Here is a 272,444-nt window from a genome sequence, read left to right as displayed (position 1 = left end):
TGGGCAAACCCACAAGTGCCACCCCCCCCCCCCCCCCCCCGAGCGGATCCCCCAGACAATGCCACCACCGTGTCCCCAAACACTCACGGGGGGGCTTAGCCAGGGCCACCCCACGCTCCTCCCCCCCCCCCCCCCGCCTCGACCTCTCCAATACACTTTGCAGTGGAAGAGCCACCCCAGGACTGGTTCCCAGTTGCTGGATGGTGGCACAGGGTGGGGGCTGCGGCAACGCTCTGGGTGGATTTTGTCCCCAGGGGCAGCCAGGGCAGGATGGGGTCTGGTGGCTCGCTGGGAGTGAGGGGACACCGGGGTCTCCCCTCCCGCTGCGGGGAGTGAGATCCCCCTCCCTTGGGATTTCCCTCTCAGACTCTGGGCGGTTCCTCCTGCCTTCGTGCCTCAGTTTCCCCATCCGTGAAGAGGAAGGCGGTGGAGCTGGTGGGACAGCTCAGCGAAGGCTGCTTGCACCGGGGTGACCCCAAACCTTTCTCCTCACGGTCCAGGAGGTGCCGGTGCCCCGGGGCAGGCTGCAGGCCAGGACACCCGGATCCCCCCCCCGCGTGTTTGCCCACCGGCTTAGGGAGCAAATATTGACCTCGCTCCTCGGGCACCATCGCGGCTGCTTCCCCATCCGCCTCCCGCTGGGCGCTCGCCCCAACGCTACCGTCTGTGCTTAATCCCCCCCCCCCCCTTCCACCGGGGCCCCCCACGGCAGCTCCGCTTCCCCAAACCCCCTGGGGGGACCCACGGGCTCCCCGAGCGCTGCGGTGGGATGCACGGCCTGGGGCTGCGGTTGCCTCCAGTCCCGCTCCCTGCGGGTTTTGGGGATGATGGGGCCATGCGGGTGTCGTGTGTGTCCCCGTACCCCCGGGGTGAGCGCGGGGGCCGCATCCCGCCGCTGCCCCCCACCCTCTGCGGGGGACGGTGGGGGGACACGGTGCGTGCGGGTACGATCGTGGCGGTGCGTTGCGGGCGGGTGCGCAGCGCCGCTGCTGTGAGACCCAGCGCGGGCGAGTCTTGCAGCGGGGGTATAGCTCAGTGGTAGAGCATTTGACTGCAGATCAAGAGGTCCCCGGTTCAAATCCGGGTGCCCCCTGCCTGTGCTTTTTTGTTTTTTTTTTTTTTTTAAATTTTTTTTCTCTCTTTTTTTCCCCCCCTTTATATTTGCTCCCCAGCCCCGCAGCAGCCAGGGGCGGGCGCGTCCCGCTGCTCCCCGCAGCCTCGGGTGTCCCCACCGGGGACGTTGCTTTCTCTTGCACAAGAACAGAACCAGCTCTCTGGCAGGGACCCCTAGAGCGCTGACCAATCCCCCCCCAACCCCCCCAACTCCCTCCATTCAGAGCAGCCGCAGGGCCCCGCATTGCTCCCGCACCCCCCGGCTTCGGCCACGGGCTGGGGCGTAGGGCTAGAGGGGGCGGGGGCCGGCATCGCCCCACAGGCCCTCGGCACGGGGTGCATCTCTGCGGGGGGTTTGCACCCTCCTCCTGCCCCGGCACCCGGGGTGCCCCCCACTCCTTCCCGCCCAGGGCTGAGCCACCGCCGGGGAACCAGGGATGGAGGGGCGGGGGTGCAGCCCGAGCCCCCTGGCCCCCCAAAACCGCTGCCCCTTGTGGCCGCAAGCCAACATGGGGACGGGAGCGTAGGGCTGCTCCGGGGGGCGCTGCGGTGCCAGTTGGACCCCCACCCTGGGGGACACACCACTACCCCCGGGACACCCCCCCCCCCCCCCGATACCCGGTCCTCCTGCTGCAAAGGGAGTGCAAAGCAGACGGAACATTTCTGCTGCTCCCCCCCAACCAGCCCTACCCGGGACGAGGCGGGGGGAGACACCTCCTGCTGCCCCCCCCCCCCCCCCCCCCGGCTCCATCCCCCCCCCCCCCCCGCTCCACCCCCAGCCCCACCCCCGGCCCCACCCCCGGTTCCCGCCCGGGCTCCGGCTCCCGCTCCCGCTCCGGCTCCGTCCGCGCCTCCCCGGGGGTGCCGGCCCATGGCGGGGCGCTGAGCCCCCCCGGACCCCCGACAGAGCCGGGTCCGAGCGGGGCCCGCCGCCCCCCACCATGCTCTGGGGGGGCCTGATCCTGCTCTGCCTGCTGCGCGGGGCGCTGGGCGCAGGTAGGGGAGCGGCGGGGCGCTGGAGGGGGGGGGGGGGGGCTGTGCGGCGGGCGAGCTCCGTGGAGAGGGGGCGAATCCCCGGAGTGGGGGTCTAGGGGGGCCCCGGTTGCGTGGGACCTGCCAGGGGGGTCGTCGTCGTCCCCTCCCGCTCCACCCCTTCCCCCCCCCCCCCCCGCCCCAGCATCTCCACAGCGAAGGCGCTGGCACCGTGGGGTGCCCGGACCCCGTTGCAACCGTGCGGAGCAGCCCTGGGGTGGAGGGGGGCTGTGGCCCCCGCTGCTGGGGTGCCTCCACCCACCCAGGATTCCCCCACCCGTGGCACGGCTGGTGCTTCGCTTGGCTGTGGGTGCAGCCGTCCGGTGAGATTTGGGGGATTTTTGTTGCTCCCTGGGGCACCTCAGACCTCCCAGCAGCAGCGAGAGGCTGGAGCCCCGCCAAGGGAAGGTGAGTGCGACCCCCCCCCCACAAGCATAGAGCCCCTTTCCCCGTCCTTTGGCAGTGGGGTACAACCCACCGGCTGCCAGCTCCTGCCAGGTCCCCCCTGCCTCAGTTTCCCCTCCCAGAGGCCCTGGGAGCAGAAACCAGCCCCACGGGACAGCTCAGGAAGGGACCAGGAGCTCATTAGGCAGCAATTAGCTCCTTCTCTCCAGGGGTGAAGGCAGGAGCCCTCTCCCAAGGGTGAGGGGAGCAGCCCACAGCCCCGCCGGCTGTTTTTGCTGTCCCGCTCGCTGGGGACAGACGTCGTGGCTCTGTCGCTGCCCGTGGGCGAGCGCGTGCCGTCCGCACCGCCTCCGCCCGTGCCGAGCTGCCAGGAAATCTCATAAATCTCTGCAGATTTGGTCCCAAATGGCTTTTTCATCCCCTCAACGCTGAGCCGTGTTTCCGGCCCCCGCTCCCTCCCCGGGGCTGGAGACGCAGCAGGAGGGGACGAGGGACACGTTCGTTTTGGAGAGGGATGCTTGGAGTCTGCCCTGGCACCTGGACCCCATACCAGCCCGGAGGAGGGGACCGATGGCTGGGGACATCGAGGACACAGCCACGCCGGTGCCCCGTTGCTGAAGCGGCGTCTTCCCCATCCCCGGGGCCTCGCGCTCCTCCCCGTGCGCTGGCATGTGCGGGGTGTGAGCCGAACTGGGGGGGTTGGTTGTAGGTGTTTTGCCTCCTTTCACCCCTCCATCGCCGCTCTCCTCCCCTGGCCGTGGGTGTCTGTCACCCGTAGCCACCCCTGACCCGAGAAGCCCTTCCCTGCGTCTCCATCATTGCAGTGATGCTGCTTATCAGGGCTGAGACCCCTCCAAACTCGTGTCACCTAAGCAGAAGCTGCCTTGCTGGGGGAGAGGGCTGATGCCAGCCCACAGGTGGGTGCCCTCCCGGTGTGGGACCCCACTGACCCATCCCTGTACCTCCCCCCAGGACGCCCCCCCGGGAGCCCGGCAGCGGGCGAAGGGCGGCGGAGAGCTCGGGAGACCTCCCCGGGCACTGATGGGACCCGCATCAGCCAGGACCTGGTGGGGGGCAGCCTGGCCATCGACACGCTGCCGGCCAACGAGACGCGGATCGTGGTGAGTTGGGGTCCCCGCTGCCGGTGCCGCCTGCCCCGAGGCAGGATCCGGCCAGTGCCTGACCGCCGAGAGCTATTTCCAGGCTGGGCAGGGAGCTGGTGGAGACGCTGGCTCCGATTTAATGTGTGGGGCTGGATCCCGGGTAATTACAGCCCAGCGCCGAGGCGGCCGTGCCCTGGGGATTGCTCCGAGCCCTGCGGCCATCCCTGCCCGTGAGCTCTGCCAGGCCCCGGGGCCACCCCTGGTCTGAAACGCCGGGGATGCTTCGCTTGCCGCGATGCCACGTCCGCAGCGGGGATGATGCTGCCGAGGTTCTCGGCGCTGAGCGGGTTTCAGGGCATGCCGGGGCGAGGGGGCTGTGTGGGAACGGCACAAGGCTGGCTGGGGATGGCAGCAGCCAACGCCGCCGCTAACGAACTGGTGTAGCAGCAGTGTCACCTCCTGGGACGTCTCACTTGGTTCTCACATCCCGGCTGTGCCTAATTACCTGCCCTCAATTAGCTCCCGGTTATTTGTGGTGGGGGCTGTGTGTCCCTTGGCAGCCAGGGGAGTTTGCTCAGCTCTGAGGTGTCCGGGGTGGGGTGGGTTGGGATGGGATGGGATGGGATGGGATGGGGGGGGAATGCGTGGCCATGGCTGGGGGTGGTTTCTGGTGGATGTGCTGGCCGTGGTGACTTGTCCTGGTGTTTTTGCCGGCAGCTGGTTGTGGATTCGGTGGAATTAGTGCCCCTGTGCAGGGGAGAAGCAGCTGTGGCTGCTTCCGCTCCGCTCAAGCTCCAGCTCGGCCTTGCTCGTTGACCATCAGGGATGGAGATGGGCCAGAAGCCAGAAAAGTCCCTGATGTGAAAGTGTTTTTGGAAAAAAAAAACCCAACCCCAAACCAGCCCAAAACCACCAACAGCCACCACGGCATTTGGAGATGCCGGGGAACCACAGGGAGGGTGCGATGGCGCTTGTGGTTCCCGGGAGGAAAAGGCAGCAATTTCCTTGGCTCAGCACTGTCGGGGGGCGAGGGGCGGCCGCCCCGAGAGCGGGGCCACGTTCAAGGTCAGGGACGCTGCTCCTCCGTGCGTCGCTGCATCTCACCGCGCCTGACCCGCAGGTGTGATCCTCCCTTGGGAGGTGCCAGCCTGGGGACTGGAGGCGTTTCCCCTCTCTTCCCCTCCCCCCCCCCCCCCCCCAAACGTGGCAGGTTTGGGGTGCAGAGGGGCAGCTCTGGACCCAAAGGCTGAAGCGGGGTGTGATGCCGGGCGTCGCTGCTGTCCTTCCCCCAGCTCTGCCCCACGGTGGCTGCGCTCCCCACTTGTGTGTCCAAACCCTCTCCTCTCCTCGTTCCTGCTGTAACCAAAGCAAGGTGACGGATTAGGACATCCTAATGAGTCAGCGATGAGGTCAGGAGCTCGGCAGCCAGCTCCGCCGCGCTCCCGGCCCTGCTTGTTTCCCCCCTGGTTTATTTGGAACACATCGGGAAGGCACGGGGACTGGGGGTGGGGGGCAAGGGCACGGGAGGTTTTGTCATTTTGTCACCCAGCGGTGGCCTGTCCCTGCGTCCCAGGGGGTTTCCGAAGCCTTTGCACGGGGAGGTGTGTGCTGGGATGCAGCAGGTACCGGCGCAGCCTTCCCCCTGCCTCAGTTTCCCCATCCCTAGGGAAGGGACGACTCTGGGCTGCGGCAGTCCCTCCGAGCAAGAAGGGGCTGTCATCGCTGGGGGGAAGAGCTAGGAGAGCTTTTCCCCGGAGTCAGGGCTTGCACAGGAGGCAGAGGAGGGCGACGGCTCTCCCTGAACTTTGCTGAAGCAGAAAAAATGACGTCGCAGGATTTTTCTAACAGCATTTCGTTCCTTCGGCCTCCTGCAGACCCGCCGTCGCTCTCTGGGGAGCAACGCGGGGCTCTTCAAAGCGGGCGGGGGGCTTCGCTTTCTCTGTTTTTACCCCCTCCATCCTGGGCTGACGGTTCCTTCCCTGCCTCCGGCACCCAGGTTCACGTGCAGGGAGCAGGGCTGGGAGGGGGTCCTGCGGTCAGCCGGGGTGGGGGGGGAGCCGCAGGCGGGGGGGATCTGGGGGAAGGATGCTGGGGGGGCGAGAAGAGGGTGAGCCGCAGAAGCGCAGCAGACGGGGACGAGCGGCGCGCGTGGCGGCACGCCAGGCGCTGGCACGGAGCAGCGCTTTCCCAAGGAAAATGAAGATCCTTCCCGTCCCCCCCGGCACGAACCGGCCACAGTTCAGGTCCCCGGTGGGGATGCGTGTCCTTCAACAGGTCCCTGACCAGTTTGAGATGGCTCTTGGCAGAGCTGCTGCTGGGTCCGTGCTCTGGTCTGTCGGGGAGAGGGGGCTCGGGGAGCCCAGGGGTGCTGCTGGTGGCTTGGCGGGGGGATGCCCAGGGTCCCTCGCCTTGCTCTGGGTGAGAATAGCAAGGGGGGAGCTGATCACTCCCACAGACCCGTGCCCCATCCCACGCTCTGGGGGTGTCACCCAGGCGAGCAGCCCATGCCCCGCAGAGCCCCGTTCCCCCCACCATGTCCCTCATCCTCAGCCCTCGGCTGGCGGCGGTGGCTCGGCTGCTTTCCCCGAGCTGCCTGTTCCAAGGTTCATCATTTCCTCTGGGCTTCCATGTCTGCAGTTGTTTGCTTTGCCTCTCGTGCTCACTTGAGCTGTAACTTCCAGCCCCTGGCTCTAGAGCAGGATATTTTCTTCCCGGGAAGGTCGCATCCGCTTCTCTGAAGTCTCTCGTGACTCACGTCCCTCTCTCGCCGGCCAGCCCGTCCTCTCCGCGCTCGGTCGGTCTCGTGGGTCTTCTCTGCACCTTCTCCAACTGCTCCGCACCCTTTGCTGGCTTCGCACGGGGGGGTTCCGTGCTGCTTTTATTGCTGCTTTGGGCTGAGGTCGGGTTCCTGGCTGCTCTGAGCCGTGCCTGGGGGGGTTTGCATCTCCCTGGAACACGCTGGGTAACGCTGGCTGTCCCCTGTCACCCCATGTGTCCCCCCCCCCGGCTGCAGGAGGACAACCACAGCTACTACGTGTCGCGGATCTACGGGCCGGGGGACGCCCGTCTGAGGGGACTGTGGGTCGACATGGCAGCGGCCAACAGGAGCCAAGTGAAGATCCACGGGATCCTCTCCAACACGCACCGGCAGGCCTCGGTGAGCCCGGGAGGCTGTTCTGCAGCCTGGGGTGTCCCCCACGTCTCCTCTCCCAGCAGGGATTTCCCGACGGTGGCACCTCACCCGGGCCAGCAGCATCCCCTCCACGTCTCCGTGACAGCCTGGTGGAGACCAAGGCTTGGGAGGCGTTTGGTCTCCCCCAGTCCCGGGCTGAAGGGGATGAGCCCTGGGGACCGGGCACCCACAGGACCCCCGCTCCCATCCCTCTCCCACCCCTCCACGCACCGGCCCTGGGAGCTTGCTCCAAGCCAGGGCAGAGCCGGTGCTGGTGGGCACGAACCCATCTCCCGGCGTCCCCAGCAGGCGTTTTTCCGAAGGCTGGGAGCAGTTCTCACCCCGTCTCTCTCCCGCAGAGAATCGTCCTCTCCTTTGACTTCCCCTTCTACGGCCACCTCCTGCGGCAGGTCACGATAGCGACGGGCGGTGAGTCGGGGTGGGACAGGGGTGCCCGCGCTTGGTTGGCATTTCTCCAGTAGGAGAGCTGGACGTGGCTCTGGTGCTGGCTCTGACCTCACCCCGTGTCCCTAAGCCCCAGGGAGCTCAGAGAGAGACGGGGCTGCAGCCCTTTTACCTTTCTCCCTGCACCCCAAGTCTAACCCCTGCCCTGCCGTTGGCACTCAGGGGGTCGGGTGCTGCTGGCGCCTCGGTTTCTGCAGCAGCTGAGGAGCTGGAGGGGATGCAGGGGGGTCACACAGGCTTGGAGGAGATGCTGGGGGTAAAAAAAGGGATGGGTGAGCCAGGGCAGGGTGGTGGGAGGTCAGAAACAGGGAGGGAGCTGCTTCATCCTCCTCTGCTTGCTCAGGTTTTATCTTCATGGGGGACGTCATCCATCGGATGCTCACGGCCACCCAGTACGTCGCACCCCTCATGGCCAACTTCAACCCCAGCTACTCCCGCAACTCCACCGTCCAGTACTTGGACAACGGTGAGCCCCGCTCCGGCCGCCCCCCGCGCGAGCCGCGGCGGCTGCCGTACGTGCAGAGCACCAGGCTGCTCCTTCCTTGTAAAACTGGGCAAAGCTCAGCTCTCGGGAGCAAATAGAGGGGCTGGAGCCAGGTGAGGGTGTGGGGAAGGGGAGCCCAGGGCAGCAGGGGCTGCTCAGCGCTCCGGGGAGGGCTTTGGGATGTTGGGCAGGGGCTCGTTCATGGGTCTGCTCAGAGCGAAGTGCTGGAGGTTGGGGGATGAGCTGACTTGGAGCTTCGTCGCCAGGAGGGGACCGGTCGGGCTGTTGAGATGCAGAGCAGGGGGAGATGAGAGGATTGATCCTCTCTGGTCTCTCCCCCAGGGACGGTTTTTGTGGTGCAGTGGGACAAGGTGTATCTTCAGGGGAAGGAGGACATGGGCAGCTTCACCTTCCAGGCGGCCCTGCACAGCACCGGGAGAATCGTCTTTGGGTACAAGGAGGTGAGAGGTGTTTCTGCTGGGGAAGGCACGGCAGGAGGTTCCCTGTGGGGTGTCCCTGTGGGTCTGGGAGGAGGTTTGGTATTATAACTGTTCACACGCTGAGGCTGGGCATTCCCAGTGCCACTAAAGCACTGGAGACCTCTGCAGCAGCACCAGGAGCCCAGAGCAGGGCTGGGGTCCATCACACCTTCTCTCCCCGGCTGCAGATCCCCGTGCCGGTCCTACAGATCAGTGCCACCCAGCACCCCGTGAAAGCTGGCCTCTCCGATGCCTTCATGATCCTCAACCCATCTCCCGATGTGCCTGGTGAGTCGCTGCGCTGGAGGAATTGGGGGGAGGCGGCTGGTGGGGCAGGGAAGCAGCTGATCCTGCAGGGATGCCGAGGCTCCCCCGGCATCGCAGCCAGGAGAGGGCTGGTTGGGGAAGGAGAGATGAGACGTCCTCGTCCTTGGGCGCTTGGAGACACGAGGATGCGCTGCTTGGATTCACGGTGGGGAGCAAGGGAGCGTGAGGAGGCGTGTGGGGCTTGGCTGCATGGATGCTCCCCCTGTCCCACGTCCCCATGTGCATCTCCCGGGGTGCATCTCCCCGTGGCCAAGCCCATCGCGCAGCCTTGTGCTCCGGGTGGCCCCGCGGGTCAGGGTGGCCCCAGCCCGCGAACGCCGTGTGCTTTGGCGAGGAGCTGCAGGCAAGTGTGTTCAGAATCGCTGTGAGCAGCCAAGCTCTCGCTTCCCTGATTTCCAGCTGATGAGGAGGAGGGGAAGAACAATTGCAAATGAGGCTGCAGATGGACGAGAGGCTCGGGGGGTGCTGGGTGCCCCGTTCCTATAGGCGTAGGGGGTGCTGGGTGCCCCGTTCCTATAGGCGTGGGGGCTTAGGGGAGCCTGCAAGCCGCACCGCTGCTGCTCTGGACTGCCCTTGAGTGCGTGTCACGGCGCTGCGGGCAGGGCTGGGGTCTGCACCTGTGTCAGCAGGACACGGGGACGGCTACATACGTGTTCACATGCTTATTCCACACGTGCCGTGAGCTGCAGGCCTGGGGGGGAGCTCACCGAAAAGGCTCTTCCAGCCTCTCCTGTCCCCTCTCGTCATGAAGAGCCCAACCTCGCTCCTGCCTCCCCGCGCTGCACCCGGCGCGGTTGCTTTTCCTCGTTATTTATGGAGCCTGCCATCTGGCCCTCGTTTATTCCCCGTTTACAACAGTTTGTGCAAAAACCTCGGCCAGGCTGGATGGTGCCTCCCCTCCCCACCCCACCGGGCTGGTGCCCTCCATCCCCGTGGGCTTGCTGTCCCCTGCCTGCACCTCCTGCCTGCCCCAGGGGTGTGAGAGGAAGGGGTGGGGGAGAAGAAATGCAAGAACTGAGCAAGGAAAAAACCTGATGAGGTGAAGAAACAAGGCTTGAAGGGAAGGAGAGGAGCGGGTGGGAGGGGAGAGCGCTCCGTCCTGCTCATCTGCTGGTCTCCATGTGCGGAGCAGAGCTGCGAGGAGCCGTGGCCGTGCTGGACGGCCAGGTTTGGTCACCCTCGCAGATCGGCGTGATGCCAGAGAAGCACCTTGGCTGGTGTCGCCATGTGAATCAGTGGCAGACGCTGGGAGAAAATTTGGGAGAAGCCCGAATCCAGGGTAGGCCCCTCTATGTCCCAGGATGAAGGGGAAAGAGAAGGAAGGGGACACGGCGTGAGGGAGATGAGGGAAGGCGGAGGCTTTGGGGGGAAGGCGGCTGCAGAGCGGGAGCCCGGGGAGCGGCGCGGAGCTCCAGGCGAGCGCTGCGCACGGGGGAGGCTCGCAGCCCCGTGAGTCACTGACGAGCAATGTGTTGTGCAGCTTCGTGTTTGTTTAGAGCGATGCAGGACTGGACCACGTCCATCTTGGGAGCCTCTGGTTGGGGAGAGGGGGACAGAGAGCTCCAAGCTCCTCCTAGCAAAACAGGGAAGAGGAGATCTGTGCCCTGACATCCCTCCTCCCTCCCCAGCGCCTCCTGCACTGCTTCATCCTGCAGCCTGCCTGTCCTCTCCCACAGGGACGACCCCAAGGCCTGGGGCCACCTTTGCCTTGCAGCTGGGAGCCAGCAGCAGCCCCACGGTCTTTCCCCACACGTGGTGGGATTCTCGCGTGGGCTAAACCCCTGTGTGGGCTGGGGAAGGGCGTGCGGGGGTTGTGGCCAGCCTAAAGCCAAGGCTCCGTGTTTCAGAGTCCCGCCGTCGGACCATCTACGAGTATCATCGCGTGGAGCTGGACACCAGCAAGATCACCAACATGTCAGCCGTGGAGTTCACCCCGCTGCCCAGTAAGTCGCACAGGGTGGTGTGGTGCCCCGGCGCCTGTTTCCCTGCCGCGGTTTCACCCAGCAACTACGACAGCCTCTTATTTACAGCCGAAGGGGGAAGCCAAGGCTGGAGGAGGCAGGTTCAGTGGGGACTGGAGGGGTGTGTGGGTGCCCCCTGTCACCCGACAGTTGGGATCCTACTGTGCACTGGAGCCGTGGAGGGAGGGTGGGCTATCGGCCAGGGTGGGCTATCGGCCAGGGTAGAGCTCGCCCAGCTCTGGGGTCGGTGCGTGGCTGTCGCTGAATGTCTCGTACGTAGGGCCCTGTCTGGATTTATCAGCTCAGAGTCAACCTCAGCCAAGAGCAAATCCCACACGTGCGCCAGCCTGGCTGCTGCGTGGCTGAGACGGGAGCCTGGGATGCAGCGAAGCGGAGCTGGCCTGGGAGGAGCTGATAAAGGAGGGATCGGCAGGAGATGACACCTTATCTGGTTTGCTCAGTGCTCCCCAGCTGAGTGACGAGAGCAGCGGTGCCAGCCACCGTGTCCCTGGGAGCGACGTGCTATGGTCCCAGGCTGCGCTCCGTGCTGCCCTGCCAGCATCCTCGTGCGCAGCTGAGTCGGTGGCTCCTGCTGCTCCCAGTAAATCCCCTCTCGTCCCAGTAATTCCTTGTTTCCTGCTCCTCCCACCTCTGAAACTCCTTTTCTCTGCTCCGTAAATTGCAGCTAATTTTGCCGGACACTGGTTCCCTTCAGGTCTGTCTACAGACATTTTCTACACCTCCACACTCAGATGAAATTTCTTAAGGATCCTGTGAAATAGATACATTTTTAGTATTTGGACCCAAGGACGCATGCGCACGAGGGGAAGTCGTCATGCAGTCCGTAAATACAGAGCAGAGAGTAAATCTGTCATGAAGATACCAAGGTTATGCATTTAAACGGTCTCCCCAGGGTATTTTATGACAATTTTAACAGCAGGCAGGGTTTCTGCAAAGCAGATCATAAATAAGCATTCTGCAATAATTCTATTTTTTCTCCTTAAGACTTGCTATTTTGTTTTTCCCCAGCAGCTAGGGCAGCTGAGAGCAGTATCTTCAGAGGAGCTAGAGAGAATTAGACTCCACTTTTTCTTCTGGGGGTTTAAGTTTTAACCTTATTCAGGTCAGAAGGGGATGAGCTGGGTTAGCCTCTGCCTCTTCTCCAGAGGTCCTTGCTCGCTCACTGCCTCCACACGGCAGCCTGCTCGGGAAAAAGCCTGGGACAGGAGGAGATCAGAGGCCACCAGAAAAGTGTGGGCAGCCCAGGTCTGGGGCGGCAGCAGTGGTGAGTTGGCTCAAGTGCGAGGGGCAGGACAGGGAGCCCCCGGAGGGAGAAGGGACGGCGCGTCTGGGTTGGGATGGAGCTGTGCCAGGCGTCCCAGGAGGGATGGGGATGCCGCTGCCTTTCGGGATCCTGTGCGCCGATGCGGGACGTGACCCTCTGGTGTCCTGCCCTCGTCACCCGGTACTTCACAGCGCCGGATCAGCTCTCGGCTCTGTCGGTGCAGGCTGCCAGGGACTCCCGAGGGGCTTGTTAAAACTGCTGGTTTCCTTGGCTTTTTTTTTGCAGTCAAGCCCCCTTGGCCAACGTTTCTAGGCAAGGTGACAAGCAAATGATGGTACTCTACATCTCTCTAGTCCTCTCCAGTGTGGAGATGTTCTTGCAGGACTACTTAGTATGGACAGAGCAACAGAGGGTTGAACTGCTTGCATTGCTTCCTTCCTTCCAGAAAACACCCTCTGTACACTAATAATAAGTGGTATAAGTCTCAGATGGGTGTTAATTCCCAGCTAAATGGAATGGGAAGATGTTTAGAGATGGACTGTGAGTCCACTCCTGCTAGAAAGGTGCTGCCTTGTCCTGCAGCGCCCTTGGAGAGAGAGGTTGGGTTAGAGACTCCTCTGTTGACGCTCTGGTTCTCTCCACGCCACCAGCTTTCTGCAGTTGCTCCCCTGTGCCCGTGCAGTTGCTGGTGTATCGCTGGTACGTCTCTCCTCTCTCTTTTACAGCTTGTCTCCAGCATCAGAGCTGTGAAATGTGCGTGACCTCGGAGCTGACCTTCAACTGCAGCTGGTGTCATGTCCTGCAGAGGTAGCTGGGATGAGTTTCCTTCCCACCTCTTCTCTTGCTAATGTTTCTGTAGCTGGGAGAGCAAGTGCAACTCCAGGTCTGATGCCTGTATCAGCCTTGCTGGCTTTTTATTGTTATCTTCCTTTATTTTGTTGGGGTTTTTTTTTGTCGTTGTTGCTTTAGTTGGCTTAGTTAGGGCGCTGCTCTCAGTCTCGCAGCCATGGTTAAGTGCTGACCCGATCTCCAGTTACCAGCCATTGAAAGGAGACATTTCCCAAGGCTGGGGTTTTTGGTCCTGATGCTTCGATGCAGCAGCCGGAACAAGTTGAGACCAGAAGCGAGGCTCACCTTTTTGTCAGTCAGCTTAAACACGGGGGGGGGGGGGAACTTGTCCTGACTGAGGCCGTGAGCTCAGCCAGAAGCGCAGGGCAGGGAGGCCGGGCCGGGCTCCGGTCTGAAGGACGGCAGGTCGGTCACAGCGCTGGGGATGCTCATCAGCCCCCCAGCCGCGGGGGACGGCCCCTCCTTGTCGGGGATGAGACACAGCAAGGGTGGGGGGCACTTGCTGCTTTTTGGGGGGGCAAATAGAGGATGTGGGGGGGGACGAAGCCAGCCCCAGCCGTGCAGCAATCCTGCTCTGTGCTCTCCTTCAGCTCAAGCAGCGCGATACGGAGCACGAGAGAGTTTAATGAGATTTTGCTGAAATATTTATTTAGAGCTAGTGGCAGGGGAGAGGACCCAATAACACAGATCCTCACACGCGGCGGGGGGACGGCCGCGCTTGGGAAGTGCCCGGCTCTCCCAGGAAGGCACGCTGGCTGCCCCCCTTCCCCAGCCGCCTCCCGCATCGCTCGCAGGGCACCTTCACTCCTCCTTTCTGCAGCTCTTCCCTCGCGACGCTCGAGACTTGCACCCTTGCCTTACACGCAGCAAGATCAGCAAGGTATGAGCAGGGCAGCTGGGACAGGGAAAGATCCTGAGACATCAGCAAAGCAACCCCATAAATCAGCGTTGATTCAGTGCCTTTCAGTGGGCTGGAATACAACCCGAGCCAGGGGAACATCATTTTTCAATGACAGTTGCTCAGCGGTCGCTTCAGATCAGAGAATATTGTGTTCTCGCAGCTGAGAGGGATGTGTGAAACCAGATGTGGCTTTGGTAGCAAAACCAAGCCTGGGATACAGTGGCTTAGTCTGGATCTTGGGCTGAAACCCCGGGGTTCAAGGACTTTGTCGCTCTGCTTGTTCCAAATTCGCGGTGTTTGCAAACCTGATCTTCCGAAATCCGAGTCGCCGTTGCTGATGTTTGTGTTATCACTTATAGTACGGGGACTTCTTGATGTGTTGGCTAAAAGCCACGCTCCCTGCAGCCGTAACTGCATCTCAGCAGCTCGGTCCTGAAGAGCTTAGGTTACAACTGGAAAGTACAAACGGCAAGCGTGGCGGACGCCGCAGGCGGGAGCAAGCCCGCCGCTATCTCGTTGGCTTTCGACCAGGTTGGTTTTGCAAAGCCAGCGTGATCTTTCCCAAGGAAGTTGGTAGGGGGGCTGCCAGGGTTTGAACTTCCATCCTGAGCCCAGCTCAGTGATTTAACCCCAGACTCCTCTCAGCTCTCCTGGACAGCGGAGTTTGTATTTTCGCTTTTGCCGAGCCCTCAATCGTTGTTTAATGTACTTTAAGCAAAGATCTCAGTGACTCAGCAGGACCTGAAGTTCTTTGTGGCTTCTTCTCTTTTACTGGTTGGTAGTTGGGTAAATTAGTGCTTGTGTGACTGAACCCCTGATTCATATTTTGGGATCCCCAGAGACTTCCCAAAGGTCAGAGTGCTGTTTCATTCCCTCTGTTTCTGTAGAGATTTCTCTAGCTGGTGTTTTCCTGACGCCGTTTATAATTTCTTTAATGTGTTTTTCCTGTGCAGATGTTGCTGGAAAAAAAAAAAAAACCAACAACCCTCGTGGAGATCACGGCCTTGCCCTGGCACAGAGTCCAGGGAATGGAAATTCAAACTCAGTCTATATATTTTTCCTATTTCTTTGCTTCTCCGTTTCCCTTGGAGAAGCGGTGTTGACCCTTTTCCTCCTCTGTGAAGAGGAACATTTGGGTCCTTCCAGCACAGATGTACTGGAAACCCCATGTCTTTGGAGACCAACGTTTATATAATCTTTCCAGTCCTCAGATACTTGTTTGTCCAAGTATCTGTGCAGAGCGCCCATGGAGGCAGCGTTTGGGACTCTTGGGCAGCTCAGAAATCACGTAGAGGGGGCCAGTGAGCGTTATTGCTGCTGTGTCTCTCAGGAATTCACCTGCCACAGGTCAATATTGCTCTTCTCCCCAGGTGTTCCAGCGGCTTTGACCGATACCGTGAGGAGTGGCTGTCCTACGGCTGTGGCCAGAAGGTGAGTCTGAGAGAGGAACCACTTCTCTTAGGTCCTCTGCTAGGAGTGATGCTGATCTGCAGGAAAAAAAAACCCAACCCAATGGCCATATCCCAGCTGAGAAAAGTCACGCTCAGCTCCGTGTGACCCATGCTGTTCTGGAACAGACCGAGTACCCCATGGGATACCCCTTTCCCATTGCAGTGGGACCACTGATCCGCTTAACAGAGGACGTCTGTACTGGAATAGTTAAAAGATGGTCCATCTAGCCCAGCACTTCCCTTGCTGCTGTCGTGGCCCCGTGTTGGCTGGTGCTGGATATTCAGTAAAGGTGCAGAGACCTCAGGAAGTTACCAAACGGTGCAATTTGAGCACACTGGGATATTTTTTTTCTTCACCTTCTGAAGCGTGACTCTTACTCACTCTCAAGCATGAAGAAATTAGCCCTTGTGATTCTTTTTTTTTTTTTGTCCTTGTTAGCACAATTATCTCCACATTGGATGAACTAGTTTCTTTGTCTCAGACAGATCAGCTCTAACAAAACATCTGTTTCTGCTTTGGGTTTTTTTTGTTGTTGTTTTTTTTTTTTTCCCCACTGAAAACTCAGCTTTGTTCCCTGTTAACCAAGAGGGTTGAGCGAGGGAAGAGGAGGTCACAGGACCTCTGTAAGGTCAGCCAGTGATGCAAGAAGGTCAGACTGTAGGATCTTACCAGAGCATTGTCATTTGTCCTACTTAAGTGGTTCCCAAACTTTTTCTCCTCTTCTCCAACCTCCAGGTCACCCCCCCCATACTTCTTCTGGCACTTCTGGACCATGTCCTCTGCTTCCAGTCCAGTGTCTGAACCCCAAGGGCTTGGTAGCCCTAAGCCTGGGAAGCACAGTCCTCACCTCTGGCTCCCTGGCACTCCTGCTGGAGGAGAGCTAGGAAAAGTAGCTGTTCTCCATTTTCTTTCCAGTCAGACGAGAAGACCTGCGAGGATTTAGCAGAAGGCGACCACTATTCGGCACCTCCTGACAGCTCTTTCTCGCCGCTGGATGAGGATGTCACCACCTCCACCTCCTCGCTCTTCATCGACAGCCTCACTACAGAAGGTAGGGGCAGGTGGGGTGAGCAGGGACACCCCATCCTCGAGGTCTTTCACTCTGATGCCTCATAAAGCCAATTTGTACCCAAAGAAATACAGTAACAAACCATGTGTGAAGCACAGGGCAGGGGTGGGAAGAGGAGGCAGTGGAAAGGAGAAGGAGGGGCAGCCTAAGAGGTGAGACTCGGAGTGATGGCGAGGGGAGAGATGAAATACTCCAGTGGGAAGAGTTTTACAGTTGCACGGCAGCCTTTTGATGCGTTCGTGAAGGTCAACAAGCAACTAGTCACTGGTGGACAGACCCCCCCAGCATCATAACGGGGGTTAATACTGTGTACAGGGGCTCGGGCTTTTAACGTGCGTGGTCGCAGCTGGTGACCCAGGGTTGTCGGTGCTCTCAGGCTGGCAGTAATCCAGCACGGGCTTGTGATTGCCCTCTGCTCGGCAACGGTGCTCGTTCCAGCACAGGAAAGCTCCACATAAGGACCTGAGCTTCCCTCGAGACACCCATGTTCTAAAGCTTGATAATCCTATTAAGACAGGGCTGGCTCCTCCGATCCTAGCGGCAGGTATCACTTCAATTTTGCTGCTTAATAGTCCCTAACGCAAACTGCTAATTAGAATAAATAGAAAGGAACATTAGTAATTGTCCTTCAGCAATGGGAAGGAGTTGGGGGGAGGAACGGAGCGCCGGGCTGATAGAGTTGACTTTGAAAGGAGCAATTAAAGGAAGGGGGAGTGTAATACCACCACTGAGATTATTTTCCAACTCATCGCCAATTCTTGGAAAAAGAACAAGAGGCTTTCTGTGACATAGTCAAGCATGAAGTTAATTTGTAATCTTGGAAGGAAACAAACAGCCAGCTGCATCAGGCAGCGAACTTTATCTGGAGAAGCACAGCAAAGGAACAAGCAAAGCAAAGGAGCGGGCCCGCCCCTCTGCATCCTCCCCAGCCGGCCCAGCTCGCTGGATCTGCTCACGGAGATGTTTGTGAATGTGTCTGACTCGCTGGTCGTGTGTCAGCGCTGCAGCTAGCACACGTGTAAGCCAAGCAGTAAGAATTCTGGATCAGGATTTCGGCTGGACTCGTGAGGGTGGTGATGTGGAGAGCATCAGGGCGTAAAGCCTTGTTCAGTGTATCCTGGTTCTTCCAGGATGAGATGAAGAATGGAATTGGATTTTGGGCCCCCATGCAAGACATCTACAGCGCAACATCCCGTTGACTTATTCCGGGTGTATTAGCAGCGTGTTGCCGCAGATGCCATAGTCTGAACACAGACACCCACGAGGGCTGGGGCCCATCCAGCACTCATTTATTGTTCTGCTTTGCACGCTGAGCATACTTCAAGACTGGTTTCCTCAGATGGTTGTGCTCCAGGTGCCACCTTTGTGAAGGAAGACAACGAACCATATGCCCCATGCTTCCACCAAACTCAGAGGTTTAAAACTGCCACTGGCCACGTAAGTGCTACGCAAGAGGTGTGTTCTGTCAGTGGCCCCGTTACAGAGGGATGACAGCGGGTGGGAAGCACGCAGAATGTCACAGAGGGCTCCTAACTTTTTTTTTTTTTTTTCCCTTTGGTTTCTTCTTTTAGATGATACGAAGCTCAATCAGTATGCAGGAAGCGAAGGTAAGCCCTTAATCTTCTCCCCGCCTGCTCACATTCGTTCCAAGTGAAAACACGTTACACTGAAATCAAATGCACCGGGGAGTTGCGATCAGTCAGCGGGGTGGACAGGTGAAACTGAGATTGGAGGGATGTAATCAAGATAAGACTCCTGTTGTCCTTATCCTGATTAATAGCATTTCAGGTAGTGAAAAGGGAGAGTCGGGACCAAGCTGGTTTACCCTGACGCTGTTTGTCTGCTTTTGCGACTTAGTCCTGCTGTGCAAACTAAGATGATGAGTTTTCCTCTTTGTGTGTGATTCCCTTTCTTTGCAGTTTTTGCATAGACACAAAGTCCTTTTTTTTTTTCTTTTGCATTTCCCCAGCTGTGCCAAAGAGCACTGCAACGTCCAAAGAGAAAGTGTCCTTAGCCCAGCTCTGCCTTTTTCATCTCTGTTCCCGTGAATCTTTTCTCAGTCCGAGTCTGTTCGTCGGCCCCAAGGGCAGGAACCAAACTGTTGCCATAATGCTCTTACTAATTCCAGACTACGGGAAGGAGCTGAGCCCTCTTTGCCTGATGTCAGGTTTACAAGAACCACGGTCGTATGCAAACCACGAGCCCATCCCTTTTACCTGAAAGCAGCTCCTGGAAGTTAAACTGGCTAAACTGGGTGCAGGATCAGTTCCCGTGCAGGCACGGGGCCTTTGAAATGGATGATCTTCCCAGTTGCAGCCAAATCGCTCCCCAAATGGCTGGTAATGTCACTGTTAATATATGCCACATCCACCCTCTGTAGCTCTGTGCAGTTGCATATTCATAGCCGAGGACGGAGGGCGAGCGTGAGGGCTGGGGGTAAGACACGCTGAGGACCCCGCTCAGCATATGGCTAATGGCTTTCTGTCGTTGTGAGCAGCCAATATCTAAAGAACACGGATTGGAGGCGGGGTTACTGCAGGGTGGTGGTTTGAACTTCTTTCAAACCAGCTACTGCTGTCGTCTGAAAGGAACCCTGGAGCTCAGACAGCTCTGGTGCATCTTCCCCTCGTGTGGAGCCAGACAGTAGCAGGCGAAGTTGCTCGGTCGTACGTGCAGAGCTCTGAAAGGTCTTGCCTTGTTTTTCTTTTCTGTCCTTTCTTTTACTGAGGTCTCAGCACGGTTCAAGACTCAACTGAATCCTTTTTTTTTTTTTGCAGGCGCGGGCAGCAGCCTTCCTTCCAAGAAAGCAGGCACCCCGATTCACACAGGTACCATCGTGGGGATCGTTCTGGCTGTGTTGCTCATCGCAGCTATTATCCTTGCTGGAATTTACATCAACAGCCACCCCACCTCCAACGCAGCCCTGTTCTTCATTGAGGTGAGTGGAGGACCTTATCCCTGGCCGGCTTTCTCTTCCTCTGCTCTCAAATCCTAACCTTCTAGAGAAGAGCAGGGAGCCAAGAGGAGAGAGGAACTTTGATAGAGTTCAAATCCGAGTTTCTTTTCATGGTTCTGCAGTCACAGCTAATCTCCCAACCTCCAGTTGACGTTTTAAACTTAGGCTCTCTCCCTCCCACGCTGTTTTATTTTGCTCCCTTTCACACATTGCCTTTTTTCCCCCCGTGCAACGTTAGATGCTTGCATGAGCAGTCGACACGCAGCCTGGTTGGAGGGCTCAGTTGGAGCTGTGACATAATTGAGATCGCTGCCTTTTGAATTGCCCAGCTGGATTTTGTTGACTAAAATTGTCAGACTTTACTGATAGATGTCATGCCATCAGCTACTGTGTAAGTGGTGGTGGGAATGCTCTAAATGGAAGATTTTAATTCTCGGAAAGACAGGGGGTCCAGCAATCTCCATCTGCTGCTAAAAGCCAGAAGACCGCTGGGTGTAGGATCCCGAGGCAGTCAGAAGTGGGCTGAATCCTGGCACAGGAGCTGCTGCGGAGGGCGTGAGCAACACTTACCCCTCAGCCTTTCCTTATCACTCGCTGGCTTTTTCCTAGAGCACTTGTCTTTCCTCCATCTGTCCTGTTTGCAGAGACAGGCTTCAGAGAATTGATCTACATGGCCTCTACCAGATCAGTACCTGAGCACGTGGCAATGTTTGATGCATTTATCTGCCCCTGGCTGAGAAGGGACAATGCAGTTGTCCCTGTTTTGCAGATAGAGGTGACACAGAGCTGACCTGTATGTGGTCGCACGGGAAGCCCGTGGCCATCCTCAGCTGCTACCCCGGGCACAGTGCCGGCCATCCTTGATCTGAGGCTGATGGGAGGTTACACTTCAAAGTTTCCATTTCCATTTTAACCTTATTAGTGGGTCAGCTCAGTGAGATCCATGCATTGTAATGAAGGCTTTTAAGCATGAAGCGATTATTTGAAATTCATTGTTATTAACAAAAAGTCAAACTTTCACAAGGACAGCATTGTTCTTGTTTCAGGACCGAGTTTCCAATTTCGCTGCAGGCTTGATGTGAAAGGTTCTGTCACGGCTTCTGATGGGTCTTTGTTTCTGTCTGCAGCGAAGGCCACATCACTGGCCTGCCATGAAATTCCGAAATCACACCAACCATGCAACGTACTCAGAGGTGGAGCCGGCCAGCCAGGAGAAGGAGGGCTTTGTCGAAGCAGAACAGTGCTGAGCGCTTCTCCCCCTGCGTCTCGAACCTCCCATGTCTCAAGTGTTGGAGTCTTCTGTTATTCTATTGCAAAGTCTTTCCCCTCTTGGAAAAGAAACGGCAAGTAGAGGAAAAAGACCCAATGGAGCATTTGAAAAGGATGAGTCAGGGCGAAGCGAGGCTGGACTCTGCCTGCAGCCCGGCACCGAAGCCCTGGATGTGGCGGGCAGAAAAAAAAAAAAAGTGCAGCCAGAGTTTTGGTTTGGCGTGGGTTTTTTGGTTTGTGGTTGGGTTTGCCCCTGCTGTGCGCGGCTGATCTCTTCCCTCCTCCCCTGGGAGCCTTAACAGGGGCAGCAAAGCGGGGGCCAATCTCAGTACGGGCAAAATACGCTGTTGCCGCAAGCAGCAGGCTCTTGGGGACAGCGAAGTAGTTGCTTTTTGCTGCACACGGGCTCTGCCTGCGCTCCGGAAAGTCAGGCTGGTTGCCTCTTCCCCTCTCCAGGGAGAGGCTGGGTGGCTGGGGGCGGGCTGGCTCCCGAGGGCTCACCTCCCCTCTCCCATCCCCTCTCCCATCCCCTCTCCCCCCAGCTCTCTCCGCTCTCTCCTTCGCCTTCTTTTGGGGCAGGCGACGTTTAATTTTGTCTTCACGGCCAAGAAGCCTTGAGCCCTTGTCTTTTCATCCTGCAGTTGGTCTTCCACCACCATGGCTTCAACTCCCTGCCCTCCTCCTCTTTCAAAGCAACAGCTTCTACCTCCTGCTCCGGAGAAAGGGAAACCTGATCTATTTTAAGGACAAAACCCTGCAGAGGATTCACCTTCAGGGTGTTTGTGAGCCAATGGCTCTGATGCACTTTTTGGCATCTAATTAGTTTGCTAAATTACTAATTATGACCCTTCCCCTAAAGCAGGCAGAGTGTGAAAAAAAAATAATCTTAGATTCCTTCAAAATATGTCCTCGTGGCACGGCCACTAATCCGGCAGGAACGGAGTGGGCTTTGGTGGAAGAGGACGGGGACGGAGCACTGGTGAAAGCAGTGTCCTCCCGCGGGCTAAATCCTGACGTAAATCCCGACTCATTCACGGGCATTTCACGTAAATAAGGAGTGAAGGCAACTGGATATGCCTTGATACCACTGAAAATCTAAAAATCCCCTGGTTAAACATCACCGTTTTCAGAGCCTAGTCAAGTCAGTGGAATTTTTTTCTGTTGTTTTTTGGGTTTTTTTTTTTTAATTTTTATTTTATGGTGTCTGCGCTAGGCCCCTGGTCTGGATTTGTACATATATCGTGATTCCAGAATCTGACCCTAACTAAGGGCTTCGACACTAGACCTCTCAGGGTTTCCTACTCCGTCTGTGCAATCTGAATTCAAGACTAACCTGCAGAAATACTCCACCCTACTGCCATAGACACCAGCTGCAGGATTGGGCCCTAAACCGGGGAAAGCTTGTACAAAAAAAGAGAGTGCAAAGTCCAGTGTAAGGGAAAGTTTTCTTCCCCCACCAAAAAAGGTGTGGGTTGTATGGGGCTTTTTTTTTTTTCTTTTTTTCTTTTTTTTTTTCCTTTTTAATTTTCTCTTGATCCTCAGTTATTTATTCTGATAATCATGTTTGGTGCATATTTTATCCACTGGCTGGTTCAGCTGTCACTGGTGGTGATTACTGCCAAAGGCAGGGTCTGTCTAATTAATGTTTTCCTTCTCATCTGCTGAATTTATATAGCCATTAAAGATAAATATGGATGCTTTGTGGCATTTAGACCCCAGATTGTACTTTCTCATACATAGCAACTCGGGAGACTTTTGCTGCATCGTGTTATGGCATGAAGGCACCAAAATGCTCAAACAGGATAAGTCAGACTGAGTCGTGCCAAGTTGTTATGGCCCAGACAGTCTCTCTTTAGACACATTTTGAACATAAACTTTACTCCCAAATAAAGCTTTCAACTGGAAGGTTGTTTTTTTTCCCCCTGTTTCCCTGAAGTAGGAAGAATTCAAAGGGATGCTGTCATCCAGTTTTTTGCCCAGGATCCAATCTCCTTTGAAATGGTTATGAGCTGGTAAGGAATCTTCTCTGGATTTAACTCTTTTCAAGTAATGGCCTTGTTTTTACTGCTTTTCTGAACATGCATACACAGTAACAGCCAGATTTTGGGTACTCCTCTTCCCTTACAACCCCTAGGATGCTAGGTAACATCCAAGAGTTCTGAAATGCTGCAAATTTAAAAGAAAACAGACTTTCAATAGCGTGCAATTGAGCTGTGTAAATCACTGGTGCATCACTGCAGCCAGGATCTTAGAAGGATTCAGAAGAGGATCAAACACTTGGGTGGAGAATAACAACATCCAAGCGCCATAGCGCAGAAACAGTTGAGATATGTAAAACACCTGTACTTCGGGGGAGATGCCAAGTTCTGAGTGCCTGGAGTAAAAGAGGCGCTTCTTTTTTCCCTTTAAGGAAAGAAACAAACCCAACCAGGCTGTTCCGTAGCTGTGCACCAGCTGTTTGGTGTACCTTCTGCTGAGGAATGGGGTTTGGGGTATTGTCAGGTAGAGCGTTGACAGCTCCCATTCATCATCCCTAAGACCTTGTGGTAGAGTAGATGGAGAAGTTACTGCCCATAGTCATGTGCGTGCTCTGAGCCGAAGGTTTGGATTCGCCTGGAGGAGCAAGGCACGTAGATGCTGCGTCTCAAGGAGGAGAAAATAAATAAATATTTTGTCCTACCTTTCGACACGAGGTCTGGCTCTGGGCACTTGAAGTTCACATCTGGGAAGCTCGCAGAGTCAGCAGGGAGCAACCTTTTCTGAACGTTCTTTGCACGTGGCTTTGTAGGGGAAGAGAAGAGGTCGTTAAATTCCAGAAAACCCGACGGTAATGTCGCCGATGCCTAGAAGAAAGAGAAAAATGTCTTTACCACCACGTACAGCTCTGACGTTGAAGAGGAGAGCCTGGGCTCAAGCATAACGCTGGCTGCACCGAGTCGAACGCCTCGGGATCCACACGCCTTTCCTACCCGTGTAACTCTGACTTCAAGATGCCGGTTAATCTTGCTGGTCTCGAGCGCCGAAGCAAGAACGCGATGATGGCAACTATGACGTAAAGCGAGTTGGATTTTGCTTTTAACCACGTGGCTTCTCTAGCCACATCCCGAGGTTTTTCCAGCATTTGGGCTTGCTTCAAAGCAACCGCATCCTGGACGCGTGTTGTTGACCCGTGTTGGAGCGCTGTGAGGTGGGCTGGGGCTCTCGGCTGCGCTCGGGCCCTGGCTCAGCCGCTTGAGAGAAGATGCAAACCGCAAACCACGGCTCCGGCTCCTCGTTTGTCTTCCCAAGCACCGCGCCCTGGCCGTCTGTGGCAACGGCTGAGCGCGTCCTTCGGGCGTGAGGCAGCCGCCTGTCATCAGGTGGACAATGACGTCACGTCCCTGCTCCTCGGCTGCTCATCCGCGTTCGGCCGTCGGGAAAAGGCAGCACAGGGTTTATCAGAGACCAGCGAGAGGTTGGCTCTGCTCCTATGGGAGCTGGGGGGTAACACACCCCACACCCCCCATTTTTGACATCAGTGGGAGCGGGACCCAGATCAAAAAAATATTCTCTTAATAACTAAAGGCCTACTTTCCACATACTTGAATTTACAGCACAGCTGGACTATTTTGAGGGACTAAAGGCACTTTAACTGTCTTTTAATGCAATGTATTTACTATGGATTATCTGCATGGAATACAATCTTAATATTAAAAAAAAAATCTTCCTTTTGGACTGCTTTGTTTTCAAAATAAAACATGCAAAGGATTATTGGTCATGTTATGTGAACTTCTAAGCAGGATGGGAATTATTTTCATCTTGTATTCTTTTAATTGACGCTATAAGAATACAAGGATTTATTTTTTTCCAAGACATCCTTTTCTGTCTTAGTAATAACACGTCATTATCAGGAGGTGTTCCCAGGACATACCTAGGATAAAAACTAACGTAATTGAGGTTTGAATCAAGACTATAATTTTCTTCTCATTTTATTCTGCTTGGATTACTTAAATTTTTTTTTTTTTTTTTCAAGCTTCGCAGCTTGAACAATGAAGATTGCTTGGCTCATTGGACTTTTTGAGGGTTGTCAGGTGTAGTGTTTTGATCTCTGCCCTAGCACCAAATTATTTCAAAAATGTAAATCACTTGAGAGGTCCTTATCTGAGACCTCTGGGCAGCTCCTCCGTGTTCAGGCTTCCTTCGCTGTCGTACGTTGAAAGTATGAACGAATCGGCACGATGCAGTAGGTGGAAGGAGAGGATGAACTGTAGGAAAAGGCCCATCTTGCAATGCACTACGGATAGCGGCAGACTGATTCCCGTGGGAGCTTTGACAGCGCGGCTTCCGTGTGCGTTACCCCCTGAGGAGCTGATAAGGGCGTAGCCAGAACAAGGACTTACCCACAGCCCTCTCTGCATGCGCTTACCTTGCAAACCACTCACCACACAGAAACATCCAAGGCAGCACAGAAACTGGAGCAATTCGGCCCTGCTTCACACCCCCTGCACCGGGTGAGCGTAGGCTCGTTAGACGAGATGGGAGGATGTCCACCGAGGCGGGACGGAGCTGTGACTAAGGCGCTGGGTTGTGGTCCAGGAGGCGCGAGTCTCCGACAGTGACAGATCTCCTGGTACCTCAGCTGCTCCTCTGTAAGAGGCGAACAATAACACCCCGTGTTTTGCCTGTGGCTATTGAAATTGTTAGCTCCCCAGCCGGGGGCTGTTTCGTGTACCCGTGCTGTTCTCGGCCTCGACTCTGCTCGAGGAGCTACATGCATCGTTTTCCAAGCATGACTTTGTCCCTGCTGCCCTTCTGAAGTGGACGTCACCTTTTTTTTTGGTGCCTCCTTTCAATGGCTACAACCGTGCTGCCGTATTGGAAAAAGAAATAACTTATCAGCTGCTTCTCATTTTCCCTCGCACCTTCCCAAGGCCTCACACCCTGTTCATCCCCTCTTCCCCAGGAGCCTTTTCCAGGCTGGGAGAAACTCTGCTCACATAAACACAAGCAGTTAATTTAAGTGTGAGAAGAGAATTCTGCTCTCCCAATGCCTTGTTCTGTTTTTCTGAGGAGAGATGTAGCAGATATATAATTAGAATATATATATATATTCTCTCTTTTTATATATATATATATATATATATACACACACACACACACACAAGCAAATACTTTATAATATATAAACATGCAAAAATTTCAGCTCTGCTGAACAAATAGCTTTCCTACTAAACAACATCCCAGAAATGGGGGAAAATACTTCAGCCATTACACAAATAAACGAGGGTTTATACCCTGGAAATGCAACTGCGACCTCAGGTGCAGCAGCACGCTGACCCACGACTGACAGCACCGACAGCAAGCAGGGAGCAGATTGCTACAAAAGGGCCTGTGGGCGGTGGAATAAAATCTGAAATAGATGCGCAGCTCTGAATGTACAAGCGCTGCGGAATGAAGCTTTGGCTACGACTGGGAGCAGGGAATTGGGGCTCCTGAAGTCCTCGCCTGGTTGTGTATTAAAAGGCTTTATGCCTTGGGTTGCCTCACCTAGAGAGGAACGACGGGAATAATTTCCTCTCTCACAAACAAATAGTGAATTTGCTAATATTTGTAAGAAAGATACTTGCGGACACTCAGAGGAAAGGTGTTTTCAGGGCAGGGTGGAATTAGTTGCTCAGGTGACTGCAAGCATCACACACATGTCCATCTCAGATGCTGGCGTTTTTCACCTTTTATGCTTGCTAAAAGAATCTAGAAATCTTCTTGAGTCAGCTTTAGAGATGAGGAACGGGCGCTGCCGTAGTCAACCTGTCTATCTAGAATACCCAAAGCTCACGCTCGCCACGGCTGGGCTGGAGCTCGCCCAAAGCGGGGCTCATACAAGTCCTGGGACAGCTTTGGGGGAAGCCGTGAAGCTGATTATCGTGCTGGCGTTTTTATTATCTTCGTCAGACAATTTGATTAGTTTGCATAAAATACAGTTCCGGCCCAGGGATGCGAGAAAACAGATTTTTTGGTTGTTGTTGCCTTCAGCAAAGGGAAATGTATTTTCAACCACTCCCTTCTCTACCTGACACACCAGCTATTCGCCTTCACGGCTGCTCATCCACCTGCGCCTGCCTCCCCGTCACCAGGGCTCCACGAAGAGCCGACCGCTGCCTGCAACCTCTGCCCGGTCTGCGGCTGGACCTGCTGGGTGCTCGCAGGACAAAACTCAGCCGGCGCCTGCAGCAAGGGCTATCGGTATTCCAGGCAGGTAGTTCCATAGAAAACGTGGAGCACAACTCTTTTCTTAAAGTCATCCCTTAATCAGACTGAATTTTAAACCCACTGAGCCGCTAAAATGGCAGCGACGGTGCCGCCACCGCCCGGAGGCAGTCGCCTCCCCAGCCCCTGCAGATGGACTTTCCCTCCCGCACGCACCTCCCAGCCGGGTTTCGAACGGCTCAGGTGATGTTTCTGCCACCACAAATTGCTGTCTTGAGCTCCGCGCTGCTCTCCCGGGTGGCAGACAGGGGAAGATTAGAGGGTGGCATCCTGTAGCGTGGTAATTATCAGCACAGCTCCCGAAAAAAGGTTCGGCTAACAGGCTGGATCTAAGGAAGCAGAAAACACCTGCACATTTCCATTCAGCTACCACAAGAGGATCTCTGCAACAACCTTCATCTCCCTCCCACAATTTTCTCGTTACAAAAGGATGACGAAGAACCCGTGAACCCAATTCACATACTGAAAATTTTCCAACGGCTGGGGTTTGTTTTTCTTTTCTTTTCCTTTTTACACAACAAATCCTGATTGGCAAGTAGGTCAGAGCAGGCAGCAACTTTCCTTTTTCTCAGGAAAACTGAGCTAAATTTTGTTGGTCCCCTCCTCAGCTTGAACTAAAGTTATAAAAATTGACAGGTGGTTTTGTTACTTTTTTAAAGCCTGACAAAATCTTCCGCCTGTGCTGGCACAATGCATGTAAAGCCCTTTTCCTCTCCACAAAATATATAACCAATACAACGTCAGGGTTGCTGTGGTAAAGAAAAAAAGAAAGCCTTTGGTATTTGTTTTCTTTTTCTTTTTTTTTTTTTTTTTTTTTTTTAAAGTACTGAAAAGAGTGGGTTTTCTATTCTTTTAAGAATAATAGTGGATTTCATGCTCTGTGACAAGCCACATGCAAGCACCTCCCGGCTTCCTGGTGCCTGCTCGAGGGTTATTTCCACGACTCCACTTTGCTGCAGAAGGGTTTTTAACTCTGCCAGCCTCAGAATAAGAAGAAAACCCAGGGTGAGAATTTCTTAACTCCTTCAGCCTCTCCAGCTGACGGAGATGGGGATAACTCGACTGTGTCCACAAAGAAATGAAGCTCTGTGATAGCTCCTGCTGTCGGCAAAGCAAGTAAGTGGCGCCTGGAGGTGTCGGGCAGCGATAGAGATGCACGAGTCTGTACGTGAACCTCCAAGAAACAGCCTGTGCCACGAGCTCTGCCACTGGGAACGCGGGACTGCTCAACACGCAGCAGCCAGGAGTAAGCCAGAAGCTCGAAGCAATGATCAGGTTCATTTCTTTAGCATTTATCCTACCCCAGTTACGGCATTTTCTCGCTATTTCCATGCCCCTGCCCAGGCCAGGGGATCCTCCCCGCCCAGCCAGGACAGCCTGGCAGAGCTGCTCTGTGATTTGGAGGAGAATTTGCATCCCTACGGAAACAAGGTTTTTCTTGGTGTTTCTTCAAAGGGATAACAGGGCCTACCAATATGCTCCGCCTGAGAAAACTGGTAAGATCATGAAGCAGAGTGGTACCGGCTGCAATAACTTCCTATCTGTTATGAAGCTTCCCATGGCTCAAATGGGTAATTATCTCCATGTTGTGCTGACAGGTTCCCATCTGTTTAGGGCTGAACGTTGCATCTTAAAAAGAAGCAGAAAGGAAGAGCACCAGTTACACTCTGACAGGTTCGCTCAGCTCTTCAGGAAACCAGAGGAACTTGATTTGAGATGCTAATGAATTCTTAGTAATCCACTTCTTTTTTTGTGCTGGTTTCTCTTTCTCTGCAAAACTGGAAGATGGAGAAAAACTGAAGGCGGGAAAAATGGAAGGAATATTTATAAGGAAGGAGCAGACTGGAAAGCCGAGAGGCCAGATCCTCAGCTAGGCTTTGGCAACTGCAGAGGAACGACTCTGACGCGAGGTAAACCTCGAATATCCGACGAAGGATGAACACCACACACGGGGCACAAACCTGTCCCACCTTCCCATCCACCTCATCCACCCGCTTCCTTGCCGTGCCTCGTTCAAGCTTCTATTTTCTCCCTCCAAACGTTCAGCGCCACCATCAGAGGCAGGAAGCGAGAGCTGGGACTCTGGATTCTGCCTCTGGTCTCTTCCAAACAACCTTGAGGAAGTCCCTCGGCTCCCCCTGCTTCGGCGTGTTTAGATAAGGCTTACGGCCTCCACCGGGCACGTCACGCAGCGCTGTGATTCAAAGCAAGGATTTAAGATCCTTCGTTGCAGGATCCTGGTAGAAGGACCGAGCGCTGCTAATTTGTCTCAGCCATGATCACCACCCAAAACGAGGTGGAAGAGGCAAGGAGGAAACGGCAAGTCCTGGCCTTATATCCGCCTCTGCCCCACACGCCCCAAACCAAGACATTTAGGATCCTAAGAGGAACGAGGACACCTGGAAATCCTGTGCTTTAGTGAAGATCCCGCCGTGGGTTTCCGCAGTCCTGGGTGTCAGCAGGATGCTGCTTCGGGTTGGTATTGCAGTGAGGACACGGATGATGCAGCATCACAGAACTGCAGTGAGGCTCAGAGCAGCCAGGCCACGTACCAACCTCAGTCCTTCAGTGCATGGCATGTATTAAATAATTCCCTCTGCATTTTTTCCCCATTTACTAACTTTTTGTTAAATTTTCCATCATCTTTTCTTTTTTTTTTCTTTTAATTAATCTCACCCCTATCGCTGCACCGTTCCACAAGCAAAACAACAATAAAATTGGGCTTTGCGTTATCAAAATTCCGATCAGCTTCTCAGCAGACCAAACCGTTTCCGAGGTCTGGGCCAGCGCGTGGGGTGTGCGTACACGCTCCTGCCCCTCCCCAGCCCTCTGCCATCCATCAGCCCCTCCGCACCCTGCCAGCACGCCTTCCGTAGAAGTGCCAGCCGAGGAGGGGACGGCGATTTTATCCCAAGGATTCATTAGGAAGGATGATACGAACCAGCGACTTAATTCGCTCCGTATCCTTACACAACACGCAGCAGAGCCTGTGCTGGAGCAGACAGCAATCGCCCCCAGCCGTGTACTTTCATCCTTTTGTAACCAGCCTTAAACTGCTTTCTTCAAGTATAAATAAAGGCTGCATCCAAGCTCCTTAATAACATTTCAGAGTTTCAATGAAACCTCAGGAGAGCATAAACACTTGGCAAAAGAGGAAAAATTTGATTTAAACAGGGTAAATACCGAAGAAATTTTCCTGCCTGAGACTGCCTACGAAGTGACACGAAGCTTGGAAGCATTATGGCTTTTTTTCTGCAGCTTATTATTATTATTATTATTTCCATTTTGTAATGTTTATAGCGCACTAGATGCTGTTCTTATTAGTGCTGGTCCTAGGGGTGCAAGTTTTCCAGCACTGTCTTTTGCCTCCCACCACATTTGGTGTTTTCTTTTAATGCCCCAGCTCAAATCAAGAAAGCACAAAAGAACGCCAGCTTTCTGCCTGTTGCTCAAGAGCTTTCTAGCTATTTACAGCTAGCCCTTGTGGTGGCAGGGAATACCTGAGGACATGAAGAATGCATTTTCCAAAACAAAGGTGAAAAGAACCCCTTAAATAAGCATCCAGAAGGCCAGTTTGGGGAGGCGGAGCGCACCAGCTCGGCGCACACCTCCCGTCCCCCGTTCAAAACCGCAAAAGGCTCGACGGAGGGGAGCGAGCCACGATCCTGCCCTTGCAAAACCAGACGCAATTTGTCCAGGCACGGCAGGCTGCGGAGCCCTGCCCTGCCCCTGGAACCATTCGGGCTGGAAGGGGCCCCCAGGGCCTTCTCCTCTTCCTCACCCCAGCGCACAAAAGCTTTCCTCCCTTTTCTGTGGGGGTATCCCTGCTCAACCGCTCTTATTCCCTATTTGCACCAAGCTCTGCATTTAAACACGGGGGCTGCTCCCATCGCAGGGCTCTCCCGTGTTTTTCCTGAAAATCAAGCACGTCATTAATGACATAATGACCGAGCTGTGCAGTTCTAATAGCACGAAAGATTTAGATCTTGCCTACTCAGCCGTTGCAGAGGAATTTAACGACATACTCAAACGTGGCTTCGGCACGTTTACGGCTACCTCCTCGCTTCCTACGGGTTTTGGACGCCTAACGTGCTTGGGCTCTTTGGAAAAATCTCACTAGTGACTGTCTGCTGTCTAAACCCCCGGGATCTGAAAAGCTGACTCCATCACGGTCCCGCTCTTGTCATTTAAATGTCGCCACTGACAGTAGCAGAGCACCAGGGACACACAACGGGTATTTTTACCAGCCTTACATAACACTGCTCACACGTTCGGCGTAGGCAGGGCAAAGATAAATTAGGTACACAAGACAAGGCCACTCATGCATAGAATAAGCAGTTAGCACTCTAGCAGAACCATCACCATAGTTTATAACAACTCAATTGTACTTTTTCCCTTATTAGCTTTCATCCTGTCATCTCAAAACAGTTTACAAACATTGACTAGATTACAGAGCCTCCAACGAAACCCCCCCCCTATGACTCATTCCACCAATTTAAAACAAACACAAGATAATACTTTTACCACACAACGCAATTAAATTGCAGAACCCGGTGTCACTGTTGCTATCGTTAATTATGCCAATCATTATGTCATTACGTAGGTCCACTGCTGCATATTAAACACAGGAGCCTGGATGTAGCTTCGGACTCAGGAAACCGTTAAACCACCGTCGGGCTCCAGAACGCCGTACCAGGATACTCCGTATCCGCCCCAATTTGTTATATTCTTTCCCCAAACAATGGTATCCTGTCACTGCCAGAAACATGGATATTGGTGTAAATTAATAAGTACATTTACTGAATGTCTTTAGTCTGAAATTCTTTATTCTGGCATTCCTGAAATGCAGCTCTTTTGTGGTGGAACGCAGAGGCGCAAACCAGCGATGGGGATGAGCAGGACGATGTTTACTGCACGCAGCAGAATTGCTGAAGGGTTTAGAGGCAGAACGCAACTGCGTGAAGAGAGACCCAGCCCGGCGCTGCCAGCCACCTCCCAGACGGAAGGAGGAACAGGGACGGCGTGTTTAGGCTCTCCCTAGCTGGTGCTGCTCAGCTGCACAGTCAAGACCACGCAGAAACGCCTTGGAGGCACGTTCTTTTCGCACACTTGCCTAATTTACCTTTTCAGCAAAAATACTGCAGTCATGGTTCCCACTCTCATAGCCATTAATTCAAGCAGCAGTTATCAGACCGTGCTGTATCATTATATTTGGGGTTGATTTTCGTTTTGTTTCTACTTCAGCTTCACTAAGGAAAAGTTCTTCCTTCAATAAAGTTCTAGGAAAAAAAAAAACAACAAAACAAACAACTGCCTTTGGGGAAAAAAATCCTGCTGAGGAAAAGTCCTTTAAACCAGCTGCAGCCCTCTGCTGCCATCGTATGGGAACTGCCTTCGGAGCAGCGAGAAAGCCTCTCCCGAGAGGCTCTTCCCAAGAGAGCTAGTTATTTACAGCCAGCCACTTCGGGAGCAGAATTTGTGAAAAGAAACAGGGATTTTTTAAAAACCGGTTTGTTAGCGAATACGAACTGTTTACCGCTCTAACAAAGAACAGCAGCTTCCCCGAGATCACAGCGCCGTGGAACAGCACCGTTTGAGAGCGTAAAGCAGCGGCGTGTGATGGCTGCGCGGCAAGTTGTCATTCCTCCTTGTAGCATGGCAAGTCGTCACTCCTCCTTGTAGCACAGCAAGTCATCACTCCTCCTTGTAGCACGGCCTCCGCTGACAACATTTGCAGCTGATACTGTGCCACATTTTTGGTTTATGACACCACAGCTTTGCCCCAAGCCCCACGTTACGGCACGCTGACTTAGCGTCGTGACGTCTTTCCGCTGCAGCGTAATTAATTTGTAGACAGGCTTCTGTGTAAGGTGGTCTCTCCGCAAGAGCCGCGCAGCGAGCTTCTGCTCGGACGTTAGCAAACGCCGGGGCCTGGCACTGCTGCTCGGGGTCACGTTTGCCCTCGGCAGGGGGAAGATGGGGTTTGGCGGGCCTGGCCTGGGACAGGGACAGCTGCGCAGGACGCGGGGGTTGTGCTACAAGGCGGGCCGGTGGCGCGCTGCGGCCTGGTCACGGCGGGGACCTGCAGAGAAGACCTGCAGCTCCAGAGGGGGCCGAACGCTCGCAGCGATGCTCCCTGAGGAACCCCCCAGCGGCACGGGCCCACGCAGGCCCCGCCGCGCCTCCTGCCGCCGCCGCACCAGCCCCCAGCCCCATGGCGGGGCCTGGCCAGCCCCGGCCCGAGGGCGCCAAACCGCCCCTGCGAGCCCGGAGCTCCCACCTCGCCGGGGGCCCCGAGCGAGCCCCCATTTCGCCGCCAGCCCCGGCCTCCCCGCCCGCCCGCACGGGAGGCGGGCGCTCTAAAATGGAGGCCCAGCGGCCGCCGGTGTTCATTATTCATGAGGGGGTGTGGCCACGCCGGGCTTTCCCCGCAGGCTGCCGTTGGAGGGGGGGCGTGGCCCTGATTAACTATTCAACCGGAGGGCGGGGACAAGAGGGCGGGAAAGCCGGGCGCGAGGCCGCCCCTTCCCGCTCCCCACCCCTGAAGGAGGCGGCGGGCGGGAAGGCGGGAGAATCGTTATTACGAACGAATTAGCACAAAACCCGCGGGGCGGGGCGGGGCGGGGTGGGGACCAGGGCTGATGAGGCGCTGCCGGCATAAAACACTCGTGTTGCCTGTCGTGATTTCTTCCCCCCTCCCCAAAGCGTATGCGTCAACCATCGGCCCCCTTGACAACCACCCCCCTGAAGCTCAAGTGGTTTTTTTTCTGTGTTTGCAAACATTTTTCGCTCCTGGGTAAAACACGCACACGCGGGTGTGCGCCTGTCTGCTTCACTGTGCCCAGACCCCCCCTTCTAACCCTTTAAAGTAATGGCGTTTGACCAAAATCATGCTTTAAAAAGAAAATTTAAATAATAATTTAAAAAAAAAATTTTTTTTTCTTTCCCCCCCCCTCAGGGCCACTGGGTCCTGTGCTCAGCGGAGGCAGGAGCCCCCCCAGGCCCCCAGTCTCCTGCTGCCCTCAGAGGCAGCCTGGCAGGTGCCCCACCCGGGGGGTGTTTGTAGGGAGGGAATTTCCCTGAGGTAAAAACCAGCTCCTAACGTGTCGTCTGTAAGTAGGCATCGACTGCGGGACCTTCTCTACGACCCCTCTGGAGGTTTCGGGGGGCACAGGTCCCCGTTTTCAGCCCCCCGGCCCCAATTTTGGCGGGCTGCGAGGGAGAGGGGCCGCAGGGGAGAGCAGGGCCTAGCCGGTCCTGCGGCCTAAAGGTCTGTCACAGCCTGGCTAAATCCGACCCGAAAGCGCAGGTAAAAGGCCAAATTTAACCCAACCATCAAATACTGCAGCCTGAGGGCAAACCCACCCGGGGCTGAGAGGAAAAAAAGGCCGGTGCTGGCGTTTCCCCTCCGACCGGACCCTGACAGGCCGAGGCCGAACCGGCCTTCCCTCACCACGAAAAAACCCCGGTCGCCATCAGCGGTGGGATCAGGATTCCCCAAGATTTGCTTTCTACTACTTCACTGACTCAGATGCTTGCGGGACGGGTTTGCACTACTGCTCTGATGCAGAGCATTTAGCACAAATTAAAATATGCTTTTTGTAAGCTGTCAGTGTAGGCCGGGGGTAACAGGCACTGACGTAACTCCACCGCTGTGCTCGGTGCTCTGAGGTTTGTCATCCCTCACTTGAACTCACACGTTTTTATTTGCGCTGACAAGGAAAAAGAGAAAATTGAAAAAAAAAAAAAAAAAGAAAAAAACCCTTTCGAGTTAATATTTGAAGCGATTCATTTTATGCTTTTTGTGACAAGGCAGGGAAACGCAAATGTTCCAAACCAATCTCCAAAGTAAACAAGCGTTTGCAATAAATGTTTGCCAAATGCTAACACAGGGCTCAGAGAAATATCAGGACAAAAGTGCATCCATTAGCAGGAGTTTAGCGACTGCTTAAGGGCAAGAAACATTCTAGAGCGGGTTGGAAGTTGATGCTTTCTGCCTTGTAAACAAATTAGCTTACAGCAACAAATAAGATGACCCTTCTTGGCTAATGTTATGAGTGTAGCTTGTTAAATATTTAACGTTTACCTTTCAATTTTCCAGTCTGGATTAAGCAGTTCTCTAAACAAGTGGTATCCCAGCAGCAGATGGAGGTGCACAGGCCATTGCCCCGCTCTGGCTGAACTCCCTAAGAAATAAAAACCACGTTAAGTCAAAGAGGAAGCAAATGGGAGCTTTCAGTAAAGTCTCTTGGCTTTGGCTTTGAAACTCGCTGCTTGTACTCATTTTTATTTACATTAATTTTATCTATCTCTGCTCTAAATTACAATAGTGGTAGTCAATTCCACTTCAGTCAGATTGAACAGAAACAGACTGGAATTGGCTGAGTACTTCTGAAAACCTCCCTTGTGGTGAAGAATTTTTGTCTTCCACATAACACAACTGCAGACCCAAGGTAAGATTTAAAAAAACCCAAACCAACAACACTTAAAGATACCATAAATCCTTACAGTACAGTCCTGCTAAAGACAGTAAGGGGAGTGGGGGAGGAAAAGAGAGTATGACAGGACTGCAGCTTTGTTTCTAAAGTACCCCTCAGAAATACGTATCAGACTCTCGAACAAAGTTTAGCGGTGCCCTGTTTTTAAACAGGAGTGGAGGTGCTGGGTGTGTTGTACACAAGGAGTTCAACCTGTCCTGAATCCGCAGTTGTGCGTAGTACATTTCCACTGACTTCAGACTTCGCTTTCTTTGCTTTTAGAAAATAAACATTTCTTCATCCAGCCGTATGTTTATGTATAGGTAGTTTCTTGATTGTTCTTAGAGGCGTTGCATCAATTTTCTGTCTCTTGCCTGAGCAGTGTGAAAGCCTAATGAAACACCAGGTTTAGGAGCAGTTACATTTGCTCATGAGCCTGGTGAATGTTTAAACTATAAGCTCCTTTAGCTAGCCGGAATTATACCATACCTAAATTAAAAATGCTGCCAGCAAAGTCTAACTTCCTTAAACGTACAATGCAAACTCTGTCCAGCGCACGAGCCCGAGGCAGCCGAACCCGTTTGTCACCCCGTTAGTGAAGCGCCCCGTATTCTTTCGGTTGTCACCACAGACAGGGCTTCCATTGTGGTGGAGGTCATTCTGCTCGGTGGCATGTTAGAGAGGTCTGGCTTGCGTGCTTTCGTAATACATGTGAAGGATGTTTGGAACTTGTTTTCTGTAATTTTTTGTAAATTTTTAATCTTTGAAACAATGGGCTCTATTCTCTGCGTGCGTTTCCCACTGACGGTAGCCGGGATGTTGCGCTGCAGCTTGGACGGGTTCCAGTTGTGTTACTACCAGTGCTGCCAGCTCCTGTAGTTCTACTGCAGCACTCGCTCGTTCTCTCTGGCAATTTCCCTGAAGCCCCAGCTGCTGGCATCAAGAAATAGTGTGAAAAAAATCTCAGTTAAAAAAAAGTACTTTTGAGAGGTAGTGAGTTACTCACCCTCATTGTTGCCTGACAATGTGCAGCGTGCCTGTTCTAGAGACTCAGAAAGCAAAAGGCAAATCAAAAGCACATATTTATTGATCCTTTAAAGCTCATTACTTTTCAGACCCTCGTGATTTTGGCAAAGCCTGGGTCAGTGGAATTTTTTCACACGGCGATACTGTATCATTTATTTGTACATCACACCTGTAGTCGTTAGATGAGGTTAAGCCACGTATCAACTTCAGCGCTGCAGGAAAAAACGGGTTGAAGCAGCACTTTGCTACTTTTAGTCTTTTTTTTTTTTCTGGTCATACACAACCCTAGCAGTTATCACCCTAAAGAAGTCAAGTAACGTGACAATCATTTCAATAACAACCCTGTAACTTTTTCATATTCTATTGGATAATTAGTGCAACAAGGTAAAAGAATGTTGTTAGTGACTGTAGCTTGCACCATCACATACACTTCCTCAAGAGTTTCCTTCCAGAACTGTTTTCCTAACTCTCTGATGCCCCACGCATATGATGTCCCAGTGCTTTCATCTTTTCCTCCGCTGTGATCAGCTCAACTCTCCATTCTCTGAGACACGGAGTTAGAAAATTATTCAGCAAATTGCCTGTCATTGCACTAAACTCAGACAGGAATTTAACCCCCGCGTACGACAAGATTTTCACACTCCATCGCTGCGTCTAAATTGGAGTGATTTCCTCTTAGCCTGGTTTTGGGCACGGTGTTTTCCTCCACTGAAAACAGGACTTTGATGTTTTCTCTCCAGGTTAAATTCATGGGACTGAGCACAATGACATCCACTGCAGGGACCAGCTGCACCTTGGTTCCCACCCAGAAGTGCAGACGCAGTAACCGTCACTCCAGAGAGCGCTGCAGCAGCTCGGACAGGGCTTCCCAGGCCCTCTCAGCACTCGGATATTTTCAAACACTTCCACTGGAGATCTTTCAAATGGTGTTGAATTATCTTTCAGGTGAGAATCTGATGAGAAAGGCGTTGCTCCCGATATCAGAAAATTACCACAAAACTTTTCCATTTAGAAAAAAACATTATTATTGAAAATGTTTTAGCTTTTAGCTAGTTGAAGTCATTTTAGGTGACTCATTCGCTGAATTTTCAGCTTTTACGTATGAAGAACCAAATGACCAAAATTTAAATGATAATTGCAAACTATTTGAAGTGGGTTTCGCCTATTATGTGTGAAAAGCGTTCCTTAGATCTATCCATTTCTAATTACTAGAGTTTGTTGGCAAAGGAGATAAACAGTAATTGAATTTTGGTTTATTTGTGAGTCTTATTTCTTGGCCTATTTTCGGAGTAAGATAAAGTTATTGACTGGTGATCGGCGTTTTTCTTGCAGTAAAGGTTTACAAGTATGCTGGGTTTTGCTTTTTTCAGTGAGGGACATCAGCACGCTGAGCATGGTGTCGAAAACCATGAGCCGCCGCCTTACTAATTACATCTCAACCCCGTCAGGAAACCGAAGGCTCTTACCGCGAGACTTTCATAACCTTGAGCTACCTGCCAAGAGAGAAGGATCCGATATTTTAGAGCACTACAAATCTCTAGGTGATCCTTTAACGCAAATGGTAACAATGAGAGGAGAACCAAACTCAGCTAAAAGGTTTCTCCTCGTACACTCATCGATCGGTTGTGCGGCTCCCTCTGAAAGCAAAGTCCCTTCCCATGCCAAACAGCCCGCTCCAATACCAGTCACTGCCAGGGGGAGGCGGGAGGAATTACCCGAGATGAGTCCAAAACCTCATACTTACAGGAAAAATAATGTATGTTCTGCCTCCTCTGTGTTTATTTTTTTCCTATTAAAGGGCGAGCAGGGGCTGGGCAGAGGATCAGTTCTCAGGAGTAGGTGTTTCCAAATTTAGTTTGTTTGGACACCACCGCTGGAAACTGCAGGAGGAACCAAGAGGCCCAGGCCCCACGCTGGCGGGAGGAATTTGGCTGTTCAGGCTGCCTTCGTGTATCGCGTTGGGGTAGCTCGCATTCCTCCGTCTGGGAAACGGAGCTGCCGTGCTCAAACCCAGCCTCATTCTAAGGCGACCGACAACAGTTGCCACCAGGCTGCTCGACAGTCTGCTCGAGATGCAGCCCAGATCCCATTCCACTGCTTGGGAAGGAAGTGTGCTCGTCCCCAAAGTGTTGTCACAGTTGTCAGTGACTCGCCTTCTCCTTGGCAGGTTTGTGCCAGAGTTCAAAGACCGAACCGGGCACGAAGGACACGTTTTCCTCTCGCTCTCAGCTTCAGGGCCATGTGAAAATGTCTGCGCTTTCGCTGTCGTGGTATATCGGGTGCTCACTGAACCCTTTCTGGGGGAAAAGATTCACTGGTTCTTCTTTCCAGCTGCTCAGACCTGGCGTGGCGTGGCGTACTGGACATCTAGATCACAATAACATGGGCCCGGTGGTGATGAGGAGCGCTGCGCAGCCTCCGATTCAGACTGTTTGCTTTTTAACTTTTCCGCTCATTTTTAAACCGCGTGGATTCTAAATCACTCTCAAGGGTTCCATCAGGGAACTGAATGAAGTTGAAACATCATTTTACCCATCTCTATTTACTGCTCCCCATCTGATAAAAAAGCCGTTGTTTAACTGGCAGAGCAGCGGGGCGGCGCCATGGTTAGGTCAGAGTCACCAGCGGGGCTTGAACTCGGGGCGCTAACGGCGCGCGCGAGGTAACGGAGCGCTGTCACAGCCGCAGAGACCAAAGACCTCCTGTGGCAAGCAAGGTTTTGAGGTATCTGAAGATAATCTTAGTGTTTTCTTTTTAAAAGGAAGGCCGGAACCCTACAATTCTTAAAAAAAAAAATAAAAATCAAAATTGGTTTGGGCTTTGTAGTAACCACAGACAAAATGGCAACTTGGCGTTTAGCTGGAGGTGTGAACCCGCGGCTGCAGCAGGGCGAGTAGTGAAAACGTGGTGTAGTGACATAGACAGGTCACGGGCGGTATCTGTGTCACCGGTGGGAGGCTGCAGAGGTTTCGTTAAGAGGTCGGTTGCAAAATCAGTATTTACTTTGCAGCAGGAAAGGCTGGATTTGATGGGAAAACCTCCGTCCTGTTCAGAGAGCCTGAACGGGGTCCGCACGTCCCACCAACCTCACCCAAACCCGGAGGGGCCTGGCTCCCCGGGGGCCCACGGCAAAATCTTCCCGGACTTGTAGCGGGGTCAGAACTTCGGTCGCTGTTTAAAACGGGCCTGAGTTATAACCGGTGGTGGCCCCGTCCTTCGGCGCCGAAGCCGGACCTTCGGCTCAACCCTTTTCCCCCCGCCGATGGCCGCGTTCTGCGCCGCAGCGACCCTGCCTGAGCAGCGTCTGCTCTTCTTCAGGGAGCTCTGGCCGCAGTCTGAGCTGGTCGATGGCAAATGGACTTGGCCGAGCTTTGGACCGTGGCCCAGGCTGATGAATGAGTTCTGTCTGTCACGCAGGAATGCTAACACGCTGCTAAATAAGGAGGGAGTCAATGCAGAACCACAGCAAATGCACCAAGTACTTCTGACATTGGAGAAGTTATGTGTTTTTTGGGAGACTGACAATTCAGGGAAAAAAAAGTTATATTTCCAGATAAGCACATGCTTTTCTGTGGATTTCTTGATTCATTAGCAAACAAGATATATATTTTTTATTCTGGTAAAAGTTTTGAAGAGCAAGCGGTTAACCCATTTTCTACCAGTGGTGTAGAAAACCCGTGCTGCTTAACAAACAGCTGTTCCACGCTGTAATGAGCTCCAGGCTTTGACATCCCGAACACATACCGTTTCAGTCCTGTATAGGAAAATACTTTCCCCTCTCAGCTATGTTTTACATTAACACGGTTTAGGATATTTTCTTTTTAGAGCGTGTGGCTATCTTGCAAAAATTTTGGAAGCTCCTCTTTCCATGATGTAAGGGGAAAACCAGCGTTCCCCAGGGTGCTGTTAGAAGAGGTGCAACGAGTAACGTTTATTTCCCGTATTTTTAACAGCCTCATTCTCCACCCAGCACAGTATTTCAGTAGGGCTCCAGCTGTGACTAACAGGGACTTTTAAACAACACAACGAACGTGTCACGGCCCAGGGAGTGGACACACTCCCTGGCAGCATCTCTTTAGTGATGTGTGTCCCCCCCCCAAAGCAGACGCCCTTCTCCAAGGCACGGGTCGCTCTTTCGTGCCGCCCTTTCCCCTCGCAGCAGAACTGCTCCTCCCCGGGGGTGCTCCTGCCCGCGGTGCGAGCGCTTCAGCTCGGCCCGCGCCGTGAGGGAGCGCCCCGAGCCGTGTGCGTTCTCGTTCTGTCCGCAGGGCTGCTGCTCAAGCGGTGCACGCTCCTGCTGCCCACGAGGGACAGGCTGAAGTACACGCACCAGGTTCTCGCCGAGGTGAGGCCACGTTCCTTCCACCCGTGGTTCAAACACCCCCTTGCCCTTACGCTGCCGTTCCTGCGAGGCCCGGGCTGGCTGAATTGTGCCTTTGGCTGTCCCTTTGCTGGAGTTCATCGCCGCTGGGTGCCGAATGGGTTGGTTTGAAAACAGCCGCTGGGTAACCCTGGGGAAGCCTGAGCCAGCGCGCTGAGCGCAGGGCCGATCAGCTGAGAGGGCGTAGTCCGAGATCCGTGGTTTTCAACTTTTCTTCGGTTGGTGGGCTGCTAGGAATTTTGCCGTGGGAGAGCACAGCTCTTCACAGACGTTTTACTCTCCTGCAAACCGCACTGCCCTTCTTGCACACCTTTTGCACCCCCACTTGACCACAGTTCTGACCTGAACGCGACGCCGTAGCACAGGTCCTAGGAGGCGTTTCCTCCGTACGACCAGGGCAGGGAATCCTGCCGAATCTCCCGTCAGTATTGCTGTACCCAAGGTGCACGGAGCTTTTTCGATCATGGGAATTACCTTATGGTCAGTTAAGATGAATAACTGGTGTTTTGCACTTGCAGGTTTCCTGTTTTAAACTTTATGGTTGTCCGCGTCCTTTGCAGTGTTTAGGATTCCAGTGCTATGGGGTATTTTTACAGGTACGGTATCCTTACGGGGAGAAGGCAAGTAGCACAAATATAACAGAAAATTAAGGTTGTTTTCTAAATTAATCTGTGTTTTTGCAAGATATTTAGAAGTAGAAGATGGTTTTGAGCCTTGGGGTGTAGGGGGAGTGTGTTTATTCACATAGTTTTCCAAATTTCCTTTCTGGTTGTTCGAGTTGCTGATTTGACTCTTGAAAATTCCTTGCTCTGGATTTCCCTACCCACCAGTCTGGATTTTGATTAGCGATTTATTATCTAAGGAGACATGGGAGAAGCGGAGCGTTTCACTACGCAGGTTCAAGCTCACAAACCAGGAGCAGAGCTGGTCTAGGTTAAAAGTAAACGGCTGTACATGTCGTAGGCCAGAATATTTTTCTTACCTTGTGGTAGAATAAATTAATTTAAAAAACCCCAAAACCCAGTGTCAGATGAATTAGTTCAGCAATCCACAGCTTCTCTACTGTAATGACTCCGTGATTGCAAACATGCAGTAAAGGCTAAGGGCAGGACCGTTTTAACACCACTTGAGATGTTTGGTTGGGAAGTGGTAGGATGCCGCAGTGGAGGATTTACTGGCGAGTAACTTGGTTTAAAAAAGGACAGAAACAAGTTCTCTCTTAGAAGAACAGGCATTTTGAGCACGTTTTACATGCATTTGAGTCTCAGAAACTCGTGTGTCCAGGTGTTGTACACATCTGCAGCCTTAAAGTATTTGATAACACAAAACCCGTGATTATCTTCCTGTGGTTAAGAGATAATTATTTGTGCCGGGACGTTTGTCTTTGCAGCAAATACCTTTGTGTACTTTTCCACGTAAGGTTCAAAAGTAGAGCTTGGCCCTGGACGTGGAACGCCGTCAGCAGCTCTTGATTCTGGGCTGCGTTAAGCTTAAGTAGAGCCTCTGCCACAACGTGCAGCACCTCTGTGGCGGGGAATGCTTTCCCTACGCTCGTCAGGGAGATGCTGTGCGGGCATCACGCTCCGGGGCTGGCACCTTCCCTCCCTCTTCTTCTGATGAATTGCAGGGCAGGTTGTATTTCACGAGAAACGCCACGGTGATCTCAGTCTGTTAATTTTTACCCACTTTCTCTTGCACTCTCCAGGTCCTAACAGCAGGCTGGGATGATCTAGAGTGCCACCGAGTTTTCAACTTCCTCTGTGAGCTGAGCAATTTACCCCGTAAAGTAGAGACAGTCGTCAGCAGCAAACCAGGTAATCGTCAAGGCGGACAAAAGCCCTACGAAATCGAAACGGGCTGTCATGGAGAAGTCAGGAAATGGATCTTGATTTTACTGCCGACAAAATGTGTCTGGAGTTGAGGATGCTCCAGCTCAGCTAAGCCTTGTAGCACCAGGCCTTTCCTGAGTCTCACGTGCGCGCCGCTAGCTCCGCTACTGCGCAGCAAGTGGGCATCCTAAAGCAAGTACTTGGCCTTCATGCCGATGAATACAGCTGGTTTTTCTTCACCAAAAGCAAAAGAAAAGTGCTTTTGTCTTCGACACATATCCTGTAGCGAAGGGATTGTCTTGAGAGGCGTTTAGGTTTTTCTGAATCCTTCCGTTATCGCCCCAACGCAGAAGTTACGTGTGTACGTAGGGTAACACGGACCGGAATCTTTCCTGCCGCACACCCGTGCCAGCAAAATCGGCGGGAAAGGAACCACCAGAGAAATAAAATGATGCAGCCGAAAGTTACCCTTAATGTTTCCGAAACACAGCACTGACGTGGCACATGCCTCTCGAGAAATTCTCGTGTTACCCAGCACAGAACCGGGTGTTTCTGTGCGACGCTTCACAGGCGGCCGCGCACACGCTTCCTCCTGTTGCTGCTTGCGGAGGCCAGACCCCAAAACCCAAACCCCGCAGCTGAGAGCCCCTGAAGAGTCGCACGAGCTGCTGCAGAGAGGTACCGGCGGGTGCACTGACAGGTTCTGTGCCCTGAATTTACTGCCAGGTACCCAAAAGAGCTGAGAATTTAATTCAATCCCCCTAACGTTTGTGGGCAGCTTGAAGAAAATCCTTTCTCTTCCCATTGAAAAAAAACCCTAAAAATAATAAAGAAATCATCTGTATGGCACGAGGCTTGAGAGGTTTATAACATCTCCGTCCTTTTGCCCCAGGCAGTGCCCGAAAGCTGGAGCTGCGGATCAGGCTGTTCTGTCGTAGCGTCTTGTTGAACCACTGGATCCACCAGAGCAATTCTGCCTTCTGGCTGACCCGCATTTTGAAGCCGTGGCCCATCGTCAGTCAGGCTCGCCTGCTGTATATCATCTTCGGGCCGGTGTCCTCCCTCGATGGCGAGTAGTCTGGGGGGGGGGGGGAGGAGTAATTTTCAAAGTTTGTTCCCTGAGAATGAGATCTCCTTCAGGACGCAGCAGTTCCGAAACCCAAACTTTATGCAAATAAAATGTAATCGTGTCACCTAGAAAAGAATCGTTCTGCTTAACCAGGCCTCACAGACACACGTAAAACCACGTGTGTGTACATATACACATCCCTATGGATCTGTGTAATCCAGGTGAAGAAATTGCACCTCCAGCTTAGGGCAGCGTTAGCTCAAATGCACCTCAGAGCAGCATCTGTTTCCCTGAAGGAAATCGCCCTTTTCACTTAATTATTAGACCTAGTTTCTTTAAATTGCCCTTTGATTCATGCTGCAGCTACCCCTGTCCCTGCTAAAATGACAGCTGGACAAAATCTCCCTGTCGCAAAGACTGCGTTGTGTTACCTGCTTTCCCCTCCTCTGACCCGGGCCCATTTTAGCACCTCCCTTGTTTAAAAAAAACCCAAAACAATTTACTTTGTCACTTAATAGCAGCTGTGATTAATATATTGCTCAGGACATGTGGTTTGGCAGAAAATGATAGAAGGACCCACAGATGAGACCAGTCTGAAAGGTCTGGCAGATGCAATTAAACTGCTGTACGATACAGAAGCTAGAGAATGGACAGCAGATGATGTTATCAGTCTCGTGGATGAGCTGTCAGGTGTGTTTTTACCTTTACCATTAATCCCTTGGATGATACGCTTGTGTCCTCCAAACCTGGCAATAACTGTGTTTCGGACACGGGGGTGCCTCGGGAAACCTCCCTCACGGTGTCACTGGGGAAGTCGTTACCCCTGGAAGCCAGGCAGTCGCTGGGGATGGGAGAAACCCAACACTGCTTGTGAACTGGGGCTGTCCTTCCCCGTTGTGAAATATTTTAAGAATCCATGCTGACCTTTAAAGCTCAAGTCTTGTCAAGCCATTATGAAGGAAACGTTGCCCAGGCTATGTAAGCTGGAAACAGAACGTTTTTCCGAGCCAAAATTCTACTGAACAGTGTTAACGGCTACGTTGAAAGTTAGTTTTGGGTGAGCTTATGTCACAGAAATGGCCGTGAAGAGCTCTAAGTGTATTGCCAGCGGGAAGGGCTTGCACGGCTTCATTGCTGTGATTGTGTCCCCTCGCGAAGCCTGGTCAGCTGTCAGAGCCAGCAATTCACAAACTCCCGTCGACGGTGGCACCCCTTTCTTTCTCTGCAAAGATCGCTGAAATTCTCTCTGTTTTATTACAAAGTGGTTCCCCGGGCGTGGCTCATGGAGAACAACGTTCGGCTGCTTATTCTGAGCGGAAACAGCATTTGCTTCACTTTCATGGCCAGTAAAGCTGTGAACGGGAGAGCCGTCGAGTTGGCCCGGCTCGTGGTCTTCCTGGCTTTGGTGAGTACCGGCGGACAGAGCGGGCTCGGGCCTCTCGTCTCTTTACCCCCAGATTTGCTCTCCCGGACTTGAAAGCTGTTTCCCCATCGCCTCCTGCAAACCAGGAGTGAGAGGCTTGGGACTCTCCCAGCCCCCCGGGCCCTGCCCAGCCCATCTCAGCGAGGCAGCAAGCCTGTCCGCGAGGAGAGGTCCTGCTGGCGGAAGGGTGACACGTTCTCCTGTCAGTGTGCCAGCAAGAACAGCCTCTAGTTCGTCGTAAACCACCCTCACTTTCCAGGCCGTGGCTGCAGCCAACGATCCAGTTGTTCATTAGAATTGATAATTAATTCTAAGATTTAATCTTGCCTTTCATCCCATCGCTCTCATCATAAAAGGGGTGTTTCTAATCTGTCCTGTGTGTGTCAGGTCTGTGAGAAGGACCTGTACTGCATGGACTGGGCGGTAAAGATGATGCAGAAGGTCTGCGAAGTTTTCGCCACGCCGGGGGAGAGAAACAACTTCCTGCAGTGCGTGGAGAACACCTTCGCGCGCATGATCATGGACATGCTCCAGGCCGTGCTGTCCGGTAAGGCCGCGGCTCTGCCAGCCAGGACGAGCCCTTTAGCCAGGAGCTGGCGCCGACCGAGGCGTCGAGCGACGCCGCTGGCGCGGCATCGCAGCCTGTCCCCGCTCCCTCCCTCCCCGGGCAGAACAGCACCGCAGCGCCTGAAGATTTTTGGTAAAACAACCAGCCCAGTGCCATCGTGAGGAGAGACGTTTATTTGAACCCGTTTCTCTTGCCTAAGAGGTTCTTAGCGCCGCGGGTGGCGAAACAAACGGCCTTTTAAATCACATCCCGCCAGAGCAGGGGGGCCGAGGCCCCGCCGGGCTGTGTCTGACCCAGGCCCTCAGCAGCTGCCCCCCAGCCCGCTCGGCTCACCAGGCCGCAGGTGCTCCCTGTCCGCAGCTTGGCAAAACCTCCAGGTCGATTCTGGTGGCGCCACTGGCCTGCTCAGCTCGGGCAGGTTCTTGTCTTAACGCGCAATTGTTCTTGTCCGTCTTGGGACAAGCTGGCGAGAGAATTTTGGAGAGAGTCTCCTGTGCTCACCCAGCCGCCCTGCCATCGGGGGCGGGAGCTGAGGCCTCGTGAATCTCAGCGAGATTCAGCCTCTGCTGAAAACACGGAAGGGGTAAGATTTATCTTCAAGGAAGTCACAGAGTTGCACTAATCATTTCTAAATGGTTTTCTTTGCCCTGGTAGGGGATCGCGATGAAGACGACAGCAGCTTCTTGAACTTGTTTCACCTTGTGAATGCGCAAGCGAACTTCCATAAAGAAATCCTGTACCTGGCCATGAGGAGCAGCAGCAACACTGTCTGATGCTCTGACCTTCACAGACTCTTGCTCTAATCCTGCTGGATTTTTCTCTCTCTCTTTTTTATTTTTATTTTTTTAAATATTTGCAAAGCAATGTCCAAATACGTCTTAAATTTCCATTCCAGTAAGAGCTGGAGCAGGAGAAGCTGGTGACACACGTGTCTGACCAGCTGAATGAGCTCAGGGAGCCAGCGGGGACCTTGGAGCCTTCGCAGCGGAGCTCTGCGCGTTTCGCTCCTCCGAGGCCCCGCTGAGACCCGCTGAGGCAGCCGGGGGCCTCCGCTGGGAGCATGGGCCGCGTTCTTTCCCCGCCGTGGCTGTCTGCACCCCCAATAAAACCGAGGGGGCTTCCGTGTTTGGTGTGCACACACAAAGTGAAGAACGTTCCCTTAGTTCAGAACCGACAATGTTTTGATCTTCTGGTTTTGTTTTCTCTTGGGAATCGGAGGAGGCGGAGACGTCTTCCGAACGCCTGCACTCCGCTCCGCAGGTTGTACCTCCAGGTCTAGCAGAGGAGGCGATTCCCGACAGCAACTGAACTGCTTCCATCAATCCAGGCGAGCGTTTTCCTCTCGGACTCCGGGTGCCTTTTAACCATCGAGTGGAAGAAACTCCAGGCCCCTCGCCCTGCCCCGTGTGATGACCGAGCTGTTAGAGTCTGTTTGCCTTTGTAGGACTTAGCGCAGTTGAAGGCGCGTTCGATGCACGTAGGCCAAGATCACTGTTCATTAAAGCGTGTCAGTGTTTGCTGCTTGTGAAAGGTTTGGGGTTTCTGCTGTATTGCCTTCATCACGGAGCACGTAACGCGAAATAAACAGCACTTGCGTTCACAGCATGGCTCTTCCCGTTGTTAACTGGCCGCCTTCTCCGCCTGAACCGCTTCCCAAACGTTTCAGTGCTCCTTCAGGACCAGCTTGGAGCCGCAGGGCCCCACGCTGAGCCCTGAAGGCCCGTCCTCAGCTGCTGGAAGCAGCTCGAGTGGTGCCCGTTTATCTCAGCTGCCCCCACTTGATTTCATCAGCCAGGAGCTGGCGGCAGCTCTGTAATGACTCGCTTGGAAGCCTGGGCATGAAAAACGCTTGCGACATTTGCTGGATATACCACTCCAGACGGGGGCTGACTGCGCTGAGCGGCGGATACGGGATATACGTTTGCCGAGGATCTCCGCAGCGTGCCGGTAGATGGCAGGGGTGAAACCTTCCCGGAGAGGAGCGTCCGCTGGCGATTGCTTCTGGCAGCCCTTGAAGGTTGCGGTCAGGAGCACCCAGCGCCGCTGTGCTGCAGCTCCGTCTTGCTGCCCAAGGGAGCCAAACGCAGGAGGCTCTGCCTGATACCGAGTCAGCGAACCGAACGCCTCCAAACCCACCGCTAATGAACCCAAAACGTGAGGAGAAAACAGACCCGCAGCGCGCGCAGGGACAGGGAACCGCGGCCAAGAAGCCGCTGAGGCGGAACGCTCCGGCCCCGCTCGTTGGCCGTGTCCCTCCCTCGAGGCGCAGGAACCGCTGCCCATAAATAACCTCCCTGGATGGAACCCGGAACAATGGAGCGGAGTCTTGAGCCGCCGCATCCCCTCGGCCCATTGTGTTTCTGGTGTGGCAGGCTGCTCCGCCGGGCTGCGGCACAAAGCCCCGCGGGGCTGCGCGGCCAGCGCCGGCCTCGTCTCCCGGGACCGAGGACACGGCGGCAATAAATTACAGCCCGTCACAAGGGGTGCCATTATGCGAGCGCAGCGATACAGGAAAAGGGAGTTCTTTGATTCAGTGGCAGCAGTCGACCAAGGCGAAATGTCAGCTCTGCCGGCACCGGCTCGCTCTCGCGGCAGATCCTCCAGGAATGCAAGTTTAACGCGGCTGCCGGTTGTGAAATGTCGGCGCCGTTGTTAACCGCTACCCACCGCTCTTTTCCTTACGAACGCGGCGCCTCAGCAAGTGTTGGGCGTTCGTTTTCGCAGCGGCCGCGCGTGCGCCAGCGTTTCCACCGGACGAGGACTTTCCTCCCCGAAGGATCAAGGCTCAGACCCACCGAAGCGGCACTTCCCGAACCACTTTCGTTTGACCTGCTAAACCCGCACCAGCCTCGCAGCCTCCTGTTCCAACAGCGCCCTCCCAGCGGCGCTCCCCGTTAACACCGCGGGGCTAACGGCGGCCGGGCGGGGAGCCCCGGGCCACACCGGGCGCCAGAGGAGCTGGGACAGGGATACTTGAGAATACGGTGCCAAATTTTAACTGCTGCCGTGGGGAGCTGATAAACCCCTGCCAGGACGAGCAGTGAACCCCCCCCCCCCCATGCCAGCGTGGCCCTTCCCAGAGCAGGGCTGCGCCCCGGCTGCGCTGGGCGCTGTGGGGCACGGAGGAAGGGACGGTTGTGCCCAGCTGGCGGCTTGGTGCAGCCCTTGGAGGGGAGAGGAGCGTTCGGAGTAAGAGAACACGATTGTTCCCGGTTTCACACTCAGCTGAGTTTCCATTCCACGCATTCCTCCTTGCTCGCTCGCTCTTAATCACTGCAGATGTTGACATCAGATACAGGCTCATGAGGCGGAGGTTATTGAGAACATGACTTATGCTTGAAGAAATTCCTCCCAGAATATTTCAGGCTTCTGATTTTCGACTATATTTGGTGGTGGAGCGAGGAGAAGCTTTTCCACCTCTCCCGGGCTCAGCGGTGAGGGACCCCCCCTGGGGAGCTCGGCCTGAGAACACGCTCGGGAGCAAAGCCACCGACTTTGTGTTTCTCTCAGGAGTTTTACTAACAGGAAATTGCAGTGTCAAGTATTCAGCTGGCAACTCTAACCGCATCCAGCATTCCCAGACTCTGAAATCCCTATTCTTTCTGTAAACACCATCTTCTGCAAGTCTTCCCGACCAGTTCCAGCGTAGCCCGGCGGTGCCGGCGCAGCCCCTGCTCTCCCGGGATCCCGTTCTCGTGTGATGGGGCCACGGTCAACTGGTGGAGCATGAGCAGTTTTTCCCACTACAGATATTTCAGGTGTTTATTGCTTAAAAAAATAATATTCCTGGGAGACACCAGGCATAAGAAATGTTTTTCTTCTTGGAGGATGAAGCTTTCAGTCTGAAAACAGCATGATGTGAGACTGAGAGTGTGAGGGCAGGGCTGGGTGCAGGGCTTCATGAAAGGACAGGAAAAATCCTCCTGATGCCCCAAATACCTTCCCCAGACCTCTCCAGACTGGGTGAAATGAAGCTCCGAAACGCTCTTTCCGCCCCACAGAAATTTCCATCACATTAAAAATGTTCCTTTTTCTACACTGAGGTGAACTGAGACCTCCCGGAGCTTCCCCGAGCCCTGGGGAGGGCACCTGAGCGAGGGTGAGCCACGGCTCGAGCACCCTCCGAGCTGGGGAGAGCCTGGCTGGGACCCCACAGCGCCTGATCCCCTCCACAGCGGCTGCTGCTCGCGCTGGGGGACGCAGAGGTGTCCCGGCACCGTTTGCCAACACCTCGGCCTTCTCGGGGCTTGCAGGGTGCTCGTGGAAATGGGGTTCGCTCCCGGAGCCGTGCGCGCCCCAGCCCTGCGGTCGATGCGCGGGGACGCGTTCGGCAGAGTCAGCACCACCTCTCCTGTGTCATTCCTCTTTATTTCGTTTCCTTGAACATTTCTCATTAAAAATAGAAGTGCTTTTCTAAAATTAAACCCGACTGACCGACCTCGGAAGCGCTCGTCCCGAGGGGCTAAGCCACACGGGCTGGGGGGGCAGGACCCTCCGCATCCCCCCGGGACGCCGCTTGCGTCAGCGGGAACAACCCCCGCCTTGGCAGCGGGACGTCGCCCCGCAGCCCCCCCCCCCACCACCCCATTTCCCCTCCTCCGCCCCGCTCGGCCCCCTCCAAACGCTCCTCGCCCCGCGCGGGGCAGCCGGTGGCTCGCAGGGGGTTAACGCTTTTCTAGAAGGCTCCGAGGGAGACGGACCAGGCGGCGGCTGTGGAAGAGAAAGGAGAGGCTGGTCTGAGCTGGGCCCGAGAGCTGCGGGAGACCCCGAGACGGTGACGGGGGGCAGTGGCAGCGTGGGGGAGCGCAGGCGGCGGCCGCAGCCCCCCTTCACCCGGCACGGGGGGGTTGTGGAGGTACCGGGCCCCCCCCGCCCTTTGCCGATGACGTGCGCAGGATCCCCTCTTGCTTCTCCCCTACGTTATTTCTCTCCCTCTTGGGCACAACCCCCCCGGGTTTGGGCTGCAGCGCACGGAGAGGCAGAGAGCGGCTTTTCCAGAGGGGAAGGGGCCGATAACCCCCGGTGGGGAGAAACCAGCAGCCGCGCGAGAGCCGGCGCTCGTTCCAGCGGGCGAGGTGGCCTGATTGATAGAATAAACCCTGGTGCCCTCCTTCCAGCTCGGCTGCCTCGGGAGGGAGCAGCAGCCAACGACAACCGAGTTAAAAACAGAACTATCCCCTCTCGCCCCCCCGCCCCCCCCCCAGCTCCTTCCCCGGGCGCGTTCCTTCTCCGACATTCAAGCCCGGTGGGACGAGGAGCAGGCGGCTCACCTGGACGACGCTTCGATGGCGAGGCTGAGGCTGAGCCGCGTCTTCCCCAGCATCGCTCTAGAGCATGTAAATGATGTAGGAGAGGATCACCAGGCCGATGATGGCAAAAAACATCAGGATGAAAATATCCAGCATGGCGAGCGAGGAGCCGGTGGGGCAGCGGCGGCCGGGCTCCCCCGCGGCGTGGAAAGGGGGTGCTCGGCGGAGAGTCGCCGGCTTCGCTCGCCAGCCCCCCCGCGGCTCAGCCGCTGCGTCCTCCCCTCCCAGCCGGAGCACGGCTGGCTCTGCTCAGGATGGAGAGATGATGTCGGAGCTGACGGAGCCGCTTTCCAGCAGGCAGGCGGGAAATAAAGGGATAAACGCAGGCGGTCAGATGGGGCTCCAGCCTCGCTCGGGCGGAGGAGCGCTCGCTCAGCCCAGACCTGCGAGAGAGGTCCCGGGAGGCACCGTCTGCCCGCGGGAGGGTTGCTGTGCCCCTGCTTCCTCCTACCCAAACTGCTGCCCAGTTTACTGGGGGGCTTACAGGGATGCCACCCCCCCGTTTGCAGCTGGGAAAGGGCCCATCCTAAGGGGAAAGAAGCGAAAAAGAGCTTTGGCCGTCACAAAGCCACGTCAATCCGTCAGGACCGCTCTGAACTCTCACCTTTCAGAGCCTGGCACTCCTGGCGTACTGCAGCACCCTTTGCTTTCCGTGTCGCACCAGCTGCTTCGGTACGGTTCGAAGCAATACAGTTTTAAGCGAGCAGCAACAGCCACGGAGCCTTTCTATTTTAATTTTTTAGGGGGCTAGTGCTGCTGATGCAAATAACATCCTTCTCCACACACCTTCAGGATTTCCTTTCCCCACTGCTGAAGGCTGCAGTGGCTGAAAATCCCACCGCAGCGGCCAAGCTAAGCTGCCGCCGGCTGCTCTCTGAGCGCAAGGGCTGGCTGGGGTCTGGGGGAGCCGGCTGGCACGGTGCTGGGTTCCCGGAGAGGTCGGGTGAAGCCGGGCCCCAGTGCCCCCCAACAGAACCGACCATTTCCCAGGGTGGGTCTGGTCTCTGGAGCAGCCCCGGGCTCACCTGAACCCCAGCAGATCCCAGACCCACGTTTGGCTTCTGAGAGCAAGACCCCGAAGCGGGTCAGCAAGCGGGGAGGCAGCACCTGCGCCCCGCTCCCTGCGAGGCTTCCTCCGACGCGGCTCACGGCTGAGTTCGAGGCCGATTTCCCGGGGCTCCAGGGGACCCGGTGGCCGCAGCACAACGGCCGGACACGCTGCACTGGGGCTCCGAACGCTTCGAGCGCATCCCTCGGCCTCAAGCCGTGCCGAGAGCAAGGGACGAGCCAAGAAGCTGCACCCCGGGTCAGTTCAGCCTTCCCCAGGCGCGGGGCGGGGGGGCCAAGCAGGGATGACCCCGGCTCTGGCAGCCTCCCCCAGACCTGAGATCCCCACCGTCTCCCAAAGGAGCAGGAAAATGGCCAGAAAAGTGACCGCAATGAACCCAGCACAATCAGCAGGTAAAAATTATACTTTTATTTTTAATTTGAGTAAACCGGGAAGAGAATCGGTTGGTTTGTTCCATTCGACGGTTCAGTTAAAAATTAGGCCAAATAACTTTTTTTATTGGTGGGTGCTCAACCCGACGGGAAGGAGTACACAAGGACAAACCCCAATCAAGCGACGGATCCGGAAGAAAACACGTTCTAAGCTCAGCACTGAGACGCAACCGGGGAAGCTGGGATGGACGGGGTCTATTTGACACGTGATGAGAAGCAATTTAGCTTTCAATTTTTCTTTTTTTTTTTTTTCTTTTTTTACTATTTTATTTTATTTATTTATTTTAAATACAGGTTTAGGTGCTTTTCAGCTATGAAAAAAGGCAAAAAAGTGCATAAGTTGAGAGAAAAGGCAGAAATCAAGCAGTAAGAGGTTTGTTTCCCATGGCAGGGGAGAAGGGGCAGGGCGTGGGAGGGGAGAATTAGGACAATGGTTTCAAGGTAGCGTTAAAAAAAGGTCTGTATACCAAAATGGAATTGCCCGTGTTATTTGGTCCATTAAAAAACGGTTTATTCACATTGACACTCCCCCCCCATTCCCAGACAAGAACGTGATTAAGAGGATGAGCAGGGAGGCGCGGACTCCCCCCCCCCGCCCAGCCGCCCCCTCTCCCCTGCTCTTGTGCTCGCTCGTTTTAGCACCAACCGGGATTCCCGTCCCGTAAAGCCCATCCCAGCTGCTTCTGGGGTCCCGCGCTCACCCCGAAGGGACGACGGTGCCAGGAGTCCCCGTCACTCTCCCCCCTCCCCTTGCAGCCACTTGGGGAAGGAGCCAGGAGCCAAACGCTCCCCTCTCCCCGGCTCGCACCTCCTGGGGGGGTCTCTGCCCCGCCAGGAACCCCCTCCCCGCACCCCTGACCCCGGTTACCCCAACCCCATCCACAAACCAGTCCTGTGTGCTTTGAGAAAGGGGACTGCGGACATGAGGCTCTGGGATCCTGTCCCCAAGGATGTGTCCCCAGAGCCAAGGAATGTCTCAACTCGGCCGCTTTGGTCCCGAGATTCCCTCTTTTCCTTCGCGAACAGCAAAGGCGGCAGCTTCCCCGCGGAAGCATCCCGGCCCCGCGGTGCAGCCGGAGCCCCGAGCAGCCTGGCAAGGGGACGGGTCCCTCCAGCCGCCCGGTTCTGCCTGGTCTGGGCTGAGCCGGGGCTGTGCGCGGGCAGGGGGGCAGCGGGAGTGCCGGAGGCAGCACCAAGGCATCGCCCCTGCCCCGATGGTCGGCTGCTGTGACCCGGGAGAAGTCCTGAGCATCCTGCTCCTGCCCTCCCCGCACAGGCTTCCAGTTATACCTGCCCCTGCCCACCCCCAGGACCTTCGGAGCCCAACAGAGAAGGGGGCAGGGACGTGCTTTGAGATTTTGGTCCACGACGTGATCCCAAGTCAGGGGCGGTACCGCTGCTGGGGACCAACGAGAGGTGCAGGGCGGCTCAGGGTGCCAAACCCTGGTCTCTGCCACTCGAGACCGAGCTGCTGGAGGGGACAGTCACCCAGGACGGTCCCCAGCGTGCTGACAGAGGGGGAGGATCTTTCACACACGGCTCAGAAGAGGGAGAGGGGCTGATCCTGCCGGCTCCCCAGATCATTTACCCAGCAGGTAGAGGGCTCTGGAGGGTCCCAAAAGTCCAGCAGCAGCAAGAGAAAAGCAGGAAGATTTGGTGTGAATTTGGGGAGCGACCACCGCTAAGAGGAAGCGGCTGCTCCGGCACACGGGGCCCAGGGGACCCCCAGACCCCGGCCCAAAGAGGTGAAGCCGGAGCTGCAGCGAGGACGTGAGGTCTCGGTGTCGCAGCGCTCCCCCCCAGCGCAGAGGAGCGGGGAGCCCAGCCCGTCTCCAGCCCTGGAGCGGGAGCAGCAGCCTCCAGGCGAAGCAGTGCTGTGGCTGCTCCTTTACCTGCCCCGGCTCGGCCCCGGAGGGATCGGGGAGGTGGAACGAGGCAGCCGGAGGCAGAAGCAGCAAGAGCCGCTCCCAGGGCTGCCCAGAGCAGCCGCTCTGAATCCCAAGGATAAAGAAAGATTTTGAGATTTTTAACTGCAAACGTTCCTCTGTTTTGAGGACTGAAGGGAGCAAAGACTGAACGGAAACACGGCACGGAGGAGCCGGGAGAAGCCACGGGACGAGCCAGGGCGGCGCAGGGTGGAGGCTGCCAGCCCGTCCCTCCCGTCAGCCCTCGGGACGAGCATCCCTCACCTGGGAGGGTGCCCTCTGCCCCTCCCCACCACAGCAGGGGGAATTTGGTCCTAACAGACGGGGTCTCCTCCTCCCTTTGCCGGGGTCCCGGCGACTCCGGCTGTCTCCCCCCGCCAGGAAATGTCGGAGCACCTCGGAGGGCTGGAGAGGAGGGAGACCGAAGGAGAAGGAAAGCTGCGGCGGTTTGGTCCCTTGAGCCCCCAACATCCCTTGCAGCCAGTCCCTCAGTCCCGACAGAGCTAGAACGAAGCTAAACTGGCAAGAGAAACCGGAGGCGGCTGCAGAAACACAGAGTGACCGAGATGTCAGGACGCGGCTCCGGCGGGCGACGCCAGAGCTCCGGGCATAAGGGACGCCGGGGCAGAGAGACGCACGCACACACACACACACACACACGCACACGGGGCGGGGGGGAGGCCAGCGTGGGCTGGGGGCTCGGCTGTCAGCCCCGCGCCCCGTCCCCTCCCCGCGGCTCAGATGGCCTCCACGTAGTTGGCGGGGAGCATGCCCGTGTCGCCCGTGCGCTCCACCGTGCCGTACATCCACCCGTCGTCGATCTGCTGCACGTTGATGATGGTGTCGCCGTCCTGGAAGGAGACCTCGTCCTCGTCAGCCGCGTTGTAATCGTAGACGGCGCGGAAACGTTTCTGGGGGGGGGGGGGAAACAGGGGTCAGCGGGCACAGACCCTCCCCGTGCCGTGCCCGGCAGAGCTGCCACCCACGGGGCAGGGGGTCCTGGGGCAAGAGCCGTGTCAGACCCAGCAGGTTCTTACTGGGCACCGCACAGGGATGCTGGTGCCCGCCGCAGCCGTGGCGAGCAGAACCCAGCGCTACGGCACCCAGCGGCCCCTTCAGAACCGCTCTGGCCCTGCCCAGGAGCGGGGAGCAAGCGGAGCAAACCCTTGGGAGGTGGAAAGCGGGGGGGCTGGCGCTGGGGTGGGCACCGGGAGCCCTCGGGCTGTACTCACCCCCCCTCCAGAAGGAGCGTTGCGCTGTGTAGAGGCCGGTGCCGCGGGCTCCTTGTAGCCGTAGGGCTGAGACGGCGGCTGCTGCTGCTGCTGGTAGACTGGGAGGGGGGAAAAGACGGGTCCGTTAGCTGGAGCTGGTGCTGGGATGGGGGGGGGACACAGCAAAGCTCCCCCCCGCAAAGATGAGGCGGCTGCTGCCCCGCGGGCTGGACGCCCGCAGCCCCCCGCCTTACCCGGGTTGCTGGGTTGGACGTGGTGAGGCGGCTGGTGCTGCTGCTCCGCGGGTCTCCGGTAATTGCTGCTCTCCTGGGAGTTCCTGCGCTCCGGCTCAGCGCCCTCGCTGGGACTCGGGCCCATCCTGCTCCTCTCGAACTCTTCGTGGTATTTTATCTGCAGCGGTGGGAGAGGAAGGGGAGGTGAGAGCGCAGCCGGGACAGCCCTGCAGCGCCGGCAGCAGCTCCCGCGGCCCTTCAGCGCCAGGAACGCCCTTCACCTCATCCCAGCTCCTCTCTTGTTGCTACCAAGGACTCAGCACCAGCCATTTCACGGCCTCCCTGCCAGTGCCAGGCGGCTGCTTCCCCCACATCTCCCCAGGGGACACTTGCTCAGAGCCCTTTGTGGCACAAAAAGGAGGAGGTTGAAGCGTCCTGGGGGTGGGATGTACAATTTTTTGGTGAGATTCAAGACCAGGCTCCCAAGCCCCCAGGCTGCAGGAGGAAAAGCACCTTTAGGAAGTGCCCCCTGCACACGCCGAGCCTGGTGGGCAGCTCCCCAGCCCGTGGCTGGGTACGGCGAGTGCCGTGGAGGTACCGCTCCGAACCTACCCCCGGATCCCTCCTTAACTGACGCGTGAGGGGGCCTCGGGGGGGGTTGTTGAAGAAGACTCAAAGCAGATATTGCCCAACACACCAGCTGCAGGGGACCGAGCCCCCCGCCCCCAGCAGGCAGGAGGGAAGGGTTAACCCAACCGCCTGGGCGTGGGTGTGAAAATTAACAGGCCCTTGTGTTAATGAACGCTTTGCCACCGGAAAGTACCTGGAGCCCACGTGTCTGCTGGTTCAACAGTCACTGAGGGCCGGGCACTGCACCAGGGGCAGGAGGCAGAGCCTGGAGCAGAGCCACCCTCCCGGGAGGGAGAACACCCCGAGGGGGAGCACCCTGCTCCCCCAGCCCAGGCCTCCGGACAGCACCTCCCGGCCCTCAGGGGCTCAGGCTTCGCCCAGCTCCGTTGCCAGGAGGGTTTCCCTGTCGTGGGGGGTGGTTTGGGGCACCCCCGTGCTGCGGAGGGGTTCACGCCCCAGCGGGCGCTGCCGGGCTGGGCAGCCCCCTGGGCTGCCCGTGTGCCTGCCCAGCCGCCCCCGAGCGGGGCTGTCTGCAGGGAGGGGGGGTTGTTTCTGCGTCTTTATTAAGTGGGTCACTGCAAGCCCAGGCTGGCAGCCAGATGTCCACAGGGATGCTGCTGGAAAGCGCTACCGAGGGTGAAGGGGGCCGAGCAGAGGGACACGGGCTGGTTTCATCTCTCTGCTGTGTTATTTAATGTCCCCAAAGCTCCACAGATCCCCTCCCCCCCCCCCCAAAAAAAAGAGGGGTGCTTTCTGTTACAAAGACCACAGCCCCGCTCCACGGGAGGGAAGCTGTGCTCACCTCCCGCAGGCTCAGAGCCCACCGAGAAGCTGCCTCCAGGGAAAATCACCCACCCAGGTCCCTTTCCCAAGTGGGAAACCTTCTCCAGCCCTCGCTGTCCTGGGGTTTGGTGTGCAGATAACATCCCAGAGCTCCCCCAGGAGAGATCAGCGCTTGCCAGAGAACTGCACAATGGGATCAGAAGAAGAGGGAATAAACAACCTCCTCCCGCCCTGCTGGGCATTCTCCTGCTTGGGCCACCATCCTCCTCCTCCCTGCAAGCCCAGACCCTCCTCCCTGGACACCCCGAGGGAGCAGACAGAGCAGCTCCCACCCCAGGGCCTTTGTCCCCAAGGCAGGGATGCTCCAGGAGGGAAAGAGCAGCACAGGGCGCTGCGGAGCCGCGGAGGAGCTCACAGAAGCCGCCCAGCCCCGTCGAGCGGGCGCCCCAGAGGTTCCTCCTGCAAAGCTGCGCTCCAGGGGCGGGTTTAGTGGTCAGGGAGCCTTCCCAGGGCTTCCCAACAGCTCCTGGGTGTTCGATAAGGAACATGAATAACGACTTTCACTGTGGGCTAAAGGTTAATTAACTCCCTGCGTGGTGCCGACGGCAGATGCTCCCGTGCCAAGACGCCCGGGGTCGAGTTTGGGCAGGGGACAGATACACCCCGCGCCTGCCGCGCCCAGCGCCGCAGCTCTACGTGCGAGTGTGCATCCTCCTCGCTCACCATGGCAACACACAGGCGTCCACGCACCACCGGTACCTGGATGCGGATGGAGGCTGTGGGGGGGCGGGGGGGGAGCGCAAGGCGCCAGGCCCGAGCTCGGGCAGGGGTTTAATGTCACGTTGGGAGATGGAAGAGCTGGGTCTCTGGCAGACGCAGGCCGGAGCTCCCCTTCCAGAAGGTCAAGGGAGGATGGAGATGGTGCTGTGCAGCCCCCGGGAACCCCTCCACGTCAGCACAGAGGCAGGATGATTTTTTTCCCTGGGAGGGGGGCAGAGCCCTGGCACGGGCTGCCCCGAGAGGCGGTGGGGTCTCCTTCTCTGGAGACATCCAAAACCCGCCTGGACGCATCCCCGGGTGACCTGCTCTGGGTGGTCCTGCTCTGGGTGGTCCTGCTCTGGGTGGTCCTGCTCTGGCAGGAGGGGTTGGACTAGAGGATCTTTCAAGGTCCCTTCCAAGCCCTGACACTCCGTGAGGACGGCAGGAGGGAAGCTGTGCACGGCCAAGGGGGCTCGAGGAGCTCCCTGCACGGCTGCTCCGGTGCCGCGGCCACCGCAAGATGTGGGCTGCAGGTAGGGAAGGGGCTGACGCTGCCTGTCCCCCCCCCCAGGCTCAGGGCTGGTGACAGCAGGGGGTGGGACCCTGGGGACTGTGCAAATCAACGGCAGCAGCAGCTGCAGCAGCGCCCGCTCCCGACAGCCGGATGGTTGGGAAGGGCTTTGCAGGAGTCAGGAGGGGTCAAGGCAAGCGGAACCTGGCAGGGGACAGTCGCAGCTGCAAGGGGACAGGAGGAAGAGGTGTGTGCCTTTGGCAGGGGTTTCCACACACAAACAACAGGCCAGAGAGAGCACAAGGGGGACCGGGGTCTCTCGCGGGGGAGGGGGGAGCAGCAGCAGGGCTGGCCCCAGCGAGCCGGGACCGCGCGAGTGCTGCCCACGCTGCGGGTTACGGTGACAACCAGGAGCGTACGGGACTGGCCCTGGTCCCCATTTGCCCCCAGCAAAGGCCACTCTCTGCCGCTCCCCTTCCTGCTCCTCGCAGCCAACACGGACTCGAGCACCTCGGGAGAAGGGAAGGACTCAGATACTCCTCCGGATCCGGCTGCAGCATCTGCCAGCGCGGAGGAGCCGGGAGAGACGCAAGCGGGGTCACGAGACGCCCGGGCGAAGGGGCTGGGGGATCCCCGCTGCCCGGGCTTCAAGGTGCTGCAGCCTCGCGCTCGTGAGCAGCCGTCAGAGCGCGGGGCCACCGCTGGCTGTGCGGGCAGGGCCCCCCCTTCCCCCCCCAGCCTCCTCCGGCGGGAGGAAGGTCACGGCAATATCACACGCAGAGATTAGAAGCTACTCACGTTGCTGATCTGATCCTGAGTCTTTTTGATTCTCTGCAGCTCCGGGGTGTCAGCCACCACGCTGAAGCCTTTCCCCTTATTCTTCTCAAACTCCTCCTTGTAGCGAATCTGGGTACAAACGAGAAGGAACAGATTTAAACGGCGGGGAAAGCTGGTGTGCACAGCAGCTGGGTCCAGCAGCAGCCCCGCACCGTGACCCACGTGCTCTGGTTCCGCACCGTGACCCATGTGCTCTGGTTCTAACAGGGCCTCTGCCTTGCTCAGGAGACCCCCCCCAGCGTATCCAGGAATAGCAAAACGGGGTATTGCCAAGAGCTGAAACACACAAACAACTTCCTACGCCTCTGCTGATCTTGTTTCTCTTTCGGCAGGGGCCGGGGTAACTCGGATTTACTTTGAATTTCCTGTGGGCTACCAGCGCGCCCGAGTCACGTACCACGGAGCTGCTGACCCACGGCAAGCTGCCGGCTCGGCAGCCCTGGGATTTGGCGAGCTACACCCGTGCGAAAGCATTTCCACGTCAGGGGACGTTCAGCCACCTCTGGGAAGGAATACACCCAGAAGGCCATAATGAAACCAGAGGGTGGAGGCTGGCAAAACACAAGCATCCTCATTTCTGTTTGCCAGACGCTGACATCAGCATCCCTTCCCATCACACCCAGGAGCTGAAAAGTCCTGGCTTTCTCGGCTTTTTTTTCTTTTTAACATAGCTCTATCCAGCTTTAAGGCTGCAGCTTCCAGCTCTCCCGGGAGGGAGCTAGCGCAGCACACCACCACAGCCCCTCGGCAGCCTCGGCTCCGGGCGTTGCTGGTCCCAGTCCCAGCTGGCCCCGCTCTGCGCAGGACCGTTGCTCCCACCCAAGTCACCCAGAAGCAGAAGCAGCTTCTGCAGAGGCTGGAACCCAACCGCCGACTCGACGGCTCCAACGGGGAAGGGAGCAGCGCCCAGCTGCCCGGCCCACCCCGACACAGCGCCTTTGCTGACTCTGAGATCCAAGCGGCCAGAAAGACGCCCCGTTTTCATGGCTTGGGGGGGGGGGGGAAGCGCAGATGTTCAGAGAGACACCCCGACCTCCTCCGTCCTCTCTGCGGGGATCTGGCCCCGTGCTGACGGCTGTCAGGAGCTGCCTCTGCCTATTTGGGGAGGAAAGAGCCTCAAGGGGCTCCGTCCAGCGGCAGCGCGGAGCCAAAGCTGCCCTTCCCAGGGATTCACCTCCCCGGCGCTCGCCTCGCGCGCCGCGGACAGTTGTTATGTTGTCACCAAAATGAAAAGGTCACCAGCGCCTGTCACGCGAGGAGATCAAACCTCCGGGCCCGCCGTGCCAACCGGCACGGACAGCCACGGCGCAGCCCGCCTCCGCGTGCGCAACGCGGGGCCGACGCTCGCCCCCTCGGGCTGGGGGGCACGGAGCTGCCGGCGGTGGGTGAAGCAGAGCGGGAGCCGCCTTTGCTGGAGCGAGGCTGGGAGAGCAGCGGGATCCTGGAGCGGGAGCGCAGGGGCCAGACACCAGCGCGTCTGGCCAGCACCGGCAGCTTCCCGGAACCCTTCCCGCCCCAACGGCCGGCCGGCAGCCCGCCAGACGAAGGGTCGGGAAGCTGGGCTGGCCCTGCACAGGGAGAGCTTGCGGGAGGCGGGTGCTGCGCTCCCGTGCCGTGCCAAGAGAAAGCTGGGAGGCCGAGAAGCGGCAGCGTGGCGGGGGGGGGGGGGGGCGGTGGGATAAAGCCGATTTCTCCCCGACACGCGCTCCAGCAGAGCCACGCGAGTTCGCCTCCCACCCAGGCCGCGTGGCCTGCTGGGCCTGCAAACGCCTTTCAGGAAAGGCTGCCAGACGTTTTAGAGCATCTTCTGGAGGAGCCAAGGCACCTCCGCTGCCATCTGGGCTCTCCTGTGGTCCTGCCTGGCTCCGGCCCAGGATCTGGCCCAGCGGGCAGGAGCCGGCAGCGTCTGGGCCACGTTGATGCGCCCAGGTCGGGCCCCTCCAGCGCTGGAGCCAGCCAGGGCTGCGGGCACGCAGCACACCATGGAGCAGGTCCTGCCCCTTCTCTGGTGCAGAACACAAAGGAAACAAGAGGTTTCCAGGGGAAAATGAGACACGGCGGTTTGCGTTTTGCAGAGGGGCTGGAGGCTCAGGCCAGCTCGGTGCGTCCCCCACCCCAGCTGGCCCTGCCGGGAGGCTGGGGTGGCTCAGGGGCCACAGTCCCCAGGGCTCAGAGGGTTTTGTCTGGAGCAGGAGGTGGTGCCACACGCCAGCAGGCACCTGGGAGCTCGCCCCCGTGGCTGCACGGGTGGTGAAGATGCCCCAGAGCTCGGTGCTCGGCTCGCAAACACACTTCCTACCCTGCAAACCAGGAGAAAGGCAAGTTTTGGAAGCATCTCAGAGCCCCTACACCTTCTCAGCCACCGGGTAGCACAGAAACCCTTAGATAGACGGTATGATCTGAGAGTCACATTAGATTTCTAACTCTAATGCGACATGAGAAAGCAAAGGCTTAATGAACCAGGCTGCAGAGTCCACCCCGGGAGGATATTAATACAACCAAGACGCCAAAGCGCATCAGAGGAACACGAGAGACCGATTTCAAGGCAGAAGTCTCCTTTTCCTTGAAGCAATACGGGGGAGAGGAAAAAAAAAAACCCAACCTTTTGTTGGCCGGGGTAAAGAACACAGCTTGAACCTCACCGATGAGGAAGGAGCAGCCTCGAGGTGTTAACCACGGGGCACGAGGGACCAAAGGTTAACAGAGCTGTGACACAAACCCTCTGACACGCAGCCGGACAGGGGATCAGGAGGGGGTGAGTCAGCCCCGGGAGCTGCTCGGCGAAGCCCCAGCGGCAGCGACAGGCGGGCAGAGGGGCCGGGGTTGTCCTTTATCTGCTCGGCTCTCGGCTGAGGCCGTTCGCCTTCCCAGCGCCGCAGCCTGGGCGCGGGGGGCTGGCCCTGCCGTTGTGCTCGGCTTCATCCTGCCCAGGCGGCCCCCGAGGAGGGGGCACGGGGTGCCCGTGCTGGCTGCAAACGCGCAGCTTGAGGAGCTGTAAGAAATCCAGGCTGGAAGGATAAAGTCACCAAGCGAGAAGCTAATCACGAGGCTACGCGGTTCCTTTGATAAGTTCGGTATTTTTACCCTCCTAAATCCCACCCCCCTCCTTCTTCCTTGTTTTTTTTACCCCTCTAACTTTCAGGATACAGGAACGTGGCCCTAAACAACTGCCATGTGGGGACAGCTAATGGCAGGGGGGACCCGATCCTGGAGTCATGGGCGAAAGACGCAGGTACAGGGGGCAGGACTAACCCAAAACACACGTCCCAGGCTGGTGCTCCCAGCTGGCTAGGGTTCCTGCACCCCAGCACGGCTGGCCACGGACATCAGAACACGGCAGAAGCACCGGGGCAACGCTGGGAGGAAGCAAGGGAGGCCACCGGGCAGACACTGTCCCCGTGCTCAGCACAGGGGAGTCGCTATTGAACAGGATCCATGGCCCTTCCCGGCTTCGGCACAGGAGCGACCGGGTCCCGCCGGGCTGCGGCCATGGCCAGGTCTGAGCCAGAAGGGCGGGAAGGAGGGAGGAAGCGTTCAGACAAGGCGCCTTTCAGCTTCTCCCGGCCCTGGGTTGTGCCAGCAGGGACCTGGCAGGCAGCGCTGGGTGGGGAGAGGCGACCTGCGACCCCCGGCCACCGAGGAATCCCGCTCCCAGCGCAGGATGCCTTGAGAGAGGCACGAATCCTTGCTCCAGCCACGTTGCCAGGGTCCTGCTGCCTTCGCTCCCTCGGGAACTCGAGTGCAGGTGACCCTGGGTGACGAGGAGGGGCAGAAACGCCCGGTTTGGGACGTCCCACCGTGCTTTCACAGGGCATACCGGTACCGCCGGGAACCAGCCCAGCACCGCGCGAGGGGCCGTCCAGCTCCATCGCTCCCGCCTCAGCCGCCACCCCCACACCCGCTGCCGTCGCTCCGGCTCGTAGCTGCGTTTCATCGACACGCTGTACTGAAGAGCCGAGCGAGGCAGACGGCGCCGTACCCACACCTCATCCCGTCATAAAAAACGGGGCCCACAATGAGCTTTCCCGGAGGAATCGTTCCCTCCGCGAGAAGGAGAGCAACGCGCATCCGTGCGTTATCCGAAGGGAGCCGGGGAACGGCCCTTCGCACACGACAACCCCTCGCAGGTCTCAGCTCAAGCGTGTCAAACCCTCCCCTGCGTCCACGTCCTCGACGTCACCCCCAGCCGGAGGGACAGGCGAGGGGTACCTGCCTCCCACGCCTCCGGAGGAGCCTCCGCCCGCCGGCAGGAAGGGCTGCACCCAAAAACACCATTTTAAGAGCCCGAAAGAGGAGCCACAGGGCAGGAACCTGCAATTTTCTTGCCGCACGTGGGCTGTAAGACAAGGCTGCAGGCGAAGAAGCTGTCACTTTGGAGACTCATTTAGCTGCCCAAGACATCATTATCCAGCATCTCCCAGTGACCGGAACAGGAGACGCCTTCCCAGCAGACACAAATAGCGGAGGCAGCGGGAGCGACATGAAACCGCTCCAGCTCGGCACGCAGCTGCCCCATCCCCACCCTCCGGCGAACGACCAGCTTTTCCAGTCACACCGGGGTGGACAGGCAGTGTATTTTCGGTGGGAGGAAATACGGGATCAGCCTCCTCGGGGTCATCCACAAGGAGAGCGGCTCTCCAGCCCCACAGGAGCTCTGCCCCAGAGGACCAGGTGAAACTGCTGGGGAGCATCGCTCCCACAGCCAGGGAACGACCCTCCACCGGACAGAAATCCCCTGTGCAGGGGACACAGACCCAGCGATCTCCCTTCTCCGACTGCAGCTCCCAGCCACAGCTTCTCCAGAGGGACAGGCGCTCGGGGAAGCTTTGCAGCGAGGACCAAAGGCTCGGCCACGGCTGAGTGTGGCTGGTAAACGCGAGCTTGAAGGCAAGATGCGACTGTTCACGTTGCCCTGCTCTTACTCCACGAGGGATTTCAACTCCTAGACCCACGTGCCGAGCTCTGCCTGTCCCAGCAGCGTCAGCCAGGATGCGCTTTTCAGCGGGCACTGGCAAACCCTAGTGCAGAAGCCCTCCTGCCGGGCTGTCATCACGGCGAAGCCGAGCCAGCCAGCCCTTCTCCGCAAGCCTTCCCCTGTCTCGGCTAACAGCTCCAGTTCATCCAGTTAATTTGCAAGACTGTGAACCCCGCTGCCTGCTCTGGAAGGGCTGAGGTGACCTATTCCCGTCCCCAGGGGTTGGCTCAGCTCTTGCAATTAGTAAGAAGAGATTGTCAATAAACCAGAGCGGCTGCTAGTGTGTTTTAGCCAGAGCGCTTCAAGAAATACAAATGTTTGGCGCTTGGAAAATAGGAGACTCCCTTTGTAGGCAGAACAAAGGCAGAGAGGAATTAAGATCTTATCTGAAGCGTGTTTAGGATCCGTCCTCCCCAGGGCTGCGGGCAGTTCAGCCTGGCAGTTTCCACCTGGTGCAGCTTTGCCACCTCCTTCCCACCGCTCCTGCCATCCCTCCCTGGCTCCTCTCCACTGGGGCTCTGCCAGCACCCAAACGGCCAGCACGCCCCCAGCAGCCTCCTGCTCAGAGAAGTCCCGCTTTGCAGCTCATCCTGGCACGAAACCAGCGCTGAAAAGGTGGGGTGGTGGCACCTGGCAGACTGGGAGACCCTGCCTGCACCCCAGCCCCTCTTCTGACAGGCTACCAAGGGAGCACAGAAGGCTCTTACAGCCCTGGGCTCTCCCAGCTCCAGCCCCCAAAGTCCAGGAGAGCACCGGGAGCTGGGCATGGCCGCTTCTCTCCCAGGGACAGCGGGAGATTTGAGTCGTAGCGACCAACTTCTGGAGGCGCGGGCTCAAACGAACAGACAAGGCAGCTGGCTTTGCCTCCAGCCACCTCCCGCACACCACGAGGAGCTCAAAGTCCCAACCAGCTACAGAAGAGCCCAGGCAGCGGAGCAAACTCCCTCCCCAGGGTCTCCTTTAATAAGCAACAACTAATGAAGAGCCTGAAGTCATTGTAAAAACAGTGCTGGAGACTCCAGACCGCTCGGTGCAGCATTATCTCGACTGTTACCATGGAAAAGCAACCGTGTCCCCTTAACCGCTCTATGAAACACAAAGCCAGCCCCAGGCTGGGCTCTAGCTCTACGCTCGAGCCAAGCTGCGCTTGTGCAAGCCAGGGAGCTGTTGGGCAACTTGCTCTGAGGAAGAGGCCTTGCAAAAGCAGAGGTTTCAAAACTCGATGCTGGCTGCACAGGCACCACCAGCTCTCTCTGCTAACAGGTGAGGTCCTGAGGTTTCCCCCTCCTCCTCCATCGGGATGCATTCCCAGGCAATCTGCTTTTCAGCTCCTGATGCTCTCAGGCTAATGGGAAGAGAAAGAAGGAAGGTCACCGCATCCTTCACAGCGCGGCAGGGAGAGGAGGGCGCTGATCCCGAACTGTTCCCCGTGAAAACACTACGGCAAATCCCGTGCTGTCCTCCTCCTGCCCAGGACCAACGCTGCTGCAAGGCTGAGCTCAGCCAACACGCCTTGCTGACACCACTCTGGGCAGCCTTCGTGCCCCTTTGCGAAGAGAAAGCGAAATGGAACGGATTCCCAGCAGAGTTGCCACATCCTGTGCTCTCCTGCGAGACGCTGACTCGAGCCAAACTTGCCGCCGGACGCGTTTTCTTGCAGCGCCGCGTACTCTGAGCACACGCCTGCAGTTCTGCAACGTCAAAGCTCACGACAGCGCTTCAGAGTGTCGTCTCAGATGCTTCAAGACACCCTCTCAGCAAAGGGCCGTGAAGAAGGGTCACCCACCAAAGCTGCCCGCTTCTGTGCCCACCTTGGCCTTCCAGCTGTTTCGCTGCAAGATCGACGCTCACGTTTCTGTTCTCAGTGGCTTGGAGCAAGAGCAGGAAAGCAGGGCTTGCTCCCTGGCCCACCCAAGGGACCAAGAGCCAAGTGGTTCCCACTGCAGATATCAGCACAAGAACCCAGCCCACAGCCATGCTGGGGACTTTTGCTGATCCAGAGACACCTTCAGGGTATAAAACAGGACATGTCTGGACAACACCCTTCTCAAACAGGCTCTTCTCTTCCCACTAGAGAAAGAAATCCTTATCTGTGCCAGTCGTTATCCCTTCTATCTGTTTATTTCTGCTTGCCAGAGCTTTCAAGCCCTACAAGATATGGGTTTACTTGAAATACTCGCCTAGAGAGTCAACGCCTGCCCAGATGAGGCCGTTGGCCAGTTCATCTGATCGTGTGGGCTGGATGTCAGCTGGGAAAAGGGTAAACTGGTGCAAGGCATGGACTGGGAGTGGCAGACTGCCTGCTGGAGCCTTCCCACCTCCAGGAGGTCCCAGCAGCCACGGATGACTGGAACAGCAAACACCGCTGAGATGGGTGAGACCCGAGAGGAGGGACCCACGCCCCGAACCTGCCTCTCCCTCCTCTGCGCGAGGGCGTAGGACAGCACGAGAGCACGGGAAAGCGCAGGGCGACGGGGCAAAGTACGGCAGCCCTGGGCGAGGAGCGGCCCGGGCGCTCACCTGGCTCTGGAGCTCGCTCTGCTGCTTGAGGCGCAGGTTCTCGGGAGTGTCTGCCACCATGGTGAAGGACTGCTTCGGGTAGTGTCTGGGGAGAGAGGGGAGATTGTGAGTCACCGCGTTCCCGCCGGCCAGCGCCACGCTCGCTGCCCTCTCCCACCCGCAGCCCCCAGGAGATCCAAGCGGCCCCACCACGGCGAGTGGCGGCAGCGCCACCCGGGCTGCAGACACACCCACACGCAGGTTTAGCCAGAGCCATTTGGGGTGAGGGGACTTCTCCCCTCCGCCTGGCACCTTCCCCAGCAGATACGCGTTTCTCCCTGGGTTCCCTCCCAATCTCAATATATTAACTTCAGCTAAACTTCAGTTTTCTCAAAAAAAAAAAAGGAGGAGGGAAGAGGAGGTTGGTTTTTTCCCCCCAGGGGACAAAGCCATTCCAGGTTTGTGCCTATCTGATTTCTGCAGAGACCTTAACATATCTTCAGCGTTCCATTAAACAGTCCTCAGGGTAACATTAGTCCAAGTAAATGCTGCGAACGCTCTGGTTTACAACGACCTTGCCTGCTCCACTGTTTCAGCTGCGAAGGGTCAGAAGGGAGCAGGGCGGTTTTACTCGCTTATTTTGCTGAAGTTTCAGCCACGCGAGCCTCATGTTACGGTTTCCTGGGACTGCAGAGTATCACAACTGCGCTCTAAACCACGTCAGCATAACCGTGCCCATCCTCGGGCACAGGCTGCGCTACTTATCTGCACCAGTTCAACATGTTTAGTGAATCCTTGGGACATGCCCGGAATGGGAACGTAAAGCAGGAGACCTCCACCGCGGTCTGGCCCCAAGCCAGCAGCTATTGTTCCGAAGCCCCGTCTCTGAAAGCGCGTGCAGCCTTCGCTACAGAGAACATAAACGAAGAGTCGGGAGAACTCGGGTACTGGCAGAAAGTAAATGTCTAATCCTAAAGCTGGAGGCTGCTAGAAGGCCCATCCAAGGAGGTGAGTGAACTTCCCGTGGCCATTCCCACCCTCCAGGAGACAGGGAAAAGAGCAAGAGGCAAACCGCTGCCGTGATGGGGTTGGTTCAGCGGGCGAACGCCTCCAGCTGCGCTCGAGCAGACCCCAGGGGCAGTTACTGCTGGCGGGGTCAGTCCCCACACCACTCAAGTCCTGGTCCTTCCCTCAGCGTCAGCCGCGTCCTGCATCCCAGAGGATGCTCTGACCCGCGGCCGGACCCGGTCCGGGCAGCCACCCCGGCTGTGTCTGCAGCTCCACACACGGTGCGAAGGAAACCGCCTGCGAGAGGAACACCCGCTCAGCACCGGCCGCCGCGGAGGGGAAGCCCTCGGTGCACAGCGCTCCCCAGGAAAAGCCCAGGGAGGGAATGTGACCCTGAACAGATGGCAACCGCTCTCACGGGATGGCAACCGCTCTCACGGGATGGCAACGAGACCGAAGACACCCACGGCAGCACCTCGGGGTTACAACGCAAGGAGGGGAAAGCTGCCTTTTGAAAGCGTCTGAGGTTTCTCTTCGACAAGAGTCGCAGTGGGACACCCAAACCGGGCGGCAGAAACAAGACTGCGGGGTTTTAGGAAAGTTGCAGGAGGGCGGGCGGGAGGCGCGGAGGCAGCGCCAGCACCGCCCCTGGGTCGTGCTGAAGGGCAGCTCGTGGCGCCGCAGCTCAGCTGCACTTGCAAATACGCGCAAGGACGTGGACGAACTCTCCCACAAAGCCAGACGATCCGACTGTCCTTTCACTGGAGTAGCTCTTGAAAGAGGTGGCCAGGGCTAAGCAGCCCACGGAAAAGAGAGGGCAGCTCCTCACAGAGGACAACTGGGAGGTCTCACTCGCCCTCGGGGACCTGAAGGCTTTGGGCACAACGCTGATCCCCGTGTCAGGGCTGTAACTCAGGCCGTGCATCCTCCGGTTCCCACATCTCCATCCGGGCAGCCCAGGCGGTGGCTGAACCAAGCTCTCACCCGAGGGCTACGCAGCAAATACCTGCAGCTCCCGTCCCTTCCCAGACCCCACGAAATGGGTCTTAACTGGGTCTTAAGGCGGCTCCGGGCTCTGTTTTGGGAGCTTGTGTGCTCCTCCAGCACTAGCAATTATCTGTTTCCAGACTCAGCATTAGCACCTCTGCCCAAGGCTAATCGAAGTGTGGTCAAATGAAGGCAAATGAGCAGAAAGCCAGCTGCATGTGGAGGAGCCTGGTTGAGAGCAATGCTGTCGGAGCAGGACAGCAACAGATAGGCAACCCCAGACCTGCAAGAGCAGCACATACCTCAGTAAAGCAGCAATGCAGGAAACTCGAGAATAAAAATAGCTGCCTCAGCCTCACTGAAAAAATAAAGAGAACCCCCCCCACACACACAGAGAAACCAAACAACGCAGATGTGGTTTGCAGAAAGGGGAAAAGGCAACTCAGCAAGCAGCAGCTCCCTGCCTGCTCCCCTCCCCAGCCCTGCGGTGCACGGCAGCAGAACCCACCCGCCAGCCCAGCTTCCCCCCCCCCCAAAAAATACACCACCACCACCACCTCCCTGCTCCAGACCTTGTCCTGCTGGATGCCACCTGCTGCCATGGCCCATCACCACCGTCCCAGCTGCCTGCTGCTTTAGGGGAGTGGAGAGTCAACACCAGGCTCCCAGAGGGATGGGGAACATTCTGCCCGCCTGAGGACAGCCAGCCCGTGAGCATCTGGTGGGTACTGGCCACGAGCCCCCAGCCAGCCCCCCACCCTTCCCCAGCCCGTGATGCTGGTGCGCAGAGGGCGCAGCCATACCCGCACCAAATAAGCCTAAATTAACCCTGCACAGCGCCCCCCTCCCCCCCCGACACCCAGCAATAAGATCGAAAAGGACAAGAATTGGTTTTACACAAACAGCAGATCAGCAACTGCTCGAAGGATACAGTTTAATCTCTGTTTAGATTAATCTGATTAGAGGGGATATAATACTGTGTGTTCAGGCTCCCTTCCCCACTACCTTTGGGCACCAGTATGTCCAGGCTTCACACTGGGATACAATATCAAGGCAGATATTTCACCAAGCTACTGCCTGGGGCTTGCTGCAGAGAAATTCCTGCATGAAGGTTCCAATAATGCTAAAAATCTGATTCTCCAGGAGGGTCCCGCGCTCACGAGGAGCGACGGACACCGGGCGGACACCACGCTGCAGAACTGGGCGCGGGTTTGCCGTTTATTTAAGTGCTCTTAACGTTTCGGCCACAGCTCCTGCTCTCCCAGCAGCCGGTGCCACTGGAGCGTGGATGTCCGGGCGGGTGCTGTCCCGACTCACCTCTCTGCCGGACACTTCAGCAAAGGCCCAGCTACTGCCACCGCTGCGGAGCTGCACCGGTGAGTGACGTTTTAGGAGCAGCAAACCAGCCTGAGACACCTTGGGACCAAATCCAGCCCAGCTGCTGCCTGCTGCCAGCAGAGATCACAGCGTGGGGGGCTGGCGAGGGAGGGGCTCGGTCTCAATTACACCGGCCCAGCTTGGCCTCTGGTCAGCAAAGGTTGCTCCTGGAAAGGCTGCTGCAATTGGGCTGGTCGCTGGGTTAAAGCGTTCAGACCTTGAAGAGAGACAGCATCGAGGGGAGCTGACCCTTTTGTCATCGCAAAGATGACAAAACCCCTTCGCTAACAAGCTTGGGTGGCCAAGGCAGCCCGTGTCAGAGGAGTTTGCACTTAACAGCCCTTGCTCAAGGGGTGCTGCGCCTCAGCCGCTCCAGGGAGGACTCCTTCCCCCTCCTGAAGGGGCAGCGTGGGTTACGGCTACGGGGAGGCTGGTACCTGCTGGGCAGAGTGTCAGGAGCAAACACCGCCAGTAGGAGATGGACTTTTTTCTTTTTTGGTCCAAACCCAGATGCCATTAGGCAGCTGCTGGGGGAGCTGGGGCTTAATGAACAGTAGTGCTAATCCAGTAAGTGCCCTACCTCAGCTTCCAGGGGCACAAGAGGACAGTCCTGAGACTCGCCTCTTGTTTCACCCGAGTTACCGCTCGCACCCCGGAGCCCTTTCCCGAGTTTCTCGGAAGTCACTGCCTGACTCGTACCAAGGTCAAAGAAAACAAAGCCACCTTTTAAGTCCAAGGAGCTCAAACGCCCTCCCCCGACTGCTAATTCTCCATTTGCAGACCAGGTCTGGAAGGCAACAGGCTACGCAGACCAGCCCCGGAGCTGCCGTGAAGGAACAAGAGCTCTGTCCCAGCCCGACAAGGAGAGCCGAGCGCCGCCACCGCCGCAAATCCAGAGGCTTCTTCCTGCTGCTCAGCAGCAGCTTTTACAGACACCCCCAATTTTAAGAGCCCCCAAGGGCTGCACGCAGCCCCCAGGCCGGCAGGAAAGCCACGCAGCGAGACGTACGGCTCCCGCGAAGGGCCAACGCCGTTTTTCAGTCAGGTGCACCACCAGCCAGAGCTGCATTTACGGCTCAGCCACGGCCCAGGAGCTCCCCGTACTATCTGCTGGTGCTGCCAGCCGAAATCATCCCATTGCCATGGCAACCACATCCCATGCCCCGGGCATGCTAATAACGCTTGGGAGAAGACGAGTCCCCAGCAGCAGCCTCCGGATGCAGGGAGGAGGGAAGCCCCAGTTACTGCGAGGGCTGGAAACCGAGAAATTCATCCCCGTGGAGCTCAGGCGAACCGAAGCGCCATGGTTGTAGGGAAAAAAAAAAAATAAAAATAAAAATAATCCAAAAGCCAGCTAACAGCCCCGCTTCTTGCATTTACAGGAGCACTGTGCCCACAGCGGGCTATGCCCTGCTGCAGCCGCAGGCTGGCGAGGGAGAGGAAGAGATAGCCGTAGACCACACAGGCTAGGCTAGAACTAGGTTTCCGCTTCTGTTAAGATTTTGAGGAAACCTCCCAAGGATTTGAGGCAGCTTTTTACTCAGCCTCGAGCCCCTGCAGACTGTCGTTAGCATGGCAGGAGTAATCTGTCCGTCCGCACTGGGCGTAGGATGAAATGCACAAGCTGAGCGTCTTCCCCTAAGATTAGGAATCACTTTTCTCCCCAGCTCATGAGATCCGCCTGATAAAGAAAAGGCATTTCAGTCCTTAGGGAATTTAAGGCCGGGGGTTCCTGAGGCAGGAGCGGTGGCAGCTCCCCACCGCCGAAGCCAGCGCCTCCCCCTGCCCAGCCAGTACAAACACAGACACCCGGATCCCTGCCACACACCAGAGAGGAGAAAACCATCTCCCCTGCATGAGAATCAGCCACAGTAATAGTCAGCAATAAATTAAATCTTAATGAGAAGATAGTGAGGGAATTGCCTTGGGTTGGGAGCGCGGGAGGCAGCCTGTGCGTGGGAACGGGGCATCTGCGGGACCTGCAGCGAAGACAGGCTCGTCCCTCCTCGCGTGGGGTGGTCTCGTGGCAGAGCAGACCCAGCTCTCCCCCTTCTCACAGTGAAAACCAAGGAAGGAGCAGAGCTGTGGGTCCTCGCTGCCCTCCCCCAGCCGTCACCATAAATACGTCTTGGCTGGGGAAGCAGGGAAGGGGGAGGGTGTTTATTGCTCAACCTGCCTGGCTCTTTCAGAAGAAGCGTGAGCAACACACGCCAAATCCACCCGTGCAGTTACCAAACAGCCATCCTCACCAGCCAGGACCAGAGCCGAAGGTTTCCCAAACTGGAACCAGCAGGAATTTCAGCGCCCACCACCACAGCCGCTTCCACGTGGCGCTGAGGCCAGAGTCCGTGGAGGAAGAAGCTTTCTGCCAGCAGCTGCAGAAGGGATCGTGCTGCAAGAGCTTGTCTGGCCTCTGACAGCAGGTCCCCCGCCAGCGACACACCCGTGAAGGCTCCCACAGCACGTGTGCACCTGCCCTGATGCCCTTCACGCCCTCTGCTGCAGAAACACTTGTCTCCTAAGTTCGTGCAACAAGTGGAGAACCGTGCGGGGAACAAAAGTCATGTGAAGGGAAGATGGAGCCCTGAAGGGTCATTAGAAAACCCCTCCAAGCTCCACAGGCTTCAGGGACAAGCAGCCTGAGAAGACAAACGGGAGAAAGCTGCTTCAAACCATCCCTCTTCTGACAAACGGCAAGGAAATAATTAGTCCCACGCACCCTTAGATGTGACATTTGTGTAAAGTCTGCTGCTAAGTAATAGCTATTCAGGCAAAACCAGTAACCTTTCCAGAATGAATGGGAACCAGGGGGAAAAAAAAAAACCCACCCATGTGAGCGATCTGTAGGGAGGTGCCTCTGGTTCCTACTTCTGGCTGATGCTACGACAGGGTCCAAACGCTTTGCTCTCATTTCGGCAGGAGCATCATGGGGTTTTCCCTGCCTGAGGGGACGCAGGAGGGGGATGCAGGAAGGAAGCCAAGTCTCAGCGGGTCTCCGGGACCGCCCGGTGCTCTGCAGCTTTGGTGACGCTGTGGCAGCCGAGCCCACGGCCGTGAAGCAGGAGGGGTACAGAGCCCAGGCAGGGTGAGGGCACGTCGAGCCCTTGGCATCCCCACAGCTGCTCCCCCAGCCAGGCAGACACGGATTATTGTAACGACTGACGGAGAGGAGCCTGCTGGTCTCGGGGGGCAGAGCCGCCAGACGGCTGGTGGATTGGCCTCACACTTCGGGGTCTCTCCTCACAGGCACTGCCGGCATCCCTCCTCTGCCTGATTAGAGTTTAACGAATGGGACACACGGGATTCCGACCCCCCGCTGCGGGGGGCTGCTGTCAGATTAAGCGAAGCGGCACACGAGTATGTGGGGCAGAGGGACACGTGACGGAGCGAAGGCTGGGCACTTGGGGCGGCACGTCGCGTCCTCGCTCGGGGCCGGCGGAAAAACACCCCCCCCTCTAATCTGCAGCTCCACGGGACCTCGGGGGATTACACCCATCAGGAGAGACGCTAAGAAAAGCCACCCCAGATTTCACACGCTGCAGAAGCAACTGAACGGCCAGCTAAGGAGGGAAGGAGCAAACAGCCCAGAGCCGTTTGCTTTCTGCAGCACAGAAGCAGCTCCAGCCTGGCAGGTGTCACCCACAGAGAGGACAGCCACTTGCCACCTTCAAAAACCCACAAAAACCCAGTGCCCACAGTTCCTCCTCCCAAAAAAGAGGAGCTTTACGACCGGTAGCAAGACCCTGCGTGTGGTGAGATACCCCAGCGAGGCTGTGCTGGTCCAGCCACAGCCACCAGAGACGAGGCATTTTTTTTGTTGCGTTGCTAAATCAGGTCAGTCGAGTCTCCTCCAGCCAGATAGAGCCTGTCTGGCTCCCGCATTAGAGGCTGAGTACGGCAACTCCGAGGCAGATGAAAGTTTACCTCGCTGTTACCAGCGAGCCACAGGGTTCCCGAGGGATAACGGTCTGTCTGCTCTGTGCATCTCACAGCCCTTCCCCGAGCAGCTCTGCCTTTCCCTCCAGCAGCACCGCTACGGACACCGTCGCACAGCCACGGCAGAAAAACCTCACCCGGTTGATCTGAGGAGCCACACAACCAAAGGCAAGGCTAAGGCAGGAAGCTCCTTTAGCAGGGACATTAGAAAGCAAACACAGACCCCTCCTCCTCCCCAGACACCAACCAGAAGCAGCCCCATACCAGCACCCTGGTCTTAGTTTTCTTGTGACCCATTAGCTGACAACACCTGGGCAGTATTCTCATCTCCCCGGACCCAGAGCAGTAGTGAAAAGGGTCTGCCCGCCTTCTCACTTGCAGATCAACGCGCACCTCCGAGCACTCGCACCCCATCACATCCCAGTCCTGTCCTAAAAGCAGCATGTGCCCCCGAAAACTGCCTTTCCAGGGAGCCAAGTTAAGCGGCAGCGCTTGAACTTCTGCCTTTGGAGCTTCTCACAAACTGGAAAAAAAAAGTTAAAACTCCTCCAACGAAGAGACTGGTGGGACACATCCGTAAAAAGCATGGCACCACCCAGCTGCTCCGCCAGGAGCCAGCTGACGTTAGCTGTGGGACCCGGACTCTGCATCTCCAGCATGACTCAGAAACCCGCATCTGTCCCTCCAGCAAGGCTAGTTTACACCACAGATCATGTGTAGATGAGTGTTTAGAAGAGCCTCTCTAGTGTAAAGTGTTGCTTGTATTCAAGCACAGGCTGCTTCAAGCAAGTGCTTTTGGCAGACTTGCCCGGCAAGCAGCAGCAGCACAGGCTTTAGCACTGGATGCAAATCCACGGTCCCTTCCTCGCCCCCAAACCTGCACCTCGGAGCAGCGACAGACACCTTTGTGCAGCTGCGTCAGGGTTTAGGGAAAGAAGGGTTAAACCAAGGAAGCAATAGGCCCTGCTCTGCCAGAAGGCTCCCAAGTTCACATCCTGCCTTTCAAAGAGTTGCTGATTCTTGGGGACGGGCTTAGAAAAGAAAAAAATAATTAACTGCTCTTTTCTTAATCATAAAAGCAGCACCACGCCACTTTGCAGAGGGCTTGCAAACACCCTCCTGTAAAAGAGCAGGCTGCAGGCAAAGACTCCAGTGCCTCCCAGCATTTTCAGGGGGAAGCTGCCAAAATGGCTGGGCCAGCCCCTCCACGTGGGCAGCTGCTGCCTTCTCCCAGCATCTGCTCGCAGCCCGCCTCAGCGCTGGCTTTGCTTAACGGAACTCAGAGCACAACTCGGCCCGTTTGCTCAAAGACCCTCCCCGTTGCCCACCCAGGGTAGCGCTGCCAGGCGAGCACAGGGCTGGAGGGGGCAGGAGGAGCAAAACCCGTTGCCGCCAGCTCTAGCACGGCTGTCTCAGCGCAGGACAGCAAGGGGGGGAGCAGGGTTTTGCTCAGCCAGCTCTGCTCTCCGCCAGCACAGGCAACATCCACCTCAGCCCCGTCCCCGGAGGCTCTGCCAGCAGCTACCGAGGGCGTTGCAGAGCAGCACGCTGCCTCAGGGAAAGCCAGCCTGTTTCCACCAACCTGCTTTAATCCACAATGGAAAGATTTCAAGCGCACGCGGGAGAACAGGGGTTGCCAAGCCGTGAAGTCAGAAGTCACTCCCGGAAAGGGCTCTGCTTCGTCACGCTGCTCCCCCCTCCCCATCGCTGAGCCCCCCCAAAACAGAGCAGTGCCTGTCTCATCCTTCCCCCGCCACTGTTTATGGGAACAGAGCGGGCATTGCAACGGAGCTGGCTTTTTCCACAAGGTTTTTTTGGCCCCAGGCATGGATAAGCAAGTTTAGGAAAGTCTCAACGTTCATCTGCAGCCTGACCCGGGCCGCGAGGTCAGTGCTGGGCAGCCCCGGCTGCAGACTCAGCCCAAACCCTGCGCTCCTGGCTCCGAGGACGTCGCGTGGCTGCTGCCCCATCCCCTGGGCAGGGCTGCAGGCAGCTGCCGAGCCCTGGAGCTCTGCCTGAGCCCCCAAACCCACCCTGCGCAGGGTGAGCTGCAGTGCTGCCTGCCAGCCCGGGGCAAGAGGAGCAGAGAAGCCGCCTGCAAGACAGTGACAGCAGAAGGACCTTCACCCACCAATGCAGCACACCCTGACTGCAGGGGATAGCGCTTCTCGGAGAACATCTGCTTTGCCAGGGTGACATGGTTTAGTCTTTAACAATAAGCAGCCACCAAGCACCTTTTGAGCACACACTTTCCTCCCCCTAATGCCAGGAGTCGGGAAACATCTACCAGCTGGGTGGAGAACACCTGGGGCTACTGGGAAGGAGCAACACAGCAACGCAGGGTGAGCCCAGGAGGGAAAGGAGTCAGAGAGATTTCCCCTTGCCCACCTCTGCAGAGGCTTCACCTACAAATGCTTCGGGTGGCGCACAGGGGAGCGTCACCGGTTTCAACTGAGCTCCAGCCATGGAGAGGAGGCCACAGCCGCAGACGGGGTGCAGGAAGGGGAGCAGAGCCCCGCAGAAGGATCTTGGATTTCCAGGAGGAATAATGTCAGCTGCGAGAGGTCTCCCCACCAAGCCCCGGTACACGGAGAGCACTTGGAGCGAGTCATCCCCAAACACTTCAGAAACAAGAGGCTCCACCCCAAAGAGGATTCGCTGACACGTGCGGCCTTGCAGCCATTAAATCACGGCCTTACCCAGGAGAGCTTTCCCACACACCACCACCTCCCCTCCCCGCCCCCCATCAGTGAGCCCTTCTCCAAACACAGCAGAGGTGAAGCAGCAGTACCCTGTATCCCCCCACAGCTCCTCAAAGCTGCGTGTGTTGGGGAGGGGGGGGGGGGGGGCTAAGGATGGGGCAGCATAGGGGGAAGGCAGCTTTCATTTACGCCAAGACAAAAAGCAGAGGCTGTTGGGAGCTCCGCGGCACGCAGAGTGTGCACACCAAGACAGAAAGGCAGTTCTTCCCATCCAGAAACTCGGCACAAATAAATCATGGGATAAACACCTGGACTCCGTCCCAGCAGCACAGTTGTTCCTCTTTCCCTTCCTGCCTCCCCCCAAACTTGGAAGATCACTTTATTAATGCAGTAGGCTGCTACCAGATGGAGCGTAGAGGAATGCCAAGAACAGATCACTGGCTCCTTATGAAGCTCAGAGCCACTCACTAACTTTTTCCAAACAAGGAGTTAGCCCAGAGGTATTGGGCCACTTGCTCTGGGTAGAAAAGCAAGGATTTTCATGGTGAGAAATCTGCCAGGGAGGTTCTTTGGGTCACCACCAGGAACTAAGGGTTTTACAGCTCCCGTTTCAGAGCTGCTGTGCCCCAGCAACACGAGGTGCTAGGTCTAGGTAAGCCGGGCAGGGCAGCTGCAGAGCTGGGAGCCGCTTGCCCTGACTCAGCGAAGAGGAATGTCAGCCCCGAGATCCCGATCCCCCGGGACACATCGGCACGCACACGCCGCCGTCACCACCACCACGCCGGGTGTGGTTTCTCCCGCAAGGAAAGTCAGCTCCTTGGAGGAAAACCGAAGTCACGCAAGTACGGCAGATGGAGGGAGCGGGGACCCTGTCGACACACCTACGTAAGATATTTCTGGCAGCCTTGCTTCGCCTTTAGCCCCTTTTTTTGAGGGGGAAAAGGAAAAAAAGCAGTTTAGCAATGGGGGTGTGGAGACACTATTTCGTTGTGCTCTGCCCTGGTGGGGCAGCCTGAGCCAGGGCTATAGCAAAGGTGAGCAGAGGGTCTCAGGGCAGCACCACCTCCCCCAGCACCTTCAAACAAAGGATGCTGCACGTCAGGCCAGGCTGCCGCTCCTCGGTGGGGGAGGAGGGACTGCTGACAAGTAGGCCATTAGCTTCCTGCCAGCATTAGAGTCTGCAGCCGTAAGGAAATAAAACCCAAAAAACCCCTCCAGCACTGTGGGGTGTGCAGGCAGCAGAGGCAGCCCCTCTGATCAGCCCCGCTCCAGCGGCAGGATGGCAGCGCAGGGGGACGCGTGTGCGCAGCCAGAGCGGGGCTTTCCAAACCGAGCTGCATCCAACAGGGCAATTGCTGGTTCGTCAGCACGGATTGGGGCAAACCCACAGCTCGGAGATAAAGCCCAGCCTCGGGTCTCATCTCGAGGTCCTCGAGGGAGAGGAGCACAACCTCCTCGTAGCCAAGACAGAGGCAGAAAAGGAGCCTCTTGCCCAGGACACTGCTCCTTCTCCCCACCTCAACACAGGCTCACGCAGGCTCCTCTCTGCATTTCAAGCAGCAGCGCTGCCCAGCGATGCCTCTGGAGATGCCGACTCCCCAGACGGAATATACAGCTTTGAACTCTGAGACGGGATCTTCAAGGCACAGATTCAGCTGAGCCACCACCCAGGCAAAGCCCTGCGCTGCGCTGCCGGTCACCAGGGCCGTCTGGAAGGAGGGGACCAGAGCCCTGCTGCTGCAGGTGCCACCTCCATTTGTGACAAGGCACACAGCCTGGACCCCCACCCCAGCCCTGCCAGCTGCAGCACAGAGCTCTGTTATCCCTTCAGCACAGCCAGCAAGAAGTTAAAGCCTATATATAACGTATATTTGGGAGCAGCTGGTCCCCTTGAACACACCACCTTGCCTCTCCTTTGCAGCCAGGCTCCCCCCTTGCAGAAGCCTCAAACTTCACCTGGATATTGCCCTTCCTCCACCCCTCTTTTAGTTCAAAGTGCTCCCGTAAAGGGATGAGCTCAGCCTTGAACGCTGCTTCCAGTGAACAACCAGTCACCCCAGTATCCAGCTGAAGTCAAAAGAGGAATGGCGAGGAGGGTGGAGGCCATCGCCTGTGCCACCAAGCAAGTTCCCAGCACTGACGGGCACGGGGAGGGCAGAGGGCAGAGTTAACCAGCCACCTTCTTGAAAGGCTTCACACAGATTTATTGCTGGGGTAATGTCAGATAGGGAGGAAGCCCAGCCCTCTTCCTCCTGCTCTCTTGAAGAAAGAAACTCAGGAATTTGGCAGAAGGCCACGGCTCAAACAGAGGAGACCCTGTGCTAAGGCATGTTCAGAAAAGCAGCCTCTTCCCTGCCAGGATAAACGTTGCTTTTCCACCCCCTTCTTGGGGGGGGGGGGGGGGGGATCAATGTTGCCCCTCAACTCCAACATCAGCAGAAGCTGTTTGGAAAGGGTGGGCTCCTTCTGGGCTGTCCTTTGCCTGACACACTCACCTCGCCTGGACATTTCTTCCTCCCCAGGACAGTCTGGGGGCAATAGCTGAGAAGGAACTAACCCCTCCTCCTCTGGCTGAAGCTTCCCTTCACCCCACGTCTGGGCATTGCAGCCCTACAGCCTCCACCCCAGCAAACACGGGGCTGGCAGCTGCCAGAGGCAAAGCCTCATGTGCCAGCAGTTTTCAACTGCTCTCACTTCCCTTTGCTTTAAGGCACAGCCAGGCAAAGTAGACAGAACAAAGCGTTTAATGTGGGTTTCTGCGCACGATTTTGAACATCCAGGACTACCCTGGGGTAGGGGCAAGACAGACAGCTGCTTCTTCTTCAGGGAGCCTGGTAAAGGGTTAAGACAGCCAGCCAGCATCAAAGGGAGCTCTGGAGCAGAGGGGGCTGAGAAACTGAGATGGGTCGGGGTTGCGCAGACTCCTTGGAATCTCAGGAATTTCCCATTATTATCCCACTTCCCTTCCAGCAGCCTGGAGGGAGGGAGCACAAGAACAGGACCCCAGGCCCACCCCGACAACGGCCAGAGGCAGAAGCACCAGGGATGGGCATGCCCCAGCACATGGTGCCAGGCAAGGCTCTCGGCCAGAGCTGGTGGGAGGGTGCCCAGGATGCAGAGAAGAAAGCTTTGGTTCAGGACACTAGGGAGAGCTCAGGGGTCTTATCTCCTGCAGCTCCCCACAATCACGGTCTCAAGCTCACAGATCCCAGGCTGGTTGGAGCACCACGGTAAGCCAAGACCTGCACAGTCCAAGAACAACTCTCTCTCTAATCAACAGCTCGCCCTGCCTCAGACCATAGGTCCCCTCCCTCCCCATACTACTCCAGCAGTCCAAGAAGTTCCCAGTTTCACCTCAGAAGCTGGAGCTCTAACAGTGCTGTTGGCCCTCGTACAACTAGGTAACTAAGAGTTCTTTACTACTTCTCACACGGTTGCCACCCTGCATTTCACCAGCCAAGACCTGAATGCTGCAAGTCTCATCTGGGTCCAACAGAGGTTTTGGGCTTTGGAGGAGACACAATCCTCAACACCTTGTATCAGCAACAATCAACCTTTTGTAGAGCTACGGAAGAGGTTTTTGCTAAGGCTCTGTATGGCTGATGGTCTTACTGCTTCGCCTCTGTACTTGTCTTAGACATTAACAGGGTAACACCCAACTTACAAGGACGGTTGTCAGGATTATCGTTTCTAAAGTACCCTGTGAATGGACCGTGCCATGCAAGTGCTAAGCAGCATTATGTTATCTAATTTTCTTTAAGAGCTGTTAATGTATAAGCAGCAGCTACAAAAATCTTACTGCAAAAGCTGCTTTACATACATTAGGAAACACGTCAGGTACATCCAGCTCGGTGCTTCCCTATGGGCTCAAGAGGGACTAGCGCTCACCACTAGCAGAGCCCAGAAAGCTGTACCCAGTTAAGGGTCCTTCTTGACAAGAAGGGAAAAAGAGGGGGGGGGGGGGGGGGCAGTGAACCCCCATCACTCAGAAGCAGCCTGAAAGATCCAGGTACAGGCAGCTGCTCTCGTTCTGCCCTGCTCTGCCTCCATCTCCCCCACACCGCCCAAGAGAGGAGGATTTTGCGTTCAAGCTGTATTTACCTGCAGATGCATTTACCTTCCCAACACGCAGGGCAAGCGCCAGCAGATCAGAGCGAATGCACTCGGCCATGACCCCACCAGAGCACTTGCTGCAGTGACACCCATGTCCCTCACTCACACACCCCCTCCCCCTGCACAAAAAGGCTTTTCTCCTCTCCCCCAACACCTGTACGCAGCCAGGGCGGTGTAAACACCCTTTTGTTTCCCCTTCTTTAAGGGGATACAGATTAAGATCGACTCCAGGTAAATGCCTGCCCGTAGTCTGCCCACACTGGAGCTGGAGAGCAGCCATCAGCTGGCATCATGAGCCTGGAAAACACTGGTTTAACACCAGCATTAATTGGCCTGTGTGACCCCTTCAAGCCAGGGCTTCACATGCACTCCCAGAAAATGCTGCAGAGCAGCAGGGAGAGACAGCTTCCGCAGAGGGCAGGGTTGCCCACAGCCCCCCTTTCAGGGTGTGAGGACTCGGGCTCAAGAAGCAGAAGGGTCCAGCAAACCCTAGAGCATCTCCCAGGCCCAACACTTTCTCAGGGGCAGCGAGTGGGTAGCAGAGACTTACGCATTGCAATACGGCTTCTTCTCGTAGCCCTTGTAGTTTTTCATGTTTAGGGTCATCTTGCAGGTCTCGCAGTGGAAACATGCTTTATGCCAGAACTGGAAAGAGAGACAAGAGAATCATTAACACAAGCGACTTGCAAAACAGGGCCATGTCCCACTAGAATCACACAACCCAAACTCAGCAGCTCCTCCAGCCTAGAGATGTCAGCGATGGCATCTGTGACCTCTGCCAAACCTAGAGGACAGACAATATTTCTACTAGTTTGGGACACAAGTAAATCCCCCCCGACCCTCCCAATGCATCTTATCTCAGAGCAGCAACACTTGTGACTTGCACTATAGCAGCATCTTGCTTCCTTATCTCCAGACCAGGAATCCATGGGCTTGGCCAAGTACAGGACAGGAGAAGCCTCCTACTCAGCCAGAAGCACAACATAACCCCCTGTGAGCAGGGAGCCTGTCAGCAGAGTTAACAGCTGTGGTTTGCAGGCTTCAAAGTCGCTGCTTTAGGGTTTTTTTGCTGATGTTAGCCAAGAGATAGCCAGAAGAGCAGGTCAGGTAAGGCTGCACACAGACACCAAGCCAAGGAAACAAAGACAGAGAAGAAAAGGTTCTCATGAGAAGCAGACAGTCTGTCAGAGACAGCTCAGAGGTCCTCACCACAGATACTACCCTTCTGCCTGCAACTCAGGTGGCTAATCCTAAACCTCACAAACCCTACGGCCCCAGAGGATGCAGCATCAGCCCGAGCACTACTCATCCCACCTCCCCTCACGGTGAGGCTGTCAAGGGCTACGACTGCTCTTGCCAGGGCTGCAGCCTAACGCAGGGCTGGGCAGACAGCAACAGGGCAGAGGAGTCGATAGCCTGACATTTTGCTGAAGGTGGTTTTTGCATCCTTTCCACCCCCAGCTCTTGCACCCAGCAGCCTCAAGTTGACCACGTACCCCACCTGAGGTCTGTCACCTGAACAGAGCTGTACAGCAGCACAGCTCTCCTCCTAGCCAGCGAGGCACATTCAGCCTCAAGGCTACAGCCATAGCCCCCAATAAAGCCATAGCCCCCCCCAATTCAGATCATTACCCTACATTATGGGTTGCAACACCTACTGAACTCTAGAAGCGGTGGTTTAAGTTTTCAGGGTTACTCAAAGAAATTACTTCCACTTAGCATTTAACCAGCCCAAGTGGCTTTGCAGGCTGGAAGGAGCCCCATGAGAAGAGCTCAGAGCTGCTCCCAAGCAATCCTGCCAGGCTGCTCGACCCCACGCAGACCAAGGCTGAGGCCCTGCCAGTCATCAAGTCACCAGGCTTTGTGCTTCCTCTGGCAGCCACAGCCACTGGGACTTGAGGGGTCTGGTGTGACTGCCCAGGGACCAGACCAGGCGCTGCAGAAAGGAGCAGAGCAACAGGGAAAGCACAGCCCAAAGCAGAGTCTTCACTCACTCGAGGTAAGGCAGAGGTTGCCCTCGCTCCTTGGCTGCCCCCCCGCCCCCTTCAGCAACCCCCCCCCTACACAGCACACCAACCGCCCAGCAAAATTAGGGAAAGAACAAGCCAAAAAGCCACATTAGCAGCTCATAACACCAAGCAGATTACAGTCAACAAGGCTGCAGTGTGACACCCAGGACTCGGAGCCAGGCACACATTTAACACGCAGCAAGCCAGCCCAGGGAGAACAGCTGGCGGTTGTGGCCACGATTTCCACCCTGAAGCTTTTTTAAAAGTCACTTCCACCACTGCAACGACTGGCTGGGTCTGTGCTCCTGCAAGAAGGCAGCAAGAGCCAAGCCTAAGTAAGCCCTTGTGCCACCTACCCACAGGTACCACACCCCGGTGCACAAACACTGCTGCGGCTCTACGAGACTATGACTCAGCCCAGGAGGACAATTTGCCTCGTTTCAGTTGCTCAGAGCAACATATTTGTTCTTTTCCTCTAGTTACACAAGTTCCTCTGGAGCCACTAACAGCGAGAGGGGGCTTCTCACCACGCCACCCGCTGCTCGGCGCCCACACCCTCGCTCGCATCCAGCCTGCACAGGACTTGTTTCCCCCCCCCCCCTCTGCTCCCAGCTTTGAGGATCTTTAAGGACAGACAGATCAACAGCTGAGGCCCGAGTTCTTCAGGCATCTTGAAAGTTACAGCCTCTCCGTTGAGCCACATTCGAGGTAATTAACAGACCCCTCCGAGCTCGTCAGCCATTCGCAGCGCCGCAATCCCCGTGTAGAAATACCAGAGATGCCACTATAAATACGTGGAGATGAACTGACAGCCAACATGACTTCAGAGCCTCTTCCTCCGAGGAATACCCAGGCTCCCAAGAGCCAAGGAGTATCTGGCAAGGCCAGCTGTCCCCCTGCCCGCGGCAGCCTCCACAATAAGCGCAGCAGAAGTGATGCACTCAAGCAGCCTTTACCCCTCCCGACAGAGAGCAATTAATGCCTGTTCCTGCCTCGGTTTGCATTAGGCATTGTTCAGCAGAGGTGTTTCTGTGCTGCAGCTCTTACAAAGGCCTCTCGTCAGCCTGTGCAGGCAGCTGAGCTACCCAGAGAGCACTACCCCATCCTCAAAGCCTTGCTGCCACTAAACTCGCTCTTGTCACCGACACCGTCAACGCCAGATCCACAAATCTCAACCAGCCCTTGGAGGAGGGCTGCAGCACAGAACTGACACGGGGGAACGGCAATTACAGAGGCTTCCAGTAACTGCTCACCCTCCAGCACGGCTGCAGAGAAAGAGGACAAGTTTCAAAGAGGTTTTTAGGGGAGCATTCAGGCCTGGGCTTTCCAGCTGCCAGTCTGAAGCGCTCTGAACATCTGGAGGTGACCCCAGGTACAGCAGCACGGCGCAGCTCAGCCCAGCAGGCCATACTGGACAAGAAGCGCGCTGGCTGCAGTCCAGGCAGGCTGCTCTCAGAGGGATGGAGCCCTTTAAGCAACTCTGCCACTCGCAGCAGGCTAGGTCTGGGGGCAGAGCTCACGGCCACAGCTCGCAGTACAATCACACAACATCCCCCCCCCCCCAAAGCAAAGCCATCGCTCCACACCTGGGAGCGAGCATCACTTGAGACTCAAGGGTTAGAGGGCAACATAAGGGGAGAAGGGAAATCCTTGACTGGGTTCAACCCAGTGTAACAGCCAGTTGTAACTTTTACTCATTTTAAAAGCTCATCTGACATCAGCTTGACGTGGGTTCAGCAGTTGCAGCTGCAACCGCCAAGCCCTGCGACGGGCGGCACAGGAGATGTCACTTCCCCAGCGGAAGCCAGGCACATCTCACAGCACCTTATCTGGCGAGCTGGCGGGGCAGCAGGGGGGGGGAAGGGAACAACACCCATTTCCCCAAGCCCGGGCAGGGCGTTTGCCTGTCACAAGGTGACAACGTGAAGAGTCAAGAGGCAGAAGTCACAGGTGGACTTTCACCCAAGCCGGGGCTGCAGCAGGCCGTCTCGCTTCTCTAGCTGCTGCGCTGCATGAAGCTGATAAAGCAGCAAGTTTTCCTCATTTGCTTGTCAATCTCGGAAGGGAAACCGACTTTCCTGATTTCACTACCAGGAGAAAACCAAGCACATCTGCTTGTCAACGCACCAGCACAGGCACCGATAGATGCAGCTACACACACTCCTCCTCCTCCCAGAGGCCCTTCATTAGGGCTGCCCGTGGTTCCACTTCAGCCCCAGCAGCTTATGCAAACACCGCCAGAGCTGCCCTTTCGACTTTGCTCCAGGTAGAGCAAAACCAGGGGGACGGCTGCTCTAATAACACCGTGCTTTCACGGGAAGCAGGGAGGCTCTTCCAGCCAGAAACCTCAGGAAAAATGAACACGGGGGGAGTCAGCAGGAAGGGCAGCTGTTTGGTCAGGATTACAAGGCTGACCACGCAATGATTTTTAGCAAGAGAAGGCTAACAGGAGCCCCAGAAGGACGAGACGATGAGTGCAGCCGCCTGCCTGCTCCCAAACCACCAGAACACACGCTCTCAAGAGGCACATCCTCACGGCAACACCCAACTGCCAGCTCAGAGGCAGCACAAAACCCAGGCGCTGGCTGCACAGGAGGAAGCAGCGAGTCGGGTCGCCTCCCCCTTCCCTTCCAATCATCCCCAATTCGGATACCCCGCAGCTACGAGAGGCCAGCACAGGCTCCAGAAGACAGAGCCCCTTCACTGCTCTAAACCACCAGGATAGTCCCTGGGACACAGGGCTGATAGTTCAGCTTCAAGCCGTTCCCAGCTTCAGGAAGAAACATCATCTGTTAAAAATGCGAGCAACAGGGTCTGCTGGAGCTCAGGAATGCTGCCGCCGAGATCCGCACATTCTTCGAGTTACTTTTTTTAGTCCCTAAACTGGTCATCCCAGAAGCCTGGAAGAGGAGGGGGAGGAGAGCGGCTCAGCTCTCCAGGAGCGGTTAGTTCAGAGGCAAATCCCACAGGAGCCGCGCAGCAAGGGGATGGGGACACCACCGCCCTCCTCCTCCCTGGACCTCACCTCCAGCACCGGCACAGCCAGGTTCCACTGGAGCTTTGGGGTTTGAGGTGAAAATACTGAAAAAAAGAGACACTCGAAGCGCTCGCACACCGCGTTAAGGCAGGCAGCACACGCTATATAAATTCTGGAACAGAGAAGTATCAATTGGAATGGAAGATTTTTTAGAAAAAAAAAAAAAAAGCTGGGCTAATGGAAACCAGATGAGGTTCCCGGCTTTAGGGGAAGCGTTAACTGTTGCTTTCCATCGGCCTCCGCTACCGCTTCCCCAAAACGCTGGGGCTGCTGCTGCCTTTTCGTTATATAGAAAGGAAATACACAAAATCATACGTAAGGGGGAAAAAAAAAAAAAAGGCCCCCGGACGCTCGGGCAAAGGGGCTCCCATCCACGGGGGGAGGTGCCACCTCCAGTGCCCCCCGGTGCTAGAAGAAGCGTGGATCCCATAACCCTAAAATAAGGGTGGGCAGCGAGGAGATACCCCCACTCCCCCCGATAAGGGGGGGAATCCCACCCAGGGACACCCCCCCCCAACCCCCCCAACGACCCCCTCGGGGGTGCCGCTCACCTTATCGAGGCAGTTCACCTTCTCGGTAGGGTAGACGATCTTCCCGCAGCGGGCACAGTTGGGGTTCATGCCTAAAAAAAAAAAAAAAAAAAACCCCACAAAAAAAAAATACAAAAATTTCGGGTGTGTGTGGGGGGGAGGCCTCGTTCGCTCCCACCCACCGCCGCCGCCGCCGCTTCTGAGCCGCCGCTTGCGTTGCCTCGACCCTAAATAGGCGGAGGGGGGGGGGGGGGGAGGGAGGGGCACCGGGGGCGTGCACGCACACGTACGCCCTCCCCGCTGCGCTAAACCGCCCCCTCCCCGGTTCTTCCCCCCCCCCCCCCCCCGCCTTCCCGCCCCGGTTCTCCCGCCTCGGTTCTTCCCCCCGCCCCCGTGCGTGGCGCTTTGCACGCGTGCGCAGTCCCCGTTCCACGCGCGGGACTCCGCGCGTGGAACGGGGACTGCGCACGCGTGCAAAGGGGGGGGGGGAGTAAGCGAGCGCCCGGGCGCGCGCAGGTAGGCGGGGGGTATAGCTCAGTGGTAGAGCATTTGACTGCAGATCAAGAGGTCCCTGGTTCAAATCCGGGTGCCCCCTGAAGAGCTGAGTTTTGGGTGTTTTTTTTTTTTCTGTAAAAGTTGAATTTTTAGAGTCGTTATGTTTGTGGATTTTCTTTTTTTTTCCGACCTCCTACGGGTGTTTCAGCCTATCGTCATTTTAAGCGGCGGAGGCGGAAAGCGCCATTCCAGCCCCACGCCGGTGGAGGTCGATTGGGGTTCTCCGATCTCCGAAAAGCCTGAGGAAGAATGTTAATTTAATTTCTCTCAGGAGATAAACAACACCTTCATTCCTCCTTCCTGTTGCAAAAAAAAACCAAGCCTCAGTGATCGCGAGGCTTTAATAAAGTAACCCCCACATCAAACGACGCTGCGCTCAGTTTGCTCCCCCCTTACTCATTTCGGTGCTCTCCCCCCTTACTCATTTCAGTACTCTTCCCCCTTATTCATTCCAAGATGCAGCTTAAAATTGGCTTTTTTCATCTTAAAAGCAGCTTATCTGTTCCTCTCACAAAGGCGCCCACTCCTTCCCTTTCTGATCACCTCACCCCCCACCCCCCACCAGCCTCCCACCCTTTCCTGGCCCGTCGCAGCTTAAAATAAGACGAGCTTTTCTGCTCATCCAGCTCTTTGGGATGTTGTGGGTGGTTTTTCCACTCTTGGCTCAGGAGACGCCGCTGGGTGAGGGAGATTCTTCATCACCCAGACGTTTTGGGTGTTCGGCCTCACCCCTGCATGCTGCTGCTGCTTCCTGGGGGTGACCGAGGGCTTCGCTCTGCCGAGCTGTGGGTTTTCTTCCTCTTTTTCTTTTCTTTTCACGAGCTGCATCGTGGCTGGAGTCTCCAGGCCCTCCACTGGGCTGACCCTGCAGCCTGGCCTGCGCTTTCCTCCTGCTGCAGGTGTCCCAGGCCCTGCTCGAGATGCTCCGGGTCGCGCCACGTTCCTCCACATTTACGTTATGACGCGAGACGGTGCTTCCGTACTTGTCTCTCATGAGCTGCAAACCCCACGTGTACTGTCAGTGGCGGATTTTTACAGCCGTGAAACGACAGGCCGCTGCTTCGCTTTCCAAAGTCATAACCTCAAACACATATTCCCCGTTATTTGCTGTCAAGATGCTTTCTAACCCTACGTGGAGCACTCAGAGCAGGTAGATGAAATGTTATGAGCAGCATCGCTCGCGCTTTCCTCCTGAAATTAGATTTAGGCAATCCCTGAGTAAATAAAAAAAATCATTTATTGCCACTAAGCACTTTGTGGTTAAATTACACCGGGATTTGCAGAATCGCTAGGGCTGAAAAAAATTCACGAGGAGGCAAAACCCAGACGAGGGTCATTCCTTCTGATAACACGGAAAAATTAATTTCTTGTCGAGAGGAGCGGCGGCGGCGGCCGCCCTCCTGCGGGAGCCGCTCCCGGCAGGAGCCGGGGATGGCGGGCAGCGCTCGCTGCCTGCGGGTGTTTGTCCCCAGCCTGGAAAACAACGAATCGCTGCTTTTGCACCTGCTTTTCTTCTCGGTCCCCAAACCTCCGCGGGTGGCCCCACGCCGGCCTGGGCTTGTGCCGGTTCCCAAAGGGCCACCGGCCCCTCCGGGCGAATGTGCCCGCAGCTCCCGCGGTGCAAAGCGGCACCGGGGGGTGGGTGGGTGGGGTGTCGTGCCCGCCGGACCCCCTCCGGGCGGTCCCCGCAGGAGGGGCCTGGGGAAGAGGGGGTCGTGCCCATTGGTGCCCCCCGGGGCGGCGCGGCCCGGTAGCGGCGCGCTGAAGGCGGCGCGGAGCAAGCCGCGTTCGTGCGGGGGTATAGCTCAGTGGCAGAGCATTTGACTGCAGATCAAGAGGTCCCCGGTTCAAATCCGGGTGCCCCCTCTTTTCCATTTTCCCCCCTTTTTTTCCCCCCTCTCCCTTCTCTCCCGTTCTCCGCAGCCGACACTCTAAAAAAGAAGGATTTTCGCCCCAAATTCTTCCCGGCGGGGACCGGTCCGAAAGCCTTCCCCGTTGCCCGCGACCGCGGCGCACCCCCGGGGCCGGTCCGTGGCACACGTGGGGAGCGCAGCCCTGCGAGGTCGCCTCCCCCCCCCCCCCGACCGCGGCTGCTCCCGTCCCCTCCCGGTGCTCCCGGTACCGGGGCGGGGGGTGCCGCTCGCTCCCCGCCGCCTCTAGGGGGCGCCGCGGGTCCCCGCCGCCGGCGCCACGTGATTTTCCACGTGAGGCGGGCCGGCCTCGCCACGTGACGCCCGCCGCAGCGGGAGGGGCGGGGCAAGCCCATATCCCGGCGTCCCCCGCGTGGCTCCTTCTCTTCCGGCGCCAAGATGTCGAAGCGAGGTGAGATGGGCGCCGGGCCCGGGCGGGCGGCGGTATCCGGCTCCATCCGGCGTCTGGGGGTGGGCAGGGGGTGCCCGGATCGCTGCTGGGGCGGGGGATGGAGGAGCTGCGGCCCGGGGAGCTGCGGCCGGGAGCGGAGGCCGGGAGCGGAGGCGGCAGCTGGTGTCGCTCCCCCCCCGCTCCCGGCCTGGCTCCCCGCTCCGCCGCTGGGGTCTTAACCCTCGTCTCGACCCGCAGGACGCGGCGGTTCCTCCGGTGCGAAGTTCCGCATCTCCCTGGGTCTCCCGGTGGGAGCCGTGATCAACTGCGCGGATAACACGGGTGAGCGGGGAGGCCGGCGGGGAGGAGGTGGCCGTGGTAGCGCGGAGAGCAGGCGGGTGTCGAACGAGTTCGAAAAAAAAAAAAAAAACAAAAAAAAACCAGTTTTCCTTCTGAAAAGCTCTTGTTGGGTCTGTGCTCGTGGCTCAGTGAGATGTCGTGGAAGGAGACAGCGACAGCATCACCTCTGGGTGAAGGGGCAGCCCGTGCTGTTCGCTTCAGTCGGTGATTCGACAGGGGAAACGCTGCCCGGACGGCTCGGTTAACGGCGGCGCTTGGCTCCGCAGGTGCCAAGAACCTGTACATCATCTCCGTGAAGGGCATCAAGGGGCGCCTGAACAGGCTGCCAGCGGCTGGCGTGGGTGACATGGTGATGGCTACTGTCAAGAAGGGCAAGCCGGAGCTGAGGAAGAAGGGTGAGTGCGGAGAGGAGCGGCGAGTTCTGCCGAGAGCCTGCCCGCTCCGTAGCGTCCCTCCTTGGAGGGACAGGGAGGCAGGCCGCACTCGTCGGAGCGCGATTCCTCCCTCAAACGGACGCGGAAGGCGGGCACCGAATCCGCGGAGCGTCACCTCCACCCTTCTGAAAAAGCACTCGCTGGGTCTGCGCGCAGTGGCCCAGCGAGTCGTCGTGGAAGGGCAGAGCGAAGGCATCGCTTTTGGGTGAAGTGGCAGCCCGTGCTGTTGATTTCAATCAGCGGTGTGACATTCTGCCGTGGGGGAAGAAGGTTTTCTGTTGCTCTGGCGGGGAAGGGAGGAGTTCTTGCTGCCTATTGTCTGTGAATTGACGGTATATTTAGAAATAAAGCTGGGAAAGTGGGAAAACACTGAATTGTCCAAGTGTAGATGCAGCTCTAGGCATTACACGGTCAGTTTTAAGGTTGTTATTGCCGATAAACTATAGTTTCTCTTAGCAAAGTGCTGCAAATAGGAGGTGCAAAAAACTAACCCCCAGCCTTGAGTTACCTCCTGCAGCAGAGCAGTTCCTCTGGGGTGTCTGTTGCTGGACTGTGCACCTAAAAGGATGTTTGTGAGACCGAGCTGCTCATTTCTCTTCGCAGTCCACCCAGCAGTGGTTATTCGGCAGCGGAAATCGTACAGGAGAAAAGATGGGGTGTTCCTCTATTTTGAAGACAACGCAGGAGTGATAGTAAATAATAAAGGTGAAATGAAAGGTAGGGACGAGAATCCCGCCGTGCTGGGCGAACGGGGAGGGGCGGGAGGTCGGCACTGCCGGGCAGAGGCTGCGCTCCCCGGGGCGAAAGGACCCAGATTCCCCTCAGACTTGGGGAAAGCGCCGTCGGGCTGAGCTAGTGCTCGTGTAAAGCGCTGCCCTGAGCCATCTCTGCGCTTATTCGGGCCTCTAATGCTTTGGTGTCTTCTTCTCTTTTCCAGGCTCCGCAATCACGGGCCCTGTGGCTAAGGAGTGTGCGGATCTGTGGCCCAGGATAGCCTCCAACGCGGGCAGCATCGCCTGAACGCGTTCACCTTCGTCGAAAAAATAAAATAAAACTCCTTGTACCAAATAAGTAGTGTCTTTCTTGCCAAAGCGCCCTCCTCTGCAGAGCAGGATGGTGTTAGAACGAGGGAGGGAGTTCTGGGAAGCCTTTTTACCGAACTCCTGGTGTGGATGTGTACTTGAGCAGGAAAATGGGGTTGGGAGTTTGACGATCCAGTGGTAATTGCTTTTCCAGGCAGGTTCCTACATTACTGGAAGAACTGGGGTTGCACTGGAATGACTTAAATTGTAGCAACGCTGACTGAATTGATCCTGTTCGTGCATGCGCGGGTAGAAACTGGGAGGTGTCTCTGAAAGCCCTTCCCCAAGAAGCCTTTGTACAAGGGCTCGCAAAATTGTACGTCTGGAATTTTCTTCTGGAATGGGCCATTTAACTGCTGAGAGATAGTGGTCTGATTCTGGGGGGGGACACGACACAATAGTGCCCGAAACTGCCACGAGCTGCAGAGTTAGTTGTGGACTGTGGGTGCTGGAGAATGTTTCTCGGACCTTGCTGAAGACGTGCAAGGACCCATCAAGTCCACGGCAGCGGCTGAAACAGGCGCTGCGAAACCCTCCGAAAACGGGCCCCGAGGTCAGCGGTAGCAAACCACGAGCAGAAGGGGGTGTCTGACCTTTTACACGATCAGCTGAAAGGCTTCGAGATGGGAGTTGGAAGGTACGTCTGCCCGAAAGCCCCTTGTGCAAAGCGAAGGTGCTTGTGATCCTCCTGGTGCTCCCCTCTGGCTGCGGAGGGGTCGGGAGGCTGCCTCGTACCTGGGCTCGCCAGCGAAAATAGGGGGGACTTTGTCCTGGATACGGTGCCCTGTGACACCCAGCTTGACCCCGGCACGCGTGGGGCAGGTGATGGGGTGCTGCTCCCAAGGACCGGCTGTGACTCCCACCTCAGGCAGCCCCTGGGGCGGTTGGGCTTCCCTCCCTCGGCCCTGGCACAAAGCTGTTCCCACACCAGGCTTCGCTCTTCCCTTCGCTTAGGGAATCCCGGCATTTTGTGCTATTCCTGACGCTTTCAGTGCAGAGAGGTTACAGAGGAGGGAGGGTGGGGAAGGGAGCAAAGCCTCAGAGATTTTGTAGGGCAAACACAGGTAACGATGGAAAAGAGCACCAGCCTCGTGCTGTGGTTTGTAAAGAGCTGGTTTTAAGCAGCTGTTTGCCCCAAACAGTGAGAATCTGCAAAACAGCGCGGCCCGAGAATCGTTGCTGGGACGTTCCCGCTGGGCACTCGGGAGCTGTGCGCTGGCAGCAGGTGAGGACGGGAAACCTGGAAAGGGCTCAGGCGGGCTGAGGGCCGCTCTCTCCTCTGCAGGCCGTTCCACGGAGCCGGCGAGCGGTCGTGGCTTCTTCCCCGGAGACGCGGAACCCCCGAAGGGTACAAGGGGCGCTCCAGCTGTCAGCGCAACAATCCAAACCTGCGGCTGAAGGCGATCTGCCTTCCTGAGGGACAAGCATCTTTCCAGTCCGCTGGTGGCGAAGGAGCAGCTCCTCAGGCCTGGGGAGAGATGCCGAGACCTGGTGAGGAGTGAGGAACCGCCACCAAAATAAAGGTGTTCTCCCCTGATGCGTTGTGAGAGCTCGTGCTGGATTCGTGCTTTGTGAAGCCTTTGAGGCAGGGCACGGGGCGAGAGTTGGATGAAAGAGGTTGGGTGTTTGTTTTTTGGGGTCTCCGCTGGGTGTGGGCTGGCGGCTGGGGAGGAGAGAGGCTGTGGTGAGCGGGAGGGGTTGTGGCAGGGAACTGTTGGCGGTGTGCGGTGTGGTGTCTAATGGCAGGGCAGACGGGGAGAGCAGAGAGAGGTGGAGGCGAGCGCCTTCCTGGTTGTTTTGAAGTGAGTGTTGGGAAGCGGTGTGTTTTTTGGGGCTGAGGGGCTGTTTCGGAGCAAGGTAGGTGGGAGGTGATGATGTTGTCTGTCGGGAGCCCGCGTGGGGTGAAGGTGAAGGGCGGTTGTGCAGAAGAGGCTGCGCTGCAGGTGTGGTGAGGGCAGGCAGCGGGCGGCAGCGGAGCCGCCCAGGAGGAGCCGTCCCGGCACCAGCGGCCAGCGGGGGTGTAGCTCAGGGGCAGAGCATTTGACTGCAGATCAAGAGGTCCCCGGTTCAAATCCGGGCGCCCCCTCCCTTTTCCTCTTCTTATTCCCCCTGGAAACCTCTTCTTATTCTCCCCAAAACGCTGGTTTGGAGCTGGCTCTCTGAGTGCTTCTGCCATCAACTGCGTGCGGGCTGGGTCCTCTGTTGGATCAGGAGGTGTCCAGAGGTGGAGGAGCAGATCCCCTGAAGAGGAGCATCAGGGATGTTTGTGAGGAAAGAGATGGGTATTGGATGAGAAGCTGCTTTTTGTCCTGGCATGTTTTTTTTTTTTTTTGTGGCCCTTTGCTGAGAGAGGGAAGAAGAGGGAGATGTTCCACGTGGCAGGTGTGTGTTGGGTGGGGGTATAGCTCAGTGGTAGAGCATTTGACTGCAGATCAAGAGGTCCCTGGTTCAACTCCAGGTGCCCCCTCTTTTCTTCTCCTTCTGCCTTCCTTTTGCCAAAACCTGGCACCAAAAGAAGGTGGAGAGCTCTGCTTGGGCTTGTGAGCTGGTGCTGTGCAGCCAGGGTTGGTGTCTGAGCTGCATTATTCAAAGCACTGAGGCGCGGACGGGAGGAAACTGGTGGGGCTGTGCACTGCGTGAGTACCTGCTGCCTGCCGGGGTGAGCTTGTCCCTGCTCTTAATTCTCTGTACACGCTCTTGCAGGTCCATCCAGAGGCAGAGGGGGCTGTCGAGTGAAAGAGTCTGAGTGGACAGTGACACTTGTCTCTCTGTAGCACTGTTTTTCAAAGGTCCTTGTGAGGGTGCTGAGCCAGGGGGGTATAGCTCAGTGGTAGAGCATTTGACTGCAGATCAAGAGGTCCCTGGTTCAACTCCAGGTGCCCCCTTGGGGTTGTCCTTTTTCCTGGAAAAAGCAGGAGCACCTTCCTCACTTCCACACCCACTGTGCTTGTGCTGGGCACAGAAGGCTGGTCTCTGCACTTCAGTGTACGAGATCCTGAGCACTGAATTGGACACTTCCCGTGAAATGCTGTATCTGTCCGTGACAAAGCAAAGACATAATATTTGTTGCTTGGCCCAAGGAGTAGTTGTTTTGATCAAGGAGGAAAGCGATGTAGTTAGGAAACTGCAGGGGATGTATTTTGCGTGGGTCGTTAGACCCTGTCTGAGTGAATTTGTCTCCAGCTTGTCTGCAGCAAGTTTCTGTGCACAATTTTGCTTGTCCATCAGCATGGAAAAGAGGGTGCTGTCATACAGGACATATAGGATAAGCCAACCAGAGGACCTAAAACCTGAGCTCTGGATTAAGTTTTTTACCGGTCCTTGTGTGCACACACACCCAGGGGGGTATAGCTCAGTGGTAGAGCATTTGACTGCAGATCAAGAGGTCCCTGGTTCAACTCCAGGTGCCCCCTCTTTTCTTCTCCTTCTGCCTTCCTTTTGCCAAAATTTGTCCCCAAAAGAAGGTGGAGAGCTCTGCTTGGACTTGTGAGCTGGTGTTGTGCAGCCAGGGTTGGTGTCTGAGCTGCATTATTCAAAGCACTGAGGCGCGGACGGGAGGAAACTGGTGGGGCTGTGCACTGCGTGAGTACCTGCTGCCTGCCGGGGTGAGCTTGTCCCTGCTCTTAATTCTCTGTACACGCTCTTGCAGGTCCATCCAGAGGCAGAGGGGGCTGTCGAGTGGAAGAGTCTGAGTGGACAGTGACACTTGTCTCTCTGTAGCACTGTTTTTCAAAGGTCCTTGTGAGGGTGCTGAGCCAGGGGGGTATAGCTCAGTGGTAGAGCATTTGACTGCAGATCAAGAGGTCCCTGGTTCAACTCCAGGTGCCCCCTCTTTTCTTCTCCTTCTGCCTTCCTTTTGCCAAAACCTGGCACCAAAAGAAGGTGGAGAGCTCTGCTTGGGCTTGTGAGCTGGTGTTGTGCAGCCAAGGTTGGTGTCTGAGCTGCATTATTCAAAGCACTGAGGCCCTGACGGGAGGAAACTGGTGGGGCTGTGCACTGTGTGAGTACCTGCTGCCTGCCGGGGTGAGCTTCTCTGCTTTTGATTCTCCGTAGTCATCATGTTTGTCCTAATTTATCATCCTTAACTCCCTCGACAGCCTCGGGCAGGCACCCTAAAGCGCACAGGGGGCTGTCAAGTAAAGGAATCGAATGAGTGGACACGGGCACTTGTCTCTCTGTAGCACTGTTTTTCAAACGTCCCTGTGAGGGTGCTGAGCCAGGGGGGTATAGCTCAGTGGTAGAGCATTTGACTGCAGATCAAGAGGTCCCTGGTTCAACTCCAGGTGCCCCCTTCTTTAGCTGCTTTTCCAGCCTTTCTTCTTCCAGAGGCTCCTCACAGACAGACTATGGAGAGACTTTCTTGCCCCTCCAAAGTCTGGGAAATCACTTGGCCATCTTTTGGCAAGTGTGAAATCAGACTTTGACGCTTTTCCATCCACTCTCCTCCACACGTACGTCCGTGCAACTAAGGTGGCTCAGGAGAGGAGCCACTGGTCTAGTTTTTCCTGTTTGAGTAATTGCCATGAATGGAAAGCGTCGTCAGCGGGATAACGTCTTTGTAGGAGAGGGAATCTCTGCCGAAGTGGTTTGGGAAGGGGGGAGCTGGGGCAGCGGTGTGTGAAGCGGTGTGGACTCGGGGGGCTGAACGACAGGTGCAGCCTCGGGTCTCGCTGCCTGGGCCGGCCTGGCCGGGGCTCGAACCGTCAACCTCTGGCCCCGCAGGCGGGCGCTCTGCCCCTGAGCTGCGCCCCCGGCGCGGGGCTGTGGGGGCGGGTGCTTGGGGGCGGGAAGAGATGGCTCAGGGGCAGCGCGCCGGGCTGGGAACCGGCAGGTCACCGGTTCTAACCCCCGCCCCGGCCGCCGCCGCGGGCGCCAAAACCCCGCCGGGCCCTGTCACTGCGGCCGCGCAGGAACACACCGGCCGCGCGTCACTGTCATTAATAACACCCTCAGAGAGACTTGCCCCATTAATTAGCTCTTGTACAAATTACTAACCCTAATTCCTAGGCACTTGTTGGGGGTGGCTTCTACCAGCCTCATTTGAAACATGCTCAAACCTTGTCTTGACGTCATAACTCAAAATAAACCAGTTGCTTATCTTGGAAGCGCAGGAAAAGAGTGTGGACACAGAATCATTTAGGTTGGAAAAGACCCTTAAGATCAACGATTCCAGCCATAAACCTAACGCTGGTGTTTTACTGGGGGTGGGTTTCTTCTGCTGAGCCAGGGTGGGCCCGAACCCCCCAGCAGCCCCGGGGGGGGGGGGGGCTCACCTGGCCCGGATCCCCCTTCCCCGCACCCCAAAGGCCTCCAGCTAGATGTGGATGTGCCTCAGGGACACCCGAATTCGAGCTACACCCCTTGGGCTATCGGCCATGACGGGGGAAGGGAAAGAACCGCTCCCAGCCACTCCCAGACGGCTCCTCACGGGACCGGCGGCCCTCGGGGCCCCGCACCGGCAGGGCCGGGGGCGCCCCGCGCCGCTCAGCTGCCCTTTGCTGCGGGGCTCACGGCCCCGCTCCCAACCTTTCTTTTTTCCCTACCGGGAGGCGCCGCGGGGCCGGCTGTGCCCTGCTCCGCTCCGCCGCCCTCGCCCGCCATCTTGCCGGCTGCCCTCAGCGCCGCGGCGGAAGTGACGCCTCTGAGCCGCGCGGCGCGGGGCGGGCCCCGGCGGCGACGCGCGGTGATGACGCACGTCGAGGCCCGGTAGCGGCGGGGGGAAGCGCTCGCCTGACCGCCGCGATGGGGGGAGGCGACCTGGTGAGCAGGGGCCCGGTGCCGGGGGGAGCTGGGCCGGGCCGAGAGGGGCTGCGAGCCCCCGCCGGGGCCCCGGGGACCGGCCCCGGGCCCGGTCTCGGACGAGCGCCGGGCCCGGGAGGCGCGGGTAGGCCGGGGCCTGCGTCCGCTCGGCGGCCCTGGCAGCAGGGCCGTCGGTTCGGGGGGTGTCGGTGTGGCGGGAGGGAGCGTGTCCCGTTGCGCGGGCCTCGGCCGCGGGGCGGGAGGGCTGCGGGCGAGCGCGGCTCGGCGAGGGAAGGCGTCCCTCGGTTAACGGCCGCGGCCCGGTGTCGGTGCTCCCGCAGAACCTGAAGAAGAGCTGGCACCCGCAGACGCTGCGCAATGTGGAGAAGGTGTGGAAAGCCGAGCAGAAGTATGAGGCCGAGCGGAAGAAGATCGAGGAGCTGCAGCGGGAGCTGCAGGAGGAGCGAGCCCGTGAGGAGATGCAGCGATACGCTGAGGACATGGGCACCGTCAGGTGAGGTGGTGCTGGTGCCCCCCAGCCCGGTGGTGAGCAGCCCTGGCCATCCTCGGGGGGCAAGCACTGCCTGAGGAGGTGCTGCAGGTGCCCCTGAGGGAGCCCTGGGTTTAATGTCTGATGATAAAACGTTTCCATTCGCCTTCCTGAACCAGTGCCTTAAAATGTCACTTTAGAAGTGTGAGAAGGAAAATAAGGTGGTTTTGTTTGCAACAGGAAAAGAGAAGAGAAGTTGGAGTGGATGTACCAGGGTCCTGGAGGTATGGTGAACAGAGAGGAGTATCTTATGGGTCGCCCCGTGGACAAATACGTCTTTGAGAAGACCGAAGACAAGGATGCAGGCTGTTCCAATGAGACAGGACTTCTCCCAGGGTCCATTTTTGCCAAGACAGGTGCCAATTCTGTCCTGGATATGGCAAACAAAATCCGTGAGGATCCGCTTTTCATGATAAGGTACTAAATGTGGAGCTGAAAGCGGTGATAGATGAGGCAGAACATCGATATTAGCATCTCGCTAGGAGCTGTTGTGTTTATCTTTGTAAAGATTGCTGTCGTGTCTGCTCCTTCAAGCTGTGTCTGCCTGTTTGTGAGCTCCGGGCTGTAGGTGGCAGTCCTGGCTGCAGAGAGCCCCTTACGTGACTGGTAGGATTTTGGTTGTGTGTTCTAGACAGCAGCGTAACGTATTTGAGTCACTTTGGGGTAACTTTGCTGGATTGATTTCAAATTTTAAGATTTTGCCGTCTGAAGGAGCTGATGATCACCACGTGGGTGGTTTGGCTGTAGGTTGGTAAAGAGCTAGAAATGTAAAGGTGGTTGTTGATTGGCCTCTGCCAGCTTTGCTCGCCCTGGTGTGGGAACGTGGATGTATCTGGGCTGCGCCGAGTGTTCAGGCTTTTGTCAGCATCACGGGCAGGTTGATGGTAGTGGAGCAGATTTTTGTTAACACTTGAGCGGATAAGAACAGGACAGGCTCCTTAGGTGGATCTGTTTTGCTGAATGTACGAAACTTGCTTGTTTTCCTGTTTTATATGTTTTTAGAGCTTGTGCTTGATTGGTGTCTGTCATGAAAATAGGATATTTTCAGTTGTCTGAAAACATTGATTTATTTTTTTTCTGCTTTAGAAAGAGGGAGGAGGAAAAGAAGAGAGAAGTTTTGAATAATCCTGTTAAAATGAAGAAAATCAAAGAATTGGTAGGTGCATCTCAGTACTCCTTTACAGACCCAAAGGGCAGAATGCTCTGAACCAAGGAGAGCATCCTAAATCAAAATTAGTGTTGTTTAGGTTAAGGAGCTGAGTTCTGTTTCCTGACTCTTTCAGAGAAAAAAAAGCAGAATAAATCCAGCTTTCTGTAATCCTGATATAATAGAACAAGGTTCCTTATCAGTCTCTCAGCAGGAATTAATTTCTCTTCCTTTCAAATTCAGTGTTATTTTGCTGCTCTTGCTCTTTTGGTGTGCTTTTGTTTTTTAGCTAGTGATTAACTTTTGATTTAGTACTACAGGGCGGTTGCAGACGTAGGATTTGACATGCACCGATACCAACCTGACGCTAGGGACACTCCATTAAGCTCTTTAGGTTTGAGAGAGGAGCTTGTCAAATGGTTTAGGAGGTTTTCTGCAGAGGACTCTGTTACTTTGCCTTGTGATACTGGCTGCCCAAGGGTAGAGACAGTAATTACTGCTAATGAAACGGTGTCTTGCTTTGTAGCTGCAAAACAGTTTAGATAAAAAGGAGAAGAAGAAGAAGAAAGAGAAGAAGAAGAAGCACAAGAAACATCGACGGCGCAGTTCTAGCAGTGAAAGTGACAGCAGTGATGAGGAGCGAAGCAAAAATAAGTATGTTTTGAGGTTTTGTAGTAAAAATACCATGTTTCCTGGTTAATTTGTTTGGGCTTTTGATGTCTTTTTCTAATCCTCTCTGAGTTTTATCTTTCTAATTAATGCTCTTAATTTGCCTAAGTGTTTCTATATGTTACTTCATTGATTTTTGCATCATTAAATTATTTTTACGACATTTTAATGTTGAAATTCAAGATCACAACATTATTTTACCTGCTCCAAAAGTATTATTCTGTTTTCTCTTCAGGTCTCAGAAGAGGTTGAACAGTTCCTCCTGGAAACCTGCTGCTTCCAAAGTCCCAGGATACGGCTTACAAGTAAGTACGTGTGTTTTGCACGGCTCTTTCAGCAGCAAGGGCCCCGAGTTGGGGAAGAGCAGGAGTTCTGGCAGTTTGGGGCAAGGCTACGTCACCGGCCAGAAGAGGATTACAAGGGGGACGTGATATGATAAAGTTCATATTCAATTTGGAGCCATTTAAGCCTTGAAACTGAAGTTGTTCAGATCCTGGTAGGACTTTTGTCTGCTCTGAATTGAGGTTAAGCTTTATTTAGTTTCTCTTCACAGACAACCCGTCTGTTCCAATACTCTGCATGACTCTCCTGGCAGTTTAGTTTACTGAACGTGATACAGAAATCAGCTTTTTTAGGCCCAGGTATTAAGAAGAACCTAGGAAGTGAAATAAGGGAATGCAGACCACAATGTCCACTCCTTCCTGCACTTACCCTAGCCTGAGGTCTTCGTGGCCTCGCGTCCTTGTTCTGCTCTGACAAAACGTCTCTCCTGAAAGACCCTTTTGAATTCCAGGTCAGAGACTCCGACCAGAGCCGCAGGTCTCGGAGCTCTCCAGCTGCCGGCCAGGAGAGGGCCCCCCACAAGCACCGGGATCGCTCCCGGTCCAGGAGCCCGTCCCGCTCTCCGCAGAGACGCTCTAGCAAGAAGAACTCGGAACAATCTGGGTGCAGGGGCTCACGATCTCCTTCCAGACACAGTAAACTGTGAGTGTGGTGAACCTGGATAATGTAGACCCACGGCTGCTGGGGGGGGGGGGGGGGGGGGGGGGAGTTCTCTAGAGTCAAAATCCTTTTATTCCATCTCCTCCTCCCTCCCAGTTCTGGCCACGCTGTTGCCCAGTGCTGGGTGTAAAGGCGGGAGGTGTGCAGGAGGTGTGCAGGAGCGCCGGGCGGCTCCTGGAGGGGCCGTGCTCTCTGCAGCTGCGCTCTCCATGTGGGACACCCTCTTTCTAGGCAGACCCTTTAGGTCTTGCTTGTGACCGTGCTCTTGTTTGGGCTACTGATTCTCTTTGAAAGGTGTTTATAATTGTTGAATTATCTTTACTAACTGCTGACAAAAACCAGGTGTTTGTTGTTTGCTGATGGAGTGATGAAAACTGAGTAAAAACTGATGGAAATTTAAAGTATATTGAGAGTCATTAGGATTTGTTTTCGACGTGGGCAGGTCACAGTCCCGCAGTTGTGGGAGCTGTCTTGGTTACAGGATGTATGGAAGGTGTGATAATGTGTGTTCATCTGTGCTAATAAGGGTGTTTCTGGGTTACAGACATAGCAATCGGGAGGAGAAGGGGCGAGCTAGAAGCCCTTCCCCTAAAAAGAGCTATCGGCGGCAGCATGCTCCGGGCTACACCAGGTAGGCGAGATCTTGTCCCTGTGCTTTGGGTGGAAGTTGTCCTGGTGACTGTGAGGCAGCTGGGTGTAACCTGTGAACCAAATTTTACTCTGTTAACTAAAACCGATTGGGTCAAAGTTGGATGGAGGGTCCCGAAGTGTTTGTTTTGGTGCTCTTGAGCTTGATGGTTCGGGAACGCCTTGGGCAGCTTCCCAAAGCAATTCACGGGGCTGCTGGTTCTCCGTGGGCCAGGCAGCAATGTGAAGGCAGGCTTTGTCTGTTCACTAGAAGCGTTCTGTTTCACTGTCATCAGGAAAATGCGACCTTGACAGCATCATCTTGCCAGTCAATTAAAAACGAGACGGCTGAAATAAGGGAGAAAACGGTCGCTGTAGGGGCGTGGTAAAGCCGAACACTTAGACATGAACTTACAGGCTTTGCTGATCGGCTGGGAAAGGAAAAAACGTGTTAAACACCCCTAATTTGGAGGGTTGTAAATCATTTTAAGGGATGGAAAGCAAGAGGAGGGTGAGGTTCATCGTGCCATCGATTCGCAGCAGTGGTGTTTTCTACGCCAACAGGAAGATCTCTCCAGAGGAGCTGGAGCGTAAACGCCAGGAAATGATGGAAAATGCCAAGTGGCGGGACGAGGAGAGGGCAAACAACCTCAGGAAACACCGAAAGGAGGAGGAGCTGGAGCGAGAACTGGAGAAACTGGACTCCCGAGATGGGAAGTTCTTCAGGTGAGTGTCCTTTGCTGTCTGCTTTGGGGGAGAGAGGCCGCAGCTTCTCGGGAGCAAGTGACGGCCTCCACGTCCGAGATGTTTCAGATAACGGTACAGATCCATCCCTGCTGTGCTTTGCAGTAGAACCAGTGACACCTGCTGCTCCCAAATTCTCCTCTTAACCCAGAAGGGGGCTGTTTGTGTGAGGGCCGTGGTAGCCAGACTGGGAAACTGGTGATCGGTTATTTTTTGCCATCCTGTAGAGAGGCCCGGTGGTGTTTTACATGCAGACAGTAAAAAGTGCTCTGGTTTTAGGAGCTTGCAGCAGTTCTAGGCCTGCAAGTCCCCTGGGGGTCTGTGTGCCAAGAGCCGGTGGGGCTGAAACCTGCGCTCAACAGGGAGCGAGACCGTTTCTGAACGCAGGGGGTAACTTCCAGTCCCTTGTGCGCGTGGCAGGCGAAGGCAGTTGGAGTGGCACGAGGCCTTCCAGAAAGTGCCAGGAGCGTAAGAAAGCTCCTGCGGCAGCGCCACGTGTTTTGGAGTCGCTGCAGCATCGAATTCTCCGTGTAAATTAACCTGTAAATCAATCAGGGGACAATGGACGCTTAATTCTTGAAGCTGCCCAGAGCTGGGGTCACGTAAGGGCGGCTTAAAATCACAGTAGATTTTCTCCGTGAGCAAAACCTCTTGTGGAGAGAGGTTTTTGTGTGTTTCCCTGCGCAGAAGCAGCTGGTTGAGCTCTAACAAACTTGGGGTGTGTTGGCGTGGGGGTTGAGGAGGGAGAGGGGCACGAGGAGGTCGGGAAAGGAGAGCAGCGTGATCCGAAGTGGTCGCCGCAAGCGAGCGGTCGAGGATCCCTTCTCCCCCCCGCAGCCAACGCCGCCGTCTGCAGCACGAGCTCTGGCGTTGGGGCTCCCCGAGGAGCGCTGCTCTCGGCGAGGAACACAATGCTTCTCTCTCGTTTGCAACCAAGTCCCCTGTGACGGGATCGTTTGTAATTAACGATGAAGTTCTATTTGGAGACTGGAGGAGACTCGAGAGCTACTGAAAGTGTATTTCTGAGCACTGACCTTAAATAAGGCGTTGGATCTGTTACAAGCCAAAGTAAAAGGCATTCAGCTCTTGCAGTGCAGACTTTAATAGCGAATGATTTGCTGTTTTCTCTGTTAGATGAATTCAGGTGGATGGCTTGAGGGCAGTGAGTCCTGCTAGAAAGGGTGTAATGTTTGGAAAGAGATTCTGATTTCTTTCTTTGGTTCAATTTTCTGCAGTCGCTTAAAACTAGAGAGCGCAGCTACTTCCACCCTAGAAGACCGGGTGAAACGCAATATCCACTCCCTGCAGAGAACTCCCGCTGCCTTGGAAAAAAACTTTATGCAGAGATGAAACTTGTTCTTCCTCCGCTCCTGTGCGGAAGTTAAGTGGACACTGATTCCCGAAGGTGAGAGCCCTCCAGCACAGACCCCCTGCTCCCTACACAGACAGGTACCGTCTCCCAGAGAGGCGCTGGATTTCTGTCCTGCAGCCCACAGCGTCTTCTGGACTTCTGGCATCGTGGATACGTTCGTAACGAGTATGGCCTTGCAAGCAAACCTTTGCTGGAGCGCTCGGGAGCTTTGGTGTGCTGTTTTTAACGTGTTGCCAGGTCTTTCCCTTCTCTCTCTACCTTGATGGTATCGGGTTTGTATGTTGTTATTACCCGATGATGCCAGGTGGTAACTGCTTTCTACATTGGGCAGATTGTCCGAGCTCTTTATAGGACAGAGAAAACCCCTATTTTTGTTAGTCCTTAGAAAGCCGAGCAGGACACGTTCACATTCGTGAGTTAATTTCACGGGATTTGCTAAAGCCGCGCGAGGAACGTCCACAGCCCTGCTCAGTGCTGTCACCGTTCCAGGCGGGGGTTTGGAGGGTGACGTTAGACTCGTCTGCACAGCACCTGTAGCCGGTTTTGGGTCGTTCACCGATTTCAGGGGGGTTTGACCCAAAGGAGCCGCTTGGAAGGGGAAGGAGCCGAGCGGAGCGTGGCTGCTGCGGCCCGTGTTCCTCCGGGATGCTGGAATGTGAGTCCTGTGTGTCTGTACAGCGGTCGGGACCCGTTTGGTGGTTGGGTTTTGGGGTTGGTTTTTTTAAATTAAGAAACTTCACTGTCGTTTTTTTAAATGTTCTTTGTGGCTGTTGGGGGGGGGGCGGGGCAGAGCGGGGGGGGGGGGGGCGGGGTTACCTGGCAGTGGCCGCCCCTTTGCGGGGCGCCTGACCCGCTCCGGCCCGCAGGCCCCGGTACCGCCGGGCCACCGGGGGGGGGGGGGGCTCCTTGAGGGGTCCCCGCCCTTCGAAGGCGGCCGGTGACGTGTGGAGCAGCCCATTCATAATTCCAGGCGCCTCGTTGTTTATTGGCCAGGTCAGAACGGGGCGTGGGGCGGGGTGTGGGTACGTCACGCCAACTGGGCGAGACCATCTCCGGGAAGAGGAGGAGGGGAGGACGCGCTTTTTTTCCCCTTTTTCCCCTCTTCCTCCGACCGACTCTTTCCGCTGTGCCCTCTCTCAGCCCCAGCCGTGCTACCGTTCTCCCCGTTCCTGCCGCGGGCTGAGCGGGGAAGAGCTGGTAGCCAGCGCCGCGCTTCCACTCCTCATCGTCCGGTGCTCCCCGCCCCCCCCCCCCCCCGGCGAGGCCATGGTACCGCCCGCTCCCCACCTCCTCAGCCCTCCGCCATCTTGGCGCCTCCTCAGAGCGGGGCCGGAGCGGGCTCGGCCGGCCGTGGCGGCTCCTCCTCAGCGGTGGAGCGAACCACCGCGGGGGCGGGGGGGGGGGAGGGCAGGGGGAGGCGGGGACGGAACCACTGCGGCAGCAGCGGGGGGACGGCGAGGGAGAAGCTAACGGGCCGGGCCGCACCAACGGGCAGCTGCTGACAGGGGCGGGCGGTACCACTGCGGGAGGGGAGTGGGGGGGCGTGTGCCGGGCCGGGCGGAACCATGCGGAGGCGCTGGTAGGGGGGTGGGGGAGCCCGGGGGAGGGGGTTCGGTCCGGCTCCCGGTGCCGCTGCCGGTCCGGGTCCGCCATGGCCTCGAACTGCGCGGGGGGCTCGTCGGCGGGGGGCGTCGGGGCGGCGCTGGGCTCGGCCCTCAGCGCCAGCAAGACCAAGACCAAGAAGAAACACTTCGTGTGCCAGAAGGTGAAGCTGTTCCGGGCCTCGGAGCCGCTGCTCAGCGTCCTCATGTGGGGGGCCAACCACACGGTGAGCGCGGCCCGCAGCGGGCCCTCCCCGCCCCCTCAGCCGCGGTCCTCCTCCCCCCCGGGTCTGGGCCCTCACCAGCCCCTCGGGACGGGGCCCTCATCCCCCTCAGACCGGGCCTTTCCCCTCACCGAGCGCCCCCCCCTCCCCGGGATCGGGCCCTTCCCTCAGGCAGGGCCTTTTCCCGCCCTGCCCAGACCAGGGTCCTCGCCGCCCCCGGATCGGGCTCTGACCTCCACACCCCCTTTCCCCTCAAATCGCAGCCTTCCCTCCCCCCTGGCATCCCATCGCTAATCCGGGGCCTTCCCTGGATTCCCACTCCCAGGGCAGCCCTGGGTCAGGACGGCTCATCCTCCCGGTGCCCGCCCTGTGAGGAGGCTCTCCGCGGGGTCTGCTCCTTCCCGCCTCTGTCTTTCTGCCCCTGGTGATGCCTTTCTCCTGGAGCTGGGGCTCCTGCCCCAGAGCATCCACATCTCTGGGCAGTTTGGGTACCCCCCTGGGTCAGGGTGTCCCTCCCAGACATCGCCTTCCTCATGCCTGGGGTGGCATCAGGCTTCTCTCCTGCTAGACATGTCTCTTTGCCAGAGCATGCCAGCCCCCTCACACCCACCCATCTGCCTGTGTCCTTTTCCCCAACACCTCTTCCCCAACACTTGTTTATTTTATCTTTTTGTTTTTTCCCCCCAGGACTGGGGAGGGGGAGCGATGCCATTTCAGTTTGTGTCCCTTTGTGTAGGGTTGCCGTGGCACACCCCCTGCCTGGCACTGGAGGCCCTGAGGACGCTTATTTGACGCCTACAGCGCTGTCCCCTGTCACAAGCCCTGGCTTTGTCACTCAGGGCACTCCCTATGGCCCCGTTACGGTGAGGGGACTCCCACATGTCACCACCCAGAGGTCCCGCATACACAGTGACAGCCCTGTTCCTCGGTTGGCTGTATGAGAATGGATGAGATGTCTCTCATCTCCATCCCCAAATACAAAAGGGTCTTTTGGCCCCATCTGTCCAACCTTGACTCCCTCTGACTTTAGGCTTCAGCTACCAGAACTCAGGCCATGCATGTCCCCTGGGCTTGGCCTCAGTTTCTCTGGGTGGTGTCTGGTACAAGTCTTAGGAGGGAGCTGGGAGAGGGTCCTTAGGAAACGTCTGTGATGGCTCAGCTCTTTAATCCATCTCCTTCGGAGGTTCCTAAGACTATCTTTGTTTTTCTCTGGAAACTTCTTCCCCGTCTGTGATGGCAGGCACAAATCTTGTGCTGGAAAGGATTGATTGCTCTCTCTTGGATGTGGGTAATGGAAGCTGTTCTAGGAGAATATTCAGGTGGTCAGAGAATTCAGAAACCTCATCCCTTCCTAAATTAATATGCTTTTAGGGCTCAGAGACACCTATTTCTCTGGTGGATTAGTGGATGTTTCCTAGAGAGTGAAAGGGATTTAGGCTTAATTTTTGCAGAAGCAAATAACACACACACACACACAAAAACCCCCATAGAATTTCATTTCTAGCTTGTCTGATGATGGAGTGAAAGCTTCTAAATGTAGTTCGACACAGTGCTGCCTTTCTGAGTCAAAGGATGATCCAAGTGCTTGCTGCTCAGAGCCTTGCCCAGGAAGCAGGATAATGAATTTAATCAGGCTTTGATCAGTGGTTCTATTAGGAGCCGTGAAGAAATGGAAATGGGTGAGATTCTGCTGAGTTTCAATTGGGGCCTCTTAGGGTCAGTTGTTGCTTGGTGGCAATTAGAGCTTTTTTTTTTATTATTTTCCTTTCTTTTTTTGGTAGCTTTCTGGGTATTAGGAATCTGGCAACTTTTTAGGCACTGGATCAGGCCAATGTAACTTGTAGAGCACTTGGCTGTGAAATATTTAGGCAAAGGGAAGAAGGCAAGCTGACAGTTCTGTGGGAACGCTAAGCTAGTAATGGGATTATATCGGGTGTGGGTTATGAAGAAATTGCTGCCAGAAAGGAGGACTGGGAGCTGGGGAGGGGATTAGAATATTTCAGCTGCGACCTCCTCACCCTTGGCCGGGCATCCAGGATTTCCCAACAAGTTCTTGGTACTTCATTTTCCTCCACCTCTCTGCCACCGATGCCAGCCTGCGTTCGGGCGAGCCTCGTGAGTGCCTGGGAGGGCTGGTGGCTGGTGTGACCGTGCTGCAGAGCAGGCTGCGAGCTGAGGTGGCTTTGTTTGCTCCACACACGAGCAGCTGCTCATCCCGGTCTGCGTTTGGGAGATGATGTTGGTGCCCTGGTTGTGTGGGAAATGAGGTTGCTTGTGTGCTTCCAGCAGAGGGGTCTGGACAGTGGAGGAGTATTTTCAGGAGCACCTCTGGACTTTGTTAGAAATCTTTTGGGGGGGTTGTTTAACGTTCGGCTCCTGGACCGTGGTTTTACAAGGGATGAATCTCTTGGCTGTGTCTGTGGAGCCCTGCCTTGGGATCCCTGCAGTAGGAGGAGGAGAAAACTGCCATCGGTGCAAAACATGAGGCTGTGCCAGGAAGATTCTGTCAAAAATACTTGCGTTTGAGATGAACTTTTTCATGGACAAATCAAACAAACAACCATTTTATGCAATCCACCATTTCTGTTGACTGAAGAAATTCCCTTGGGTCCATTAACCAAGTCTGGCAGCAGTTCGGCCCTGCCTCGTGTTTAAACAAGCTTGTGAGCAGCTGGTGTGAATGCAGGCAGTGATGGGTCTGGAGAGGATCGGGAGCGGTGATGTTAGCACACCAAGAACAGGAACTGGTTTCTGGAACACCAGTTTGGAGCATTTTTGTTTAAAAAGTGAGCTGGGCCTTGGCTGTCCTGGTGGTCCCCAATCAGCGCTTAAACCGAGTGACTCGGTACCGGGGTGGGGCTGTGGCTGGTGTAAGCAGGGCCAAACGTGGGTGGTATTAGTCCAGCAGCTAAATTTTGAGCTAGAAAACCATGGAGGGGAGGGGAGAACTCGTGCAGGTAGAAGTGGAGTCACAGAGGCTCGCCCTTGATTTCTGAGTTTTCTGGAAGGCCCTGTAAGATTCAGCGAACGGGGAGATGGTTCTGGGGAAGCTTTGCTGGCGACCGCTGTTGTCGTGGCGTTGGACGAGGAGATGCGGCTCCTCGCGGCTGGTTACGTGCGTGTTGCTCCCCGCCCTGGCCGGAGTTCCCCGCGCGTGGGAGCTCGCCAGCGGCGGAGGGAAAGTTGTGATGGTTCTGGAAGGGAGAAGCCATCTCGCACCGAACAGCAAGATGAACACGGCAGTGTTGTGTGATGCTCTGGAAACCATAGAAACGGTTGTAAGGTGCTGATTCTACCAGGCACTGGGATCCCAGTGAGTTTTGGGGGTTGTTGGAGGAGGAACTCTTGCGTCTGTTTGTTAAATGAACAGTCAAGTTCACGCAGGCTGCGATGATGCTTCTCTCGGTGGCAGTTCGTCAACTGGAAACGATCCCTGGAGCTCTGTGGATGTTGGCAGGGGCAGGGGGTAGGCATAAACAAACCCCATTTTTGTGGAAATGGGTAGATCTCCTCTGTTGGCTGCGTGGATCTTGCCCGAGGCAGCCTCCTGCGCTCCAGAGGCTCCGATTACTGGCTGAAGCTCCAGCCGATCTCCTAGGACCTTTAGGAGCAGTGCCAGCCAGTACAAAACGCAGCTATTTAGTATTCCAGTGAAACAGCAAAATTGGGATTTACAGCACGCTTCTCCCTTCTCTGCAGTGTTGTTTTTGGTGTTGCCATGTTAATTCTAGCCAGAGCAGCATCTGCCACATATCAAATGTTGAAGTCCTATAAATTGGTACTGGCACGGGGTAAGCAGCATGGATTTGTCCTTTCCAACACTCGCTGTCTGCTGCGGCTCTAATTGACCTCTGGAGAGCGCAGCATATGGCGGTGATAGTCCGTGTTAATGATCGAGGCTGGTGCCTCTGAACCTTCTTGTCCTGGGACCTCCTGTTAAAATAGAGGTTCCGGGAGCCCCTGTTCTTCTTGGGGCGTGGGGAGAAAAGAAAGTTTTCCTGGGGAGTTGAGCAAGGAACGTGGGGCTCGGTTGCCCGCTCTGCCACTGACTCGTGTGGCCAAGGGTAGGTCGTTTAACCTCTCCAGTCCCCAGCTTTTGCTTGAACCAGGGGAAGCGACAGCTCCGCTTGCCTGCAAGCGGCCTGGGAGGACGGATGCTTCCCAGTGGTCCTGAGGCCGTGCCCTGCGTCGGCGGGGCAGCGCTGACCGATTCCTCTGCCTGTGCTGCGGCTGCAGCTGTGTCAGGACACTGGAGTCCTTTCCAGCAGGCTTCAAAGTACTTGGTTCGGGAAGAGGTGGGTTCGCTGTCACTAGGGAATGCGGGGGTTTTTTCGCCTTAAAGCACGCTGCTGGCCCCGGAGCAGTGATAGAAATTATTGACTACAAGATTCATGCTTCCGTAGCATCGCATGGGGGTTTTGTTAGCTTGGATGCTGATTAATCATGCTCTAATTCATGGAAAACTGTATTTCATTTTTTTTTTTCCCTCAAAGCGTTGCCCAGTTGCTGTATTGTGTTAAGCAGCAGCAAAGTTTTGCTGCAGATGTGGGTTCATCTCCATGCTAAAGTGATTTTGCTGTGTGTCTTTTACCTACTTCCCCAGAGTATTACGAAGTTTAACTAGTGCTTGCAAAGTATTTTGAGATGCCTGATTGAAAGGCCTTGAGAAGAACAAAGTATTTTTATTTTCCTGAGCAAATTCCTGTTGTAAAGAATCCTAGAGAGTAGACTCACACACTCCATCATCTGGATCTTGTTAGTAAACAAATTGCATTTTCCCATCAATTTACTAATGGTAATTGCCACTTTGAGGCTACAGTCAGGTTTTGAAACAAAATTATGCCTGGCCCGTTCGTTCCAACAGCTGTCCCTGAATGACACAGAATATTGATGTGTCTTTTATTGAAAAAAGAATTGGCTTTGGTGGGGGAGACAAATTATCACCTAAAGATCAACCCAGCGTCATACTGACTGGTGTGGCTCAAGAATTGAAGTGACCAGGAAATCAAAGCTTAACAGACAGAAGGGAGGTGGTATTTTTCCAGCCGTGTAAGGCCAGGGGTTGGCTGTAAACTTCTCAGCGGCGTAGGCAAAAATGAAATCTGCTGACTGGGGCTGAAGGGCCCGGCCACTCCTGCGGGGGGAAGGGGAGAGCTGCTAGCCAGGGAGCTGGAGAAGCAGCGGAGCTGAGCTTGCTGTTCCTCTGGCTGCTGGGCGAAGGGAGGAGGAGGGTGGCGGTTGTGGCTTTGGAGAGAGGAGGGTCTTCCCGCTGTCACCTGCTGCTGCCCCAAGCCCTGGTCTTGGCTGCCTTTTCCCTCTGCCGCTCTGGCTGGGCTTGTGGCTGTTTTGACACGCCGGGCAATCTGCTGTCGTACCCCTCTCTTTGCTGGGGTGGCCTCTGGACACACGGGGCTGCTTGCCTTGCTTGGGGAATCGCTGCTTCGTCCTCAGAATCTGGTGAAACCGGCAGAGGGTTGGGAAGCGTCTCTCTCTTGGTGCCCTTGCTGTTGCCTTGTGAAGGTGTCAGTTGGCTTGTCTAAAATGTGTCTTGGTTTTTAAATCCTCTGGGCTCAGCTGAGAGCCTCCGAGCCTGGTGCCTGTCTGGGCCTTTTGTGAGGCTGACGGGCACGTGCCATTCACGCTGACTCTGACCTGGGGAGGGGCAGCGCCAGCGTCTTGCATCTTTCTGCAAAATGCAGGTGGAAGTGGCAAAATGCGCTTCTTAATGGCACTTTCAGCCTGGCCTGGTCCCTGTGAGGTTGTCTGTGTTTTCTAGCCAGGGGAGGAATAGAAAACTCCTGGTGTAAGAGGACTGTGCAAAAACATGGGCTTATTTTCAAGAGGATTCAAAAGCAGATTAGGTCTAAAAAAGCTGGATGAGTTACAGAAAACCAGCATCATGCTGGGTCTGGAGGCAGATCCCTGATCGGAAGAGCTTGTGCTCTACATTAGCCATTCTTAACTTTTTCCGCTCTGGGGACCTCTAAAGCCTTTGTAGTGGAGGTGTGGAAATACCCCAGGCAGAGTCTGCTGCACAGCACGGACCTGCTCTTCGCGGTTGCTGTGCTTCTCAAAATAGCCCGTGACCCCGGCGGTGAGGGACCGAGGTGTGTGACTGCGGTGCTCTCTGCTGCTGCACCTCTGCTCTCTGCAGCTGCCTCTTCCCGAACAAAGAACCATGGCCAAGATCTCGCTGTCCATCTTGTGCCCAGCCCCAGAGATCACCAAAGATCCAGGTACAGGCAAACTTTCTGCAGCTGGGTGACATCTCTTTGGGGGAGACAGGCGGGTCAGAGCCGTGGGAACGGGCTCCCCAGGAGCCGGGGGTTGCTGGGCACCTCATTGCTGGGCACCTTGCTCTGACCTTGCCTTCTGTAGCATAAATACACCAGCGACACACACGCTGCTATATATAATCTCCTGCTACACGCCTCTCCCTGGGGAGAAGGCGAGAGAGCAAACATGTGCCAGGCGTTAGTCACGTTGCTCTCGGAGGCTGCTCAGATTCCACCATGAGAAGCCCGGGAGAGGATCCCTGTAGAGCTTCTGCTTTCCTTTGGGCAAGGTCTCCTAGTGTTGCCAGTGACCTGGCCTGATCATCCTTAGAAAGGGGCGAGGGATGCTGAGGATTGTACTACGGGAAGGGAGGGTTTGGGATATCCCTTTTCCCAGGCAGCGTGAGGGCTTTTCGGTCCTCTCCCTTTGGGATCCTGAGGGAAACGTCGAGCACGGGAGTTACTGTGGGAGCAAGCAGTGCGCGTCCCTCTTGCTTAAAAAACAATCAAACCAACCCCAAAATCGCTAACCAAACCCGTGTTTGCTTTCAGACTGGTGTCGGGAACAAAGGCCCAGTAGCAATCTGACCAGGAGCTGCCTTGGGCGGCGGAGGGCAGGCTGTCAGTGCCGGGGCCAGAAATAGCCACTTCAGCTCTTTGGCAGCGATTCTAGTCCTCAGCACAAATCCCTTCCTTCTCCCATCTCCTCCGGAGCTGGAATCCCAAAGCATCCAGAAAGCTCTGCTGTATGAAAGAGGGGAAAGGCTGCTGCAGGGGGGATTTTTTTTTTTTTTGGGCTGTTGTCAGGCTGTTGTATCTTGGAAGAGTCGGGGCATCTTTTCAATGAGCCGAGGTATCCTGGCGCACCATTTCTGCCAGTCAGGAGGGTTGCAACAGGTACCACGTTTGCTTTGAGGTTTCTGCTTTGGCAGAAATGAGGACATCCAGAGACGTCTTGACATCTCGCTTTGCTAACGTTTGTGTCTGAATTTCTAGCAGGGAGGAGACAATCTCCAAATCGCTGTTCCCTCTCAGCCGTCAGCACCCTTCCTCCACTCTGGAACAAGCTGATAATAGCTTGTTTGTGCCTTACCCACCGCCAAGAAGAGGGCTGAGAACAGGCGTGTCGAAGGAGCTGTGCTGTCGGGCTTCCCCTCCTGTTAGACAGCAATAATTAGTGGCTGGAGGCAGCGCCTCTGTGTTGATACAGAATTAGCGGTTTTCTCTTCACCCTGAGGGGAGATCGCTGCCTGGGGCTGTCTGATCCAGCTCCCAGCTCCTGCAGGATCTGGGAGATCCTCCCTCACCTGTGCTCCTCTTGCCTTTCCTCTCCTCTCGCTGCGCCTGGAGGAGCGGCTCAGTGCAGGATTGAGCCTTTAGCTTAAGCCGGGGGTTACCGGCCTCCCTGCTCCGCTGTGATTACAAGTGATGGGAGGCCTATGACATTATTTATTCATTCCTCTGTGCAGGAATTTCTCTCCATACATCCCAAAGCGCTTCATGGGAGTGCTTAATGCTCCTCGGTGCTGCTAGAAAGTAAATACAGGCAGGGCTTTAAAGAGCACCATCTCTGCTCTTAACGGAGCAGTAGCCGGTTTACTTTCTGCTTATCTGTTGTGTGGGATGGCTGTCTCTGAAAATAGTCATCTTTTCTCTTTGCAGCGTGTATGTGTCTTTCTTCCAGTCTGACGTTTGTTAAATCTGGTCTGTTTTTTCGCTGGTAATGATGGAGAAAGGATGTGAAAAATATGTACCTCATCAAAGGCTTGCTCATATAATTAGACAGCTCGCTGCACGTCTCCAGAGCTGGGACCTCCTTGGTCCTTGCAGAGTTGAACTGTGCCACAGATCCCGCTGCAGAATGGCTCCATCACGCTTCCTTTCATCTCCATCTCCTTGGAGGAGACGTGGCAGCAGCTATTTGGACAGTATTGTGTGTCCTGTTGCACGCAAGGAAGGGGGAATCCCAGAGCTGGAGTCCATTTCCTTAGGCTGACAGCTTGGACCCTGTTCCCGGTCAGCAGGGAAATGCTGTGTGCTTTCCAGGCGTGCTGGAAGTCGCTGTCACTTGCCCTGCCTGCGATTTTGGTGTTGGGAACAGACCCCAGGCCTGACTCCTAGCCAAACCCCGCTGTTGCCAGTGTTGTCCGCTTCTCTCCAGCGTTACCTGCTGGGCACAGTAATTATGGGAATGGAGTTGTAATGAAATTTGCTTCCTAAATCCAGCACGGTAATAGCAGTTCAGTTAGATGGGACCGGTGTGACTCCTGTGAAGTCTGCGTGAAGGAACGACACTGGGGCCGTCCTCAGAAAAGGCAGCTCCGAAACGTGCCGCCTCTTGACCTGCTCTTGAACGCTGGCACAGCCTTGTCAGTGCCTGGGCTTGTCTGGAGCAGGGTGGCCAGAGATAGTCCAGAGGGGGATTTTTGTTGTTGTTTTGTTTTACGCTACTAATGCCTTCACTGCTGGGTGCTCTGGCATCAGCCTGTCTGTACAATAGTAGCTGAACATTCATTCTTCTGCTTCCCTGTGTTCCTGTGGCTGCCACACATGACTAAGGAGCAAAAACAATCTAGTGGAGTGACTCATCCCTTCAGAGAAGGTGGGATAAGAGCGAGAGGAGACAGCAAGCACAGAAACGGCATCCACAGGGCAGCTGTGCTGTGCCGCACCGAAGCTACCCGGAGTCTGTTCTGGCTGGCCATGCTGAAGGCTTCGGTCATCTGTGATTTGTAACAGTGAGAACTAGTTAAGAAATTGGCTGATGCAACATTTCTTAAATAAAGGCAAAGGTGGTTCATTTAAGACATAAAATCTGCTATTTCTTGGCCTGTAGGTTTGTCTCGATTCTAAGCTGTGTCTTGGATGATCGGTGGAAGGTGAGCAGATGAAAGAGCCGAGGCTGGCTTGGGAACACTCGCCACGTGGTTGAATGAGATGCTTCTGTGGCTTGTCACCACGGTGTTCTCCAGGTTCCCTCCGTGCAGCAAGTTGCTCTGAAAGTCTGATGGGTTATATTGCTTCAAATCCAGCTTCCTGGGTATTCGGCGTCCCTGTAAGTCCAGTGACAGGACCTGCAGGGCAGTGGGACCTGGGGTTTGAGTCTCCTTTTCCTTTCTCTTTTAGATCAATGAACTCAGCAATGTTCCTGTCCCTGTCATGTTAATGCCTGATGACTTTAAAGCCTACAGTAAGATTAAGGTGGACAATCATCTATTCAACAAGTAAGTAGGTGCTTCCCAACTTGTTTGTCTCTGTAATTAGAGCTCTTTGCTGTGAGGAAACGGCCGCCGTGGTAAAGGCCTTTTGGTTTGCTCCCCATTTTAACATCAAGAGGCTCTGGCCTGGCTGGCCACATGCCCGAGTCTGTGCCGTGCCCAGACCACTCAACAAGACACAGCAGGGAGTCAGTCTGTCACTGAGATGCTGTCTTGTGGTTTGGTTTATGTCCTTTGAGTGATGGGAAGTCTGGTCAGGCCAGGCTCAGAAGTGGCACTACTGCAAAGTTAGTTACACATAGATGTTCACCAGGCTGGGGAGAAGACACTATTTTACAGTTCACAAAGTGTGGCTTGTCCAAAGCCCCTAGGGCTGGCGTTTGCTGCACGTCTTGGGCATGCACCAGGCTGATGCAGGACTGTCTCCTGGTTCCTGCTGTGCCCTGCCTGGGTGTCCTGCCCTGACCAGCAGAACCCACATCCCCAGACCATGGAGGAGAGGGCAGGAGTTTGCTGTCTGTGACCTCCTCGGTTCTTTGTCTCTGTGAGACTGTTCGGAGGAGACAGCTGTGAAGCTGCCTTATACCCCTGGCCCATGGGGTTTGTACCCCCTTGTCCTTTGCCCAAAAGATCAGGTTTTAGAAGCCCTTTAAAGCCACGGGTGGGACTGGTGCTCAGAGCCGTGTTCTCCGCCCTGGGTCTGGGTGTGTGCAGGTCTGCAGCTCTCCCTGATCAGTGCTTCGTTTTCACTAAGTTTCACATGGATCAGCTTTTGAGAGTGGGAGTGTGATTCGAAAGTTTGTCTTCTCTGGCACCTACAATTTGCAGTATCTGCTCTTCCCTCTTCTCCTACATAGATTTTAGTTTCCCACGTATTGGTGCGAGGGATTCTCATTGAGAATGAGCTGGCAGAATCTCCCACTGTGTCCAAGCAGGACCATCCTCTCCGCTTCTTCCCTCTGGGCAGGATAAGAGCTCCAGTAGGGAGTAGATGCAGGATCCCTCAGCGACGGGGAACGTCGTCTTGTCCGCTGTACTGTGCTCTGGGGAGGCCCCGTTCCCAACTGGCGAGGTCTGGCAGCAAAGCTCGCTCTGTAGCGGTTGGGACTGGTCTGGAACATGCCAGACTGGAGCTGATTCACTCCCTCTCCTTTGCATTCTGGGTGAGATGGTTTGCCGTGTGTTGACCTTTCTTTTGACGCACGAGTGATCTGATCTGATCTGAAATCGGAGGGCCCCCCCCCACACCCCTCCCGGCTTTCCTCCAGCTTTTCATCTTAAACAGTAACAGTGTGTTGCAGGGGGCAGCTGCGTTGCTGAACGGAACAAAGCGACAAAGGAAGAGGAAAGAGCAAAATGATGCTGTCAGATCTGTGCTTGTGACAGGGGAGATTGTTCTGTAAGACACATGCATCCAAAGAGCCTGTTACTCAAAAGCTGGATCCTGCAAGCGTTTCTATGAACAGCTTACTTTTGTAGGCATCCAAAGAAACAAGCTGCCCTGATGAGGGTAAATGCTTGCAGAATAGGGCCCTTGTAGGTAGGAGGGGGCTTGGATATCCTGGGGGATTAGCAGTGAAGTGGGAGAAGAATTGAGTTTGATTTCACAAGCTGATCATTGCACAAGAATATCTTTTCTGCTTTGCCCTAGGGAAAACTTGCCAAGTCGCTTTAAATTTAAGGAATATTGTCCACTGGTGTTCCGAAACCTCCGAGAAAGATTTGGGATTGACGACCAAGACTACCAGGTACTGTCTCTTCTCTCCCTGCCCTCCTGACACCTTTCCCCAGGACAGAATAACCAAGCTGGCAGAGCAATTACAATATCAGCTTTCTTGCGTGGTCAGTTTTTATGGGTTCATAATCCTGGTGTGAATGGTTTTACCATAACCCTGAGGGCCCACAGCCGTGGAGTAGATCTTGCTGTGCCAAGCACTGGGCAATTGCTGAATGAAAAGATGGTCCCTGCTCCAGAGAGCTTACAGTCTAGGCGTGAAATAAGAGGGAGCAGATGGTTGCAGACAGGCAGGAGCTGGAGGATAACAATGATCTAGTGCAGAACATCTGCAAGGAGAATGAGTCTGTCGTGTTTTTACGGATTCGGGCGCTGCTTTAACCAAGTGTGCGTGCCAAGCACTGGTGCTGTTGAACTGGGTTTGTCAAGGTGGCTGCTGCTTTGGGATGCGTCCCCGAGGCCGGAGGCTCGGACTTGCCTTGGAAGGGAGAGGCGTTTTCTTGTATTAATACTTCTGGGCTTAAATCCAGTGAAAGAGAGATGTCACAAGTCTTGCTGCTAGAGCAGGGCCACCCCTCCACACGCAGCTCTTGGTCTGATGCCGGCAGGAGATGTGTAGCAGCGGGCAGCTTAGAGACCTCTTCAATGAGGGAAAAGCCAGTGCAGAAAAGAGGGCGGCTTTGATAGCTGCGTGGCCTTTGGCAGGCCGAGCGTTAGGTGATTAAACCCGGTATCTTCGGCGCTCCGCTGCGGTTGATAAAGGCTGGCAGGGCTCCAGCACCGACTGGTCAAGGGCTTCGACTGAACTGCTCGCTGCAGTCCGCCAGCCCAGAGAGGCACGTTAGCGCTGGGGCTGTGGGGGAGTGGCGCGAGCTGCTTGCTCCTCTCTCCGTTTCTTGCTTCACGTGCTCCCTGCTGCCGCTGGAGGGGCGGGATGAGATGGGAGCAGAGCTGTTCCCGCTCGTCCCGCCACACTGCTTCCTTCTGCAGTGTGTGTGTGCCCATGTCCGCGTACGTCTGTGTATACGCCCTCCCCAGGCGAGTCAAAATTTTCCCTGATTGTATCGAGATTATTGCCCGATCTCACCCTGTTTCAAGGTTAATATAATGAAGAGATCTGTTTTCTTACTCCAGCTGTGTGGTTTATTGCACTGGTGAGGCACTGGATCTACTTGATCCAGTTTCTGCTCTCATGTGGGATGGGGCAGGGAGCAGATGTGTAGCACCTGCATCCCATCCTCTGCCTCTTGTCCCCAGACCCAGCGGGGAGCACGCTGGTCCCTCTGTGAGAAGGGATGACCTCCTGAGGATACCGGGACTGGTGGTCAGGGCTTTTTGCTGCTTTGTGTCACTGCCTCAGTTGCCTCTCTCCTGGCTGCCGGGCTCCATCCTGCTCTGCTGCCTGTTCTCAGGCACGCAGGGCGCTCTGAGGGTGTTGGCTCAAAGCGAGACGCGTTTTCCGAGCAGAACTGACAGTCCTCTTTGCTTTTCTTCTGCAAGGGGCCGGCCATCCCCAGGAGGAACAGTAAATGCTGCTGGGCAACTGCCCCTCTGCTGCCGGAGACAGAGCTGAGCCCGGCGTTAGGAGGCAGGTGGCGTTCGTGGTGCCTGCGTGTGCTCAGGGCCTTGGAATGACCTGTGAGCCACGAGCTGCACACACATCTCTCCTGCTGGTGATGGAAGATCTCTTATATTCAGGACAGGGCTGCTCAGTCCATGCTTTTCTTGAGCACATGCCTTTAGATTATGAAGTTTATTTTTTCCCTCCCACCGTCAGGCCTGTTCTCGAGGCAGTGGTGGCGTTTTGCCAGGAGAAGCAGTGCCATGGCCACCTGGTCCGCTGACAGTAGCTCATGCCGGGCTCTGTGTGGCTCTTGAGGAGACTGCTTGGCCAGCAACACCCTGCCCCTGGGGCTGGCTGTAGCAGGGAACGAATTTGTGTGCTGGCTTCCTCTGTACCCTTCAACGTACTTGCGTGCAGTGAAGTCATTAGCTCCTTATTTTTTCTCCCAGTCCATCTGCTATAGTATATTCTAGATTTTTTTTTTTTTCTCAGTTTCTTTTAAGAAATTATGAGAACCACGTGAAGTAACGTACATAGAAGCGCTCACCATCTTGTTCGTTCTCAATACCTGGTTTATCATTTACACTTACCTGTTGCTCTGAAGCATTGCTGCTCCCATTTCTGAGGTAGAGCAGTCTGGCTCTTTAAAAGTGTCCAGCTAGAACAGAAGGCAGAAAACATTCATTGAGCTGAATTCAGGTGGGTAAAATGTGATGGCTTGAGTGGGAATCGAGCCAGAATGCTAAATATAGCCCCCGAACTGTGGAAGAGGTGGGAGTGACAGGAAGGGAACGAAGTAAACCGAAGGCCTGTGAGTTTAGTAATGTCCATATGTGGTCACAGTTTCTGCTTCCCATCTCCTCTAGAAGAAAAGCTCTGTGGCTTTGAGGTGAGGGGTGATTAAACTGCGTAGCACAGACTGATTTGCAAAGGTCAGTAAGAAGCGAGGGGGTTTTTTGTTTGCCTTTTATTTTCCTGATGGTTTCTGAAGCCTTTGGCAGGAGTAGAGTTTTTCCCCTGCTTCATTAAAGTTTTAAAAGCTTTAAATGCTTCATTCTGAAAGGAAACCTCTCGGCTCACTTGCAGCGTGACATGGTAAATCCTTCTTTCGCAGCAGGCTCTGCTTGCCTGGGTGTCTGCGGCTGCAGAAGAGCAGGCTCCCTCTGCTGTCGGCTCTTCAGAGAGCTGAGGGAAGGAGAGAACAGTGTAACTAGCAGCTAAAAAAAAAAAAAAAAACCATCATGAAATGCATTGTCCGGCCTTGAGATCCTAAAGGCCACATCTGCCTTGAGCTAAAGACCTATCCAGGTGTCGGTACCGCTGTGTTTCAGAGCACAGCTCTCAGCTCTCCCCATCTGCTTGCACCAGCGGCAAGGAAATGCTTGTGAGAGCCTGTACTGTTGGTTGACAAAATGGCTTCTGAACAAACACCCTGGGCTGGTGGAGTTGGAAGGCAGTTGATGAGAAAGGATGGAGGAAACAAGCAGGAGACTGGTGACCTGCTTGGCTTAGCCTGGAAGGTGTGAAGAGCAGTGGCTCTTAACAGTGGGGTGAGGCTCACAGCAAGTCCCCCTGCCTGGGGAGAGGCCTCAGAACGAAGAGCTCATGTTGTGGCTCAGGGAACTGCTCTGCAGTTGGGGTTTTCCAACTGTGCTACAAGTATGAAAAGAAGCTGCAATGTTTCCTTGCTAAGGATGGAGACAAGGATACGAAGACAGATGCTGCCGGTTGTTGGAAGAACAACCAACCTATTTATACTCACAATCTTTTTGGTCCGATGGTAAGAATAGCAGAGGCTGAGGGTGGCTTTTGTTTTCAGGATGACCTGTAAAGAATTCCCAAACAATGAGACTTTTGCCGGTTTAGGCTGCTTTTTGATGGGGAAAAAAAGGCAGGCCGTTTCATTCATTTTGTTCTGTTTTTCCTTAAATCTTGGAAATACCCTTTCTTGTTCTTAAATTCCCGGGAGGCAATGCTAAGAAGTCTTGGCCTGTGTATACTGCCTCTTTCAAAACCCCTTAGTAAAAAACATTTTCAAAAGCGCATGCCAGGTGTTGGAGTAAAACACGCAGACAAATAGAAGGCCCGGATGAAAGCTCTAAACTCCGTGTCCAGGCTTCTAAATAATTGGGTTAACGTCAGTGGAGCTGAGCACTCGAGGACGCTTGCTTTGTAACGGTCACGGCTGGAGTGTGTTTGCAGATGGGCTCTGAAGCTTGCCCAGGACACTGTCCCAGCTATGAACGTGGAGCACAAAGTCCCTGGGGTGTCTGTTGTTCCAGAGCCAGGTTGTGGAGCTGGCCCTGGTCACCCACGTCTTACCTGCTTTCCAAGACTGATGTTCTTTCTTCTCCAGGGAGGCGGCAGTTTCTGTCTCTCCTCCCCACTTCTTTGTTCTGGTTCCCTCAGAACTCGGTGACGCGAAGCGCCCCAGTGAACAGCGACAGCCAGGGCCGATGTGGGGCCCGGTTCCTCACCACCTACGACAGGAGGTTTGTCATTAAGGCAGTGTCAAGCGAGGATGTAGCGGAGATGCACAACATCTTAAAGAAGTACCATCAGGTACGGTGAGTCTGGAACCCTGGGGAGGGGAGGTGGCAAACGCCTTGGGGAGCATCGTGTGATTTCCTGGGGAGCTGGAGCTCGGATTTACGCTGTGCAACCTGGCAGAGCTTGCAGATAGCTTTTGCAGAAGAAAACGGTGTTCCTTAGCGTCTGAGAGCCAAGCGTGGCGTAGCTGCCTGTTTCTTTGCAGTGCTGAGCCCCTTCGCAGCTCACCCTGTTCCTTACATCAGTGAATTACGGATCGCTGGCGCCTGAGAGCTGGAAACGTGCTCCTGATTCAGTCCTTTGAATTCGACTTTCCAGAGGGACCAGGGAGGTGACAGTTAGGTGCAGCAGGGAAGAGGGGGCAAAGTGGGGCAGCTGGAGGTGTTCTGCTCTGGTCCACGCTATCCACGAGTCCATCTGCTCTTCGCTTTCGGATACACTCACACAACCACAAGGAATGAAGTTACCCCGTGCCGACAACAGCCTCGCTGAGCTGAGCTGGGGTGACGGGCGTGCGCACCTACCCTGTTACAGCAGGCGGGACGTGCACACGCAATGGGATGCTCTGTCCCAGCTCCGGGCGGAGAGGGAAGGTTCTTCCAGTGCCCTAACTTGCTGCTCTTGAGGCTCCAGGAGCCCTCTGCAAGCCCTCTTTCCTTTCACGCCGGTGTCAGGTGGCTGGAACTGGAGGCTTCGCTCTCACCTTCTTGTCTCCTGTCGGCGGTCGGTTTTGTGTGACAGCACTGTCTTTCTCTGCCCTCCCCTTCCCCGCTCTCCTCCAGTTCATAGTGGAGTGCCATGGGAACACCCTCCTGCCCCAGTTCCTTGGCATGTACCGGCTCACCGTGGACGGCGTGGAAACCTACATGGTGGTCACCAGGAACGTGTTCAGTCACAGGCTGACCGTGCACCGGAAATACGACCTGAAGGTGAGGGTTTGGAGGGCGGTCACGGGCGGGAGCTGGTCTTTGTGACACCTACTTGACAAGGTCCTGGGCTTTGCTTTTTGTCCAGGGCATTAGGGGGCTCTGGTTGGGGCTTCACTTGAGGCTCGGATGTTCCATCCCCCTCTCCCAAGTGGCCTGCACTACCCCAGGTAGATCTGTACGTCTGTCTCGGGCCTGAAAAAGGGATTGAGCACTGATTTTAAAAATATTTCCACTATTTTTCTGCATGGAGGAATTAAATTGTGTCTATGCATTCTTCAGGAATATGACACATAATGCAGCAATGCTCTTTTCTTTATTCTTTTATCAGGGCTCAACAGTATCCAGGGAAGCAAGCGACAAGGAGAAGGTATGGATCATCCCTGGCCAGCCTTTCCTTCCTCCTGGTGGTTGGAAGCAGATGGGATCCAACTGACTTCCCTTTCCCAAAGGGGTATTGAGCAGGGGCTGTTAAATGAGCCCTGACTGACCTGTTTCTGTCCCGCCGTTCAGGCTGTGCCCAGTAACTGCTCAGGAAGAGGTGGTGCAGATCTGGTGCTGCCCTGCCCTGCTCTGTTACGTTGACACTGTCAGGAGTGGGGGCAACTTCTCGGGGGACAATCCCACAAGTACCAAACCCCACGTTAGTGCAACGGTGTCTTTATGGAGGGAGTTCTTCATGGCGCTCCCTGTGTACCAAACTGAGTCAGGTCAGCAGTTAGCTTTTGCCACAGGTGCTTTTATAAACCAGACCAGCTCCTCTCAGATTCCTGGTGTATCTCAGCACATTTGGAAGTTTGGTTTCTGGTGCCGTTAGAGAAACTGAGGACTAAGAATCTTGCCCCTGCAAAACTTTGGCTGTGACGCTGGCGTGAAAAAAACCTGTTGAAATCACAGCAGTAACTCATGGTACTCCATGTTTTGCGTTTGCATGTGGGATTTTCAGGTTTGGGGCTGCAGAGTAAGTCTGCTCCAGCCTGCCCTAACGTTAGATCTCTGGCGTGAGCCGAGGAACTCCCGTTCACACAGACTGCTCTGCCGTCAAGGCACGGCTTCATCGTGCCCAAACGTCCCCAGCTTGCTGGCTGTTTAATTCCTGGCTTTTTCTGCTTATGCAGTTTGTCTCAGACCATTCATAGTAGATCTATATAAAGCCACCACACGCTCGTATGTCATTCTAAGAAGAAAATAATTTAATTCCCAGTTGCACAAAGGGGTTGTATGTTCTTCCATATCCCTGAGAAATCCTCAGGGCATGCTGCAAGCAGATTGCTCCAAAAGCAGTGGTTTTAATTTTTTCCTCAAGCCTTTAGGGAGAGAAGCTTTTCTTTTTTTTTTTTTTTTTTTTTTTTCCACCCCTTCCCTGCCCCCGGCAGTCAGAAGCCAACAAAATGCATTTCTTTTCTATTCTGGGAGCTGGTTGGACCTTCTCTGGCTGGAGCCCAGCTGCCAAGCTTTCAGCCTGCAGCACATCTTCCCGGCAGTCTTTAGAGCGGAGCTGCTCTCTGTCTCCCTTCAGTTTCCCCCCAGGTACAGCTCAGCACGTGGATTCACTGACAACCGCTGGGCTCTGCCTGGTGCCATTGTCGTACTCAGTGGACAGGATGAGCCACTTCACCTTACAAACAGGCAAAAGATCCTGGTGCAGCCCCACACTCGATCAGAGTCTGTGCAATCAACACACGGCTGATGGAGCCGTGTACCAGCCCTCCCCCAAGGAGCAGAGGTTTGGAAAATCTGACACAGGCTTTTTATTGCAGGCCAAGGATCTACCAACGTTCAAGGACAACGACTTCTTGAATGAGGGTCAGAAGCTGCATGTTGGAGAAGAGAGTAAAAAGAACTTCCTTGAAAAGCTGAAGCGGGACGTGGAGGTAAGAGTTTCCCAGGGACAGCTTTTCCTCCGTCTCCCATGACTGGATCCTCCTCACTGTGGCCTCTGGCTCAAGGAGAGCAGCAAATCTGACTGAAAAGCAAATCGTTCCTGGATCAGTCAAGCAAATAGGGTCAGGGTTATGCTGATGGCAGTGGGCATATGAGATCATGTGCAGGTTCTCTGGAGTCTGATAAGGGTTTAGCTCTCACTGCAGCCCTTTCTGTTTGGGGAGATGCTGCCAGGGTAGGACTGAGGGTTTCTGATCCCACGTGGATGCTGTTGTTCTCACTCGTTGCTTTCTCCCAGTTTTTAGCTCAGCTGAAGATTATGGACTACAGCTTGCTGGTCGGGATCCACGATGTTGACCGAGCAGAGCAGGAAGAGATGGAAGTGGAGGATCGGGCAGAGGACGAGGAGTGTGAGAACGATGGTCTCGGAGGCAACCCCATTTCCTCCTATGGCACACCCCCTGACAGCCCCGGCAATCTCCTCAACTACCCTCGCTTCTTTGGGCCTGGAGAGTTCGATCCTTCGGTCGACGTCTACGCCATGAAAAGCCACGAAAGTGAGTAGCGTGGAATATTGCCCTGAGGAAGGTCTGGAGGGCGGAGGGGGTGTCCTGTGGCCTGGCTGGGCTGCACGGAGTGGGAGGACCGTCCGCAGAGCGAGAGAGACCCTGCCAAGCGTCTCTGCTGTGCAGTCGCTTGCTGTGGATGGTGTGAGTTGGAAGGGGGTAGAAGTGATGCTTGGAGAGTAGGGGCACGCTGAGAGCGTGTGTGGGCCTCTGGTGTGCTGTTTCCAGTCCTTCCTCTCTGCTCCTCTCCAGCCTCCAGCTGCCTTGCTTTCTCTGCTAGTTGCATCAAAACAGACCTGCCGTGTATTTCGTCAGGAGGGGGGGGGTGCAGCTGGGCCTTGCTCACGGCGCAGGGTGTGCTAGCGACTCTCTTGCCTTGCTAGGTGCCCCCAAGAAGGAAGTGTACTTCATGGCCATTATAGACATTCTTACGCCATATGATGCGAAGAAGAAAGCTGCACACGCTGCCAAAACAGTGAAACACGGGGTAAGCAGCCGGCCACCCGCAGGGAGGATGAACTTTGGGGCTTCTGCTTGGCCTGCATGCCTGTGTGTGTATGTGTGAAATTCTCCAGCGATCCCGTGCCCCAGACCAGCTCTTCCCTCGCTTACTGTCCCCTCAGACCGGCTTGGAAAGGCTTTCCCTCTGGTTGGTTGGAGGTGACTTGCGTTTATGTCCCAGTTTGGGAGGTGCTTGATTTCCCTGGTGTGACACCAACAGCCTCACAGGGCGGGAAAGGACTGGCTGCAGGGAGACATACCACCCTGCCCCCTTCCTGGGGCCAGTCCTCTTCGCTGGCGGCAATCCTGAGCTTCCCAAAAGGGCTTGAAAAAAAGCCCAGGTTAGCGGGACATGGAGTTTTTCATGCTCCTTCCAAACCTCCTCTAAACCATGAGGGAACAAATCCAATGCTTTGACTCGGTGGTCTGCAGAAGATCCAGCTGGAGCTAAAATCAGTTTCCTTGGGGAGCTCTCTAGGCCTCTCTGGATGTTTTTTCCTAGAACTTGCAAGTTGTTGTGGGTCTTTCCCGGCAGAGACAGGCTGTGCTGCCATGATTGCTCCCTGCTGTCCTCCCTCCTGCACCCTTCGCAGTGCTGCAGGGTCTGCCCTTCGAGGAGGTGTTGTGACTTGTCTCTCCTCTCTGCCTTGCAGGCTGGGGCAGAGATCTCCACCGTGAACCCAGAGCAGTACTCTAAACGCTTCAATGAATTTATCTCCAATATCCTGACATAGTCGTCTTCAGCCTTCAGCGAGAGATGAAGAGAAGAGGGGCTACTTCCAAACAGAGAATGCAGCCTGTGACACTAAAACAGACACTGTAGCAGCATGTGGGGTGTGCATGTGCGTGTGTGTGTGTGTGTGCGTGCGTGTGCAAGAGTGAGTGTGTGGCACTGCGTGACTTCAGAGAAAACTAATTCTAGGTGCACCCTCCAACAGTCCACTTGACCCAGGTGGAAAAGTGGGTTTTTATGTTACAGAAGTGCCCAGACGTAGATTTGAGGGCTTTTTAAAACAAGAAAAGTGCATTGTTTCAGCACTGCTCTTTCTAATGACGTTTTCTCCTCTCTGATGGAGAGAATCCCATAGGGATATGATGTGTGGCACTGCGTAAAAGGGGTCGCTCTAGATCGCGTTCAGTGGGAGTGAAGCAGTGCCTGATTCCACAAACTACTACTTTTTTTTTTTTTATTGGACTGTCTTTACCAGAAAGACGTACAAACCCTTTTATTTCCCTCTTGGTAGGAATTGGAAGGAAAATAGCTCACCATTTCAAGGGCGGAAAATATTACTCTGATAAGGAGGAGTCGCTGAACTTTAGGTAAATTCAGACTGGGACACTTTATATTTTTTGGTTAATTTAAGTAACAAACTTTTTTTGTAACTGCACTTGATTTACAAGAAAGATGAGGGAAATGAACATCTACCAAAGATGATCGCTTAAAAAGGTGTAACTCGTAGAACCTGAAAAAAAAAAAACAACCCAACAGTGTGAGAAGTAGTAGAGGCATTGAACAACCTCAGATAATAATGTGCTCGGACCCATTGTGCTTTCAATTGGCCAGCTATGAAGATTTCATAAAAGAAAAAAGAAAAAAAAAAAAAAAGGCATTTTGTACCTGTAGATATGGGATAGTGCTCGACTATCCGGAACATTTCCCTGTCTCACCTCAGTCAGGACTTGCCGTGTCTCTTAGATTACAGCTTCCCATCGCAGTTCTGCCAGTGTTAATCTAGCTAATGTTCAGTCTTCCTTACTTGCCCGATCTGCAACAGGTACTTGAATCTGTTTCCTGACAGAGGTTCTTTGGTTAGTTGTTGGGTTTTTTTGTTTTGTTTTTTTAAATGGCAATGTGACTTGCACACGAAGGAATTGGACTCGCTACCAGTGGGGAGTGCTGGGAGCTGTGACTGCGGAGCAAGTTCCACGGCTCAAGAGGACTCAGGACTTGAGCTGTGATTGGTTTTACTCTTCTCTGCTCCATACCCCTCTCTAGAGCGACAGTCAAGGAGTGGAAATGTTTGAACACTTGCGCCAGATTATTTTCCCCCCCCTAAGGAATTGGAACTGATTTGCGTGACTGAATAACGTCCTGTTTTGTCTCCAGAATGCTTGTAATATTTTTCACAGCCAAGCTTGTCAGACTTGCTTTGGGTTTCGTTAGCTCTGCTGCACAACAGTTACAGATCCTTCGGTTCTTTTTTTAATTTCCTTTTTAAGCCGGATTTAGAGTTTTGAACAAACCTCTTGCAGTTGAAACATGTTGCTTATCTGCCTTGAAACTGTTTTCACATATGCCTTTGTTTCGGGAATAAGCTGTTTCGAATGTCTGTCCTGTGCTGTAACGCGTGCTACAGTTTGCTGTGTGGAATTTGGTCCTTTTGAGAGATAACTGGTGCTCATCACATCCTGGTAATTTCCCTAGACTAACGCTAGCTCTGGTCTGGATTCTGAATGTGGGCTTGGGGTTTTTTTTTTTTATGTTCATACCCACATTCGTGCTGTGAATCCCACAGGTCTCAACTTCGAAGGGGACAAAAGGGGGCTAAAGTTTCAGCCCGTGAGAGTGCACTGTAAATAGAGTCTTTAAGAAATCAGAAGTTAATATTCGGGGTCGTAATGGGATATGAATCTTTTTACTCATTCGTGGGTCATTCCCTTTGACATGGGACAAATTTTTTCTGCCACTGTAGTCCAGTCCCTGTTCTGTGTGACGTGGGGGCTAACACACCGTTGTCTGGGAGGCTGAAGAGTCTCATGTCTTAAGGTGTGTAGCTGGAAAAGTCACAAAACAAATGCAGCTATGAGAATGCTTTACAGAAGGGAGGACTTAGAGGGTATCATCGGCTTAGTTTTGTGGGCATTATGTCGGTCGCTTTTCTCTTAAACAATAAGCACTTAAGTTTACTATCAATTAGAAATTAAATCCCAATCACTTTTTATTCTTGACAGTTTTAAAAATCTGCATTGAATCTGCAACTTTGGCCTGGTAAGTCTGCCGTTCTCCTTTTGGGAAACTAGCTCGTACCTTTTAAACGGTTTATCTTTAAATCACCTGTTTAAAACAGAAGAGAAAAAGGGGGGAGGAAAAGAGAAGGAAATTAGTGAACTGCAGACCTCCTGCACTGAGACACTACAAAACAAACAACCCAAAGAAAGTAGGAGAATGAAGCTTGCATAGCTTGGAGCAACAGGCTCATCCACGGAGTTTCATAAACAGGCATGAAATGAAAATGCAGTTAGTTCCTGCAGCAGTATTTTTTTCGGAAGTCAGGATACCAAGGGCTTAAGAGCAGTTAACTGTATTTTCTTTTCCCACTCCAGACAAACTCCTGCTAGAACTAAATTGGCTGTCTCTGGCTCAAGTGACATGAAAAGCCCCATAAACTCTGTTCACTTTAGCACTTCCCCAATTCTGCCACTTCTGTCAAGTTGCCATACTGTGTGTATTAAAGTAATTAAATGCAATTTTCTCACTTAATATGATGTATTACCCAGGTATGTAACTTTGTTTAACATAAGCATTTTGTATATTGTTTACATTTTGAGAGGTAGCATTACGTTAAAAATGCTAATTTTTGTTTCTAGACAGTATTTTTATTACCAGAATAAGAAGTGAAGCTGCAAATATTTGATTTGTTTTTAAAAGGGACTTTTTCTTTTGGGTTTGTTTTTTTGTTGTTGTTGTTTTGTTTTGTTTTGTTTTTTTAAATCTTGTTTTAGGTCACTTTTTTTAACTCAAGTATTTAAAAGGAAAACCCAGCCCTTTCAATTCTGGTTTTACAACTGCTTGTGCTAGTTTGTTGTCTGTTACTGGTGTGAATTTAGTTCTAGTTTGCTGAATGTAGATATTTCTGTCTGTAGCATGTACCCTGCGGAACACTTTACACTGAAGTGCATTTGACTGAAACCCACCCTCGGCTGAAAGCGCTGCAGTAGGTAGGCAGATCGCTCCGATCCTGGTCAGAGCGCAGGACTTCTCAAGATCCTGCAGCACAATTCTTTGGTCAACTGGAGTTTCGAAAAGGAAAAAAAAAAAAAGCTTATTAGTGTGCAGCGTGTCCCTCCAGTGCCCCAAGGCAGGGTGAGTGCGTGTGAGAAGTGAGCTGCAGGAGCCGTGTCCTGCCTGTCCTGAGGGTCTCTCTTTTCTGAACGTGGGCCTGATCTGTCAAAATTTAAGAACTAAAAACTGCTTTGAACCTAGAACTTCCATCTTCCCTGTTGACAGAGCTCCTACAGCGTAAATAAGAGTGGGAGAGGGAAGGCAGAGTGCGGAGTCACAGTTTGGGTGCTGTTCTGCTCCAATAGTGCAATAAAACCCACTCGAGAACGTGTAGGAGCCGCGTGTTGTGGGGGTACCAGGCAGCACCCGCCCGTTGCGTCAGGGCCTGGCGTTCGCCACGCGCAAGAGCGACGTCAGCAGGAGCTCCCTTCTCGCAGCGAGGAGCGGTGGGATCCTTCCCTCTGGTCTTGTACACGCATCTGATTGACCTGGTTTTCATTATGAAAGCCCTGATGATGAAATTCATCACAGGGAGAACTTTTGGGGTAGTAGGTGACTCCAGATTTCCTGTAGAAATGAGGCTGTAGGGTCCTGGCTTTGAATTGGATTATCATAATCGGCAGGAACACTAAAACACTTGAGTCTGCTTTCCCTTTCTGGGAGGAAACTCCTGCTTTCCCCTCCAGAGCGCTGCTGCAGCGGGGACTTCAGCTGAGGACTGGCCTCTTGGCCCGAGAAAGGCACAGAGCGAGGTTGTGTTGTAGTTACGGGCCGCATTTGGTAGGGGTTGGGGTTGTGTCTTCGCCTCGACAGACGGCTGCCTCCCATCCTGTGACTACTATGCAGTCTTTAGATGCCTCCCTCCAAGCTGCACAGAGGTCAAAGTGTTTAACCCCGAGGTGGTACAAACCTTTCAGAAGTCAGTGTGCGCGTCCTAACCTGGGTTTGCCACACTGTGTAACCCATCCACAACAGATCCTCCTTTCCACAGCTCCGAAAACAAATCAGCTCTCCTCTCCCCCCCTGTGTCGGGTTTGCCTGTCACCTTCCCCTACTTCTGCAGAGCCATTCTCCAGTATCCACATTAGCCACTACTGGTTTTCCTTGCTCTTGGGAATGAGTATCTTGTGTGATAGCGATGGCAAAGCTCGGGGAGCCAACTGCTGGTCATCCCTCGGTTTTCACCAGGCAGAAGTTGGGCTGGTCTTTGTTTGGCTGCACCGTGCTCAGTGCAGCCGGATCGAGGCGTGTCAAGTGAGCGTATTGCACACAGGTCACAAGGGCGGGCAGGGCTAATCAGTGCAACTGAAAAAATGTGAATAAATTAAGTTTAATCTAAAACTAAAAAGAAAAAAAAAAGCATTCTAGGTTTTTTCACTGCTGTTTTTTAAATAGGAATTTTAAGTCCTCTGTGCTTGTCTGTTTGCTAGGAGCAGTTTGAGACACTGTTACTGTTTTGAAATGCATGCATGTTACAAGATGAGTCTCCAACCAGAGAAAAATAAAATTAAAACTTTGTGTACATCTGTTCCTTACTGCTGTCCTCTTTGAAGTGCTCTAATGATCATCTCCATGAGGTATGTGGTCGTTTTCAGTCCTAGATTAACCACAAGTGAAAAAGTCTTTTTTTTTTTTAATACATGCCTGTAAAATTGGGGGGGGGTTAAGTAAGAACTGATTTTACCAATATGAGATATTGGATATGAGAACAAATTAGATTTGACAGGAGAAGCTACTGCTGCCAGACTGTCTGCAGGAGCTGGTGCCGACTGCCCGGGCGCAGCTGAAGCTCAGTCCCTCGCCCACACGGGCGTACTGAGGGAGATTAGTATAGGTGGCTCGGAGAGAAAGGTAAGCTCTGCTGCTGTGTGAAACCCAAGCTCCTTCTGACAGCTTTAGAGATGAGAACTTAATCCTAGCGTTCAGAGTCAAGAAAAGGAAAGTTCACTACAGTAGAGTTTTATTTTAAAAAAAGAGTTCCAAGCAGACTGGGGTGCGAAACACGTGAGCAGCTGTGCTGGGCTAGTCCATGCGAGCTTTCAGGGTCCTGGTGGTGATCTTGTCTTTTTCACTAGAGGGGGGGAAAAGAGAGAAGACAATTAGTGAATCCACGTTTAGTACCGACGTACACGTGGTCCCTTCGTTAGGAAGCTGCAGTGTGCACAGGCGGGTTGTTTGGTAGTGCAGGCAGGACCTTCTGAACCTGAAAGGGGCCGATACAACCGAGGAAAACCCACCTTCCTTCACCCCAGGGGAGCTCCAGCGGGTTCAGTGAGCAGCAGCGCCTGGGATGCTGCAGGGAAACAGCACCACAAGCAACATCGGCTGCCTCAGAAGGCAGGGGGATTGCAGAGTCAGGAGCCAGGTGTGGCAAACAGCACCCTCCTGGCCAGTGCCACCCGTAGGTGAGGAGTCACACAGCTAAACACCGATGGGCAGGCAGCCAGGGAATCCCTACGCAGCAAGTCTGACGCGAGGGTTAATTCCCCACGGCTCCTGCAGTTCTAGCAACAGCCACGAACTGCAACAGGGAGCAGCCAGCAGAAATAAAACACTTAGAGTGCACACAACATGGCTAAAGCTACGGCTGGAAGGCAGCAGGATTAGGGATACCCTGGAAACCAATCCCTGAACCGACTTTAACGCCCAGCTTGTTCACTTCTGCCTCTGTTCCGCAGGGGAGGAGAGCAGCACTCACATTATGTGTACCACCACGCCCATTCCAGATATGGCATCTCTGTCCACTGCGTTCAACATGGCCTGCGAGATGGTTTCGAAGAGGTGATCGGGTTCCTGAGGAACGGAAGAACCCGTTTCAGTTGGCGTAAAAACTGAGCGTTGAGTCCTTGGATTTTGCTCAGACCCCAAAGTTTCATCTCCAAGCTGCCGCACGGTTTTCCCTGCGGGCTGCTATAACCGACAGCCTCTTTGTTCTCCCGAGCTCCTTCGGGAAGTACCAAAGGACACAGTTTGTCATCCCACCCACCTCTCTCAGGTTCTCCAGTGAACAGCAGGAGGCTGAACCCACGGCTCGGGAGCTGAGCCCCCCGCACTCACCATGTCGGGCTCCCAGAGGGACTCGCACATGCCGTACATCTGCTCGGAGCAGGTGCCGCTGACCACGAAGTCATCGGTGATCATCGGGCAGCCGATCAGGTCTAGAGAGCAGATGAAAGGTTCGTGTGTTACGGGGTCCAGCCCGGCAATGACCGGCTCTGTGTAGTAAGGCCCAAACCTGCGAAAAACAACATGGCAGAGAGAGTCTGACCCCCCTGAAGCAGTTCCGCACCCCACGTAAATATCCACACAAGGAAAACATCCCACGGATGCCTTTGGTGGGGGGAGCTTTTTGGTGGGGGGAGCTTTCAGGTCAGGCTCGGAGCACCCTGCAATGGTTTGAGCGTGGCAAAGAGAGCAACCCTGTACTACTACAGCATTATTTTAACAATATCCAATATTCTTTTGCAAAGAAGCTGAAGGTAATGCCGTCACTAAAGTGAAGTCTCCTTTTGCTGTACCACAAGTACTCCTTACAGGAGCCCTCCTCAGCCTCCCACCTCCAGAATCAGATCAACTCCAACAACCCCAGGCTTCACCGACACGTAAACAGCGACTCCGTTGTTTGACAGTTACCGTCTCTCATAGAGCAGATTGGAAACCATGCTCATAAAAGTCTGAGGTTTGATCTGCCTGCCTTCCTTCAGCTCGTAGAGGTTCAGCCTGAACTTCAGTCTCTGGGCACTGCAAGAGATGAGAATCAGCATTAAAGCAGAAGCAGGTTCCTTTTTCTTTCATCTTCACCCAGACCTGAACTACTGCACGCTGACAGACACCAACTCCTGACGCATGCGTGAGGCAGGTAGGTACGCCAGATGCAGCTCCTTTTATACCCAAAGTTATGAAGTCTTAGTGTAGTGATGTGATCTTAAATCACATGCAGTTTTATTTTAAACTTCCAGTCTGAAGGGAGGCCAAGAAAAGGAGTGCTGGCACCCAGCTATTACACCCTCCCCCATGAACAAAGACATTTATGCTCAGCATAAGCCACCACTTAGTATTTACTGTAAATACACCTCTTAGAGGCTCAGGATAGGAACACAGGGCCGGGAGGGAGTCTCACTTACACCGTCTGCACGTCCGTGGCCAGTCCTGCCAATCCGATATAGAGTCTTTCTCCCATAGGGAAAATCTTCTGGAAGTCAGTGGTCACCATCTGCGCTTGAATCCCAAACCGCCGGTCCGCGGCAATGGCCACGCAGTTCTTCCCCTTCATGGCCATGACGGCCCCGCCGTTATAGGACATAATAGACTGGAAGAGAGAAGCACAGCAGGTACCGCCGGGGCTGGGGGCAGCGGTTTGGGGGGCGCCTCCCGCGCCGGTTTCCTGCTGGGGCTGAAGGGGCCTCCCCCACCCCGGGTACCCCTCTCCGCTTGGCCTGGCCCTTCGGCCCCAGCCCGGGGGCTGCGGGGGGGGGGGGAAGGCAGCACCGCTCTCCCTCGCGGTTTTGGCTTTTAATTTTTCCATTTGGGGGGGGGGACGACGACGACGACACCATTTTGCTTCCCCCCGGCCCGGCCCGAGGGAAGGCCCGCGGGGATTCAACCACGGGCCTCCAAGCCCACCCGCCTCCCCCGGGCATCCGCGGCCCTCGTCCTGCCGGGCCCTGGACCCGCCCGTCCCGGCTGCCCCCGGCCCCGTCCCGGCGCTCACCATGGCGCCGGCTGTACAGACACCGCCAGGCCCCGCACCGCCGCTGCTGCCCCGCCGCACACGGCCCCGCCGCGCCGCTGCTCCCGCCTCCCGCCTCTTCCCATTGGCGGCCGCCGCGGCTTCCCGGCGAGCCGCCGCTCGCTATTGGTGGTTCGGCCCGTCGCGGGGCGGAGCTGGTTGGTTGCGGCGGCGGTGAGGGAGGGGGAGAAAAATGAAGAGTCATAGTGAGCGGGGCATGCCGGGACGGCGGCGGACTGCGCGGGAGGGGCGGGTGAGCAGCTGGGGGCGGGGCCCGCACAGCTGGATCCGTCGGGGTGCGCAGCTGGATGTGCATGGGCAGGGGGCGGGGCACAGCTGGATGTGCATGGGCAGGGGGCGGGGCACAGCTGGAGGGACATGCAGGGGGCGGGGCACAGCTGGATATGCCCGGGGGGGGCACAGCTGGATGTGCATGCAGGGGGCAGGGCACAGCTGGAGGGACATGCAGGGCATGGCACATCTGGATATGCCCGTGGGGACATGGCACAGCTGGAGGGACATAGGGAATGGCACAGCTGGAAAAACCTGTGGGGGTGTGGCACAGCTGGAGGGACTTATAGGGAATGGCACAGCTGGAAAAACCCGTGGGCGTGTGGCACAGCTGGAGGGACATGCAGGGCATGGCACAGCTGGATAAGCCCGTGGGGGTATGGCACAGCTGGAGGGACCCGCAGAGGCACTGCAGAGGTGGCAGGCGGGTACGGCCGTCCTGTCACTCAGTGGTGCTGGGGGGTCTCCGAGGCCGTGGCCTCTGTGCCTGCCCCGTGTGACACCCATGTGCCCATTCCCCGCGTGCCCGTGACGAGGCCGGCATCACCGCAGGGTGGCCGGGGTGGGACCTGCCCAGTGGCATCTTCCACCTACGCAGCCCTGGCACCTTCTGTTGGGCACTGGGAAAAGTTGGCCAAACCTGGCTGAATTTAACTGGAAACTCCAGGAAACGCGGCCCGCACTGCTCCGCCACGCAGAGCCCGGCTGTGTCAGACCTCCTGCACCCACCATCCGCGTTTGCACCTCTGGGACCCAGGGCCAAACCCCTGAACTTGCCCGCCAGGGCCAGGGACAGTGCCTCTCCTCAGAGGGAAAAAAATATAGCTCTAGAAAGTGCCGGCGCAATAAAGTCACTCTGTAAAGCAGCGAGTCACGGCCCCTCCTGGGGAGGGGAGGGGGCCTGGCGAGTGGCTGCTGGGGTGTTTTTTCTTCAGAGAGCAACTGAAAGGGGGATTTACTCTCTGCGGAGTATTGGATTTCCTTCCCCAGCCCCGCTCGCCAGCTCTCCCCTCCCTTGGAGGAGACAGGATTAAATGTTTAATTGTGAGGAGTGATGTTGTGCCAGAGGGAAGGAGCTCCGTGGGTTTGGAAACGCTCGCAAATGCACAACAGACCGGCCCGCCTGGTTCCAATGAAAACCTCCGGCCCGTGCAGGGGCAGACCAAGCCCCAGCGGCGCAGCCCGGCCCGTGGCGTTTGTCTTTTCGCCATTTTCCACCGTAAAAAGTTTCTCGCAGGGACGAGGCCACGTTTGGTCTGGCCTGAACACTCCACACGCTGGGGAGAGAAGGAGCAGTGGAGCCAGGCAGGAATATCCCTACGGGCAGATTTGGGTTCCTCTGCAGCCCTGGCTATCTCAGGTGGCAGTGGGGACGTGATCCCTGCTGGGCACCGCTTCTCACTTCGCTTTCCTGACTCGTGCTCTCGGATGGGGAAGGCAGCAGCAATCCCCCTCCCTGGCCTGGAAAGCTCCGGTGCTTGCCCAGCCCTGGCACTGCTGGGCTTGGCCAGGGGAGCATTTTGTGGCTCTGGGCTTTTGAAACAGCAGGGATCTTCTTGGCGTGGCTTTATGCCCTGCATTGCAACACTAACATTGTTATTTCTGGTATTAAAATAAAGTCAGGGCGAGCGGGGAACATAAATAGATTTTACAAGACTTTGGAAGAGAGGGGAACTTCAGCAATGCAGATTTTGGACCCCCTTCAGCTTATTTTTAGGGCAAAATATGGACTCTGGATAGAAACAGGCTTCCAAGCCTCTGCTCTGTGTTTAATGCCCTTTTGCTTATGGGGAAACTGCGCTGCAGAGGGGCCCACAGGCTGCGCAGAAATGTCTTTGTTCACATCAGGGGCTGGTTTCCCCCTCGCCCAGCACCGTGGAGAAAGCTGTGAGCCCAAGGGGAGCACCGAGGCCACATCCTGCCCCTTCCCACCTTCTCCCCACCCAGCTCAGCCCGGTCCTGAGCGTGGGAACCACCCCGAGGGAGCTGGGAAAGCTCCACCAAGCCCCTGGGCAGCTCTTTGCACGGTGAAAAACCACCCTGCCCGCCCCACGGAGGCGTGAAACCGGCCACCTCCGCCTGGCGCCCCCTCACCGCGTCCGTCCTCGGACCGGCCCTGAAAAAAAAAGAGGGGAAAAAGTGGAAAATGGGGCAAAAAGCGACACGCACCGTCCCTGGGTGGGCTCGAACCACCAACCTTTCGGTTAACAGCCGAACGCGCTAACCGATTGCGCCACAGAGACCGCGCCGGGCGCAGCTCTCGCGGCCGCCGCACTCAGCCGGAGCGTCCCCGGGAGCGCGCACGGGGCTGCGCCCACCAGCACCGGGCACCGGCACCGGGCACCGGGACACCGGGCGGGGCGGGGCATTAACCACACGACCGCAACCGTGTGGGTCGAGGGGCGCGTGGGCGCTGTCCCCGCGCCGAGTGGCCGGTACACCGGGGGTACGGGAGAGCCCTCGGTCGTACCGGGCCCGGGCCGGACCCACCGCGGACACGCGCGGGACCGTCTGGCTCTTTCCGCGGGGCGGCGGGAGCGAGCGGCCGCCGACACGTGTGGGCTGCCCGAAACCCCCGGGGAGCTCCCGCGAGGTGCCCCGTTCCCTCCGAGCGGGACCGGGGCCGCCGTGACGGGACCGGCCCCGCGGGAGAGAGCGGCGCCGGGAACCCGCCCGCTCCGCTCCGCTTCCTTCCCTTTCCCCCCCTTTTATTTCTTTCCCGCTTTTACCTTTTTTTTTTCCCTCTCCTTCGCTTTTTCCTGCCTTTTTTCACCCTCCTTCCTTTCCTTTTTCCTTTTTTCCCTCTTTCCTTTTTCCCCCCTTTCCTTTTTCCCCCCTTTCCTTTTTCCCCCCTTTCCTTTTTCCCTCCTTTTCCTTTTCCTTTTCCTTTTCCTTTTCCTTTTCCTTTTCCTTTTCCTTTTCCTTTTCCTTTTCCATTTCCATTTCCATTTTTTATTTTCTCCTTCCTTTTCCATTTTTCCCGTTCTCTAATTTCGCTCCATTTTTCTTCCCTATTCCCCCCCCGCCCCTTCCCTTTGCTTTCCCCTCCCACCGCGGGTCCCGCCGACCACCGGCAGGCACCGGACCCCCACCCGAGGGTCCCGGGGAAGTTCCCGCGGGGCTCGGGATACCCCGCGTCGCCGCCCGGGTGGGAAGTTCCCCCATTTGGGGCCGAAAATGGTCCCAGCGCTGGTCGGGGGGTGTGGGGGGGTGTGGTCCCGGGGCGCCACCCGAGCAGTGCCGCCGTGATGGGGGAACACGGGGACCCGTTAGCGGGGGGCGGAGCGGGGCTCGGATTTTGGGCCCATTCCAGCGGTTTTTAGGGCGCTCTCCTTTCCTCCCTGAGCACAACATGGGGGTCACGGCGGTGTCCCCAGTGGAGGCGCTGGGGGGTGGGGGCGGTGTCCCGGCGGGGCGGGGCGGTGGCGGGAGGGGGGGGGGGGGTGTGCCCCCCAATCTCGGCCCCTCACTCCCCTCCTCCGCAACACCCCAAAGGAATGAGGTCACGTGAGGCGGGGCGGGGCCTGGCGGTGGCTGGAGGAGGGAAAAAAATAAAAAAAAAAGGAGGAAAAAAAATTAAAAAAAAAAAAAAAAGGAGGAGGAAGGAGGGAAAAAAAAAAAAAAAAAAAAAGAAGGGAGAAAAAAAAAAAAAAAAAAAGAAAAAAACCGAGCGAGAGAGAAAAAGGGGCCCCGGCCGCAGCGCCGCCGCCGCGCCGAGCCGAGCCGAGCCGCGCCGAGCGGCGGGAGCGGAGGGGCGGCCGCGGGGCCGCCGCTGCCGCCGCCGCCACCAGGTAGGGACGCGGCCCCGGGCCCCCCCTCCCCCCCCCCCCCCGCCGCCGGGCCCCGCCGCCGGGCCCCCCCGCGCCTTTTTCTCTCCGCGTTCAAGATGGCCGATGGCCGCCACCTCCCCCCGCTTTGTGCCGCGGCCCCGCTCCTGCCCGGGGGGGGGGCCGTGACCAACCCCCTCCCCCCCCCCCTATCCCCCCGCGGAGGGCACCGGCGGGGGGCTACGGAGCCCTGACAGCCCCGGTTCACGCAGCGCCCCCCCCGCCCGGGCCCGGCGCGGCGTGGAGCGGAGCAGTGCGGTAGGGCCGGGGGGGGGACACACACGCAGCGGGAACCCCCCCCCCCCGGGGCCCGGGGCGGGCTGTCAGCTGAGTACAAAGGGCTGCGGGGTATCGGGAGCGCCCCGGGGTTCACCGGGGCTGCCCCACCCCCTTCCCCAAATCGGGGGAGGTGTTTGTGTCCCCAGAAAAAAAAAAAAAAAAAAAAAAAAACCAAAAAAAAAGAAAAAAAACCCGAAGCGGGAGCTGCCCGCGGCGCCGGGACCCCCGGGCACAGCGCGGGGTCACGCGTGTCCGTGCCCACCGCGTGCCCGTGCGGGTGTCCCGCACCGCGACACGTCCCGCCGCGGGCACGGGGAGGGGGACGGGGGGGAGTGTGTGTGTGTCCTTGTGCGTCCACGGGTGTGTGGACACGCGTGTCCGTGCCCTCCCCGCGGTGCTTCCCCGCCCCGTTCCCGCTGTTTCGCTCCCGGGCAGCGGCCGGTGCCCGCGTCCCGCACCCCGGCACGGCCGGGGGGTCCCGTCGGGGCGGCGGGCGCTGTCAGGGGGGCGCGGGTTGACGCTCCGCCGCCTTTTTTTCGGTCGTGTTACCGGTACGTGGCGGGGGGGGGGACACGACCCGTGGCCGCCGTTCGAGCGAGCGGGCAGTGCCGGGGGGAGCCGTCCCGGTTTACTTCCCGGCCCCCGGGCTCGCCGGTGGGTCCCGCGGGGAGGGGGCACCCGGTCAGGTCCAAGTTACCGGTGACTTTGAAACGTCCTTCCCCACCCGTGCCTGGTCCGGAGGGATTTTGGGGTGGGGGTGAGGGGGGTGCACCGTGCCGGGCCACCGCCCAGGGAGACAAAAGACCCCGAAAATCGGGGCCGGGGGTGCGGGGCAGCCGGCGGCGGGGACGGGGCAGCGGGCACCGCCGGCGGGACGGGGCGGCCCCGAAAGGCTCCGGCGCGACCGGTTCTACGACCGGCTCCGGTACCGGCGGGGGGGTCCGGGGCTTTGTTCGCCCCCGCGGCAGGAAATCGCCGTCGTTATCACCCGGTTTATTAGAACCGGTTTGCGCCGGTGGCTCAAGCTCCCCCCTCCCGCGGAGACCCGGGCCGCCATTGGCTGCTACGAGCCCCAAAAAGCAGCAAAATCCACCCAAAATGCAGCCGTGGGTCCTGCGACCCGGTGTTGGGCAGCCCGTGCCGAGCTGAGCCGGGGGGGGGGGGGGGGGGGGGGCCTGGGGCTTCCCAAACACCCTGGTGCCCCTGGCCCCCTCTTAGCAAGAAGACCCTGATGCTTGTGCTCCTCCAGCACAGGGGTGTCCTCAAGGTCCCCATCCCTGTGGTGTCCCCATCCCTGCAGCATCTCCATCCCGGTCCCCATGGTGTCCCCATCCCTGCAGCGTCTCCATCCCAGTCCCCTGGTGTCCCCATCCCTGCAGCATCTCCATCCCGGTCCCCATGGTGTCCCCATCCCTGCAGCATCTCCATCCCGGTCCCCATGGTGTCCTCATCCCTGCAGCATCTCCATCCTGGTCCCCATGGTGTCCCCATCCCTGCAGCGTCTCCATCCCAGTCCCCTGGTGTCCCCATCCCTGTAGCATCTCCATCCCCATCTCCATGGTATCTCCATCCCCATCCCCATGGTGTCCCTATCCCTGTGGCACCTCCATCCCGGTCCCCTGGTGTCCCCATCCCTGCACATCTGCCTCTGGGGACTCCACCGTGGGTGAACGAGATGAGAGACCCAGACGGGAGCCTGGGGGAAGCACTACGGGGAGCAAGCGGGAGCACGGGGGAGGCTTCCCCAGGGCAGGTGCCTGGCACGGCCCCGGTGGTGTACAAACACCGCTGCACGCCACGCTCCGTTGCACAGCCTTGCACACACACCCCTCCGCGCACACACACACACGCGTGCACCCCATTTGCCCCCTGGGCGTGGGGTTCACCCCCTTCCTCGCCCGGTCGCGGTACCCGCACCGCGGCCGTTGGTGCCTTCGGTGGTGGTCTCGGCTGTTGTCGGGTGTCTGCGAAGGGCCTGGCCCCGCGTCAGGCGGCCGGTGACACCGCTCCACGCCTGGCCCCGTGCGAGCGCCCGTACCGCAGGGGTGCGGGTGTGTGCGTGCGTGTACCTCCGCCCGTGGGCGTGCAGGGGATATGTGCGTGCACTGTGTGTGTCCACACACGTGTGTGTGTCCCCCTGCGTGTGGGCAGGGGCGTGGGCGCGTTACGGGTGTTGCTGTCGGCGCGCCCTGGTTCTACCATCGCGCCCACGCTCATTTACACAAACCCAGGGTTTCTTCTCCCCTCTCCCCCTCGCCTCGGATGGTTGTAATAATATTCCGGCTCCTCTCCAAGTATCGGGGTTGCCATGGAAACAATAAAACTGCAGCGATTTCGGGCTCCGGCTCCCGTCTTCTCCCATTGTAAACGTGGAAGTGCCGGAGCGGGCAGACGGTGATTCCCCTGTGCCCCGTGGGCACACCCACACGCGCGGGTGCTGGGGGTGCTCCTGGCCACGGGCAGGTGGCCAGCACCGGCCTCGGGAGTTTCTATAGAAACCGTGAGGTGGTGGCTGAAAATGCCTTTTCCATCGAACAAAACAAAAATACACTTTGCGTGTGTTTGTGTGTGTTTGTGTGTGCATGTGTGTGTGTGTGTGTGTGTGTGTGCACAGCCCGGGAGCTGCAGGCAAGGGGCTGGCTCACGGGGGTGACTTGTCCCCGCTCAGAGGCATCTCAGCGTGGTGGGGACCCACTTGGGGACCCCCAGGATGATGCGAGCATGAGGCAGAGGGAGCTGGGCAGTGCCCGGGGCTGGGGGCTGCCTGGGGAGGTGTGTGGGTGCTGCTTGTGCGCCCCCGGGGCTGGCAGGGTGCGGGGCCGGGGCTGCCCCAGTGCTCCTGGGGCCAAGTGTGGCACATCGCGGGGGGGGGGGGGGGGAGCACCAGGCACCCCCACCCCGCTCTGGATTTGTTTGTTAAAGGGTGAAGCAGGTCCTGCAGGTCCCGTCCTTGCACGAAGCGGCGGTTAAGGGTGGCCCCGGGTGTTTCCCTGCAGGGAGGATCCGCCGCGGCGCTGCTCCAAAATGCACAGGACCACCAGGATAAAGATCACCGAGCTCAACCCCCACCTGATGTGCGCCTTGTGCGGCGGCTACTTCATAGACGCCACCACCATCGTGGAGTGTCTGCACTCCTGTGAGTGTCCTGGGCCCCCAACCGGGGCCCTGCTGCGCCCAGGGGTGCCCCAAGCCCCGGGAAGGGTGGCCGTGCCGCACCGAGACCCTCCCGTGGACGCGGCAGTGCCCAGACCCGTCCTGCTGCTGCGCGGAGCTGTGGGGTTGTGGATGGGGCTGGACCGGGGTGGGCGAGCAGGGATCCTGGCCTTGAGCCTGTGCCGGGGCGTGAGGTGCTTTGCCAGGCTGGCACAGGGGCTCTGCCCCCTCGTCCGTCTGTCCGTCCGTCCGTCTGCTCACGCTGGGTCTCTCCCCACAGTCTGCAAAACCTGCATCGTTCGCTACCTGGAGACGAACAAGTACTGCCCCATGTGTGATGTCCAAGTGCACAAAACCAGACCCCTCCTCAGCATCAGGTGAGCTTTGGGGGGCTCCCTGTGCCCCTGCCTGTGTGGCACCGAGCCCCGGCCCCGTGTTGGTGCAGCCCTGAGCACCCCGGGGTGGGGAGCAGGGGGCTCTGCGGCCCCGGTTCCTGACGGTGCAGCCGAGCAGGGACCGTTGTATCTCCTGCAGCAGGAAACCTCCCTGCTCCTGACGCTGCACCCCGCAGCGCTGGGGATTTGGGGTGCTCTCCGGGTGGAAGGGGAATGGAGACGGTGGGAAACGCCACCGTGGAGGGCACAGGACGCAGGGACATCTCCTCTGTGGCAGCAGGAGGAGGCTGGGGCGGGTGCCAGCTGGAGCAGGGCACCCTGAGCATCCCGGACCGCAGACATCCATCCATCCATCCCTACCATCCCACAACCTGGGACCACTTGTGCCCTCTGCCTGCCTGCTCCTTGCCCCGTGGGGACACTGCCGTGTCCCTTGGGGGGATGCCAGGGTGGGCGCAGGGCAGCGCAGGTGGAAGGGTGCCCGGCCGCGGCGGCGGTGGCTTCGTGCCGGCTCTGCCCCGGCCCCAGTCTGGCTGGGGAAAGCCAGACACGTCCCGTCAGCTGTGGAATCGGCTCTGCAGGTGGTTGGCATAGAAACCGTGAAAGGCTGCAGTACATCACTCGCCTTTTTTTTTTTTTATCCGCCTTTTTATTTTTTTTAGCCTCTTCCATGTAAATCCGTTTCTGTAGTAACACTTTTTCTGCCTTTTTTATTTTTTTCCCCCCTGGTTCACGATGAAATATTTACGCTCCGGCTCCCACGGCTCCCTCGCCCAAACATCCCCGCGTGCGTGCGGAGACGGAGACGCGGCCGCCCGCGCCGCAGGCGGGCACCCGCGGGCGGGCACCGGGTGTCCCCGAGCCCCCACCGCGGTGCCTTCGCGTCCCGTTTGGTCCCGGCATGGGGGGGGGGGGGGGGGGGGCACGGACAAGGGGCCCGTGTGGGCAGAGGGGCTGCCGCAGGTGACGGGGGCCTGATCCCGGTGCCGTACGAACCCCTCTGCCCCCGTGAGGGGTTTGCTTCCCAAACCGAAGCTGCGGTGCCGCGGTGGTGCCGAAACACCCGGGCACGATGCTGCGTGGCGCTGAGGGTGCTGCCCGCGCGGGGTCACCGTGGCCCCTGTGGCACCCCGGCCCCCACCCGGTGCCACCGCACTGGGCTGAACGGGGTTGACTCATGCGAGAGCAGGGGCTGGCCGGTAATTAAGCTGCCAGTCCAGCGGCCGAGGTTGCTCTTTCATTAGCTTGCTGTAAATTATAAAGCAAATTCTCTGGGTACATGTTATAAATAAAATCACAGCGGGGCCTCGTGAACCAGAGTGACATCACCGAGGAGTTAGGGATGAAAGACACGGCTGGGCTAAAAATAATACAGAGTACGGTCATTTGTTTTTCTTTAAAATAAAGACCGTATTATTAAAATGGAAATAATTGCGAATATAATTTACTTTTCACCAGTCCCACTGCTCTTGCTTTGTTTTTGAGATTTTGGTGTTTTTTTCATTCGGCTGAGCTGCCGGTTTTAAGTCATGCCAGGTGCCCGGCCTGCAGGGTCCCGAGCCCAAGCCTTCCAGCAAAATCCCGTTCCCTGCTCCGTGCTGAGGATGGGACTTGAGCTTCCCCGGTTCCTCGAGAGCTCTGGAAGATCCTGCCTGGAGTTGTTCGCGTTTTAGGGACTCCGCTTTGCTTTCCCGTGCAACAGCCTGACCGTGGACGCTGTCCTGCCGTCCTTACAACAGAGGGAAATCAAAGCCTGGGCCCTGAACTGCAGCCGAGTCCAAAACCAAGATTAGATGCAAATTAAAACTTGCAGAAACATTTGCTGATCTTGGGTATTTTTATTTTTAATTTTTTTTTTAAGTTCTCGATGTGTTTTTGTAATCATTTTGACTACTGAAACGGATCCGGGCCCCAAAATCCTGCTGGCACCATCCCTAGCAATTACAAGGATTTTTGAAATGGTTTTCTGTCTTTTTCCAGAGTTAACCCTTCGTGGTGAGCGCGAGGGCGGACGGGTTTGCCGGCAAGACGGGGTTGTGGCATCACCGTGGGATCGGGAACTGGGCCTTTGTGCTGGGAGTTTCCCAGCAGGGAGATGGGGGGAAGCGGCGTTGGGGGTGGCCGGGCTGCGCGTGGGGCAGGGCAGCTTTCAGCATCCCGGGGAACAAGCTGCTCCCTGATCCGGCTTTTTCTCTCTCTTTTCCTATTTCTTTTTTTCCCCCCAGGTCGGACAAAACCCTGCAGGACATAGTGTACAAACTGGTCCCGGGGCTTTTCAAAGGTACAGCCATGGATGAGTCTAACGGCGTGGGTTTGGGCTTGTGGGTGACTCGCTCCCACCCACCAGTGAAACTGGTCCCCTGGATTTCGCGCTGCCCCCGTGTAACGGGGACGGCAGGAAAACGCACGGCGTGAACGGACAGGGAAGGGGCCGGCCGGCCGGTGCCCACGCTGCGCCCCGGCAGCCCGGGGGGCTGCTGCTGGGGGGAGCCACGAAAAGCAAAGCTGGGGAGCAGGAGCCGCGGATTTGCTCTCCCAAGTGCCTGCCCGTCCTCGGGGGGGGGGGGGCAGGGGAGGGAAAAATATGGGGGTCTGCAGGTGTGGAGAGACTGAGGACAATCGAGGTGCCATGAAGGCGTCCTCGCAGCAGCGGATTTGCAGCTGCTCCGAGGGTTTTCCTGGTAGGACTCGATTGCTCTTGCTGAAGCTGCTGCTCTCCTGCGGGTCCGTCTGCGCTGGGCAGCTCCTCCTTGAGCTGCCGGCGGGGAGCAGGCGCTCGGCCACCCGGGGCTTCCTCTTGCTCCCCCTCTTTGCACCCATATTCCCCTCGGTGTCATTTTTATTGCCCCCCCCCCCCCTCACCTTCCTCCTCCCTTCTCCCGCAGATGAGATGAAGAGGCGGCGCGACTTCTACGCAGCCTACCCCATGGCAGAGGGTGAGCGTCGGCCCCGGGGACTCCCCCTGCCTCACCCCGGCTGTGCCCCCACCCCGACGGCTCAGCCTCTCCCTCCCTCTGCTCCCACAGTTCCCAACGGGTCCAACGAAGACCGTGGGGAAGTCTCCGAGCAGGACAAGGGGAACCTGTCGGACGACGAGATCGTCAGCCTGTCCATAGAGTTCTATGAAGGGTCGAGGTACCGTTTTCTGGCTCCTCCTAAGCCCCGGGGGTGTGACCCACCTCTCACCCTCTCTTCCCGCTGAGGTGCGAGGTGGTGGCGGCTGACACGGCCCCTGCGTGGGGCTCAGCATGTCCCGGGGGGCTTCAACAGGACAGAGGAGCACCCAAAACCCATCTGCCCTGGGCCCCCACCCTGCATCCTCTGCGGGTGCTTGCTCTGGCAGCGGGGTCCCCACACGGCCGCTCCCCGGGCAGGCCAGGGGCAGGCTCCTTCCCAGGCAGCAGAGCCCAACGGCCGCCACGTCCCCAGTGCCGCTGGTGGCCTCCAAGGATGTCCCCAGCCTCTGGAGCAGCGTTTCAGAGGGAGGCAGGGAAGGTGGCAGCCCGGGCAGTGGTTGCAGCGCTCTGGGTTGGAAATGCGGCAACGTGGGCACGTGCGTGGTCAGGGGTGGCCAAGCCAGAGCTTGGCTGAAGGTCACTGGATGTTCCCCTCGCAGCCCCCCCCCCCCCGTGGATGGGTGGGTTCTTTTTTTCTCCCTGACTCTTTCTTCCTCCGTAAACTTCGTCCTGTGTTTGCTTTCCTCCCCCCAGAGAGGAGAAGAAAGGGAGCGTCGAGAACGGGGACCTGGAGAAGGAGAAGGTGAGTGTGGCGGGACCACGGCACGGAGAGCCCTGTGCCCAGCTGCCGGCTTTTGGGGTGGGGGTGAGGGGGACAGGAGGGGCACCCCCCAAACCATCTACCGAAGGAGGTGGGGACGGCCCATTAATTGCACGGCGGACTCTCAGCAACGCCTCTCCCCCCCGGCCCCCTCCCGCTGCGTCCCCAGAGGAACGGGGTGCGGTTCCTGCGCTGTCCCGCCGCCATGACCGTCATGCACTTGGCCAAGTTCCTCCGCAACAAGATGGACGTGCCCAGCAAGTACAAGGTGAGCCTGTCCCTGGGGTGGGGGCGCGCTCGCCGCCCAGCTTTCGGGGGCGCTCGGGGCGGGGGAGGGGAGGGGAGGGGGCCCTGCTGCCGTTTTGGCCGTCCCCTCTGCTGCCAACGCGCCGCGCTTGGCCGAGGAGCGTGGCTCTGCTTCGGGCAGCCCGGGCTTGGCACCCCCAGCGGGTGGGCGCTGGGGTGGGCTCCGTCCCCCTGTGCCGTGTAACCGGTGAATTCGGTGCTGGCCAGGGCAGCGCCGGGAGCACCCGGCTCTGGGAGAGGCGCTCGGGGATGGCAAAGCCCTGATGAGCGGCTCCGGGGGGGTGGGGATGGGGGGGGGGGGGAGCTGGGGGTGCCGTTGCCCCCGTGCTGGGGGACTGACGCTGTCCCCTGGGCCAGGTGGAAGTCCTCTACGAAGATGAGCCCCTGAAGGAGTATTACACCCTGATGGACATCGCCTACATCTATCCCTGGAGGAGGGTAAGCGGAGCTGCCTCCTTCCCCGCCGCGGGCACCGGTCGCCGGGGCTTGTCTTGGAGAGAAAAGCTGGGAAAAAGCAGTCAGGCCTGGAGGGGAGGGCACTGAAAAGCTTAAAAACCTGACCGAATTTGCAGAACTTTTACAAACGGAACAATTTAAGAACTGAAAAGATTTCGTTGAAAAGCTCAAAAAATGACCAAATTTGAAGAACTTTTACAAATTGAAATACTTAAGAACTGAAAAGATTCCGTTGAAAAGCTCGAGAGCTTAAAAATTGGAGCGCTTCGACCGACTAGCCCCCCACCTGCCCCCTCCTTACAAAGGGGTTTGCTCCAGGTGTGATTTTTTTGGGGGGTGGGGGCTGCACGTGCTTTTCTCCCCCTCTCTCCGGGGCAGGCGGCGGGGCGGCCGGCACTTGGCCTTGCCGCCAGCCGGTGCCGCGGTGCCGGCTGCCACGTCTGCCCCTCTGCCGCTTGCAGAACGGGCCCCTGCCGCTGAAATACCGCGTCCAACCCGCCTGCAAGCGCCTCAAGCTGTCCCAACCCGCCCCCTCCGAGGGCACCAACACCAGCGGCGCCTCCGAGTGCGAATCCGTCAGCGACAAAGCCCACAGCCCCGCCACGCTGCCCGCCACCTCCTCCTCCCTGCCCAGCCCCGGCACCCCGTCCCACGGCTCGCCCAGCTCCACCGCCGGCACCGGCCCCGCCGGCCCCGGCCCCGCGCTCAACGGCTCCACCTCGAACTGCCACCCGCTGCCGCCCGCCGCCGGCCGGTGCCGCAAAACGACTGTCAACGGCAGCGCGGCCTCCGCCTTGACCTAAGCAGCGGCGACACAGGGACTCCTGCCCGGGTTTTATATGTCTATATATATTCTATAGATATACATATATAAATATATATGTGTACATAGGGAGAAAAAGAATTATACATACTTATTTTCTATTGATTGACCAGATTAATTTAAAACGCGAATAAGACGCATAAATGTGGTTGGCTATTTTTAAATGATTTTTTTTCTTTTTCCTTTTTCTTTTTTTCTTTTTTTTTTTTTTTTTTTTCTTTTTTCTTTTCGATTAAATTTGGGTTTAACTTATGTAAGCTGCATGCCGGAGCTGGGAGCCACGCCGGCGCTGCCGCCTTCCTTGCTCGCCTTCTCTAACGCTTTTCCCTCTCCTCCCCATCCCTCTCCCCTTGCACCCGCCGGGAGCGAGCCTGGGCCGGGAGCGGGGCCTCCCGGCTGCACAGGTAAGGGCCAAGCACAGGTAAGGGCCAAGCACAGAAGCCAAAAACTCCCCCCCCCCCCCGCCCGCCCCACTGTGCCCTGCGCTTTTTTTTGCTTTTTTTGTGGTTTTTTTTGGGGGGGGGGGGGGGTTGGCACCAGGTTTGATAACGTGGAGCCCGTGGCTGGCTGGGGCCGTTTGTTGGCATCGAGCATCTCACTGGCGCTGCCCCCCGGCTCTGCCGCCCCCCTGGCGCTGCCCCCCGGCTCTGCTGCCCCCCCCAGCTCTGCCCCCCCCCCCCGGCTCTGCTGTGCCGCGCACATTTCTGTTTCTTTTCCGCTTTCCCTGGGGTCTCTGGACGGGGTTTCAGGCTCTGATCTAGCAAAGCCGCGCACAGACGCTTCCCTTGACGCACAGTAAGTAAATTCCTTTCTTTTTATTTTTTCCAGATTAAATTAATTATGCTCGGAGCTGGGTGGGGAAGGGCCAGCCGTGCCGGGGGGGTGGGGTGGGGGGAGAGCACCAGCCCCGCTGCACATGGGCTTCTCCTGCCCCGGTGCCAACGGCTGCTGGTGCCGCCCGCAGATTTTGGCTGTTGCCACCGACACCGTTGGGGGCTGCTTTGGCAGCGCTGGGCGCGTCTGCGGGGGGCCCGGGGGGCTGCAAATGCCGCTGCCCTGCCCGAGCTTGGGGGGGGCCCCCACGGCGCTGGCTCCCCGCTCCCCTCCCCGGCTTCGACGCCGCGTTTCAGAGCTTTTATTTCGGTTCCCTCACCCCGCTGCATCCTTCCTACCCTCTCCTGCCCCCACGCTGGGTTTTTAAAAAAATAAAATAAAATAAAAAAGACTACAGTGCCTTTAGCCGGGAGGCTTCGGTGAGGGGCGAGCGTGGGAAGGCGCTGCCGTGTTTCGGGCGGGAGCAGAGCGGCACCGGCGTCGCCGGCTGCCCACGTGCTCCGGGGAAGGGACCAACTTTCTACAAAAACAAAAAAAACACAAAACAAAACCACACACACACAAAAAAAAGCACACGAGCCCCAGGGAGCGCAGACCCCGGGGGTTTCTCTCCCGCTTTTGCTGGGGAAGGGGACGAAGGACAAAAAAACCCCAAACCCCAAAAAGCAAGTGCCTGCAGCGCCCGGACGGCACCTCACGGCCCGGCAGCGGCTGCGGCCGCCCGCGACGGCACGGTGAGAACCAAAGGAAAGCGGCACGGGAATTGTATGAACAGCCCGACCCCAAAGGTCGGGAAATGTGGGATGTTGTTCTTGTATTTCTAGTTTTTTTTTTAATTATTTCTTTGTTTTGGAAGTACTGCACCCCCATCCCGGACTCGCCAGCGGCACCTTCGCTGTAGCGCAGCCCCGGGGCTCTGGGGATGGGACCCCTTTGGTTTCCCTCTTTCCCCATCCCCGGGCTGGGGCTGGACGAGGGGCTCGAAGCGTGTCGGGGGGTGGGGGGGGGCTCCATTTGTCTCGACTTTGACACCCCTTTTCTCCTTGTAAATAGGCCAAAACCGGACGGAGGGAGGCAGCCGAAGTGCCTCGGTCTGGGGTTTGTGTGGGGCTCTTGGGGGGGTGTTTTGGTTTTTGTTCTTTCCTATATGGTACAAACCAAACTGCTCTGTATGTTTGCATCCTGTACGACGTTTTAATGTCCTGTAATATATTCTGATATTCATATATTGTTCTCGGTCAAACATTTGTATAACTCTACAGCTTTGTAAATGTAATAAATGCTGCAGACTGTCGCTCCCTTCGTCTGCCGGCGCGGACGCAGCTCCCCGGGTCCCTCCATCCCGCACCCCGACGGGCTCCGGCGATCAAACCCCCTCCTGGGGCTGGAGGGGAGCAATACAATCCAGTGCATTATTTTTTCCCACAGCCGCTGCTGAGCCTTCCTCATCCCTGGCGGGGCAGAAGGGGCAAAATCGCTGCCCCCATGGCGTGGGGAGGCCGGTTCGCTGCAGCGGGGGGCACCTTCGGGTAATTCGGGTTAATTGAGGGGGGAGCTGAGCATCTCCTCCCAGCCCTGTGGTCCCGCAGCTCCCGTGGGCTCCGCGCCCCCCCGTCCCTGCGGGGTGCAGCCGTGTCAGGGCTGCGGGGCCTCGTCCTTGGGGGTGTCCTTGTGGGAGCCGTCGCAGTACGGGGGGGAGCGGGTCCGCTTGCACCCACACAGCCAGGCCACCTTGTCCTCCTCGGCGGTGAAGCGCAGGGGGGAGATCCCCGGGGCCGCTTTTTTGTGGGCGCCGTCGCAGAAGGGCTGCAAAACAAATGGGGGGCGGGGAAAGGTGAACGTGTGGGGATTTGGGGGGAGGAAAGGTAAAGGTGTGGGGATTTGGGGGGGGAAGGTAAAGGTGTGGGGATTGGGGGGGGGAAGTAAAGGTGTGGGGATTGGGGGGGGAAGGTAAAGGTGTGGGGATTTGGGGGGGGAAGTAAAGGTGTGGGGAGTGGGGGGGGGAAGGTAAAGGTGTGGGGATTGGGGGGGGAAGGTAAAGGTGTGGGGATTGGGGGGGGAAGTAAAGGTGTGGGGATTGGGGGGGGAAGGTAAAGGTGTGGGGATTTGGGGGGGGAAGTAAAGGTGTGGGGAGTGGGGGGGGGAAAGGTAAAGGTGTGGGGATTGGGGGGGGGAAGGTAAAGGTGTGGGGATTGGGGGGGGGAAGGTAAAGGTGTGGGGATTGGGGGGGGAAGGTAAAGGTGTGGGGATTGGGGGGGGGAAGGTAAAGGTGTGGGGAGTGGGGGGGGGGGAAGGTAAAGGTGTGGGGATTTGGGGGGAGGAAAGGTAAAGGTGTGGGGATTGGGGGGGGAAGGTAAAGGTGTGGGGATTTGGGGGGAGGAAAGGTAAAGGTGTGGGGATTGGGGGGGGGGGCTGCGCTGGGTATGCAATAGAGGGGGGGCGTGACTGTGATTCCCCCCCCCGCTCCGTGCCACCCCCCATCCACGGTGCAGCGCATCCCCCGGGAATTGGGGCGCTGCGGGAACACTCGGGGCGGGGGGGGGGGGGGGGCGCAGCAGCACCTCCCCCCCTACACACACACACCCCCCCCCACCTCCCCTGGACCGAGGCGGGGGGTGTCGCGGTGGGACCGGTCCTGCCCCGGCCGCATCCCCGCGCATCCCGGCTGGGGGGGGGGGTGGGCGGGGGGGGGGGGGGGAGCCCCCCGGTCCCGGCCCCACCTGGCTCCGGCTGTGCCCACAGGCGCACCACGCGTACTTCTTCCCCGCCTTCAGCTCCACCGGGAACGGCTCCTTGGCGGCGCTCACCGGCTGCGGGGGGGCGCAGGAAAGCGAAGGGCTGATGGACAAAACCCCCCGGGGCTCCCGGCCCCGGCGGACACCGTTCCCGCCGCCTCTCATCAGTGTCACAAGCGCGGCCGGTCTCAGCAGCGCCATAGGGCTCCGGCGCTCCGCCCGCCGCCCGGTCACCTTCCCCGGGAGCGGCTCCTCCTCCTCCTCCTCCCCCTCCTCCTCCCCCTCCTCCTCCTCCCCCTCCTCCTCCTCCTCCTCCTCCTCCCCCCGGAAGAGCCGGGGCGGGCGGGCTCGGCGGGAGCGCGGCTGCTCGCTGCAGAAAGGTTCCCCCCCTTGCACGGAGCCTTGGAGCCCCCCGCTATCCCCCCCCCCCCCCCCTTGCACCGCTGCCCACCCCCCTCCATCCCCCTCATCCCCCCCTCCTTGCACCGCCCCCTCCCGGGGTCCCCGGGCCCGGGGCGCGACCCCTTGCACCGCCCCCCCCCCCCCCGGGTTTAGGGGGTTCCACGGGGAGCTGCAGGCGGGGGGGGGTGGGGGTGGGGCGGGGGGGGGTGTCCCTCTGTTCGCCAAATGTGGCCTCCGCCTCTTCCCTGGAAATTCATCTTTTAAGCATCAAAGGTTTGGACACCCGCTCCTCCCCCCCGCCCTTTTTTTTTTTTTTAAATATTTCACTACTGGGAAAAACGAGCGTTTTGGCCGCGGAGCTGGTTCAGCTCTGCAGAGGGGGATCTGGGCCCACGGGCAGGATCCCTCCCGGCCCGGGGGTCCCGGCCCCCGCTTGTGGGGGATGCCCACGGGCAGCTCCCCCCCGCCCCCCCCCCCCGGGGCAAGGGTCTCACCCAGGCACCCAGCGCATCGCCCCGGGGAGGTGCGAAACCCAATGGCCAACCCGAGGCCATTTCATTTGCCTTCCTAAAAATGCCCCCCAGGGGCTCTCCCCCAGCGCTGGGCAGGGGTTGAAAACTCCCCTCCGGGCAGCGACCCCCAGCCTTCAAGCCCCAGGTTCGGCAGCTCGGCTCAATCACCTGGAGGCATCCAAACATCCAACTCTGCACGTGTGTAACTGAGGAGGTCGTAAATTCCCTGTTGGATATCGCTCCACAGCCCAGCTGCGGGCCTGGGGTTGGGCTTTCCGGATTGCTGGGGGTCTGCAAGTCGTTTGGGAGCTGCTGCCCTCGAGTCACCTCGTCCCTGCGTGGCACAACGAGCACGGCCGAGCGTCGTGGCTGCCCAGGAACACCAAGAAAACGAGCAGAGGCGTCAGCGGAGCTTTTTAACCTCCTTTTTATTTTTTGGAAAACATTCTTTTAGTAAAAAGAGCAAGGACCGTGACAATTTCTCAGTCATACAAATACATTAACGGTACAAAGACGGTGTTGGCATTACACACAACGGAGAGAAAATGAGGCGCTCGCCTTTCCCGCTGACCACCAAATGGGAGCAGTTTTCTGGCTAAGGGATCCCGCTGCCCTTAGCACCCGAATGGGTTTTTGTCCTTAGGAAGAATTTCAAACCCAAAGCGTCCTCCCCGCCAGCCTCCCGCAGCGAGCGCCAATGCGTGGCCGTTGTACAAATACGTAAGAAAGTTCATCCCTCCCCGGCTACAAATCTGCCTACGCGGCTTTCAAATAAAAAACTTAGGGGGAAAAAAGGAAAAGCACAAAACAACCGTACAAATCTCAGCTTATGCGTTCAAGTCCTTGTATTTTCACTCGCCGCTTCTCTCCCCGCTCCCTTTTTGTGCTCATCCCTTTTCCACAGCCCCTTTGGCCCACCTGAGGCCGGCTCTGCCGCGAGGAGCCCTCCTGACTCTGAGGATGGGCTGAACCCCCCGTGAAACCCAGGCTGTGCGCGGGGCAGGACCTCTGCATCGCCCCCCGCTTCCCGAAGCAGTCGGGAACCAAGGGGCAGGAACCGGCTGCAGCCGAGCATTTACTTCAATCCCCCCCAAACCCAAACCCGGACCACGGACCCTCCCGCACCCCACAGCTTCGAGTCTGCGAGCCCTGTTCGGTCAAACATTGTGCAGAGGCCGCGTCCACCAGCGGCGGCTCCCTGTGGCCCAGGCAGGTGCTAAAACTTTGCATTTGCTGCTTAAATTAAAAATACGATCCAGGCCCTGGAGGGGTTTTCTGCACTTCAGCCCTCAGCTGCGATGTCACACGTCATTTGGAGCCCAGTCACAGATCGGCGCTGCTGGGCAGGACACTGTTGACTTTTCAAAGTTAAAATGATAATCGCCAACTAAACAGAGTTTTTGCATTTTCCTACTTTCTAACCATTCTTAGCACAAACCAATTCCTTCAAATTCTGATGAATTTTGAACTACCAATTTAAAAAAACCCACATAAAACTTCCCTCCCTCCATCAGCCAGCCGTTACTTCAGTTTGAGCAGTGGGCTTGCGGCAGGGTGCTGCGATGGGGGAGCCGAGCGCTCCATCACGTACACCAGGGAGGGAAGGAATAAACGGGGGCACGTGGATTTGGCCGAGCCCAAACCAAACCCTCCCTCTGAGCACAACCTCGCCAAAGGTCTCCCCAGCAGAAAAAAAAAAAAAAATCCTTTCCTTGTAGCGCCGCTGCTCCCACCCACCAACCCCCATCCGTCCTCCGCAGCTCCCACCGCAGCGGTGCCCCGGGTCTGGTGTCCCGAGGTGGGCAGCAGCGGGTCGGGAGGGGATTTTCTGCGCCGAGGATCCGCACGTAAAACCCACGGAGCTAAAGGAAAGGCTCCACCTGCCCTCGCTGCCCCACGCAGCAGCAGTTGCCCTGACGGGCACCGAGGGTCCCAGCCAGAGCCGGGCTGTGCCCGTTACGCCCGGCTCTCAGCCCAGAAGGGCTCTAAGCCCAGAAGGGCTGGCAGCCCCACAAGCTTGTGAGCTCTTGGGCCATCTCGGCACCCAGAAGCTTCCCTGCAGGACTGAAGTCCCATGGGACACCCAGGAGCTCCCGCTTCCTACCCCCACAGAGCTGGGGTCCCTTTTCTGGGCAGGGGAGGGAAGAACAAGGCGCAGGAGACCCGGCTCCTGAGGAAATTGGTCCCCTCTGTGCCTCTGCTTCCCTGTCGGGAAACCGGGAGAAGAGAGGACACCTCCGAATTGCAGTTTCAGACCTGCTGCTGCAAAGTTACTATTAAAATTATTGCTACTTCACCCTTTCCTGCAAAGGTGACATCCACAGGCTTTATGACAACTCTATTTCTTAGACTAAATGCACAAAGGAGAGGCACCAGGGACCCATTCAGCTCCCTGCCTCAAGGCTGTTTTGATCACAGGCACTTGATTATTTTTACTTATGTGGGTTTAAGAAACCACACAGCACAGCATATACCAAGGGCAACGGTAAATAACAGAGCAGCACGAGCTGCCAGCTCTGTCGGACTGGCTGGGCTGGAAGAGAGCCCCTGAAAACCCACTTTGGGCGCGGGGGGGTGCCTGCTCGGCCCCATCTGGGCTGCAACCTGAGAGAGACGCAGGTGCCCGTCACGGCAGACACGCAGCAGAGCAAAGCCCGTATCAGCGTCCGGACGGGGGGGACGCGTGCGCTGGGGAGGGGCGTGCAAACACCCCAGGCTTTAGCTGGAAAGGTTTTTGGAGCGCCTGGCGCTGCTGCCGTGGGGAGCTGGCCCCTGGTGCAAGCCGTGGCGACGCTGTCCTTCAGAGAGGTCTCGGGGACAGGCAGGACACTTCAGACCAAGGGGTGGCCTTGTGCTGAACCGAGGAGCCCCCAGGCAGACGTCCCTTTCCGCAGCAGCGAAGCTTCTGTGCCCTAGAGCCAACGCGCCCAACAACTGCCGCCTGTTCCGAGCCCCCAGGGACCCGCTCCAGCACCAGCTGGGTTGGGTCCCCGCTGGCTTCAGGCACATCGGTCACCAGCCGCCCCCCAGCTAGCCCGAACGTCTCACCCCGAGGAGAATGACACCATCGGCTTGGTATGTCTGCTCTGGAGTCTTCTCCTGAGCACGTGAGAAGACCTCATCTCCGTCTGTGTTGTCTTTGGTACAGAGCCAGGGGGCTCAGGCCATCCGCATCCCTGCGGTCTGTGGGGACGGTGCTGGAGTGGGAACCAGCCCCGTCCCGCCGGGGCAGCCGGCTCGCAGCTAGAGCACACGTGCCGGCGCGGAAGCAGAGAGAAAACCAGGGGTCTGCAGCGTCCAGCAAGGCCAGGGCCGAGGGGGGTCCCTGTTCACCCCAGAGCTGCGTCCAGGGGTCACTGGGGAGCGGCTGGGAGAGCCCCGGAGCGGAGCGTGTGGGACCCAAGGCCTGGGGAAGAGGGGCTCCGGCGGGATTGCTCGGACACCCGCGTTTCCCGCAGCTGCTACGGGGCGTTTCTCCTGTTACCCCGGCCCGAGAAGATGCCGTGACCTGCTCGTCGGGCACAAAACCACTGAGCATTGCTCAGCACCTTCCTCTCCGGTCCCCATCCATGCAAAACAGAACAGGAATGCCACTGAGAGCCAAGCAGCGGAAAGAGGAGCACCACGCCAGGAACAAGCTAACAGAACTCTGCAGAAATAGTCTTTTTTTTCTTTCTTCCCCCCCCGCCCCATATTTCAGGGCTACAGAACTGGGTCTATGGCCCTGGTGCTCCACAGGCATCCCCTGCTTCTCCCTCCCAGCCTGCGCCCTGGCACTAACCACTTCCAGGCACGGAAGAGGAGGCTTGGCAGCTACCAGCTACTGCAGAGTCCTCAGCACCAGACACCAAACCTCCTTTTCCCTTCAAATGAAAAGCCAAAATCTTCCTACAACGACCCAGAGCGTTGGGTGAGCCAACTCTGCAAGACCAGCCTTCGCATGCCAAACTCTGCTTCCTCTCGCCGACCCTCCGGACGACCAAAAAATACACCAAAAGATAAAACTATCAGCTCCTGTGTCTCCAGTTCCCCCCGCGCTCCCTTCCTGGCAGCTCTTGGGCTGTCTGGGGAGAGCTGGGCAAACGCTTTGGCCTCCAATTCCGCCCCCATCCCCAGGCGGCAACGCTGAGGGCTGGTCAAAACAGAGACGAGCACAGCCGAAGAACGAGGTGCTGAGGGAGAACCTCTCCTGGGCCTTTTAGAGGAGCCCCGTGAACCCAGCAGGAGGGTCCACCTCGCTGGTGGGAAAACCAAAAGGTCGATAAAACCAGCCCCTGCTTTGAGCGCGGCAGGCGAAGGCAGAACCCCGGGGCCCGCGGCTCTGCCGCGCGACCCGTCCGAGCGCCGAGGCGGAGCGAGGAGCCGAGCGCCGGAGCTGGTTTTCTCAAGAGCAGGACGTGTCTCCGAACCCTACTTTGAAGAGCCCTCGTCCCCCGGCTCTGCAGGGCTGCCGGGGGGGGGGGGGGGGAGAACCAGAGCCGAGCAGAACCAGCACGAGCCCCGCGGCGCTCGGGAGAAACGAGCCGTGGGGAGCGGGGGGGACACCCCGAGGAGGCAGCCGGGAAGCTCCCGGGGCCACCGAGTTGGGGTTTGGGCAGCTCTACCGCCTCGCCCGGGCCGCGGCGGGTCTTTGGGGGGGACACACGCGCCCCGTTGTGTTAAGGAACGCCGCCCAAGGGCTCCTCCCTCGCCCTGGTCTCCCTTGGCTCCGGGAAGGAGCGGGGCTGAGCCCCCCCTGGGCTGAGAGCCCCCCCCGTCCCGGGCCCGCTCCTGCCTCCTCGGAGCGTGGCTTGCCCAGGGCAGGGCCGAGCGTGCAGCCACCAGCGCTGCGGACAAGGGGAGCTCAGCCACACAGACCCTGCTCTCCTTCCACTTTCGAAACCCTAGCTGTATTAAAAAAGCCTTTGATATTAATATTAATATTATTTATTATAATAAAGAACAGTCAAGCAGCGTGAAAAAAATATATCTTAGCTACATTACCTTAAATTGCCAAAAATATACACATTTTTCTCTTTTATTTAATAAAAAAAAAAAAAAACAAATCAAAACAAAAAAAAAAGACACATGCAACATACTAGATGAGACATTAGCATCAAAACGGGTAAAGAAACGTACCCCAGTGCAACTGAAACACAGATAATCTTTAGCTTTTTATTTTTTCTTTCCCCTGCTCTCCCTCTTTTTCACAGAGACACAAACATTGAACGTCGCCCTGCCAGCAGCGCCCCCTCCTCCTCCCCTCCAGCTGCCAAAGGGACCTTTGGCTCCGGGACAGGTGGAAGCGACCGGACAAGGAGCACAGCCCGAAGGGACCGGGCGCCTTTGGAAGATGTCGGAGAAACGTGTAAGTGCTGTTTGTCTCTTCCCGCTCTCGTCCTCCCCAGCCTCGTCCCTCCCTGCTCCGCAGAGTCCCGGGGAGCCGAGGGGCTTCGTCCCCAAACCACGGCCGCCGCCGCCCACCGAGGGCGCGGAGGGACCCGGGGACGCGGCTCAGCCCTCCCCGCTTCCCGCAGCCGCCCCGCCGGCCGAGCTGAGCCCTCGAGTCCAGCCCCGGCTTTCCAACCCTTCCCCATGCCTGGGCTCCCAAATATTTTCCCGGTAGGGGTGCGGAGCCCAGGACAGCACGGCTCAGCCTCCTGACCGCAAGCTCACCGCGAAGCACCGACCCCTGCAAGTTTCCTGCTGTTGCCCAGGGATTTGGGCACCAAACCCCTGATCCGAACGTGGTTTTGGCTCGTCCTGGGAGACAACCCATGTTCTACCCCGACTCGCTGCTCAGGGGATTGGTGCCAACCAGCCTTCCCGCCTCCCCATCCCCTCTCCTCCTGGTACCGGCACGTTTCTAATTCCAGGGCGTGAAACTTGGTTCAATTTTGGAAGAGTTTGACCACGTCTGGGCACGGGCCCTCGGGGTTACAGGTTGGGCTGAAGGCTGCGCTGCCGGCAAAACAAGTGGCAACGCAAATGTGGGACCTTAAGAGTAAAAAAAACCCCAAAATAAATGATAAAATAAAAATCAAACCCCAGACAAACGCAGCTGGCGGAGACCACGACACGTTTAACAGCCACTGTTCTGCCCCCAACGCTCCTGCCCACCCTCCTCCCGCTGACCCAAGCGGCGCCAACGCCCGTTCCCCAACCCCGGGGCCCGCAGCGCGCCAGGGGCTGGCAGGTACCGCCCTCCCACGCCCAACTAGGGCCGAATTTCGCCCCAAACCAGCCCCTTCTGCGCGGGGCTCTGAAGGCCAAGGCTCCTCACCCCGCGGGAGGGGCAGCGAGGGCCGAGCCCCGCTGCAGAGACGGATCCTGCACCGAGCAGGGGGGCTCAGCGCCGGGGCGGTTTGGGTGGCACCTCCGCTCGCAGAGGGGAGGGGGGGACACGACACCGCTTGGGGAGGGGGAAAGACAGAGAAATGAAAGAAAAGTGCAAGCACACAATTGTGCCAGAGTGATCTCAGGGACGGGGAGCCAGGCTGAGAGTCAAACCGTTGGCAACCGAGGGGTTTCATCCCCGGGGGGGCGAGGGGCGGGCGGGGGGAAGGCGGCGGAGCTCAGCCCGTGACTGACCCGGGGGGGGGGGGGCGGTTGGGGACAAGGGGACATGCTGCTCTCCAGGTCTGGGCTGCAGAGACTGCGAGGGACACCAACCCCCTGCCCCCAAAGTTCCACTTTTAGCTGCCATCTCCATCTCCCACTAGCTTCTTAACCTTGTTAAAACATTAGCTTTTCTTTATATAAAAAAAAAAAAAAATTATATATATATATATATATAATATATCATTTCTGAGCAGACAGCAGTGTTCTGCCCAGTTCACAGAACTGGAGGCTGAGATCAGAAAGGTATTTTCTCTCCTCTGAGCCTTCCTCAACCATTGTGGTGACAATCTTCCAAACAAACAAACAAACAAACGGAAAGAAAACGAAGGAAATAAAATAAAATTAAAAGGAAGAGAGATCTTTAGCAGGTAAGTTTCGCCTATAACAAGCTTTTCTAGTACTATCAGCACAGACCCACTGCTGACAAATTTGAATAGTGCAAACTAGTTAGAGGCAGTGGGAATGTGCTGAAAAATATCCATTAAGGTCTGACAATTTTTTAATCATTTTTTTTTAAGACTCTCAGAGTTTCTATTAGCTGGAGTCTTCCCGCCTGCCTCCAGGAGCTCTGGATTTAACCAGGGGATGAGGGAAAGAAGGGGCATTCGTACGTCTGACGTAGATGCCCCCCTTCCCCCAGAGCTGCCCCACCTGTCCTTCCATCAATCCAGCGCCTCCCAGCTCAGAGGAGGCCGGTGTCTCTGCTGAGGTTCCAGGCTGCCAGACGGAGTTAAGGTCAAAAGGTGGAGAACAACGAAGGGTCCGACGTCCCAAGCTCAGGAGACTGGTGAACTGTCCCATTGCTTGGAGATCCCTTTCCTGAAGTGCCCAAGACCAGTGGAAGAACGTGGTTTTTGCCAGACTGGAGTGATTTGTGGGCGGGTACGGAAGAACAGGTACCGGATTTGGGACTCTCTCTTCCCCACGTGTATTTCCATCTCCCAGCTCAGGCCTGGGAAACAACTGCCACGTTCAAACGCACCTTCTGAAGTTGGCTACGACGGGGGTAACGCTGGCTGCGGCCCCTTTTCGCCAGCGGAGCTTTTAGCCTTTGGAAATCTTGGAAGGAAAAGGGTGAGGGGCAGCACGAGGCGCAGGAGTGTGCTTTTCACACGGCGAGTGCAGCGCGGAGCTGACAGCAGCTGGCAGGGCAGATGTGGCCACGTCCTTTCAAGAAGCAGGCGCCTTTCACCTCCTCCCCAAGCACCAGCCCTGACCCACCGCTCGCGTCTTTTCAGGCGGGGTCTGGGGCCAGCTGAGGCGCCGGGGCTTCGTACGACGGCTACAGCGAGAGGAGTGTCCCGAGAGCCCAGCAGATGAAAAACCGGGGAGAAACCTCAGCTCCAGGACTTCTTAACCTCCCCAGCCGGGCGAAGCAGCCCACGCAGGCGCTGCCACCACGTCCCACGCCCCCAGCCGCCACATCCAGCGCCGCCTCCGCACGCACCGCCAGCTCCCCCGCCGCGCTGCGCAGGGAGGAGCCCTCAGCACAGGGGCCCCCCTCCACCGAGGTCTTGGCCGAGGATGCTCGATGGTCTCTAGTGCCTCGGCCTGCGGGGGGGCGGGGGGGGTCTGCACCGGCAGGCATCTGGTGTGAACTCCCTCCTCCGCCACCTCTGCGTGGGAACGCAGCTTCCCTTGGAGCACGCGTGGCACGGAGCAGGGGCAGCGGGCAGCCCCCCACCTTCGCTCCTCCCGCTGCCAGGGCTCGGTCGGAGACGTACCGTCTTCCCAAAGCACCTCTCGGCATTGCCCAGCGACAGGAGATGCTTCTTGGAAGCCTTGTGCTCATTGCTCTAACAGTATCAAGGTTGACTGTGGAAAGCCACATTCCCCTGGCTGAGAGGAGTTGGCTGCTGGTTTGTTCGGGGTGAGAGGGGAGCTTAGCCCTTGTCCTGGGTAAGAGGAGCTCCCTTTTCAGTCATGCTCTTTAAAAAAACAAAACAGAAAGAGAGACGCAGAGGAGACAGGTATCAGTACCGGAGGGGCAGCAACACGAGGGGGCAGAAGCAGCGCGCCCGGCTGTGCTGCGGCCCTGGCCCTGCTCACCGCGACCTCTCAGGCTCCTCCACGGAGCCACGGGGGAGCCCCAGGTTTCCCCTCCGCCCAGTTCAGGCCGAACCGGCCCCTCGACTCTGGCCTTTGGCTCCTAAACGTTCCCAGCCAGGGCTGGACCTTCTGGGTACAGGCACAGGCCAGGGGAGGGATGGAGGAGAGATGGAAGCGTCACACCATCAGTCCCTAGGCACTGGTGTTCCAGGCTGCTTTACAGCGAGGCTGTAAACCTCTTCACAGCCTCTCCTCTCGGGTGCAAGATTCCTCCTAAACCCTGGGTTTCAACATGCAGTCACCTTCGTATTTCACCACGAGGCTCCAAGAGGGCCAGGGGCACATTGTCCCATCCACGTCCTAGGGTTAACGGAGACAAATCTACGGCCCGTCTCTGCCTGGCTTCTGCAGCAGCTCTGGCGTGTGTCTGCGCACACACGCACACCCCCACACCCCCCGCGCACGGAAGGGCACCTCGGGAGCCTCTGTGCCTACCCACGACCCTGTCTGGGCCCTACAGAAGTCCTTGGAGGTGGCATCAGGACGTGACCCTGGCTGGGCAGGGATGCAGCAAAGCCAGCGGAGCATTCTGGCTCCGTGGCCTAAGCGGTGCCCTTGCTCCCCCGAGTTAACTGCAGCGCAGGCTGTCTCTCCCCGGCTCCGTACAGCGCCTAGCACCACGAGCTCGCTGGGGTTAGGGTAGTGCTAGCAGCATACGCACCGTTCCTTTTGGGGTGTTGCCATCAGCCTGCAGGTTGAGAAACGGGTTAGTCTGTGCTGTGAGGACGGGCGGGATGCCCGTCCCCGAAGCCAGGAGGCTGTTCCCAGGAGTGCTGAGCGGTGGGGTGGCCTGGGGAGCCAGGAGGGCATTGCTAGGGTTGAGCTGCTGGGGGGAGAGGGAGGCCATGAGAGAGCTGCTGCTGGGGGGCGGCTGAGGGGCCGAGGTCATCAGGGCGCTGGTGCTGGAGTGCAGGGGGGCGGAGGTGGCTGCCAGGAGGCTGGTCATGGACAGCTGGGACGAGCTTGTCATCTGCAGCCGCTGCAGCTCCCTCTTCTGCTGGATTTGCTGCATCATCTGGAACACCAGGGCCTGCTGCTCCTGCAGGGAAGGGTGAGGAAGAGAAGTCAAAGGAGGGACAAAGGGCTCCGGAAGAGGTGACACCGAACACAAAGGAGCCAGGAGCCACAGGGGCACACTCCATCCCTGGCGATGCTACTGGGGACAGGGAGAAAGCCCCCTCGGTCACGCCTCTGTGGGTAGGGAGAGGAACAGTCTGTCTCGTGTTCATTAACAGCCTGTGTCGGTGACCTTTCCAACCCCATTGTTTCCCGAAGCAGAGGATTAGCTAACCCTCGCTAAGACACCTGCAGGCACACGGATCTACTCAGCTCTTTCCAATCCATCGACCCACGGATTTTAAATCTGTGGCATTCACCACTCTGAGTTTCTAGACCGGCTGCTAATTTCCTTCCCCAGCCGGTCCCGCTTCACAGCTCAGCCCTGACCCACAGGGTCGGTGTAGGTGAGCCAGCCTCGGCGGGGGGGGGACAAGGGCCACAGCTCACCTGCACCCAGTGGGATGCCCTCGCATCCAACCCAACGGCAGAAATCACTATAGCAACCATCGACCAATGCGGCAGGAGGAGAGCTGACATTGTTCCCCTACCCACAGGGATGCAGCTGATGACACAGTGACATCAGCTGCTGCAAAGAGAAACCCTTTGAAATTTGCTTTTCCTGGGTTATAAATAGCCTGACCCAGAAATCTATCCAAAACAAGGGGCTGAGTTCATGGGAGATATAAATGAGCACAGCTTCATTGACGGGGACGGTCAGCACTCCCATGCGGCCCCACGGCCGGGCAGGGACACCACAGAGGTTTCTGCAGGGTGAGTAAACGTGGTCCTTACACACTGGGGGGGGCTTGTTTACCACCTATCCACGCAGCCACTGCCACAACAGCCTGGGACGGGGCTGCTGTTTCACCTGAGGGGATGCAGGCAGAGAGCCAAGATCCTCAGAACCGCTGCCTCATCCTTTTTCTGGCCCCAAAGTCCTCAGCCACCTACAAGTCCGTCCCCTCCCACCCCCGGCATCTCCAGTTCGCCCCGTCAGTGTGCCCAGACACAGCTCACCCGCCTCAGGACCAAGCAATTTGGTCCTTATCTCTTTCTAAACTCAAGTAGTGTCCCTAAGCGAGTCCCTCTTCTCCTGTGGGCCTCAGCACACCTGCAAACCCCGAGACCAGCACGCTCGTGGCAGCAGGAGCAGACATGATTTGCATTCAAAGATGGCTGGAGGAGGCAACCCCGCTCCTGATTTTGCGGTGGCTTAGCACTACCCTGTTCTCACACCCTCAGGATGTGGGAAACCCAGATGAAATTTTTTCCTTTGTACAAAAAAAACAAAAGCTCACATCCCCATCTTCCCCGCCCTCCAGGAGGTGCCACACCTTCCTGCCTGAAGTTTTTTCTCCTCACTCCACCCACAGCAGCCCGGAGACAAGGAAAAGGCGGAGGACTCTTGCAGCCCTGCGGGCAGGGGCTTCATGCGAAGGAGGGAGCCCTGAGTTTTGCTCCCTGCTCCGAGGCTTTCCCATTAAACAGCTCACCAGACAGAAGGTGCCAGCAGGCACGCTTACCGGATTAAGCGGCTGGGAAGTCAGGAGCTGCTGAAGCTGCTGGAGCTGTTGCTCGTGTTGGTGCAAGACGTGCCGCTGCTGCTCGGTCAGGGGACTCAGGCTGGGCACGCTGCAAGGGGAGCAAGGCAGGGAATGTCAGCGTGGCCCGTCTTGGTCCTGCACACGTAGGGCCTCCCTCCCTCCCTCCCGGTGCTAAGCTTCTGCTGGAGAGGGCAGGGCTGTCCCCGCGAGCTCCCCGTCCTCACCTGCTCAGGCTGGTGGAGAGCTGCAAGGTCGGAGGCCCGCTCGCCTGCGTCAGGGCGCTCGGAGGCTGGGCGGCCTGAGCTCCGTTCAGATTCCCCAGGATCCCGTTGATGGGCATCTGCTGGCCTCCTGCCAGGGTCCCCATCAGGCCGTCCACCATGGGCACCGTGGAGAGGCTGTGGCTGGCCGTGGTGCCTCCCCCCAGCCCGCCGCCTGCCACCCTGGCCAGACCATTCACCTGCTGCACCCCGGGCAGGGGTAGCGAGGCAGGACTCTGCTGCAGCATGGGCAGGGGCGGAGGAGTGCTGTGGAAGGACAGGGAAGAGCTGCTCCTGCTGGGGCAACCTGAATGAGGGTCCTGGGGGAGAAACGGACACAAGAGCATCGGACTGGGGCAGCTTGTGAAAGGTCAGCTCAGCTCCAGGGGTGCTTTGGGCAGGAGCCGGAGGTGGGAAGGGGGGGGCTGTGAGTGCAAGTGCAGGTGTACGCTCAGAGGTGTCCCAGAACTCAAGACATGCTCTGCTGGATCTCCAGAAGTGCAGCCAGAATAACCTAGAAGCATTCTCACCTCACACTCTCCGTCTCAGCTACTCTACTCAGACCCTCAGCACTGAGATGAACCGAAGACCGGGCACTCCAGGGAAAGAAACCTGATTTCTGGCCCTGGATGACAAGGCTTTACAGGCTGGCCATCAGGTCAGAGCACTGGGACCGCACTGCTCTGTTCCCTCCCCGAGTCCCTTCCCCAGCTGGGTGGCGGATGTGGCGGCCAGCGTACCTCAGAGGAAGTGGAGAGCGAGTTCTCGATCCCAAAGCTGTTCTTGCACGGGGGGCTCTTGCTGATGCTCAGGGAATCGTTGTTGCAGACTGTACGGAGGAAAGAAGTGAGGATGGAGAGTCAGGGGAGGAGCCTGAGGTTGCCACAGCAATAGCAAGGGACAGTGCATGCTGCCGGTGGCTACAGAGAGCTAAACGGGTCAGATCCCCCCACCCCACTGTGACCTCCTCCTGCCCACCCCAGGGCACAGGGTGACGCATCCCACCGGTCCCCTCACCGTTGGGAGGCAGGATGTACTGGGCCTGGCTGCCTGGGCCGTTGCTGCTGGTCACCACGGGGAAAGGGACAGAGAGCTGGACGTTGAGGAGCTGCAAACGCTCCTTCTTGGCCGTCAGCGTCATGATCTGCTCCTGGAGCCGCTGGTTCTCCTTCTGCAGCGAGTGCAGGGCTTTGAGCATTTCTACAACTGCAGGGAACGGAAGGGGGGAAGGGGGACAGGGTCGGGGGAGAGAGCAGGGGACGGAGGAAAGAGGAGAAGGGGATCCACAGGAGGTACCACAATTAGACCACACTGGGGGAGGAGACTGGCCCCAGATCACAGTCCCACTGCCCCATGGCACAGACTAGTGCTTTGTCCCCCACCCGGCTCCTTTGCCTGCGGGCAAAATCCCAGCTGGCTCCCACACAAACATGCACAAGGACCTTTCCTCCCACAGCCCATGCCCTGAGTGACTCACTGTTTACGCCAGCTTCCCCGTTGCCCTGCTTCTCCAGGAGCTGCTCGATGTTTGGGGTAGCCTGGGGAACATTCTCGAGCTGCCCGCTGCTGCTGCAGGACACCGTTTGGTCGAAGAGGGTCGGCAGGCTGCTGATGGGGGACCTGGGGAAGGGTGGGGGAGATGTCAGAGACGCTTTCCTAGTCTGCACCTGCACTCCTCTGCTCCCTTCTCCCCATCTCCTCTGCCTCACGCTGGGAGTGGCCGCATCCCTCCCAGCCTCAATCTCCTCTGCTGCGCTTCAGGAGAGCCCTCCGTTCCAGTTAGCCCCGTATCGGAAAAGCAAACCTGCCTCATCCCATTCCACCCCATCCCATCCCATTCCACCCCATCCCATCCCACCCCCCCCCACTCCCAGCCCCAAGGAGGGAAGAAGCTGTCCCTCTTCCCCCCCCCCAGTCTCTTTCCCTCTCCTCGCTGTGTCATCCCACAGCTTCCCGGGGTACGGCCGTGCCCAGGCGGACGCGGAGGCGCCCCGGTGCCCGGCGGCAGGCGAGGATTCCTGAAGGACACTCACATGGAAGAAAGACTCTCCTGGGGCGACGTCCCTCGGCAGCCAAAACTGCAGTCTTCCAGGTCGGGCTCTGGGTGGGCAGAGGGACAGAGAGGCACAGTGTTGAGAGCCGGCCAGCCCTGGCAGGTGCCCGCGTTTGTCACCCGGGGGCGGCGACCGCCGCTCCCCGCTAGATGGCAGCACCGAGCAGCGCCGGGCCCCGCCATGGCGCAACGGCTCCGCCCGCCGCGGGAGGGGCTGCGTGGCCCGGCGGGTCCCCCGTGTCCCCCCCCCCCCCCGGCTGTCACGCCGAAAGGGGGATGTCACCCTGGGAAGGTCACCGACGCGACACTCCCCCCCCCCCCCCCCCCCGGCCCGTCCTCATGAACAGCACGAAGCTGCGGGGAGGCGGCAGCGCGGGGCGGGGGGGGGGGCAGCGCAGGAGCCGGGCTCTGCCCCTGCCCGACCCCCTCCCCACCGCGGATCCCCCCGGGATGGGCAGAAAAAAGCTTTTCCTTTAGCTGTAAAGCTGCGGTGGAGGCAGTGAGGGGGGGGGGGGACGGGGCGGGGGGGGGACAGACGCTTTGGTGAGCCTGCAAGGAGGGCCGAACGCCGTGCCCAGCCCCTCTGGGCGCCACCAAGCGCCGCGGCAGCCCCTCCGCCTCCGGGATCCGTCCCCGCAACCCAGCTGGGGTTCACCAAGAACCCTAAAGAGCTTCCATAAAGTCTCCAGAAGCGCCTCCCCACAGCCCTCCCTCGGTGCCAGGGAGCTGGGAAGGCCGCAGGGCTGGGGACGGAGCCGCTGTGCACGGGCAGAGCATCTCCCACCCAACAATCGAGCCGCAAAGTCTATTTCTCTGCCGTTTGCTTTCCATCCCCAGAGCCTGCCAGCCCGTAAACACGCGTTCCTCTCGCTCTGGGACGTGTCAGATGTTGGGACTACAGCCTGCACCAGCTGGCTGACTTGCCCCTCCTCTTCTTCACACAATAAGAGACATTTCTTATGTGCAAGAATCCAGGAAGTCTCCTGCAGGGAACACTGTGATTTACAGTGTAATGCCCTGAGCGGGGCATTAGTTATTGGCAGGATTTTCTACCGCTGAGAACGAGCAAACGCAGCTGTCGCTCAGCAGCTCTTCCAGACAGGTACGAGTGGGATCCTCACTCCTTCATCCCCGTGGGAACGTCTTCCTGGCCATCCATTGTAACTTGGTCCACCCCTTCTGGGGAGAAGCCGCTGCTTTCTGGAAGTGACCAGCAGCTGCCAGTCAATAGTTGTTCTCCCAGACACCATGTGGAGACAAGTCTTGATTCCAGGGACACCACCAAGGCATGTGAACTTCCTAATTTCTCCAACCCAGAAGGCTGGGAACGGTCAGACCACAGCAGCGCTTCCCAGTATTGTTTCCATCCAAGAACCACCTAAACCCTTTGAAAAATACCCACAGCCCACTGCGTGCAGTTCTGCCGCCACGGTTTTAACTTGCAACCAAATAAACACCCTGCTAAGCTTTGCCTGCTCGGTGCTGTCACGCTGTTTGCCTGCACACATCTACGATTCTGGTTTTCTGACATAGTACCAGGCTCCATATCCAATTATCTCCTGGCCAACACCACCCTGTTGTCTACAGAACGGGAAGATGACTGAGTTATCGCGCAGAGACAGCCCTTTCCGAGGCAGCAAGTTGGAAAAAGTGGCTTGAAGACAACTAGAGAAGATAAATACATTTGGCCTGTCATCATCACGAGGCAGGATCCAGGACAAGCCGTGGGAGGAAGAACTAGACAGTAGCTAAGGGAGTGGGAAGATAAAAATCAGACTTTTTGTACTGCCAAAGGCACCCTGGTATCAACCTGCATCAGTGACAGCAGTTTCTCAGTTCCCCCATCTGTAAGACAGGGAAACACCATTTCCCTACATCACATTAAAATTGTGAAAAGCTGAAATATTACTGCAATGAAAGCTATGACTCCATGGGATCTGTCTACACAGACACTCTCAGGAAAGGGAATCTGAATTAAAGACAAGGCAGGATTACTTAAAACTTCGCAATCACCCTGTTAATGACTTGGGATTAAAGCAGTCACTGCACTTTTAAGTGAAAATGGCCCCACACAGGAGGTTGAATGCATGTTAATTAATCCCCCCTGGAAAAGAAAGTGAATTTGGCTCAACACCCTCTGGGCCACTAGCTCCAGCAGCAGCAGATAGTGATGGACAAACCTTAAACATGACAAAACACAGGAGCTGTTCTAAAGGCTGCCTGGAACTGGGAAAAAAAAAAAAAACCCAAACACATCCTGAAGCTTGTAAGATCCCAGTCAAACAAAAAGAGCAATCTTGGAAATGGAAACTAAGGATCAGGCTTTTTTTTGAGCACTTTGTATGTTGGATTTTGCCTGCATGATTCATTCATTAGTAGCCTCAGGGCTGGAACAGAACCCAGACTGCCGAGCCTCCGTGTTGTTGTGCCTGAACCACAGGGCTATTCCTGACAGTTGACTCGCTTCCTTCTCCTGTCAGCACCTTGCCAAAATAACAGCCAAGGGGAAGTGGCAGTGGGTCATCTCTTGTCGGTGATCGAGCGAGGGAAGAATAACTCTTGGAATCATCCCGTTCTTTCCTTAATTCCAGGTGCCTGAATCACTCCTGACTCACAGCTCCCATGCAACAGCCCCCGACTCCCACCGGGGTCAGCTGCGCAGTTATCTTCCCCATCGGGCTCAAGCAGATGCACGCTGCCGGCGGGGACACGCAGACAGAATGCTGCCAGTGACACACGGAGAGACAGACAGGCCCCTTCTGTGGGCTTGCAAAGGTCATAAGTAAGCACACGTGTTCATTCATGCTTTACATGCAGGCATGCACACTTGTTAAGGCAAACGAGGGCACACTGGTGTCAGATGATCCGGAGAACTCAGCGCCACCTCTAAGGAGGACTGTGTGTTTTAAAGTGCCTGTCACTCAGCGTGACACTGGGCAGAGTTTGACCTCCCAGGAGTTCAGCATCCAGCATGCTGAGCTGCCAGCGCTTCTGGGCTAGGGGAGCACGAGACAGTTGCACCGCTAACTGCAACGTCTGAAAATCAGGAGGGTGCTTTTGTTTAACTACTGGTGCAAAGCAAAAATCAGGCCCGCTCTGTTTTGGGAAAAAAAAGAAATCTTACGGTGCTTCAAGTTTCCTGCTTATTAACCAGGCAATTTTCCAAGAAAAATGGATTTGCCTTGGTGGGAAAAAAAAAAAATGAGCAGTTGTAAGTAATTCAGTGTTGGCACGTTCACGTTTGGAAGTTGAAAACAGCGGATTTCGTTGCATTCGTGACAAAGCCAAAGGGGAAGGGCAGAAAGTAACTCAAAACAGAAATGGAAGATGAAAACTAAGAGAGTGAGATCTCTCTCATTTAAAAAGAAACCCAGAAAACAAAACCCCAACAAAAACTTTCAACCCATTTTGAGCAAGCGAAAGCTCTCGGTAGTTTTCACCAGGTTTGCACAGCTTCAGCGCGGAAAAAGACAACAAATTTCTGCAGGGAAGGACTTAACATTCGCGCGCTTTTCTAGCACGTGTCCCGGGACACACATCATCCAACGGACACACCAGCAGATGTGCTCTTACAGGGTTGCAAGCCAGCAAACACAAGCACCCCCTGCCTTGGGGAAAAAGCCCCTGTCCCTCTCTCCTAGCCCCTGGCTCTCACACGCATAGGATGGGAGCAAGCAGGGAGGGCAGCTGGAGAACTACGGATGCAGTTGTCTCGACTCTTCCAGGGAGACCCCTTTGGAAGTCCAAACTCACATACCTTCTGATTCACGTACCTGCCCGGCTGCTTTCCGACTGATTTAAGAGTGGGTTGATTGATAGCCCAGACGCGAGGGGGCTTCCAAAAATATGCGAGGAAGGGAGGCTAAATGTTGAACCTGCCAGTGAGAACACCTACATGGCGAAACAAGGAGAGAGAGAAATGACTTCTCAAAAATGCAAGAGGAAAATCACTTCGTTATTCCATCTCTTCCTGACTCTTGAACCCAGCTTGCTCATGAGAACGAGCGTTAAAAATATCTTCTTGGAAGTCTCGCTAGACAGTTGAAATCTTCCCAGCCCCGTCTCGGAGCCAAGAGGTCTGAATGAGCCATGTTAACACCGAGGCTGTAAAACCAACTCTCTCCTCCCTGTAAAACACCTCTCACAGTGAGCTCCCGACAAAGGACGAGGCTCTCTGGCTCCTGGCACACGCACAGCCCACCCAGCTGGGACGTGCGAGCCCTCCCACCAAGTTATCTGTGCGCTGCAGAGCGAAGATGGGGCTGGCACCGGTGGCAGGATCCAGCCACCAGCAGCACAGGACGCAGCACACGCCGGCGGCCCGGCCTCTGCAGCCCGAGCGCTCTGTGCTCCCCTTCCAGCCAAGGGAAAGCCACATGTCCCTTCGGCTTACGGTTCCTCTCACCCCAAAACAGGCTGCGTGGGCTGGGAGGCAGAATTGCCTGCATCTTCCTACCAACTCTAAGGGAAGCTGCAGTTGGCAGCTCCCCTCCACACTGAAGGAAGAGCAGCTGTTCCCGAGGGGAAAAAGCAACTCCTCTGCGCCCACAAACTGGCCCTGCTCTGCCAGTGACTGCTCTCTCCAACGCTCTCCTGAACTACAGGCCCTCTCCTGGTCCTGATGTTCTTACCTGGGTGGTGGAGACCGAGGAGGAAGAAGCTGGGATGGTGCTAGCAAAGGGAGACCGGTTGAGCTGTGGGAGAGACGACGTACCCTGGTGTGCCAGCAGGCTGGAAGAGAGGGGTGTACTGCACACAGCTCGGAGCACTCCGCCCCCGTGGGAAATAGGGTCCTTGTTACTGGTGTAGATGCCTGCAAGGGGAGGAGACGCGTTAGAGAGCCACGCTCCCCTCCGATGGCCTGAAAGCAGCTGGTTTTCTGCAGGGCTTCAGCTCAGAAAGGGAGGGTGGCACCAATGCACCGGACCAAGTGTAAGATGCATCTCAGCATCTCACGGCCTGGCATGCAGCGAGGACGGTCACAGCCCACAGTCCCTCTATCAAAAGGTCTCACAAACTTTTCCAGCCTTGCCCCTGCCCCCGCCTCTTGTTGGCTCCCCGTGCCCTGATACAACCCCACAGAGAAATCACAGCATGAAGGGACTCACCGAAGGCACAAGCCAGTGGCAGAAGGGGGCAGTGGACTTGGGGAGTCCTACTCTCTGCTGCCCATGTTAGTCAAGAGGCCACACTCTCGCTGAGCTAACCGGTTCCCTTCTGTGATGCCCAGGGACCACAGTGGGGCACAGACAGAAAAATGAGGGAGAAAGGGTGAGGAAAGAGCTGCTGCTGAGGGAGGGGATCCATTTGACATCCCCTTGGCTCAGGCATGCACCAGAGGCAGTGCCCAAAGCCGGGTCCTTCAGAGCCCTGCCAGCATCTCCCCGCAGGGGAAAAATGGGAGATCCGAGCAGGCAGGAGAGCTGGGCCTGGCAGCCTCCTCCTCTTTGAAACATCCCTTTGTTGTTCCAGGGGGGGAGGTAAAAAAAAAAAAAAATGGCCTAAGGTTATGATTATGGAAGTTGCACCAATCCTTGCAGCTCGTCTCCCCTCTCAGGCAGTGCAGACAAACGGGCCAGGGCTCCCAGGCGCACACTACAAAATTATACCTCCCCCCCTTGCAATCTGACCTAAATTGGAGCATCTGCAAACAACCCACAATAGACCGATGACAAGTTCTGCTGCCAGAACAGTGTCAAACCTCAGCCCTGAGCAGCAGGCCCCTCCTCTGCCTGCAGCCTTAACCCCTTCCTGCCACTCGTCCTGGCTGCCCTCATCCCTGCCAGGCCAGGGAAGGGGACTCGGGCTGGGAGCTGCTGTAAGCCTCTCAGCAGAGTCAACGGTGTGCCAGTCTCCCAGCCCTAAATGGACGTGGTAAGACCAGGATGAGAGGTTTTGCTTTTAAAAGAGGGGTTAAACTCAAACCACTTATGAGAGTCTCTCATTTGGGGTCAGGCTGCGGTTGTTCCAGTTTGGCCTGTGAATATCCCTCTGGATTGCTCTGGAAATGAAGCGCTGCCTAGCTGAGGTTTCCCAGCACTTGAGCAAACAGGGTTTGAAACATCCCCCCCCCCCAGCTCAGATCTGCAGCCCAGCTCCAACGACAGAGAAGCTGACCTGGAGGAGATTGTAAGATGAAAGCCAAGACGGAAAGGGGAGACCCAGATGTGGATTTTTATAGCTCCTGGGAGTGAATTAATGGGACTGGACCCTGTGCAGACAGGTCCAGACACCAGCCAAATGTGATGAAAAAGACAGCAGGGCTGGGAGGAACTGTGCACACCTGGAGCCCTAAGGGGGAACATACCTGAACCCAGCAGCGGGGACTCCATGCTGAGGCTGGGCAGATTCCCTGTGTGGCTGAAGGACCGTGAAGAGTTGCCGATGCTGGAGCTTACAAGAGAGCCCCCGGAGAAGGGTGACGAGGAAGTAGACGTGGACCCAGCCAGCTGGGCACCCAAAATCTCTTTGCTTTTGCCCCCTTTTGGCCTGCCAGGCCCATGCTTGTTCTTCTTGCTACCCTTGTGCTTCTTTTCCTTCAGCACCTCTCCCTCCTCCATGCTGAGGGACGGCATGCGCTTGTGGCTGCTGCTGCTACCACTGGTCCCACTGGTCCCCACCGAAGGGCCGCTGACAGGGTTCGAGGCCTTATAGTCCACGGGGGAAGCATCACGGCCCCTCTGCTGGCTCACCGCGGAGGTGGAGAAGCGCATGATGGACCCGAAGCCTGAGAAGATCACCTTCTGCTCAAAGATGTCCCCCTTCTGGCCTTCATACAGAGGGGAACAGTGGGAAGAAGAGGAGGAAGAGACAGGCTTCCGGTACTTCTCGTCGTCCTGCTCAAGCTTGGGGAACGTCACGAAGTCCTGGGAACACTGCAAGTTGCTGCAGGAGGTACCTGGGGGAAGCAGAGGGGAAGCAGATACAGGAAGGCTCGTGGCAGCAGTAGCTCAGCCCAGGAGGCAACAGGAACACAGTCACAACACAGGTCCTCTGGCACGGGCTAGTTACGGAGCTGAAGGCCACCCCTGCCACCTCCCAGCCCGTTGCTTTGACGCTCTCTGGCAAGCACGAGAGATGCACCCCAGCGGCTCCATCCCACCCGAACGGGCACGTGTCCGCTCCCCCAGGCCCTGCATCACCACTGCCCCTCCGGCCCCCATTAGGGTCCCCGGAGATGAAACACGCTCGTCCTTACGACAGCAGCTCGAAAAAGAAGTGAGCAAGGTCAGAGCAGATGGGAGCCCTGCAAGGCTTCGACTCAAAGCTCAGGGGAGCCTGGCTATCAGGTTTTGGCTCAGGTCTCTCCGCTAGTACTCCTTAAAACACTGCTGCAGACAGCACCACCTACGGAGGAGAGGGCAGGTGCTGCCCATACGGCCTGTGCACAGTATCGCTTCCCTCCTCCCTCCGCTCAGACATCTGGATCTGTTTTTCCTTGCAGTGCAGCAGGCCCGCGCAGGAGGGGAGCTGTAACACTCATCTGACTCGGTTCTTCCCTCTGTGCACGGAGTTAGTAGCAATGAGACTTTTCCCTTCCTCTTCCAGGGGTTAAATAAATAGCCGGCAGCAAAGTTTCACAGCACTCGCTGGTGAACGGGTATCTTTACAGATACAGAGATATCCAAGGGGAGCAAAGCAAAACATCACCCCCATTCTCTCCTCCTCTCTTGCATCTCTTTCACCCCTTACCTGCAGGCTGGAAGGTCCCGCTGGAGGAAGCTGAGCTGAAGCCAACCGAGCTTTTCCCGCTTCCCGTTTTTTTCCCCTTGTGGCTGCTGCCATGGCTTGAGGACTTCCTGCCTTTCACCTCCGACCTGCCGACCTCCGAGGTCTCTTTGCTCCCCTCATGGTGGCTGGTAGAGCCCTGGCAGCAGCAAACACAGAGGTGACTCACTCAGGCCAGATGTGGCCACAGCAGGGGCTCTTTTTACCAATTTCCCCTTAAGAGAAGTAATTGCCCCCTCTGCCCACAAAGTGATGGTCAGGTCAGGTCATGTTACTCAGGAGAGAAAAAGCAACATTCCCCTCTGCTGCTGCTCGGTGGCACCAGGCTTTATACTCCTAGGGATTACGCTCATCCCATCCAACTGCAGGAAATTAAACAGGGCACTGACAATCAGGGCACGGGCATCAGAGATCCCCCGCATCGTCAGCAGAGGGGAGTACCTCGGAGGGTTACTCAGCCCAAATAAAATCTGAATTTGGCTGGGATTCAAGCGTGTATTTCAGCTGCATCTCTCAGGTGTGCTGTTCTCAGCACGGTCATTCCACCTGGGGGAACTTGCTGGTCCTTGTGCTGTGATGGGAGTTTCCCTGAAGCATCCGCTGAAGCAGCTCCGCTGCCAGCCCGGGGCTTTCCAAACCTACTGCAGTAAATATTTCACAGTGACACTGTTAGAGCAGCATCTGCCCATGCAGCAACAGATGCTATCCAAACCCCATCTAAGCCTGCAGGAGACAGGGAAGTAAGGGGGATGAAGAGGCGGGCCAGATGCTAGGAAATCCAGGAGCCTGAGATGAGAGAGAGAAGTGTGGGAGTTTAGCAGGGGGAAGAGTGGAATGAACCGAAAACCAGATCCCCCGGGGCACCCACGCTAGGATATGAAACCTTCACCTTCAAGTCACTTCAAAGCCAAACTAGCAGTGCTCAAAGATCACTTCTTGCAAGGCATCACTGCACCCAACCAATACGACAGATCCAGCTCCGATGGGATGGCTGCAGCCCAAAATACACCACCTGCACACAGTGCAAACACCTTTTATTTCTCACCGAGCAGATACAAGGAAGACGCAGAGAAGCGCAATACCTCTCTTACATTCCACCATCCCCGACTCCAGATGACCTATTCTTGCGGAAGAGCTAAAGAAAAAAGGGCTTGTAATGCAGACTCATGAATGCCCAGATAAAAATCTTTCCCCATTCCTCCCACATGGTTTAATCACTCCGCACAATGCAACAGCTGGCAGCCTAACACACACCAGATGTGCCGGGAATATGAAAGACAGGAGGAAGGGAGTGGTGGAAATTAGGGGGGAGAGGAGGGGGACTCTGTATTTTCTCATCACAGACTCCTGGATGTAGGAGATTAAGCCTTCTTGATTTATGAGCTCAGAGGGAGCATGAAAATCTTTCCGACTTTCCACATCTGCCTGGGGAGGGAAAGGAGAGCAGTGTCTGGGGGCTATGAGCAGTCCTGAGACTGCGCACGAAGTCACAGGAACGAGATGGCTCATGTCTCAGCAGAAATGCAAAGCCCTGAATTTTCCTCCCATAAATTCACCTCTTTGGAGCTCCGCACAAGGTGCATGAGGCCACAGAAGGGCAGGGGGAAACCACATGAGAAGACATGTTCTAAATCTGGAGTGTCAGGAATGGAGTGCAGGGCAAGTAATGAATTAGTGCAGGGTGGAAGGGGGAAATCTGAGCTGGGAAATAAATCTTAATTGCAAAATTAAAGGGGGGAAAAGAACAAAAAAGGAGGGGAGGAGAGGCTGAGGTGGCTCAGCTGAAGGCGGTGAATGGACAGACACTCACCTGTAGGGCTGATCTGACCTCACAGACCTCCCCAAGAGACTTCCAGAGATTTCGGGGGCAGGATTTTCCCACCCCCTGCCAAATGCTACCCTAGGTATTGTTTGCCAAACGGGTCACAGCAGACAGATCTGTACGGTACTACCACAAGCCCTCCTCACCATAAAGGGCCCTTCTCTAGCAGCTGTTCCAGAAAGTCTGAATTTGGGGCAAGGACCCAAGCAGTGCAGCTGAGGAGCAGAGAGGGAAACTAAAACCACACCAAACCACTTCCCCTCTCTGAACCTCTATTTTTTTTTTCCCCCACTTTGCTCTGTGGAACCTGCAAGCTCTGTGTGGCAGCAGAGCTTTCCAGGGGACACACGTGGACTGCCAAGCACAACACGGCCTTGACCTGAAGGGGAGGGGTCTGCTATCGTAATGCCAATGTTAATAGCGGTAACGAGGGCCGCAGTCCCATTGCCTCCCTAATGAAGGGGATTCTCCAGCTCAGGGCTGCTGCCTAGAGGGAGCAGGACGGGAGAAACCCGCATGCCTGCTGCTTGTCTTGTGTATAAACAGAGGTCTCAATCTCTGGCTCAGCGGCTTTTCTCCAGCATGAAAATCCGTGTGTGTGTGTGTGTGTAGAAACCAATGTTCCGTGTGTTGCAAACAGGTGGGGGGGAGGGCATGCTGCAGAGGGGAAAAAAAAAAAAAATAGGGAACCACTGGGGAAGCGAGAGCTCTCTTTCAAAATGAGGCAGCAGCTACATTTTGAAGGTCTATTTAAAGCAACCAAGTGAAAAATGTCACCAGAATAAACCCGCTGCCCCAGCTAGAGGTGACAGTCTGATGGGGAAACTCCTGCATCAGCCCAGGAGCAGAGAGAAGTGAGGCGAAGTCGCGGGGGCACCCAAGCGCAGGCATGCACGCACCTCCTCCCCCCCCCCCAGCACTCGCTGTCCCCCGAGGGGCTGTACCTGCTTCCTGGCCTCTCTGTGACACTGTGCAGCACCCAAGCTCTTCGTTCATTAATTTATTTATGGGAAATCAGAAGAGCATCGCTTCGCCTCCTGATTGGCAGGACGAGCTCCTAGAGGGAACCACCGATGAAATCCAGAAGGGGTGGGGGAGGCTGGCGCAGCGTAGGAAACACAGAGCGGCTTTGCCCTGGATTAAACTACTGGTGAGGGGAAGCAGGGAGGACAAGAAGGAGGAACAATGCGAGGAGAGCAGAGCGACGTGCTGAAGCAGCCGCCCAGGCAGGCTGTAGGCATCGGCTGCCTTTCCGGGCTGGGTCGCCAGGCAGAAGCCCAAGGAGTCTCTGTCAGGAGCTCCGGGCCAAAGCGCTCGCACAAGCTACAGCATCTCTGTGTCTGAGCCACTCGCAACCTCCACCGTGTCCCCTCCCTCAGCCTCAAGACCAGGCAGCACTGTGCTGCTGCTCTTCATAGGTGGGGACTGAAGACACAGATGGGCTGAAGACCGTATTTTTAAGACCCTGACGTCACCGGCAAATTCCCACTCACGTCAGCACAAGGGATGCTAAAAGGCTCAGGGATTCTTACTGCAAATATCCACGCTGCGAGATGCTTTGATTAGCAGGGGTAATCGTCAGCTTCCCCCCCAGACCCCTACCCATCGCAGCGGCTGTGACTTTGCCTGAGCCAGGCGCAGTGCAGAGGTTCCCAGGATCTGTCAGCTCCAGGCCAGTCCTGGGTAGATGCCGAGAGCTCAAGTAACAGTGGGAAACCTGGAAAGTCTCCCTGCCTCCGCGAGCTCTTCGCCCTGCTGCGCTCCCTTCTCCAGCACCTGACCGGGAGCGGGTGGGTGTGGGGAGGCCTTGGCATCCACGGCTTCGATTACAAAACCCCGAGCAAGCCAGATGTTGCAGCCCAAAACACGTAGCATGTGCGCGTGTGTGTCAACAAGTGATCGTGATGTCTGCAGCTGGCAGCAGGAGGCAGCTGGAGCGGCTTGCGATCCTGCAGATTTACTGCAAGTGCAACAGCGAGCGGCGGGATGGCTCCCTGGGGCATTTGCAGGGGGAGGGCAGAGGCACGCTGCTTGCTGTTCGGCTGCTCGCTAACCCCGATCCCAGCACCGGGCACCAGCGACACAGAGAGATCCCGAGAGCAGAAACTGCCTCCTGGATTTGTCTGGCGGTGGGTGACTACAGAGCTGGAGCAGCCCTGGCTGCCAAGACTTACTGGTGAGACTCATTGCTCCTCCCCTGGCGAGAAAGCCTCCTCTGCCCCAGGCCCCGCTCCTTGAATGCCGTCCTTCCAGCAGGCTGTTCAAAAGCGTTACTGGTTGGCAGCATTTTGGTGGTTTTGGATAGGCCACGTGAAACAGCCAGAAACTATTACAGCCAGAAGCTATTATCCAGAGGAGATGTTTTCTGCCTCCTTCCTACTGCCCCAAAAGTCTGCAGGAGCTCCAAGTAGCTGGCGTGACAACAGATAAGAGCCTATATCCAGCACAAATCCACTCTCTACACTTCTCTTCCACCTCCAAATCCACCCAAAAGCCCCAGAGCACCACTGGGGCATTTTCAGCAGGTCAGCGGCTTTGTGTGCTCTCTGGAAGCGGCGCTCCTGTGCCCCAACGAGCAAGGCCTCCTGCCCCTCTGAGAGCGATGAAAATCGCATTGCCCAAAGACACCGTCCAGAGGCAGGAGGAGAGCTCAGAAGAGGAGTTACGAAGAGTCGTTTGCACGCTGTGAACTCACACCCTAGTTTCACTTTCTGGTGCAGGTGAGAGCTGAGGCCACACCACCGTGTCTTCAGTACATTTATCCCCCAAAACAGAGTGAGGCAGTGAGAGCTTGTCACTGCACAGAAAGGACACAGAGGCCTGGTAGAGCTCAAGTGTCAGATATTAACGGAATTTAGATTCCTAGAAAACACAGGGAAGCACTCAGTGAGATGTTCAAAAATCTGGCAGAAGTCAGAGGTCTAGCACAATTGATTTCAAGAGGAAGACTGAAACCACATCAAAGGATCTTCTTCATAACTAAATGGTTCAAGAGGGGAGCACAGGGTGGACGACATATTAGGTGAAAACTGGAACTGAAAAGTAAATCTGGGCTGCAAAATTAAAGCAAAACGTGAACCCAGAGGCCAGGCTGCCTGAGGAAACAAGGAAGGGGGATATACCACTGCTCCTCCAAAGCAACAAAACATAGGGCCACTGCTGTCAGCCTAATCTGGTGAGGCAGCTGGAAAAGTCCTACTATATAGGACTATAGGTCTGAAAATCCATTATTAAAGGATTGCTGAACGTTTCCGAGGACTTTGGTAGCAACTTCAGAAGCTGGGGCTCAGATGTCTGTTGCCCCAGGCTCCTTTTCGGCTAAGCAATCTGGGAGCAGACTGGAGCGTGGCTTCAGGTACTGGTAACACCTCTCCATGGGCTGGTGGCTGGTGCCACCCTACAGTCTGCCCGAAGTCCCGGTGCCCAAGGAGCAAGCGGTGCCGGAGCCCTTCTGCTGATTCATCTGACGGATGCTCCTGCTCCTCACTGCTGGCTCCAAAACACTGGTGATGCTCAGTGCCTCCAGTCCAACCCCTGCTCCAGCACAGCCTGTGCACCGGGACGGGAGCCTGGGACTGACGGTACGTGGTGCCACGTTGGCTACGGTGCGAGCAGTGCGGCAAGTTGGCAGCACTGGTCTGGCACGGACATCAAGGGCTGCACCAGCCTCCTGGGGCTTTGCGCTGCGGCTCTGGGCCAGTGTCCTTCTCCCAGGAGCCTGGCCACGACCATCTGCCCTCACTGCTGCAGGTCACGGAGATCTGCTCTCCCCCAGCTGCTCGCCAGGAAAGATGGGGGGCTGGGGATTATCCCCGGGGGAGTTTACGCTCCAGGGAGCTTGGAGAAAACAATGGAGGTGATAAATTATTTGCCCAAGGTCACGCAAGTCGCAAGGAGAGGACAGACATCAGCTCTCTTCAGACACTAATACAGGGACTAGCGATTCTCTTCTGCATAGTCACACCACGAACATCAGCTTTTGGTTTGTTGCATCCACCCTACCCACTCCCCAGTACACTCTACTGGGATAAGCTGTACTAATCTAAGACCCAGAAATGACAAAGATGGTTTTGGCTTCCAAGAGGAAACCTGTTCGGACATGCTACATTAATGTGTCTTGAGGTTCTGCATTAGTCTAACCTGTGCAATGTTACACTGGTGCAACTACCCAGAAAACCTCATACAACCACCCCCTGAGGGGTTTGTGCAGGGCTGTAGCAGGCTGTTGAGCATCTCTTACATTTGATCTGGAGTGAGTACCCTTTGGTAATGGAATTTGAACAATACTTTGGGATCTATGCAGAAAAAAGCAAGGGAAAATACGCTCTCTGTTACGAGGATTAATAATAACTCCCTAGGGAAACACTAAAACCCTGTCACTCAAGTACAGCTACAGTAATTAGGATCTCCCGAATTTTAGCTTACAAAGAGTTGAAAGCTGCCTGTAAAACTGAATTGCACCCTTCCCTCCTTATTTACAAAGGTCTGACAGGGCTTTGGAGGAGACAGTGGGTAATTGTCTAACAACACTCTAGCTGGACAAGAGTCAGGTTTTGGATTTCAGTTCAGCTTGCAAATAATCTTCTTAGGCCATCAGTTCCTGACAGCTCTGTTAACTGGGTGAATCTGCTGTTCCCCAAAGCCAGAGCTGAGCTGCCCTAACATGAGCACAGGTAAACCAAGAGCGGTTGCAGCTCAGGGGCTGTTCCTCCACTCCGTCCCGCTGTAACTTTCTGCTTCTCCCAGCCTGAGAACCGTGAGACCAGCTTTGCTATTTCAGCTCTGACCTACATCTGCCCCTGCTTCCAGGCTTGGCCTCACAGAGAACACAGAAAATCCTCTTCAGTCCTAACCCAGCGCAACCCTGTGCTGAGTGGCAGGAGCTTTCACTCTTCCAGACTGTCCCTGCAGTGCTTCTCACATAGGCAGACACTGCTAGCCCGTGAATTTTCATTTTCACAAGGCAGTCCTGCCACGTGAAGGACATCCAAGCCTTTCCAAGTAGCGTTTCTGCGCACAAAAGGACATTCCTGGGACATGTTGTTTATTTGTTCTAGCAGGAGCTTGGCCCTAGGCCTACTCTCACTTACACCAGCACAGCCCTGCTAAGGAGCTGCATTAATTTACGTTCCCACTACAGCGAGGAGAGGGCAGCTCCAAAGATCCGGGCGCTGGAGTAACCTCACTTGTTCCCTGACCCTGAACAACCGTGAACTTGGCCTTCACCTTGTGCATGCAAGCTCAAGGCAAGTTCCACTGGGTCTGTTCTGTGTTACTGGAGTTTGGGGCTGGCAGGAATTACAGAAAGCTCAGGGCTATCCTGATTTACAGCCAGGTGCAAGAGTCCATGCCAGCAGCACGATGTCAGCAGTGAACAGCAGAAACACACTGACATCCTGACCGTGCCCCACCAGCCCTGGGCACTGAGAAGACAAATCCACACAAGCGACATCTTCCCAGCAGGGAACTGGACTGGCTCTACACCTCAGGAGCAAAACAGGCCACCGCACTGTGCCCCTCTGCCCGAATTTTCCTGAAACAGAAGAACTAGATAGAAACCAACCTCCCATTGTCTCACACAGAAAAGCTACCTCTATTATGCACTTTGAAGATCTTATGTGCTTCTAAGATTGTCTGGTTGTTTTTTTCCCCCTCAGCTACATCAGTTTGTCTAATAAAGGGTAACACCCCCTCCCACAAGCCTTGCCTTGCTTATCCACCTGCCTGAGCTGTTTACAACGTGGCAGCAGAAAAGGCCAAAACATGGATATTTATCTATTCTGCGAGAGCTTCAAATCTGAACATCTGCCGCAAAACAGGCTGGCACTTACAGCTCAATCCCTTGGGAGTTTAGCTCCATGATTGTGTCGTCAGCGCTGACAGAAATCAAGACAGCTGCCGCGTTAAATTCCCAAGGTGGGCGTCGAGGTGGGGAGTCAGGCAGAGAGAGCGAGAACGTGACGAATCAGAAACCAAAACAAATGGACAAAAGCCCTTTCTCCGCTCTTCTGCCCTCTTCCGTCCTCCCCACTTCCTAGGAAAGCCGGTGTCGATGGTTTCCCCCTGCCCTCCCTCCCCGCTCTGCATTCACACCCTCCAGCCTGTGCGTTCGTACCTTCTCTGCAGCGACGGGCACCGAGGATGGGGTAAGGCTGGTGGGAGACTCCGGACGTTTTTTGTGCTTCTGTTTAGGTCTTTCTTTGTCTTTCCGACTCTGCAAAAGAAATCAGAGAGTACTGGAAGGCTAACTTTCCCTCTGCTAAGAATAGCAGTTGTAAGGGAAAAGAAAGCAGGGTGTGTAGGGGTGGATTTACAACCATACATTCATATTCCTCTTTCCTTCTCCACCCATCCACATGAGCCCAGTATCCCTTCCCCCACGTCCCAGCTTCTGGCCGGGAATGTCCCACTATCTCTACCCCAGCTGCAGCCAACATCTGGAGTGCAGAATATCAACAGAAGCCCCCAAACCAGTTTATGGTAAGACGATAGGGAAGGACTTAACAAGCTCTGGCTGATTTCAAGAAACCTGAGCTTTCCTCTTGCTGTTTCCCAAGAGGGGCTCTGTGCCCCCTTACCCTCGCTCTCTACCATCTTCGAGGGTTTCCCAGGTCCACCCTGTACAGACAACGGGAGAATCTTGATTCCAGCACGTGTTGCATGTGCACAAGTAAAGAGACGAGTCAGCGGAGATCTCAGAACCTAGGTTTGAACCCAACCTAGAGATCCCCCACATCTCCCCTCCCAACAGAGACAGCTGGTCTGGGTCCATCTCTGCTAACAGCAGACTATTTAGTTGGATTTCTTCATCCTGTTTCTTCTCTCATTAAAACCCCAGAAACATGGGATTCTTCCAATTACAAACGAAGGGAAAATCATGGCCTGAGAAACGCTGAGTCCTGCCTGCCCTGATTTTCTGTTCTCCTGGGGAATGGACTGTAACCGAGGAGGTTATTCCTATACAGTTCTAGCTGGATGTTTATGCTAAAACTCAGATGTTTTCAGCAAAAGGACTGAAAACATAGGCCTGTGTGACCTCAAGTCAGCGAGGCTTGAGGATGCCCAGGCCAGCTGGCATACAGGATGGATGGATAGAGGAGCATGCTCCACCGCACACTCCGGCTTCCTCCCTGTCTTCCTCAGCTGCACGCTCCCAGGGGAACACGCTCAGCTGACTACAGGAGTTTTCCGTGCTACCAATGTCCGCTCAAGGTGTAGCCGTCTTCGCTGAAGCTGCAGAAACTTTTGTGCTCAGTTCCAAACTTCCCAGTGTGGTCACTGGTGTGTGGACCAAGAGAGCTGCTGTCAGAGAAACACCTGCACGAGATGCAGGGCTTAGAAAAATCCCTCCTCCTGTCTCTGAGACCTTTTTGTGGGAAAGAAACACCTGTTCTGGTACAATTCCCTTGCACGGGCGTTTTATTCTAGAAGCTGAAGTCCTCAGTCTGGACCGAAGGTGTGTTCAGAACAGTCACATCAAAAATCCATTCACTCTCCAGAAAGATGCTGATTGCTTCCTCATGCAGGCAAAGCCCTGAGGCTACAGCTGCTGGCACACGCCAAAGGTGGGATGTTGTCAGGGGAAGATGTGACTGCAGCAAATATATAAGCTCCACTGCATGGTTTTGGGGGGGAGAGACGAAAGTGGAACAATTAGCTTAAGAAACAATACACTAAATGGGGAAAAAAGGAGCAGGAGGAAAAGGCTGGAGAAGGCAGGCGTGAAATAAGGCAGAGGTGAAGCAAAAGTGCTCCAGAAACCAGCACCTTCCAACGTGGGTTTGGCTAAATTTTCATTGCACTTGAAAAGGAGGCCCAGGCTGCAGCCACCAGTGACCCTGCCAGCGTAAACCTGCCGTGACACCACGGAAGCTTTCACTGGGATGAGCTGGTGAAAAAAGGGGGCAAATCCAGCCTAGAGCTTCCCTGCACCTGCTGAGTGCCCCACCAACACCGCCAACACCCATCGTTTTATCACAAGACTCCTGGCATTTGGCGCATCCGTTAAAGCCTGTGTTCCTAGAGCTACGGTATTTCCGTTTTCTTTTTTTTTCCCTTTCTTTTAATACACATTTCCAGCTTTGGCAGTGAACATGGAAAGCTTGAAAATGTGATTTCTACAGACTAAGTGCCGAAAAACAAATTAAAATTAAATCTTCACTAAATCTCATAATGTTTTAAGTACTTGGGGGCTTCTCGTGCTATAAACTCTGTCTAAGTCTCGTGGGTCTTCTAGGACAGGAAGATGTGGCCCAGTTAGGTAAGCAGCTTCTCACAGACCATGTGCACATCAGTGTTCATTATACCAGTAGCAGTAACAATTTGCACACACTTAATAGCACACAGCAGAGAGTTTCAACGAGCTGAAGAGAGCTTTTTAATATCTACATCTCATTTTACAGATGAGGAAACCAGGGCGCATGGGATGAGAGAACTCGCTAAGATTTCACAACCATTCGCCCAAAAACTCAGAAAAAAAGGTCAGGGATCCCCACCCCACCTAGACACAAGCTCGCCTACTTGCGGATGCTGCCAGTGCCACTCACGGAAGCAAGAAACGGAAAACAGGAGCCAGACATCTCATTACAACACATTCTGCCAAATAACTGCACAAACCCTGGTGCTTAAACTTTCTGACTAGCACAAAGCTTATTCTCTCATTTTCAGACCCCGAATCCCAAATGCATTTCAGCCGTGAAGTCGCAACAGGAGGGAACAGGACACAAGGCTGCAAACGCCAGCGAGACAGCACTGTAATGATTTAATTTCACGTACCATGGTCAAGGTGGGACAAGGCAGAGCCAAACCACTTTGGCTAATGACAGTGAACCTACACACCTACATACGCACAGGCACGTGCGTGGGGAAAGGCAGAAATGTCCTGTCACCACAGTGAGCCATATAATCTTCCACAATTTCATTGTGATGGCAACCACCAAACTCACATCTTCCAGCTTTAAAATCCCCGTCTGTCTCCTGTCTGAAAAATCTCCCGGCGCTGTCGGCATCGCAGAGTCTACAACAGCCAACTGAGCAGTCCTCCAGTTCTATGTAGGAGTGCGTACATATGTACATATTCAGCAAGAACCCAGCCTGCACAATAGGGACCAGATTTCTCAAATGCCTCGGCTCCCATTTAGATGCTTGGAGAAATGGTCAGGTTTTCCGAAAAGCCAAACGCTGGGTATTGAGCTCTTTTGAAGATCTGGCCCCAACTACATGTGCTGAGCAACTGCACTCAAACGGTTTAGAAAAATCTGTCCCACAGAGACCAGTCTTCGTGCTCTGCTCAAAGGACTGCATTGAAACCAGAACCACACCGCAGGCTGATGAGGAGCTCAGCGCTGCTTCTGCCGAGAGTCCCCGCACGCAGCCCCAGGCCATGGCCACAGGCACACCTTGCTCCTCCACTGAGCTTATCAAGCTCTTCTCCCCCTCTCACACCACCTCCTCTCCAGGCTCTCTGTGTCGCTTCTGCTTGGGCAGAGCAGAAACCCACAGGCCTGGGCACCCAGGACGTCTCTAGGCTGCAGCCCTTAAGCTTTGCACAGTCTGGGTGTCTGCTGCCTTTGCACGCCCAGTAGCACCCATCTTCCCCCGCTCCAGTTACTCTCTAATACTTCTGGGTACTCAGAAGGGCAACAGGATCCGACACTTTCTTCAGTATTACTGGAGAAACGCAGTGCCCTGTGTTCAACAGGCAGGACAATAAACCCCACGGTCATTTTGCAGGTGGGCTGGGCTGCCCCCAGACCAAGGCACTGGTGGGAAGGTTACGCTGGCCGCCCGCAGAGACCACAGCACTGAGATGGTCACGGTGCCCGGTCACTCCTGGCTCTCTCGCCTGTGTCGACAGGCCCTCAGACAACCTGGGGCGTTCCCCAGCTTGCACCAGTGGCTTTTGAACGTGTGGGTTCTCTCCAGGAACCGGAAGGCTCCAAATGCTTCCTGCAAGAGCCGCAGGGCGCAAAGGGAGGGGAGGGCAAGCGGAGAGGGGGAAAGCAGCGCTCGGTCCCCGGCCTCTGAAATGTCCCCTCCCCACCTGGCTCTTCTGCATCCAGCACTTTGTCTGCCTGGCACACAGGCGCTCTGCAAACCCTCCTTTCCAGGAAACTTCACAGATAATACAGCCACTGCCAACAGCCCAGCCTGCCCACAGAGACCTGGCTGGCTGCGCCATGAAGCAGGAGGAGGGAGGGAGGATGCACTGCAAGAGCAGGGAACCTTTCGACACCCCCCAGCCCACCTTCGCAAGCAAAAGCCGAGCCCTACCTTGCGACCGCTCGGTGATCCCTGGGCGAGCTGAGGTCTGCAGGGAACGTGAACCTGCCCCCAGCGACAAACTTCATGGAAAACAAACTCTCCCCATGCAGGACTGAGCAGCTGGGGCTTGGCATGTGGGCACGGAGCAGGCCAGGCCTGCGGCGGGGGGAGCGTGGCCGCATCGGCGGGGGGGAGGCGTGCCAGCGACACAATCTCCCATCGAGAGCAGGAGGAACGAAACAGGATCTTTCGCTGCCAAAAAGGGTTGTGCACAGCTCCTCCTGCTTCCCCCCACAGCCGTCTCCCCTTCCCCGAGCCCCCTCTTCTAATCTGCTGGACACCAGCAATTGGATCATTAAAAGTAAATCGGGCAGGGGAAGGAGGGAGGGAAGAGCCGGGAAGAGCCAAGTGGGCTCTGCTGCTCCCTCCCTCTTTCCCAGGCTCTCTGAACTCCCTCACCCGGAGGAGGAGGAGGAGGAGGAGGAGGAGGAGGAGGCCTGGCTCTGGGCTGCAGCCATGGCAGCCGCAGCAAGGAGGAAGGCAGCATGGGGCAGAGGGACACTAAGCCCCTGCCTGCAACCTCCCTTGCTCTGGGGCCACGCTGAGGATTTCATGGGTTTGTCTCGAGACACGCTCTGAGTGCATGAGAGGTTTTACACAAGGACTCAGGGGCTTTGTGTGCTCTCAAGTTATTGCTGCACCCCCTGCTAATGGAAGGATTTGCTGGGGGCAGTTAAACACCCACATAACAGGAGGTGACAGAAAGCTGGTCAAGGATGCTACGAAGCAAGGCCGCTATCGCTAGAGCAGAGCAGATTGCGGCTCAGTACTCCTTCCCAAAAAATCTGCGCTCGCCTTGCGAGCGGCCATCTGCATCCCACTCGGGGAAGAAACTGCCCACTTTGCCCTTTGATGCCACAAAACTCCAAGAGGCCGACCTCTGTCACCAACTCGAATGCAAACACAAAGCCCCTCGCAGACCCGTTTGGTTTAGATTTCAGCCCAGTTCAACTTCTCCAGTGTGCTACATGTGCCAGGCTGGATCTTTGGCTCATTTCCTCCACTGGCATCGGGTCTAGACAGACAGGGAACGGCGGTGGGGAAGCAGGCTCTGCCGCGCATCTGCTCAGACGCCGGGGGACCGGGGGCTCGTGCACTGCTCTGGCTGGTGCTAAGGGGGGGCAGGACAGACACAGTCCCTCTGCCCCAGTAAAGTCATCCCCCACTGCGGCTAGGGAAGCAGTTCAGGAGCTAAAGGTGTGTTACGATTGTGGAGAACTGGCTCTGCACCCAGACCTGAGGAACAACTGCACGTGGGCTTATTTGCTCCAAGCCCCTGCCTCTCTTCCCTGTGTCACTGGGCAGGGACTGTTCCTCTCATAACAATGGCTCATACCCAAATTAAAAGTCCCCTGATTTTGCTTACGGGTTCCAGGTGTTCACCAAGAATAGCACTGGACGAGTGTCTCCCTCCACGGGGTATATGCCTAAAAACGCTGTCGTGCATGTGCTCCCGTCTGCTCCCAGTGTGACAAATTTCATTCCACGGAGCGTGGTAATTTTTTTTCTGTGCGTTTCGAGCAGACAATATAGGTGACAGAACATCTGTACTTCATTCAACCCCTGTGCGTCATCCAGCATTTTCTTGGTATTTAGCTATTGTTTTCTTTCTTTCTTTCTTCTTTCTTTTTTTAAACAAACAAACCCTGCAAAGGCTCCCACAGGGTAGAGCACACACATTGCAATACCAACCCCAAAGAAATAAATGGGGCTGGTTTTTCTAAGGCCTGGTATGTTCTGAGGAAAACCCAAAGCCTGGAGCTTTCCCATTTTCAGGACAGCACAGAAGGAAATGCTTCGGCTGGTATCATTTGCGCCTGCAAGAGGCGGGAGATGCCGATGTTGGCTTGCAGCCCCCCATCACAATTGTCCCTTGTTCCACAGAGAACAAGAAGACTCTTCACAAACCCTGAACTGTTTTACAGCAGGGCTTAGGAGTCCAAATCCCAAGTCTTTGCTGTCTTACTACTACTACTGGGTTAAACCCCGTGCCCCTCACGAAGTCGTTAACTCAGACAGAGTTTTCCTCTGTAAAGTCTAAGGGAACAGCCCCAGCCCTGCACTGGAAGGGAGCTGTCAGGCACTGGAACGGAGAGCCATGAGCACCTGCAGCCCGGGGACTCACACACGCGCTTTGGTCTGCCGCTGAGTGATCAGCCCCCCTGCAACGCCTCCGGCTCCGGGAGGACGGGACCAGGCAGCTGCACAGCTGGACAGGCTCGAGAAAAAGCTGTTCCACTCCAGGTCAGCACTGCAGCACGCCCAGTTCCCCCGAAACATGTGCCGTTAGATCACGCACTGCTAGTCACGTACTCCAAAACCATGTGGGAAGGAACGGCTCAACCCCCTCTTCGGGTACCCCTTCGAAAGGTCTCTGTTCCCACACCACCTCACCCCCCGTCCTTCCCCCCTGCCCTTCACAACCGCTCCCAGACCCGTAAACTACCCAACACACCTCTGGAAGCCGAGAGAGCGCCTTCCTCACCCTGCCCAGCTCAGCTGCTTTGCCCACCTCGGCCCCCTTTCAACGCGGACCCCCCCCCCCTCTCTAAGTGGAAGAAGTTTATTTTGCACTTGCGCTGCGGCCGCGCCGAGCGATCCCGGCCCTGGAAGGGGCCTCTGTCGGATCTGCTGCTCGCAAACCCGATGAGCCATCAGGAGGGGACGAGCGGTGAGACGGCAGCGAGACGGAGTCTCTGCACGTTTCTGAGGAACCCAGAGGCTAACAATAGTGGCAAGCGCCACTGAGAAGCCTATAAATAAATCCATTTTCCTCCTGTTTTCGCTCTCCCCCTGGCGCTGACCTGCTTTCCAACCAAAGCTGGGAAGCGGCACCACCCCGGCTCCTACCTGCCAGGCACGTGACTGCGCTCCCACCCCTGCCACCAGAAGTTGTGCAAATATAGAAACCCTCGTACGGTCCCCAGCCTTGGACTCGCACAGCCCGTCAGTTATAATTACAGCCGAGCTCTCCAAAGCTCCCGTCAATCACCCCGATCCTGCCCTCTCCCCCACCCCCTCGGCCCGCTCGTTGGCTAAAAATAGCAAGTTCCAGTACAGCCGTTCACCTTGTGCCAAGCGCTCGCTCCCCGCCCATGGCACAGATGCTCTTCCTCCCTCCCGCCTCCTCCTCTGCTCGCAGCAGCTGAACACACAAGAGGAGTAAACACGAAACACTCCCCACAGGCTTCAGCCTTGTCGGCAGGAGGCAACGCGCTGCCTCGGCGCCGGCAGCGGGGTAGGCACCACGAGGTTCGCCGGGTTTGCCCATGGGTCAGGTATGGTTTGGGCAAGCTTCCCAAACACGTAACGGACACGGCAGGCAGCGTTTCAAACTGGATATTGCGGGATAACCTCTGTAAATAAAGGAGGAGATGGCTTTCCTGCCCACAGAATTTATGGACTCTCAGCTGGGCATGCCAGGAGGGTGTCAGTCAGCATTAACTGACAGCCGGACTGCTTTTGAAAGCCCGTATGCCCTTGTCCTCTGGGGACTGGGCTGGGATCCATCAGACTTAGGCCACATAACCCACCAAAGTGTCATCAGGCTGTTTCTGGATGTGCGTCACTACCATTACCGTTCAAAATCGTTTACAGAACGTGAGGATGCCTACTGCAACAAGACAAAAACAAACAAAAAAGAAGTAAACAGCCAGAAACCTATGGCAAGACTTAAAAGATTTGTGCTGCAATTTGCAGGGGTATCACCGCTGGTGTTTATACAACAAGGTAAATTTGGCTTTTGGCTGTAGTGGAATATATCCAGAGGTTGCCTGGTAGAGCAAGTCTGGATTTCTGCTAACAAAACCCAGGATATGGCCCATAAAGTATTAAACACTACCTGACCATACTGACAGTAGCCCTGCATAAGTTATTTCTGCTTCAGATCCTACCCCACCACTTTGGATAGACGGGGTGCAAAGGAGGGTGGCAGTACCACGTTGTGGAGTCCTGATATTGCAAAAGCTGTACCCACCAAGAGGTAGGAAAGATTTCTTATTCTCCTGCCACTCCTGCCATTTAGGGCTATTTATTGTTATAAATAACAAACACCTCACAAGCCTCCGGCCTCCTCATTTCTTTCGGTACAGACCCTTCCACACTGGAACCTGCACCCCTGTCAGAACCCAGAAGTCTGCTGGGATTCTGCCTTACACGTTCAGTGCTGCTTTTCCTTGAAACATGAGCGTTTGTCACGTGAGTCAGTTGGTTAATTATGAACCTTGGAGCGCTGTTAACATGTCCTGTAACACTGCAGCAGTTTTGATGAGTATGTCTTAACCATCAGAGTTAGATAAATAACTATCGTACCACTCGGATCTGGCATGCTGTGCTCCTCCAAATAACTGTTTAACGAAGATAAACTATTTTCACAGGTAGACTTGAAGCAGGTGGAATCCCTGTGGCTGGTTAATCTGACTAACAAAGTACTACCTAGTTTATTCTAATTGTTCTTGCCTACTATAAACCTGCTGGCCATGATGCAGATTACTAATCAGTATCTTTTTGTCCTTTAACACTTGTACTCTGGGACCTGAGGACAACCACCTCCAGTTTATGTTCTCGAGCTGCTGCATTTAAAACCACGGCCCAAGCTACTTCCACACAGATCAAGTCCGTAGCTGGAAACCACAGCACAATGTCCTCAACGCGGACGTGCCACAAGCCAGAAAAGAGAAAGTTGCACGTTTCACAGGCATGTTCCGCCAGGACCCCCCTGGCAAAATCCAAACATGCGAACTTGGCCTCCCATTCCCACAGCTGTGCTGCTCTATTTGCACACACATCTCTAAAGCCCTGTTTAAAAACGCAGCTACTATCCACATCTCCAACTGTGAAACTCTTTTGCAGAGTTGGGGCTCACCCGAGGAGCCACCGGTGCTCCCTGCACATTCTTCCCCTTCTCACCTCCATCCCACACGGCTGTGCCTTTCTGCACTGACAAAGTCTGTGCAGATCTTACCTTCTTTGGCCTTTCATGGTGGGATACGTGCTTCTCTTGAGCAGGGGATGTGGATCGACTCCTTCTGCCAGCAATGAAGGAACTACCTCCAGAGTGACGTGAGGTCTTCTGAGGGCAGTGGGGAAGGGGAGAGGAGTTGGAGAACAGAGAAAAAGAGAGAGAAGAGTGTTACAGAGTCCAGTTTTCACTGTTTCAGTGAGCAAAGTTACACTAAATGGCTTGTCAACCACATGCAAGATCAAATTCTTTTTGTACCGGATGCCCAGCCTGGTCCTAACACGGGGACCACAGCGGACACCACACTATCAGGCTTACAAAGAGCATGCAGCTCTAACTCCCCCAGTCCTTGGTTCTTGGTGGCCCACGCACACTGACACTTGTACAAGAAAGGCACAGCTGCCAAGAGACCACTCTGTAACAACAAGATAAAGAGCAGCAGCAACGTTGCTCAGACAAGCCAGTCCTCCTGAACAGCAGCGTCCGGCTTTCAGTCTTGAGTGGGGGCACGTGTGGAAGGATGCCCTGCTCTCCGACTCCAGGCATTAGCACAAGTCCTGCTATCTATCTCAGCATCAGCAAACCTGATACAGAGCTACACTTGTGGCAGATACTGGGGGTACCTGAAGGGCTGGGAAGGTGTCCTCCAGTTTGACTTTGAGGGGAAGCTCGAGACATCAGTCACTGTATGTGACAGCACTGATAAGCAGGACGGAAAGTGGGAAAGGCCAGCAACAAAGGAGCCACTGAGACATGAAGCTGTAGTGAGAGGATCAAGTTTCCTTTTTGCTGGAGGGGGCAGAGCAGGTGTCTAATAATTATGCAGAACAGGAAAAGGGTTCCTCTCTTTCTTTCTCGGTACTGTAATTAATAGGGGAAGTCCTTTGCCCCAAGTATCTCTCAAAGAGCGAATGACTCCATGTCTCTTCTGGGCTGTTCCTTTCCTCAGGCAGAAGTTCTGGCCGTCCTGTGTAACCCTCCTGCCCAGGGTGCCTGAGCTATCCCCCCGAACTCCCTGGAACATCAAACATCAAGGCTGCTCTACTTCCTGGGGACTTATCTTTCAGCCATACAGAGTGGGTCAGGGAAGCCAAGACAGATAGGAAGAATTCAAGCCCTAGTTCTGAAAAGGGGTTTAAAGTTGCTATAGAAATGCAAAATATAAATTAATCTTTATTCCTAAGTGACTCTGACTGAATGGCTGAAAAGGGAAGAAGGCTGCAGACCTTGTTTGTATGTTCCTGTCATTTCTTTCTGCTCTGAGCACAGATACGCTCTAGGATGAGGACCAACGCCTTTTATGTGACAAAAAAAAACCCCTCCATTGCAGGGATGAAGAAACTCACCATTTTATTGAAGTGGTACTTGCAGTAGCCACAGTATTTGACATTGTCGACTTCTAGGACTTCCTCTTCACATAAGAGGCCAGCCATCTGGGCACTGAAAGACATAATTAGGAGGAGGATAAAGCAAATTGTACAGCCGGACCACATATCCCATCAAAGGGCAAAGAACAGTTCATGATACCCAGGCAAGGCCTTGAAGTTTCCTGTGCTGCTTGGCAAACGATATGCAAGGAGGGGGAAAAAAAGTTCAGACTATTTTTAATTCCTCTTAAGATCTTCAAAACTGTCAGTACTTTCCTACCAGACCATCCTGCAATTTTTGTTTTTCTTAAGGGACACGGGGAGACCAGTAACCATTCCAGTGAAAGACATATCATGAGCAAGGAATCCATGTAAAGCTGGGAATCTCCCTGTTCTGCTGATAGGCAACGTTGTTTTCAGACTTCGAGGGTACATGAGGATATCAGCCCTTAAAATCACATCATCTAGATGATACTCTTGCATGTGCTCTGCTGAACATTCCTGGGTTGTGACTCATCTCTTCTCTTCTTGGATTCCACATAGTCTTAGGGAAATCCCCAGCCTTCGTTCTCAGCAGGGAAGGCTCACTGGTGAAACCTCAGCCTTCCTGGGGAAGTTCTGCTCACAAACCGAGCGAGGATGAGATACCCCTTGCACAAAACAAACCCGGGGTGATTAGCCCAACTCCCTACACCCCCCACTTCGTGCAGCCTCAAATCCATAGCAGCAAGGCCAACAGCTGGGGGTATCCTTGGGGTAACGCTGCGGGGAACTCACCAGGTGACGTGGAAAGCTTGCCGGCAGCCGTGTCGGTTACAGGCCATGCATGCTCCAGAGGCTGCTTTGCTCTCCCTGCCCTGCTCTTCACAGATGTAGCAGGTCTGGAAAAGAAAGGAAAAGTGCTCACTCAAAGAGGCAGACAAAATGCCTACTTCACTCCCACTGTTCACCAGGAACTTCAAGAACTCAAAACTCTGTGTCCAGCCATCTCCCTCCTACGACGAGAGCTCTGGGTCATTTCTCGGTGGCACGCACAACACTCATGCCTCTTCTTTTTCTCCCCAAGTAACAACTGTGTCAGATCAAAATGCGGAGTAACCAACATGCAACTCCCAAGTTGCTCAAGTTGCAGGGAGTTGGGGAAGACAGAAATGGAGGACCAAAAAGTTAGTTGCAAGAATGGGGATTTACTTTGTTAGTTATTTTAAAAGGAAACCGAGTACCTGGAAATTAAAATAAATTGGACGGATGCAGTAGAATAAGATGACCCCAAAAAGCCAAGGCGGGGCAAGTACACTTGGGGCAGCAGGAGAAAGGGCTGGCCTTACCTTGTTGAAGCGGTCGTGGGGTACGTACTGCAGGACAATTGGCTCCATGGTGAGCACGTTGGCAAACTGCACCTCCGGGATGTACAAAGCACAGACGACATGGGCCCACCCTGGGGAAGCAAACAGGACAGAGCAGAGATTCACACGGGGCAACGCAGAGGAGCCTTAAACTCAGACAGGCCTGCAGACAAGCACGGGAGGGAGAGAAGGAAGAGAGTGTAGGAAGGGAGCCAACTTAAGTTAGATGTTAGATTTGAAATAATGCTTGTTGTAACCTGGTTAGCAATCAAATCCTTCGTGGGTGAAAGACAGACGGATCACACCTCCAGATTAAATAAGAAAGCAGAGATTTCTTTGGGAAAAGAAATGCACAACCCTCATCGTTAAAAGCACTCCCTCAGGACTTGAGACCCACAGTTGGGGACCTAACCAAACCCAGGAAAAGCATCCAAGCAGTAAATGATGCCGATGGGACAGGTTTGACGCGTAGTCCCATGCCACTGGAAACAAAGCTCCCTTTCTTGGCTGTTATCAACGGCTAAAGAAGGCTCTTTTTCAGCAAGCCAAGTTAGATTAAAATCTAAATCCACCAAGACACTTCCCAAATCAGATGTGCAAGTTGAAATTCCATCTGGTCAGGACAGAACCGAGAAAGTTTGAAGGTCAGGAGCCTTTGGGGGCTGATCCATACTGGTATGGCTACTGCACTGGAAGGATTTAGTTAGAATTAGGATGGATTCACCTGGGCAGACTTGAACCAAACTCCATGATTACAGAGTCACACAGTACTGTGAGCACTTGGGCTATATAATTCTGTGCAGCGACACGGTTGTAACACTCCTTGTGCGCATCTACACAGACCTGACCAAACCATGTAATAACATGTTTGGAAGAAGATGCTATGTTATTATAAAACAATCCCCCAACATGACACTTGTGCTATTGTGCTAAGGCTCTTGGCACTTAGGACCAGCTCTAGCAGATGCTTCTACAAAATATCCTGGACATAGTCCTTAAACACGGGATCTATCAGAATAAAGACCTCCTTGCCTAATTTAACTCTTTGTGCATTAAGGTAAGTGACAGGTAGATACAGAAGCCTTTCTGAAAAATGAAGTTTTGAGAAAAATTAAGTTTGATCTATACAGCCAGTAGCATCAACAGCTGCAAGCTCTGACAACTGAAATCAGACTCCACAGCACTTCACAGCACCAGAGGCTGAGAAGCATCAATGATGAGCAGGTAAGTCCTGCAAAGAAAAAAATCTTTACTGTGTCCCGGTCCCTGCTCTTGGATGGGGACTCAAGGCTGAGGCTCTGCTGACTCGAGGATCACACTGCTGCTGTGCAAGCGAGCAGCAAATAACTCTGCAACGTCCACATTTCTGTAAACAATACCGGATCGTGCACTGACTCCTGCAAGGTTAAACTCAAGAAACTGCACATTTCAGGGGCTGTGCTTCAATGCCAGCGAGGCCAGGCAGGTTCCCCCCCCAAGGGAAAGGTCTTCTCACTGTGGAAGCTTCAGAAAGCGTAGTTTCGTAAGAAAAAGGCAGTTTTCATTCCTCTGAAGCCTCTAGCCTTCCCTTTCTGGTGACATCAGCTCAGAAATTCATTATTTTGTGCCTAGGACAGCTGCCGAGTCCCCAGAGGCTCTGCGTGACATACCCGGCTCTGCGCAGAGGTACTCACCTCCGTTGTCGGTCCGTTTCAGGGCTCCATCTTTGTGGGGACACAGTTCACATCTCTTGAAATTAAGCAGAAACAACAAGTTTAATCTAACTCCCAGGGGCGTGGGGCCAGAAAAGAGACGATTCATTTACAACATGGTTATGAAAGACGGGGCTGCTTTCAAAGAGAGGAAGTGGAAGAAGGGCTGAGCACGGTTTGGGTGCAAAAAGATACTCTGACACAGCTCGATATCGTCCTGTCTGACGGGGACGTATTTAAAGCCTCAGCCCAAGAGCCACGGGGCTACAAGCGAACCTTGACTTTCACGGGGCTTTTTAAAAAAAAGTTTTAGACTTTGCGGTTGGAGAGTAAAACCGAAAACCATGACTCAGAGAGCAGAAGGCAAATAAAAAGAAGCCATTATCTATCTTTGCCTCTTTCCTTCCTTCCTTCTCTCTTTCTCTTGCGATATTTTTTCCAGTCTCATGAGAGGCGGGTGAGGCTGTCATGACATTTTTGCTGGTGGGGCGTGGGGGGCCATGGCGAGCTCAGCCTGAATGGCTGGGACCGGTGGGTAGGCACCCTTCCTCCCCCCCAAACCCAGCCTCGGGGGTGGCTGAGGGGTGATGGAGAGGGCATGAGGGCAGAGTCCCTGCCATCCAGGGGGGTGAAGAAAGCTCCTTCAGCGCCATCATGCCGTGCGGGAGGCCGCAGGCCCAGCGCCATGATGGGCTGTGAGGGACGGGAGCGACCCTGCGGCCCTCTCCAGTCACTAACGGCTGCTTTTGGGGAAAACCGTGAGGGGGAGACACGCTGCCTCCTCCACCGGGCACCAGCAGCCACGGGGCGATCGGAGACGAGCCCCCTCATGGCAGGCCCCAAGGGCGGGGAGGCCTCCAAGGGCGGGGAGGCCCCAAACCTGCCAAAGGGTCCCCTCATGGCCAGGGTGGGAACAGGCCTCACCCCCCTGCCACGCACACCCGGCGAGGGAGAGACGAGGGGATAGCGAGGGTCCGGCCAGGCGGGATGGCAAGAGCCAGGCAAACCCAGCGCCACGGCCCTCGGCGCCATTCCTCGCCTCAAAGCGGACGGCGAGGCCTTGCACTCATTTTCCCCCACCTCACCCATTTCAGCCCTGCCCCGGCCATCATCAGCCTCCAGGCGGGCCGACTGCCACGTGAGGGCTCTCCCCCGGCCATATCGCCTTTTCGAAGCGTTGGTGGAAGGTGGGGCGGTTTCGGGGCGCGTTGCCACGCATGGGGGAACACGCTCCCAGCCCTGAGGGCTCCTCCCGGGCTGCGCCGCCCGACAACGGTCGCTGCCTTCTCATGGCATCGCTCAGGGACAATTTCTATGTGCTTTTTGTTTCTTTGAATTTAAAAAAAAGGGCCTGAAAGCCTGCAAGGCGCAAACGTTTTCCTTCCCTAGTAGAAACATCTGATTTGCTAAAAACCAAAACAAAACCAAACCAAACAAACCCTGTTTTTTCTGTGAAAAACATGCTTCGTCAGAAAGTTTTGAAATGAGGTGCCTGGGGTCAAAGCTGTGTCGCTATGAGTGTGCGCTTCGCTGTGATCGCTCGGCCCTGGCGAGCGTAATGGGGCAGGTGCTCCACGCCACGAAAAACACCAACGTATGGAGCGATACGGCCACGAGCAAAAGCCTCTGCCACCGAGTAGTCCCCGAGGATCTTCCACAAAGGTGGTTTTCCTCAAGCAAGATTTCCTCTGCTGAAATTTTACCTCCTGGACAGACGGGCACAATAAATAGGATTGCAATGCAACGGGCAGCAGGGAGGTTCAGCCCGGTCCTCCGACGCTTTTGTGGGAGTCAAGCGTGCGGGGCTGCCAAACTGGCACCTTGGGCAAGCACGAAATCCCTGTGATAACGTATAAATAAGAGATGAGGGGACAAAGACCGGTGCCGTTGTCGGCAGCCCGTCTTGCTTTCCCTGCAACTTAGTCTGAAATACGGATGGTTGACCACAGGAGGTGTTTCTCACTGCTCCTGGTTAGGTCCGGGCTGCCAGAGGGCTGGAGAGCTGGCTCTCACAATTACTATGGAAAGCCCGGCAGAGCCAAGACAGAAAAAAGAACTGGGTTAACTGAGACACTGTAATAAGAAATTTGCACTTGAAAAGGCCCCTCCGCTCTCCCCTCTACCCCTCAGATCAAAGCGGCTCTCCCACCATGCGATTAGCAAAGCTCTGATTGTAACAAGAGGGGTTAACAGCTCCATCGGCCCCACACAAGACTTTTAATAGCCCTGCCTCGAAATGACAGCTAAAGCCTTCACATGATCCCTCACATGAGTGCCCTCTGGCCATTGCAGCTCACCGGGCTTCCTAGACAATTTGATTACAAAGTGGATGGGCTTTCAGTTGCTTACTGTAAGCACAATAGCGTCCACAGCATCCTTTAGGGACCTGAGCATCTGAGGAGGGGTTATAAGCAGGGATTAGAGCTACCTCTTCCTTTTATTCAACCTGCATAGGCCGAGGCAGTCTCCCGGGGTTTTATTTCAACTCTGGGAAAAGAGCAGAGCTTGGTTGATTTAAATCAGGTTGTGAGGGGTAAGGCTAGAGCTCCTGACCCCCTGGGGCTTCTAACTCCGGGATCTACCACCAAGCGAGTACACCTGCCGACTGAAAGTTAGGGCTCCTGAGCTCTCCTTCCAAAGTTGAAGAAGGGATGAAGTCCATCTCTGCAAAGGAGAGATACAGAAATCAGGAGACCTATGTTTTAAAGCACTCACTAGGTGCAATATTCTCCACGCCTCCGTATCTCATTTTCAAAGCAAAAGTATCAATATTTAGCCAATCAATATGTTTGTTATGGACAAAGCTTGTAAACTGCTTTAAGATTCTTCTATGAAGGCAGATGTGGGAAGAAAAACATTGTTGTTTTTCAAAGGAGTTTGCCACACAGTCATTACGAAAGAAATACAAATACCAATTCAGCCTGCTGCTGTTGTCAGAGCATTTTGAGCTCAGATAGCAGCATCTCTCCTTCAGGATCCTCAAGGCAGCGTCTGCAGGCTGGTAACACCCCTTTTACAGCTGGAGAAAGCCAGGCACAGAGAGGTGCCGTGGAAGAGCCATACCCTCCAGCCTCGCTGGACCACAGAGCCCAAACTCAGAGTGTTTTAGTAGCAGAGCCATGCACAGATCTCGTAAGACCTGACTCATTTCCCTTACTGTGATCATGCTGTTGCCTACATCAAAGAACTAGATTCTTTTCAAGTATTTACCCATCTGCGTGTCTGTTGCTATGACTGCTGGTGTTTAACTGAAAAGGTGAGGGATTTAGATAGGAAATCATCCCCAGCTCTGCTTAGGAAGGAAGATTATCACTGTTCAGTTATTATCGTAGCAGAGCTGAATGCCACGGGACTGAATGGCATGACTGAAGCCCACCATGCATTGTCTAACAGATTTCACCAAGGGCAAGTTAAATAAGGAGCCACCTGCGGGGATATTGTTTTCTTGATACCTTGGAGGCAGTTTGAAGTGTATAGTCGGCAAGTGAAAAGTTACTGTCCTTGCAACGAGCGCAGGTGAGGAGGAACCTGTGTCTACACGCATTACTACGGCTTACACTGAGTCGCAGCTAACACTGCAGAGCTTCTCTCTGCCTGCACGGCTGGGAGAGCCAGGGGAAGGAGGCCCATGAAATCCAAATTCCTTTCTTTGCTATGAAACTATCTGCAGGATGTAAAACCACTCAAAAGACACATTTGATCTTCTTTACTGCAGCGCACATAAAAGCAGCATCTTACAATGGGAAAAGCGCTCAGGTCTGAAAGTCTGGTCTTGTTTACACTCCCACTTCCAATGAGGAACGAGTTAATGCAATGTAGAAAGCATGGTACAGATACCTAATTCCCCCATTCGCTCATCTTTGCCAAGTTCCTCGCCCATCTGTGAAACAGATTAAACTTTTGTACTGCAGCAAGCAGAGAGCCCAGCTCAGATGGAGCACGCTATTTGCTCAGGCCTGCACCGATCCGCAGACTCAGAGGTCACCTACCTCAGCTTCCCTAGGTGTGTCCTTTAGAAAAGGCTCAGCTAAACCAGTTCAGAAGGCAGTGCAGGCAGTAATAAATATCGTTTGTGCCGAGTGAGGCCTTCTGTACTTAAGGAAAGCCAAAGTTTAACGTGAATCCCTCTTTAAGGAAGCAGAGGGAGGAAGCTACCTTGGATTTACCGTCTGGCAAAAGCAGCATCCATGGCACAACTAACACGTTCAAGATCTACACCCCGGCGCCTCAGCAGTTGGTTGGTGCAGCCGCATCTGATAAGGGCTCACATGGGAAGTTCTTGCAGGGTAGCTGGCGTGCTATAAACTCACAGCCTAGTTTACTGCACAAATAACTGTGCCACATAGACGGACCTAAGAGGCAGTCCTGGCCTGATTGCTTCCACTTTCCTGCCTCACTGGGAAATGCCAGAATTAATTAAGAACATTTGTAAAGCGTTCTATACTGCTAAATTGCTACTTAGGCAGAAACTAAACCCTGATCCAGCTTCCTGTCATTTTCCCTGCCGTTCTACAAGCTCAGAAGACTTTACGCAAGAGACTGGTGCTGCGAGATATCAATGCCAATCCATCCTGTCAGTCGGTATGATAACTCTGACGGCATAGCAGCATCTCAGGTGATGCCAACTTCCCTCCGCTCCAAAACTTCCTGAGGAGCTGGATAGGAAAAACAGCAGGGAAAGCACCTTTTTGAAGACACCATTATTTTGTTTGGAAGATTGAGGTCTCTAGACTCAAAAAATTCTGTCACTGAAAACTTGCTTAAAAGCACCTCTGGCAGCATCTTCGTCGAAATGGCTAAGAACGTCGTATAGAATTGTTTGTTACAGTTATTCCTACTGTATAAACCAGATACAGCAGGTTACAGGCAGAGCTGGGACTACGATCACAGTCGTGCTGAAATGCCAGGCTCTGGCACTTTTGCCAGGGGCCCACACTGCTTCCAGCAGAGACACGAAGGGCATCGAATGAACCTCTTTAAGTACAAGTGCGCTTCGTACTCACCACCCTGGCGGCTCTCTCTTGAGATTCACATTTCCGACAGAACCAGGGTCCGGTAGGAACCTGGACAATTCCATAGCAAGCTGGAAGAAAAGCAAAGAGAGCTCATTAAGACCATCTTTAAATCAACTGTTTGGTTTCTCAGGTGTATATAGAAGTCGACCAGAGCTGTTATCAGCCCGAGATGGGTGACAAAACCAAAAATTACCCCCGTGCCACACTTCAGTCCCCTTTCTAGTTTCCACACCCAGCCACAGCAGACTCTTGCAAGAGGCCCAGTATTACACTTTTATTCAAGTTTTCAAATAAGCTCATGCCCAGTATGAAAAACTCCTACGAAAGTCTGGCCTAAGCGGGAATCGAGTGCTTCACAAAAACTGTGTCTAATTCTGGTCTGGCGAGCACAAACGGAGCAATTTCCTACCCCGCAACTTTTCAAGTGTCACTCGTGATCTAAATGTCAACTTATGAAATGGATGGCTACGAAGCACCTTAACCATAATTACGACTAAGATAAAAATCTCAGCATCACAAAGCAAATAATCTCAGTGAGAGCTCAGACAGACACCAAGCGAAACTCCCACTTATCCTGCACACCCTCAAGTCTGCAAGTCGCATCCAGCGGCAGCCTTTCGCAGGCTGCTTCCGAGATCGCTGAATTTGGGCTTTTTAGGACTACTCCTGGGAACAGGTTCTGTGTTAATACAAATCTCCAGCTGATAATCCCACAAAACTGCTGGGTTTAGCCAGCTATACCACGCGTCCCTCTTGCTTTCTACATCGCTGCTGACGCTCTCAGGGCCTCCCTCTGCAAGCTGCAGCTCCCACTTCTGCACCATCAGCTCCCTTCTCTGATGGGGCAAGGTTGCTTGAAGGTTCTTCACCTTCTTCGGCTATCTTCTTCCTCTAACCATCCAAGGATGGTCTTTGTGAGTCCCAAAGGAAGCGTTTCTGACCCTGAAAGGGCTCTTAACCCCCGTGCAGGTCGGTTTAAAGCAGCAGAGGGTGGTAGCGATAGTGGTAAGAAGTAAGGCTACGCATCTCAGACGAGGGTATGGGAGTCTCCTAGGACAGAGCAAATTATATCTTCCTTATTCCATCTTCAAATGCGAACTGGCGGTTGGAATGGAATCCCAGTCACTCGAGACATTTGAAACTAGGTTGGACAAAGCATCTGAAAATATCCTGCTGGAAGCAATCCTGCGATGTTCCCTGGGGGACGGACCAGACACGACCCGCAATAGGTTCTCCCCATCTCTCTAATGTCTATTATTCCACATTAGCCAGGAAAACAAACGCAATTGTAGAGTTAAACTGAAAGAGCTGCCTGCAGGATGAGCCAAGGCATACACATAAGAAAATAGAAACTACATGAAAGCAATGACAGAGCCTGCCTTGGGTCCATCTTTAGCAGTGGGCTTGGGGCCAAAAGCAAGCACTCAGCTGGAGCCTGTGCGAGCTTCTGTGCCTACTGCTTCAAAAAGGAAGAAAACAAGGAAGAAAACAAGGAAGAATGCAGAACATAAGTAAGGCAGAGTTGAAAATACCATTCGTAAATGTTGTTAACTGTCTTCTTGGAGTCTTCATTTCCAAACAGATGTTTTTGTTCACATTTTGGAGGTTTTACTGGAAAGGTAAGATTTCTAAGCGTCGTCACAGAAATGGTACTAGTATTTTTAAGAATCAGCCCTAATGTGTAGCTATAATACAAGTTTTTTTTTAAAAAAATACAGGGTTCTTTATTTAACTGCACAATCATTTTAAAAGCTAACTTTGGTTTTGTGGAGATTCAAGCAGTACAAAGAGATACCAAACCCCGCGTGTGATTGCACGGAACGAGACTAGATGACCCAGATGACCCCTTACAGTGGTTTGCTTCTATTTACGAAATAAAAGCCTACCAAAACACCACACTACTGCTATAGGTTCATGAGCAGGCTTTAAAAAGGCGGTTGAAGAACACCTACTACACACTGCTACACTCCTTATGAATTATTGTATCCTGAAGGACTCTTACAAGACCTAAACCAGCAGTTGTGTTTTCCAAACACACAAGCGGCGCTGCCCTCTCCGAGAGTTTTCTAACACGTTCCGAAACAACGCTAACGCGCCCGTTGTCCCCGCTGCTGCAGCAACCAACCACGTCCACTCTCCGTACCTGTGCGGGCCTAGAAACAGGCACCCTGACAGAATAAAAGCATTGCACGTTTGAAACTGTCCCTGCGTATTTGAAACTGTTCTTGCACCTTTGAAACTGTTCCTGCCAGCAAATTAAAGTGTTTATATTCATCTTGGGGGTGGGCATGAGGACGTCAATGCCCTTTATCTTCCTCCAAAAAAAAGGGAATGATGAAGAAACCTGTTCTCTAGCACATGGTTTGATAAATAATAGGAAGAATGGAAGACTTACACTGGCAAAGCTAAAACAGAAAGAAGTGTCCTTCCAGGGAGACCCTCGTCCTGCCGGGTCTCTCAGAGCCACCCTGGCGAGGCTGCCTGGGGACAGGAGACACCCAAGCATCGCCTCCGAATGAAAAGAAACCCCCTGCGAGCTTCGCTTCTTCGTTTGAACTCCCCTTTAGTCACCTACTCGTAAGCCACTTCTTACTAAAGCCGTGAGCACGGACACACCAAACGCACGGAAAAGCAGAAGCAAGCCCAACCTACAGACCCAGAGACCTGCTCCTGACAGGCGGGCAGAGGCAGAGCGGGACCCATTCGCGGCTGGAGACAGGAGCGTGCATCAAGACACCGAGGGAGAGATTACACAGGAAGAGGCTGGAGATGTGCTGGGAGATGGATAGGATAATAATAGATGGAAAAACAGACATGCCAGATGAGACCAGAAACCTTCCTGTTACTCCAAACAAGCCAACCAGGACAATCACTGTGCCTTTCTGCTGGATTTCAACGAAAGCGAATACACACGTTATTTTTTTTTTTTTTTTTAAATTTTTGTTGTTGTTGTTGTTCGGAGACCTGAGGACAAACTTTCCAGTCCGACACCGCGCGTTAGGGACGTGCACCGAGTCATTTAAAATGCAAATAGCCCCCCTCTCTGGGAGGAGAAGGGCCGCCCGCCCCCCTGCCCTTGGCGGAGGCAGCCCCGCGCCCCGCCGCCCCCCCCCCCCCCCCCCGGGGGTTACCCGGGGCCATGTGCGGCACCGGGCCGAGGCCGGGGCACCGGACCCCCGGGGGCGGCTGCGGCGCTCCCCAGCCCGGCGCTGCCCCCCTCCCCGGCCCGGGGGGGCGCCAGCCCGCCCTTCCCGGGGCACCGGGGGGGGGGGGGGGGGGGGGGGGGCGACATGAACCTGGCTCCACCGCTCCGAGCGACCCCCCTGTCGTGTCCCCCCGCCCCGTCCCTCCGCGGAAGGAAGCGGCTGGCTGTCCCTGCCGGCTCCCGGTACGAGCACACACACACCCCCCCCCGGAAGGTCCGTGCCCCCCGACCCGGCCCGGGGGCGCAGCTGATGGCCAGCTCCGCTGCCCCCCCCCCCCCCCCAGCCTCGGCACACCGCGCTCCCCCCTCCCGACTCCTCCGCCGAGCCAGGCCAGCGGCGACACCGTTATTTTGAACAATAGGGATAAAACAAAGCCCGCACCCCCCCCCCCACCCCCGCTGCCTCCGCACCCCCACCCCCACCCCCACCCCACCGGCCTCCCCGGGGCGCCAGGCGGCCGGTGGGGGGGGGGGAGGGAAGGGAGGCGGGGGGGGGGGGGGGGGGCGGGGGGCGCGGGAAGGCGGTGGCGGCGGCGCCCCGGCCCCGCGTTGCCCCGGTGCCGGCGGCGGGGCCGCGCCGGTGCCTTACCTTGGTGCACCGCCACATTGCAGCCGTGCCCGTCGCAGTACACCAGCGGGTTCTCCGCCCAGCCCCGCTCATCAGAACAGACACAGCAGCCTCCCACCATCTCCTTCATACTTCCATGAGGGTTTCCTTCCCCCCCCCCCCCCCCCCGCCTCCCTCTACGCACACACTCCTCCCTCCTCCCTCCCTCCCCCCCCCTCCTCCTCCTCCTCCTCCTCCTTCTCCCTCCTCCCTCCTCCTCCTCCGCGCTCCCCCCTCCTCGATCGCAGCCTGCCTTTCACACGGCCGCCCCGAGAAAGGGGCGAGGGGGTGTCCGACCCCCCGCGGTGGCGGAGCCGGGCGGTGCTCGGGGCGGGGAGGGCGGGGGGGGGACGACGGGGGGACGGGGACGGACGGGACCCGGGGGCGGCGCGCCCCCGCCCCGCACCCGTGCACACGCACACAGACAACACACACACACACACACACGCACACGCACACCCCCGCCTACACAATCATGGCTGCGCCGCCCGCACGCTCCTGTAAGATTTGAGGTTCAGGGATTGCAGGCTGGCTGGGTCGGGTGCATTTCTCGGCGTGCCTCTGTGCGTGTGAAATTCCTTCTTTTTCTTTTTTTTTCCCTTTTTTTTTTTTTTTTTTTTTTTTTTAATCCCCCCTCCGGTGGCTTTATGCTGCATCTTCATGTTTTTGTTCGCTTCCCCCCCCTACCCCCCCACCCCCCCGCTCCCCCCAACCCCAAACCCTACCCCCCACACACCTCCCCCGAGCAAACCGAGGAGGAATCCGAGTGTGCACCCGTGTGTGCAAACCGCTGGATGCGTGCCCGAGCCAGTCAACATGGATCGCTCCGGAGCGATGAGTCGGGACCGTTCCGCAAATCCTATTATCTCTGCGATCCCTCTCTGACAGATCGGGGCTCCGCGAGCGCCACCGCCTGTCCTGCTCTCCCAGGCTCCTTCTGGAGGAGGTTTTAACCCGTTGGCACCTGTTTTGTTCTCTTGAGGGAAAAAAAAAAGCCCCTTTGGAAGTTTGTGCCCGGCAGGACAAGCGTCAGGAATCAGCTGGAAACCAGGAATAAAAAAATAATCCTCAAGTAGAGTGAGGTGTTGTGTGGGGTTGCACCTGCGGGTGCCGTAAGTCCACGCAGTGTCGTGAGCACCTTGTTGCACGGTGAGGAACAGCCCTTGCCTTGGCCCATCATCCAGAACAGACAAGGAGAAATGGGGAAAACCCAAGCACAGAGCGCATAAATAACTAAATCGCAGAAAAGAGGCCCAGGAGGGACCCAAAGAATTCATGTCATTCATTCCTACAGCTCCAGCTCTACCTGAAATCATCTGCCTGAGGAGACAGAGCAGCTCCAAGGCAACAGAGCCCAGGTCTTATGATCTCTGGTGTGGGTCCTTACCCAGCCACCATGCTGCCCTCCTGAAAAAAAGAGAAGTGCCTGATACCAGACTGGGCAAAGAAACAATAGAAAACGTAACAGGGAACGATTTTTTGCCTGTGTTGACAAAGAAAAATACGTCCTCTTAAGTTGCCCTGCTGTTACAGTAGGGCTTTTTGTAGGGCTGCTGGAGGAACAGTACACAGCAACTTCAATAAAAAAGGTGCATATAAAGGTGCCTGATCTGCAGAACTACTTTTCTATTCTGTTCCTGTAAATCCTTGATGATTTAAAAAAGCTGTGCTGTAAATTAGATCAAAAAGAGAGAGTCTTGTATCCTGCTTGGGAACTGTATGGTGTTCACAGAATCACCGAGCTCCCTGAAATCCTTTTTCCCTATTCTTTGTGAGCGCTGAAGAGGGGTGGTTGCGGTAGCGAAGGAAACATCAAGGAAAAAAAAAAAAATCAAAAGCTGCTCTCTCTGTTCCCAGGAGTAGGCACTTTAAATTGTTTTCAGATGCTGGCACGTATGTGAGTAGACAGGAGGTTGTATCTTTACTCGAAAGTCAGTCTTCAAAGCCATCAGTGCTTCTGCAGAAAGGTGCCCTCCCTGGAACACGACCTCAGCAGTTCTGTTCTGCCTGCGAGCGCAGTGACTCCACGGGAACTATTCCTGATTTACGGCAGCTCAAATAAGACCAGAAAAGGTGTCAGTGTCTCTTAGACTGGTGACCCTCTTGCTCCAAGCATTTCCCTTGCACCAGGTAGCCTTTGAGAGGTCGGCGTAGCCCATCTTTTTTAAAAAAAAAAGTCTTCCCATCAGAGAGCAGAGAGGAAACCCGTTCCAACAGCCCCAATAATCACCAGTTTAGCATCCTTTATATTGCACCTGTTCAAGCGTTACATCAAGGGGCTGGAAGGCAGACGGCTCCCTGAGAAGCTGCCCGCTGGGTTGCTGTCTTCTTTTTATTACATTCCTTTGAGAGTCACAGGGGCAGACAATACGTTCACCACATTGCTGGAAATTCACTCAGCCTTAGCTCACTTTTCTGGGAGGGTTTCCCCTCCTCTCCCCCTCTCTTTTTTTTTTTTTTTTTTTCTTTTCTCTCTTTCTTTTATCTATTGTGTTATGAACTTGTTTAAAAGAAAAGGGGGAAAAATCTGGCTGGTTGCCTTTGTAACCTGAAGGAGATCCTCGCGGTTTAAGATTGTCTTAGGCTACAGGACAAAATGCTAAACATCCGCCGTCCCCTGACGGTCTTGGTTCCCGTTGGCCGTGCTCGCAGACACTTGGACTTGAACTGCAAATTTGCCTTTAGGGGATTAAGTTCCAATTTACATAACTAATCCCTGTGGTGAGGAAAGGCCAGGCCAGAGAGGAAAGGGCACGATGGTTTCCTGAGAAAAATTTGGGGGAAAGTTACGACTGTGAAAGCTGAGACATGGAGATATTTAATTTATATTGTTCATTTGTTATTTTACCAGTCAGTGTTTTTAAAATGTGGCCCATATGTAGGAAGCAAGCAAAACTAAAGTGATATGCACTGACTCATGGGAACCACTATCCTGGTGTATCTCAGTCATAACCACAGACCCAAGTTGCAGAAGTTGTTACTAAACTTAGTCGTTTGCTACTATATCTAGAAAATTGTGGATAAGGGAACTGGCTTCTGCACAGGCTCATACATCGCGGACAGAGCTGTTTGCCTTATCTCTATCTGCAGAGTCTTTGCTACAGATGATCTTTCCTTTTCAGGGGGATCCTTTGCACTTACTTGATTAGGATTTTAAAAGAATGTAAACTTAGTTATCGTCTGATGGACATTCTTGAGATACAATAAATAAAATACTCTTGCTAGGGTGTAAGGCCATATCGTTGCATTTTCCAGATTATTCATATTTCAGCTATTTTATCTATGAAATACATACAGCCTATGTGAAAGAAAAGAACAACAAAAAAAGGCAAGAATATTTATCTTTCTTACGATAACTCCGTGTGCTCTTAGGAAATTTAAAGAACGCTCCGTATTAGAGAAACGCTTGTGGCCAAGCTTACACAAAGGGTCGATGCAGGGAAACCCTGGGATGTACATACTTAATGGCTTGCAGTGATAGATTGCCTCGCTGTACACTATCCCAGCCTTTTCCAACAGCTTCTCCTGGGAATGAAGACTCTTCCTTCCTTCATTTATGGGGAAACGATCACTTGAGATTATCAGGAGTAAGGACTGTGATTTATCTGGGCCCGAGGAGGGCTAAAACTTGCCTATTTGTGGACAGGCAAACCTCTGCCCCTGTTTAACGAACCAGTTCGCTCTATCCGATTTTATCTTATTCCTCTTGGACAGGTTGGAGGAAGAGGGAATTGTGCAGAGAAGAGTAGTAATCCTCACTAGGCAGCCAAATTCCGTCGCGTCGCTAGCAAGAACCGCTGCTTTAAAGCACCAATCTCTTTCAAGTATAAATCTCGCAGTTGGAACTGCGGGATCAGTTCCACAGATAGCAGCAGCGAAGTCTTATCCTCTGTTAGCAGCAGCCACCAGGGAGAACGTGATATAATCAGAGAACTCTCCAAACTGTGTCTCTTTTAGAAAGTTGTTTTCTCGTTTTAGACCAAACTTTTCATCCTTCTCACCGATGCGTGTACACGGAGCTCCTTCATCTCTCTGTAAGTGCCCGCCAGCACAGACAGAAGACTGCACACATTACTTATACTTTTGTTATTTAAACAAAATAACGTAGTTCGCCTTTCTTTAAAGCTTTTCTTGTGGTGTTTTTCTCTGTATCCTTTGTTTCGGATACCGTACTGTCTCAAAACATTGGGAAAGATTGTGCTGGCTGTCAAATTTCAAAGGCAATCAGAGTCCCTCCTTGAAGAGGTAAGCACTCCACGGCAGAGAACTGTTCTGCACATCTGGGAAGATGGGCTCCAGCTCTGCCACTGACCTCCTGCGAGGCTTTGGGTAAATTGTTTTGCTTTTCCCTTCTTCTCTGTTTGGATTATCAGACCTTCGAGGGGGCAATGCCATCTTATCACACCTTCTGCGCTTTTCCAGGAGCAGTGGGGTCTGGGTGATACTCAGAGCCGCTGCAAGTTCCACCACCTTAAGTAACAGTAACTGTAATAGGAACAAAAATGAGAACGATGATAATGACAGTGACAAGTCACCAAATGTCATTCAGTGGTACACACCAAACTTTACCCAATTATTGGTTTTTGCCTCTCCCACATATAACGCTGCCAAGCAGACAGCTCTGGAGTTTACAACTTTTGCGGGGGGTTTATAAAGGAGATAAACCTTTTTCCCTTTCTTTCCAACAAAAATTGATTTTATTGCCTAGCAACAAAAGGTGCGTATTCACAGGCCGGTAGGGACAAGGGTCAAAACCTTGATATTTCTCTGCACCATAGATGGGGGAGACGTCTTCCATCCCAACGAAATCTCAGTTGCAGCCAGTCGGCACCGCGGCGCATGTTTTCCTGCAGTGTGTAGGGCCTCAACTCTCTTTCCCTGTCATCAGGCAACGAAAAATCCCACCGAGGTCTGCAAAGGCTCCTCGTAGCCTGCGGGACCGAAAGCTGGCAGTCTGGCCTGTGACCTGCAAAGCCAAAGTCTCTGTTTAAACAGGAGCTTCAGCTGCCTCTGCCGCGTGTCGTTCCCAAGGGAGAGAAAGTGAGACCTTTGTCCTCGCTCTTCAGTAACCACACCGACCCAGACCCTCTGCGCTTCTCGTCTTTTCTGCCCCGCTCATATTCTCCCAAAACCGCGCTTCATCGAGGCACCTTTTCTTAAGAAACAACTCCCTGTAGTGAAGGTGTTTGTGAAAGAAAAAGAAACAATCCGCTTTCAGAACGGACTGTTGAATCGGTGCTTACGGTTCATTCCAGGGGTTACTTTGTGCTTGCTCCATTAGGGGCTGAACGCCGCATTTCTGCTGAACGAACACCCACGGAAAGATTCGGAGAGTCAAGAAAGCCAAGAGCCAAACACGCACACTCCCGGCTTTGCTTCGTCAGTAGCTTTCTGGCCTTGGACAAGTCACTTCCTCCCTTTGTGCCTCGTTTTCTCTCTTTGTCTGACCAATTCCCTACTGCGGAGCACTTTGGGGTTGTTTGTCTGAAAAAGCACTACATAAGTGCAAGTTATTATTCATTAAACAATGTCATTAAGGACTTTGAAAGGAAAGAATGATGTCATTAACAACTTTGAAAGGAAACAGTGCCATTAATGACTTATAAAGGAAAAAAGTAGCTATTGAAGTATCTTCTATGCCTGCCTTTTTTCTTTTCCTTCCAGTTGCTTAAATCAAACGAGATAGGGGATCATATTTGTCTTCGTGGTTTTGATGCATTCAAAACGCAGTAAAATTGATTAATATAGTAGGTCACTGTACAGGAAGATGACAAATTGCTTTTGGTACTAAATTACGCTTTTATGAGTGGAAATATTTTGAAAAGATTGTTAGAATTGCTCTGTCTCTTTTCACCCTAAAAGCTGAAGCTCCCACGCTTTTGTGACATACCCGTATTTACGACCGCTTTCCAGCCCCCTTACCTTACTGTCCTCTCCCACTGGGGTGACAGGGATTCCTGTGGGTCACGTATTTGAAGGGGTTTAGCTGTTTATTCACTTCCTCCTGCAAAAGAGAGAAATGTGCTACAGACCCTGTAGCTGAGGCCCATCTCTAAACCAAGTCCATTTTAACAAACCTAATGGGACAGTCATAAAATCACATAAACATTGCTTTGGAAGGAACTTCAAGAGACCAATTAGGCCAATTCCCTATGGGGGGGCAGAATCAAGGACTTATTAGTGTCATATTGGTTTTATTATTATTATTATTTACATTAGGCAGTGAAAGTACACAACAATTGCCAGAGAAATAAGTGTTGTGGTCTACGTCCAGAAACCAAGAGTATTTTTAAGGAGCCTGTACTTCGGCTTTCAAGTTCATTCTTAGGAACCTAAAAAAAACCTCTTGGTTTGGCTCTAAAACCAAAACAAGCTTTGGAGCTGCTCCCATCTCTCAGTGTGCCCAAACCTCTGCTGATGCACGTGGAGCAGGACCAAGGCTTTTGAGAGCGTTTGAACTCTCCCGGGGTGCTTCCATGGGGCAGAGTTTGGGTACTTCACAGACTCAGGCCCTAACTCTTCAGCCGAGGTCCTGATGTGAGACGGGGGGGAGGATTAATAACCCCAAACAGATTTTTCTTAATGGGAATCAGGCACCTGTTTCCTTTTGTGCCTTGGGACTTTTTCCTCACATTCCTGCGTTTTTAGTGCCTTTAAAAAACACTTGGCAGTAACTGAAGCTTTGCCTATACCCGCCAGTTGCCCTCATTCAACTGGTTTACAAACCAGTCTAATGAAGCGCTCTGCTCTGACAGCCTTGTATCGGTTTGGAGCTTTGCATCAGCTGAGCTCGCAATTGTATGTTCAGTTCTTGGCTGTGCTATCGGAAACTGCCTTTAAGACAGGAAACCTGAGGTAAAAGCCTGAAGGTAACAGCCCTGCAGCAACTGCACGAAACCAAGGCATCGTTCCAGGCCGAAACTCTCTTCCCAGGGCTGAAAATACCTCGAGCTGGGCAGGCCCGGTGGCAGGGCAAGGTGTGGGGCAGCCGGTGGTAAAGGCCACCAACCCTCACCGCCCCGCTGCCAAGCCGAACACGGTCCAGGGTGCTCAACCCGTGTGGGGTCAGGCTTTCTCCTCCCTTCTCCCAAATTGCCTATATATGTACTTATATATATATTTATAGAATGACTTCTCAGGCTGGTTTCCAGGATGCAGAAGAACCCCTTACGGAGCTCTGCAGAAAAAGCCGGGCACGGAGCTGCGCCGGCTCTGCTGCGGCCGCTGCCCCCCCTGTCACAGGAGAGCACCCAGGGCTGGGGAAGGGTGTCAGCTCTCACCCAAAGCCCTCCTGCTCTCCAAGATTTCTGCAAAAAAATTAATCTTTACCGGCAGCCCAGGGGGTGTGCTGGGTGCTGCAGGCCCGGGGGGAGCTGCTGGGACCCCCCGGTGGGGATGCCGGGGCTTAGCAGCGGAGCAGCTCGGTGCCCGGCTCCGGTGAGGCAGCCCGGCCCTTGCCCGGGTCTGCGGGGCTGGGAACCGCCGGGGCTGAGAAAGCCCCGTGAATATCGACAGGAAACGATCGGCGGCTTTTTTGGTGTCGAGCGGCAGCGCTGAGGTTCAGGCGACGACATCCTGCCCCCGCGCAGCGCCGGGGAACCGGGCAGGAAGCGGGGGCCGCGGCGGGGCGAGAGCAGCCCCGGGCCGGGACCGGGCGGCCCTGAGCGCAGGCGGCCCTGGGCCGCCCCTCGCCCACCCTGCAGACGGCAGAGGCGATGCGCCTCTTAGAGCACGGCTGTCCCTCCCTCCCTCCCTGCACCCATCCCTGCATCCCTGCACCCATCCCTGCATCCCTTCCTTCATCCATCCCTGCATCCCTGCACCATCCCTGCATCCCTTCCTCCACCCATCCCTGCATCCCTCCAGCCATCCCTGCATCCCTTCTTTCATCCATCCTCTGCATCCCTTCCTTCATCCATCCTCTGCATCCCTCCAGCCATCCTTTCCTCCATCCATCCCTGCATCCCTCCAGCCATCCCTGCATCCTTTCCTTCATCCATCCCCTGCATCCCTTTATCCACCCCTGCATCCCTCCAGCCGTCCCTGCATCCCTTCCTTCATCCATCCCTGCATCCCTTCCTCCAGCCATCCCTACGTCCCTGCACCCATCCATGCATCCCTCCACCCATCCTCACATCCCTTCCTTCATCCATCCCTGCATCCCTGCACCCATCCCTGCATCCCTTTCTTCATCCATCCCTGCACCCCTCCAGCCATCCCTGCATCCCTTCCTTCATCCATCCTCTGCATTCATTCCTTCATCCATCCTCTGCATCCCTCCAGCCATCCTTTCCTCCATCCATCCCTGCATCCCTCCAGCCATCCCTGCATCCTTTCCTTCATCCATCTCCTGCATCCCTTTATCCATCCCTACATCCCTCCATCCATCCCTGCATCCCTTCCTTCATCCATCCCTGCATCCCTTACTTCAGCCATCCCTGCATCCCTGCAGCCATCCAGCCATCCCTTCCTTCATCCATCCCCTGCATCCCTTTATCCACCCCTGCATCCCTTCCTTCATCCACCCCTCCATCCACCTCTACCCATCATCTACCCACTGAGAGCAGCCCTGCCGAGGAAGACTTGGGGGTACTGCTGGATGAAAAGCCGTCCGTGGGCTGGCAGGGTGCACTCGCAGCCCAGAAAGCTGACTGTATCCTGGGCTGCATCCAGAGCAGCGCGGCCACCAGGTCGAGGGAGGGGATTCTGCCCCTCTACTCCGCTCTGGTGACACCCCACTGCAGCGCTGCATCCAGTTCTGGGAACCCCTGTGTAGGAAAGACATGGACCTGCTCAGGCGGGTCCAGAGGAGGGACACATAAATGATCAGAGGGATGGACCACCTCTGTTACGGAGAAAGACTGAGAGAGTTGGGGTTGTTCAGCCTGGAGAAGAGAAGGCTCCGGGGAGACCTGATTGTGGCCTTTCAACACCTAAGAGGGCTTGTGAGAAAGGTGGGGACAGACTTTATAGCTGGGCCTGTAGCGATAGGACGAGGGGTGATGGTTTTAAACTAAAAGGGGGAGATTCAGACTAGATACAAAGAAGAAGTTTTTTACAATGAGGGTGGTGAGACGCTGGCACAGGCTGCCCAGAGAGGTGGGAGATGCCCCATCCCTGGAAACATTCCAGTTCAGCCTGGAAGGGGCTCTGAGCAACTTGATCTCATTGAAGATGTCCCTGCTTACTGCAGCGGGGCTGGACTAGAGGACCTTTAAAGGTCCCTTCCCACCCAAACTCTTGTCTATGATCTCTCCATACTCAAAACTACAAAACCTACAACGCTCTTTGAGCCCCCCCACCCCCAAAAGCCCCACAGGGCTGGTGGGGCTGGGGACAGTGGGTGCCCAGTGTGGGACAGCGTGGCTGCAGGCTGGGGCAGCTGCAGGAGCACTTCACATGTTTATCAACCGGTGAGCAGGTTCTTGGGAAGAGCTGCAAGGACAGGAAAGAAAACATAATCAAACCTCCAGCCCCTCGTCACTGCTCTTGGGAGATTTGCATCTGAGATGCCTATTTACTATAAATGTCCTAATTATTTGTCAGAGGAAGTAACTGTTTCCTTTACTGATAATTTCGGTGATTAATCATGGACTCTGCCAACCTGCCTCGCTGTTAGGATCGTCCTTTTGATCATGTGCCCGTTTAGTGACTTGGGTTACATCTTCTTGCACGCCCTATTACTCATCAGAAAGTTTGAGGCCGTAACCTGTTACTCAGTCGCTGGTGAGTCATAGTTTGTCCCTTGGAAAATAAAAACTGGCCCAATTCTGACACCCTCGAGGCTCACCTCCAAAAGAGCGTGTAAAGTCCCTGGCGCCGCTTCTGTGTGATGCTTCCCAGTGAGAGCGAAGGGATCAAAATTAGGCTGATGGTTTCAGCGTAATGCATGAGTAATAGTTGGAATAAATCAGCTTAGTCCATGATTCATATCTATCTATCTTGATGCTCAAGTATTTTTTCCCCTAACTTGAGAGACCCAGCAATGGGAATAATTTCTGAAACTGCCCAAAACGGTGCCTAAGGCTCTCTGAGGGCAAGGCCATTGCAGGGCGCTTCGGAGCAAGTCCGTGGATGGGTGGCATTGTGCTGACTGGACTGTGCTGAGGAATTTCACAGGTGCAAAAACCTATTTCAGGTGCACTAAGTCCATCTTTAATTAAGATTTACACGAATTGAATTCAATGTGGTTAATTGCTAAAGTAAAATAACCTGTCATGAGTGCAGTATAAAGTAGTAGTGGGCCTACATGAGAGCTTTGCACAAACACGGCAGTATATTTAGAGCAATTTCCTAATATAACCCACTCTGTTCTCTTTCTTTCTTTCACTCTGTTTTGGCTCGTTGACAGTGGGATTACAAAAATAGCGAGAAGACCTGAAATTGAAAATGAGGCTTGGTTTACAGAACTGTGCTACTTAGGGAGGCAGAAAGAAGCTGGGCTAACGTGATTTCCTAAGTGTCAGCTCTGACGTGGCAGGTTTTAGTGGTGCTTTTCCACACAGGCCCCTTTCTTCAGTGGCGGTGGGGAAATTGTTATAGCGGCGTGGGCACATTTTCCCCTGTGTAGCTTTAATCACATCTACCCAACCCAGCAGGTGTATTTCCAGGTCCCTGCCCGGAATTTTCCTGCCAACTTCAGTCAAATAAGCTCCCAACCACCTCTGTGAAGTCCGGCTGCTGCTGTGTGCCCTGGCATGCAGGAGGCGGTAACACATTTCTGCACCAAGTGTGCCGGGGAAGGGGATTTTCCCTCCGCTGCTGCTCTCTCCCGTGCGAGGAGTTTCTATTTCTGCCGGGCAAACCGGCAGCTCCGCCGCTGAAGTCCCGTGGAGGAGGAGAACCCCCCCGGGGGAGGGGGGGGGGGTCTGTACCAGCCCGAGGGGGTCCCAAGGGCCTGAGGCCGCCGGGACGTGATGCTCAGGGCCGGGGCGGGGGCTGAGCAGATGCCCTGGTCACGGCTTTACCGGGAGGGTGCGGGTAGCAGCACCGGCCAGGGGTGCTGTGGAGCCGCCCGGCTGCTCGTGGGAAGGCAGCCGGGGACCTCTGCTGGGCGAAGCCTAAAAATGCCCTTTTTTCCCCCAAACGCTTGCCCTGCGGCCAGGCTGGCGGTGGGAAACCTCCGGAGGGCGCCAGCATCTCGCCTTTCCCCGCCGAGCCGGGCTCCCCCAGTCCCGGCTGCCCCCGGGGAGCAGGCTGAGCCCGGGGCAGGGCGACCCCCAGACCCCCTAAACCCGCATCCTCCGGCCGTGCCCCCCGGGGCAACGGGCAGGGACGGGAACTAGCCCCGGGCAGGCTCCGAGGGGGCGAGGGCGTGGGGGCTCCCGGCTGGGCTCCGCTGTAGGGGAAGCGTCGGGTTTCCCGGGGCTGTGAAAACTTTCAGAAATGGGAATGACAGCAAGAGGCTGAACTGTTCCTCGGCTATTTCTCCCTCCAACACACCCATCCATCCGTCCACCGGTCCATCCTCTGCTCGGGTCCCCCGTCTGTCCGGCCCAGCCCCCGCTCCCCCCTGCCCCATCCCGGTCTCTCTCCATCCCGGCAGCCGAAGCTGAGCGGAGTTTCCCCCGGGAGCGTCGGGGTTTAGCCCAGAAAAACCTCGGGGCTGAGGCTCCCGGAGGATGCGGATCCTTCCAGCCCAGATTCCCCGAGAAAACGGGTTTAAGGAGATGCCCGGGCTCCGGTGCGGGCACGGCCGCGTCCCCCGGGGGAGTGCGGCTCCCGGAGCTCGGCAGCGGCGTGGAAACACACGGGCAGCACCGCAACCTCCCGGCCCAAAGCAAACCCGGCCCCGCCGGCAGCCAGGGCAGCGGTGGGCACAGACCCTCCCCGGGGAAGGGGCCGCCGAGAGGCTCCTCTGGTTCATTTATTTTATTTTTTTTAAGTGCATCCCTGGAGGCAAAGGCGAAAGTTGCCGGCGAGGTTGAGCTCCGGAGCCGGTGCCCAGAGGTGCGGGCGTGGGAAGGGGCTGGCCCGGGGGGTGGAGGGGGGGGGCCAGAGGGGCGCTGGGATGAAGGGATGGAGCCGGGGGGACGGGCACCGCCGCTGTCACCTCTTTTTCACGCCGTGCTCTGGCAGCGGGGAGGGCAGGAGGGGGCAGCGGCACCCCAAGCCCCGCGGCCGGCACCCTCCTGCCAGGGTATTTACAGCACCCGAGGGGGGGGTCGCGTTTTTACAGGTCCCTTTGACAAGCACCAACAAGTAAATTCAGGGAAAAGAGGCGGAGTAGCCGGGGCAGAGCAGCAGCAGCATCCCCCGGCCGCCGGGCACCCCAAGCTGAAGCCAGGCAGCCCCCCAACCCCCCCGCCTTGCTCTCAGCCCCCCGCCGCTGTCCCCACCGACCCAGCCGCTGCCCCGCTCGCTCCGCTCAGCTCGGGAGTGATCGCCGCTCACTCCGACCGGGCACCCCCGGGACGGAGCCGGTGCCGCCGACTGCCCCCGGCTCCCGATGCCCCTTGTCCCCCCCGTCCCCGTGTCCGCTCCCTCGGGGACCTCGATTTTTTAGACGATAACTTGGGAGCGGCCCCGAAGCCGCTCCCCAAAGGCTTCTCTTTGTCTCATCGCTATTTGGGGACGGGAGAACTCCCCCGCCGCCCCCCCAGGCAAAGGCGGCTGCAGGGGCTGCCGGGGACACACACAGACACACAGAGCCACACTGCCCCGTCCCTCCCCCTCGGAGGGGGACATTTCTGCCAGGGGCTTCCTCTAAAGCGGAGCTGAAGCTGAACTGTCCATTTCGGAGTGAAACGCAAATATTTTCTATTTTATTGTTTCCCAGCTCGGTTCTTTCCTCTCCCTGCAGGTCTCGGGAAGCCGAGAACCATTTGGCAGCTGGGAGATACCACGGTGTTAAAAAAAATAATGATAAAATCAAATAAAGACAAACAGATGCAGCCTCCTCTCCTACGCGCGCGGAGCAAAAGTACTTGAGAACCTCAGCCCTTCAATAACTTTTTTTCATCCCAAATTCCAGGGTTTAACCCAGCTCAATAGCAAGTAGAGCATCTCTTGCTCGGGTCATGCTGGGCATGGAGACCCCACATCTCTGTCCGTGTGTGCACAGACCCGTCCGTGCCATGACCAGGACGTGCAAGGACACGTACTCACTTCGGTCCGGGGCTCCTTGTGCCCCACGAGCCTTTGAGGCGACTCTGTACTCTTGTATCCCCTGTTTTGTGCAAATCTCTCCCATAACCCAAGATTTAAATCAAAATTCAGGCTGTTTAAACACACAAACACACAGAGTATGTCCCCCTGATCTGCTCTTTCTCGCCTTTAGGTGCATAGGCCTCGCGATTAGGAATTGCAAGAGCCTTTTCTCGTTGGATCCGTATGTTATCCCCTGCACCCACCGCCGGGGAGGTGGTTTGGGATGTGCACACAAATGTACTTTTTCTGTCGTGCAGCAGAACAAATATCTCGGCCGGGTCGAGCCGAAACCCAGGCGAAATCCCCGTTCGGTGAGAGATTTTATTATTGTTGTTGCTGTTGCCAGAAACCAGCAAACTTTACAATCCAGATGTTTTGAGAGTGTCAGAACAACTTGCTGCTGCTGCTGCTGTTGTTTTTTATGGTGAAATCAAAAGCAATCGCCGCGCTTTATAATCTGAGAGCATCCAGCCTCGCAAAGAATGCAGGTTGCTCTTTGCTTTATACCTATCTGACCCAGATGCTCCGGGTATCTCCCACTGTTGACAGCCGTTTTCTTCAAAGGCTTGTCTTCAGCGATCCATCAATTAGGATAAAAAATGAGCTCTCATTCTCCTGCATTTGTTTTGGGAAGAGGGAAATTATTTAAACAACTGTATCTCCATTAAACGAGGGAGCGAGGGTGGGGAGCAGATCCCCTTACTTTCTGAAACGAAGCGAAAGGCTGTTTCACAAAACACACGCTCTCTGGGCCGCGTCCCACCTCTCACCTCTCACCAAGAATGATGAGTTCGCCCACAGACCCCGCACAGGAACGACGCAGAGGAGCTGCTTTTCGGGGCTAGGAGGAGATGTCTTTCCCCTTCCTTTCCTCACTTAGTGCACAAAAAGGCGAAGGGTCAATATTAACGCTGATATCCCCCCTAACCTTTCTTTATGTCACTCGTCCCCGCTGATTCCGTCTGTAAAGGCCTTGCTTCCTCTCACCCTGACAGCACCAGCCCTTGGCACAATCCCAGGCTCCGGCTGCTCATTGCAGACCCCCACACCCAGGGCTGCTGGTGGGGAGGGAAGGGAAACAGCCGAGGCACGAGTGGGCCATTCCCCGGGGCTTCTCCCTCCCCTCCCAAAGGGAAGGGGCCGTTTCCAGCTTGAGCAAACCCGGCAACTTTTCGAAATGGAGCGATACTCACTGAAAAATCCCCCGGGCAGCCAGGGGACTCGGCAGAACGAGTGTCAGCCTTTCTCCTTTTATTATCGCCAATTAGGCAAGTGTTGGTATAAAAGGGGCTCCGAGGCTGCCAGCGCTCCCCGTGCAGAAGGGAGCTGCGGTCCTGTAGGACACGTCCCTTTAAACAGCCCCTTTGCCTTTTTTATTTACAATAAACACATTTTTGTTAATGAAACCCTCGCCCACTTCGCAATCTCCCCCTCCCCTCCCCAAAGCCCATAAAGCTCCGACTTTGCATATCTGAGCCCTGTTCTGTTGGGCTGGGTCCTTCGGGGGTCCCAGGGTCAGGCTGGGGGCAGCAGGGTCATTGTATAGCCATCATGGGTCAATAAGCAACTGGTCAGGCTCTCAATCCACATCAGGCCTTGAAGAGGACTGGGAAATGGGAGAATCCATTCATAATAATAATAAACTTGTCAATCAATAACAGGCAGGAGAAATACTTTGTAAACGGTAAAAAAAAAAAAAAAAAAAAAAAAAAAGAGTAAAGTTTTTTTTCCTTTTAAAGTTTGCCAACATGGAACTTTATACAGTTTAAAAATGCTCTGAGGGTATTTGTCCGTTGCAGAGGATTTTAAAATTGTAATTGCTTTAACTATAACACTTAAACGTCAAGGAGTAACTGGTGTAGGTATGAGTGCGATTTAAATAAGAATTGATAAATGTTTCCCAAAGAATATAAAATGCTCTTTGAGGGAAAAGGCAATATCCAAGACCATTCTCTGTCTTATAAAAAGATTGCGGCTTTCTTGCACCTCCTTTGATTCTATCGGTACCAGCCCTTATTGAATGGCAAGGAGGAGTTTTGGGTTAAGCTTATCTTGGCAACAAAAATATTTGCCAGCATTCTTTTAATTCTGAACTGAACTTACAAACAAAATCCTGCGTTAGGAGTAAATCGGTGGGTTACACACAGTAAGAGTCTGCCCCTGGTTTAGCTGGGCTAGATTTAAAGGGGGAAAAAAACCTCCACGAATTAAGATTTCTTCAGATGAAAATTTGTTAAGGAGAAAATGTTCTGGGCTTACCATTTACAGATCTGCAGATTTTTTTTTTTTTTTTATTCGCATTTGTTCCTGTATAAAAGGAGTAAGAGCCTGGATTAAACAAGGAGAGGGAAAACAACCAAATCACAATGTAATATGGGAAACATCAAAAGGCGACAGAAGAAAAATGCAAATTCTCTGCTGGCTTTAAGATTCAGCCACGAAATCTTTCATCTACAAACTCGTTTTTCCTCTTTCTTAACAGTCTGTTGGTTTGGGGCTTTTGTTTTAAAGACACACGCTTCTCCCTGTCGCCACAAAAACAATCTTTTGAAGAATCGGAGGAAAAAACAGGCTCGTTGAAGAGAGCAGGAAAATGGAGGTTCTCCCCTTCCAGCCTCCCATCGCATCCCTCAAAGTTGCTGAGTTCACCAGGACCCTCCTCCAAGCCTCTTCGCAAGGATTTCTCCAGGAGAAGAAACCCTCTCGGAAGGATTTAGCTGTATTTGCTTAGGAAAACAAACAAACATTTTTTTTCCCCGATCGGCAGTGTTTATTACTGTATAATTCCCTTCAGCTGCTCTCTAGAAAATGTGGTTTCTTTGTTAGAGGATGGTGAAAGGCTGTTTATTAAGAAAGATAGAAATAAAGCAGAAAGTTCGACGAGCGACCTTGGGATGTTTGGAGTCAGTGGCAGGACGGGCGCGTTTCTAATTCCCTGAACTGGGACCCTCCTCCCACACCAGTAAAACCACGCACGGGAGCCCCGGAGCGAACACAACTCAGCTGATATAAAACTAACGACTCCTTCCTCCATCCTTGCGGGATCTGCCCCCCGCGACCTGCCCCGGCTTTGCCTTAAATCTCTCGGTTTTGCCCCAAACAAGGCTCGAAACCTTTTAAACGTGGTCTGAGCGGCACCATTTGGTCTGATGCAATCGAGAGCTCTCCCTGGGCCTCCCCGGTGGGTTAGACCCTGCAGTTTTCAGCAGATTGCACAGTTTCGATTTTTTTTTTTTTTTTTTTCCCCCCCAAAACCGGGTTGTTTTACGGGGAGGAAAAGGGAAGAACAGCAGCGGCAGGGCCGGCCCCAGCCCGCAGCCCCGCCGGCCGAGCCCGCTTTCAGCCTAACCCCGCTTTTCTGTCTTTGTCTTTTGAAACAAAAGCGAGGGGAGCGGGATTTGCATCTTTATAAATTGTCACTAAATACTGCTTTTCTTTGCACCGGGGTAATACCTAAAGAAAAAAAAAAAAAAACCCGAAAGGACCCAAACCTCCGCTAATAACGGCCGAGCCCCGCAGCACGGTCGCTGCGAATTATCCCAACGCGGCGCATCCGGATCCCCGGCCCTGCACCGCTGCACCCTCCGCGCTTCTCCTCAGCCCCTGCTTTTCCAGAAGCCTCTTGTAACAATAGAAATTAATAAATCAGTTCAAAGATCATTTCAGGAACGATAGGATTTATTAAAATATTAGTCATTGGTGCGGCAAGATGCTCGAAGTTTAGATTGGGAATGGAGAGAGGTTTTTCGGTGATTTCATTGAACATTATTCACGAACTGCTCATGGAGAAGAAAGGAGGGAAATCCTGAAAAATAAGAGAGAAATCTTGAAAAATAAGACAGGATTCTTGACAAATACGAGAGAAATCTTGAAAAACAAGAGAAATCTTGATAAATGTGAGAGAAATCTTGAAAAACAAGAGAAATTTTGATAAATAAGAGAGAAATCTTGAAAAGCAAGAGGGAAATCTGGATAAATAAGAGAGAAATCTTGAAAAAAATTAAGAGAGAAATCTTGATAAATAAGAAATCCTGAAAAACCAGAGAAACGAGAGAGAAATCTTGAGACAGAAGAGAGAATTTTTGAAAAATACGAGAGAAATTTGAAAAATAAGAGAGAAATCCTGAAAAAACAACCCTATCCCATGTGAATGAGAGGGAACATCTCTGCCTTTGAGTGCATCTGAAAGCATTTTAGCAATCCCCGGCTGCCGGCAGCAGAAAGATGGGTCCTGGCGCAGGGAGCGCAGTTACGAAGCCACCCACCACCCCAAAGGGCAGGAGGCAATTTCTTTCCGTCCGTCTGTCCTGCAGGCCAGGTCGCTGGGGTGCGGGTCTGCTTCTCCAGCTCCCTCCTGTCGCCTGTAAAATGTACACGTAAAAAGCCAGCGCACCAAGTGATTTGTAGAAATATTTTCATGTCGGACAGCTTAAGTGCCTGTCAGGAGTATCAAAATATCGGGGGGTTTAACCAGTGCCTGGTGCTGGGCTGCTTTCAGCCCCCCAGTCGCGCAGGGCTGCCTGCAGGGCTTCTACAAACTGAAAAATAATGATAAAAAAATCAGAATTTCAATATTTCCCTTGAAAACACCGCTCGCATCTGAGCCAAAGGGTTTTCCATCCCTCCTCCCCCCCCCCCCCCTCGCCCCGAGGGCCCAAGTCTCCCACTGGGAGCACTGGGCCCATCCTGCCCCAGCAAGTGGAGGGGAGGTGGGAAATCGCAGCTTCTCCACGTGGGTTTCCAGAGGGGAACGGCCGTGGGAGCATCTGCCGAGAGGGGTCTGCGCTGTGCGGGGGCACGGCCAGGCTGCGCCTTGCTTTAGGGGTCTCTGCACGGAGGGATCTTGGCATCGTTTGGGCCACCTCTTTTTCTGGGATTTGTTTGTCGCGAGAAAAGAAAGTGAATAAAACGATTCCTTGCAGTTGAAGTAACTCAGTTGGGCCGGTATTAATTTTAATTAGTTTTTCTCGTGGTAAACCTGATGTATCCTCCCGAAGTGCCGGCTGCTCTGCGAATCCCTCCCTGCTCACCCCCTGCCCTCACCCCAGCATCTCTCCTTCTCCCTGCTGGCACCTGCCTTTTCCGCACAGATTCCCCCCCCCTCGCCTGCTCCCTGCGAGCGACGTTGAACTTGGGCGAGCTGCGAGCGCGATTTGAGCTGTCAGAGCAAAACCAACCCCCCACCCGCGCTGAGACCTCGCGTACATCGTGCACAACCCGCGCAGAGGAGCCCCAGCCCCTAAAATTTCTCCCCAAACGGCGCAACTCCAACTATTTGGGCGTTTCAGGGTTTTTTTGGTTTTTTTTTTCCCCTTTTTACTTTCCTCCCCCAAGCTTTGACGCACCAGGTCAAACAGAAAATGAAGCACCGAGAAACTGACGTGGAAACCCCACGGGCAGCCCCAGCCGGAGCCTGCGGGATCCGCGCTGCTGCGCGGCCGCGGGAGGGGTTTGCAGCAGATCCTGCTCTATCTCTGCCCGGGAGGGAGGTGCGGAGCCGACCCCGTCCCGTCTCTCCCGAAGCCCACGGAGCTCCCGACCCGCGGAGGCCGCGGACACGCGTGGATTCCCCCTCCTCCTCCTCCTCCTCCCGTGGGCGCCCCGCCGTGAGCGTGGGCGCTCCCGTGGCGTGCAGGAACGCACCTTATCTAAAACCGAGCCCACTCGGGGAGGTGCGTGGGGGTGAGTTTACCGGAGTAAACTAAACGAAGAAGTGTGTATGTGTGTCCTCCCCCTTTTATTTCTCTCCCAGGTGCCCCCACCCCCAATCCTCCGCCGCCCCAGCGAGGGGAGAGGTGTGGGAGGAAGGGAGGGGGTTGTCCTGCGCCTCCAGGATCCCCTGGAAATGGGGATACCCCCAGAACCTGACCACTTTTCTTGCTTCCTGCGGCACCAACCAGCCCTGCCAGGGACGAGGGAGAAATCTCCCGGGGCTGCCTCACGGGTGAGGATCAGCGCGGGGACCCCCGGGTTATTGTCCTCTCCTCCCGGGGGGGGATTGGAAACCCGACCCCCCGCCCTGGGGAGCGGCAGCTGGGCTGAGAGACAAATACACACATGTACGAATGTGCAGATCCACAAATCTACAAAGCTAAAACCACACCGATACACAGACCCAGAGGCTGCCAGGTCCTCGGGCTGCGCCCATTCGCCGAAGCAGCGTGTGCTGGGGATGGTGCAGCCCCGCTCCCCACCCCCCCCACCCCCCACCCCACCCCCCCCGGCTCCCCACCCGCTCAGCCCTCGCGTGGGACCCACGGAGCACCCCATTCCGTGGCCATTTCCACACCGGGCCTGCAGCCGCCCTGAGAAGTGTCAAAGCCCCCGCACACCTCATAACGACCGGCTCCTCCATGCGCTAATAACCGGGGTGGGGGGGTGGGAGGGTGGGTTTTGTGCTGTAGCGAGGGACACGATGCTCAGCGCTGGGCGTTAGCACCAAGGCCGCCCACGGCAGGGACCAGAGCACTCGTGGGGCGACTGGAACCCGTTTGCTTGTGAACCACCGCCCTGGCCCTGCGCACCCCTGGGTGTCCACATCTACGTGCATTTGTGAAGTGTCCCCGCGTCCCACGTCGAGCTGCCTGTGTCCCTATAGAGACGTCAACGCACACACACGCCTATTCCATACTGAACTTTACCCATAGCCAAAATATTGTCTATTTGTGTTCCTATTGACAGAGGTTTACTGGGAAATGACGTATCCATACATTCGCCTGTGCGCGGCTTCTGTTTCCTCCTGGCCGGCAATCAGGGGGCTCCGGGTCCTCTCTAAAGCCCCACAACCGATCGGGAAGAGTTTATTGCGCTGCTCCAACTTGTATTTACTTTACAAGCCCGCCCCCCCCCCCCCCCCCAACCCCCCCCCAACCCCCGCGGCTGCCTCAGCCCCATCGGACAGGGATATTCCCTGCCAGCTCCTTCCCTCCACCCCACGCTCCCCTCCTCCAGTCTGGCACGGAGCGAAGCTCAGCCTATAGGTAAAATGGCTCTGGCTTTATGTGGAAAGAAAAACACCCAGGATCACCCTTCTATTTGCGAAGGGAAGCTCCGGGCTGGCTGCAGGCAGGACATTTTGTGGTCCCTCGCAGCCAGCCACGCCGCCAGCCACTGCCACAAGCCTCAGGATCCCCAACCCGGCCACTTTTCCGTCCATCGCGATGCAAAACTCTTCCCCCTCCCCTCTGCCCAAACAAAGAGGAATTTGGTGTTTGTGTTGGCCGGCAGACCTTTACTCACAGGAAACTCTTGCCTGTGGAAAACGAGGGTGAAATGTGGTGGTTTCATGCAGCCAGATCTGGAAAACGGGGGCTTTTCTTCCCGCAGCGAGGCCAAGGGTTTGCGGAGGGGGGGGGTGTGCGCCCATGGGTGCTGGGCAGGGGGAAAACCCTGGCAGTGGTTTCTCCCCCGGCAGAACGGAGGTTGGCATCGGGAGGCTCCCCTCCCGTCAGGCGGCGAAGAGGTAAAAGCAAATCAGGTGATCACCGCTCCCAAATTAAAGGCGATGTTGGAGGGGTTTTTTTTTGGATTTTTTTTTTTTTTTTTTTTTTTACACGCATACTCAGGAATGCGCTTCCTCCTCCTCCTCCTCTGGGATTGTTTCTAAATCGGGATCATTTGTGGTTGATTGTACATATAGTTTAACAAATTATTATTATCAAATTACTCAGATTTTGCCATTTGAACCACAAAAAAAAAAAAAAAAAAAGCAGAGGAAGACTAAAAGCAACTTTTCATGTGGGAGACAGACGAAGCTTGAAAGGGAACAGCATGCGCTGCAGAGCTGCAGCTTCCCTTCCCCCAGAAAGGTTTCCGAGGTAACTGTTTCCCCAAAATTAGCCTCCTGAGCAGAGAGTTAAAATCCCTCGGTCCAGCCTCCGCGGCTCCACTCACTTCGCTCAAGTAGCTTCAGGTTTATAAAGAAATAGAGGGGACGGGACAATGGAGCTCCGGGCTGGGTAAGGGGCTGGGGCTTTTTTTTTCTTTTCTTTTTTTTTTTTTCCTCTTTTTTTCCGCCCTTTCCCCCCTTGGAGACAGAAATCTGCAGCCCTGCTTTGGGGAAAACATCGCCTGGTTTGTAAGGCAGGAACGAGCTACAAAATGCCGAAGAAATCTTGAGACTTAAAAGTTTGAAATAAAGTTAAACAGCGCAAAGGCGTGCAAAAGAATTTCCTTTTTTTTTTTTTTTTTTTCTTTCTTTTTTTTTTTCTTTAAAGAAAGAGTTTGGAAGAAAAAAAGATGCGAAGTGAATAAAGAACGTGTGTGAGTAAAAAGGAATATAAATATCTTTGCATTGCTTTTATTTGCATATTACCGATGTTATTGCTGATACCGCGCTCCAGCCCGTGCTCATTCCAGCTAATAAATACAGTAATTGGCAATTAATAAGCATTCCGCTCCGGGTTGAAGGATGGATTGTCGCGGAGTCAATCGTTTTGAACAACTCGCTTTGAGTAATATCTTTCACGCTTTATTAAATATATACGTACACCCACCCACCCCAGAGGAATCCGGGCAGATTTGGGAACAACCCTACGTGAAAAAAAAAAAAAAAACAAACCCACCCCCAAAAAACCCCAACTAAACCGCGGAAACAAAGCGGAGGCACCCGCGCTACCACTACCTCGAAAAGACAGCGTAATTTGTAATTTTTTTTTATTTTTTTAATTTTTTTTTTAAAGGAAAAAACCCCCAACCCCGAGGCTGCTTCTATTGTGTGCGCCCGGGTGTCGGGGCGGTGGAGCGGCGGGCACGCCCGGGAGCCGCGCTGCGCGGTGCTGCGCGGTCCGCCCAGGGGTTTATGAGGTTTTTACGCGGGGGTGTGCGTGTGAAATGTTGGGGTTTTATGACATCACAGGCCTGGCGTGCCCAATCAGCTGGCGGGTGGCGGGGACGGCTCGGTGGGGTGTTCCCTAGAATATACCGTCCGCGGCGGCGGGGCCGCGAGTGCGGAGCCCGGGGAAGGTGGGAGCCGCACGGAGCCCCGGGGCTCCCCCGCCTCCCAGCGCCCCCCTTCCCCCCCCCGCTACCATTTTTTCTCCCCCCACCCCCTTGTGGGGAGCTTTGTTTGCTTAAGCATCTCAGTGGCTTTGCATAGCAGAAGGGGGGGGGTGTGTGTGTGTCCGTGCTTGTTGATTCCTCCACCGCCCCCCCCCAAGAGATTATTTTTGAAGTGGAAGGTGGGCTGCGCGGCCGCGGGGTGGGAGCTGGCCGGGGGGGCGGGGGGAGCCTGGACGATGCAAGATGTTTGACTTCTTTATTTTTCTTTTTTTTTTTTTTTTTTTTTTTTTTTTTGCTGGGGAGGGGGAAGACGAGGAATCGAGCCCCGGTACAGGCGGAGGAACTGGGTGTTTGGAAGATGTTGCGAACCATTGACTGGAGCGTTTGAAAGAGAGATCGACTGCTTTGGCTTTTTTTTTTTTTTCCTTTTTTTTTTTTTTTTTTCCTCCCCTGCCCCCTCCCCCACCTCTCCGGAGGGGTAGGGATGTGTGTGATCAGGGAGTGGAAACAAATATGTCCTTATTTTCAATGCCCCCTTTGAAAGAGACAAAGTAAATGCTCCTTGCAAAATGTTCCTGACCTGCGAAGGGACCTTCGGAATTGTTCCAGCCACCATGGATTACAATGGGGAAGCCAGGCCGGGGGATTTTCATGCTGGCTATCAAGAAATCGAAGGGATAAACTTGGGATACTTACAGATCAATGGCACCCAGATGTTTGCTTTGGCCCAGGTCCTCAGCGACCTGTTTAAGGATATCCCCAGGACCACCATCAGCAAGAAGATGGAAACCTTAAAGATCAAGAGCCGACGCTGCGATCTCAAAGAGCTCCGGACCCTCAAAGCCATCAACTCGGTGCCCACCCGCGCGGTAAAATGCTCCCTCATCTCCAAGGCGGACCTGGAGGCTCTCTGCACCTCCTGCAAGAGCCTCAGCCCCCGGAGGAGGAAGAGGAAAAGGAAAAGCAAGAGGAGGGAGCAGCTGCTGCTGCCGGACCCGGGGGAGCTCTTCCCCTGCCCCCGGCCCCAGCTCCTGCCGCCCTGCAGAGCCGGCGGCTGCTGCGCCCCCGAGGCCCCCGCCCGCCCCAAGCTGCCCCCCGCCTTCCCCAAGCCGCGCTCGGCGCCGGCCGCGCTGCTCCCGCAGCCCTTCCACAGGGCCTTCCCCGCCTTCGAGAAACCCCCCCGGGGTCGGAGGGCTTGCGGTTTGACGGCTCGGGGGGGACTTTTCAGCGGTGTCCTGAGCGGGTACCCCCGCGACCTGGCGCTGCTGCATCCCGCCGCCGCGCATCCCGCCGCGCAAGCGGCCGCGCTCGCCCAGCCGGGCCGGCGCAAGCGGGGTCCCTGCTGCGCCAAGGGGCTCTTCCCGGTGGAGAAGGGGCCCTCGGCCCCCAGGAAAGGCCGCTCCTCCGGCTTTCCCGGCTCCAAGCGGCAGGGAACCTCCGCCGGCTACTCCAGCGACTCGGACTCCAGCCTGGACTTCGGTGCGTCCAGCCCCGCCACCTCCAGCGACTCGTCGGAGGAAGAGGAGGAAGAGGAGGAGGAGGAGGAGGAAGGGGACACCTCGTGCAGCAGCGAGGAAGGCAGCTCCTCGGAGTCGGAGAGCAGCTCGCTGTGCAGCGGGGACTCGGTGCAGAGCACCCGGTACAGGCAGGCGGCTCTGCCCCGCTTCCAGCCGCAGCCCCCCCGGGAACCCCTCGGCGAGGAGCGCCTCGCCGAACACCCCCCCCCGAGCGTGGGCAAAGCCCTGCGCCCCGACCCCAACCTCCTCTTCCTCTCGCAGCAGCTCTGGGCCAGGACTTTGCGAGCATCAACTTTGGAAAGTTTGAGCCCGGTGCCAGCCCTGGGCTCGGGGGCCCAGCCGCTGCCGGAGCTGTACGCAAAGCAGGAGGCCTCCCCTTCCTCCTCCTCCTCCTCCTCCTCCTTCTCCTCCTCCTCCTCCTCCTCCCCCCCTCCCTCCCCGAGCAGCACCCCTGGGGGGGATCCGCCACAAAAAGAGGGAGGCTTTGGGGACGCGGAGCCCTGCGCCAAAGGGAAGGATTTGCACAAAGATGCCTCGAACAATAGAGCCTCGTTAGGCCCCAGTGACCAGGCAGAGAGGCAAAGCGGAGCTTTAGCCGGGCGAGCGCCTTCCCAAGAGCCGGCCCCGGGCTCAGCCCCGCAGCCCCCGGCTCAGGAGCTGGCGGGCAGCCTCGGCCCGACCCCCCCCGGGGAGCCCGGGGAGCCCCGGCGGGAGCACTTCGACCGGCTGATCCGGCAATCCAAGCTGTGGTGTTACGCCAAAGGGTTCAACCTGGACGGGAAAAGTTTGCGGCACGGAGGGAGGACGGAGCCCTGTAAAACCGCAGAGCTCAAACCCCCCGGCTCCAAAAGAGCAGAGAGCCCCAGCACCTTGTCAAACAAAGCTTTGAAAGGCAATGGCTCGGAAAGGAATGCCAAGCGCAGACGCCTTGCCAGAGGCGCTGAGGCAGAAAGGCAACAGAGCTCCTCTAAAGGGAGGCCACAAAAGACTCCGAGGAGGAATGCCAAAAAGGGAAACACTCATTGCAAACGCCTCGGCAGCGCCGGGCCAACCCCGCCTCGGAATTCCTTCAGCCTCATGGGCAACTTCCCCTGTATTCCCTCCCTGGTCGTGGGGGAAGATGGGGACCTGTGTCCTGCCTCCTCCCTGGGGGTCAAAAACTCCTGGGCCCTCTCCAAAACCCACCCGCTGTGGAGCTGGCACCTGGGGGGTAACGCCATCCCCGTGCCCCCCAGCCTCAAATTTCGGGGCTATAGCTTGGACGATCTCTAAGGACAGCGGACGGCCCGGAGGAAAGGTTTACACGCAACAGATGAGAGCTGCAGGGGGGGCGGGGGAGGGGAGGGGGCCAGGCCGGGGTGCCCTGTGGGGGGGAGGGGGGGGGGGGAATGGGACCCTCCGTCCCGACGAGCCCCGGGGCCGCCCGAGCCGGGGTTCCCCGGGCCGAGGGGGGGAAGCGGTGCATGGATGCCCGGAGGAGCCGTGCGGGGTCCGAGGGGTGCGGGAGCTTTTTGAGGGGGGGGGGGGGTGGGGTGTTGGGGGGGTGCGAGCGAGTGTGTGCACGGCTTCGGCTGGGGGGAAGGCCGGGGAGGGATAGTTTTCCTTGTCCGTCTACGTGCCGGGGTCCAGCGGTGGTTTCGCGATGAGTTTTTAAGGGACGAAGCTAAAACGCCATCAAACCCCCGGGGCGGCGGAGGGGCGCCCCCCCGCCCCGCTGCCAAACGCGGTGGGTTCTTCCCAAGCAAGGGATTATTTGGGCCGAACCGCGCAGCTCCGGGGCAGGGAAGGGGCTCCCGCCGCCCGGCAGAGCTCGCCCCGGCCGCCCCCGGCCCCGCTCCCACCGCCTCTTCTCTCCCCCCCCCGCCCCCCGTGTGCCAAAAACCCGAGGGAAGAACAGATCTAATTTCTCCCTTTTCCTCCATAAACGCGTTGGATTAAACTAATAATAATCACACGCAGAGAGAAATAATGATGTCACGCAGCATAAACACTCCTTTTCGATCCGAGTCAATCCCGGCGAAATTGGGAGCAGCTATTCCAAATAACTATATTAATAGCAATGTAATGTTTTCTGTCTACTTAAGAGACAGGAAGAAAACACCAACTTTAAAAAGACCAGGAAATTCTGTTTGCTAAAAGAAAACAGGAGGCTTTGAGAGGAAGTTATTTGAAACTGCTGCACGTATATTAAAAGGAAAAAAAAAAAAAAAGAAAAAAAGTGAGTTGTTTGCTGGATAATAACCCTGACTCCGATAGCCTAAAGGTAGCAGGCCTGTAAAAGCTTTACGGGCACAAGAAATAGGATCCAGGAGCGTTTAGCAATAGGGTACAGATGGACAATTTGATCTCTCCCGAGCTCCGGAGTGGAATGCGGGGAAGAATGCGGAGGGAATGTCTCTCTCCTCTGCAGAGGAAATCATATCCCAGTTTAACTTTTCTTGCAAACCAGTGCCTTTGTAACTGGCTCTTTTGACTATTTCTGATGTGATTTCCACCCCACTTTGGCATCAAAGCCCGACGGGCTCTCTGAAGTCCCGCTCTGTTTTGGAAACGTGAAGCAAATCAAAGCTGATGTGAGGTTGGTGGGTTTTTTTGGGGGTGTGTGTGTTTCTTTTTCCCCCTTCTTTGCAACAGAAAATACTCTCAGCCCACGGCCGGGGATCACGCAGTGCCCGCTCGGGGATTTCTATTTTTTCTCCACACTCCTCCAAAAATTGGTTCCCTCAGCAAAAAAAAAAAAAAAAAAAAAAAAATCCCTTCACAGTGTCCTTTGGAAAGGGAAGGGAAAGGGAGGAGAGGAGAATCATCGCGGAATTCAAAAGAAAATACTCAGCCCTGGCACGGCCCGTTTTGATATTTTATTTTTTTTGTTTTGTTTAATTCCATCAGTGGGTTAGAAAAAAAGAAAAGACATTTTTAAGGTCAAGCGTATTTTGTATCTATTAAGAGCTGTTTTTCTTGGAGGTGGTGAATTGTTGCTAAAAGCAATGTTTGTTTTACTTGGGGTTTTAGCGTTGGGCTTTTTTTTTTGGTTAACTGAGTTTTTTTGTTTACTTCACCCCACCTCCCGTTCCTCCCATGCTGAGCAAAAGAGGGGGATTTCTTCTGCCTCCGAAATATTCAGGTTTTCTATCCGTAGCCGTGGACGGTTACCAAAAAACAACCCCCAAACCCTGCGAGCGTGTGGGAGTGAGAAAAGCCGATTTGGGGGAGTTTGCCTCCGCCTCTCCGTCCCGGCGTGCGCACACAGGAATCCCGCAAATGGGGGGGTTCTGCCCCACAACCCCCCGCTCCCCTCCGCCTGCCCCCCCCCCGGGGGGCCCCACATGGCAGAGCTGGGGGGGGGACGACCAGCGAGGGGGGGGGGGAGGGGGGGAACGAGCCCATTTTCCGTGTCATTGCCGAGCCCGGAGCGCGATCGCTCTCTCTCTGCCCGCGGCTCCTCCAAATCCAGATCGGGTTAAAAATGTATTTTCTAGGAAAAATAAAATTTAAACGAAAGGGCGGGTGGGTCGGTGGGACGGAGCGATGCCGCGGGAGGGAGCCCCGGCAACACAAAGCTCAGCGCCCGCGGAGGCCGGGCCGAAAAAACCGACCCCGAGATCCGCGCTGGGAATGAATGCTAAAAAATAAATATATATATATATATATATATATTAAAAAACCCCCCAACCAACAAACCAGCACCTCCCAGACTCCGCAGCTCCGTCTGCCGCGGGCAGTAACAGCCAAAAAAAAAAAAAAAAAACAAAACCCAACTCAGGAATATTTTCTAAGGGATAGAATCCCCTCGGAAAGTGGGTGCGCGGGGCGGGCGGGCGAGCGGACCCCCACGCGTGTGCAGGTCCACGGATGTTCAGCTCCGTGTATAGAGGCACATGTGCCTGGGGGTGTAGGGAAACCACAGACACGAGGTGGGCGCACACACACGCAGCCCTGACATGCCCGCGCGTATTTATCCGCACCCGCAGCCTGGGTGCGTGTGCAGGTATCTGTATATAATGCAAAGGGGTTGTGGCAGGGCTGTGAATACAATACAAAATACCTCAAAACTTTCCACGCAAACACGCCTTGAATGGCTCCTCAAGCAGCAGAACCATCCCGTTCACAGTAAAAAAATAATATATATATAAAAAAAATCCCCCCCCCCATTTGTTTTTAAACAGGTTTCAAGGCAATTAAGTGATACGAAAAAAAAAAGTAATCTTCCTAGCGATCCCCCAGTAAGAGACTGGAGGCGGGGGTGGCGATGCAGCGAAAGTAAATCGAAAATAAAAAATAAAAATAATAAAAAAAGAGGAAAACCCAAAGTGTTATCTGAAATAGCTTGGTTTGGACTTAAAAAAAAATGAACAAACCCCAGCGGTAGTTGGTTGGGAGAAGCGATACCTCTGCGGGACACAATGAGCCGGGAGTTGGGAGCGGTTCGAGTGATACGAACTAGTTCTGGTTTCGAGCAAAAGATCAGCTCCCATCGCCAGGACAGCGTAAAGGATATAAAGGCACCTTTATAATGACATTAGTGACTTTGCTTTATTTCCAAACGGGTGCAAAAGAAGCAAAAACTGATTTTTTTTTTTATTTTTTTTTTTTTCCATAAAAATGTTTGTCTAGGTAGGAGAAAACCGAAAGTATCTTGTAAAAAAAAATAAAATAAAATAAAGAAAACTTTTATGAAAGGGTGCTGCTTTTAAAAATGCAGCCTGCTTTAGACTCAGGAAAAAAAATCTCAGCTTGGATACGGTGTGGTGCTTTGTAATCACGGTTTGTAAGGGTTTATTTTGGGGCTGGGGCTTTCAGGGACCTTTGCTCTCTCTTTGCGTTGCTGGATTAAAAATTCCCATCTCTGTCCCCATCCAGCGGGGTTCAAAGTGTCGGTCACTTCATGGGTGCTTCTCTGCTGGCCCCCCCAGGATCCAGGGATGCTTCTGCCCAGGGATAATTTATTTTTTGGGGGTGCTGTGGGTGGGGAGAGGGGGTATTTCCCCGGGCTGGGTGCATCCAATGGCCGATGCTGCCTTTTCCCCGCGCCCCGGCCTAAACCACGCATTTAAAAATCACCACCCAGGGGAGGAAGGAGCCTTTTCCAGCCATGTATTGGGTTTTCTGTTTAGATTTACTGTACCTTTATTTATTTGAAGTTGTTGTAAGTATATGACGATGAAAGTGTTAATTCCTGCGTGCAATATGGAATCTAGGCTGAGAAATAAATAAGTTTGATTTTTTTTTTTTTTTACAGAACTGGCTGATATTCGGCCCTTTTTTTTGTGGGTGCGTGCCGGGAGGGGCGGGATGGCTGGTGAGAACCCGCCGCGTGTGTGCGAGGTGTGGGTGCTCTTGGGGGGTGCTCGCTTTGGGGGGGATGTGGGGGGTGTGTGTGGGGGGTGCATTTGCACACCCGAGGCGTGTGCGCACACCCCCGGAGCCGTGCGCGTGCCTGCGTGCCGCGGAGGTCTGCGTGGCCGGGCTCTGCACAGCTGGGGCCGCGCACATCTGGGGTTGCCTCAGCGGTTCGGGAAGAGCCCTCCTCCGCTCGCACCCCCCCCACGGGCCCGGCACCCACCCGCGTGGGGCACACACGCCCGCCCCGTGCTCGCCCGCCCTTGGCGTGTGCGAGCGCGGCCCCGCGTGTTTGCGGCCGCGTCCTCGGCCCCGCGTGGCTGCGACCCCCTGTGCGAAGTGACACGCGTGTGTGTGCGTGTCCGACCGTGCACACATGGGCTCGGCCCCTGGGGGGGGGGGGGGGGGGGCACGAGTGTTTCTGTGGACAAGTTTTGCCCCAAAGAAGCGTTTTTCCTCAATGTTTAATCAGAAATCAATAGCTCCTTCCCTCCAATTTGTAGGCCAGAGACTGCTCCCCAAACATGTGTTTCTATTTTGAGGGCCTCAGGAGTTAGTGCCCCTGATGGAAGGAGCGCTCCGGAGAGATTTTTAAATCTCTGCCAAAGGAAAACACGGCCAAAGGCTGGAAGATCCTGTCGGAGCCGTATCGGTAGAGCCAGATCCAAACGCAAACCCCAACGTAGATCAGAGCAAGCGACCCGAAGACTAGAAGTGGGTTTTATCTGTGCAATGTGTCGAAAGGGGCCTAAAGCCTGTTATTTTGGATATGAGTGGGGAAGGTTGAAGTTCTGACCCTGGAAGGTTGAAATTCTGACCCGGGAAACATTTACCCGGCTCTTTCGCAGCCAGAAGGACTGTCTCTCCAAACCGAGAAAAATGGAAAGAGAAACGAAATGCACCCCCGGTCAGGCCCTCATTAGTTGTGATTAATAACAAGGTATTACTCAATTGCCACAAAAATCATCTGATGACCTCGCTTCTGCAGGAGGCCAGGTAAAAACCCCCTCTGCCCTTCCAGACCACCGAAACCCGAATTGCTGAAGAATATTGATCTGCAAATCCTGAATGTGGCGCTTGGAACCTCTTTCCCGCCCCCCCCCCCCCGCTCCCCCTTTCTGGCAGGGAGGGAAGGAATCCACCTCCAACTGACTCCCATTTAAAACCATTTAAAATTTCGAGAGGCAAAGCCTGGGAGCAGCTCGAGCAAGAGGCAGCGAGACGGCACCGGGGCTAATCACAGCCAAATGACCCTGCTATTATTATTATTATCTTTTAAAGAAGGTAATTTAATAATGACGTTAATTATCTGTAGGGACCAGCACAGGACACCCCCCTAAACCCGTAGATTTGTGGCTGGTTCATGCCCAAAACCTCCGGGGGGAGGGTGAAGAAAAAAACCCGCAGCCCCAGAGCAAGGTGTGGGGGGGAGTGGAGGGAAGCTGCTGCATTTATTTAGTTTAGTGTCAGGGTGTTAATGATAAATTAGATAGCAGGGGAGGGGCTGGGTAAAACAGCAAGCTGTGAGAAAAAAAATAAAAGCAGCATAACCCCCCTGGCAGGGCAGGCTGGGCTGGGGGCAGGGAGGGGGGCAAGTGGGGAGGGGGGTGTGAGGGATTAAGTGTCACTAAAGGCCTTTCATTTACCATGTTTACATGTAGTCAATAGAAGAGAATGGACAAGGGTTTATTGTGAGTTATGAGGCTCTTTCTAACTCCCGTGTTATCAATATCTCCCTCTTAAAAAAAAAAAAAAAAGGGGGGGGGAAAAAAAAGGCAAAAAAATTAGTTCGCTTTTTTTTTAAAAAAAAAATAAAAACCCAAGAAAAAAAGAAATTACCCACCAACCTTCCTGGAAGGTGGGAGCCAGCCCTCCCAGCCAGCCCACAAAGCACTTTGGAGGATCCTTCAGCTGTTCCATATAAATCTACGGGCTCAATAGGTGGAGTTTATGCTTTTAGCAATTGAAAGAAATTACCCTAAATGAGGCCATATGGGAAACTGTGCTCATCCTCCTCCCCCTCCCCAAAACCGGGGGAGGATTTCTCCTGTCCTTTGTCAGAAAAAGGAGGTTCTGGGGCTGGGGCAGGATCCCTCTCCCCGCGAGGATCCGGCCCCTCCACGCGCTGGGGCCCTGCACGCTCAGGGTGTTTACCTTAAATTCCATTTTTTCCTGCACTTTTACACACTGGGCTCATCCAGCCTTTTAATCAGCTGGAAATACCAGCAACCGCCCGGGCGACTGCTTGTAATTAACCATTGGTTACAGCGGTTAAACCACCCCCCCAAAATAACTGAAGACGTTGCGTAGGAAACTTGGGATCTCGCATGCGAGCGGCACGTCACAAAAAAGCAGTGACCCATCGGGATGTGCTCCGAAATCCATCCTCCCCGCGCAGCACCGGGGCCCACGGGTTGCTGTCTGTGGTTTCCAACCCGATGAAAAGCCCTCCTTGACTCGCAGTCAAGAGCTGAGTTGCGGGTTATTTTCGAGCTGTTCTTTAACGTCTCGTCAGAGACGACTTTGGGGGATTCAAAAAAAAAAAAAGCAAATAACAAAACCGCTGCTATTAGATTTATAATTTTATGTTCTTAGCTCTAACTAATTGTATATATTCTCAGCATCTTGCTCGCAGATGCTGGGGTTCCTTTGCCCAGTGCTGCCTGAACAGAAACACCAGTAACAACGGCGAAAGGTGAATCCAAACCCCCCCGAGGTCTGGATTTGGGGAGCAGGAAACTCTGATGAAGTGTGTGCGGGACCAGCTCGGCCCCCGAAAGCCGGTGGAGTGTGGGAAGGCCGGCAGGTCCTGGCGAGGGCAGGGATGCGGGGTGCTGCCGTGTCCCCTCCCCAGCCCTTCCTCAGCTACTTGCAGGCTGGAAAACACTGAGCCAAGGTGGTTTTCTGGGAAATGGGGTTATTCTGAGTTGTGGGTGCGGGGATTTGTCCCCTTTGCTGCCGTTCTCCCTGCTGGGCCGGTGCTCAGGTACGCCCCGTCGGTGCCCAAGAGCAAAACTACCTAAACACACGTAGCAATGAATAACCTCTGACGGGGCAGGGAGGGTCTGGGGGGAGCGGGGAGGTTTGGGGATGCTTCTGCCCCCCTCCGTGTCCCTCTGGGCGCCTGTGAGACCAGAGGGGCCCTGCAGAAACGGAGCCTCCCTGCGGGAACGGAGCCTCCTTTCCACCCTGCAAAGAGCTCCCCTTCTTTCCCTGCACATCTGTGGTTTTCCTCCTGCTAATTCCCATTTTCCCCCTGCATTTCTCCAGGCGGGATTCCCTGCGCCCCAAGGGGAATAATCACGCGTGAAAACTTCTTGCACCCCCAAACTGACGGAGGGACATCGTGTGTCGCTTGAGGGTGGCTGCTGAGCCCCCGTGGTGCGTCCTGAGTGGGGACAGGGTCCGGCAGGGCGGCCGGGCGAAGGGGCAGGACAAGGCCACGACACCCCCGTTTCCTTCCTTATTTCCTATTTTTTTTTAGGACTGAGAAGAGGAAACAGCACCGAGGGAGCTGGGGAAGGAGGAGGCGACCAGGGAGCCCTGGCTGCAGCATTCCCGGCGAGCAGCGTCCTTGGGGGAGCGAGGCTGGGCAGGATGCGACCCTGGGCCAGCTGGAATGGCGTGTCCCCTGGCTGCCCCCCCCCCCCACCCCCCAGCCTCCCCTCTGTGGGGGTCGCTAACGAGATGGGGGGGGGGGGGGGGGGCTGCAGGGCTGGCTGTTGGCCCGGCCAGGGGGGGGCTCCCCGGGTGTCAACTTTCCCTATCTCGCCCTAAAATCTTGGCAGCATGAACTCTGTGAACCCGGGGTGGGACCAGCTGCGCTCCCCCCCAGCTGTGCTCCCCCCAGCTGTGGCACATCCAGCTGTGCTGCCCGGGGGGGGGGGGGAAGAAACCCCTTTCCATGGGGAACGGGGTGCCCAGCAGCGTCCTCCCCTGCCAGTCCTGCCTGCGGTGGGGATGGGGGGCGCGGTGGGGCGCAGGGCTGGATGGGACCCCCAGGGTGCATGGAGAAGGGGGGTGAACACACGGGATATGGGGTGCAGGACCCCGGGGTGCAGGTCGGGACCCCAAAGGGCCGGTTTCAGTGAACCCCCACGGTTTGTGCCATTGGCCATATCGTGTGTTCGGTTTTTCACCACGCGGTTACGGGGGAGATCGGCGTCTGTTGCACACCCCGGTTCCCACTTTTTTCGTTATTAAGCCTTACTGCTCCTACAATTATAATGATAATTTCAGCACTTACCCTCTCAAGAAAAACGCTGGTGCCGAGTCTTTCCAAAATACTTCCGTGGAGGAGGAAAAAAATAAAATCCATTAATAGCAGTTTGTGACAGAAAATCGTTCGGGCTGTGCTGTCAGCGTGCCTACTAATACCTGAATAATTAATGTCATACTTTTTTTCCCTCCTCTCTTCAAATATTAACATGTTTAGAGTCCTTGTCAAAATCGAACACCCCTCCTCGAAATTAATTGCCAATAAAGATAAGGAGAGTTACGTGGGTTTCAAAATAGATTTTCTTTTTTGGAAATGTGAGAAAAACCTAGACAGGAAAAAAAAGGTATCGGGGAGTCCGTGGTGCGTTTTTCCCCCATTATAAACTTTTTGGAGGTGGTAATGTGTGCCGCTGCGTTCGCCCACGTTTCACTGCCCACGTACGGGTGCACACGTGTGCTCAGCTGCTCGCACGGAGCGCGTCTGTCCCCAGTGTCCTATCTGTAACTTAATGTGCTGTCGCAGAGACCCGTCATCTCTTTTGGGATGGGTGAGGGGTACCGGGGCCGTGGGGGGAGCAGCTCCCCTGGGCAAGAGGCAGCAGGACCCTCCCAGTGCCCCCCCTGCATAGCAGGGGGTTGCACCCCCCGGTGCTGATCCCACCCTGCGGATGGCTTTTCTTCTCGAGGAGCCTTTTGGGATAATTAAATAACATGGCAACTGGAGGAGAGGAGAGGCTTTGGGGCAGGGGGGCTACTTCTGGGAAACCCCTGTGCATCTGGAGGCAAACCCCGGCTTGTGCTCCGGAGATGGGGGGGGAGAAACGCGGGGTCGGCCGGCTTGGAGCTGCCATCCAGGCAAATGGAGTGACGCCACCCCCCCCACCCCCCCGCCCCGTCCTCCCAGTATATATATTTATAACATCCCAAGGGTGTAGCTCTGTCTCTCTTGGTTTAAAACAAAACCAGACAGAGTCTTGAGGGTCAAAAGGGAGGTGGGGGAGGGCTTTTCTCTACCTACCCCCAGACAAAGATCCCTTTGAATCTAATCAAGCAGAAAAGAAACCCCTTTCCTGTGTGTTTTTGTACGAGGGGAGAGAGGTTAGGGCTGCCCTGGAAGGTAAAAGGAAAGGAGATCCCATTTTTCCTTTCAACAATGAGATCTTTATAAATGTTCTCAAAAAAAAAAAGAAAACCCACCCCCCCGCCAGCCCCCAGCCCCAGCCCCAGCAGTGGAAGGACGCTGCTGCGTTTTCCCAGTGGACGAGGCGAAGGTGGGGGTCGGGGTGATGCTCCGGCCTGGAGGGGACACTGAGGGGTGGGGAATGTGCTGGGGGACGGATGTTTGCAGTGAGGGTGGGGATGCAATCGCGTGGTTTATTCCCTGCGGGTTTCCAGTGCTCCCACCCTTGCTCCGCCGCCCTCGGAGGGTGCCCGGAGAGGCAGGGACCTGCCAGCCCCGAGCAGCGACCTCCTGAGCAGCCCTTGCACGTCGCTCTAACGACCCCATTTCCTACAGGAGCCCATTCTCCAGCGGGTCTGAGCCTGTCTCCATCCAGATCAACCACAAAACTCGGCTGAGGCCCTATGTCCTATTGTCTGTCACCTGCCAAAGCCCAGCCCAGGGGCCCAAAGCCCTTGTTGGTGCTGGAGGGTTTTTCCTCCGATGCCACCGGTCCCCCCCGGTGGGTGGCCGCGCTCCCGGGGCACCGCGCTTGTGCTTCTGCTTTGCGATGGTTGTTCTTGGTGACCTCGGGCACGTCTGGGTAGATGCCACATCCCTGTCCCCTGCCACGGGGTGACTGGGGAGCCCTGTGCGCGGCAGGGTGAGGATCCCCGCGGGATGCTCTGCAGGGCATCGCCCGTGGGACCTCCCCAGCCTGGCGTGGGGGTCTTTGCTGTGCTGGAGCTCCCGGGGTCCCCGCACAGGAGCGCTGGGGTCCCAGCACGGGTGTGTTGGCAGCGCTGCTCTCTCTGTTGGCTTTTTATCAATGTCGTGACAAAACCAGCCTCGTCCCCCTGCAAAACCCCCGCAATTTATCACTGTACCCCCGGATTCCTGAGGGTGCAGCGGTGGCAGGAGCCCTGTCGCTGCTGTCCTCCCCGGTGAGCCCCGCTCTGCAGCGCAGACAAGGCCTCAGATGCTGCTTTTTACATCCTTTTAACTAATACCACATGACAGTGATTTAAGCTAATCAGTACAACCTCCCCGTGTCAATGCAAGAATCCTCATAACCTCGGTGTTTACATTAAGTACAGCAGCGTTTCAGCTATAAAAGCACTTTCAAACTGACATTAACTGCAGTGTAACGATGTTAGATTGACTGGAGTTGGGTCAAACGCCTACCAAAAGCCTGCCAGAAAGAAGCTGCCGTCGAATTTATTGCGAAGGCATCAGCGTGGAGTTGCCCTTGCGAGGCTGGGCTTCTCCTGGACCTGTGGAGGATGTTTCGCGTTTCTGCCCCGATGTGTCGTACCGGTCCCTCTTGCCAATTCGCAGCAGCTCCGCGGGGCTTTGCCGGGCTGGGGGGAAGCTCACAGCAGCCCCCTGCCTTGTGGCACCCTTTTTACCGCTTTCTGCTGCAAACCCGGTCACCCAGGAGGTGCTGGAGGCAGTTGGGGAGTTGCTTCGCTGCCAGAATTTGCCGTCACCGCCGCTCTGCGGGCCGAAGGGGCCGTGTTGGAGCCAAAGCAGCCGGGGTTGGTTCAAGGCAAAGCCCCTGCTCAGGGTGTTGGAGGGGCTGGGGGAGCTTGTGTGAGGGGTGCTGGGTCTCACGCAGCCATCCGTCGGTGGGGACACCCGCCAGCAGGCTCAGCCCAGCCCAGCAGCATGCGGGACCAGGGTGCAAACCCCAACGTGGGGACAGCCTGCGGGGCCGCTCACGCTCCGAGGGTCCCTTTGCCCCAGCCCCGTGTGTCACCGGGAGCTACAGCGCAGGGGAGAACCCCCCTGGGACCAGGGGGGAACCACCACGAGGTTTCTCCTACCAGGAGACTTTCGGCCACAGGGAAGTGGAATAAACTGCAGCGCTTTGATTTCTGCCTGTGCTCGCCCCCATCAGCCTTTGCATCGTTTTAGTGGGTTTTGGTGGAAAACTTCGGGTCGAAATAATTAAACCGTCATAAAAACGGTGCTTAGGAAACACTTTGGATGCACAAGTTTTGTTCTACTGAGAGGGGTGCAGCTCTTCCCCAGGCCTGCGCAGCCGGGTCTGAAGACGCAGGTACCCCAGCATCGCCCTGGGGTTGCGTTTGTAGCACCCTCTTGGCGGCTTTTGGGTGCATCTCGTTCCCCTGCTCACTGCCAGGGAGAGGTTTCCCGGCCATTTGCTTCAGGTGCAACCTCTGCCCTGATGGAGGGAGCCCCGAACCCCTTCCTCACCTTACCCCGGAGGCCCCCGGCTTCCCCTTTCCTTCCCCACGCTCCCCCTTCCCTTTCCATCTTGCTCCACGTCTTTCCTTCCTCCGCTTTTGCTTCTCCTCAGGGGACGGCCAGTGCCCTGCTCCCACCCCAACCACAGTTCAGCGCTGTGGTGTTTAAAAATAAAACAAACAAGCTATTAAATGAAAAAGCTATGAAAGCAAGTAAATAAGCTATTATTACAATTTCCCAATCCCCCAAAGCCCCAGTCCTGCAGCCGTATCTCCTGGGTGTTTTCTGGCAACTGGGAAGGCAGAGAGATGCAGTCGGAGCACGGAGTCCCTTCCCAGTCCCATGTGCAATCTGGGGGCTTCCGCGGGGACTGTGTGTCTGAGCGCACACACACGTACACACACGTTTATATGTGCGGGGATATATATAGCTCCCGTAACTCTGCTTAATCCATCTGCTCATGTAGCAGCAGCATTTTATTCGGCTGCTATTTATACTTTCCCGTAGGCTTTAAAACCAGGAGGGACTGTGGCTGTCATTCTCCGTGGCAACCCTCGCCGTACAACGACCGCCCGACACGGATTTTCCATGTTTCTTGGCTGGCAGCATTTCCCCGCGAGAGGGAAGAGGTGTCCCCCAGCACCTCTCCTTTCCGAAAGGGCCCACCCCAAGCAGCAATCTTAGAGATGAAGGAGTCCGAGCAGGAGCTCCCCAGTGCTGACTTTTGTGCCTCTTTGCTAGGTTACTGGCCCAAGGACCTCCACCCTGTTCCCTGGGGGCTACCTACAGGCACGCTGCAAGCCCCCAGACCCCCAGGGAGCTTTCAGCAGCCGGCTGGCCTTCTAGTGTGGGAAAAAGCATTCCCTGCCGTGTCTCACCCCTTTCCCAAACGCGTGCACGGGCACTCGGGGGGTGCCTGCGGGTGCAGGGAAAACACCAGCTCCAGCAAGCGGAGGTGAGAGCGGTCGCTCTGGGGTCTCTTGGAGGAGGGGGGGGGCAGCAGGCAGAGCTGCCCCTGCAGCTCTTCTGCGTGACCTTGAGCACGTCTTTATTATCCACTTTACCCTTTGTCCCCTCTGCTCTCGGGCGGTTCCAACCTGGCCGCTGCCCTCCCCACCCACGAACCGTTTCCCAGGGGAGCTGAGGGGCCCCACGCAGCGCAATTTAACCGGCTGATCGTGGGCTTGTTTCCCACCCTCCGCGGCTGCCTTAGGAGCAGCCACGGGGCGCACGACCCCTTGATGGGGGGACGACGATGCCCTCGCTCCGCCACCTCCTGCTTCGCCCCGCAGCGCCAGCGCCGCTCTCCGCAGGGGCTGCGCAGCAGTAACCCCCCGGGGGTGGGGGCTCATCCCGGGGTGTGTGTGGTGGGTAATTGGGTGGGTTGTTTTTTAGCACAGGAGGAACCTAATGAAGAGTTTTCAATATTTTCCCTGACCTCCTGCAGCTGGTCCTTGCGAGCCCTGCCCACACGGTGGCAATATCTGCCCGGCAAGTGCAGGCGGGACTGGGATGCTGCTGGTGCTGCTGCTGCTCCGGGGGTCTGCTCGCCCAGGTAGGGGGGTTGTTGGCCAGAAAGGGTTTTTTTTTTTTTACTCGTTTTCTCTCTCGTGCTTTGGCTGGGAGGCGCTGGTGTTGCAGTGCTGAAGGGAGGTGGGTTAGGCAGGATCCTGCCTTCTCGTCCTCCAGGGTAAAGTGTGGGGTCAGGGAGCTGGAGTTGGGGGGCTCTTCATCCCAGGGAAGGTGGCTGTGTGCCCTGCACCAAGGGCAGAGCAGGAGGTTGGGGCTGCTGCGGAGGAGAGGTGTCCCTCCTGCCCCCTTCCCCATCCCGGAGTTGGGGGGAGGGCTGGGGAGCTGCTGCCGGACCCAGCTCAAATGGTGTCGGGCTGGAGGTTGGGGTGAAACAGGAGCTTCTCCCCCTGCCCAGCTTCCTCCAAGCAAAGCCCTCGGTGACCTGATGGGTCCCAGGAAGCCCTCGCCCCCCCCGCTGCACGCTGTGCCCTGTGGTGGCCACAGCAGCGTTTGGAGGTGGCAGATAGCCGAGAGCCTTGTCCAGGTTGGGACCTGCCCTGGCTGGGCAGCACTGGGGTGTTTTCTGGAGGTGGGTGGCTTTTTTTGCTGCAAGGACTGAGATTTCAAATTGTTTTCTCGCTCGTTTAGGATTAAAAGGTGGCTTTGTTTTTGTTTTTAAAGCCAGTGGAAAATCCTCAGAGCTGATTACTGAAACACTTTTCTCCTTACCACTTCAAAATATTGACTTGATCTCTCTTAACATTCTTTCCCTGTAAATTAAATAGTGAAATAGAATGTATTATAGTTTAAAGGAAGTAAAATCCCACCACCCGTTTCTCCTCAGTCCTTTTCCTCTGACTGGAAAACTTCTCCACACCAATTATTTCAGGCAAATGAGTTCGATCTCAACCAGTTGGAATTTTCTATGAAAAATATTTAATCAAAACATTCCCAAACAGCCCTACTGTTAGCAACTAACAGATGCGTTCGTGTTCATTAGCCCGAATGCTCACGAGGAGCTGAGCAGCAGCCTTGGGCTGAGCGTGCAGCCCTGCTCCCAGTCCGATGCTCAGGGTGGATTTCGGCAGGTCCAGGTCCTGTGTTGGGGAAGGGCAGCTCCGATGCTTCCTTCTGGTGGAGGAAAAGCCTTGTGAAGGGGATGGTCTGCGCTGTCACCACCCGGCTGTGCTGGCTCTGGGTCTCCAAGCCCTTTCCCTGCTCCCATCCTGGTGGTGTGTCTGGAAAAGGGAGGATTTTTGGAGCAGGAGGGTGGCAGCCACCGTGTTCTTTCGTTGCAGACAGTCTATCACGGCTGGACTTGGGGTGTTGGGGTGGGCGCTGGGGGCGAGCACTGTGTCTGCACAGCCAGAGGTGGGTCTGCCCTGCGAGGAGGGACAGGATGGGTGGAAGGAGAGGGGTGGCATCCAGCTCCCACGAGGGGAATAGCAGTCCTGGGGTGTTTCCCAAGGTCAGGGAGCGAGGGATGGGGCAGGGACCCACCTCCAGCCCATCACCTCTAAGGGAAGAGACCACCCTGCGATTCACAGGCAGCACCCCAAGGTGTGTTAGCCCGTGAATCGCAGCTTGGTCTCCTCCCTTAGAGGTGATGGGCTGGAGATAGGTGCCAGCTCCTTGAGGATGGCTGCTTTGGGGCTGGGGCGGGGGGCTCCAGGTCCCCCTTTCCCCTCTGCAGCCCCTCTAGACCTGCTGATATTCTCCCTTTTCTCCCCCACCCCCGACGCTCCTGAGACAAAAGCCGTATCAACCACTTTTATTTCAAAACACGAAATAAAATTAACTAGGGGGAGAGGGGGGAGCGAGCTCTTCTAAAGAGCACCAAATTGTGTTGCTATGGAAACGGGAGGAGAAGCCCAGTAGCTGATGCTCTCCTGGGGCTTGGGGGCCGGCTGTACCAGCCGAGATGTTTTCTCATCTTTCATTCTTTCTCCTTTTTTTTTTTTTTTTTTTCTCTTGTTTTTTTAATATATTTTTTCCTCCCTTCTACCCTTTTGAAATTTGTCTCGGTGACTTAGCACTGTCCAACAGCCCTGGCTGCCACCTCGGGGGACTCTGCCCTCTGCTCGCAGGGCTGCAGGCAGGGAGGCTCCCTGCCCTCTGCCAATACCTGGCTCCTGCCTGCCTGGAGGTCGTGGGAGCAGTTTGGTTGCCAGAGCTGAATTTGGGGAACCCAGGAGCTTGGGGAGGCACCCCCACACCCTGCTTCTCCTGGCTCTGCCTCCTTGCAGCAGCTCTGCTGCTCTTTAGCACTGTTGCTGCTTTTGAAATCAAAATGTGCTTAAAAAAAACCCCAACTCCCCAAACCTCCCTCTACGTGGAGCGATGGTTTCAGGCTTTCTGCAGACTCCGGCGTGTGTTGGGCATGTTTAGGTGGGGATCCTGCCGCTTCACGGGAGCTGCTGTGTTTTGGGTGAGGCTGGGTGACTCTGAGTGCCCGTAGGTGTAACTCCAGGACCAGAGCGGCGGTGGCCCTTGGCTGTCTGCGGACACGTGCGCTTCTTGTATCTTCGGCAAACCCAACATTCGGCGTTTTTTCAGCTAGCTGAGCATCCCCAGAGATGAAGCCTTTCCTCTGCCAGCTTCCATTTTGCTGTCTCCAAAACGTTTTGAGGCACTTGTGGCTATCAACCCTCCCACGATCCCCCCGCTCCCACAGCTCCCTCTCCTGATGCTGTAATCCCCTGGTTTTGGGAGCTGCCAGCACCATTTGACGTCTTGCTGGGAGCAAGGCTGTTTGGCCAGCCATGTTCTCACTGAGCTTTGTTTTTCTCTGATTTCCCAAGTCTTATCCTCCCTGACAGAAGGCTGGTCTGAAGGGGAGTTGCCAGTGCTTGCTGTGGGGTGAGTCCTCCGGAGTCTCCTCTTGCTGCGTGGTGTGTGTGCCCTTGGTCTTCCGGAGACCCCAAAACTGGGTCAGAGAGACCCTGGGGAGAGGATGAGGCTGTTGCTGGACGTGTGGCTCGTGGCAGGGTTAAAGCTGCCGGCGTTGCTGCCTTGTCACAGCAGCCTGTAGCGCAGGGACCTGCTGTCCCCCGCTGATCCGGACAGGTGAGAATCCGCCACTCGTCGCTCCCCGTCATCTCTCCGCTTCTACAATTCACGTCCTTAAAGGCATTTCAGTTAAAGCAGAAGGCACTGCAAGCTCTTGACTTTGGGGAGCCATTGACCAAAATCTCTGAGAGGCCAATTTACCCACCGATCGCCCCAAACCCAAACCGCTTCAGCCCACGTTAGAACTTGAAAGGGTGCCTGGGTGCAGAGGTGCCTGCCTGGGTACCAGGGAGGGTCCCCCCGGTGCCGTGGCTGCTGCCATCTGCCTCGGGCAGCTGCGTTGCGCTGGGTCTGGAAGTAGTTGGCAAAGTATTTAGGGGAGGGGAAAAGTGCTACGGAAAGTAATATTTAATTAGCCCCAAGAGGAGCATTAATTGGCAGTCTTAATTTGAAGTCTTGCCAGAGTCTGTTGTATTCCTACACCGTTTAACATAAAATGGGTCCAGAAGCTAATTTGTAGGTCATGGTGATTTGATTGCAGATGTAGGGCTGTGGTAGCCGGGACTGGGCAGCCGAGGGGAGGAGGGCAATGGGCTGGGAGTCGGGTACCGTACGCCACCTGCCCCATAAGCCCCCCCTTCCCTCCTTTAAAACAGTGCCGCTGCCATCACCCTGCTCCTGGCTTTGCTCAGGCGGGTTTGTGAAAGGCTCGGAGCTTTCTGTTGGAGTCGGGGCTGTGCTCGTTGCATTCCCTCTCTCCAAGCTCCCTCAACTGCTCTGGACTCCAGCCTGGGCTGGATGTTTCATGTCTTCCTGGCTATATCCCAAGTTCTAACTTGGGGAGGAAAAGGCTGGGGCTGGTGGGCTGTGTACTCCTCGAACACCGCTCGCTGCCCAAAGTCATGCAACCTTGGGCAATGCTCCCACCCCCCTGCCGTATATCCATCTCCAGCCACTATCAATGAATTTGTATTCAGAGTGATTTGGCAGGGAAAGGCCATTTTTCTTTGCTACAGAGGTGAAGCCCCAAGGCTCCGAGAGGCTGAATAACTCACCGGGGAGCAGCGAAGCCTGCACGGCCCCTTGTGCCTTGTCCCCATCCTTGGGAAGGGGGAGCTGGTTCCAGTGAGCTGCGGGCTTCAAAACCAGTGGGTCTGGTGGGGGGCTGTCAGCTCGGGGCCAAGGGAAGCAGCTGTTGCTTGGGGAAGCAGCGCGGTGGGGATCCTGCACCCCATCTCCCTCCTCGCCACCCTCCCGCAGCCGGTTTCTATAGCGACTGGGTACCTGCCTTTCTCACTCACGGCATCCCCCTCCGGAGGCAGAGGGGCTGAAGCAGCAGCAGCCACCCCACAGCCCGGGAGGGGAGTGTGTGTGGGTGCCAAAGGCTCCACGTGCTCCTTGCTGGAAGCACTCAAGGGTGCTTGCGTGCTCCAGCTTGCTGTGCACATGCTGCTCCCTGCAGCAACACCTGGGGGTAAGTTCCTTTGTATCCCCAGTCCCGCAGGTTTCTGAAATGGGCAGAAGCTGGTGAGGCCCATAAAGGTCCTGGGTAGGTTTGTCCTTTGCCCTGGGTGTGGGATCCCACCTGGTTTGAGGGATCGGTGTCTCCTTATAGAGGCTGGAGGCTCTTGGAAAAACAAAACCCAGCTTCTGTTAGGGCAGGAACACACAGGAGCCTCCATGGCCAGAATGGAAGATCCTGTTAAATGCTGGGGTTTTATTTGTCTCCCACCTCAGACCCAGGAGGAGGCCGCTGTGCCAGCCTGGGACCAGTGAGGTACTCAAGTTAGTGGGTTCTTGCTAGCTCTACCAGGGACTTGCTGCTGGGCTGCAGGTAAGTCACTGTCCCCTTCCCTCCCAGGCTCCCTGGGTGTCTCGTCAGGCTCCAGACTCATTAACAGGTCTCCCAGGAAGCTGGACCCAACCTCTCCTGTGTCTGAGTAGTTGTCTCCAGAGAATGCTGTGGATTTATGGTATGATGGCATCAGCCAGGCACTGAGCCCATCGGCGCAGTCCCCGCCACCGGCCGGGCGAGAGGGGCTGGCTGCAGCCCCGCTGTCTGCAGCCTGGCCATAAACCACTCCGAAATGCCCAAATAAACAGCCAACCCAGACCTCGTGCCGATACATCCCATGCCACCCCGGTGTGGGGAGCGTTATCCCCCCGGGAGGGGTCAGGCAGCCCTTCCCTCGGTCCCGCATGAGGTAACACATCGGGTCAGCGAAGAGCTGACGAGCAGCTCAGCGGGGAATAAAGGTTACAGGAGGGAGGGGATGGGTCTGGCTCGCTTGTTCGGTTCGTGCTAAACCGCTGACGCCGAGGCAGAGCTCGTCTTTGAAAAGGACGGGAAATCCCGTTGCTGTGAGCGTGATTTGATGCTCTAAACTGCAAATCAGTCCTGCTGGTTTCCTCTTCCCGCATGTGGGTACATCTCCCGGGATAGACAGAGCTCATCTGTAGCTCCAGATACTCCTGGCACGCTGGGGCAGAGCTCAGCAACGGCATTACTCAAGCCAGCGGGAACCAAAAGCTCCCAAAATGGACTGAAGAGTGGGTGTGCAAAAAAAAAAAGTCTTGTCTTACGCTATTTTTTTCCCCCCTCATCTGAAATACTTTGAGGTAGCACTCCTTTCCTCCAGGAAGGCTCCTTTGCCTCTGCACGTTGCTGCCCAAGGACCTTGCCTTAGCCGAAGGTTTCTCTTCCCAGACCCCTCTGCAGGGAGTTGGTGGCCGGTTGCTCTCGGAGCCCATCAATCCTGCATCTTTGTGCCTGGGCTGGTGGGTCTTCACCTCTGCACAGCGCTGTGCACCGGCCTCGTTAGCTGTGCTAATGACAGCACTTTTCTGATGATGGATGCGCGTGTTTTCTTAGGGAGATGTTTTCTCCTTGAAAGTGTATGGCCTTTGGTGACAGGGTGAACCAGGAATTGCAGAAAGGGAGAGCTGGAGGGGACCTTAAAAGGTAATTTAACTTATCCCATGCCCCAAGGCAGGATCAAGTATTCCTGTAAAATTCCTGACAGATACTGGCTCGCTTCATTCCTAAAAGCCTCCCGTGATGGAGGTCCCATCTACCTCCCTGGGCTGTCGATCGCAGGGCTCTAATAGTCCTTATTATTAGAAAGTTTTTCTTACCATCTAGTCAAAGTCTCCCTTGCTGCAGTTTAAGCCCATTATTTCTTGTCCTTTCCACAGCAGACACAAAGAACAGATTATTCCTGTCCTCTGCTGCTGCCCTTTACGTCTTTGAGGACTTTCATCATGTCTTCCTCAGTCTCCTCTTGTTCAGACTAAACAAACCCTGGTGTCACCAGCCTCCCCGCTGCCTCCCCACCCTCCGTGGGTGCCAGTGCTGCAGGATGGGGTTTGCTCAGGCAGCTTCAATGGGTGAAGCCGCAACAGCACCTGATCCAAGCCGGGGAGGGGCTGCTGGCAAGCGGAGTTTTGGATGTTGTGGGGTGTTTTGGGGTTTTTTTTTTGGCTTCTTTTATTATTCCTTGGAAGCTGTGACCGCCGCTGTAACCTGCGTAGGCTTCCTGCAGGGTCACCTGGGAGGTTTGGGGAGGTGGTGGTGGTTTCGTGCGATAGCTATGGAAACAGCGGTGCTGCTGAAGGTAGGGCTGGGCTGGGCTGTAAACAGATGTGCCACCTCTGCCTGTGACCATGCTCAGGAGCCGCTGGCGAAGAGGTTGGCCCTCCCTGCTGATGGAGCTGTGGTGTCCTCAGGGGGCTGTGCCGTGCTGGCTGTGTTTTGCAGCGGCTCCTGGCAGAGGAGGACCCGGGGAGGGGAGCGTTCTGCTGGTTGCTGCCACCCTCCTCCCTCCCAGCCCCTGGGACGGAGCCCTTGGCCCACCTGATGCTGGCCAGGGATGGATGTGGCTTGCAGGGATGGACAAACACCTCCCCTGCTGCCAGCCCTGGCCAGGTCCCAGGGTGCCTCCCCGCTCCGCAGCCCTGCCCCGCTGGGGCTCCTGCTCTTCTCCCGAAAAAGCAGCCGCGCTCCAAGCCGCACCGGAGAATGGGTGCTGCCCAGCGAGGTGTGCTGGGTTTGGACTGGTGTCCTGGCTCTGCGCTCAGCCTGGTGTCAGCCTCGAAACCCAAGGAAAACAGCTGCCTTGTTCCCCACCTGCTTTATCCAGGGATCCTCCATCCTCAGCAACTCCCCCACCCCAACTGCCCATTTCCCCCCCATCTTCTGAGCTCCTCTCTGCCTGCACTCACCATCCCATCGCCTCTCTCCTGCCCCCATGGCCGGGCTGTGGCTTTCCTGGTGCCACCCGGCTCCCGCTGCCCTCCGTCCCAGTTGCTGGCCCCCCGGTCTGCTCTTCGTTGGGCTGCAGCTCCGATTTGCATGTTGGATATTCAGTCGCAAGCCTGCCTGACAGATCTCTTCCCTCCTGTCAGCAGCTTGTGGTGTAATGACTGTTTTGTTTCTGGCTGTCAGCTTTGCAGGAGGCAGTTTGCTGATAACCTGGGAGAAGAAATTTGGAGTTTTTCCACACCCACCCCTCTATTCTTCTAGGTTTCTTAAACATACGTACAAAGTGTGTACTTTCCAGGCATAGTAATTACCGATATTTAAGAGGGTTGCCATCCCCACCCTTTCTCCCTGCGTCCCTGGGGTGGTGAGCTTGGTTTACTGGGATTTGGAACCATTACACCCTGTACTTCAGGCACTCTAGCAGCATCCAGTGGAGGGATGAGAACTCTTGGTTCTTCTGCAGTTTGCACAATTACTGGGAAAAAAATCACTTAGGAAAGTGCTGTGGCTTAGGAGATGGCAGGAGCCCTGGCACCGGTGGAGATGAATGCTGGCCCCTCTGCGGGGGTTGCACAGTTATTTCCCTGGCTCCGCGTGCGGGTGGGGAAGGTCCTGGTTTCGATCCACCTGAGCATTACAGCAGTTCACGCCGACTCTTCTTTGGCTTATGAGATTCACCACTATTTTGTGGTCTGACATTATGGTTCACCAAGATTTTCATTAGGGAAATCAATGAGCCATATCATCCTGGTGCTGTCTTGGTCATTGAAGAAGCATAAATAATGCTGAGGCCTGTTGTGTCTCCGGGGCAACAGGAGCAACCATCAAACAGGCCTGGTTTCTGTGCAGAATACCCTAAATCTGTCATTTTGGCACGTTCTGGGCTCAATAAACACCACCCCTCTACTTCTTTGCAGACCTTGGTTGTGTGGTTGTTAACACCAGCTCAGTGTGATCCTGGCCGGGCTGGGAGAGGGACGTTGATCCAGCCTCGGCGTCTGTGGGTGTGTTCATGACTCCTTCGGCTCCGGGGGGGGGAAAATCTCAGGCTTTGCCAGCTAAAGGTTTAGGCAGTAACTTCTATCCTGTGTAGCCTCTCTATATAGCAAATGTGCTTAATTTTTCCTTCCATTGAGCCTGGAAAAACTACTTGGCAGGCTCCTTGGCTGTGATGGGGTCTGCGACGGCCTCTGGGTGGGGGCTCTCTTGCAGCAGCTCTTAGCACCTTCGACAGTGGCGTGGAGCCGCTTTGCGCCCGGGTTTGCTGGGTGGATGCTCGCCTCGCAGGGCCCGAGGGAGGTGGAGGTGCAGGTGGGGTGTGGAGCTGAAGGGTGCTGCCAGGCGCTGTGGTGGGCTTGGGCAGGCTTGGCCCCCCGCCCCGACCTCCTCTCCCACCTGTGGGCACAGTTGTAGGGCCCCTCGCTCAGAGCACGGCATCGTTCTCCCCTCCTGCCTCCAACCACGCCGACAGGCTCTGATTTTCCCCCTCCCCAAGATTCACACAAATTGTTTTTTTCTTTTTTTTTTCTTTTTTTTTTTTCTTTTTTCTGGTACAAAATTGCCAGCAATTCCACTCAGTGTGAACTCGGTAGCGAGGCATCTCGGGATTCTTCCCCCTGCCTCCTCCCTCCTCTCCTGCCGTCTCCAGCTGCCCGCTCTCCCTCGGGAGCTGTTTTCATCCCACTTTCTTCTCCGATTGGCAATGTTTGCGAAAGGGAAGGCACCTATGCGTGAGAGCAAGGATGGCTCGGCTCCTGCCCTTCCCCTTGGCTAATGACGGCCGCCAGCCCCGCGGGATGAGGCAGAAGCGACCGGCCACCCGGGGTGCCGGCTGCGGTGCCCGTGTGGGGTGAGGTGGTTGCCCCAAACCCCGAACACGGGTGTGCAAACCTCCTGCAGCGACTCGGGCTTTCCACGCTGCCGCCTCCTGCGCTCGCACAGCTGGGCTCTGCCTGGAGGCTCTTCCAGCCCAGCAATACAATTTATTTGTTGCATCTTCTGGACTCAAGTGGTATTGAACGGGCTTATTGGAGAGCTGGTTTCTAGACAGGTTGAATTAGGGGTGGGAGCATGTGAGCACTGCTTTTTTTTTCATCTCCTCCTTGCTCTTTCCTCACTCGACTCTGAGCTTTTTAGGGACAACAGGCCGGGTCCTGGTGTCAGAGACTGACACCGTGAATGGAGCCAGGCAAGACCTGCCCAACCACGAGGGTCTGGCATGTCCTGGTTTCTCCCCTCCCTGCGCATTGCGCGCCGCTCTGATCTGCAGCACCCCTTGGTGTCCAGCCCTGGATCTCCAAGATGCTCCTCAGCCCTCCTCCCCAGCAGCTTCTGCTGCTCCTGAGTGGACCAGGCTGCGGCTGCCGGAGCTCCCACGGGCTGTACTGGACGGACGCAGCTCGGGTTGACGAGGCTATCCAATTTACTCTGCAAATTGGTACCCAGCTTTCATAAGAATGCTAAAAAAAGTCCTGCAGAGCACAACAGCTTGTGATAGCCTCCCTGCCACCCACCTTCCCTCAGCGGCAGGCAAGTATGGATCGCCCAAAAATAGAGATGAAGAGTCCCGGAGGAAGCATATGGCAGATGGGACTGGATCCCTGGCTATCGGGTTTTCTGTCAGTGCTTTAACTGTACGAGCGTCCTCTCTGCTGTTCCCTGTACCGAGGCCATAGGCTCTGGCTGTTGGGTTAATTTGGGTTAATGCCTGTGAGGGCTGCTTAGGACTGTGAGGACTTGACGATTTGGAAGGTAGATTAAGGAGGTTTCCCCAACATTTTAAAGCTGCGATGCCTTTTGACGTGTCCTTAAAGCAGAAGCCACGTGAGGAGCAGGCGTGATTAGCTGGAGGAAACAAGGAGAGAGGAATGGTGTTGCTGTGCCTGAGCATCCCTGGATTTCAAAGGGCAAAAGGCTCTTTAGTATTCTTGTCCTGTGGTAAAGAGCTCCTGACAAAGCACTCATTGCAAGACTCTGGGTGACTTCCTCCTGTTGCTTATGGGTTGGGGGAACTGGGTCAGGTGCTGCTCAGGACCACGGCTGGGGGATACCCCCTGTGCCACACAGCCACCACGGGCTCCTTGGAAGAGCCACGAGCCTTCATGGGGGACTAGTGATCTAGAAACACCATTGGCTTTGCTGGTCGCCCCATCTCCTCTCTTTATTTCTGGTTTTCCTTTGTTCCCCCATCTCCTCTCTTTATTTCTTGTTTTCCTTTGTTCCCCCATCTCCTCTCTTTAGTTCTTGTTTTCCTTTGTTCCTCAGCGGCTGGAAGGTGTCTGACACTGATGGCTTCGTCTCCTGGCCAGGGGTAGGTGAAGGGGTAAGAGCTGCCTTCCCTGGCTGCCTTCTGCCAGCCCCTGTGAGCTGGAACTCACGTGAAGTTTCTTTTTGCAGCTCTGAGCTGGTCTTCAAGGTAACTTTGTGCTGTGGCTGGACTGTAATCTCTCGAGCCAGCCGTCGCTTTTGGGATCCAGGTTGTTTCTGCGCTGCCTTGTGCTGCACCAGCATAGCAGCACAACGTGCCGTGCGAAGCTCTGGGGCTCCCCTGAGCCCTCGCAACGGAGCTGGCGCCCACTGGCAGCATCGATGGGCTCGATGCTGAAGGCAGGCAGCACCTCCCACCCCAGGAATTGCAGCTGGCTGCTCCGTACGTTATCTGCCTCTTGCAAACACGGGGGATGTTCAGCCTGGGCAGACCCAGGGAAGGGGGCTCTCGCTCTGGCCCAGCGCGCGCAGCCGTGGAGCAGGTAGGACCGCTGTGAGTTGGCTGCGGCAGATGTTCTTGCTAGATACAAGAAAGCCCCGGCTGCCTCCCTCCTTGGCGTTGCTATTGCAGGAAACAAACTTCCATTTAAGCGGTGACTGCATCCAGGATTTAATTAGCTCTGCCTGACAAGCCCGACCCTGATAAGGTCACATTGGAGGGAAATGGGATTGGCATTTCCATCCTGAACACCATCATATCAGGAGCCCTCTGGGGCTTAGATGCGGGCAGGGTGAGGAGCGTGCGAGTGCCGGCCCTCCTGCCCCGCTGTGGCGTCCCCACCCTTCTTTGGGGGGTGTTTTGGGTTGGTTTTCCAGCTCTGTTCCTTCCCAGCTGCTGCTCCCCGGTGCAGGGTGCTGAGCCCTGGTGGGAGGGAGGAGCGAGCCCTTCCCTCCGCGCAGGCTGTGCCCTCCTGGTCGCGGTCCAAGCTGGGCCGGAGTCCTGTCGTATCGGTTTGGGGGAGCTGAGCTTGCTGGTGCTCTGCAGCTCCTTCTGCATCACCCATTTGCCTCCTACTCTGTGTCCCCTCCAGCTCACGGGGCTGAACAGCACCCGCAGCCTCTTAAATACCTGCGGCCAGGCAGGCTCCAGGCTCTGCTCCGTCAGCCCGTGTTTGCTAATTCCCAGGGACTGCAGAGGCTCTTATCCCTGTCGGAGCTATGGATGTGCCCTTTCCAGCTGCTATCCTGGGGATCAGCCTGGCTCTGATTTAAAGGTACAGCCTGCTGGTGGCTGCTGCTGCATTTCGGGAGAACAAGGGAGGAAGAGGTCTGTCTGGAGATGGTTTGGCTTCCTCAGGGCTCATCAGCTCCTTGCAAATTCCTTTTTTGAAATGGATTCCCCATCCAGGTGGCTTTCTGTGCCTCGCTGGCCTCTTGCAAATTCAAAGGAGTTTCTCTCCAGCTGACGGAGACCAGGGCAAGGAAGCTGGGAAGGAGAATGTTTTACTCTATAAATCAATCGGAGAAAGTATCATGAGCACAGGAAGATGCTGCTGCCTTTGTAGGGAAGAAGAGACACGCAGTCAGCCAGCTTTAGCTTTTCAGGAAAAGATTTTTTTTTTTTTTCCCATCCTGTGCATTTTAGACTTTTCAAAAGTTTTCCTCATTTGTACTGGGCTGAACCCAAGGTTTCTAGAAATCTTTGCCAAAAACCTTCTTTTTTGTATGGCAGGAGAGATAATCAACAGTATTTGAATTGCCAAGTCCAGATCAGTGACTCAGTGGGAAGCAAGACGAAAACCTCATGCAATGCTCCTGTTCCTTATTGATTGCTGTGGAGCGTGTCATCCCGAACTGCTGCCCATCACCTCGCCCTCCTGGGGCGAGCACAGCACGGCACTGGGGGAAAATGGACTTGAGGCATGCTTCGGTATCGACCGGGTGTGTGGCTTTGGGCAGAATCGACCTGTCTCTGTCATCCCATAGGCAAAAGGCAGACCCCTGTCACCTCCTTAACTCTTCTGCTCGTGTGCTTTGCAGTCTTGGGGTGCTGCTGCAAATGGCACCGCATCCCTGCCCCCCCCGGCTGGGGACACCCCTGGGACCCTGAGCTTCGCTGTGGAGCCTGGTTGAGCTGCTGGCATTGGGGACCCCATCCTCCAAGTTTGGAGAAACAAGTCCTTCTCATCTAGCAAGCCACTGACGTGTCTCCTATCCCTTCTGACCCAGATTTCTGGTTCCTTCTGCTACAGAAATAGCCTTCGAACTCGCTCTTTTTAGACATTTCCACCTTCTGAGCTCTCCCAGCGTGGCCGCCCTGCGCAGCGCATGATTCACAGGCTCTCCCCGCATCCTCCCACCCAGGGCAGCCCCTCCTCGCAAACGAACCGCTGCCGTGGATGTCATGGGCAGCCCAAGGACCTTCTTGCTTGAAGCAGAGAAAATTCTGCTTCAGGAAAGCAAAGACCTGGAGAAATCCAAGTTACTGCTGGCTCTGATTCGATTTTTTTTTTTTTTTTTTTTTTTTTTTTTTTCCCCTCCATCGTGTGGTTTTACTTCGGGGCACTGGGAGGAGCAGCCGGGGTCTGAGAGCTCTCTCTAAATCTCTGCTAATGACTCAGGATTGCCTCTGTGCTGTCTCCTGGTGGCTGTCTAGCCATCAGCTCAAGCACAGCCATGGTAAATAATATTTAATCCCTGCCTCCGAGTCCTTTACCCTACACTTTTCCCTTTCTTCTCTGCTTGCTGCAGACAGGGCTGCTCTGCTGCTCCGCTCAGGCTGTGGCGTTTACCCGTGAGCAAGGTGTTAGCCGTGACTCAGCTCTCTCCTTGCCTTTCCTCTTCCACAATGTCTTCATCTTAACAACCCCCCTTTCTTTTTTGGCACAGAATATTGCCCAAACTCCACTCTTCCCAGTCCCCTCCAAAGCCCATCACTGGGATCTCCTCTACTTCTCTCTCCAGCAGTGCAGGGCTGCCCTTGACCTTGGCAGATACGGTTTTGCCCCAAGCACGCCCACACTGGATGCTGCTGCGGAGGGAGGTGGCTCTTCAGGCTTGATGGTTTTGCTGCGTTTTGCTCTTCCCTTTGCTCCTCTCTGCTGCCTTTCCTCCTCCCAGCACACGAAAAAACTAAATCAGCTGCTGCTTTTTTGCTCTCACGGCCTTCTACGACCTCCCCCCGCTCGCCCCAGCACGTCCCCTTCCCTTTTAACTGTCAGCGTCTGCCTCTGATCAGCCCGTGATAACTCGTCTCTCTTGTCCCACTGCTCAACTTCCCATCAAACACCTTGACTTTCTCCCAAGCTGCCCTGAGGCTTTGGAGAAACCCCTGCAGCAGGGGGAAACTTTCTACAGGCTTTCCTCAATGGCTCCTATTTCCCACAACCTTCACTGAACCCCAGTGACTAGTAAGATACGGGTGAAATGAAGTAATTTCCATCATCCAAGTTAATGGGGCCTTCTTGCTGTCCCCACTGGCTCTGCCAGCAGGTCCCTGGCATGGGGAAATCCTCCACCGTGACCCAGGCAGGTTTTCCAGCCTGCACTGACCTCTTGGTGGCTGCTACATCCCCAGCATTGTCCTACGGCCATGGCCAGCTTGGTACAGGGGGCTTTGGGTTTGTTTTTTTTTTTTCTTGCTCTGTTTGATAGAAAACCCTGCTATTGCCCTCTAAGCTGGGTCTGGGGGTCAGTGTAGGATTTCTTGCCTGGTTAGTGGAAATATCGGTCATCTCTACAATCAGCAAAGCTGCTCCTTCTAACGAGAAAATCCTCTTAAAGCTGCAGGAAGAAATCAAACCTCGTAAAACATCTGGCTTTTCTTCCCCTGCGTAGGGTGGCTGCTGGGATGGCTCTGCGGGAAAGGGGGAGGCTCTGATGGCTCTTGCAAGGATGCGGAGCTGTCTGTCCTGCGGCCGTGGGCTGCCCTGCCGCCAGCTGACCACCGCTCAGCCCCCGAGGAGCAGCGCTGCTGGGGCTCCAGACCCTGGGGACAACCCTCGGTGTGGCTGAAGGTCCCACAGAGCAGCACCGAGGAGGGCAGGGAGTTTCGCGAGGCTTCAGGGAGCAACGGGTCCACGTGTGGCAGAGAAAGACGCCAAATCTGGGGTGAAGAGGGTGGAGACTTAGACCTGACTCTTTCAACCTCTTTTCCTGCCCTTTCCTTCTCTCGTTCGTCTTCCCCCCTCCATCCCCCTCCCGCTCAGATGTCCATACATTATGCATCAACAATTCTTTGCCCACACAGCGCTTGCGGAGAGAAACCTGGCTACCAGCTGATGAAAGACAGCACCTCCTCTTTAACGCTAGCCCAGGAAGCTGGCCACAACCTGCAAAAATTCAGTGTAATTCTCACCCTCCTCCTTGCAGCCTGCCTGTCAAACCCGTGGGGGAGAGGGCAGCCCCAGCACCCTGGCTGAGCTGGAGAGACTGGGCTGGGGATTAGATTTTGGGGGGTCCAGCCCCAGTTCCCCCGTGTGACCTTGCCCAGGTTCCCTGCTGTAAAATGTGAGGGATTATAGGTCGCCCCTCCTTGCACGGGTGGCAGAAGGCAGGTCTCCTTGCAGACGGGTGGCAGCGTGTCTGGTCCATGGGTGCCTCGTTCAGCCCCAAAAAACGTGCTGGCTGCGGAGCGCGGTGACGAGTCGTGGTCACATCTGTCCTCAGTTGCCATGGAGACTTTTCCTCATCCCGATGCCCAGAGGAAAGCGGCGGATAACGGCAGCGACAGGGAGCTGCTGCTGGAGCACGTCCGTCACCCCGGGAGCCTCACGGCGGCGTGGCCTCTGCCATCCCGCATCCCAGAGAGGCAGCATCCCCGCCAGGTCCGGCTCCCAGGGGCTTCGCTCCAGCCGCCGGCTGACTGATAGAGCGGCAGGGCTGGGTGTCTATCTGCAGCGGTCGCTATGGCTGGCTCAATCCCTGTGGATTCAGACGTGCCATCCGGATGCGCAGGGACAGGTATAGCTTTGTGATGGCACCCGGGTGCCGCTGCGGGTGAGCCTCGACCCCAGCGTGACCGTGGGTGGGCGAGGATCTGTCTCAAACCCCCGGATTTCAGTTTCCACATTAGACCTGAAGCTTTTTTCCTTTCCTAAGAAACAAGCCAAGGGTCCAAACTCCCCGACCAAGGCGCCTTTTCTCTTCCAATACTTGAATTTCTGCACTTTCAAGCCCTTTCCCTTCAAGCCGCTGCGGTCGAAGGTTGTCACCTCCCTCTGCCACCCACCTCTGTGGAGGATGGGGCGGTCGCCCCCTCCGCACACCTGGATTGGCTGCAGGAGGGCTGGGGGATGACAATTGCTTGGTCTTCGGAGCTTGCTGAGCACACGTGAGCTTTGCAGACTGGTTCCCAGTGGAAATCAGGCATGGACAGGCTCCGAGAGGGACTGTCGGCTTCCTCGCGTGCTCCAGATGGGAAGGGACATGGAGGCAGCGAAGGGTGCCCTTTCTGAGACAATAAAATCTATTTGCTGGTGGTGGCTTTGCTTATAAACATCTGCCAACACGTATATTATTTAACTGCTATTGAGTCCCCACCAGCCACTGTGAAACTGGGCAGCCAGCTCCTCCCTGTGTGGGGCAGGCTGGGGAATTTATTCGGGTTCTGCAATATTTCCCCTCTTCCAGATATCTCTTAGTGCTTGTTCAACTCATTCCTGGAGTGCGCCCTGTGCTCCCAGAGGGATATTTCTGTGGGCTGAGGCAGTTGGGGCAGGACAGGGACCCTGGGCTGGCTGCAGCATTGGAAGGACCTGGCCAAGCCCCTTCCCCTGCTCTGTGCCTGCTTTCTAGGCTTTGAATTTTGGGGAAGGAATAGCATGGACCTTATTTAGAAGCTGCAGCGTTATAGGTGCTGCTCTGCTGTTCTTTGCCCGTAACGGGGCTGCTCAGCAGTGGGAAATTTGGATGCCGCAGGCAGGACCCTGTGGAGCGGCTTTTTGGGAGGAAAGGGGCTGGACAGTGGCAATACAAACGGTGCTTGAAGGGAACCAGGTGGATTTTGGGAAGGAGATGGAGCGTGTCTGGAGGTGGGGAGTGGCAAAGGCCCATCCCCAAGCCTGCGTGTGGCGGGATGAAGACGCGAGGGTTTGTGCGTGACTGGGCGCATTATAAATGGAAACGTGGGGCTGCTCGGCCAGCGGGGGCGAGGGGCTGGGCACGCGGGTGAATGCGAGCCTGTGCCGAGGGGGACAGATGGGTGTGGGATGGCTCCGTGTGAAGCTATATTAAAAATATGAGCAAGGCAGGCTCCGGCGCTTCAGATGCTCAGGCTTTGCTTCAAAGGCTCCCAGGCGAGGGGAGGGGGACGGTGCCGGAGGGCAGGGCTGAGCCTGAGACTCGCAGATCCGTTTCGCTTCTGCCCAGCTCCTGCTTTTGGGAGGGGTCAGGAGGGGTCGCCCGTGGGATGGGCACGCTTCTCCCCCCCCGAACGTGGCCGCACAGAGCCTGGATGTGTCCCTGCTTTACGGTTGTGGGTTTTCTTTGACACAGCCGCCACACATACAGCCTCTAGAGCCATTGTTAACGCGGGGGACAACCTCAGAGCAGCCCCCCCAGGCTGGCTCAGGGTGCCCGGGTGATGCTGGTGCCCATGCTCCCGTTTACAGCCTCTTCCAGGCGCCCGGTTCTTCCCCTTGGGTGGAGTTGGTGGGATTTAGGGGTGAGGCACAGACAAGCTGGGGCTCATTTTTTTGGCTGAGATGGTGTTAGAGGGGCAGGTTTGGCACTGCCTGCTGTGAAACACCCTGATAACGGGGGATGTGACTCCCCAGTGAAGTGGGTGGCAGAGTCAGACCAGTAAGAAGAAAAACATTTTGATGGCGGCATCGATTGGGAGCTCGTTGCTGGGGGAGTTTTCTGAGACCAAGAGGAAGGATATTGTAGGGTGGATAAGAGCATCCCATCGGCATCATGGTAGGAAACCTCTGGGGCACCGGATCCTCAGATGTTCTCTGATCTGCCCTGGGTGAGGGGGAGGCTGTGGTGCTGACCCCCACCCATCTGTGGGTGGCCTTGGTGGCCCTTTGCAGGGACGGGGTGGCAGGAGCTCCTGCTCCCCAAAACCTTTCTCATCTGCTGGAGGTGTGAGCTGCCCCGGCCAGCCTGGGCTGCCTGACAGAGGAGAGGATGAAGATGGCTTTGTTCATGGAGAGGGCTAATTAAAGGCAAGGAGTACCCAAATCTCATCCTGCGGCGGGTGCTTCTAAGGACATTTTAGAACAAATCAGACAAAAAAAGAAATATATGATAAATAATTGAGAGCCGAGGCTCAGCTTTCATGTTCCTCCTGTCCAGCCCAGCAGCGAAGGGACCTCGAGCCTCTTCTGCAGGGCTGGGGGGGTTTGGGAGCGGGAGGGTGAAACGGCGACCGTGCTGCTGTGAGGCTGCGGCCAAGATGGGGAGACCAGGAGAAGGTTTAGGAGCCTTTTTTCTTCCTTTTCCCTCTTTTGCTGGAAAGGAAAAAAGGCTGCAGGTCTCTGCAGCGGGGTTGAGGGTGTTTTGGGGAGAGCTGGCCCCCGTGGGCTCCCAGTCCCGCAGCTCTGCCATGGTGGCTCTTTCGCTGAAGCGCAGGCTCCCGGCGTCGTGTGGTTATACGTGATATCTTCTTTCCTTTCCAAATTAAATTCCTCTGTCTTGTGACTGCGGGACCTTCCCTCTCCCTTCCCCTTTTGCAAAGCCTCCGAAAACAGAAATAAATAGACTTGTGCTCTTGTCGGCTTTCTTCTGGGAAACCTTGGATGTTTTCAGGTCACGCCTGTGGTTTCGGGCAGGGGCTGGCGCGTGTTGGCTGCCATAAAGGAGCCCATGGGGGCCGTGACCGCCCTGTCCTGCCCTGCCGGCCCCGAAAAAGGCGCTGGGGGTGTGTGTGTGTCAACTCAGCCTCGTCCCTGGGACCGGCCTCTTGTGCACGTGTTTTTAATGGGTTTTTGAAAACAGGAGATTGCCTCGTGGTATCGTGCACGCAAGGTTATTGGAAGGAGACCAGCAAAGGTCTATAACCTCTCTGCTGATGAGGATGAAGTGCTTGTTTAATACATTTTAGCTTTCAAATATTTCTCCTTAATGTGTTTTTGAAATGACTGGAGCTCTGAAGGGAATATGTAACTTGTTAGAAAATAGATGTGCCGATTAAACGGCATTTCAGCTCATTTAGAGACATTTCACCACCTCGCTTGGATCTGCCGTGATCAAAACCCCTGCCTCTCCGCAAGCTGCGAAGTCGGGGAGCTGTCAGCCGGCATCACCCCACGGTGCAGCCCGGGTGCCAGGGCTGGGTTTGCTCTCGCCGGTGCCGAACACGTGGGGCTCCGCCAGCGGCATGGGGAAGCCGTCACAGCATCGCTGGGTTTGTGTCAGGTCGCCTTGGCCCTTCCTGGCTGCTCAGTTTTATGACCATCCCAGATACCCCAAAATGTCTCCAGTCTGCTCCTTAGTGGCTTGGGTGGCTCCCACCACCGGGAGGGAGCCGTTTGCACCTCTCTCCTTGATTTTCCCACTCGACGCTCTGTACAAATGAGGCCTCCCCTTGCGTACACGCCAGGCAGCGGCGCGGGCTCTGCTGTTGGAAACCCCAGAGCCTGTGGGGAGGGCAGGATCTGTCCCATGCAGGTTATCCCCCTTGGCTTGGGAGGTGCCTGCGTGTGGGATGGCCCCATGGGGTGGCCACAGTCCCCTCCAGCACAGGATGGTTCAGCTTTTCCTGGTAGCATCTCTCAGAAAGCAGCAGATTAGGATTTGGTATTAAACGAGAGACTTTTAATGCCGGGGGGGGGAACTTCAGCTCCTCTAATCTGCCTACCAGCAAGACACAGACGGGAGGATTTCATTCCGTGTTATAAACACTTCACCTCTTATTACATCTCTGAAGCGCTCCCAGGTCTAACAGCAACTCTTTCCAGTCCTGTTTTTCATTCATCTTTTTCGTTTTTTCTTTCTCTCTGTCCCGTCCCCCCAGCAGCCAGAGCTCCCCTTCTCCCCCTCTCCCACCGCAGCAAGATGCGGCTGCAGGGGGTGCGAGGTGGCGATGGGGTGCCCCGTGAGGCGACGGCGCTGCCTGGGAGCAGGGGACGAGCCTGCTGGGGCACATCCCTCAGCAGGGACAGGCCGCACGTCGCAGCGGGCCCCATCCCTGGGCACAGCCCGTGCCAACCCCCGGGATGCCCTGACCCCCTCCCCGGCCGTGTGTGCTGGGGCGTCCTGCTGTCGGGAGCACGTCAGCCCCATCAAGATGCACTTCGCTGGCGCTGGAAAAGGCTTTTGCCCCACGGATGTTCTCTAATGGAGCCAGCGTGGCTGCGTCCCCCCGTGCCGCTGGGCAGCAGCTCTCCAGCTAATGCAGCGCTGCGGGGAGCACGGGGGCTGCGGGGGGTCAGGGTTAGCTGGTGTCTCCTCCACCTCCCCTTCCCCTCGCTGGCGAGGTGCTGGTCGGCTCCGCAGCCCCCCGTCCCACTGGGATGGGAGCAGCACTGGTGCGGAGGGAAGGGGAGAAAGCTGCAAGCCCTCCTTTTGTTAGTCCTGAGAAATTGGGCAAAACGAAGTGGCTGCTTATTGGTTTTTTCCTGCCCTGTTGCTCCCTGCTCTCCCTTCGGACCGTAGGTTCGTTCCTCTTGGCAGGGAGGTGCCAGCGGGGCACCTTTGTGTACCTGTCACACCGCAGGGGCTGCTCTCCCCCCCCCGCCCCGGACCACGAGCGCTCAGAGCCCACCTCTGGGTCCCCACCGTGACGGGCGCTGCCCAGGCAGGGACCGAGCCTCGGTGCGGGTGCCCCGATGCCACCGGCGCTCAGCCACAGAGGGTCTTTGGCCGCTTGGGCAGGGAATTTGCAGTCGCCAAACGATGGACAAGCCGTGGCGCTGCGTTCGCTGGGAGCTGCCGGTCCCGCAGGGCCAGGGACGGCTCTGCCGGCGGCATTCCCACCGCCCTTTTTTGCCTCGCTTTCCCCGGCCCACCTTCACAGCAGAAGCGACACGGCTGCCCGCGCAGGACCGTGGCAGGATGCCACCCGCCCCACCCCTCTCCCAGGAGATGTGCAAGCAGCTCTTTCGCTGTCCCCTTCCGAGGTTCATAACGCCTTATGAACGCTCCTCCCGCACATCACCCGAGGCTGCCTCTCCTGCGCATCCCCCCACGGGTCCGGCCGCCTCTCCCGCTCCCAGCGCTCGGTGGCACACGGTGGCAACCGCTCGCCGCCCCGGCATCGCTCCTGGCATTGGGGCTAGCCGCCTCTCGCCGAATAAAACGGAGGGGCCTTTAAGAGGGAGCGGAGAGGGGGAGCCGTCTCCCCGCACATTAATCTATCATGAGCTAATGTGTTTTTCCCATTTGTTCCTTTGTACCTCGCCGAGCTGCGCGCTCCCCCGCGCACACACCCCGGCGCGCGCTCGCACCCGCGCTCCCGCTCGCTCGCACTCCTGCCTCCGTCTCCCATGGTTGGCTGGGCCTGAGCCCCTCGCGGAGAGAAAGGAAAGAAAAGAAAGCGAGCAAGCAGAGCAGAAATGGGGAATACACCCTCTCAAGGCATGTCACTCTCACTATGTGCATCCATTCTTAAGTAGCAGGTATTTTTTTTTATTTGTGTGGTTTTGGTTTTTTTGTTGGTTTCTTTTTTTTTCCTCCCCCCTCCCTCCTTCCTCCTCTCTCCACATCGCTGGGGCGGCGGTGCTGATACCTGGGGTGGGGTGGTGAGAGGTGATGGGGGGGGGGAAAAAATCGCTGCTCCCAGCGCTGGAGTTTGCTGGCTGGGAGCTGACACCCGGGAAGGGTGTGCGTGGGGTCGCGATGCTCCGGAGGGGTGTGCGTGGGGCTCGGCTGCCTGCACCGGGGATGCGATGCTCCCCCGGCAGCTCCCCCCCCCCCCGCCTTGCACAGGGGACCGATGGGCTGGGGGATGCTGAGCCGGCGCTGGTGGGGATGCTGCTTCTCGGGGCTGGTTTGTGGTTGGAGCCGCCTTGCTCCGAAGGGATAAAGTAGCTGGAGAGCCACTGTCCTAGAAACACCGGCGCGGGGAGCTGGAGCGATGGGGTGTTTGGGGGCGGGGGCTCACTGGGGATGCTCGAAGAAATCCGTTATTGTGCCTGTGGCTGTTTCAGCTCCGTTGTTGCAGCGTTGTGCATTAAACATGATGTTTTGCTGACCGAGCCGGGCTGGATGCTGCCGGGCTCTGGATTTCTTTTCTCTGTGAGCTTGGGGAGACAGATGGGTGAGGAGGAGGGAGGCTGCGGGCTGCTCTCCTACCTGCTCTCTCCCTTTTTTTTTTTTTTCCCCTTCCCACCCCGTCAGCCGCTGCCGAGACACAAAGGGCAGGACGAGCCGCGGGGCTGCAGGTCGCCCCTTTGGAGATATTTTCAGCATCCTTTTGCAGGAGGAGGAAAAAATCTGGTGCATCCCAGGCTGGGCTTGGGCGTGGGGGGAAGGTGGCGGGGAGGGAAACTTAAAATAACTCCAAAGGCTGCCTGCCCTGCGCCATGGCCGGCCGCTCCCCGTGTTTTCGGGGGGTAAAGGAGAGCCGTAGTGGGGTCTGCTCCCACCCGTCGTGCTGGGGTGGGTGCGTGGGTGTGGACGGTGGGCTGTGGCCGCCAGCGCTGCCCTGCCCTGTGCCAGCCCCGGTGGGTGACGGGGACGGGTGTCAGGGCTGTGCTGCCCATGGGTGGGGGTCCCTTTGTCTGCCCGTGCCGCGGGGAGCGCCCAGCCTTCGCCCCGCAGCCTCTCCCCTCTTTGTTCTCTCCGTTTTCGCCCTGGCTGTGGTGAGACAGGCTGGGGAGTGGCGACGCTTCGGCCCCCGCGCCCACCCACCCGCTGCTGCGGGGGTGCCAGCACCCAACTCCCGGGGAAGTTGGTTTTGTCTGGGCTTGGCCTTGGGAGCTGCACCCCTTCACAGGCATCTTGGGGGGGGTGTGGGGGGGGTCACATCCAGCTATCTCTTGCTTAAGGATGGAGATGGAAGCCGTCCCTCCGCTCAGCTGGCCCAGGCAGGGCGTGGGTGTCCCCTACCCTGGCATCAGGCAGGGAATTCAGCCCTTCCCTATAGCTGGGTCGGTCCCAGGGACCCCAAACTTGCTCAAGGTCTGCCAGCACCCACATCCCGGGGGTGCGGATGCATTTTGGTCCCTCTGGTTGCTCCGTGGCTTTCACACCGCTGCTGGTGCGGGGGCTGCTGTGCAGGATCCACCCCCTCCCCCCCCAACCCGCCCCAGTGAACCCAGCCCGGGGTTCAGGCAGTGCCTCCACTGAAGCTGCCTGAAGCCACATGGTTGCTCCAGCCCCAGTGGTGGCTCTTCCCTCATTTTAATGAGGAATACATTTCCAATGTGCTAATTATTTCCCACCAGACTGCCCCCGAAACTGCCGGCGTTCACGCGCCTGTGGAAATGGCTCCGTGCTTCTTCTGACAGGCACCCTGTTACCCCAGGGAGCTGCTGGTGGGGTGCTGGGGGGTGTCAGGGGGGTGAGAGGGGGGCAAATATGGTGCCACAGGCCCTGGCAGGACTGCCGAAGGGCTGGTGTCTTTGTGCAAAGGGAGCTTTAATCTTTGTCAGGAGCCACCCTTCCCCTCCCAGCAGGGTGGGCAGGGAGGGATGCTTCCCCCAGTTATTTTTTTTTTTTTTTTTCTGGAATGTCCTGCTCATGGTCTGGGAGATGCTCATCCCCCTCCTGGGGAGGTGGGCTGAAACGGGAGAGGGTGGGGGGCAGCCTGGGTGGCTCTGGCCAGGGGGGCGATGCTGAGAACTGGCGTGGCGATTGCACCGGACTGGGAGATGGCGGGGGGGTTAGCACTGGTCAAGGGGTTAGCGCTGGTGCCAGGCTCAGTCCGGGTTCCCCATGCAGGAAAGCTGCAAAGCTCCCCCAAACCGTGGGGTTTGCCTTGAGGGAAAGGGGGATAAAGGCGCCTCTCTGCTGTGTTGGGGTGGGTGTGAGCTCGGGGCATGGACCTGCTTCATCCTGGCTGGACACCTCCACCCCGGTGGGGAGGGCACGCCTGTCCCCCCCACATTGTCCCCCTCCCCTCTCCCTCCTGATGCTCACAGCATCAGCCCCGAAGCAAAGGCCCAGCCTGGTGGGAAACACCCACCCGTGCCTGCCTCCGCTTTCTCTTTCCACCAAGAAATTCTCCGCACCGAAGCCTCGCCATGGGAGCAGGGACCCGGATGGGTGCTGCCCTGGCACCAGCCGGGACCAGTTGTCCCCACGGGCCACTGCCGTGGGGCTGAGAGACCCCCAGTGCCACGTCTGCTGGGCGGGGGGGGGGACGACAGGACGACAGGGCAGGAGGGACACAGCCCAGCCGTGCCGGGTTTAATTATAGCAATCGATTCTCCCCGTTGCCACGCATCGATCCCAGCTGGGGTGCACGGTGGCTGCCTCTGCGCCCCAGGGACGCGCCTGGCACGCATGGACACGTGGCAGTGATGTCCCACGGCGTGGAGCACGGCCCGGGGCTGCAGGGAGCATCCCCACGCAGCCAGGGCTGGGTGCAAGGGGAGGGGGACGAGGCCAGGCTGGCCGTGGTCCATCGTGGGGTCAGAAGAGGAGGCGCACGGGTACGGGTGTCCCCAGGGTGCTGCGTGCGTGGCTGAGTCCCCTGAGGCTCCTGCTGTTGAGACTTTATTTCCAAGCGCGTTGGGGAGGAAAGAGGGAGGCTGCAGGCTGGAGGGGTGTTTCGGAGAGGCTCGAGGGTCTGCCAAAGTGGGGTTTGAACCGGGCGTTGGGAAGCTGCGGTGTGTAACTGGGGAGGAGGAAGGGCGCTGTGCCGCAATCCCTGCTTCTGGGGGGGGGAATTCACTTCTCCAGCGTTTTGCTCTGCCCCCAGCGCCGGGGTAGCGTCCCCCGGTGTGCTATGACTTGCGATTTGTGAAGCACAAATTGTCACTTGCTCCAGCCCTGAGGTTCTTGGATTGGAGGTGCTGGACCTCCAGCAAAGCAGCGTGATGGGGGCTGGCACCCCCAGTCCGAGGGGGGCTGCGCTCGGGAAGGGGCAGTGCTGGCGTGGGGCTGGACGGGAGCGGGTGGGGAGGCCTGAGAAGGGCAGAGACTCCCTTTGGTGCCAGCTCCGTGGCTGTGAAGTTCTTCCGTCGCCAGCGCTTTGCTCAGTTGGCTCTTTCCCAGGAGCTGTGGTCAAGTTTTGTAACCTTATTGTTGTTGTTATTAAAACAAATTTCGGTAGGGGGTGGGGGGGTGTGAGAGATGCCTGGTCTGCGGTCCCCAGGGTGGAGCGTAGAGGCGGCTTGGCCAAGCTTGGCAGAATTATTGGATTCAAAAAGCGGCGAGCAATCCTGTTGTTGTCCTCTGGGAAGGTCTGGAGCCCGCGATGGGTCCGTGCGGGTGGGTCTTAGAGGCTCCATCTCCAGCAGCCGCAGCGACGCCGGTGGATCTGGGGAGGTCCCAACTCGTCACCGCAAGGACGCGATGGGAGAGCGTGTGCCGATACCCATCAGCTGTGCTTGCTCCCCATCAAAGGTCCTCATTAACCCCCCTCCTGGCTCTGCCAGGCTGCAGGTGCACCGAGGCTCAAAGAGGCACTCGGCAAAGGAGCTTAAATGCTTGTTAAAAAATTACTGATTTGCTCCTCGCCGCCCGATGGGGATAATGAAACTTTGCTGTCAGCTGTTTTTATTTTTTCCCTCCCCCTGCATGGTTTCCACTTTCAGAATAAATGCAAATGAAGATTTTTTATTTTTTTCCTTTTTTTTTAAATTCATCTCCAACAGAAGGACTGATGGAGAGGGCTGGGTGGGGGCGGGAGGAAGAGGAAGGAGGGGGGCAAACGCTTATGGTTTGTTTGTTTCCCCCCCCATGCTGAAATGTTCTGATTGCAAAGAGAGGAGGGAGAAGGAAGATGATGCATTTGGGCTTCTAGCACAGCTAATAGCTCCAGGCTGGGAAATGTAGCATCTGCGCTCCAGCCCCGAACTGGGAACCAGTGTTTCAGCAGAAACTGGGAAAGGGGAGTCAAAGAGCAGCTTGTCTTCCAGTCCCACCCCCCTGGCCCCTTGCTCGGGTCACCCCACGCTGTCTCAGCCCTCAGCCCTTGGAAAGGGACACCTGAAAAAGGCCGGATCACGGCTGCGGGTGAAGGTGAGGGGTCCCTGGGCTGCAGCCACCAGCACTGCTCCTCCTCACCCGCGGGGGCTTCTCTGCCCCAGCCCCGCCTGCCAACGGCCGCTTCGGCCGGCGGTGTTGGATCTCCTCCACCTCCAGTTTATATATTTCAATTACAGCCTGTTAAAAGCCTCCATGTTTCAGGAGCTGCCCAGATTTACAGCTCCTGTCCTGCGGCCAGCCCGGGCATCCTCCTGCCTTTCCCTGAGCTGCAGCTCTTGCTCTGGGGCTGCAGCCCCGCAGAGCACCGCGGGTTGCCCCCCAGCCCCCTGCCCGGCTCTCAACGATGGGAAACGGCATTTGGCTCCTGACCTGCCAGAATTTCCCCCGATCTTCCCTTTCCCAAAGGGCCCAGTGTTTTCCCTGTGAGCACCCTGGGACTACGGGCATCAAAATCTTCTGGTCAGTGGCTCTCATTAATTGGCTTGATTACCCATGGGAGGCAGGGATACCCGAGGTGGGGAAGGGATGCTGTACCTCTCAGCCCAGTAGCTTGACTCCCAGGGAGACGGTTTTGAAGAGTGATTGTGGCATCTGGTCTGGTTTTTGTGGTTTTCTTTTTAATGGGATATTTTGAGCTGAAATGGGACCAAGAGCAGAATGACAGAGGCTCGGATCCTGCACCTGGCTGAGCTCGGAAGGAGCTGGCGGCTTGCTGTGGGAGCGGGCGGGAGGGATGGAGCACTGGGGTGGGATTTCGGGGGGGATTCATTGCCTGGTATAGGAACCCCTGGCCACTTCCCAAGCCCTGTGGTGCAGGTGGGAAAGGAGGGAGGCGAAAGGGATGAAAACGGAGAGGCGAATCCAGTGACACGCAGGGAGGAAAGGGCTGCGTGGGGACCTGGCCTGGGGGCTGTGGTGTCGGGGGCAGCCCTGGGTTTGATCTCTCGCTCTGGCACAGCTCTCCAGCTGGATACCAGGCATGGCACCACAGGCCACGAACATTTCTAAAGTGCTGGCATGTTTCAGAAGCCAAATTCCTAAGGAACTGGCGTGCATGAAGCACACATCTCTTGCAAGCCTGTAGTCAGCCTCATGGCGCTGCTTCACCCGTCTCCTGCTCGGTTTGGAAGCTCCATGGTGACCCTTCGAGCACCAGGGTCCTGAGATTTTCGGGTACGTGGAGACAAAGCTGCCTTAGAGAGAAATCCCTGCTCCAGCTGCCCAACGTCTGGGCTTGGCGACCCCTCTCCCAGCCTTCCCAAGGGGCTCGAGTCGCGCTGCTCTTCCCCAGCATCCCCTCGCTCGCTGCCGGCTCGGCGGGCTGGAGCCGGGGCTCGCAATCCCATCCATCTGTCAGCGGCTCGGGGGCGGCTCGGCCGAGCTTAGTGGCACAGTAATAGGGTGTGAAACAACCACCTGTCAGTTGACTTTCCTTCTGCGGCTGCCATGGCGCTTGGCAAGGGCAGAGCTGGAGATGAATAAACTCTCCGCTCCCGTGTTATTTGGAGGGATGCTGTCACGGCACTCAGGGGTTTTATTTGGCTCGGTGGTTTTATGTTAATGAACCAGCTCTCTCTCACGCTCCGAAAAGAGAAGGGAGAAAGTGTCACTTTGGATCTTCGTGCATGGAAAAATACAGCACCTCCCTCCTGCAATTAGAGTCGGATCTCCGGGAAGGGGAGGCAGGCAGGGCTGGAGACACGGGCATCTGCCTCTGCCGAGGCAGCCGTCGGCTGAGCCCGCTGTGACCATCTCCTGCCCCGCTTGGGCCACCATGTGCCTTTTTCTGGCTTCACTGTCCCCTCTGTGGTGACCTGCTAGACCCACCCCACAAGGGCCCGAGGAGCCCACGTTTGCCCCTTTTCCCACATCACATGGATGAGACCGTCCCAAGCTGCTCTGCCTCCCAGGAGGGCTGGGAAAGGCAGTGCTGGATCCTGGCAGCTCCTGACCACGGGAGACTGTCATGCTTCCAGGAGAGAGCAGGGCTGGGTGCTTCTGGATGACACAAACCTCCTCCCAGGGGCTGTTGTGGATCATTTTTCCTTCCCAGATCATTTTTGCCACCGTGGAGCATCTCCAGCAGGGAGGGACCCCCAGTGCCTGGCAGCCCTGGGGACCAGCAACCCATGTCAGCGAGGGGCGGTGGGTGCATGGCGAGGGGGGTGAGAAGGACCAAAGCCTGGTGCTGGCCACATCCAGCTCGGATCAGTGGGTATCACCGAGGAGCACGAAGCGGAGAGGAGATGCAGCGAGAGCTGCGGAGCTGCGGTCCTCCTCGGGCCGACCGCGCTGGGGGTGCTGCAGCCGAGTGGCACAGGGGCCCTGCCAGCCCCACGCTGGGTCCCTTGTAGAAGTTGGGGACAGGGCTACAGGAGGGGAGGGTCACATCTTGACGGCCCCGCTGCCACCAGAAAGCAGCGGAGCAGAGGCAGCGCCTGCCTGCTCAGCCGTGCAACAGGCAGCCCCGGCACCGCCTGTGGGCTGCAGAATCTGTCTCATTGCAGGAGGATAAATGATTCCAGCATAATTTGAAAAACATTATATGGCTCATTAAAAACACATTGCCCAGACCAAACACAGAGTAGCTGCGTGTTTCCAGCCCTGCCAGCTCACCTCCCCGTGCCAGCCCGTGGCATCGCCCTCCGCCCGCTGGGCCGCAGGGGGTGATGGTGAGGCCGAAGGCTGTGCTTGCCCTGTGTGGAGCACGCCTGTCTGGGCACATGTAGGGTGGTCATCCGCCTGTCCTTCCTCCTCCAGCCGCTTCTGGGAGCCCTCGGGGGCAGCCAGCCAGCTCTGGCGTGGCATCCCCCTTGGGGGTTCTTTGGTGACGCCGAGGTGCGGGTGTGATTTGGGGAAGAGACATCGGTGCACGGCTGTTCGGAGCATCCTCTGCTCTTGCCTCCCCTCCGTGGCCCGTGGAGCTGTCGAGCCCTGGCTGAGCGTGGGAGGCTCCCAGGGAGCCCTTGTCCCCCCAGAAGGGATCTGATCTCCAGGGCTCGGCAGGTCGGAGGGGACCGGCAGTGTCTCCTTCCCCCAATACCTGCTCCGGTTCTCCCTCCTCCCTCCCTGCACGCCTCCTCCTTTCTCTCGCCTTCGCTGCTTCCTTTCAACTCTCTCTGTGGTGGGGAGAATCAAAGAGGAGAGCAGTTTGGGATTTTCAGTCCTTCCTCATCCGCTGCACTGCATGAAAAGCAAAGCCTCTAAAGGACACTCAAGGACGCTGAGATGGCGCCTTCCCCACTCCTCTCCCTGCCCTCCTCCTCTTCCTCTCCTGCAGAAAGCAGGGCCCTGCTCCTGCCCTGCTCAACCTGCCCTGGGGGATGCCCTGTGGCATGACCAGGGCTTGGCCAGGCTGCTCCAAAGGGGTTCCCGGCTCCATCCGTGCCTCCGTTTCGCTCCCCCGCACCGTGAGCTGCCGAGGCTCAGCGGTGTGAAGCAGCATCCTCTCCGCGCGTGACGTCCCTGAGGGCCAGGTGGCCACTAGAGCTCTGGGACAAGGACCTGTCCTGCTCCCTCGGGGCTTGCAAAAGCAAATAAGGCCTTTTGCTGAGCCCCGGGGAACCAGCTCGGGGCAGGATGGCTCCGGGCTGGGCGCTGCCTGGGTCTCCATCCCCGGGATGCGGCAGGACCTTGAGCGAATTGCTTGGTTGCCCCGTGACTTGGTATCTCAGCCAAAATAACTCCGGGGAGGTTGTGGTGCTCCACAGATAATAATTAGCTCTTTTCAGCATAAAAGCAAGTCTGTTATCTCCCTTCCACACGTGGGGAAGCCAAGGTGCTCCTAGGGCAAGTCCTTGGCCCAAGGTCACGTAGGGTGAAGCGGAGACCGAAACCAGGAGCAGGGACCTGCTGCCAGGGTCTCGGCTTGGGAGGCTTTGCAGCAGAGGCAGCGCTGCCCGCTGGAAACACCCCCAGCCTTTTCCTCCCCCCAACACCCAGAAAATCCTGAGGATGAGATTGGAGAGCTCGGTCTTTCCCAGCAGAAAATGTTGTGTAAGAGGAGGCACATTTGTCCCCCTCTTTTTTCTGATTTCTGCTAGAAAAGCTGTATTTTGTCACTCAGGTCTCACTGCAAGGCGGGGAGAGGAAGGATGTTCTTGCAGGTAAGACCTACCTTTGGGAGCGGGTGCCAGTCACCTCCTGCCTCCGGGCTCTGCTGCCCGTGTCTGGGCAGGGCTGGCTGGGGTCCCTGGGTCCCCCCTGGGCACCCATGGCCAAGCACCCCGCCCTCGCTGAGGGCTGCCGGGTATCACAGCCACCAGCAGCAGCCAATTTGCTTCGGAGTGTTGCCTGGCATATTACAAAACATGGCATAAATAATTAAACCTGAACTGCAATTATCAAAACAAATGAATAAAGCACATTTAGGAAGGATTTTCCACTTTTATTTCGTGCTTCTTGTTTCCCTCCCATTATGCCTTTAACATCATTTACTCACTCTGGGCGTGAAATCCATTCCTGAACCACAAGCCTTTGAATCCCCACCCTGATCCGTGGGGGTGCATGCAGCCCCGGCCAGTCCCGGTGGCTGCGGAGCGGGGAGGGAGGGGGGGAGAGCTGCACATCGCCACCGAAATTCCCCTGCTTGGATCTGAGGGGCAAAACCCACCGCAAAGACGGGGACACCGGGGTTGGCCGAGCCCCAGGCCGCCCTGGGAGCACCCCGAGCGCAGCACGGCAGAGCTTCAGCGGCGTTCGCAGGGTTGCCGAGTCCTTCAGTGCCGTTTATTGGGGTTGCGGGGGTTAGAAACGGCGTTCATCACCCTGCTGCCCTCCTCCTCCTCCTCGCTGGGCTTGCCCTGTGGCTGAACCCCGAGGGCAGCGATGGAAGAACTGACACCTGAGCGAGGACACGCGGAGCAGAGCCGGGCTTGGGGCGAGGGGACAGATGTCCCGCGGCCGTGGGAGTGATGGATGAGCCGAGCTGCCTCCCGGCGCCGGGCGCAGCTTTGCCCGCTCGCCGGCAAAGAAAGAGGTCCTTGTGGGCACCGAGGTCTCGCCGGCTCGGCTGTCCCCTGCCCACCCCTGCCCTTGTCACCCTGCTCCTCCAGGCACAGGGGCTCGCAGGGAGGGGGAGGAGAAAACCAGCTCATGTCCCTAAAAACAGAGGCTCAAAGCAGCTCTGGGCTGTTTTGCCAGGAGCCAGGCGCTGCCCGGGCTGAGCTGCCTGCGGGCAGGGTGCTCGGGGGGTCTGGACCTGTGGGGCAGAGGGTGGGGGAGCCCTGCACAGCACCTCTCCCCTCCCCATACTCAGTTTTTGCCGTCGTGCTCACTTTTAAGGACACATGTCAGCGCGAGACCGGCCCGTAGCCATGAGCAGGGTCAAGCCCCGCAGCGCTGGGGCTGGGAAGACACGTTTTGGTGCTGGGATTTTGGAGCTGATGTTGCCCGGGGTGGGGGCTGGCAGGTGCCCAGGACAGGCTGTGCTGCTGCACACCTCAGGGCACAACGAGCTTGGGCAGCTTCGCTTAGGACAGAAAGGTCCAATCTGAGTATTTGCCAGAAAAAAGACCCCCCACGAGAAGCCCGTCTGCCTTGATTCACCCTCGCTCTTCCAGGCCGTAACTCCTCTTCCCAACAGACGCTGGGCTGGAGGCTGAGCTGGGCAGGGTCCCCTCGGCGAGACCCCGCAGCAGCTGCAGAGTGGGGCATTTTGGGGGGCGTTTGCAGCCTGTGAGTGGACATTTGCCTCCCGATGCGCGGGAGCAAACCCCCCCCCCACCTGCCATGCGCAGGGGGGGTTGTGTCTGGGGCAGAAGGGGGCTGCTGCTCTCCTGCCCCCCCGGCAGGGCACAGCCTGGCTCCCCACCGCTCTCCATCCTGTGTTTCAGTCTCAGACGCTTTCTGCTGCTGCTCTTTTGTTTCAGATTTATTATGTGTTTGCTTGCTCTGATTTATTTGTTTATTCCCCTCCATCCCCGGCAAACTTTCCCGCCTGGATCGCGTTCATTCATGAATCTCCTCCTTTCCTGTCCCTAACCAGGGCTCGATCGCATTGCAGGAGGGAAGAAGCCAGGACTCTGTTCCCTCTGTTTAAAGTCTCCAGGTCAGTACCGGGGCCGGGGGCCAGCAGCCCGCTCCTCCCCACCCTCCTTGTTTCATGTTTGATGTTCAGTCCTTCCCCGACCCCCTCCCGGGTGTGGGGGCCGTGGTGGGCGAGGGCAGCACCTGTAGCTCGTTTTCCCGGGTGTTTATAGGAGGGTGCTGCCTGGTTTCTGCTTTGCATTGATGATTGAGGCATCAGCTCCCACCCTCTTTGCAGAGGAGGGAGGGTTTTTGAAGCTGGGGTTGACGTCTGCAGCTGGAGGCATCGCTGTTGCTCCTGGAGGGACTCGCTGTGTCTCTCTTTCTCTCCACCAAATGCTGGAGCTTGCAAGGTTTGCAAGGTTTTTCCTTGTTGGGAATGGGAGGGGAAAGATTTCAAAGGGGAGTGAGAGGAAGGTGCTGGCTCTCCGGGGTTAGGTGGAGAGGCAGGTGCCTTATCTAGGAGCCGGCTGTGGAAGTGTGGCTGGTTCAGAAAAGCTGTAAGAGGGGGAAATGTGGTGGAATCTGTTCAGCAGCAACCCCTGCTGGGTCTGTCATAATAATAGATTTTATTTCTGTGGCATCTGTCGGCCTCTAATGGGCTGGGTGTTCACATTGCCAGAAACGGTTCTGGTGTCTCAGCAAAGATTTCAGCATTTGTTTTCGGGGAGGCTGAGAAGCGCACCAGAGCCCTGTCAATCAGGGCGGCAGCTCTGAGCTAAAATAATCCCAAGAGCAGCAGC

At 55.9% G+C, this 272,444-nt stretch overlaps 11 protein-coding genes and 11 non-coding genes across 29 annotated transcripts; 17 read left to right on the top strand and 5 right to left on the bottom strand.

Moving 5' to 3' along the window:
• Positions 1-1,021: 1,021 nt before the first annotated feature.
• On the top strand, positions 1,022-1,093 carry TRNAC-GCA (transfer RNA cysteine (anticodon GCA)). The gene has a single exon. It is a non-coding gene; the product is annotated as a tRNA-Cys (tRNA).
• Positions 1,094-2,054: 961 nt separating this feature from the next.
• PLXDC1 (plexin domain containing 1) lies at positions 2,055-20,300 on the top strand. Of its 2 annotated transcripts, none has more exons than XM_086477977.1 (14): positions 2,055-2,109; positions 3,568-3,671; positions 6,667-6,810; positions 7,185-7,254; positions 7,634-7,756; positions 8,117-8,235; positions 8,442-8,541; positions 10,428-10,523; positions 12,552-12,633; positions 14,947-15,007; positions 15,944-16,079; positions 17,669-17,708; positions 18,885-19,035; positions 20,181-20,300. In XM_086477977.1, the coding sequence occupies exons 1-14, from the start codon at positions 2,055-2,057 to the stop codon at positions 20,298-20,300; spliced, it is 1,401 nt and encodes a 466-aa protein (XP_086334103.1). The 2 variants fall into 2 exon arrangements, with proteins under 2 accessions (XP_086334103.1, XP_086334102.1); XM_086477976.1 differs by having other exon boundaries at positions 3,523-3,671; positions 17,669-17,704; positions 18,875-19,035.
• Positions 20,301-36,835: 16,535 nt separating this feature from the next.
• FBXO47 (F-box protein 47) lies at positions 36,836-46,114 on the top strand. Its single transcript, XM_086478194.1, has 10 exons — positions 36,836-37,016; positions 37,442-37,612; positions 40,340-40,416; positions 40,971-41,048; positions 42,158-42,266; positions 43,174-43,350; positions 43,894-44,040; positions 44,613-44,755; positions 45,161-45,320; positions 45,996-46,114. The coding sequence occupies exons 1-10, from the start codon at positions 36,836-36,838 to the stop codon at positions 46,112-46,114; spliced, it is 1,362 nt and encodes a 453-aa protein (XP_086334320.1).
• An 8,698-nt stretch (positions 46,115-54,812) lies between these two features.
• On the bottom strand, positions 54,813-86,302 carry LASP1 (LIM and SH3 protein 1). Of its 4 annotated transcripts, none has more exons than XM_086477982.1 (7): positions 86,234-86,302; positions 81,187-81,281; positions 66,535-66,619; positions 59,001-59,108; positions 55,536-55,697; positions 55,308-55,394; positions 54,813-54,986 (listed from the first exon to the last, which is right to left on the bottom strand). In XM_086477982.1, exons 1-7 carry the CDS (start codon positions 86,300-86,302, stop codon positions 54,813-54,815), a joined length of 780 nt encoding a protein of 259 aa, XP_086334108.1. The 4 variants fall into 4 exon arrangements, with proteins under 4 accessions (XP_086334108.1, XP_086334106.1, XP_086334107.1 ...); XM_086477980.1 differs by having other exon boundaries at positions 55,308-55,441; positions 55,541-55,697; XM_086477981.1 differs by having other exon boundaries at positions 55,308-55,405; positions 55,541-55,697.
• A 433-nt stretch (positions 86,303-86,735) lies between these two features.
• Positions 86,736-86,807, top strand: TRNAC-GCA (transfer RNA cysteine (anticodon GCA)). The gene has a single exon. It is a non-coding gene; the product is annotated as a tRNA-Cys (tRNA).
• A 1,754-nt stretch (positions 86,808-88,561) lies between these two features.
• TRNAC-GCA (transfer RNA cysteine (anticodon GCA)) lies at positions 88,562-88,633 on the top strand. Its single transcript has one exon. It is a non-coding gene; the product is annotated as a tRNA-Cys (tRNA).
• Positions 88,634-89,029: 396 nt separating this feature from the next.
• On the top strand, positions 89,030-90,933 carry RPL23 (ribosomal protein L23). Its single transcript, XM_086477922.1, has 5 exons — positions 89,030-89,089; positions 89,327-89,410; positions 89,695-89,823; positions 90,466-90,579; positions 90,800-90,933. The coding sequence occupies exons 1-5, from the start codon at positions 89,077-89,079 to the stop codon at positions 90,880-90,882; spliced, it is 423 nt and encodes a 140-aa protein (XP_086334048.1). The 5' UTR covers positions 89,030-89,076; the 3' UTR covers positions 90,883-90,933.
• On the top strand, positions 89,982-90,115 carry LOC147413714 (small nucleolar RNA SNORA21). The gene has a single exon (XR_015184032.1). It is a non-coding gene; the product is annotated as a small nucleolar RNA SNORA21 (small nucleolar RNA).
• Positions 90,934-92,958: 2,025 nt separating the features above from the next.
• TRNAC-GCA (transfer RNA cysteine (anticodon GCA)) lies at positions 92,959-93,030 on the top strand. The gene has a single exon. It is a non-coding gene; the product is annotated as a tRNA-Cys (tRNA).
• Positions 93,031-93,339: 309 nt separating this feature from the next.
• Positions 93,340-93,411, top strand: TRNAC-GCA (transfer RNA cysteine (anticodon GCA)). The gene has a single exon. It is a non-coding gene; the product is annotated as a tRNA-Cys (tRNA).
• A 346-nt stretch (positions 93,412-93,757) lies between these two features.
• TRNAC-GCA (transfer RNA cysteine (anticodon GCA)) lies at positions 93,758-93,829 on the top strand. Its single transcript has one exon. It is a non-coding gene; the product is annotated as a tRNA-Cys (tRNA).
• Positions 93,830-94,285: 456 nt separating this feature from the next.
• Positions 94,286-94,357, top strand: TRNAC-GCA (transfer RNA cysteine (anticodon GCA)). Its single transcript has one exon. It is a non-coding gene; the product is annotated as a tRNA-Cys (tRNA).
• A 346-nt stretch (positions 94,358-94,703) lies between these two features.
• On the top strand, positions 94,704-94,775 carry TRNAC-GCA (transfer RNA cysteine (anticodon GCA)). The gene has a single exon. It is a non-coding gene; the product is annotated as a tRNA-Cys (tRNA).
• A 389-nt stretch (positions 94,776-95,164) lies between these two features.
• On the top strand, positions 95,165-95,236 carry TRNAC-GCA (transfer RNA cysteine (anticodon GCA)). The gene has a single exon. It is a non-coding gene; the product is annotated as a tRNA-Cys (tRNA).
• Positions 95,237-96,674: 1,438 nt separating this feature from the next.
• On the top strand, positions 96,675-103,533 carry CWC25 (CWC25 spliceosome associated protein). Of its 3 annotated transcripts, none has more exons than XM_086478006.1 (10): positions 96,675-96,704; positions 97,025-97,197; positions 97,414-97,650; positions 98,320-98,389; positions 98,907-99,034; positions 99,285-99,354; positions 99,897-100,033; positions 100,596-100,682; positions 101,243-101,404; positions 102,658-103,533. In XM_086478006.1, exons 1-10 carry the CDS (start codon positions 96,687-96,689, stop codon positions 102,770-102,772), a joined length of 1,197 nt encoding a protein of 398 aa, XP_086334132.1. In that variant the 5' UTR covers positions 96,675-96,686; the 3' UTR covers positions 102,773-103,533. The 3 variants fall into 3 exon arrangements, with proteins under 3 accessions (XP_086334132.1, XP_086334131.1, XP_086334130.1); XM_086478005.1 differs by having other exon boundaries at positions 99,843-100,033; XM_086478004.1 differs by having other exon boundaries at positions 99,843-100,033; positions 101,219-101,404.
• A 912-nt stretch (positions 103,534-104,445) lies between these two features.
• Positions 104,446-128,865, top strand: PIP4K2B (phosphatidylinositol-5-phosphate 4-kinase type 2 beta). Its single transcript, XM_086478003.1, has 10 exons — positions 104,446-104,622; positions 114,021-114,118; positions 115,764-115,860; positions 119,821-119,973; positions 120,744-120,890; positions 121,219-121,257; positions 122,648-122,761; positions 123,070-123,328; positions 123,721-123,824; positions 124,492-128,865. Exons 1-10 carry the CDS (start codon positions 104,446-104,448, stop codon positions 124,570-124,572), a joined length of 1,269 nt encoding a protein of 422 aa, XP_086334129.1. The 3' UTR covers positions 124,573-128,865.
• Positions 128,866-129,784: 919 nt separating this feature from the next.
• Positions 129,785-132,603, bottom strand: PSMB3 (proteasome 20S subunit beta 3). The gene is made up of 6 exons (XM_086478007.1): positions 132,553-132,603; positions 131,966-132,150; positions 131,475-131,582; positions 130,899-131,076; positions 130,540-130,634; positions 129,785-129,912 (listed from the first exon to the last, which is right to left on the bottom strand). The coding sequence occupies exons 1-6, from the start codon at positions 132,553-132,555 to the stop codon at positions 129,864-129,866; spliced, it is 618 nt and encodes a 205-aa protein (XP_086334133.1). The 5' UTR covers positions 132,556-132,603; the 3' UTR covers positions 129,785-129,863.
• A 2,427-nt stretch (positions 132,604-135,030) lies between these two features.
• TRNAN-GUU (transfer RNA asparagine (anticodon GUU)) lies at positions 135,031-135,104 on the bottom strand. The gene has a single exon. It is a non-coding gene; the product is annotated as a tRNA-Asn (tRNA).
• Positions 135,105-139,976: 4,872 nt separating this feature from the next.
• Positions 139,977-145,857, top strand: PCGF2 (polycomb group ring finger 2). Its single transcript, XM_086477955.1, has 9 exons — positions 139,977-140,103; positions 140,401-140,497; positions 142,741-142,796; positions 143,401-143,451; positions 143,542-143,650; positions 144,226-144,274; positions 144,462-144,560; positions 144,956-145,036; positions 145,516-145,857. Exons 1-9 carry the CDS (start codon positions 139,992-139,994, stop codon positions 145,855-145,857), a joined length of 996 nt encoding a protein of 331 aa, XP_086334081.1. The 5' UTR covers positions 139,977-139,991.
• A 2,489-nt stretch (positions 145,858-148,346) lies between these two features.
• Positions 148,347-149,647, bottom strand: CISD3 (CDGSH iron sulfur domain 3). The gene is made up of 2 exons (XM_086478193.1): positions 149,432-149,647; positions 148,347-148,517 (listed from the first exon to the last, which is right to left on the bottom strand). Exons 1-2 carry the CDS (start codon positions 149,645-149,647, stop codon positions 148,347-148,349), a joined length of 387 nt encoding a protein of 128 aa, XP_086334319.1.
• A 9,175-nt stretch (positions 149,648-158,822) lies between these two features.
• On the bottom strand, positions 158,823-202,140 carry MLLT6 (MLLT6, PHD finger containing). 2 transcript variants are annotated; one of them, XM_086477939.1, is made up of 20 exons: positions 202,032-202,140; positions 198,226-198,305; positions 193,205-193,259; positions 191,514-191,623; positions 190,963-191,066; positions 190,165-190,258; positions 188,822-188,929; positions 179,627-179,749; positions 171,678-171,852; positions 170,293-170,883; positions 168,617-168,798; positions 167,759-167,876; positions 163,966-164,032; positions 163,410-163,552; positions 162,950-163,138; positions 162,673-162,761; positions 161,897-162,252; positions 161,652-161,751; positions 159,731-160,108; positions 158,823-158,888 (listed from the first exon to the last, which is right to left on the bottom strand). In XM_086477939.1, exons 1-20 carry the CDS (start codon positions 202,138-202,140, stop codon positions 158,844-158,846), a joined length of 3,216 nt encoding a protein of 1,071 aa, XP_086334065.1. In that variant the 3' UTR covers positions 158,823-158,843. The 2 variants fall into 2 exon arrangements, with proteins under 2 accessions (XP_086334065.1, XP_086334064.1); XM_086477938.1 differs by having other exon boundaries at positions 161,652-161,760; positions 179,651-179,749.
• A 22,627-nt stretch (positions 202,141-224,767) lies between these two features.
• LOC104351746 (SKI/DACH domain-containing protein 1-like) lies at positions 224,768-226,987 on the top strand. The gene has a single exon (XM_009957916.2). It carries the CDS (start codon positions 224,768-224,770, stop codon positions 226,985-226,987), a length of 2,220 nt encoding a protein of 739 aa, XP_009956218.2.
• The last annotated feature ends 45,457 nt before the right edge of the window (positions 226,988-272,444 follow it).

This window comes from Leptosomus discolor, chromosome 25 (assembly GCF_034619465.1).
Source record: "Leptosomus discolor isolate bLepDis1 chromosome 25, bLepDis1.hap2, whole genome shotgun sequence".
NCBI lineage: Eukaryota > Metazoa > Chordata > Aves > Leptosomiformes > Leptosomidae > Leptosomus > Leptosomus discolor.
Note: the sequence above shows the minus strand (reverse complement) of the source record. Positions and strands in the feature narration are given on the sequence as shown.

Bases quoted from the DNA above. Each gene is read 5' to 3' on its own strand.
- FBXO47 (XM_086478194.1), top strand. From the start codon at position 36,836: ATGACATCCACTGCAGGGACCAGCTGCACCTTGGTTCCCACCCAGAAG. The intron at 40,417-40,970 runs GTGAGGCCACGT...TTGCACTTGCAG, and splicing joins CGCACCAGGTTCTCGCCGAG to GTTTCCTGTTTTAAACTTTA. The intron at 44,041-44,612 runs GTGTGTTTTTAC...TTTATTACAAAG, and splicing joins TCTCGTGGATGAGCTGTCAG to TGGTTCCCCGGGCGTGGCTC.
- LOC104351746 (XM_009957916.2), top strand. From the start codon at position 224,768: ATGTTCCTGACCTGCGAAGGGACCTTCGGAATTGTTCCAGCCACCATG.
- PSMB3 (XM_086478007.1), bottom strand. The intron at 131,583-131,965 runs GTAAGTGAGACT...CATCTCTTGCAG, and splicing joins GCCACGGACGTGCAGACGGT to TGCCCAGAGACTGAAGTTCA. The intron at 131,077-131,474 runs GTAACTGTCAAA...TGTTTTTCGCAG, and splicing joins AATCTGCTCTATGAGAGACG to GTTTGGGCCTTACTACACAG.
- RPL23 (XM_086477922.1), top strand. The intron at 89,411-89,694 runs GTGAGCGGGGAG...TTGGCTCCGCAG, and splicing joins CAACTGCGCGGATAACACGG to GTGCCAAGAACCTGTACATC. The intron at 90,580-90,799 runs GTAGGGACGAGA...TCTCTTTTCCAG, and splicing joins TAATAAAGGTGAAATGAAAG to GCTCCGCAATCACGGGCCCT.
- MLLT6 (XM_086477939.1), bottom strand. From the start codon at position 202,140: ATGAAGGAGATGGTGGGAGGCTGCTGTGTCTGTTCTGATGAGCGGGGC. The intron at 198,306-202,031 runs GTAAGGCACCGG...CTTTTCTTCCAG, and splicing joins CAATGTGGCGGTGCACCAAG to CTTGCTATGGAATTGTCCAG. The intron at 163,139-163,409 runs GTGAGTCACTCA...CGTTCCCTGCAG, and splicing joins CGGGGAAGCTGGCGTAAACA to TTGTAGAAATGCTCAAAGCC.
- LASP1 (XM_086477979.1), bottom strand. From the start codon at position 86,302: ATGAACCCCAACTGTGCCCGCTGCGGGAAGATCGTCTACCCTACCGAG. The intron at 59,109-66,534 runs GTGAGCGCCCGG...GTTTGTACCCAG, and splicing joins AGAGCGAGCTCCAGAGCCAG to ATTCGCTACAAGGAGGAGTT. The intron at 55,698-59,000 runs GTGAGTAGCTTC...CCACCGCTGCAG, and splicing joins CTCAGGATCAGATCAGCAAC to ATAAAATACCACGAAGAGTT.
- CISD3 (XM_086478193.1), bottom strand. From the start codon at position 149,647: ATGGCGCTGCTGAGACCGGCCGCGCTTGTGACACTGATGAGAGGCGGC. The intron at 148,518-149,431 runs GTGGGGCCGGGA...TTTGTTTTGCAG, and splicing joins GTGGGCACAGCCGGAGCCAG to CCCTTCTGCGACGGCGCCCA.
- PCGF2 (XM_086477955.1), top strand. From the start codon at position 139,992: ATGCACAGGACCACCAGGATAAAGATCACCGAGCTCAACCCCCACCTG. The intron at 143,452-143,541 runs GTGAGCGTCGGC...CTGCTCCCACAG, and splicing joins AGCCTACCCCATGGCAGAGG to TTCCCAACGGGTCCAACGAA. The intron at 144,561-144,955 runs GTGAGCCTGTCC...CCCCTGGGCCAG, and splicing joins ACGTGCCCAGCAAGTACAAG to GTGGAAGTCCTCTACGAAGA.
- PIP4K2B (XM_086478003.1), top strand. From the start codon at position 104,446: ATGGCCTCGAACTGCGCGGGGGGCTCGTCGGCGGGGGGCGTCGGGGCG. The intron at 119,974-120,743 runs GTACGGTGAGTC...GCTCTCCTCCAG, and splicing joins TCTTAAAGAAGTACCATCAG to TTCATAGTGGAGTGCCATGG. The intron at 121,258-122,647 runs GTATGGATCATC...TTTTTATTGCAG, and splicing joins AAGCAAGCGACAAGGAGAAG to GCCAAGGATCTACCAACGTT.
- CWC25 (XM_086478004.1), top strand. The intron at 98,390-98,906 runs GTAGGTGCATCT...CTTGCTTTGTAG, and splicing joins TGAAGAAAATCAAAGAATTG to CTGCAAAACAGTTTAGATAA. The intron at 100,683-101,218 runs GTAGGCGAGATC...ATCGATTCGCAG, and splicing joins CATGCTCCGGGCTACACCAG to CAGTGGTGTTTTCTACGCCA.
- PLXDC1 (XM_086477976.1), top strand. From the start codon at position 2,055: ATGCTCTGGGGGGGCCTGATCCTGCTCTGCCTGCTGCGCGGGGCGCTG. The intron at 3,672-6,666 runs GTGAGTTGGGGT...CCCCGGCTGCAG, and splicing joins CCAACGAGACGCGGATCGTG to GAGGACAACCACAGCTACTA. The intron at 16,080-17,668 runs GTAGGGGCAGGT...TTCTTCTTTTAG, and splicing joins CGACAGCCTCACTACAGAAG to ATGATACGAAGCTCAATCAG.